This window comes from Crocodylus siamensis, chromosome 8 (genome assembly GCF_052110815.1).
Source record: "Crocodylus siamensis isolate JL-2025a chromosome 8, ASM5211081v1, whole genome shotgun sequence".
In the NCBI taxonomy this organism is placed as follows: domain Eukaryota; kingdom Metazoa; phylum Chordata; order Crocodylia; family Crocodylidae; genus Crocodylus; species Crocodylus siamensis.
In genome coordinates this window covers 68,130,030-68,412,290 of record NC_143402.1, presented here as the reverse complement: position 1 = coordinate 68,412,290, position 282,261 = coordinate 68,130,030, and the positions used below count along the sequence as shown (strand labels likewise).

Genomic DNA, 282,261 nt, shown 5'->3' with positions numbered 1-282,261 from the left:
GATGACTGAAGCAATTGCAAATGTGTGAATAATGTTAAAAAGAAATGATGCATTGAGGCATTGAATGTTTGGAAAATGGAGCACTGTGGCAGGGCGCTGTTGGTGCCTGCCACTTTAAGGGCTGAGCCAAGCAGCCAGCAGGTGATTGATTGCAGCGGACATTTTAAATTCCTGGCTGCCTATATAAAACAGGGCAGTTCACTGCTGGCAGGCTAGGCAGTAACGTTTCCTGGCTGCTAGGCTGAATACAACATCCTGGAGGTAGGGGCAGGACCTGTACGGGAGGGTTTGGAGGCTCCTGGTCCTGGGCATGACCTAAAACTGCACCCTGCCAGGAGTGGGTGGCCTGGTGGGGCTCTCAGTGATGGAGGAGCCCCCAGGAAATGCCAGGCCAGTTACCACCCTGGTGAAAGGCAAGTAGGTGCGCCTTAACCCCAGCCCTCACCTTAAGGTGGGTCATTTACCATCAGAGCAGGGTAGGCCAGGTAATTTTCAGGAAGCAGCTGAGCCAGGAATGGGGGAACCCTATCCCTAAGTGCAGGCAGGAGGCATAAACCTAACTAAGGTCAATTGACTGGTCAGTGCTGGGGCCAGGACAGAAAGGGTCAAAAGGGCCAGGGACACACCGTGAGGGATGCCCATGATGAGCCCATGATGAGCAAAGAAGCTTGGGGTCCTGACTGGCCTGAGACAGGGCCAGGGCTTATGGAGCCAAAGGTCCCATGAGTGGGGCTACAGCTAATGGGCGAAGGGGACAGTTTAGCCAAATGCCATCTGCAAGGCTTGAGCTGTGGTGTAGGGGTAGAATGGAGCTGCGGATAGCGCCCCCCCCAATATCGGGGTGTAAAATGGGCAGCCTCCCACCTTAATTAACAACATAATTAATTACAACAAGGCATGGCAGGAAAGTCAGGTGGGTGGCATGCCCAGAGGCAGGTGAGAAACTAGCTCTGTGGCTAGTCAGGGGTTCCCTCTTTGCCACAAGCACTGAAACTGAAGTTATGAAACTCCTAAGACTAACTCTTTTCATGGGCACCCAAAAGACTGCCCAGATTCCTAGTTACATGAGACTTCTTGCAAGGGTTTTTTTAATTACTTTTGCAAATGAGTGCATTTTAAAATTATTCAATTAGCTCATTCTCTTGGGCCTCAGGTAAAATATTCTTGATTTCAAGCAGGGATTTTGCTTTAGAAAGGGCAGGCAATTGGGAAGCTGAGATGTGGACTAAGGTGATGTTGTACCTAGCATTCAACGCCCTGCTTTTACATGGTGCACCTAAGAAATTGGCTGGAGTTCCTCAGGGCTGTGGGAGGAGATCCATAGAGCACTTGTTGAGGAATCATGTTTGGCTAAGTCCTCTCCATCTGGGCCTTAGTCCAACTGAAGCAAGAACCACTAAGAATTTACCTGAAAGAATGAACACTCGAACAGGGATCATGAGATCAAATCCAGATCTCTCTATCCCACACCAGTAAGTGTTGTCATCCTCCTCTTGAAGGTCCTTCATAGTCACTGTGAATATGCACAGAGTATGATTGTCTGTGATGGAGAGTTTCTTCTGTCCTACTTCCTCCTCGGACCCTGTAGTCTGAATGTCCATAGAGCATTGTCTCCAGTTGTCTCCCCTGCACCAGTACTTCCTGTAACTTTGATAATCTTCGTTGTACTGACAAGGCACAAGAACTGATCCACCCACGGTCCCGTTCACTTCCTGAGGTCCAGTCAGAGCCCAACAGCCTGCAAAGAAGAGAGTCACTTTCATGATAAAGGAAAATGGGAACTGGAGATGCACAGTTCAGAGCTAGTCCATAATCCTAATTCTTCTGTAGATAGCCCTGTGTGTAAGGAGACCTGTGAGTAAACAACCCTTGATGCAAGGGGCCCTCATCACAGGGCTATTGAGCCACGTTGATGCTTACTGGCTCTGATCTGGTTCTAAATTATTTTCTGCAAAGTGGAACAGCTTCAGCAGGAGAAGCTGAGAGGGTGCTTGTCCCAGAATCACCTAGGCTAGGGACAGATGTATCACATAAACCAGTTTAAGTAATCAGAAACTAGTTTTAACCTATAACAGAACATAAGTTCAGTGCACATAAACCAGTTTCAAAATGACTGAAACTGGTTTTAGGTGAACCTGGCTGAATATAGCATCAGACGTAACTGATTTGGGTCAAACCAGTTTATGCAATGTCTGTCCAAGACCCCTTCCTGGTTTAAGTTAAATCAGAGTCCCCCAGCATCCCAGATGCTTTGCAGCTCTGGGCTGGGCTAGGCTAGGCTGTCTGCTCCAGAGAACAGGCTGGCCCTGCCCCCTCCTCCCTAGCCGGAGCACTGGGGGAGACTGCAGACACAACAGGGTCTGCCTGGCTTCCCTCGCTGCTCAAGCAGAGATTTCCCCCATCTCTCCCTCCCTCCCTCCCTCCCATCTCCCACAGCACAGACCCCAGTCCCATGGACCCTAGGCATGTAGTATGCTAGCTAATGTTGAGAGGTGTCTGGATGTGTGTATCTCTAATTTCACTGGGACAGGACAAAGGCAAACAAACCAGTGTCTGCTTAGGTCTTTTTGGAGATAATCAACAGGTCAGCTGGCAATGTGCCTCCTTGTAAAAAGCTGTTTAAGAGCTTGAACTATGAGAGAGGCTTTTGTTTTGCTGATGGGCTGATAAACACTGTGGTTTTATCAGCCTCCCTTGCTAGCTTGCAGTCCTGTCAGCTTTGCAGATGGGAAGAGGGAGATTGAAAAGCTCAGTACAGTAAAAACTCTGTTATCCAGCATTTTATTAACCAGAATACTCTATTAACTGGAATTTCTGGCCGGCCAGCCAGCCAGATGCAAAGGAGGGTGGGGTTCACATGCAGTGGCCATCGCTGCTGCCACCACTATGCATACTGTGGCTGCCATCACTCCCCTCTACCCCCGCTCTGCGTGTCACCCTGCTCCCTTCCCCCCAGCTCCACATCTGGCCACTGGTGGTACACTTATTACCTGAATAACCAGCACCCCCCATACCCCACTCATGTCAGATAACAGAGCTTTTTACTGAATCATCAACAGATGCAAGTGCTGCACCCCTTCCCACCACTCCCCTCCACCCAATTTGCCTCAGAGTGCTAGCCCGGGGCTGGGGCTGGGGTATGGCAATACTCCTGCCCCACGAGCAGTGGGTGGAGGAGGGAGGGAGCTTGAGACAGTGCAGGCAGGGTGGGGGTTTAAACCTCTCTCTAATCAAAGTGTCCTGCTGGGGCCTGGTCATGCCCCCCGCACCCAGATCAGCATTGTGGATGGGAAGAGAGGGCTGTAGCACCTCCAGGCTTCTATCCTGAGCCATTGCAGGCATGTGGCTGCACTTCTGGAATGAAAAGGGAACAGCTATCCACCTCCAAATCTGCTCAAATGTTGCAGGTTAGACTGACCTGCAAAGATTGAATCAATTCAGGCTCAGGGTTTTTGAATGCCTGTCCCTAGCCCTATAATCTGCTGGGTATGGCATCCTCCTGGCAGGTGGACAATTTGGTTTTGAGGGCATTGTGACTACTGTGCTGTTGAATGAATGTGACTGCTGCTCTGTTTCAGGTGGACCCTGAGGCACATCTGGGAATGCAGAAGTAAAACTTCAGGGGTGAAAGCTTATGCACTGATAGAGTTGGGGTGGACTGAGGACAAAATCCTGAGTTTAGATGGAGCTGAGGTGCCAAAGTCACTCTTGGAGCATCAGCGTCCATTTTGTGGAACTCAGTTCCCTGTGATATAACAAACCCTACTTATCTTGCAGGGGTGTTCACAAGGAAAAATACATGGCATGTGAGGCAAGCTATTACAATGGAAATATACACCTGTCATAGATAATAATGTTTCAGTTCTGTTATAGCCAACATGGTTTAGGAATTATGTGACAGCAAGGATTTTTGGGGGTGCTGCCTTTTATTGGACTAACTGCAAGGCTGGAATAAAGTTAGACACGCATTCAAGTGCCATGCATTCTTCATTAGGTCTGAGGAAGGAAGCGAGTGAAGTGTATGTAAAGAGACGATGGAAAGCCAACACGGGCATTGTATTAGGAAGGGTGGAGACAGAATCCTGTCTTTTTGAAATCCTACCTTTTTAAAGCTGCTGTTAAAATCCCTTGTTACGTAACGAACAGACCATTATGTAACGCAGGAGACTGGGCAGGATGGACCTATGGTCTGCCCAGTAAATGGCACTATTGACTGGATGCACTGAAGACAGAAGCATCATCTACCTCCTGCTGGACACTTCCCAGCTAGCATGTAGTAGAAAAGCATGATGCGGTCATGGGACTCTTGAAAAACCAATTCCCAGAATGAAGTTTGAGAGAGGAGAGACCCAGCCTACAATAAGGCCTGGAAGATTAAATATGTTAATGGAAAAAATTCTTCCAGCCCCATGAGAAGCAGGCACAGGACAAGGACTCCGAGCTGTGCAGGCTGAAATTGTTCAAGGGTTAGTGGGGAAACTACTTTCACATCCCACAGACTCTGATAAATCTTCCCAACTGTCGCAACCTGCTGCAGTATTCCAGTGTCTCAGCCTGAAGGCAGAACTCTCTCCAGGCCAATAGGGACTTCTGCTGGAAGGATTTAAACCTGGACACTTTCTCCCAGTGTCAAACCTAAGCCTAGCACTCGATAGGGAAGCTGAAATCAGAAGCACTTTGTCACTGCAGCTCCTATTCCCTAACACAAGCCCTTGGTCTAGTTCCATTAATAATACGAGTAAAATATTCTCACCTGGGAAAAGAATCCACACCCACATGAGGAAAATCCTCACCATTCTGCTTTGTTTCTTGAGCTGCAGGCTAGAGCTGTGTTTCCAGCTCTGCAGCTGTGTTTCCAGCTCTGGGAACCCAGGGACATGCAGGGGACCCTGTCCACCTTCCAACTGCTGGCAGGAAACTCTGAAATTGAGACTTATTTAGTTTCAGTTTTCTGTGGTCTGACGCCTGTTTCTTTCTGAGGGTGTGGAAAGTAAAATTATCAGTGTGACTCTCGTTCGGTGGTTGCTCTCAATAGGTTGCTTCAGCAAATGCGTTGTGTGTAAACTTTTGCACAACCAGATTCTTAACCCTGTGCCCCCACGTTGCTCCCTGAATGGAGCATCTTGAGGTGTCACACAAAGGATCACGGTTGTCCTATGCCTGAAAGCGGATGCAGAGTATGGGGGGATGGGTTTCACTTAATGACCCCCCTGGAAATATCCATCTTGGATATTTGCTCTTTTAGCATGCTGAGCTGCACCACTTTCAGTTCCCACTAGTCAATAGGATTTGAAGGCATTTGCTTAAGATGCTCAGATCCTTCTAGCATTGTGCTCTGTACTGGGAAAGGTAGATGCTCTAAAAGGTCAACCCCACACCTATTTATGCTCTGTCCTTTTGCTGTAGCTTCTTGGTGGGGTGAATTCTACTTGCTCCCTTGTGACTGGTGGATTTTGCCTAGTGGTTGAAAGGTGAAATGTAGTAGTTAAAGAACTGGGTTCTTCTTCCCTACTTTGTCTGGATGATCTACTGGCTTCACTCAAAGCCCGTGAGATAATAAGGATTTTTGCTTGCTGTGGACAACAGGATCAGGCGTATTTTTGAGAAACAAAACAATGGATAGCATGATATAAAAGACTTGGTCTTCCTTCATCTTGTACTGCAACTTTCATTCCCTTTACATGCTGGTTTATTCGCTCTCATTACAGTGTATGGGCACGCCCACACATGCAAACACGTGTGCTTGCAGCAGCTCAAATAAAAGCGGTACAAATTTGAGCCAGGGCTTTTTGCTTTGGCGCACGTGCTTGGACGCACACTTTGTTGTGGAGCAAATTGTGTCACTTGGGACAAAGTAACCCTGCCTGGCTCCTCCTGGACCTCCAGCCAGGAGGAGCCAGAGCCCAGGGCCAGCACCTGTGCTGTCCCCAGCAGTATAAAAAGCTGCCCTGTCCTGGCCTCATCTGTACAAAAAGCTGCCCTGGCAAGAAGCTCAGGGCTGTTTGCTCTCAACAGGTTCTGGGGCCTGGCCACTTGGTACCTGGGGACACTACCCCTTGTGCCAACTGGACTGCTGCAGCATCCCAAATCCATTTTTAAAAATACCCCCAAATCCATGTTTTTCCACAATTAAAACAAAAGACCACTCTATACACGCACAGACGCACACCCCTAGAGAGAGACAGCAATCAGTTGGGCAGTGCTTTACTGGTATATTTATAATGTTAAAGCAATGTGGAGAGCTGCCAGTGTCTCTATCATCATGATAAAATACATTCTAAATATCTATGTGTTGGTGTGTACTTTTGGTTTTCTTCGCACATGATGGGTGTGTGATGGGGGATGTGGTGTTTGCGGGAAGGGGTGTGGGGGAAGGTGGGTGGGTGTGTGTGGAGGCATGTGGATTGGTGTGTGAGTAGGTGTGGGGCAATTACTTGAGGAACTGTGGGTGTGGGACCTTGTGGGCGGCTGCAAGAGGAGGGGTGGGTCCCCTGAACCGCACAAGGTGCAGCCGCCCTACACAGCACATGGCATGCCCCCCCACCACAGGGCCGCATCTCCCCCCTGGAAGGCCACAGCCCTTGTCCCCCACAGGGTCCCAGCCCCTCTGTCCAGAGTCCCAGGCACCCTGGAGGACCACAGCTCTCCCCCACCCCCACTCCCACCCCCGCCCAGGGTCCCAGGCATCCTGGAGGGCCACAGCCCCCCACCCAGGGCCATAACTTACCTTTAGCAGCAGCAGCAGGAGTGGAGCACTCTGAGCCACGGCTGCAGGATCCGACGTGGCATGCAGGGACTGTGCGCTAGGCCCAGCTGGTTCCTGCCAGCCCTGGGGCCTCTCTGCTGCTCGTCTGGGTCAGGTCATGGTGGCAGGACCCGGCGCAGTATGTAGGCACCATGTGCTGGTCCCAGCCGGGTCCTGGGGCCTCTCTGCCACCCAGCCAGGCCATGCCACAGTGGCAGGACCCAGCGCAGCACATGACGAACTGGAAACTTGCAGTGCGGGGAACATATTTCATTCCCACATGTCCCTCTTGCCCCACTTCAAGGGGGTTTGAGACTGGACAAGAGATACGTGCGTGGTCATCTGGACGCGCCCTATGTCTTCACCAAGTATTTGATATTATGTAAAGCATGCACATGTGTAACTACTATTTGTACTGCCCTGCAGAGCTGCCCAATGTTGTACACCACTGAACACTGTCTTCCCAAAAGAGGTTACAGTCTGTTAGGAAAGAAGAAATCAGTAATATAAAAACTTAAAAACTCCCCTTTAAGCATTTTGAGAAGGAAGAGGAGGCAGAGAAACAGTCCTTTCTGGTAGGGATCTCATGATTTTCATGGATCAGGACTTTGTCAGCAGATGCAGTAGGGATGAACTCGCATGTAAAAATGACAGACAAATGGACAGACTGGGCCTGTTTATACACGCATTTACTGTGTGTGGACTGACCTAGGAGTAAAGTAGTCTGAAGTCAGTCCACATACACAATGTTACTGCACAGTAATGCCTCTACACATACATTACTGTGCAGTAACTACTTGGGTGTAAACCTGTATCATGCAGGCAGCAAATGTATGCCCAAATCGGTATACGCCACCATAGTTACTGCACAGTAGGGGTACACAAATGTAGCTGCATGCCTGTATTGTGCAGTAATTGTTGGTTTCTGAAACCTAAATTAGTGTGCAGTAAGTGTGCATGTGTAGATGCGCCCACTGACAAGTGAGAGAGCGACAGACTAGATGTCATGGGAGGAAAAGGAAGGCAAATTATAGCTACGTGGATCTAATTGTGTGGCCAGTGAGGTTCAGTGTGTGTTTGAAGATTAAATTCTAATGTGAACTAAATGTAAAGTGGAAGTCTAAATAAAAAATACTTGTGGTCTTGGCAATAAATTGAGAAGTGACGTTAGAGGAGGAAGTGTAATGGATGAAATGGGAATGGTAAGCCAGGAATCTTGTTCATCTGTTTACATAAGCGTGGCAGGTGATGCAGAGCAGGCCAGGAGTCTGTCTTCAAACCCTTTGTTTGCTGTGAAGTGGTTCTTCGCTGGAAATCCTTTTGGTTAAAATCAGACATGTGTCCCCAGTTACTGGAGGTGTTATCGACACAGAATCAAAAACGGTTTTGAATTCTGGGCTCCTGACCAAGCAAACTCTGCTCTCACATTTTTAACCACTGAAACCTAGAAGTTGCTTTGTCTTTAGTTTATGGGGGAGGAGAGAACAGTTTGAAAGGAAATTCCATTTTTACCAGTTCCTCCGAGGAAGAAATGGCTGAGCTATTTCTTCCAGCATTAGTTCTCTCCTGTGTTAAAGCTGCAGAATTTTATTCACAGGTGCTTGTGCGTGAAACGTGTGCGCGCGTATGTAAATAACACTGCCTGAGTCCATCTCCTCCGCCTCTGTACCCACAGCACAGGAACTGCATTAGTGAAATGACACTGTATAAATCACATTATCCAAAATAACTGTCCTGCCGTACTATCTATCTTTTTCATGCACAATGCTACTAAGGTGAGAAAACCACAAAAACAGGTTCCAGTAACCGTGAAACCTAAATAGGTGGGGCAAGTCCCTATGTATTTGTGTGCACTCACTAATTCTCCGGTGGGCTAAGGTGATTCCCTTTAAGGGTAAGACAGGGAAGTTGCCTATAAAGAGTCACTAAACTTCTTAGAGGGAAAATATTGCATTTCTGCACAGTGCACTTGAAAACTTTCAACCCCACATGAATACTCAGGTGTTCTCTTAGAGCTCATGCCAGGTGTGGGGTTAATACTTTGCCTGCAGCCCTTCCCTTCCATCAGGGAAAGCTCTCCCCCCCCTTGATAATGCTTTCCAGTAGAGATCTAGCTCGGAAGAACAGCAAGAGCAGGACTTCGGAGTAATGTGAAGGGTGTTACATTAGGGAAAGGTCTTAAACATGCTAAGAAGAGTTGGATATTTCTGAATCTCTCTTTCTGCCAGAGGGGAGGTGCAGTGAAAGGCAACGCCGGCAGTGACTGTGTTTTTTCCGTTTAGCGGTAACCTTGGTTTTAAAGTGCAAGCCCACTATGCAGGGCACTGGAGCCCTTCTTTCTCTGAACTGCAGAACTGAACACCTCCTTAGCAAGGGGCTGCACACTTCATTCTGCGAAAGGCCCCAGAGTCGCTTGTACCTCTGGCATGGGATCTAGTAGCACTGGATGCTTCTAGCGTGTGCCGAGCTGGCAACAGGGACAGCAGGCCTCTCTCTGCACCCAAGGGCTTGGTAACCATTACTTGAAGGAGAAGCAGTGAGAGGTCTAGAGTCTGTGAGCCTAGAAGCTGCAACATGGGAGTCCAATGGCTGGCTCCACTGCACGAGGGCATGCAGAGACCCAGGAGAAAACAAAGCAGCAGAGGAAAGGGGAAGGGTTTCTATACCAGGACCAAGTGGTAGTGGAAACTCCCCACCCCCTGGCTGATGGCAGGGCTCACAGTCTGTGCTAAGACTTTCACTTCTCTGTTGTGATGTGTTGCTCAGGAAGGAGTTGGCCAGCAGCTGCTCTGTCAGTTAAAGGAAGGGTCAGGGTTGGCTTCTCAGCTGGCATGAACTGGCTTCCCACTGAAGGCAACAGAGCTGCACCTACCTCTGCTGCTGCCTGAGGGGCTGGTCCTGACTCCTGAGACAGCTGCCCAGACTGAAGACTTTATCCATGTACCCCTACTCTGCCCTGAAGCTGCCCTGGGGCTCACCCCGCTGCTGTTCCTGAGCTCTGTACCTCCAGCCTGCTTGAGAGTAGTGGGAAGTGGTCCCCACAGGCAGCTCCACCGCCTTGTATTTGGGCTGGGTGTGTGCAGCCAAGTGTGCCGCTCGGTGGAAGCAAGCAAGACTTGGCCTTACTGTCTAGAAAGCGCAAGGTGAATTCTGCCGTGACTTATGACCCCAGGGGAGTCCAAAAGCATCCATCTCTTCCATGGCTGTATGGTTTGGACCATGAATCAAGTCCTGGCTAGATATAAGCATAGACGCTCCAAGGAACTGGAGCAGGCAGCAGAAGAACAGCATTGTGTTTTGAGCTGTCCTCAGTCGATTTTGGAGTCCAATCCATGCACTACACCAGGAGCCAGAAAGTCCATATGCTTTCTAAGCATTGTGTCTTTTCAGCTACTGAGCCCTTGTTCATTCGGGCAGCACTGCCTCTTCACAGCCCTGCTTGCACTGGGGATAGAAATACAAACCTCAGATGACCAATTCTTCCCTTGTGCAAATCAGCTGAATTGCACTAGGGATCCCTCTGGCCTGGAGTCTTTATTACAGCTGTGCAAAGCTTCGGATGGTGATTTGATTCGGAGGAGATTGGGACCCGATTCGGTGGCCAAATCTCTGGATCCAAATCAAATCAGGGGATCAATAAAAAGGTCTGAATCAACTCTGAGCTCTCCAAATCTTCAGCAAAGATTCGGAGAGCTTTGATGATTCGGGCAGTCCCCAGTGGCTGCAGCAGGGAGCTGCGACTGACTCCGAGCTGGTAAGTACTAGGGGTGGGGGAGGGGACCATGGGGGGACCCCTGTTAGCCCCCCCCCAGTCTCCCAGCCCCCCCATGACTCCACGCTCCCCCCCAGCTCGGTACTTTAAAAAGAAGCCCCAGTGCGCACCGCTCCTGCGGTAGCCTCAGGGCTTCAGGGGCTCATGCAGAGTCCCCCACATGGCGCAGGGCAATGGGGCATAGTGGGGATCGCCCCACATTGGCAGGAATGGTGAGTCCAGGGGTTTTTCAGGGGTTTTTTTCTTAAAGAGCTGGAGCTGGCCCGAGCAGGGGCACCCATGGTGGGGCTGGGGGAGTGAGGGGATCACCCCCTGCCCAGCAGCACCCGCTGAGTCGGGGCTTTTTTTTCCTAAGTGCCAGGAGCTGGGTCAGTGGGGGGCAGCCATTGCCTGGCTGGGAGAGGGGCGGGGGTGGGCCCGGCCTGGCCGATAAGGAGATTTGGCAGAGCCAAATCTCTGAATCAGATTCGACTGAATCGAATCGGGACAATGATCCAAATCACTGAATCAAATTGCTGTCCCCCGAATCAGCCGAATCCAAAGTAAATACTAGCCGCTTCACATAGGCCTAGGCCTAGTCTTTATCCCTGTTCAGATCCCCCTAGGTTCAGTGGTTTTCTTACTCTCACCGGGACAGAGAAATGACTCAGGACTTGTGCACCTGACACTGCAGTTCTGTTGTCTCTATATGCCAGGCTGAGATGCGCTAGATAGACCTAGGTGAAGTAACATACTTTGTGAATAAACTTCTTTATATTTTACTGAAATTCCTCTCCCCCTCTCTGAAAAAGGGAACTATGGTTTGTGGTGAGTGTTGAAGTGATGCTACCTCAGCCACATCCACTTTCAGCAGCTGGATTCATCTCCTTTCACCTGCAAATCTGGTTATCTCATGAATGCTGAGATTCTTGTTATCACAACAAGTGCTTGGACTGGGGAAGTTTCAGGTAACCTCAAGTGCCTATGGTGCTACCATGCTGGCCTACAATAAGACCCAGGAGACATTTCTCAGCATGCAGCTATGAATTGAATGGTATTACTACCTGTGTCCATGGGGTTGGCTATTGACCTTCCCAGTAGACAGCTGTCCAGAGGTTCATCCATCAACCTAGATGCGTGCAGTAATTTAGGGTACTTGCAGCTTACACTAAGCTTCACTGGGTGGTACGGATGGAAAAGGAAAGGTATTGAAAGGTCCAGGTGACTTCATCAGCTGGAAGAAAAGGAAGGGGAATAGGGCTCACCTGTCTTTCCAGCACCATGACCCCTTCCTAACTGCTATGTGAAGAGGATGGTAGGGGTGTGGAGTGGGTGGAGGATGGGGCTTTGGTTACTTAGAGGGCAGATGGGCATAGAGTAGGTTATCTGGCTGCTCAGGGGAGAGATGAGATGGTCACTTACTTCCCCTCCCACCCATAACTATCTCTCTACATGACCCTACTTGGGCTCCTGGGTGGGCCTATATCACAACACTGTCTGCCCTAGATGTGCTGCCCTGATGGGCTGATGCACATGAAAAACCAAATTCACAGGTTATCCAGGTATCTTAGTCCCTTGTTAAGCCCCATTAAGGCAAATGTGTCTCCCGTTAGTTCAGAGCAGAAGTTTGATTCAAATGGAAACCTTGTCAGGATTGTGGGCATATTGGTTACTCCAATTAATTGTTCAGGACAAAACCCATGGGGTTCAGTAGATGCACTCCTCTGCATGATTCTGCTGCATATATTATACACTTATGTCTCAAACCATCATTTAGATGGCAAGTTTTGGAGTGGGCTGGTCAGTAAGTGTGTGCATCTCATATAGCGCCTTTCACTGCCTGGCAAAGAAGACAGAGATGACATTTTGGAGGACGCATGACACAGTTGATGCTCTTTGGCCACTAGAGGACAGAGGTGGCACACAGAGCCAGGGCTGTGCTCCACCTCCCTCCACCAGGCTCAGTGCCCAGCAGCTCCCACCCCCGTGGAAGTGAGCCCAGTGGGGGGAAGTGGAGCGCAGTGCCAGGGGTGCACTCCACCTCCCTCCGCTGGGCTCAGCTCCCAGCGCTGGAGCAGCAGCCTCCCGCCCGCACTCCCGGGAGGTCTCTGGCAGACTCATTCAGGGGTGCAGGCCCCACAACCTGTCTGTGATCACAGGAGGCTGCTCCTCCTCCAGTTTTGTGCTTCTCCATTATAGCCTATGGCTGAAACTTGTAGCAGCGTGGAAACAGCGAAACTGTTTCAACAAAACAAAGTGGAACAGTGCTTTTGAAATGCAGCTAAACTTGAAACGAAACACTGTTCCGCTGAAATGTCAAAACTGAAGTCCAAGCGAAACGGTGCTGTTTGCACAGCCCTACTGCCCAGTGCCCAGCTTCCCCCCTCTGGTCCGAGCCAGGCTGTTCCAGCTGGGCAGGAGGGCTGAAGCACTTCTCAGCATCAAAACACTATTACAAAGTCTGTGATAGGAAAATTTCCCCCCCATCACATCTCCTGGTTTCCCAATAAGCCACCTCTTCAGATAGTTTGATTTTTTTTTTTTTGGTAGATATTTTTCCCTTCTATTTCCTCTCACTCCAAAATTCAGTTTTTAAAGCCTGCATCTGACCAACTCTTCTTGGCAAAGTGGGGGCAGTCCCAGGGATGCAGAGTTGGGAGGATAATGGAGCTGGGGTCTGGGCAGGGTTTCACCCCTCTGGGAAGTGAGAGGAGGCAGGAGCTGTTTTGCGGTGCTGAACTCTGGGACTGCTGCTCTCTTGGTGGCTTTCCCCAAATGGACAATGTTGCTCGAAGGACCACGACTCCTTTTAGTCTCAGCTTAGACTCTACCAGCCAAGGGCCCAGACAACTTCTAGGGGTTTCTTCTTCCTCAGATGCTCTAGGGAGGAGGAATTTTAATATGTTTGAAATGTTTCAGACCTAAGGAATTCATCCGACTATGAGGGTGGTCAAGCATTGTAACAGGCTACCAAGGGAAATTGTGGACCTTGCCTTGACAATCCTGTAATGTCTCATCTGAGCCATGAATCTGACTGAGGACTTGCAAACAGTGAGTCATAGACTGATTGGGAGCCTGGTCCTAACAGCTGCAACACCCAGCCTTACCTGTTGGACCTGTGTCTCCTCATTGTTCCTGCCAGGGACTTGCAGAGGGTCGAGTTCAGTGACTGCAGGTGTAAACCTCTCCTGTTGGTCTTGTCTGATTGCCACCTAGATTCTAGAAAGGGAGGATGGTGAAGTGTAGCTATTAAGCTGGTAATGCTGTCATGTAGAGGCTGATGGCTCTAGGAGTGAGGGGAAATGCTTCCCATGGTCATGAATAGGGATTGCAGTCTCTGATGGAGGGTCGTGACAGATTGACTGGATTCCCTGCTGCCATAGGGCCTCATCCAAAACCTAGTGCTGTAAAAATGACTCTCTTCCATTGAATTCAGTGGGCTGTTGATCAGGGCCATAGGGAGACTACTGAAATTTTAGGGCTTTGAGGCAGAATGATGTACTTCTCCCTGCAGTCGCTACCATTTACTTCCTCAAATGTATAGGGCTCAGTTCAAAGTCCATCAAAAACAATGAACTCCCACTGACTTGAATGAATTACTTTGATGAATAGTAAAGCACTGGAAGAGGTTACAAGGGAGGTGCTAGCATCTGTCCTTTGAGGTTTTTAAGACCCAGGTAGACACAGCCTTGGATGGGATGATATAGGTGGGGATGGTCTTGCTCTGAGCAGGGGGTTGGACTAGACGACCTCCTGAGTTCCCCTCCAACCCTCCCTGCCCATGATTTAGGATCAGGTGCATAGTTAGTACTGAAAAGTGGTAGTGACCCCTTGTCTGTTTATATCTGAACCAGATGTTGTGCATACATGGCTGGAGTTCTCAGGGCAAATGAGCTGTATTCTCTTTTTATATTTCATAATTAACCACAAGACCATGCAATGCTTGACCTGGATTCATCCTCACCCTTAATATAGACCCAGAAATGCTGCAGTGGTACAGAGAACGTGTATGACGAGCGCTTGCTTCCAGCTCTGCAGCAGTAGGCAGGCACAGAACAATTCATAATAGAGTTATTATCATGTGCCTGTATTTCTGGGTACTAATTAACACATTTTTATTGCCCTCCAGGTGCAGTAACACAGCAAGTCCTTTCATTTGCCTAGATATTTATTGAAACAAATGACCAAAATCTCTTCTGCTTAAAGCCTATGAGAGCCACCTTTATTAATTATGCAAATATGAAATATTTACTTGCTGTTTATGTGTTTTGGCCAATAATAGCTTTGGGGAGGATGGGGGAGGGGAAAGTGCATTGAATCCTAATTTAGTCCCTTTTCCTGTGAAGATTAACTTGCTTAACTTGGCTCACAGGAGGAGTCTTACTGCAATTGAATGAAGTGGCAATAGCGGTTTCTTTGCATCCAGGAAGAGCACACGGCAACTGCAGATGCTTCCTCAGCCTGACAAGGGGTTTTTAAACCTGAAAGCTTGCTAAGAAAAAAATTTCCAACTATTTGAGTTGGTCTAATAAAAGAGATCAGATTCACCCAAAGAACCTTGTCTGCCTGTGTTCTTAGACCAACACAGCTACAGCCTACATCGCTGTGGCAATAGATACCAGCAAAGCTAACCGCACTGTATCATGCATCAGCAGATGACTCAGAAATAGATCCAAGGAGGTGATACTCCCGCTCTATGTGGCATTGGTCAGACCGCGGCTGGAGTACAGTGTTCAGTTTTGGGCACCGTACTTCAAGAAGGATGTGGATAACCTTGAGAGGGTCGGGGGGACGGGGGGCACTCATATGCTTAAGGGTTTACAGGCCAAGCCCTATGAGGAGACACTGAGGGACCTGGACCTCTTCAGCCTCTGCAAGAGAAGACTGAGAGGTGATCTTGTGGCCACCTACAAATTCATTACAGGGATGCAGCAAGGGATTGGAGACACTCTCTTCATCAGGGCGCCTCTTGGGGTAACAAGGAGCAATGGTCACAAACTGACAGAGAGCAGATTTAGGCTAGATATCAGGGGAAACTTCTTCATGGTGAGGGTGACCAAATCTTGGAATGGGCTTGCAAGGGAGATGGTGCTCTCCCCTACCTTGGGGGTCTTCAAGGGAAGGCTGGACAGGCATCTGGCTGGGGTCGCTCTTTCCTGCCTAGGCAGGGGGTTGGACTCAATGATCTGTTGAGGTCCCTTCCAACCCTAGTATCTATGAATCTTTATGCATGTAAACACTGGCAAGATTGAAGCCCTATTGCTTCCTTTGTGAACTAGGGAGTGCTGACAAGTGAGAGGGGGAAGAACAGATTGTATTTACCTCCCCAATGGGAGCTGAAATGTGTCATGCACTCAGAGAGATTGATGAGCACTAAGGGAGCTTAACACACTATAGGATGAAACCCACTGGTCCCCTAAAGGCTGGGAGTCTCACACAGCATCAGCCCCTGCTATTTCAGTTGTGCTCTCAACTCTGTAGAGGCTGTCAGGTATGTGGAACGGCTTAGTGACTTGTCAGTAAGACAACTGCCTGAGGAGACACCAAAACTCATTATCGTTTGTCACTCAAATAGGATTTGGGCTCCTGTCTCCAGAGGTGAAAGGATTATGCTTTTACAAAGCAGTATTATTTTTAAGCTGATAATAATCAGTCTCTGCTCATGGGTTTTGCACAGAGCAGGTGGAGAGAAAGACTTGATCCCAGGTGTAGAAACATAAGAGGAATGGCATTATTAAGATGTTAACTGGGATCGCTGGAGGTAACCAGGGCTCCTCAACAGAGGGGAGGAGGAAGAAAATCCCAGTGCTGACAAAAGTGTCTGTGCTGACTGTTCATACCCATGAGAGACCAACCTCTTTACTTTCCCACAGGAGCTTGAAACAGCAGCGCTGTGTGTTATAATTGACAAAGACCAGCTCCAGCCTGTGCTGTCAAGGGCTCCAGCAAACATGGATTGACTTCTTATCTGGTCAGGTCACGATGACAGCAATAAGCAGTGGAGTGGAATCACTGCCTGTATTTCTGTCTTTAACTAGGATGAGCAAGTCCAGTGATCCATCTGGGCCAGTATTTGCTAGTAGCCAGCACTTAGATGCTTGCCAGGAAGGTTCACAAAACTCCAGAGTAGATCATTTGTATTGAATAACCTGTGCATGAAAGGAAGTTTTTGCCCCCCAGGCCCTCACAGATAGGTGCCAGGTGCTCCCAGACCTCTACAAATCTTCTAAAGTTTCCTAGGCTTCTTGCTTAAACTTCTGCTGTAAATCTGGTGCTTATGGTTTACTTTGATTCCTAGTGTGCTCAATCCCTTCCAGGATGAGAACAGAAGACTAGAGGGGCCTTCTGGGCTATTGAGTCCAGTTCTTTACATTCATAGATTTCATAGACATTAGGGCTGGAAGGGACCTTGGAAGATCATCGAGTCCAGCCCCCTGTCCCAGGGGCAGGAAGTCACCTGGGGCATAGGATCTCAGCAAGATAAGCATCCAATTTGCTCTTGAAGGTGTAATTAAATTCCCAGGTAACTAAACGTGTCCTCAAGAGCATGTACTCTGACCTCCTTGCCCACCCCCCTGTTGCACCCCCAACCTCAGAGCACCCTATAAAGACCCCACCTTCAGTGTGCCACAGGTAGAGAACCAGAGAGAACAAGGCACCACTCTTGTCATGGCTGTGGAAAGCCATAGCCTGATGACTCACCATAGGATTAGGTGATCCCTTTGGGTGTGCTCTTGAGCTCTAGGCACATCTTGTGGCGGGGAGTTCCATGGATTAACGAGGTGACTTTTGGCAACACTGTCAGTATAATTGAGGTCTTTTAACAGGTTGCCTTTCAGTTTTGATGAGAGGGCTCTTTTATTGGAATGCTTTGAGTAGCAATTTCTAATTTAGCTTCTCCAGTGCTGGTCAGATAAAGAAAAATTGTTTCTTTTCACTGCCGCTTCTCATTAGCAGGATAAACTAGACTCACATCCAGATCTTGCAAGGTCTTAACCTTGTTGAAGTCACAAAACTTCCAGAACTGGGCAGGTTTTAGACCGACTACTGGCTTGGTTTAGAGGGTCTGTCACCTGAACTCTGAAACCAGCACAAGATTGAAGGTTAGAGGTTCTCACAGTGTTACGAAGAGTATAAAACAAAATAGATTCAGAGGACGAGATCTGGACCCTATTGAACTCACTAAGAGCATTGCTGTTGATTTTGTTTTTTTCACGGGGTCTGGAGTGTTCTCCAACAAAGTAGGAGGCACGGTATGAGAGCTCTTTAATCTGGCGAGAGAGCAGTACTGCCATCCTGTGGGCAGTGCTCTGTGCAGAGCAAGCAGAGCGGGAAGGGGGAAGAGTAGAACATGGTTTTCTTTGCTTGTAGTGGGTAGCCCCATAACTAAACCTATGTAAAGCAAATGAACCCAGTGCAAGGCAGAATGGCCAACAGGTGAATTGTGCTCACACATCTTGGTTGGTGATGGAACAGAGGCAAGGATGCATCTGTGGGCAAGGCAAGAGCCCCCAAGGGGACACTTGCCTGCCTGTACATAAATGCCAGGATCCTGGGGAATAAGCAGGAGGAACTCATCCTCCTGCTTAACACAAATAATTACAACATCATAGAGATAACGGGACTCCACCCATGGCTGGACCGTGGGTATAGATGGCTATACCCTGTACAGGAGGAATCGAGTAGATAAAAAGGGCAAGGTTGTAGCTCTCCATGTTAAGGAAAGCTATGCGTCCCTGCAAGCTGATGTTGGTGACCAGGGTGGATGACTGGAGACCCTCTGAGTTAAAAATCTGTGGGGAACACAGCACAGGGGACTCAATGGTGGGAGTCTACTACAGATCTCCCACCCAAAGTCAAGAGCTTAACCAGGAGCTCGCCCGGGACCTGGCTGAGGCTGCATGCTCCAGGACCATGGTTGTCATGGGTGACTTCAATTACCTGGACATCTCCTGGGAGGATCACTCAGCAAAATCCGAGCAGTCACAAAGCTTCCTCTTGTGTGTGGATGACCTCTACCTGACTCAAGAAGTCTATGGGCCAACGAGAGGCAAAGCGTTGCTCAACCTGGTACTGGCTACAGAGGATGACCTAATCGGCGACCTAGTGATCAATGGGAAGCTGGGTGACAGTGACCACGAGCTGTGTGGCAGGCCAGTAGGGGGTGCTCCTGCGTTGAGCCGCCCACCTCCCTGCGCCCAACCACCTTCCAGGCTCTGAATGCCTCCCTAGGGGCGCCTTATGCTCGGCTGACCCCTCTCCCGGAGCACACTCGCTAGTCTGGGGGTAACGTCACCGCCACCACCCTGAGAAGGGACTGTCTCAGCCCTGTGTCCTCAGGGAAACACAGGCCTAATAGTCCGACAGGTACTCGACCCGGTACAGGCACTTGAGGCACTTCCCCAAGTCCGGGGGCAAGAAGTAAAGTCTCCCTTAGTCCACAGACCTAAGGGGTCTCTTAGGCATAATTTAGACCCACCCCTCAATAAGTCTCTCACAGCAGTCAAAAATTGATTACAAGGGGTAGGGTAAACTAGGGTACAGGATTGAGCAATATCTTAGAAATCCTAAAGAGCAAACAGTGTGGCTGAGGTAGCCTTTTGATCACGCATCTGTGTTACTTCCCGCTAAATATCTAATCAGACTGAGTAGCTTACTCACAAGCATCTTCTGGAGGCTGGTTGAGTTTCCCCTCTGGAGTCTTGGGGTGAGAGAGAGAGCTAGGTCCAGATGGTAAGGCTTCTCTGTCTCCCCTGCTTTGCTGCTGCTTCACCTCATGGCCGAAGAGAGAGCGCCTCTTTCCCCCACCCTCCTATATAGCCCCTGTGACCTCATTCACCTGGTCCAGTAGAAGTCAGCCCCAGTTGGCTGTCAGGCAACCAATTTGAAATACATCACCTGTTACCAGGCAGATTCCAGCTCACCAGGTAGATGCCCCTCACCCAGGTACTAGTCACATAGGCAAAGGGAGCAGGTTTCCCCCCTCCCTCAGGAATGCAGCCAGCTCAGGTTACCTAAAGAGACAGGCTGAGGTGTGAATCCTCTGTGCTGGCCCATCTAATCACATTGTCACAGAGCAGAGATTTTGGGGAGAAACCAAGGTGGCTTTTTGCCACAAGCTGATCACCTTCACCACCCACTGAAAAGCTGGCAAGTCAGTCAGCAACATGGAAGTCCTTGACTTCAGGAAAGCCGACTTTGACAAGCTCAGGAGGACGGTCAGTAAGGCCCTAAGGGACGATGACCCCAGGGAGAGGGGAGCTCAGGAAGAGTGGTTGCTTCTCAAGGGAACGATCCTCAATGCACAAGCTAATTCTTTTCCATCTCGGAGGAAAGGCAGCAAGAGGGCACAGCAGCCCCCCTGGCTCTCCAGGGATCTAGCAGACCTCCTGAGGTTAAAAAGAAAGGCCTACAAAGGATGGAAGATGGGATTCACCTCCAAGGAGAAATATTCTGCACTGGTCCGATCCTGCAGGGAGCAAACAGGGAAAGCCAAGGCTGCAACTGAACTTCAGCAAGCTTCAAGCAATAGGACGCCCATGCCCAGTATGGGCCAGGGAGGTCTGGGTGAGGGAGATTCCCCTGCCCTCCATCATTGCTGACCTTGTGAAGGAACAGCTTGAGAGGCTGGACACCTTCAAGTCAGCCGGCCCTGACAATCTGCACCCCAGGGTACTCAAGCAGCAAGCATCATAGCCCAGCCCCGGCACGGATCTTCGAGAGCTCCTGGCACTCTGGTGGAGTGCCCAAAGACTGGAAGAAGGCCAATGTGGTGCCTATCTTCAAGAAAGGGAGGAAAGTGGATCCAACTAACAATAGGCCCATCAGCCTGACTTCTATCCTAGGGAAGATCTTAGAAAAGTTTATTAAAGAGGCCATCCTTAATGGACTGGCTGATGCCAACGTCCTGAGGGATAGCCAGCATGGGTTTGTTGTGGGTAGGTTTTGCTTGACCAATCTCGTTTCCTTCTACAACCAGGTGACCTATCACCTGGACAAGGGAGAAGAGATTGATGCCATATATCTTGACTTCAAAAAAGCCTTTGATCTGGTATCCCATGATCACCTCTTGGCAAAACTGGCCAGTTGTGGCCCTGGGTCCACCATGATCCTCTGGCTGGGAAATTGGCTCTGTGACCATACCCAGAAGGTGGTGGTTGATGGAAGTCACTCATCATGGTGCCCTGTGACCAGTGGGACCCATATTGTTCAACATCTTCATTAACAATGTGGACATTGGAGTCAGAGTGGACTGGCCAAGTTCACTGATGACACCAAACTTTGGGGCAAAGCATCCACACCTGAAGGCAGGTGGGTTATCTAGGCTGACCTGGACAGGCTCATCAAATGGGCGGACAAGAACCCGATGGTGTTTAACACTGAAAAATGCAAGGTTCTCCACCTTGAGGGGAAAAACCTGCAGCATCCTTATAGACTCGGCAGTGCTATGCTGGCTAGCACCATGGAAGAAAGAGACTTGGGGGTCATCACTTGACCACAAGATGAACATGAGTCTTCAGTGCAATGCTGTGGCCACTAAAGCGACCAAAACGCTGGCTTGCATCCATAGATGCTTCTCAAGCAGATCCTGAGACGTCATTCTCCCCTTGTACTCGGCCTTGGTGAGGCCGCAGCTGGAGTACTGCGTCAAGTTTTGGGCCCCACAATTCAAAAAGGATGTGGACAAGCTTGAGAGAGTGCAGAGAAGAGCCATGCGCATGATCAGAGGTCAGGAAAACAGACCTTATGATGAAAGGCTGAGAGCCATGGGACTCTTCAGCCTGGAAAAACGCAGGCTCAGGGGTGATCTGATGGCCACCTATAAGTTTATTGGGGTGACCACCAGGATCTGGGGGAACGTTTGTTCACCAGAGCGCCCCAAGGGATGACGAGGTCGAACGGTCACAAACTCCTGCAAGACCGTTTCAGGCTGGGCATAAGGAAAAATTTCTTTACTGTCCAAGCCCCCAAAGTCTGGAACAGCCTGCCATTGGAGGTGGTTCAAGCACCAACATTGAACACCTTCAAGAGTAAATTGGATGCTTATCTTGCTGGGATCCTATGACCCCAGCTGACTTCCTGCCCTTCAGGTGGGGGGCTGGACTCAATGATCTTCTGAGGTCCCTTCCAGCCCTGATGGCTATGAAATCTATGAAGTCTCTTCATTGATTTCAGCTATCACACATTTAGTTAGGAGTACAAGCTATGCAGTAGGCCTGTACAAAGCGGCTAGTATTTGCTTCAGATTTGGATTGGGCTGATTCAGGGGACAGTGATTCAATTTGGTGATTTGAATCAACCCAGGCCCATCCCCTGCCCACGCTCCCAGCCCAGAATTGGCTGCCCCGCCTGCCCCAGTTCCCAGCACTTTGGAAAAAAAAGACAACTCACCGGGTGCTGCTGGGCTGGGGGGCAATTCCTGCTGCCCCCCACTGCCCTATACTGCATGGGAGGCTCTGCACGAGCCCTCTGACACCCCCCCATCCCAGACCCCTCATGGCTGCCCCGCCCCCCCCAGCTCTGGCTCTTTAAGGAAAAAACCCCCCAAACCTCAGATTCACTGGTTCTTGCCTGGGAGGGGGCGATCCCCGCTGTCTCCCACCAGCCCGTGCCACATGGGGGGCTCTTCCATGACCTTCCAAAAGCCCTGCGGCCACTGCAGGAGCTGGTGAGTCCTGGGGCTTTTTTCGGGTTTTTTTTTTCCTTAAAGGGCCAGAGCAGCCATAGGGGGGTTGGGGGAGCAAGCAGGGGATGGGGCCTGGCAGGGGTCCCCCCATGGTTCCCTCCCCACTCCTCCAGCCCCTCTCCCTCACCCCCTACTTACCAGCTCTGAGTTTGGCTTCAGCTCCCTGCTGCAGCCACCGGGGACTGTCCGAATCATCAAAGCTCTCTGAATCTTTTTTGAAGATTTGGAGAGCTTTGAATTGATTCAGACCTCTTTATTGGTCCTCAGATTCAATCTGGATTTGGAGGCCATTGAATCTGGCTGAATCTCCTCCAAATTGAATCTGCACCCGAAGCTTTGCACAGCCCTACTATGCAGGTCCTCTGCTGAGGTCTTTGGAGGCTGGGGGAGTATGGCATTTCAGGGGCTGGCAGGGACTTCATTACTCCATTTCAGGGGGAATACAGATTTGACATGCAAGGCAGACTTCAGGCTGCCTGGCTTTGGTGAAATCAGGCTTCTGATGCCATGTCCCTACTATAAGCCAGATCTTCATCTTATTTCAATCAACTATAACTGCATGTGTGTTGGTCTAGGGCAGTTTTTGCTATACTTATATTTATTCCTCTCCGCTAGTGTCCATCTGTCTTTTGATAACAGTACCCTTTATCCTGAGATTTGAATGCATTTGGCATCTCATAGCAATTATGTGAATCCTCCTACTCAGAGCTGTTAAACATAGTGCTGTATTCAGCCCTGATGTTACTTCATTGAATTCAGTGGGTAGCTCTGGTCTCCCTGTTTGACCCTTTCTTATTCCATCTACTCAAGTCCTAGTAAAAGTCCTTTCTGCATCTTAAGATTAAAAGAGGAAAACAAATATATATTTGCAGACCAGCATTGCCAGACAAAACTTTCATGCCAAACAAAGGCTTGACCACAGCAGAAGCAGAAAAATGCACACTCAGGGACATAGACTGCCTTAGCACATGAGTTACTCCCTGAGAAATCATAATGTACCAAAGCTCAGTAGCTGTATCTACTCTTTATTACTTCAGGAAAAAAAATAACCTTATTTGGAATTCTCTGGGGTGAAATCTATCCTTGTGCTAACACAAGGCTGCTGCACCATTTGAGCTCATAATATAGACTGTAAATGGATCATAAGTGGTATATAGTGCTGGTTAGCCTTCCAAAGAAGGGGAAATTTCACCTTACATGCTCTTGGATATATTCTCACTTTGAGTTCAATGAGGAGTAAGATATACATATTAGAAGACAGAATTTAATCAGAGGTAAACAGCTTCTTGATTACGAGCCAGATTGTGCTCTCGGTTGCATTGGAGCAAATGCAGAGTGATGCTATTCACTTCAGAGGGTCACATTGATAAAACAGAGCAAAATTTGGCCAGCATGACTTGTTTTAACCTAGAGGGCTTCTATAAATAACTCTAAATATCCTTGGCACAAGAAAAACTTGAAGTTGGGCCGTGCATCTCAAACTGGGTGGTATTTCTGCCTCTTAAAGACATATGCAAGCCTAGTGACATCAATAAACGGATTCCAGTTGACTTCAGTGGGTTTTGGGTCAGCTTTAGTATATTAAAGAGGGGAGGGAAAAAAAGTGTATCTAAATATGCCCTTGGTACCACTGACTAGGCAGGTACCAAGCCTGCCTTGGAGAGCATTCCTCTGCTTGGTGTTGTACTCCTTCTTGCTGATCGTGTTTGAAATAGCTCAGGTTGGTAGGAACCAAGAAAAAAACTGAAGCACCCGTTTTCTAAATGTTAGATGATGCCATGATGCAAGGCCTTAGGTGCTGTTAGCACTACTTTAACAGCACTCAGGTTTCTGATGAATGCTGCATGTCAGTGCAATATGTATCTTCTGCTGTGGAGTAAAACTCAGTCCTTCTTGCAGCTGCTTAGTCTGGGGAAGACTTTAATTCTTCTTCCTGCCTCTTGTTCATTTTTATTTCCCCCCTATTTTTTGGTTTTAGCTGCAACTATAGCAATAGTCTGACCCGGCAGGAATATTTATGCTGTCAGAGTAACTAATGGGGAGATATAATTAGCATTGTCGTGAGCAGGCAGTGAAACAGCAGAAGGTCTTGGTGCAGATGGCTCTTGGAATCAGTTCAAGTCTTCTAGCTTGAGGGACTTCTGTTGACCTGTCTGAAGGGTGCCCTGTAAACAGAAGCTGTCTTGCTTTTAAATAAACTTCTTATCAGAGATCCATTTGTTTCAATTTAGCTTAAAGAGATGGATCATTCCAAAGGTTTTCAGGCATAAAAGGGCATGGAGGAGATAAGGACAGTAACTGCCATAGGATCCAAGTAGTGCTCTATATAAGCAGCTAAAATTGCATAGAGCAGTTGCAATGGGATGGTAATTGCCATGAGTACAAACAGGAGTGCTACCTTCTGAACAGGTTGCAGGTAGCAAATGTGCATCTGTGAGCCTGGGGAAGTGAGAATCCAGTCATGGGTGGCTTTTGCTGTGCTTGTTAGTCCAGGGATAAAGGACCCTTTCTGAGCAGCTCTCTGCACAATTGGATCCCAGCCCAGACTACGGCCTTCAGGTGATAATTCAGTATACATAATCTTTCTTATATTAATTCTGTGCTATGTGCACTTCTGTAACTGCACTTGGATCTTACTTCCCAGGCTGGATCAGATTTGTGAACTTTCTAATTTAGTTCCTGCCTTTGGCCAGAACCAGATGTTCAGGGGAAGAGGCCAGGAACCTCCATGGTGATGAGTTATAGAATAATTTACCAGGAAATTTTCTTCTGAACCCCTATTGAAGAGTGGCTGGCATAGGCTGTGAAGCATGGAAGTTGAACCCTGTTAATTTTCTTAGACTCAAATGTAACTTATTGCATCCCTATGACAGTATAATGGGTCTTATATCAGGCAAGGAGACTAAGACACGGTTGTCTTACACTAAAAGGAAATTTATTGAACCCTAGCAGATACAATTCTAATTAAGATTGAAGCGGCATTAACAGTTAAAAATTAGGTTTGTAGTTAGTCAAAGCAGATGCTCACCATCCCATAATGTTGTGAATACAACTTCACTGGTTGATCAGGCCATGGTGTCTTGTCTGGGGCTCCTGGTTCTCACATCTGATGTTGAGACACCATCTTGGATTGGTGACGGGATCTTTTCAGTCTTTCTTCAGGAGTGCCCCGAAGGGTACACTGTCTCCTCTCTTTATATACCATATAACTTGCATGTCTTAATACATAAAATTAACTTAAGCCTTCCTCCTAATGCATATTAATAATCTTGCTTCTGTTTGCCAAATATGGTTACCTTTACCTGAGATTTTATATTCTGCGGTAATCTTTTCGTTCTTAGGTGGGGGTAGGTTTTGCTCTGACTCTTTTGCCTGGGTTATACTTATTCAATTTAGTTAGCCAACTTCCTGATTCATTTTAAGTCAAGAACATTATTTTTCCATCTGCTCCTTTTTCAACCACGATTTAAGCTAAGCATGCAGCTTGAAAGCACAAAGGTCAAACCCAGGCCTGAAGGCCTCTGGGTCCCAACAAACTGGTTGTTCTCATTATCCCTGTACACGTCTACTGCCTTTTTATGAATGACTCAGAACTCCTACATTAACCAGAGGGACTCACTGCCACAGGGTATATGTGTGTCATGGAAACAGCTCTCAACAGGTTTTAAATGGCAGTTTTCTGCTCTGATAAAACTGGAACTGGGGTTTAAAGAAGGTTACATTGGGAAGTTTGAACTACCTTCTCCAAGTCATTCATTTTCTGTACCTCATTCATACTCTGCTTTCTGGGTCTCAGTTTAAAAACAGTCTCCAGATTTGTGATGCATAGGGGGAGATCAGTTTTGTTTCCCCCCCATGAGCTTCTTCTTTTTTTTCTACCAAGAAAATAACTGAGTGGCAAACTGAAGATACAGTAGAAAAGGAAAGACATAAGCTTTGGGAGCTGATGTAAAGGATACCTTTAGACTGGACTGAAGAAGGAATGTAGAACCCTCCTGAAATTAAGAATAACTAGTTGAGGGAAAGAGAAGGAAGTCAAGGATGAGATGGCTTTCCCATGTAAGAATAAAGGTATGTACAGTGTCAGAAAGATGTTTTGACAGTGTAGAGAGGGATAAGATCATTCAAGATATTGAGATAATCCTGCTGGAATACATGACCAAAGAATTAGTCTGAAGGATGGCTCCACTAGGCAGGGATTGTGATCTAGCCTGGGAAATTTGATGTAAGGCAGAGAAATCTAGGAACTAAGACAACCTGTCTCTAAATCAGATGAGGCATGGGACAAAGCATGGGACTAGCTGTGCTCCTGCTCTTCACTGATTGTTGGGGCAGGCGCTCAACTTGTGTGAATCAGCTCAGATCCTAACTGTTTTTTGAGCCCTGGCAAGAAGTAGAAAAACAATCAGGCAGTGCTTTTATTTCCAGTGGCTGGGGATCTTTCCTAGCTGCTGTGTGACTTCTTAGCAAGGAGTATTCATCCAAACAGTTGGGACTATGTCTGCTAAAAAAATCCCCCTTGAGACCAAGGGGTCTTATCCCCAGCTCTCGTGAAAACAAAAAAGATCATGAAAGGCCCATACCCATGGGAGAGCAGCCTGTGGTTATGCTGCTGGGTTCAGAGCACTGACCTCTTCAGGCTCTCATTGTATAGAAAAGGGGAGAGAAGCTTAAAGCAAAAAGTGGACCTGGGACTTTGATCCCTAAAGCTTCTTAACAAAACATGAACTCCTTCTAAAGAAAGAAGTTGAGTCTATTACCACCCAGTTTCCTTCTGATCCAGCTGATGTGGCTCTTGGGCTGCGAATTTTTTCCCAGAGAAAATCAGTGCTTCTTGCAGCTGAGTTGGAGTCCAGAAACCTTTGAAAGGGGTATTGTGTATGAGGACATGGGGGAGATCTTACAAGACCATGACCTTAGTGGGGAGGAAAAAATGCCCTGAAGACTCCATGCCAAACTGCAGCTTTTCCTCAGAATTTAAGACTTGGAGTATTTTAACTTCAAACTTTTCTGTCTCCTTTCCTGTAGTTCTTAACCTTTTTTGTGCCATGGACCCCTTTGGCAGTCTGGTGAAGCCTATGGACCCTTCTCAGAATAATGAGCGTCTGTAGACAGGAAGACTGCGAGCACATGTGATCTAGTGGTGGGTCTAATAACTACCGTAATTTCAAAGTAGTGATGAGCTTAAATGATATTTTGAGATATCTGCAACAACTGTAATGTGCTATGAAAATATCTGTGATTTCTACTGGTGACAAAGTCACAGGTACTGCTAATACTACTGTGGTTTGTTGCCTACATTCATAATTGAAGGAAATGCTAAGTTTCAGTTAGAGGTTAGTGAAAATAAAGATGTAATTTTTTTCCCATCCAAGTTCACGGACCCCCTGAAATCTATCCACAGACCCCTTGGGGGTCTGTGGACCCCAGGTTAAGAATCCCTGCTGTAGTGCAAGAGTGACATGGTAGTGGTCATGGTCCAGAAATGATGCTAGAGATGAGGATTGCTTATGGTGCTACCTTTTATTGAACCAACTGTGCAGCTGGGCTGAGAGACCGGACAAAGAGCATCTTGCATTCAAGAACTCGTCCAACTCTATCCCTGCTACATAGTTGATCCAATAAAAGACACCACCCTAAGCAACTCTCGGCTCTCCCTTCCTTTAATAATGCACCGGGAGGGGAAGGGAGGAACCTGAGCCCCCTTTGAGTGCTTCGGAAAGGGCCCTGCTTCCCTGCCCTCAGTTCCCCTCTGGGCTCTAGGGTGGAAGAGCCAGGACTGGAGGCGCCTGCCAGGGGCCGGCTCTGCCTTTCTGCGCTGCCGTGCGCTGGAAACCGCTGCCTTTGCAGGCGGGACTGGCAGGAGAGGAAGGACTGATGAAGTCCCGGGAGCCCGACTCGGCTCCCGGAGCTCCGTCCCGGACACTGGCGGCCCGGGGCCGAGAGCCGCGAGGGGCCCGGCCGGCGCTGTCCGCGGTGCTGACGCGGGCTGCGCCGGCGCCGGCTCCCGCTATCCCGGGACGGGCGGTCGGGCCGCTCCTCCCCCGGTGATGCAGCTGCACCGGGGCCGCGCTCGGCACTGACGCAGGGGATGCGGCCAGGCGGGGAGTGCCAGAGCGGGGCTGGCAGCGCTCATGCCTCCCCGGCCATGGACGCCAGGACAGCTGGCTCCTGGGACAGCTACAACGAGGATCTTCTGCACAAGGTAGGGGGGTGGAGGGGAAGTGGGCTGCTGCAAGAGGGGTCCCGGGGAAGAGCAGAAGTTGGCGTGGGGAGCTACGGGGTGAGAGCAGTGGCTCTGGGCTGGATCGCAAGTCTTTGCAAAGGGAGAGAGCTGGCACCCCCAGCCCTGGAGGACAGCAACTTTGCATGGTGACCTAATAGCTCCGCTGTCATCATCCCCCACCTCAGCCACACACCTCCCACCCCCGGCTTTATTGCAAGCAGGGCACAGCTATTTCAGAGGGGGTGGGAAACAAAACCAGCCCTTGAGTTGGCAAATCGGGACCAACCTTGTTAGTCCATCCAGCAGGTGAAGAATTGGCCCAGTGTAATGCGCAGTACAAGCAGCAGCCTGCTTGTGGGTTTGCATTAAGCACTAAGGTGTGTTGGGAAAGGAGGGAGATGGCCAGGCAGCTTCCACAAACCCCGTGTGCACCAGCAGCACAGGCTCGTGGAGCGGTGCTGGATCCCTGCCACGCTGCTGCAGCCAGCTTCATGCTGCAAACTCCTCTCAGAGCCCCAGCACTGCTCTGCAGATGAGGGGGCGGGGGTTGAAATGGGCTGTCCCATGCTGTCCTGCCCCAGAAGCCGTCTGCACACTGGGGAGACCAGTTCTGTGCTACTGGACTCCAGGCAGCATTGTGCTGTTGGCTGCTGGGGAGCCAGGAGGCCACCCGAGCCCCGGACTTTTCTTAAAAAGCCCTCATCTGCCTGTGAGTGCATTGGAATGGGTGGATCTGGCTTTTCTGAGAGAGCCTGTATCTCAAATAGCCTTGGGGTGATGATGTAGCCATGCTGATCCCAGAAAAATGCAAGGAGCAAGGACTTTTGTGGGTGAAATCTTGTACTGAACAAACTGTTGAGTTGGGGTGGGCAGAGATGAGCTTTGGGGTACCACTATAGCCTTCCTTCCCAAGCAGGTCAGCATGATGGGAGTAGCTGCCGCAGTCATCCTTAACCTCCTTGCTAGTTAGCAGTCTTTGCAGACAGGCCAGGAAGTGACTAGTTAGGGAGACTGCACTCACTCTGTCCTCTCCAAACTCAGCTACAGCAGCAGGGTTGGGTGGCAAGGATGCCTGCATTGCTACTGCCCATTCATTCTGGACTTTCCTCAATAGAGGAACTTTGTGAAACCAGCCCAACCTTTAATAAGAAGTCAAAGGAAAATGACCTAGATGGCAGGCAGGAGGTGGCTGTTATCCTGGGATGGTGGTCCCAAAGCAATGAGTTAGTAGCCAGGTTATCCAAGCAGCTCTGAGAGGCATCTCCTCTGCTGGTGTGGACTGGTAGCAGGCAAAGTGGAAAGTATTAAGGATGATTGCTGGTGTCTCTGTTTATAGATGAGCCATTATGCATCTTATTAGTTTAGACTTCCTGCTCCAGGAAATAGTCCTATTCATCTCAATTGGATTTCTCCCAGGGGTGAGAGCTAGATGGTTTGGCCCAGATTATCTTGTTAATAGCTAACAACTGCTTCCTCCTTTCACCCAGCATACATTGATATGCAGGAGGGCCCTTCTGGGGCAAAAAAGCTAAAGCTTTTTCAGCTCCAAACTGGGGTTTTGTTTTGTTCTTCATCTTAACTCTCCCTTCCCTATGAATGTTTTTCAGTTAACAGTCCGTGTCAGCAGAAATGAATTTGTCAGCAGAATTTGACTTCACAGCAGAATATATACCCAGGCTAATAGTCCCTCCAACTCCAGACTCTTAGAGCTAGCTTCTAGCTTACATGACAATTTGCTGCTCTTCCTGTCATGTTTGTTTTTCCAGCAGAAACCAGTTTACTTCTGCGATAAACATGCAAATTCAGCACTGTTTCAATGCATCTTATCTGGAACTGATTTTGATATGTTTTCCCTATTTTGGGACTGTCTAGCAGTCCCAAACAAGAGCCAGGGGGGAGATGGGTGAATAATATACTTTTTGATTCAGTAGCCAAGTCAGAAGAATAAAGAAAAAAATATGTTGGGGTTCAACTGAAAAGGGAGCGTCTGCCTCTGTGTCTGTCTTGGCTTCTTTGGGAAAACAAAAAGAGAAACCATGGGGGAAAATGCATTTTCAGTCAACCCAAAATGTTTCGTAGGACCCAAAGTGAAATATTTAAAGGGTTTAACACTGACTTAATTCTTTATTTGCCTTTTTAAGTGTTTAGCTAATTTTTAAAGAAAAATCAAAGCAGAACATTTTCTGTCCAAATAACACATTATGCAATATTTTTCAAAATGTTATTAGCTGCATGTTATTGATCCAAACTACTGTCCAAGATTTTGCTTTGAATTGGCCAATAGTTTCAATCCTACCTAAGACTGCAGTTCTTACCTCAGAGACTTTAATCTCAACTGAAGTCAAGGCACAACAAGTGAATGAAGCCAACACAAGGAGTGAGAGCAGAGGATGAGACAATCATAGTAAAGGTTTCTGTCTAGAAACATCATTGTGCTATATTGCCCCTTGCTTAAGGACTGGCATGCACTGGACCCTGTAGCCAGTCTAGATAAAATAATCCAAACCTTATGGCATATGTGGTTTGTTAGTGTAGCGGTGCTCATGTTGCATACACTGAGTGTGCTTCTCCCAAGCAGGATACACAGTTCCAGCAAATATCCTGACACTTATGTCTGCGTCTGCACTAGCTGCCTCTTTCCACTTCGACTATGCTGGGCTGACTGAAGCAGGCAAAGTTGTATGTAGACAAGGCCTAAGTGTTATGAGTTGCTTGTCTCCTATAATTAGCATTTTATATATGAGTCATAAGGAGGGGTCTGAAGGAGAAAGAGCCAGTGGTTGTGCTTGCCTGCAGATCAGCACAACTTTGCAGTGGTAAGGTTTTGTTAAGATGCGGTGCACTTCCATGAATACACTGCGCTTCTGCTGCGCTCTCCAGGTTCTAGCAGTATACAAGTCCCCAGCCACTGATCTGACTCACTAATGCCAGTGTTCGTGTGTTGCTGGCTGGGAGCCAAAGCACTTAAGTATGGCTCTGAGTACAAGCTGTTCCGTAGAAGTCGATGGAATCACTCAAATGCTCAGCACTGAAGCACGTATTTCTCTTGGACAGGGGTTAAGTGAGCTTCGTTGGGGTTCTTTGTACAGCTGTGAAAACAGTAGTGCATATTGGAGGTGGTGATGGGCAGCTAAGTACTTTCCTTCCAAAGTAGAAAGTGCTTGGGCAGCAACTTTTGTCAGTGTTCAGGCTGCCCTGAATAAATCTCAGAAAGAAGCTGTAATCCGAATCCAGAAGGAAACTGCTGAGATATGGCTGCAGAATGTTTTTTAAAAAAATGTATCAGCTGAAAAAATAAACCCTTCTGCCATGTGTGAGAAAGGGATGTTCCAGATACCTTCACAGAGAGAGCTATTGTTATGGTGTTAGAAGGAAATGATGCTCTTACTGGCTTGGAAAAGTTCTTGTGGTTATTTTAAGTGTGTGTGTGTGTGTGTGTGCGCGCGCGCACATGTGCGTGTGCACATGCAGTCAGACTTCAGGCTGTGTCTATGTAGCATCTAGTACAGACAGGTCCTGGGTTCAGGTTAGGGCTCCCAGAGGATACCACCGTTCCAACAACAACATGTCAGCTCTGAAGATGTTCCTGACAAGATTGCTCCTCTCCCCTGCGACTTCTCCTGACTCTTCCCCTCTGTTCAATGCTCATGTATATTTTATGAGCTAGTCTGTGTCCTGGGATTAAAATAATGGCTTCCATCATCCCTGCTTTGCTGTTCGATATGTTATGTGTCATCCGCATCCCAGTGCATTTTCCTCTACGGGACATGCATCAAGCTAGCATTAGTCTGTTTAATATGATCCATTTCTAACTCCTACATTGAAGTCTTGTGCCCTTTTGGGGATGTGGCATGAGAGATTGAGAGAAGGGCTTCTATGAATGAAGACGAGCACAAAGGCTTGTAGCTGAGTGTTGGCTAGAAGTGTATGTAATGAACGGGTCAGAAAAGATCGTGAAACCGAGTCTCCCTGCCTCGTAGCACAAGAGCATGGCTCATGGTGCCACAGGATATGTTCTATTTGGGACTGGTATGATGTTGGGAACTTAGCCACTCAACATGAAGCCTTGGGCTCCATGTGTCACAAGGGAGAGCCATCTGATGCTGGCTTAAGCAGCTCTGTTTCTCAGGAGAGCTCCTCTAGTCTAAAAGGACTTCAAAGTCTTTGGGAGATTTCTCCCTGGGAGCTCTGGAACCAGCACAAGATTTTTAGTGGTCCAGAACTGCACCACTGCTCCCCTGACAGGATTGTACCACTGCCCTTAGTCAGGTGGAAGGCAGATTGTAGGGCCCTTGGCTTAGAATGGAAAAGCAAAGCTCTCTCTGCAGCCGGTGCTGGCCACTGGCAGAAATAGGGTCCAGGCGATGATGGACTTCAGGTCTGGTGTTTCCTTCATGGCCACAGAGACCTGGATTTGAGCTGCTGTTCCAGCTCTCCCAGCATATGCCTGGCTCTTGGGGAAACAAATCCTCTCTCTAGGTTGTCTTTACAGCCTAGTGAAGCCTTACTCCTCTGCCACATTAGCCCAGTATATCCTGATGTAAATGGCTTAGTAATGTCTGTCAGCCACTTGCCAGCCCAGCTACAGGAGATGGAACTGCTCAGAGCCTTGCTGGCTCTTTGCTCCCTCCTCCCCACAAGCCCCATCCCATCAGCTTTCATCAGCTGCCCACTTTGAGTCGACAGCCTTGTTTTTTCCAACACTGTTTGTACAGATTAGAATGAGTAGAGGGACTCCACATGGGACTTTTCCTTTGTCAGCTTGATGGGATCTTGGGCAAGCTGGCTGGGTATTGTTTGGGCAAGATCTGCCCCCTCAACCATCTTGGCGCATATGAGTTATCTACACTGGCAGGGTGTGAACACAGTGAGGTTACCCCATGCCATATAATGTGTGTAACCCACAGCTTCTGTAGGCATGGGGTGGTTTGAACACCGTAGCGCATTTGAACCTCAGGTTCAAGGCCCTGTCCAACCGGCTCAGCCTGCCATCCTTACCTGGAAGATGGACTGAGGGACTTGTTCTTCAGGTGGTCATGCTTACCGGGGCAAGAAACAGACCCTTAGAAGCATTTAGAGGCTTTGCTCTCATTTACAAGATGGGGAATCTAGGTTCAAAACCTCTTTCCACCCTACCCACAGCAGTGGTTTGGACACTAATTGCTAAGCCACACAGCATTTTAGGACAGCCTCAGTCTCTGGTTGGAGCTGTGTTTTGTGTAAAGTACTCGCATTCAGCATGGAAGAGCAGGGGCAAATTGGGGGCAGGACAGGGGGCAGTGGCACAGCTATACCCCCTTTCACAGCCAAGCGCTCTGGGTTCAACCAGCAGACGCTTGCACAGTGAATTCTCTGCTGGGTGGAAGAGAACATGAACAGCTCTATCGCACCATGGTGAGGACAAGACACTCCCCTGGGAGAGGGGATATTTTGATGACAATCCTTCTGAATCAGGCAGAGAGGAGGGATTTGGTCCTGGGGCTTCTGCATCCTAGGAAATGCTTAAACCGCTGGGGTAGAGAGGGCGCTGTTCTATAAATGACACCCACTCTTTTAGTAAGAAATGCCCCCAAATAAAAACTCCAAATGAAAAGTTTTCCTCAATCTAAAATGCATTTTTTTTGATTCACTGAGTATATTTTGCATTTGCATTGGTGCCACCTGTTTTCTCCTTTGGCAGCTAAGAGACCCATTCCTTGCACACCCCCATTCAGGACTGGGCCCTTCAAAATGAATGTTACTTTCTAGTTGCTCTGTCTCACCTCTAGACACTGCTGGCTAAACACCATGTCATTTGTATTCAATTGCTTTCTTTTTTCTCTCTCTCTCTATCTTCTGTGCATATGCCATTCTCCTTGAGTTGAAACTAGCTTGCATCTGGCATAAGCCCTTTGTGGGGAACTTTTTCCAGTGTCCACATTCTCATGTGTTTGGCTCTGCTGGGAGACACTGGACCTTCCTATTGTCTACTGGGTCCAGCAAAGGACTGAGATGCAGACATGAGCAATGCTCTTTAGACTCTCCTATGAAATTAAATCAAGAAGGTGATAATCCCCCTCTAGCCTTGCATCCATTTCCATTCGTCTGGAGTTTCCTTGATTTGCTGCGGCTCCCAGCAAAGCTGTGAATTGGAGCAGAACTAGTGACTCTCACTGGGGTGTTTGCTGTCTCTCTCTTCCTGCCTGTTTTATTCTGTTCTCTCTTCTCTCCCCCTGCCGAGATTCGAACAGATCTCGTTAGCACGCTGTCCTGTGAGCCATGCACACAGATTCTTTCTCTTGGTAAGATAACAGTAATTTTAGTCTCAGTTGTAGTCTTTGCTTCTCTATCTTTTTAAAATGTAAACACAGACCTGAGTTTCACTTCCTTTGTGTTACTTCCCAATGCTTTTTCCAGCTTGGTTAGGAGATTCCAGGTGTGTGCTTTCATTATACCTTTTCTCACTCAGGTGATCCAATGAAAAATAAAATTGGACTTGGAATAAATTGGACTTGCAACTCCTCCTGTTTTCTAAACATTTAATTTTTAACTATTGGAAACAGTAGTTTCTTTCCCAACACTGGGTTTGGTGGGACGGCTAGGGCTCTGATCTTATAGAAAGCACTCAGTATGAGAGGGATACAATACACTCAGAAAGATAATATCCAAGAGGCAAATTTCACCAATTATTTTACTATAGAGATCTGATGCATGCTTAATATTAAGTCCCATTTACCCTGCTCGCTCTGTGTGTGTATGCTTCTGCAACAGTCAACTATGGAGCTGCATTGTGATACCAACCCCCTGATAAAATAAGTCCCCCAAAAGTATGGAACTACTGTCCATATGCTCTGCTGCAATCTTCCTAGTAACCTCACAACTTTAAATGTCTTATTTCCTGCTGAAATTTCCAGGCAGGTGACATACAAATTTGCAAGCCAGGATCAGAGGCAGAAAAGTGATATTGGCTGGTTTGCTTTCTTATGTATATTTTTAAGTGCTTGGGTGATTATTGTGAGCTCCCATTGTAATAAGTGATGAAGCAATTCACAGCCCGCTTATATTTTACAAATTCCATGTAAATTATTGACAAGTGAGTCAGCTTTTGATAAAAGGCTATCTCTGTCAACCCTGTGCATGTGAGGCTTTCTGTGTTCCCTCTTGCTAGCTTTCCTTCCTACATAATTCATGTGCTCTTTATTAACTTTTTCCTGAGGAGGACAGTCCTGGAGCAAAAACAGGGGTTATTATAATGCTGTTTGGATATGACTGCATTGTGTGGCTTTTCCAGGTGCAGACTCCATCCTAAGCCAGGGTGTCTCTTAGCAGCTGTCAGTTCCTTGTAATAAAGCTCTAGTCACCTTATTGAATGTGCCCACTTTGAACCAGATCCTGAACTCTGCCTGGATCAATGTGGACATGTCCACGACCCCAGCTGCTCCTGGCCCAGCATGAACTGGACCCAGTACAAAACCAGAGGTGGATAGCTGAGGGGTTACCTCACTAGTCTTTTCCAAAGCCCTCACCAGGACTGGGAACCAGACCCTCAGCTGCTGTAGGCAGGCAGAGCTCCTACAGCAGCAGTGCAGTGGCACCATCAGGGTGGAGTCCTGGGCTCCCATTTATGAATGCACTCCTGCCCCGCGCTTAATTATGCCCAGACCCAAAGGCTGTTCCTAACGGACAAGCAGCCTGGAAAAATTTTACCTGTATTTGCATACAGTGGATGTAGGCAGACCAACCTGGCTACAACCAACACCCCCCAGGTACAATAGAAACATTCATGAGTGCAGATTCAGCTACAGGCTGCTGCCCATGAGCTCTGGGGGGGGCGGGGAGGCAAGACTGGGATTTAGGGCTCTATCCTGCAGGCGCTGAGCAGGGAAGGTGCTGATTGGTTAAACCAAACTAATTCCCTGGAATGCAATGGCTTTGATGTGCCTGCCCGTGGCTTTTCCAACACTTTCTGATGGAGTGTGGCCTGCCAGGCAGGTCTCTATTGTTGGTGCTCAGGAGCCCAAGTTTCCATGGATCCCTGCTCTGAGCAGGCCTCCCATGCAGATGGCTTTGGAGTCAGGACCTCATGGCTTCCAGGCTCCTTGCCCAGAGCTGGGAGCCTGCATGCCTGGAAACCCTCAGCTTGAGGTGGGGTTGCAGGGGCTCCTAGGGCCCCTGAAGCACAGGCTCCAACCCTCCTGGCTTAGCCCTGGCCCTGTGAGCTTGTAGGCTCCTGGCTTCCCTTTGCTCCAGAAGGCTGAGGGGCTGCTGGAGAAGTCACAACTTGAGAGGAGCTTTGGAGCTGGACCTCCCAAGCTGAATAGCATTTGGGGATACTCAGAACAAAAATGCTGCAAGTATTTTTCCAACTCACCTTTGTGGATTTTGCCCTTATGCTTTAAAGCTCCTACCTTTGCCTTCTGAAATGCATGGGAGAGCTTTTCCATGCACGTTGGAATTCCCTGCCTAAATGGAGCTCGACTTCCCAGCTCCAGTACTGAGCACTACGGCTGAATCCAGCAAAGTGGTAGACTACATGCTTCTAAACCCCTTTGGCCTGATGCTGCCTCATGGAATCAATGGGAATTTTCATCTTTACCTTCAGTGGGAACAGGATCCAGCCCAAGAATTGCCAGATTTAAGTGAGGCTCTTCTTGTCCTTGGATGAGGAGCGTGATTCTAAGGGCTCTTCTGAGCTGGACTCAAGTAGAGCTGATGAGAGATTCTCTTAGCACGGGGTGAATTACTCCATCTCAAGGGCTGCAGGAACTGGCCTTTTGGGAACAAGGAACAAGTGATGGCAATGATGCAACAGAGCTCCCTGATGTCTGCATGGAAGCTTTCAGAGTAATACATGAGCTCTTCACTACCAGTGGAACTGCAGAGAGGCTCCCTCGCTGCTCAGCACCATAGAAACACACAGTGGAAACTCATTCAGGACGTGCCCTGACAGAAATAGCATCTGGTGGTTCCAGCCCTAGAGACTTGCTCCCTGCCAGCTCCTGGTTAGCACACCAAGCCTGTTTACATTGGCACTGGGGGGGGGGGGGGGGGGGCAGTGAGATGATGCCAACACACATCAGATGTCAAGGAATGACTTAAAACACAAGCAGACAGGAGGTGAGGTTCCAGCAATGCAAAGGGCTGCAGTGAAGCACTAGAATATTGACTCGAGGACTCTGCTTGACATTGGACTTCATAGGGTACCAGGCCATGGGAGATGAGTACTTGGGCATTGGACTCCGTCAACTTGTGGTTGATTATAAAATAAAGAAAGGAGACTGAAAGCCTAGACCAGGCATTGGGCAGAATCAGAGTCAAGCTACGTTCTTTCTTGGTTCTGCCCCCAACCTGCCTGACTAGGGCTACCGTGCAATCCTCTCTAGCTGTAATAGCAGGATAATTTTAGGCTAGATATCAGGAGGTGCTACTTCACGGTCAGGGCGGCTAGGGTCTGGAACCAACTTCCAAGAGAAGTGGTGCTGGCTCCTACCCTGGGGGTGTTTAAGAGGAGGTTAGATGAACACCTTGCTGGGGTCATTTGACCCCAGTACTCTTTCCTGCCATGGCAGGGCATCAGACTAGATGATCTACTCAGGTCCCTGCTGACCCTAGAAACTATGAAACTATGATACCCACCTTGGGCAGAAACCCACTGAGATCTGCAGTTGAAAAGCGCTCTCGGTGAGAGCCAAGTATTAGTCTGTGGGTGTTTTCCAATAGATTGAATGTGTTGTGTCCCCTTAGTTTTGAGAAGACAAAGGAATGGGGATGACTCAAAAGTGGCCTTAGTTCATCTTAACACAGGTGGAAAATGTGATTTAGTTAAATCAATGCAAATCTGTGTGGATGCTCCTGAATCGGTTCTAATTGCAGTATCAATTTAGCAATGTGTCTGTAAACTTAGCAACGGCAGGTAAAGCAATGTGACTTAGCATGACATGAGATCTGTTTGATGCTTGGGCATTTTGAATGTTCCTTTCTTCCCTATTGGGACAAAAAAAGACATTGCCTAGGAGATAGCAGAAACACTTTTGTTTTGAGAACTTCAAGCACTTTGTTCCAACATTTGTATTAATTAGAAATTAATGTTAAAATGAAGCAGGCTGGCTTTGTTGCAATGAAATGTGTGTGAGGTTTTTCTTTTTCTGCTAAAATTAGTCTCTTCCCACTAAACAATTCAATTTCATGGAACTGGCCTTTCTAATGGAAAAATTTCCATAGGGGACTTCTCAACCAGCAGACTGGTTGAGCTGATTTGAGCATGCCAGCTCACAAAGTTGCACTGATTCCTTTAAGTGGAACCAGTAATAAATAGCCACCCTTGTTTAATTGAAAAGTGTTTAGGTGCCAATCGAATCCAGTTCAAAAAAGACTGAACCCTGGTACTAGTTGAAAAGTCCTATTCATTTCAGTGGGACCAATATCTGGCCTGCTGCACATGGTTTTTTTTATATTTCTTTTCCTTCTACAAACATTTGAAAACTGCACAGCTATAGGAGTCAATTTGTGCCTTGTGCACCAGTGCCCACAGGGCTTTAAAAATGAAATCATACATAATATAAAGAGGACTGGAAAGGAGAGATTGATCATTAGTGCTAGAAAGTTTCCATTGAGGGAAGTGGATTTCCATATCCAGCAAGCACGTCCACGGATCTGTGTTAGTCTACAGACTTGGCAAAAGGGCATTTTGGATTTGGATTCGACTGGCAAAGGCTTGCCCACGCCTGTGGTGAGAAAACTGTTGCCTAAGCAGAAAGGCTAAGAATTGGGAGCCCCTTCATGCTAAACCCATGTCTAACATTGACTCCTTCACTGGCTTTGGGCACATCACTTACTGTCTCTCTCTCGGATACTATAGCTTTACTCCCTGCCTTGCAGGTGCACTGTGAGAGTTAAACAGTATTTACTAAGTATTCTGCAGGCCAGAAAACAGAGCTGCATGACTCTTATGTCATGGTATTGCAAATATAGAACCCGAAGGGTAAAGGAGCTGTGAATACGCTGAATGAATGTATTGTGAAGAGAGCATCTTGTACTGGAAAAGTTGGTCAAGTGAATAATTTATAGCAGTGTTATGCCTGAGGCACCACGTGTGTGCACATCAGCCTACAGCAGAGAGGGCTAGTGTATATTAATCATTTGGGGCCTCATCCAAAATCCAATGATTTATATGCAAAGATTTCTATTGATTTTAATGCCCATTGGCTGAGGAGACTAATCCTGGAGGCTTTACCCAGGCAAAACACCCAGGGTCAGACTTTCTTCCATCTATTAGGCCTGCAATTGCATTTAGGCATCTAAGCGTGAGTCTCTTCCAGCCTGCCAAGTCCCTGAAATGCTGTCAATGTGAAAGGTGGGTGGGCCCTTCTCCTCACTGCTTTTTGTGACTCTGTCTTAAGGGTCAGATGATAGCAAGTTACAAAACTAGATGCATTAATGGCTTTTCAGGACTTGAACAGAGTGGAATAAAATCTAAGCCCATTTTATATTCTCAAGGGGTGGGATAGAATCTGGCCCCAAGCCAGGATGAGGGGACACAGAATTTGGCATAGTGCGGTCCTGAGACTATCACACCTGGAAAGGTTCCTGCCTCAGCTCGCCCCCACCCCGACAAACCCTTTCATGCAGTTATATCTGATGGAGAAGGTCCAGGCCACATCAGCATTCAAAGGGTTCAAATAAAGTGCTTGGGTTCCAGAAGACCACCTGATGAACACAGACACTGGGACTGAGCCACATTGATACTGGATTTAAATCCTGCTGATGTCAGTGGAAATCATTTCCATGGGTTTAGGAGCAGGCCCTGGGTCCACATCCTCCGAGTGAGAGTCCTGGATTTTGAATTGCACGCCATCTACTCTGACTTGCTGCATGTGACAGGCCATCCAATGGTACCCAGCTACACCTCTGTGGATCCCAAGAATTTAGTGCATTTTCCAGTCATGGGAATTAACTAGTTGATTAACTAGTTAAAAAGTTAATTAAATGGCTAACTTTTAACTTTAACTAGTTACATTTTTCAGCTGTCAACTTTTAACTTCAGTTTAAAAAAAGAGGTTAACTTTAACTTTTTTAAAGTATAAGTTAACACAAGTTGAAATCCAGCTTTTCCAGAGTTTTTCCTGACACAGCCACTATCTAGGACTTACATGGAACGACATTTCTTTATTGAAACTCTAGGACTTGTTTAAGAGACAGAGAGTAGTGTGCCTTCCTATGAGAGGTGGTCTCTTATGAACTACAAGTCCCAGAATTCCTTAGTTCACATTGGCATTTTCTGTGCATTTGCCGAAGTCAACAGGGAGCCAGTCGGCTGCAGGAGAGGAAACAAGCACAAGCAAGCAGAGACATTGATCCCAGCAACAGTGGGAGCAAGTAGTGAGGGTGAAGCGGGTGATGACAGAGACACAGTGCACAGGACGGTGCACGGAGTAGGACCCTTGGAGCACTTGGGCGGCTCAGGTCCTCAACCCCCAGAACGAGGCCGGGAGCTCAGTGCAGGAGGCGCTGCATGGAGGGTCCAGGAGTGGACCAAGCCTGGTGCTGCACGAGGGAGCCGAGTTCTCCAACTCACAGCAAAAGGTTGAGTCCAGGGAGCCAGATGGTGCTCAGGTTACTGAGCCAGCCAGCAGGGCCGAGCCAGAGGCCACAGAAGCCCTGCATAGCGGAGCCCTGTTCCAGGGGACAGTGATACCTCCCCCCCGCAAAACCCACTGCAGGCAAAAGAGCAGCCTAGCGCAGAGGACAAGGACCACTCTCCAGGCCTGGGTGCCGTGAGTTGCAGGGAAAAGATGATTCCCACATGATGCTTAAAGCGGTTCGTTTCTCTGGAGGCCACCAAAATCACAGACACACGCTCATTAGATGGCACAAAAGGTGTATTTGCAAATAGGGTCAGAGCAGAGTCAAAAACTCAGATTACTCTGAACCCGCCAAGGAATTTTGCAGGCTGTATTTATCTTTTTCCTCCTGGGCACGTGTGCAGAAACAGGAACTCTTACAGCTCACTTCCGTTTCATACAAGCATACATGTGGTTACATCACTACATGCATCGCATGTATAGTATAATTAACTACTTAAGTATGCAGGGCGGAGAGGTAAATATGCATCAGCTAATTAAGCATGCTCAGAGACTACTATAGGTCACCAAGAGTTCAAACCCCCCCCCCTTCAAGGACACAGTCAGTTGAATTCCAGCTTCTGTAACCTGTATGAGAAAGGCTAGGGAGAAGCTGGGGGAGAGTCTGCGATTTAGTATAAGAAAAGCTGTGGCAAGGCTGGGCAAGGAAAAAAGTCCTTGGCAGTGTTTCTTCCTTATCAGGTGCAAGATGCAAGCTGTGCATTTCTAACAATACTCCATTTCTAACAATATTCCATTTCTAACACACAGGAGAGGAGAGTCCCTGCCTCCCCCCTCCAGTTAATTAAGGGCTCCTGAAAGGGAAGGTCCCACTGAGAGGGCCCCCCTGAAGTTACCAGCTTCTTTATAGGGCTTGGGAAAAGCCCAAAGGCATTGAGGTTTCCCCTCAGGATTGAGTTTATCTTTGGGGTTTACCTGTTTCAGTTCAGATACTAACCTGTGACTTACCTGTCTCTGGAGCATTGGTATAAGGTTTTATGTCATTTACGCAGAGGGTGTTGTTTATGTTACTGGTTTAGCTATCTTATACATATATCTATGCATTACACATCTGTTTATATCCCTGTTCCTTTCCCTTGTGATAAGTTAATGTACATAAAGGTGTATATAGTTAGGTCCCCTGACTGTCCTGGCCTGGTTCTTTAGGGACGGAGGGAAACCAAGTGGTCTGCAGTTCGCACCCCACAGCACACCTGCCAGCCTACAATCCCCTTCAGTTGGAGAAGAGGAGTATATACCCAAGTTACCTGGGCTACAGCAGCTTTTGCTGAAGTTCAATAAGCATGTTTAAACCATTTCTGCTATGCAACTGAGCAGTCTTTTTCTCATTTAAACTGATTTTCTCATTTCAGTCTAATTTTGATTTTCAGACACTTTCATTATTTCTAATTCAAATGTATTTCATACCCTTTTGTTACCTTTTGAGCAAGAAAAAATTGTAACAACAGAGATTTTCTGTGGAAACAGCTTTCATTTGTCACCGGGCTATGAATAACTCCTTTCTATTTTTCTGGTATACTTACACGATGCATTGACTTTTACAAAGTACTTCACATGGAGAGGGTGAGAAGGATCTAACATTACATAGGTATTGGTAAATTGTTATTCTGAAAACCGTATGACAAGTATAACATTGTTTGCAGGTAAAGCAGGATGAGTTCTGAGTAAATTAGTGTGCTTCTGTCGGCTTATGGAAAAGAAACCCACTCATTGCATTTGAAAATGAAAAATGATCCTAAGAGGCAATTCACTGTGTTACTTGCATTTCTCACAAATCAATAGGGCTGTGCGAGGCTTCAGACGGAGCTTCGGATCCGGAGACTTTTGGACACTTCAGGGTCGGAGCAGCACGTCCAGGTCGAAGCGCTGCCTTGTTTGGCTTCCCGAAGCGCTTCGGAGCTGCCTCAGAGATCCGGCCATAGGGTATAATGGGGAAACAATAAAATATCTATAACTTTGTTGTTTTTGTCCAATTTGGATGACATTTTCAGAAGTGGTAGACTCTGTAGAGAGGATGAATCCTGACAAGTTTCAAGAAGATCGGTGCAGGGGTTTGGGGGCAACTGTACCCCAAATTCTTGAAAGCAAAACTCCTGTTGCATCTATGTGTTACAACACAGTGGGGTCAAAGCTGCAGGGGTGGTAGCTCTTATTGAGGCCACAAAGCCTGCCAAGCTTCAAGAAGATTGATGTAGGGGCTTGGGGGGAACTGCTCCTCAAGCTGGGGACAAGCAAAACTGGTGCTTGTGGGACCATCTTGGGGCGGGGAGGGGAGACGTTAAGCTGCTGTTACCAGTTACCAATCAATCAATCATGATTCACTAGGGGACCAGCTCAATACACAGGACCCAGCTACTACATAATGACTTAATGAGCATCATTTAGCACCTACAAAACCAGGGTAAGGAGAGGAAAGAATCAATACAGACAATCAACTGCCCCAAGACAGAGACAGTTTTGGCATGAGTTTTGCCTGTCAGCAGCTAGGGGTGCAGGGCCCCAGAACCCCCCTGCACCGATCTCCTCGACAGCTGGCAGGCATCGCAGCAGGGGCCACCATCCCTGCAGCTGTCACCCCGCTGTGCCTGAACACATGCAGTGTCACCCATGGTACGAGTTTTGGAGGGGCAGTTCCCCCCAAACTCCTGCACCGATCTCCTTGAAACTTGGCAGGCTTTGTGGCCTCAGTAAGAGCTACTGGCCCTGCAGTTTTGACCCCCTTGTGTTGTAACACACAGCTGTGACAGCAGTTTGGCTTTCATTCTCTCAGCAAACTCTATCAACCCTGCAAGTTGCATCCAAATTGGACAAAAAACAACAAAGTTATAGATATTTCATTGATTCCCCATTATACCCTATGGCCAGATCTCCAAGGTGGCTCTGAAGCTTCGGCTGGATTGAGGCAGAAACCCGATCCAGAGCTCCAGATCAGATCATGCCCATCTGAAGCAGCCAGATCCAAAGCCGGATCGGATCGCTGCCGACTCGCATAGGCCTACAAATCAACTTAACTTTCAACTAGTTACTCTCTTTTTAACTTACCTTTTACTAATTGAAAGTGGAAATATTTAACTGTTATCTTAAGTTAATTTTAAAGGCTACTAACTTTTAACTTTAACTAGTTACATTTTTCATAAACTTTTCCAATGACTGGCATTTTCCAAAAAAACAGCTGACCAGACCCAGGAGATGCCCAGATGGTTCAACCTGAGAGATGATTCAATGCTGTTGGTTCCTCTATGGCAAATGTCATAGTACGTGGTGGTGGGAACTGTAGTCACATAAAGGGGCTGTATGGTGACTCCCGAGGTTCTAGCACTGCACTTTACCAGCTCTTAGTGGTGTTACAGCAGTGATTGGGAACACCTAACGCTGTCAGCCAGGCCTACTGAGCATAGGCATTCCTTGAGTAAATGCTTGGCCTTCCCTGGTCCATACTATTAAGGACATCCCCATGTTCAGCAGTTTGATGTCTGGGTCCTCCTCATTGTGGGCTGCCACCTTCTGCCTTCTTTCACCAACACCTTGTCCCCCTGACTGCTGAATCCTCCTCTCCAGTCTGGCATGATGCTTGACGTGGGGAGCTCCCTGGCACTTTCTTTCTCAGAAGTCCATCAGTAGCCTCATTTTCCTATATTCCTGCTTCTGAGGGTCACCTCTTCCCCTCTCCAATGCCAAACCCATGACAGCATTGCCTTGCCTTTGAGGGCCTTCTCCTAAGTGCTGCCATAGTTTCTGAGTCACTCTGATACCCACAGTGACTAGATCATCTTAAAATAAGTCAGTTAGCCTACCTCTGATGGGATCCTGGTCCCATCCCCTCACCCCTCTGCTGTGTGCAGAAAGCTGGAGCAGGTCTATGCACCTTGGAGACAATCCCTGGGTCATATTTTTATGAAGCTTTAATTGGCATGAGAAAGTACAAGGCATGACCAAAATATATGCCAAAGATCAAAAGACTGAGATCTGCCTGCCTTGCCACAGGGCTCCTTGTTGCCCCACATGCTTCCGAGATGTGCCAGACTCTTCTTTTAGCTCAATCTGGTTCCACCTGGCATTTGTTGAATCTGAAGGTACTTTCCCACTACCAGCTCACCTCAGCTGCTTGAAGCCTTCAGGCCCTGTATGGAATCCCAGCCCTTCCACACAGCTGCAGGGGAAGAGAAGGAAGGTCCAATATGCTCCAACAGAGAAGCACAGAGGTCCATAGGGACCTACTACCTTTTCATCTGGCAGTACTCTGTTCTTTCCAAGGGGCTTGTCCAAAGGGCTGGTCAGGAGGACCCATCCATGTTAGCAGAAAAAGCCTCCAACTCCAGCATGGGGAACTTCACGGTGGAGTAAGAAACCATGGTCCTTTCTGAAGCCTGAAAAATTTGAGCAGCCTTGGTCAGAGACTGAGGATCTCAGTCTTGGGCATGTGGAGGGCAGAACTAGAGGTGTCCCTCATGTCTGTAATGGCACCTGTGAGACATGGTCTTGGGCTTCCCACAGAGGCCATACAGATGTATATCAAGTCACCTGAGTATCCATACAGGGCATAATCAGTGCATCATACTGAGTGTTCATATCTTTCTCCATCTTCTGTGTGCAGAATTGCCTGCTTCCCCCTCAACCCCAATTCCTCTCTCGGAACTGACAGTCCACTCCAGTCACTCAAATGAGGACACATCAATGCAGGGAGCTTGGCACACTAGATGAACACCTATAACTAGGCACATTGTTGACCAGTTGTTGTATATGCACAGAATTTGTATGGCATTTGCATGTACTATGGGGAGACCTACAGCTTTCCACCCTGCCTAGGAAATTTGCCAGCTGTACAGAAACTTTAGATGGGCACAGGGCAAACAAAATTGACCCTCCAGGGTGCTGGCTGGATATTAAAGTATGAACACTGATGCATGTGGTGGGCCAGTAGGGGGAGCTCCTGCACTGAGCCACCCACCTTACTATGCCCGTCCATCTTCCAGACTCCACCTATCTCTCCAGGGGCTCCTAAGCCCTGGCAGACCCGCTTTTGAGCCCCACCACAGAGTCCAGGGGTAACGTGCTGCCACCACCCCAAGAAGGGACTGTCTCGGCCCTGGGTCCTCGGGGAAACACAGGCCTAATAGTCCTATGGGTACTCAACCCAATACAAGCATTTCAGGCACTTCCCCAAGTCAGGGGCCAAAAAGGAAAGTCTCTCTTAGTCCGCAGACCTAAGGGGCCTCTTAGGCATAATTTAGACCCACCCTTCAATAAGTCTCCTATACCGGTCACAAAGGAGAACTTTATTGATTACAGGGGGTAGGGTGAAAATAGGGTACAAGATAAAACAATATCATAGAAATCCCATAGAGCAAAACAGTCTGGCTGAGGTAGCCTTTTGATCACACATCTGAGTTACTGCCAGCTATATATCCAATCAGATCTCGGATAGCTTACTCACAAGCATCATCCAGAGGCTGTTGGAGATTCCCTCTGGAGGCAGGCTGTTCCTAGCTCATAAGTTATGGGGGAGAGAGCCAGTTTCAAGTGGTAAAGCTCCTCTCCAAGTCTGAGCCCCCCCCACATGGCTGCTGTCCCCTCCTCCTAGGCAGTCTCAACTTATAAAGCCCCTGTGACCTCGTTCACCTGGTCCAATGGAGGCCAGCACCTGTTGGCTGTTGGCCAACCAATTCAAAATACATCACTAGTTGCCGGGCAGACTCTAGCCCACCAGGTAGATGCCCCCCACCCAGGTAGGTGATACCAGTCATGTAGGCAGAGGGAGCAGGTTTCCTCCCTCCCTCAGGAATGTATCCATCTCAGGTTACCTAAAGAGACAGGGTAAAGGTGTGTCTCCTCTGCTGGGCCCATCCTAATCAAATTGTCAAAGAACAGAGATTTTGGGGAGAACCAAAGGTGGCTTCCTGCCACAATGCACATGATGGCGATTAAACTTTTCTAGACCTCTAGGAACTTTCATAGAGTCTTTTCTAGAACCCCTCTCAAAGCCACTGTATTTCCCATGAAAACAGGGTTTCATTTTCAAAGCCACCTCCTCTGCAATGCACCATAATGGATATGGAAGTTGGATGCAAGTACTGTACAGAAACCTCAGAGGTGAGATTTAAAGGCAATATAATGAATCAAAAGAATATGTTCCAACTTCTCTCCCTTTTAAGAATAAATGTGGGGGTCCTTACCACACAGGAGTATTCCATGCTTTCAGGGCAGTGCTCAGGCTGGGCAGAGTTGAGTGTGAGAGATCGATTGATCAATTTTGGGGGCTCTGTAGTCACACTTGTGTAGAAAACATCACTGTTTTCTTCCACTGGAGCCTGAAAAAAATTAACATATTCTGGTTTGGAATCTCTGTGTGGGTCCTAGAGCTCTGAGTACCTCCAGTGATCAGAGGGAGGGGTTTAGTGTGAAGTGGCAGAAGGTAGGGTGTGGCAGGATAGCAGTGGGGTGCTACTAAGCTAGACTGCCCGCCTCACTGCACCTGACCAAAAACCACACTTCAGGTTTCCCCCTGGGGCACTTTTGTCTGGCCAGCCCCCTTCCTGGAGCCCACCCACAAGCCTAGGATAACCACTGCCACCACCCAGGGTCTGATCTTTGTTAGGGCTCTGTGCCACCCAGGGTACACAGGCCCTGTAGACCTTGAGGGTGCTTCTATGAGGCTGAAGCATTCACAAGCAGCCTCCAGTGAAGGAGAAGTCCTTACCATGCAGGCATATTCCACACTTTCAGGGCAGTACTCAGGCTGGACAGAGCTGAGTGTGAGAGATTGATTTATAGATTTTCTGGGCTTTGTAGTCACATTTGTGTAGAAAATGTCACTTTTTGCTTCCTCTGGAGCCTGAAAAAAATTAACATATTCTGGTTTGGAATCTCTGTGTGGGTCCTAGAGCTCTGAGTACCTCCAGTAATCAGAGGGAGGGGTTTAGCCTGAAGTCAGGCAGAAGATAGGGTAGATTTGAACCTCATAGATTAAATGAGAGGTGCATGGGACACCTACCACAGTCCACTATCAGTGACCATTTCTAAGGTGATCTAACCACACAGTCATCTGGTCCCTTCAGCTGTTCTCCTTTCTAGATTACCTCAAACACATGATGCCTTTCTAATCGCTCTTTCCAACAAGGGTCCTAGTAATAGCTAGCATTGGCCCAGAACTGTCCAACACCAAACTTGAAGTACTAACAAAAAGGAGGTTCTTCCTGTTGTACAGACTGTGCAACTGAGATGCAAAGAAGATTCAACTAAGGTCACCTAATTAGCTACTGGCACATCTAGAGATCCTGACTGCCTGGCCAGAACTTCCTCCAATAGACCATTTCTCCTGTGACAAAGATAAATCATTTCTGGTCAGCCCCTTGCAATGATTCTGCTCCTTGCACTCTTCTGATGGATCCTCTTACATTTTCTACACATTTTGGATTCTTCTTTCCTTGTCATCTTATAAGGTTGGAATGACTGAGCTCTGCGAGACCCAGGTTGGAATTTGATTAAGTTGTTAATGTGCCTCTTGTATGTCTACATCAGTGGTTCTCAACCTTTTTAAACACCCCTAGACAGACTCATGTAACCTCTGATAGACTTAAGGTACCTTTTGGAACATGCTGGCTTTTAGTTTTATTCTATTTTTTTAACCACAGAAAAATAATAGAGCAATTTTGCTGTTGCAAAGAACTTGAAAAGGCCAGTGATAGGTTTCTGTTTGAAATTTCTGAGTTTATATTGTGAATCAAGTTTGCACACTGGACAGTGCTAACATTGTGTGGCACCCTGCTGCACCCTTAGAAGGATCTCATGGCACCCTGTTTGTGACTCACTGGTTCAGACCTTTGGGAGCTGGAAAAATGTGGCTTCTTGGGATAGAGCAAAATAGCCACCACATTCTCTTACCTCACTTGGTCCTGGGGTTGTTTCAAGGACAGCATCAGCTGAAAGAAAAGAGATACTTTATCATAAGGATGTCACAGTGTGAGATTAACTGCTGGAAGAGAATAGCTATAGAAGAGCAGGACAAGACTGGAAAATGGGGGCAGAGAGGCCCCTCTGGACATTATAGGATTAGGGGCAAACTTCTGAAGTATTTTAGCTCTTGGAGACTAGCAGAGTGGGCCCCTTTCTACAGAGAGGGCTCAGGCATGTGTTGGTGGGTGGTATGCATAGGTGGATGTATGCCCTCATGCAAGCCTTCCCAGGGGACTTGAGACACCTGGAATGAACACAGCCTCTGTTGCAACCCTCACAGAGGTGATAATAATACACAGGTATCACATCAGGACCCTATCCTGCATATAGTCTGTGACGGATGCTCCTGCGATCCTGTGGCATGAGAGAGCAGCACTTCACATAGGGGAAGCTGATGGAGAAAAGAAAGGGGTGAGGATTCTAAGGCTTCCATGACATGGTGCCCTGGCAAGTTATAACCCACAGACACAGATTGGGCAAAGCAGCTGGGTCGGGTCTCTTCTATTCTGATGGTCCAACCCTATTGGCCTTCTCTGGAAAGAGCAGTCAGCTTGCTGCCTTTTTCTCATTCAAATGGCCCACAGGGGAAGGTCAAGTGTCAGAAGTGGTCATTGGGCATTACCCTCGGGGAAGGAGAGCCCACTGCATGTGTTTCCCTTGGCAGTGACTGCTAACCTACAGACTGGGGCACTGAGGAAACAGCTTGCCAACTCTGTCTAACACGCATTCCATCTCGGTCCAGCCTAGCTGGCAACCCAGGTTCCTCTTCTTGAAGCTGCTATCTTTGGGAGCATCTCCACATGAAGAGGCATACATTTCCAGGGGCGTTAAAAGCAGTGGAACACACTTGTGCTGCTGCTTTGTGCCCCAAGGCATGCCCCTACACCTGTGCTTTGGTGCATGTCAAATTGTCCCAGGTGGGGTAGGGGAAGCTGGAACCAGCACAGAGCTGGCCCCAGCAGCCTTACCTGGGATCCTGGGGGGCCTCTCAGGACACCAGCAGCACCATTCCAGGCACATGGAGCCTGGCTGGCATCCAGAGAGTGGCTCTGGATGGCCAGGCTCCATTTCTGGTGCTGCATGTTGCAGCCAGGTGCATCACACTGCTTTGTGTGGTGGTTTTATTTATTTATTTTTTACACTGGGACATCAAATTTTGGCACCAGGATGCAGGTTTGAGGCACCACAAGTGCGTGCTCATTTGGATGCACCCTTTATGGCTAAGTTGGCAGGTTGGGGAAGGGGGAACGGATCGGGTAACTCTGCGGTCTCCTGGCTTCGAACATTGCAACAAACTCCAGCTTATGGCCTGGCTCCAGCCTGATGCATCACAAATGGAAAAGAGAGCTGAGATTTAGAAGAACATCGGGCTTCACCTGCAGAGTGTGAGCACCCAGGCTCCCTCTTCCACCAGGCCTTGAATCTGTGCTAAAGCATTGTGCATGCATCTATCAAAATCATGCATGAACATTAAGGCTTAGCTGGACTGGGAACTGCCCATTGTCTTGTAGGGTCAGTCTTACTGTGGAACCAATCAATGAGGCATGAGTGAGGGTGTTCAAAGGGGACTTGGTAAAGAAGAAGACGAAGGTCTCCATTATACAACAAGTAGTGGTGCTCACTGCTGCAAACTCCGTACACAAATGGGCCAGAAAGTGTGTTCCTGCGTGCGGGGTACCCTGGGCAATTTGTTCTTGACTGAGGACTATGGCAAGTCTAGGAACAAATCCCGAGTCTTCCTATTCCCCTCTCCCCCAACCAGTGCCCAACTATCCTTTGCACATCGTTCAGACATGGTGAGAAGGTTTGGATCAAAATGTAACAAGAGAAACAGTCTCTTGAGGTGGGAGGGTTGAGTCAAGGGATTTCTCTCTGCTCCTCAGAGGCTGCTAGTCAGTGGCTTAGATGGAAGTGAATTTGGCTGCTGTGTCAGTATGGGCAGCCACTTCCATGGCCTTGTTCTGAATCTAATGGTGTGGGGGCAGGACCCTCCATTTTGGATCCTTGGCTCACTGCAGCTATGATGTTAGCATGAGTTTGGTTGACTAGAGGTCTGGGGACAGGGCAGGGACAGCGGTGGATCACTGATGAGACTGAGATGGAGGCAGATGCCTCCTTGCAGCTCTTACCCTCTTGCCTCTTCAGCATCCCCCTCCTTGCCAGAAGAAAACCCAAGATGCCTATCAGTAGGATTAAAACCAAGATGACCACTGGCAACAGGAACTTGGGGTAGGTGAAAACAGAGCTGGAAGAAAAAGGACAAAATATGTCCATGAGACATTGCCCTCACTGCAGGCCCACCCACGCAACTGAGCCCCTGACTGAAGGCTGAGAGGAGTGGCCATTACTGAACCAGGTCACCCATGCCAGCCATCTTCACCAGCCATGGCCATCAGGGCTAGAGGCAGCATTCACTCCCAGCCCTCAGCTGCTTCCTCTCCCTCAGCCTGAGGATATCCGTGCCCAGCCCCAACCCCTGCCACTGATAACTCCTCCTGGCTACTGCTGCTCAAGTGTGGGGAACCCCAGTCCCTACCAGCTGTCTGCACTACCCAATCCTGCCCTGTGTTACCCAGACCAGGTCTTTCCCAAGCTCCAAACTCAGGTCAGATCTGAGTAAAGCAATTGTGTCACAAATCTAGTCTCAGCTCCTAAAAGCAGAGGCCCTTCCTTCTGGAGAAGGAGCCTCATACAAAGCAGAGCTTGCAGGCTGCCATGTGGGATGATACAGAACTACCCAATAGGATGTGTTGCATGCATTTAATGTGAATGTGTTTCAAAACAGATGGAGTTAAACCATTGCAAGCAGCCTTGCTGATGCTTTTAAAACTGATTCCATTGAACTTAACTTGCACCAACGGAAGCCAAACACTGTAAAATCCAGCTTTAAACCTATTTGTTGGGTATCCACATGCGCAGTTGCACTAGGTTTAACTAAATCAGTACAGAAATTACATCATTAATGTAACCTATGCTCTGGGTATAGACCAGCCTTCAAGTTCCTAAGCAAGAGGATTAAATGTAAGAAAAAGAAGGGAGGTCTTGACCACCCAAGCCTGTGGGATAAGGAGCAGAGGAGGATGACTGAGAAGCTGTATATGGCAGTTCTGTATGAACTGTGGGCACACCCAGCTCATTTGCTGGCAGTGTGCGGGCCAAGGAGAAGTGTGACTGAAGTAGAATAATGGGGTTAGGGTTAAATCAAACAGAGGGGCAAGAGGAAAGAAGCAAGTGGAGTAATCTCTCTGGAGAGAGGGACTATCTTGCCAGGAGAATGACTGGGGGCTCGGCCACCGTTGTGAGCTGTGCCCTGGAAAAAGGAAGGACAACAGTGTTCTCTGGGGGAAAGGATGGATCTTCTGGGAAGCAGGAGGATGTGAAGAAAGAAAGGCTTATGCAACAGAAAGCCCAGGGCAACTTCTCAGGTGCTGACCTGGAGAGCATGACAGGGGAAACCAAGAAGTGTCTGGCAAGGATGCACAGGCCTTAAAGGAGCGTGGCATCATGGCCTGCCCACATGACAGGATCTCCTGAGGTCTTGGCTGTCACTAGCTCACTCTACCTCCCAGGGCAGGTCATGTATATCTCTCATACACAGTGTCTCCCCCAGTTGCAAAGTGGAGCTTCCTACAGACCTTATGCTGAGTTTCCCCTGCTCTGGGCCTCAGTGTATAGAGTAACACAAGGCGCCGAGGGCAGTGCATCAGCCCTCATGCCTGACTGAGGCTGGGAACTTCCCCATATTTCACATGCAAAGTCCACATTTGTCAGCACAACTCAAGTAGGTTCTTGCCCAGCCACCCAGGCTGCCTTCATAAACTGGGATGGGCCAGTGTCTGCCAGTGCCAAGCAAGCAAAGCCGGGCATTAGAAATTCAGCCTTGATTGATTTACAACATGCTGAAGCTCTTGCCTTGACCCAGCTGCTCCTACCTTGCAGGGCTGGCATGCGTGGTCATCCTGGGGCTCACAGTGCTGTTTACTGTGGAGATAAACCCAGCTGTTATCATCATTCTTGTGGCGGAGAGCTCTGAAAACATATGTCAGAAAACACAGTGCACTGAAGTCACTTCTCCAGTGTTATCCAGCTCACGGGGCTTCCTGTGGATAACTTCTCCAGTGTTATCCATCCCTGTGTGCTAGCTCAGGCATGCAGCATGGCATAGGGGCCCAATCCCAGCACTTAGGGTGGCACGGAGACTGATTTTGACACATGGAGGCGCAATCTTGGCACCAGGCAGGGGCGGCGCAGGGCCCCAAGATCCAATCTCTGTGCACAAGGCTGACACAGGGCCCAATCTTGATCCAGCAGGGCCAAAATGTAGAGCACCACTATACTAGACCACCCTCAGCAAATGTATTTCACACAAGGACACACACAGCCCCCAGCTGGCAGTGGCTGTCACTCAGTGATAAGTCTGTCTCTACTGCAGCAAAGGGAAGAGATCAGGGGACCCCTGAAGCAGGCAGGGTGCAGACACCGCAGTGCTGCCCAGAGCTTTCAGGCCCGGGACATAACTTTCAGTTAAACCCCATTCCCTACCTGTGATGCCTACATACCTCATTTAGGCTGGTGGCTGGTTTAGATGCTCCTGTGTTTTAAGCAGGAATATTACAGACCTCTCACGGTTGATTGCCTGCCACAGCTTGAATGGGCAAAACTGAGGCCCCCGTCCTGTGTCCATAGCAAAGGATGCGCTCAGCCCACTGCTGCACCATGAAAAGTGCGTCTGCTCAGGAAACAGCCTCGTGGGGACACAGCCACAGCCTGTCTTCCAGACCCACTTCCTCTCTTGTCTCCCCATGACCAGGCACCCCCACTTTCCAGCAGCTGGGCAGTGCTCTGAGGGCCTCACCTGGGAAGACAGTCACCTTCACAGGGGCATGAGGATCCTGTCCACGTTGGTTGATCCCACACCAGTAGGTCCCCTTGTCCTCCAGGGTGAGGTTCTCCAGGGTCACGGTGAACTTGTGCAGGTGGTGGTTGTCTCGGAGGGAGGCTCTGCCCCGCCGCACCTCATCTTCAGACCCCGTGCTCTCCACGACTTTGGAGCAAGAGCCCCAATTTTCTCCTCCACACCAGTATTTACGATATTTCTGGTATCCTTCCATGTATTGACATGGCACAGACACAGACTGGCCCAGGACCCCTCTCATCTCCCCAGGGCCAGTCAGCTGAGCAGCCAGCACAGAGAAATAGCCTGGAAAACAAGTCAGATCAAACTCAGTCTGCCTTTCACTGGATGGTGGAGGTAGCTTGAAATCAGCACCCAAGGGGCCCCACGCCCTCAGCTCATACTGGGTGTGCCAGAGCCCATGAAAGACATTGTGCTCCGACAGGCGGGACCATCACCTCATTTAGCTCCTCAGGGGCTGCGTACATGAGCCCCCTTAGTTTGAACATGAATGTTACTGGGTATAAATTCTGAGAGAGGAGGTTGCAGTATGCCCTGATAGCTTCCCCCTCCCAGCCAGCGAGAGAGGCTGAATGCCAGCTTGTGTGCCATTCAGCAGTCCCTCCCCTGCAAAAGGAGCTAGATGAAGCTCTCACCTGGAAGGAGGAAAATGCCACCAGCAAGGGGTAGCCACATGGTCCTCATAATAGCCTCCTTTCTCATTGCATCTCCCATCCCTTGTGGAAAATACTGCAGCAAGTGGAGTCTGCTTCCCTCCAGGACAGCTTTGTGCCCGCCACACTGATGCAGATACTTCCTCTTTTGGTCCTTTTGTGATATTTCACTTCCTGGGCAGGGCAGGAGGCAGGGGATAGGTCTGTCTTCAATCCAGTGTGTGGAGAACCCCCCTTCTGATTTGATGCTGCATGTATCTGTATTACATGACCAGGTAGCAGCCACGGAAACTGCTACCTGCCCACCCAGTTAGAGAGAATTCGTATTTTATGGGCAATGATATTATCATTAGCTTTATTATCCTCACTGCAGTAAGGTCTAAAGGGTAGATTTTGTGCCTCACCTGTTAACATTCGGCTGAGAGGCAAAGAGGGCTTATGGGCTGCAGACCAGGATGGGAGAAGCAAACACAACAGGGCTGGGAGCAAAGCAGAAGCAATGCATTTGAAATGATGCTGCCCCACTTCAGAGCAAACTGCTTCTGCCGAAGGGTCCAGCCTTTCCGGACCCTAGGCATCCTTGACTCCTGCTCTCAATCGGGAGGTAAGAGTTGCAGGCGCCTCCTAGGATGGGGCCCATGGGACTATGCAGCTGTCTCTACATGTAATACACTTTTTCTTTGTAGGATGTTCCTCAGCAGGGGCCTTGCATCCAATTATCGTTGCTAATGGCTCGCTCTGTCTTGGTGGGATCGGCACAGTGTGCTAACTCTGTCCTTTCCAAACTTACTGAAAAATCAAGAAACCAGAGAAAAGCAAGGTCATGCCCATGCCCTGAGACGAGGAAGGGAAGAGGAAGCTGACCTGAACTTCTCCGTTGACAGCCTGACCTGTGAGCAGGGGCAGCCACTTGGTTGTCAGAGCTGTGGAATAGCTCTGGTTCCTGAAAAGCCAGGATGTGGTTGGGTTTTCACAAAGCTCCATATAACTGTAAGAAAGATCAGCATATGACTGGTGCCCTCAGGGGCTCCTGACCTGAGCTCTCAACCCTTCTCAGCCAGAGAGCATGCAAACTAGGGCTGAGGACAATTTTGTTGAAGCTGGGCCAGGAAGAACAAGGCTCATGGAGCCAGATAGAGAGCACGCAGAAGTGCGCCTGGCTCTCTAGCCCAGTGATGCATTTCCATGCTGGGGAGGGCATCCCAGGACCTGGGTTTTATCCTCTGGCTTTTCCATGCAGGATGCAGGTGTACCCTTAGGGCCCAGATCCTAGGAGCCTCTCCTTGCCATCTTCACCATGCAGCTTGAAGGGGTGCTATGCATCAGAGAGGACTAGAGGTTCCCAGCCAACCCGTGTCAGTTCAGCTTCCCAGATCACATCCTCACCCTAGGATGCTTTGATTCTTGCAGACTATCTTGCTTGGAGACAGCGGCGTGGGGAAGACATCACTGCTGGTCCAGTTTGATCAGGGCAAGTTCATTCCAGGATCTTTTTCTGCCACCGTAGGCATTGGATTCACGGTAAGGGCTGGCTCTTTGGTTACTCCATTGTAAGCATGCCCAGAAATACTCATGGTAGCTGAGTGGGGTTATTTGTGGAAGGGGCTCTGCTTTTAAAAAAAAAAAAAAGAATATGGGATTTGCCGTATGTTGTCATAATGGTAGCATCCAAGTCCAAGGATGGTCATAAACACAGCTCACACGAGTGACGTCAGTACTGCACAGTATTTAAATCACTCATTAGTCATAGGGGCATTCCATGCTCCAAATTAAGCCCGGATTTTGGGTTTTCCTACTTATCCTTTTTGCCCTTGCAGGGGTGACCTCTTTGAAGACAGATGAAGCCAAATCCAAGAGGGACATGATGAACCCTGAGTCTCTGAGCAGTCAAGTGAAAGCGAGAAGGAAAGCATGCAGGTGGATCAGATTAGCGTTCTGACTCTTAGCTGGAGTCCATGAAATGCAGACAAAAGGGTTTCCTTCTGGAGAATTTATGGATCTCAGTGCCACCAGTGAAACCTGAAAGACATGCGTATTATATTAACCCATTCCCCTGTCTATCTGTTTAAAGAAGGGATACATAGGTGGTGAGGATGGGAACGCTGGTAGTGGACAATCAGACCGTATAGTGTGTGTGGCAATACCATTCAATAAACTGGTGTGATGAAGTTGCTCAATAGAGTGATAAAAAAGCAAGAGCTTTTTCTGAGGGCCACGTGCTTCTTAAAATCCACTTCTGCTGTTCTGCCTCTTTTGCTGTTTCCTTAAACTCTCTCAGCAGGTTTTCCCCACTCCAAACTGCCTCTATGTGATGTGCTGAGTTCATTCCTTCTTTAGTTAACAAGGTATAAACTTGAAACTGGCGATAACTGGACTAGGTCACCTCTCCCACGCAGCTCAAAACCTAGCTGTGAGTTTCAAGTCAGCAAAAATCACCTCAGAGCTGACAATGACCAAAAATAATTGGAGACAAAAACGGAAGTGTACAAAAGCAGAACACATATGAGGCCATTGTAGAATTTTTAGCCACATATTTAACTGTCAAATCTGCTTCCAAGAACTCCTCTAATGTACATGCATCAGCATTTATAGAGGGATGCAGTGTGCCTAATTCTGCTCTCTGGTAGATCCATTGGTCTTCCACCATGGGTGACTCCATGCCAGAAACATTGTATGTTCTCCAGACTTCTACCTCCCCGTTGGATGCTGCTATAGGAGCAAACTGAGTCAGAGGTAACAGTGCATTCCAGTTGCTCTGGGCTGCTTTGGTAACCTCAAGCAGCTCGCAACCCAGCCTGTGTCTTTCCTGGACAGCTGTGCAAACATACATGCTGGGTGCTCTCAGCAACAGCCCTGGATGAAGAAGTTTTGTGCAGGTCTGGCCCTGTGGGTTTGTACTGAAGTTTGTGAGCATATTTATGAGCTTTGTTGCCATGTAAAATCTTTGGGAATCCTTGGTCCAGCTCTGCAGGCCTTGTGCTACCACAGGGTGCATTGACACATGCACTTTAATGCACATTAGCCTATTTTAATGTACATTAAAGTGTCACTAAAAAAAGTGCTATTTGGCTAATGTGCATTAAAATAGGCTAATGCACCTTAAGCATCACTTAAAAACTGTGGGTGCCTATAGATGTGCTGTAGGGTTGTTCTGATGCTCTGTAATTACAGAGTGTTGGAGCAGACTCGATTAACCGAGAGCAATAATTACCATATGACTAATCGAGTCTGCTGGAGTATGGTAATTATTGCACTCCAGCAGTCTCCTGTGTCTCATGTATCAGCACCCCATGCTTCAAAATGGTGGCAGGGAGCACTTGAACTAAAGCTTGTTGAGCAAGCTTCAGTTCAAATGCTCCCTGCCACCATTTTGAAGTGCAGGAATGCTGATACACACAATGCTGTGATGCTTTAATTAGAGTGGCTCTCAGACCCATTCTAATTAAACTGCCCCCCCACCCCCAGAGCACGTGTAAAAGTGCCCTGTACTTTTTAGTTAATGTGCATTAAGACAGGCTAGTGCATGTTTTCCTTGTACTTCACAACAAAGGTACCAGATTTAACATGCATTAACTAAAACGCATTAAGGCATGTGTAGACATACCCACAGATGCCAGATCAGGCTGCCTGGACCATATTTAGAAGGCCATGAGACTCCCAAAAATGTCATCAGCTGAGAGGGCTTTGGAGGGACATTCCACAGTCTCCTTTACATACCATGAAGCTGCTTCCACTTTGCAAACCTGTGGCCTGGTTGTATGCATTTGGGACGTCTTGCTTTCACGTGCTCTGAACAGGAAGAAGAAAACCCTTCCACCCTCACTAAGGGCCCTGCCACACATTCAAATTAAAGCCAGATAGAAACCAGCTATAAAGTTGTTACACATTTTCAAGCACTAACTCTGTAGCCAGTTGGTCCTTTTTATACCTGGAAGGACATTTTTATAGCATGATAATTACTTTGCATGTGTGGCCTGTCTGAATTTATTGCATGACTCACAAGTTAATTGCATAATATATGTAATATGCCACAGGGGCCTAAGGGAAATGGCATTCTCTGGGACAGCTCGTGCATGGAGACAGCCTCATGTCAGTGTGGAACCCAGGAGCTCTGGGAGTCAGAAGCACACAGGCAGCTCATTCCCCTTGAATTAGAAACCAGCTTTGCAAAGGGTTGAAGTTCACTTTTCTGGGGTCCAGTTCTGTGTCCCTGTGGACAGGTGCGTGACTGCACATATCTGGCAGCTGCTTCTCTACTGGCCTTACCAGCACGAGGCTATTTCCTGCTACACATGCTTAATCCCTTGAGCCAACAGGCTGTGGACATTTCTATCAAGCACCTGGAAGCCTCAATTGCCTCGGTTCCGTTTGAAGGCGCAGTGAGTGTATCACCTCTGCCAACTCTAATCTCATCTCATTCTCTTTTCTACCCCCCTGAGGGGAGCCTGAGGCTCAGGCTGGTGTCTCTGTGTTGGGTAGCAATTAATAACAGGGATTTCCTTCTCCACTTGGGCTGAGAAACCAGATAAATAAATCTTAATTGGCTATGATCAAACTTCTGGTCAGAAGAGTCCCTGGGATGAAGGATGAGCTGAGTGCAGGGAATGCTAAATGGAGTGTGAGTGCCCTCTTGTGTCACTGTCAGGGACCTACCCAAAATCAGTGACTGGTTTGCTGACTGCTTTCTAGGGAGACGAGAAAGGAGTTTGGGGTTTCAGTCATATTCCTGTCCAGCTTATTTTCCCTGATGCTAGTGAGAAGGGAAGTCTGCCTTGTGGCTCTGCTATTCTGCTACCTACCAAAGCAGCATTGGCAGGGCATCAGACTAAAGAACTTCCCACCTGGTGCCAGCTGCCCCAAAATCCAGAGATGGCTGGATTCAGATAAAATCATCACAGAGATGGGCTTTGTTGCTTAAATCTGAACTTAGGCCCATACTTCTCCTGAGGTCCCAGGGGTCAGATCCAGGGCTCTGGGTTCAGGCCTATTTCTATACATCTTTCCTACGGTGGGTCTGCTCTGCTACAGACGGTGCCTGCCATTCCCCTCCTTGCTGAGGAGAGTGCACTAGGCTGCCTTTTCCCCACAGCAATGCTGACAGCACCTTTCCTCTGAAGAGCTCAATTTGCTTTTTCACAAGCCTAGAGACAAACCCTGCTCTGTGTTATAGGGGCAAAACTTGTGGGAAAGCCAGAAGCCTTCATGCTCCTGCTAGAGATGAGCAGGACAGAATTCCTTCCTACCTCTGGGAAGGAGGACTAGCCTGTTGATTTCAGGGAGACATGGCCACCCCCCTAATCTGTTTACATGCGCTGTATTGCATGTACATGTTCACCCCTCCTAGATCCCATACTGCTCTGATTGGGCCTCTTCCCCATGCTCAGTATGGAGCCTGCCCCTAAGGCCAGGATTTGCCATCTCTGAGATATAATCCCCCCTTACTTTGGAAACCTGGCCATCTCTGGGGTAGAACATGGCAGGTGTTAAACAGCAACAGTGGCTCAGGGCAAAAAACTGAAGAGTAACCTGTTCACTAGGAAGGCAGGTCAGATTGTGGAAGCAGTGATCTTTCCAGGCAGCAGTATATCTCCCTCAGTAGAGCACCCATGGAGTGCTTTTAGTCACTTCAGAGTTTTGAACGCAGATTCACAAATTCACTAATTCACAGAAGTTTAGGGCTGGAAGGGATCTTGTGAGATCATCAGGTCCAGCCCCCCTGCTCTGGGCAGGAAAGACTGCTGGGGTCAAGTAACCCCAGCAAGGTGTGCGTTCAGTCTCCTTTTGAAGATTGCAATATAAGCTGTATGCGGTTTCCTGACCACGCATTCCCTGTGCTTATTTTATGGCATGCTTATGGAAACTGGAAATACAGGTTCCCAAACTGTGCTCCCATCCTGAAGTGGGGAGAAAAAAACTCTTGGTTTGACCAGGAAGGATTCGGAGAGAAGGGGAAGCCCAGAAACACTTTTGTGGGGCGTATCTCTGCCATCTCACCTCCTGCGTTTGCATGTGTCATTAGTCTGCAGACCAGCAAAAGCCAAACACTGCAGCCTGGAAACACGCCCTGATTCTGGTCTTGCTTCTGTCAACCACTCTGCGGCAGATGGATTCACACCTGATTAGTGTTACTCCATAAGTGTGCCCATGGCCCTGAGAGTGGAATCTGTCCTCCAGATTATGGGCTAGATCCCCCAATGCGTTATACAGAGCGACAACAGTTTATTCCTTTGCAGGATCTGGCCCTATTTGAGAAAATGCCAGTGCTATTATCTTGTAGGCCTGTACTCAGTGACTGATTAAAATTTATTGGTGGTCTGGGCAAACAGGAAATTGGAGGCCCCCCACCAGGCAAGGGCCAGGGCCTAGGCCAGCTTGGGGGATGGGGAGGGGGCAGGAGCTCTGGCCCAGGCAGGGTGGGATGGGGCTGTCCCATCCTGTCCTAGTAGTGCTGGTGCCAGCGGCCATGGCAGGGAGCAGGAAGGGCTGTCTATGGGGCTTCCTGGCAGCAGACAGCCCTGGGAAGCTGTCACCTCCCACAGGGAGCCCCTCACTGGCCCCTAGCCCCTGGCCAGAGGGGAGGAGGCATGAGTTGCCGACCCCAGATGCCCATGGCCAGGATGTCTGTCTGGGCCATGCTGCCCCTGGTGCTCTCCGGGGTCCCTGATTAGCAATGGCCCCTAGGCCCAGGTGCCATGGGCCTGTGCATTAACTATAATAATTATCAGGATTGCCTACCAAGAACCCCACCTGGAATGGATTAGCAACGGAGATTGCTCGAATAACTTAAGCCTCTGTTGTCCATTAACATAGGAGGAACTCCTGGCTCTTACAGGCTGCTGCTCAGGGCAACACGCCTTTTATGCTCATTCTCTGGATTAGCACAGATTAGGTGAAACATGAATAAGACCCACAGGGCATTGTAGGATTGTATTTACCCTCTTGAGTTTAAATGTCTTGGCAGATTTTTTACTCTGTTCCTCAATCTGTGGTAGCCAGGGCACTTACAGAAGGAGGAGAGAAGGGAGAAGACCTCCTCCTGGCCGACTAGGGGGCAGTTGGACTGATTAGCAGTAAGTGCTTCAATGTAGGCAGCCTGGTCCGGAGATTAGCAAATGGTGAAGATGCGTGAACCCTGCCCAAGACTGCTAGAGATTGTGTGTGGTCTTTCACTCCACTGTGATGATCTCCTCAGCAGCCAAACACATTCAAGTTGTCTGTGTTGCAGTAGCATCCAACAGGAGGGGATCTCCATGGCATTAAGTCCAGTAGAAACGTGCAGGAAGAGGCAGCTTGTACCCCCAAAATACATAGGCTAAAAAGAGAGCAGACAAGGGATGAAGGCCACAGGGAAGGGGATTGGGAGTGATGGAGCAGAGCATCTGTTTCAAAGACGCTTTTGGCATCTTTTCCCAGAGATCTTTCTGTGAATCAAAGTGCTGGATTTCTCAGAGGCTGTTAACTGGCTGTAAAAGCAAAGCCTTTCCCTGACATCTCTCTGGTGCCAGTAATTGCTCCGAGCCAGGGATTTGCTTCATTTTGTTGTCTGAGTTCTAGCTAATTGGCCTTTTGTAACATAAGCCTCTGTGCAACACCGTTAGCAGTGCCAGCTAGCTCGTTTGAGAGCCTCTTAAAGGTACATTTCCCCACATCGTCTTTCCCCAGCCAAATGCAACAAACAGTATTATCAGGAGAGACACTCTCAAACGTGGGTTGGGTTAGCAGCCTCCTAACAAACCATGTTTAATTAGCACAGGGCTACTCAGACTGATGTCTGGGCTTGCAGATCTCCCCTGAGACCACAGTAATGGGGCATGAGGCTGTCCATTAAAAGAGGCTGGTGGTGCTACAGCTTGGGTTCAGCTGTCCCACCTTGCTACGGTTGTTGTCGCCTGAGATCTTCTCAGGCGAACCAGCTAACTCGGTGCCACTCAGCCAAGTCCCAGAAGTCTCCTGTGTCTCCATAATATACATCTGCCAGGGATGATAACCTCTTGACTGCCGGAGTATCCTAATTAATGCCCTGGATGTTGCAGTGTCCAGGTTGGTGTGTTGTTGTAGCCAGGACCGTCTAAGAAATGTCAAAAGGCCAGGCTTGTTGCAATAGTTTTTATCAAACTGACTGTATAGTTGGAAGAGCTGTTGGACAAGCTTTTGGGCATCAGTTGCCGTTCCTCAGGTTGCCTTGAATACCTTGGCAAATTTTTTCCAGTGTCTATATTAGCCAGGGCTTATATGAATGGAGAGAAGGGTCTAACCAGGAATTTAAGCCAAACTTTGTGTCTCTTCCACCTACCCGAGCGATGCCTGGGGTGAGAGAGGAGAGGTGAGCCAACCTGAGACCATCTCTTCTCTCAGCCTTTTCATCCCACCGCTTCCAGGAAGCTTCCTTTACCAAGGAATGCAGGAAAGATGAAGTAAATCTACTCCATCACCCTTAAAGCATCAATCCCAGCGGACTACCACAGAGCAATTAAGGAAAGTGGAGGAGGGCCACGCAGACCTCAGTTGATGCACAAGCCCTCCATCCGGCCAAGTCCTCTGAGTGTAAAAGTGCGGTAATGCCGCTCCTCCCTCAGAGAGAGAGCACTCCGCCGGAGAAGCTGGTGCTTACGCGTCCCACCGGCCTCGCCGCCGGAGGAAGACAGCGGCCCACGAAGGCGAGGGCGATCCCTCCCGTCAGTGCGGGATGCCAGCAGCGTGCGTGTCTAGAAGTGCCACCACTGGGCCCCGCTAAGAAAAGCCATGAAAAAGCGGGAAAGAGCCCAGCGGAGGGCAACGGAAACGGCTCGGGGCTGGCGCACGGGCTGAGGAGAGCCTGAGGGGACTGGGCTTATTCACTCCGCGGAAGGCAAGCCTGAGGGGGACGCGCCAGCCGCCGTCAACTCCCTGAGGCGAAAGAGGACGGAGCCGGGCGTTTCCCCGGGGGGGCAGATGACGGGGCTGCGGCTGGACATCAGGATGACCCATGATGGTCACTAAGAGGGCGCCGGATCTCCATCCCTGAGGGGTGTGAAGACCAAAGAGTTGGCTGGGATGATTTAGCGGGGGCGGGGGGGAGCAGAGCTGTGCCCTCCCCCTCCTTGTCTGCCAGTCCGCGGGGCAGGATGCCACTAAAGCACCAGGCTGCGGCCCGGCGGCGGCGCCGGCTCGGGGGGGCGCGGGCGCGGGCGCGGGGCGGGCGCGGGGGGCCGCGCTAACGGCCGCGGGGCGGGGCGGGGCGGGGCGGGGCCGCTCCGCTCGCAGTTCCTGCCCGGGCGCCGCAGCATGAGCAGCCGGGCCGGGGCCGGGGCCGGGGCTCGGGCTCCCCGGCAGCCCTGCGACCTCGCCTGCAAGGTGGGAGCCGGCCTGGGGTGAGGGGACCGCCGTCGGCCCAGCCCCGCGCCCGCCCGCCGCCCGGCACCGGGCCCCCCTCGGGCTGCCCCTGCCCCCGACCTCCTCCTGGCCGAGCGGGATGCTCCAGCCCCCGCTCCCCTTCCCGCAAGGGCACGTGCAAGGGGCAGAGGAAGGGACGTGGAGGGAAGGACGCCTCTCTCTCTCCCCCTCCAGCAGTGGCCCCCAGCTCTCTGGTGCGCCTGGACCTGTTCTCAAGGATCTCTCTTCCTGGCCAAAAAGGGGTCCTCAAGGGAAGGGAGTATCGCCGCGACGTGTTGCTGACTGGGGTATACATGACCAAAGTGGCCAGAGGACCCCTGAACTGAGCTGAGCGCAGGCGGGTGTGATGTGGGCTTCACGCTTTCCTTTCGCTTTCTGAGCCTTGCTGTGTTTTCATGGCAGCCAGCCTGGGACCGCTGCATGGCAAAGGGGGAAGAGAAATGTCTCTGCTCTGTGCTTGCTTTGCCCAAATGCACCCACTCGACCCAGTCCTTCCCAGCATGGTCAATGTGCAGGCTGTGATGTGCCCCTTGAGGCGGAAGTGGCTGCAACTCCCATTGTATGGGTGCAAGCGAGGGTCAGGGAGACTGATGCCAAGGTCCTCAATGAACCCAAGGTACCTAAGCTTTCTTTAGGCACCTAAAAACTTCGATGTTCTGAGCCTACATGGCTTGCCCAAGCTCACGGTGGGACTCAGAGAAGGGTAGTGCTTGTGGATGCTTTACAGCCCAACTGTATTCCTGACTACTTAATGATCTGTTCTACCTTCCTTCTCATCTGTGGTGACTGAAAGAGGTAAAACAGTGTAGTTTGGTTATTCAGAGCACCCTCTTTGGTCTCCTTTCTTTCCTGAGCTACTTTAGTCCTTCTTTTTCCAGCTCCTGCATTTCTCATTCTTTTTTTGAGGGTTCAGAAAGGGGAGATTTTTTCTTTTTTAAGTTTCAAAATCTTCTCTAGAGGCAATGCTAAGTGCTGATCCCAAAGCCTGTCTCCATTCAGGTGTATGTTATAGGGAGCTTTGATCTGAATTCACTTGTGGAGAAGGATTATTTGGGTGGCCCAAAACCCTGCTTAGCTCTCATTAGATCAGCAAAAAAACTCAGCTCCTTCCTTCTCTTTTTCCTCACAGTTGCCACCAGACCTGTTTTTTACATGTCTCTGCGGAGGACTGTCTAGAACAATGATTCGCATCCAGGGTGATATGGGCCTATTAAGGATATTGTGAGGGGCCACGCAGTATTAGAATCGGAGAAAATGAGGGTTGGAGGGGACCTCAGGAGGTCACATCTAGTCCAACCCCCTGCTCAAAGCAGGACCACCCCCAGCTAGATCATACCAGCCAGGGCTTAGTCTAGCCAGGTCTTAAAAACCTCCAAGGATGGAGATGCCACCACTGCTCTGGGTGACTTGCTCCAGTGTTTCACCACCCTCCGAGTGAATGAGTTTTTCCTAATATCCAATTTAAACCTCCCCTGCTGCAACCTGAGCCCATTGCTCCTTGTTCCATCATCTGTCACCACTGAGAACGGACCAGCTCCAGCCTCTTTGTAACGCCCCCCTCAGGGAGTTAAAGGTGGCTATCAGATTCCTTCTCAGTCTCTTCTGCAGACGAAATAAGCCCAGTTCCCTCGGCCTGTCCTCCTAAGTTATGCCGCCCAACTCCCTAACCATTTTTGTTGCTGCCTGCTGGACTCTCTCCAACTTTTCCATATCCTTTCGGTAGTGAGGCACCCAAAACTGGACACAATGCTTCAGATGTGGCCTCACCAGTGCAGAATAGAGGGGAATAATCACTTCCCTCGATCTGCTGGCAACACTCCTACCAATGCAGCCCAGGATGCCATTAGCCTTCTTGGCAACAAAGGCACACTGCTGGCTCATATTCAGCTTACTGTCCACTGCAACCCCCAGGTCCTTTCTGCAGAGCTGCTGCTTGGCCAGTTGGTCCCAAGCCTGTAGCGGTGCATGGGATCCTTCCATTCTAAGTGCAGGATTTTGTACTTGTCCTTGTTGAACCTCATGAGATTTGTTTTGGCCCAATCCCCCAGTTTGTCCAGGTCACTCTGAATCCAAGCCCTATCCTCCAGCATACCTACTACATCCCCCAGCTTGATGTCACCCGTGAGCTTGCTGAAGGTGCAATCCATCTCATTTTCCAGATCATTAATGAAGATATTGAACAAAACTGGCCCCAGAACCAAACCCTGGGGCACGTCACTTGATACCAGCTGCCGACTAGACCTTGAGCCACTGATGACTACCCACTGAGCCCAATGATTCATCCAGCTTTCTACCTACCTTACAGGTCATTCATCCAACCCACAGTTCCTTAGCTGGCTTGCAAGAATGCTGTGGGAGCCCGTATCAAAAGCCTTGCTAATATCAAGATATATTAACATTGTTAAGTGTGCAAGCACCTGCACATGAGTCACAAGATAAACCCAGAGATTGCAAACAGGAATCTTTTACTTCACAAACATTCTGACCTACTTCTGACCTGACTGTCTTTTCAACAGGGAAAATGCTCTATTATTTTTTCCATAGTCAAGAAAGGAGTGGAAGCTAAGAGCTGGCATGTTTGAAAGGGTGTCTTGAGCCTAAAAAGGTTGAGTACCACTGGTCTAGTCTAGCACAATAGTTCAAGGGTTTTTTTTCCTGAAGCTCTGAGCAGCTGCAACCCCGACTAAGCACCTCTGAAAGTAAGCTCATAGGGTGTTTCACTTGTTACGGCTCCTTTGCCAGGATCCTTGTTCATCTTGTTGCAGCTCCTTTGCTTTTTGGGGTTTTTTTGTTATACATGGGATGAGGCTGTTGATATGTCCAATGAATTATTACCCAGTGGCAGCTAAGAAATTGCAATTATTTCAAAGCAGCTGGAGAGAACTGTAATTTGCTGGCAGTAAAAATACTGGTCTTTGCTTTGCTCTGTCCAGTGTCCAAGTGGATTCAGAGGTGCCAGTTCAATCCCCAGACCTGAGCTCTGAGGTCTGTTTGCTTAGGGGGAGTGGGCAGTTTGCTGGGTGTTTGCTTTGGTGTCAGCAATGGGTGGAGGTAGAAGTGGGTAGAAAGCCTGAGCCTGGTAGAGTTTGCTTAGGATGTAATGGGCACGGTTGTTTTCTGACTGTGCTGTGTGCTTCGTGTTCTTTGTCCTATGGGGACCTGGATAAAGGGGAAAGGAAGAATGAGCCATGCTTTGAGATAGGACTGGCTTGGCAATAGTCTGGCTTGCAATCCCACTAAGAAGCCTGGGGTCTAGGTGGAGGAAAGAGGTCTATCCTTGGGTATTTCTACAGATGTATTCATACTGGGACCTTAAGAAGACTTTCCTGGAAGATGAAGAAAGCCTTGAAACAGAAACCACTTTGTGGCAGCACGGTGCCCCTAGCCTTCTCCCAAACTGTTGGTGGTAGCAGGGATTCAGTGGTAGCTGCTTTAAAGGAGAAATGCCACATTTCCTGCTAGATAACAGCATTGTGGTCAGATGGGAGACCCCCTTGCAGCAACTTCTTTCTGGTGAATCTCCGCTGGCAGCTTCCGCCCATTTGCACTCCCTCCTCTCCTGTTCCTGACTTGTTTCCTTTCCTTCTTATTACCTTGTTCCACCCAACTTGGCTTCTCTGTCCCTGCTCCCCCCCAGAGTCAGAGGTTGCCGGGTCTGGATGCCAGCTGGAAGCTCTGTGAGGCTGGGCTACATGGTTTTGTGGCTGAGTGCCATGGGGAGCAACAACAAGAGCCTCAGGCTGGTGACCACTTTGACTGTAGTGGTCACTGGCATTAGAGATTTGCAATGGATCATGGAGGGGAGAGTTTCAGAGAGCTGCTTGCTGCCCCAGAAACGTTGCCCTGCCTGGGGAACAAGCCCAAACTAAGCTGGGGAGGAAGGCTGAGCTGGGTGGGGTCTGCAGTGTCTTGCAGCTGTCCTGTCCATCCCTCATCTCTCTCATCCTCCTTTGACCCCTGTGCCTTCTTCAGCCTACCTTGATGCTGTCCTACAGAGAAATGCCACCCCGTGGTTAAGAGGCCAATTTAAGAGAAGTGAAATGTGAGGCTTAAGCTGCAGGGCAGCGTTCTTAGGTGTGGGACTGACCCAGATGGAGAAGTGGAGGGAGCTCGAAGAGAAAAGGAAGTTAATAGCTTGCACAAAACCTTGGGACCACGCGCTGTGCTTGACAATGCCACCAACCACCCAGATCAGTGCCCTCCTCACAGGCCTACCCCCACCATGATTTCAGGTCAGCTCAGGTCATGGCTTGTCCCCCTACTCCTGCCCTTCCCCTGGCCCTATTAATGAGTATTTGCCCCCCGTGTTGTAGGTGATGCTGCTTGGAGATTCAGGCGTGGGGAAAACCTGCTTCCTGGTGCAGTTCAAGGACGGGGCCTTCCTCTCTGGGACATTCATAGCTACTGTCGGCATAGACTTCCGGGTGAGACTGCTGCAGCTTTCTGCACTGTGGGAGAGCCCCTCACACCAGCTCAGGGCAGGAGAGTGAAATAGTCCCCACCCCACCTCATCCTCTACCCCGATCATCAGTGAATGGAGCAGAGGTGTGAAGAGGTGGTCTTGAGCAGTTGAATTTTACTGTAAAAATTACCAAAATTGATAGTCTAGACTAATAAGATATGGTAAGAGTGGACACTCGACATATGTCTCTCTCTCTCAAAGCCAATTTAGGGACCACAGCTGCTTTAGACTGGTCGGGGTTTTTGCTCTGCTGCATGGTCATCACAGTGAAAGACAAGGAAACTAATTACCACATTCATTGTGCTTGATTTATTAATAAAGAAGGGGAGCAAAGAATTAAAAACAAAACACTTGATAATGGTTGCATTGCTTCCAATTCCTCCTGTGTGACTCTATGCAGAGCCTTAATAGAGATGATAATGCTACAAGAATAGATTTCATCTATAGAGAGGACCCAAAGGACCTTATTCCTTAAATTAGTAGTGTGTCCTAGGATCATAAGAAATGATGGTGGGAAAGGACCTGATGAGGTCATTTAGTCTAGCCCCCAGCCCAAGGCCGGATCATCCCTGACTAACCAGCCCAGTCAAATGTCTGGCCAACCTGCTCTTGAAAATGTCCAAGGATGGAGATTCAACAACATCTCCAGGTGCCTCTTCCAGTGCTCGACCACCCTCAGAGTCAGAACGTGTTTCCTACTCTCCAACCTAAATTTCCTCTGCTGCAGTTTGAGGCCATTGCTCCTCATCCTGTCCCTTGCAGCCACAGAGAAAAGCCCATCCCCATCCTGTTGGATAACTAAAGCAGATTAGGTGGGCAGAGATGTTGCTTTAAGGATTGGAGAGTCCTGCTGATGGGTCCCTTGCACATCTTAAATAGTTTCTCAGTGGGCAAAGATGAGTCATTTCAGCCCAGTCTTGTGAAACCAAAGAATGCATTTAAGTTAATTAATGGTGAGATACCATTTAAGGAGTTGTTTTGAGACTGGCAAATCAGTGAAGTGGTGAGTATCTCTAATCCCACTACCATGTTTTGTTTACTAAGGGTTAGCTCATGTTTCCTTCTCAGAATAGGTGGCCAAAATGCCCAGCATTTAATTGGAGAAGCTCTCAGTGCCCTACATTACAACTGCGGTACTCCATTAAAATCTTTAGAAGAAGGCTTTCAATGTAAAAGCCTTGGCCATGCTGTACACATGTGTCGCCATCACCTGTTGAAATCTGGTGGTGCTGTTACCTGAACCCAAAAAGGTTGCTTCCTCTTGACACTGTGTTGTTCTTGGCTGTCTGGTTGCTTCTTGCTTGCACAAGTAATGAACCATGATGAGTGCTGGAAAGCTGAGCGGGGAGCAGAGATACAGACTTGCTTGTTCAGCTTGGAGAGGTTTTTATAGTTCTGTCTTCCCATAACTTTGTGGAAGGAGGAAAACTCAGCTCTTTCCTGCTTTACTGGGTTTGGAATTAGCTGACTGGCTCTCACCTTCACAGGCAGCTCTTATCCAAGATATTGCTAAAGATATTGCTGTGCAGTCTGGTTAATGTATATGAGGCATAAATCAAGTGATCTTTTGTGTTGTGGTGGGAAATTCTCTGAGTATAATTTTAACTTTTTTCTTTTACCGAGTCCATCCTCAGAGAGATCCTTTTGGTTTCCTGAGGACATAATAAGAGCTGAAATTCTGTTTCAAATAACTGAAGTCCAAACACTGTTGCTGTAAAAATCTTCCAACTCTCAAAATGGTCTTTTCTTTACTGTAATTCTTAAAGGGAGTTTTTAATCTTGAATAAACAGAAAAAGAAGTTGTTTCCTCTTCTTAACAAGCTGCGGAGAGATGTCTCTTCTTTTCCTGAGGTTGATAAGAAAGTTGCTTAAGCATTGTCAAATACTTACTTCCCCAATTAATATCAATATTTTTACACTTGAATGGGTGCTTGTTTTTGGATCCAATTGTATCAAATGTCCTTCCTGTATTTTCCACAAACTGTCTTATGTAACAAGGGATCAGAAAGCTGTTATGTGATGGGAGGTACAAAGAGATACAGTACTTGCAAGCATGTATCTCAAGCGAGACTTGTTATCTCAGGCACAGAAGAAGCAATAAAAGGTTTACATGGCTGACATTTTCTGCAGACCATTTTGCATCCATCAAGGTCTGCTGGCTTGCCAATGTTTGTGAGATAAAACACTTTCAGTAAGACAATCTTTAGCACCTTTTGAGCAGGTTTAAATTAGAGATATTTTCTCATGAAGCAAATGTAAGAGGCTCGTTTTATGTCACAGTCTGTGGCTCTGAAAAACACATCCCTTTGCTCTTCCAAAATCTTTTGAAACATAAATATCTGGCAAGCTTGTTCTAAGGAATAAAGATCATGACTAGACCAAACTGGTATCTTAGGCTATAAACAGATGTTGCATTTGTCCTGAGAGAAAACATTTTCCCCCAGGACAAAGTGCAGTAGTTCAAATACCCATGCCCATTGTTAAATCCTGGACAAGATAAGAAGTACTAACAGTTTATCCCAGGACATTGTAAAGTGCAATGGTTATCCCAGGGTTGCATCATTGAATCAATGGGAAAAAGCACAGTGCATTCAGCACACTCACTAAATCCTGATTAGATGTGTGTGCATGCCAATCTCGGGGCATTTCTGTTCTGGAACAAACCCGGGCACAACTTGTCCAGGAACAAATGTAATGTATGTTCCTAGCCTTATACAGAGGATCTTATTCTTCCAATTGATACTTTTTCTAGTGGTTGACTGTTGGCTAATTGGTTCCTAACTTTACAAGTCACCATTTAAAATGTGCGATTGAAGACTTCTATTAAGCATGTGATTCAAAGCACAGATTTTAATAAGCAGATGAACTATACACTTGAAAACACCACCTAAAAGAAAATAACAAAGAATATCCAAGAAGGGATAGAGCCTGCCTTTTCAGGTCTGTGTGAAGGCATTTGGGTGATTTGTGGCCAGTGGTGTTACGTCTTCTGACATTTCAAACTCATCCATGGGTGACAGAAAGCAAAGACCCCTTAGAATTCTTTAATTAGCCTGAGCATCTCAAGTAATTAAATAGGTGTTTTATACTGCAGCTAGGAAAGTAATTGCCAATATCTCTTAAAGTCACTGAAAGATGCAGGCAACACTGTAATGATCTGCTGATAGAAGAGTAAATGATGATTTTATTAGTGAAACTACATTTGTGTCAATATTGAGATTTCCAACCCCCACCCACACACACCCAATATAGTCTAATCAAACTTCTTCCTTCTTTTATTATTGGAATTGCTATTTGCTACCGAAAAGAGGTCCAGTGGGGGAACAGTGGGGATGGGTGTGTGTGTGTGTGGGGGGGGGGTCTCTTAATTCCCTTCCCTATTCCCCCAGTGTTTGGGTTAGCAGATGTAATTTGGGGATCGCAGCTGTGACCCAAATGCAGGAGGTCCTTGAACCAGTGGCCCTGCTGCAGCTGTGGAAAGCACCTGTCTGTCTTACCTAGAGTATTCACAGGGCACTCTGCCTAGGGAATATAGATGCTGAAAATGCATTAGACTAAGGGCAAGATGGAACCAAATTGGGCTCAGTTCTTGCTGTCCTGGGATGAGTGGGTTCCCTTCTCCCCATCATATATTTACAGCCTTCTTGTATTTGGGGCCTGATCCTGTTACACTGGTGTAAGCTGGGACCTAGTCCTTTGAATTGAGGTCCACTGGGTTCACAATCTGTTCTTACATGGGAAAATATGTCCCTCAGAAATACATTGTATGAGGCTTGGGTAGGCATACAGGAATGAGGAGAGAGCCTGAGGAACTATAGAGGTGTGAACCAAAGAAATCCAAAGCTTGGGGCTTTATTCTCTCATTATCTGAACTTTTTGAGCCAACAGGATTGAGCTGGACTTTAACCAAGAATTGCTTCTAAGAAGATGGCTATATTTGTATTGCCAGAGCCTCTTTGCACCCTGCTGTCCAGAGATGGAACAAAATGATGGTCCATTTGGGTCAGTAGCAGCCTGTACTTGTGAGATACGCTGGGGGTTTGAAAGACACAGAAATGAACCAGAAATGTCCGACGGCCTGTACTCTCTCAAATGAGTTTCAGCTCAAGCTTTGGGCAATGGTCCATTTGTTTAATTTGTCCAAGTTGCTTCACCCTGCCCCAGCTGCAATGCAGATGTGGGGGTGTAACTACTTCTCATGCAGGGTTGTGCGTTCTGGAGCTCTGGGTTTAGTAGTGTACTGTGGGGGATGTCCTTCTGGTGCTGTGGTCTGTATCTGTGTGGAGTAAAGGTACTTTCTTGTTGTCAGTGACTTTGTCCTGTCTTTGCATTGCCCATCCCTGTTTCATCTCCCTGCTAAATTGGAGAAGGACCCCTATTGCACTTGCAATGATGTGTCCAGCGTATGCAGATGGAGAGGCAGAGTCAGTTCCCAGTCTTGGCCTTATATGCTGCTCAGCTTTAGCTGTCACAGCAGCCCATAAATGTGTCTGGGCCATGAAACCACCTGTGTTGTGGAACTGGGTGTTTCTGTGACAGGCTGAGCATCAGATCCCTCAAGAAAGAAGCACATCGCAGCTTGGGGGATTGTTTCCACAGGGCGAGGGCAAGCTGTGGGGATACTGCTAATAAACACCCATTACTGCTTTTTTAATCTTGGTCCTGGAGCTCTGAATGGGGGTTAAGAAGACATGTAACAATACATGTTATGGGGGAGTGCAGGGGGGTTAAGGCTTTTTTTCTGCATGTCAGTCTCTGCTTCTGTGACCAATGTGCCTAACCTATAGGATCTGCCAGGTGCTCGTGATTGTAATATCTGAATATCAGCACCAGCAGAAGCTCCTAATCTCTCCAGCTGGATGTTTCCCTACCTGGAAAATTCCAGTTCAGGTGACATGCCTCCTGGAGGGAAGGCCAAGCCAAGTGCCATCTGCCTGACCACCATGCGAATGAGTTTCCCTGGAATCTTGTAAGGGATAGGAGCCCTTGAGTAGAAGGCCTTGACTTTTCCTGCTGCTGCTTCAGAGACAGACTCAGGCAAGGTCTGCTTATGTCTTCTCCCCTTGGTCTGTAGGCTTTGATTCCAGCATTCACACCCTCCAGAACCAGCGGACTGGAGTAGTAGGAGTCAAGGTGATCCATGGGGATGCTACAACCCACAAGGGAGCACAGCCAGCTTATCCCTTACTCAGCATGACTTTCTTTTCTCTTACAGAACAAAGTGGTGACAGTAGATGACGTGAAGGTGAAATTGCAGGTGAGTCAGGGAGTTGGTGAGGAATTGATGGTCATGCTGCAGAGTTCAACCCCTGGCACTGAGTGTCTAGACAACCAGGAGGCCAGTAAGTGGCCTTTATCTTTTTTTTCCATGCATCTCTCTTTGCTAAGGTCCTGGTAGGAAGGAAGGGAACATCCCTGGGGAAGACTATGTGGGGGTCTGCAGAATGAAAGGACTGTCCTAGGGAGCACTGCAATAGAGCATAGCACACCCGCGCTACGTGGGCCATACCCCAGGAGGCTGGAGCATTGGGCATGCTGAGAAACTCCCTTGTGACAGTGTATCAGTGCCCCGTACCACAAGATGCTCTATCCCCTCAGAGTGTAGTGTATGCAGAGAATAGTGCAGTGTATTGTGCTTCACTACAGCCCTTCTTAGCATAGTGCTTCCAGCGTTTGCCTCACATGCCCCCAGGAACTCACAGCCATCATCTTGCTGTGGCCTCAATTCCTTTCAGTCCAGACCTCCAAATGCCATTGATTATAGCTTGGAAACACCCTAGCACACTGAGGGCAGAAGGGACCAACAGTGGCCCCCTTGCACTGACTCAAGTTTCTTGCCTTCTCTTGTTCTCTAATGCTGGCACGCTGCTGGGATTTGGAAGCTGGAGATGAAATGGGCTGCAGTGAGGCTTCTCCCCTAGTTTTTCACAGGGGCTATTTCTTTGCAGATCTGGGACACCGCAGGGCAGGAGCGATTCCGTAGCGTGACCCACGCCTACTACAGAGATGCTCAGGGTAGGTCTTTGGGTGGATTCGTGTTGCCCATTTGGGGTCAGATGGGAACGGGAATCCACAGATTTAGTGGAGCTGCTTTGCAAGTAATGCCTAGGAGCAAAATAGTTATTAAACCCCCCACTTTGTTTCTCTCGTTTTCCTTCCAGCCTTGCTCCTCCTGTATGACATCACCAGCAAAATGTCCTTTGACAATATACGAGTGAGTATCCATTGACCAGCAGCCTCAGGGGTATAACTGCTCTGCCCGGAAACTCCCAAAGAGGGTTCATAATAGACCTTCACTCCCTGGTTGTCCCCCTCATCCAGGCCACTTTCTGGGTACTGGATGGACAGACTCCAAGACCCAAAGAGAGAACCTGTTGGTTCTAAACATGTGACACCTCAACATGTCAACTCCTTTGACAGCCATCAAACCAAGCAACTCCTTCCCCAGAACAGCCATGCTAGGGTAGGGCTGGGCAACATTGTTGGCAAACACTAAATTAATTTTTAAAAAATTAGCTTTACGGGTACCAGAACTGGGGTGAAATTTGGTGAGTGGTTTTATCTGCAGCTGGAGAGGAGAGGTGGGTGTTAAAAAGAAGTCAATGTAGTGATTTTTCATTTTGAAATTACCCTAAATGTCATAAAGGGAAGGGGATGAAAGATTCAGTCATCTGAAAACTAACTTAATTGTCTTAGTTTGAGCCAGCTCAAAATGAAAACTTTTTTTTTCACCAAAAAAATGTAAACACTGCCCTGAAAAATGGCCATTTTTATTCAACTGGAATCAGTTTTTCCTGGTTTAGATGGAGAACTGGAAAGGTCTATTTTGACACAGTGTCATGGGCCCTGAGATGACTGTCTGCTTTTGTACTGCCCTTCCTTCTCACTGCCTGTCTTTTGTGATGGGGTGATCCTTTAACCTGAATCCTAGGGCTGAGACAGTGTCCAGCATGAGTCTCCACTATCCTTGGCCATCTGTGAGAACTGGGAGCTACCCTAGTGCTTGGCACTTGGCTACACCAAGTCATCACTTCCCTGCCTGGCCAGTTGCTTCTGCATTAAGGTACAATGCATGAGCTTTGCCTTAGTCAAAGGGGCCTGAGAAAATAGGTGTGCTTTGAGTCCAGATCTTAAAATACTGGAACCAATCGTACAGAAAGCCAAGCTCATTAAAACTCCTATTGAAATCACTGAGGTGTTCTTCTCAGGAGTTGACAGTCAGGACCAACCTTAAGCTCTTCAACACTGAATCTCTTCCACCTGAGCTGATAGACGAATTCTGCTGGCTAGTAACAGCAGTAGGTTATTATCTAGTCACCACCCATTACAATGGTAATGCAACTGCACTGAATGGAGGTGAAATGTGCTGTTGAGTCACAAGGGTCTGGAAGAAATGGACCACATCCATACTGGTAGCTGGCACCATGCTGAAACCAGGTCACAAAGGTGTAGCTGCCTCTGTCCCATGCTGCATGGCAAACTTGGAAACCTAAAAGTACAGAGCAGCAGACTCCACAGGGTGTTCATTCAGGGACAACCCATTACAAAGGTGCCTGGTGGCTAGGGTGGGGTTGGGAAATTTTGACCAGATGCGGGTTTTTTGCCAGACAGTAATGATTTCTTGGCAGATTTGTCCTCCTCCACCTCCTCTCCCATGCACTTGCTGTTGCACAAAAACCTTCTTGTCTGTGCTGCTCATCTTGGACACCATGTGACCTCTTCCTCTCTTGCAGGCCTGGCTCTCAGAGATATATGAATATGCCCAAAAGGATGTGGTCATTATGTTGTTAGGCAATAAGGTACGTGTTGCTTCCTGTCGGGTTACTGAGAGCTTGCTCAGAGGACAGCTTCTTTGCCCCTTTTTTTGCACCGTTTCTTCTTCATGCAGGTTAACAATGTCCCAAATTGTAAGTGTTTGGATTGGACATGTGGATGGACTTCCCAGTGTGTCTTTTGTCCACTGGCACTTTCTAATGGAGGGTTTGCCTGTCCTCTTTTCTACTGGGAAGAACAAGGCCTTCACCTGCTGATGATGTATAATTGGCTCCAACCGTGCAGGATATTGTCCAAGCTTCTGTGCTTTCCAGCATCACCAACTTCCCCTTTGAAGGGTCCTCATAGTTTTCCCCTGAAATCCTGGTATTAGGTGCAACTCAGCCATTCCGCAATGTGGAGATAGGACGCAATGTCACTGGGGCCAGACTTTGGGATCCACTGTTTCAAGAGCTGGCACTGGATGTGCCTTCTTGCCCCAAACCCAGATCCTTGGGCCATTTACAATTCTGTCAATACTCAAACTGGATCAGTTAGCACGCTTGTATAATGCTCTTCATCTTCCCAAGCTAACTATCCCCTAGCTCTGTGCAAGGCAGTGTCATTATCCCCATGTTGGAGAACATGGGATATGTCTAATGCTGCAGAAAGAGTCAGCAGATGAGCTGGCAACATAATTCCTGAGCCTCTAGCTCCCACTGCTGTGCTCAGAGCGCTTGCCCATACCCGTCCCTTGAAGACACGCGGGTGTTTGCCTGGGACTGGAAGTTCCTAGGGGAACGTGACAAGCTGTTAAAAAGCGCTGAAGTTCCTGTTGGATGTCTCAGTGCCAGCTGCAGCCGGCAGATGGCAACCTGAGTCCTTGGGTTCCTTGTATAGATCCTAAAGTAATTTTTCTGGGGCAAGGCTGGCTGGGAAGTCTCCAGCTGCAGTAACTATATCCCTTTGTTTGCAGGCAGATGTGAGCAGCGAAAGAGTTGTCAGGACAGAGGATGGAGAGACACTAGCCAGGGTGAGCCTCACTGTGGGGGTTGCGGGCTCTTTCCTTGCAGAAGGTATCTGCTGTCTGCCTTCGATATCCTCAGTTCCATATTGGCTGCAAGCTCCTGTCCTGTACTGAATAGACCTCAACTAAGGGATTTAAAAATGGCACAGCCTGGGCTCACAGGACTGCTTCAATGAGACACTGATCACATCAGTCAGCCCAGCTACAAGTACCTTGTTTGCAGCCTTAACCAGCCTGTATGAGTTGTCTGGACTGAAGGGGAGAGAAACATCAGATGTGAAGGTAGAGGGTGGAAGGCAGAGCAGGGAGGATGTGGGCCATGAGGTGGGGCCTGCAGTTGGATTTTGGGGACTAAGGAGAATGTAAATGGGTGGAGAGAGGGCTGGGAGGTGGGGGAATAAGGTTGGAGCATACTGAAGAATGAGAACTGCACTTGTGGAGTGGCAGGAGGCTCAGCTCTGGGCCTGCTGAGGTCAGAAAAAGCAAGAGAGTAGTCAGAGAGTATCTGGGCTAAGATTAAAAAAGGTGCCACCAAGGTGTGAGCCGCCTGCTCTGAAGATCTCAAGATGGGACCTTCCATCCTCATCCCAGACACCTGTCTCCTCCCATACCTCTAAGGGGTCTCTTTCCTGCTCCCCACCTTCTCCAATGCTGGCTCTTCCAAGCCAGCTGTGCATAGTGCTGCCCCTTCTTGCTTATACCTCTCTTTCACTGCTCCATCACAGGGGGCTGGGCAGGCCCTCCTTTAAGGTCCATGTCTAAGGAAACTGCTCTACTATCCTTGGAGGTTGCCAGGTTCTTTCTGGCCTGTTTGGCAAAGGGTGTTTCAGAGGAGAAAGGGAGCTGTAGGAGTGTTGGTGGTGGCAGTATCGGGCAGTCCAGTCCAGCTGCTCATGATGCCACATCCTCTTTGCAGGAGTATGGAGTGCCTTTCATGGAGACCAGTGCCAAGACTGGGATGAACGTGGAGCTGGCCTTTCTGGCCATTGCCAAGTGAGTAGCTGCAGTTCTCAGAGAGCGGCTTCCAATCTCACGACTGCCTTCTTGCACTAAGGGCAGCACTTTAACGTGTAAGCACTGAGATGGCAACCCATGCTCCTAGGGGATTAGAAAGGCCACATCTTGAAAGAGGAAGTGTCAGTCAGTGGTTAGAAGAGGGAACTTGGTGGTTCAGAGACCCTGTCTTATAAACTTGCTGTGTCATCACAGCCAAGATGCTTAACGGCCTGTGTTTGCAGTATTTCCCAGTTTCAGAGAAGTGGTTTAAAGTTACAGTATTTATTGACATACCACATACATGCAGATTTGCCCCCCCAAAATCAGCCATCCAGAATTGGGGTGCGTGTCTGACACAAAAATGGATTTGCATGTTGGAATGAAGGCAGGGGGAAGCTGAAACAGTGGCAGGGAGCTGTGCTTAAATGAAGTTGTTTCATGGTATTTTGCCCAGTCGCTAGAAGCAGAGGCAAAGTCCCTGCTGTTTTGTCAGCTATGGGTTTAACCCTCCCACAGCTGCTGCCAAATTGACCAAGCAGCAGGGAGATGGAGCGATGCTGATGACAGGACTCTGCCTGCACTTCATGCAGCCCTGGGTGGACCAGTGCTAGGGCAGGGAAGACTCTGAAAAAAAATCTCTTTTTCTTCTGCCTTCCCAGAACAAGGTGCGTGTCTTATTTGAGGGCATAGGCAAATAGGGTGATTCGTTAAGGCAGGCCCATAACTAGGTTCTACACTTTCCTTTGAAGCATTTGCCATTACGTGAGGTCAGGAGGTTTGCGTAGGCAACTGCTTTGCTCCAGTACTGTGGTTCCTGTGGACAAAGTCTCACACTAAGATTTGTCCCTATAGAGTGAGATGAGAAGGCAGCAAGATCCCCGAGAGCTCTTAGCTCGGGTGGGAATCAGCATCGTTCTGCTGACTCCAGCTGGTTCCTGGCCGCCTTTGCTCTGCTCCCAGGCCATGATGACACGTTCCAGCCTAGAGTTAATTTGTGACAGTCCAGCCTTAGGCCTGTGAATTGCCTTGGCACTGCCTCATGTTACATGGGAGATGGAGGTTACACAGAGATGATAGAAAGCAATCCCTACCCCTTCCTTCCTTCGAAGACAGGGGGATGCAGCAGCTTTGCTAATGGCAGGTGTGTTTCTTTCAGAGAGCTCAAGGAAAGAGCAGTGCAGCAGCCGGATGAGCCCAGGTTTCAGATTCATGACTACATAGAGTCACAAAAGAAGAAGTCCAGCTGCTGTGCCTTCATATGAGAGAGAGGAGACTGCCGGGGCAGAACACAGGTGCAGAAGGGTGACCCAGGCACCTGGGACAGTAAGAACTGCACAAGACAGTGGCTGGAGCCCTGCCCTCCAGAACAACCTCTAACCAAATCCTGGTAATAGTTTCCAAATAAGAGGCAGGCAAACCTACCAAAAGAGGGGAGCATGAGTGTGCGTGTGAGTTTGCGTGCATCTGTGTGTGTGCGCGAGAGGGGAAGTTATTATAAGGCCAAATAAATACCAGTTGTGGTTCCACCAGCTATGGTGAATCTTACTGAAGCGTCCACACTGGGTTGGGTGCGTCTCAGCCCTGCTGCTCTGGAGTGGCTCACGGGAGCCTTGGCTGCTTACCCAGGCCTCCAGGAATCATGGCTGGGCTTCTTCAGTCTCAGACTAAGTAAGGCCCAGCCTCTCTCTTGAACTGGGCCAGGTCAACATGGCAGCCTGGCTGGTGTCCCACAGCTCTCAAGACTAGGCAGAACTTGCTTCGACGACTACCTGTCTAGATTGGACTAGGTCAGTGGTAGCATCTCTCCTGCCTGGAATCAAGCTTCTCACTGGTTCCCCTAGAGTCCAACAAGAGAGCGGGCCATAGCAGTCAAGGAGGCAAGAAAAGCCTTCTCTCTTCCTTGCATTAGGATGTGAAGTTTCCCTGCTAAAGGAAGACGAACAGGAGACTTTTTCATGTCATGTCAGGTTCCTTCCCCTCCCCTGCACCTCTGCAGCTCAAGATCCTGGGGAAAGGAAGGATGGAGAGCAGCAGAGTAAGGACCCTAAGCTTAATCTTTTCTGAAGATTCAGAGATCTTCAAATGGATTCGGACCTTTAAATTGGTCCCCTGCTTCGATTCAGAGATTCAGCCACCGAATCAGGCCAAATCTCCTCCGAATCAAATCACCACCCGAAACTTTGCACAGCTCTAGTCCCTTGCTGAATCAGGGAGGCAACCTTGTGACAGAGGATGCAAAAAAGACTGAAGTGGTCAATACCTTTTTAGTCTTTGCAGGCCAGGTCAGCTCCCAAACTACTCCACCAGGCAGCACAATTTGGGGAGGAGGTGAGCATCCAACAGTGGTGAAAGAACAGGTTAGGGGCTATTTAGAAACGTTGTACATATACAAGTCCATGGGGTTGGATGGGATGCACCCAGGGTGCTAAGGGAGTTGGCTGATGTGATTGCATAGCCACTAGCTATCATATTTGAAAACTCATGGTGATCAGGAGAGGTCCCAGATGATTGGAAAAGGACAAACATAGTGCCTATATTTAAGAAAGGGGAAAAGGAAGATCCAGGGACCTACAGACCAGTCAGCCTCACCTCAGTCCCTGGAAAAATCCTGGAGCAGGTGCTCAAGGAATCCATTTCTAAGCACTTGGAGGAGAAGGTGATTAGGAGCAGTCAGCATGGATTCACCAAGGGCAAGTCATGCCTGACCAACTGGATTGCCTTCTGTGATGAAATGACTGGCTCTTTGGACATGGGGAGGCCAGTGAATGTGCTATACCTTGATTTTAGCAAGGCTTTTGATACAGTCTCCCCAACAGTCTCACAGGCGCAAGCTAAGGAAGTATGAGCTGGATGAATGGACTGTACAGTGGATTGAAAACTGGCTGGAGCATCAGGTTCAGAGGGTAGTAATCAATGGCTCAATGTCTAGTTGGCAGGTGGTATCAAGTGGAGTGCCCCTGGGGTAAGTCCTGGGGGTAGTTTTGTTCAATATCTTCATCAGCGACCTGGAAGATGAGATAGAGTGCACCCTCAGCAAATCTTCAGATGACACCAAGCTGGGAGGAGTAGTAAATACTAGAGCTAGAATTCAGAGTGACCTAGACAAATTTGAGGATTGGGCCAAAAGAAATCTCATGAGGTTCAACAAGGACAAGTGCAAAGTCCTGCCCTTGGGACGGACCAATCCCATGCATCAGTACAGGGTGGGGGCCGATTGGCTGGGCAGCAGCTCTGCAGAAAAGGACCTGGGGGTTACAGTGGACAATAAGTTGAATATGAGCCAGCAGTGTGCCCTTCTTGCAAAGAAGACTAATGGCATATTCCGGGCTACATTGGTAAGTGTCTTGCCAACAGGTTAAGGGAAGTGATTATTCCCGTCTATTCAGCACTGGTGAGACCACATCTGGAGTCCTGTGTTCAGTTTTGGGCCCCCCACTACAGAAAGAATGTGGACAAATTGGAGAGAGTCCAGCCGAGGGCAACAAAAATGGTTTTGGGGGCTGAGGGACATGACTTACGAGGACAGGCTGACAGAACTGGGCTTATTTGGTCTAGAAAAGAGAAGACTGAGAGGGGATTTAATAGATGCCTTTAACTACCTGAAGGGAGGTTTGAAAGAGGATGGAGCTGGACTGCTCTCAGTGGTGGCAGATGACAGAACATGGAGCAATGAGCTCAAGCAGCAGCAAGGGAAAATGAGGTTAGATATTAGGAAGAATTTTCTTATAGGGGGGTAGTTAAACACTAGGACAGGTTACCCAGAGAGGTTGTGGACTCACCGTCCTTGGAAGTTTTTAAGACCAAGCTAGACAAAACTTTGGCTGGGATGATCTAGTCAGGGATGGTCCTGCTTTGAGCAGGAGGTTGGACTAGATGTGACCTCCTGAGGTCCTTCCAACCCTCATTTTCTCTGATTCCATGATCTCCCCATTCTGATCTCCTTCTGTCACCAAACAAGGAGAAGGGGCTTGGGGCAGCTGAGTATTGTCATCGTGCCTCATATATTGGAAGAAAAGGTCCAGCCTACCACTGGCACAAGCTGACCTGCTGCTTTTCTCTGTTAAAAAGCATGTGCACCCTCCTGAGTAGGCAGGGGAAAGCACAGAGCCAGCATTTCCAGTTCATTTGCTTGGAGAAGGGCCAGGGCACCGTGCTGGCAACTTGACCTCCAAGCACCAGCTGGACCCAACAGTGATTTTTTCCTGAAGGTCTCCATCCCTTGCACTTCCCCTGGTCCCTTCTTTACCAGCGACACTGTCACCACTGCCTCTTTCTGTCTTTTTCCTGTTGTGGCCGTTGAAATAAAGACCTGAACCCAAGTCCACCGGTTTCTTCAGGAGGCATTCCACTAACCCCCATGGGCTTTGAATCAGGCCCCAGTTGCTGACCGGGTGTTTTCTAATAGCAAATACAACCCCTGGCTACCTCTTTTCAGTTGTGTTAACTAACACTGAGGCTGCAGCACAGTGACCAGGAGCTACAGAACTAGAGGTTGAACCTCCAGCCTGCGCCTGGCTGTTGCAACCCATGTGGTACTTTCAATTTACATAGCATGCCCCAGGCCCTGCAGTTCGATGGGAAACCATGCGGCAACCAGGTGATCTGCCCTGGGGTTGGATTGTCTTAGGAGCCTGGATGGCTCAGGGAACTGATAACAGGCTTAGAGCCTTTTTTTGACCTCAAGGCCAGCAGTCAAATGGGAAAGATTTCAAAGAGAGTCAGATCCAGTCTCCAGGCAATCATGACTGATGGTTACCAGCATCTCTTAGCTCTGCTGACATGACAGGCCTGTGTGAACTGAGCCTCTGGCCAGGTTCATAGATTCAGGGGGCCGCGGCACAGATCTTACCCTTGCATTTGGCAGTGGGTGACTCTCTTGCTGGGGTGCTCAGCCAAGTGGCCAGCCTCTGAGTACACAGAGAGCCAAGGCCACCTTTATTCCCTGCAGGCCACGGAGCCAGTGAGTGGAGAAGGTTTGTTGCCCCTGCCCATATTAAACCTCTTCTCTAGATGGCTGGAGCCCCTTCTTCCAAGCTCTCAAGCCACCGCTGTGTTGGATGTTACACTGATTTAGATTGCCCGATTTTGCCTCTTTGTGCCCTTTTAGCATTATCAAACATGCAGCTGCTCTTTAGTTCTCCTTTCTCTGGTGACTGCTATAATGCCCCAGTGATTTCCTGGACCCCAAGTCAGCAAAGCATCAAGCACACCTTTCTCTTAAGTCCCTTCGCTTTGTTCAGTCTCCCTTATTTTTGTCTCATTTTTGCAGTCCCTGCCTTGTGCAGTCTGCATGTAAGGGCACGTCAGGAAGATCCATCAGAGTTACTGCGTGAATATTTTTGCTTGGCTTGTTAGCTTGGGAATCTGTTCTCTCCATCCCCCCTGCCACTTGAAGGAGGGACTTTTAGAGAGTCATTTTTCTTTTCATCCTCAGAGAGCAAAACATGGCTTGGTTTCTTCATGTTTGAGCCACCTGGCATGGCTCAGGCTAGCAAGAGCAGGCTCAAGACAGCGTTCTGCTCTGTCAGATGGCTGCCGACTGTTAATATACTATAAAATCTACTCCAGCAGCCTCAGCCTGGCAGTGCCTCGTCCACAGCGCCAGCTGAGGCTGCAGCTATGGGAGCTTCCTCCCAGAAGTGCCCTCACAGTGCTCAGGGACACTAGAGGAAAGGCAGACTTGGCACTGACTTCCTTTGATGTCATAATTATTCAGTGCCCCAACACAGATCTTGCCAAAATGGGTCCATCAATTGACTTTGGGACAGTTGGGGAGAAGGGGGCAGGGAGGCATCTTAACATCATGTCACTTGCTTGATGTCCGTTCCTGTATTATTTTTTATTTCTGCGGTTGAGTTTACGGCATCTCATCCACCCATGACAGTCAGGGCCACACAAAACTCAAGGCGCTCTTTGGGGACAGAGGGCCCTGCTGGGAGTCCCCATGCTCGGCCTTGTTTCTTTGAAGTTTCAGGAGTGCTTTCTTCACAGGGTAAAAAAAATCAAAACTCATGGAAGAGGTGATCACTTTTATTAAACCAACTAGATATTTGCAAACAGATTATTGTATTTATCTGCCGACTTTCGGGCACACTCAGCCTTCGTCAAGGCATAGGTGAGAGCAGAGATTGTAAAAGTTCTCCTAGGTAGAAATGAAAATTCGTATTTCACAGGAGAGCTGAAGGTGTGGTAAAGTCTCCTATCTGGAATAGTTTGTTTCGTCCAAGTTAGGCACCGAGAAAAGTTGAAAGTTTTTTTTTACCTTAAAGTTGTCTGGTGGCAAGCTGGATGTAGAGGCATATTTCCTGCAGGCTATGGCATTTCGTATTTCACAGAAGATTGGAAAGATGGAAAGCTCTTCTGGGCAGGAGTCTCTTTTGTGGGGCGGTATCTGTGTTCCTGTGCTCTGTGACATGCAAATTCTCACAAACAATGGCAGGAACCTGGTGTTAGCAATTCAGATGGTAAAATGCTTCCTGCTAAAACTCAGTATTTCTCTTAGGAAAATGCTTCCCTTTGAAAAGTTCAGAAATTTACATTTCATTCAGCACCCTCAGTTCACCCTTGGTCACAGACTCGCATACCGAGTTTACTCCCCAGCTCTGCAAGCAAGCAGGGCGCAGAGCTCGGGGCGCATGGATGTTGCACAGACCCCTTGTCCCGTCAGTCAGGGAGATTTAATGCCTGATCAGGATCTGGACTTTGAATCAGAGCTCAGGCTATAATGCAGGAGATTTATCAGCTCCCGGCTTTGAATGTTGTTTGTGTTTCCTTTGTGTCTGTGTGTATAATGCAAATCTTTCTCCCTGCTGCTGGCAAGTATCAGATTAAACCCACTCTCCCAAGAATTGCCGCCTGGGACACCTCGATCAGCAGAGCATTATCTTGTGTCAGCCTGGGAATTCTGTGGGCTTGATCCTGCTTGCGAAGAAATTGGTGGGGAGTTTTGCCCTGGAGCAGAAGGGGAGCCGGAGCAGTCCAGCCATGCACGGGTGTCTTTTTTTTTTAAAAAACCAAGTTACTGCATCTTTACGCTTTGTGTATTTAAACCAGTGCCTGTTCCCACAAGCGCCTGAAGCAAAACTCCCCTCAAATTCAGTGGGGATGATTAGTTGAAGCCATGAGAACATCCTGCATTTTCCCGTTCACTCAGGCATTAGAGCAGTGCCCGGGAAAGCAAATCCCAAATGCTTTTGCTAATGACCTGCCTGCTTAACTAGTTACAATATTTTTGCCTAGACAGTCCCAGAGCGGATGCTGTGGAACAGTTTTGTCTTCTCTGTTTCACATAAGGCTTGTGGGAAGCCTTGTAGCACTCTCGGGTAGGGTTGGGTATCTGACCAGTCAAATAAAGTTTGGTCAGTTGACCAGTCAAAGGTCAGTCAAAAATTGTAAAAAAAAAAAAAGCACCAATAGGTCCAGATAATATACAGGAAAAGCACACACTTTCCATTAAGAAGTGTGTCAAAAAATAATAAAAAATCATATTTATGTCAAGAAAACTACAAACATGTAGGGTTTTTTTTAATTGCTATAATCTAAACTATGCAGTCAATTGACCAGTTAATTGACAATACTTGACCAGTCCATTGACCAGCTTGCCAACCCTACTGTCAGGATCCTTGGCTGGAGGTGCTGAGAATTTTCTCTCTTATCACAGAGATGAGTTTGCTTCCAGTCTTGTCCATGGGGTGGTCGCTTCCAGAATTAAAGGCCACTATTTTGGGCAGCAGCTGGGTTTGCTTTATTCTTTGTGCAAAGGGGTTTGTGTGGGTTCAGCTCTTCTGAGGGAGCGTGGGGCTGTTCCTAAGTGGCATCTGCATTGCAATGTCCAGTGGGCGTCACTGGTTCAGGCCTCCCTTCTGCCCAGGACATCCACTGGGCATTTCAAGAAGTCCAAAGGTGGTGGGGGAGCGAGCAAACAGGCCTGTTAAATTAAAACCAACCTCCTCCCCCTCCTGCTGTCATGGTGCAGAGTCTAGCATTCCCCAAATACCTTTTCTTCCCACCAATGGACTTGCTGCTGCTGCCAGGCTGATGCTTGCAAAAATAAAATAAAATAAAAACACCCGAATGTTGGCGGCTTTTTAAATTCTCTTGTAGTTTGCATCCTTAATTGAACAAGCAGCTGCTAAAAGACCCCTGGTGGGGTGACAGACTGGGGAGGGGAGATTACTAAGGTACCAAACCATCCTGCTGCTCTCATACTGAAGTTGTGCAGGCTCGGCTCTTCCTCTCTGATGAATTGTATTCTTATCTGTTCCCTGCTGACACCCTCCTTGCCTGACCTGACTTATTTCCCCTCTGCACATAAACAAATATTCCTCCAGAGCACGTTTTTCACTTTAAGAGTGCCCCCGAGACTGCAGTCCTTTCAAGGGAGAGAGCTGCTGTGTGCTGGTATAGCATGCCAATGTTCCCCTCTCATTCTGATCCACATAAATAATAGCCTACTATTGCTGCCAGTTAATTGAATACCTCCCCTAGCTCAGGCATCAGTGGTCTGTTATACCACGCTGAAAGGGTCAGGCCGTGAGGGTGACCTGGAATGGGGGATGTTAAAATCGTACTTCCCAGCCCTCATTGTAAGGCCATGATTTCCCCACTGCAGCTTACTCAGCACTAAACCTTTCACGAAGGACTTGCCATAGAACTTCACCTGCCTTGCGGATGAATGTAAAGGTGACCCCTGCTTGAATATTAACTCACAGTGGCAGGGCACTGCTCCGATGAAGCTCATGTCACTGATGGTCCAGCTAGCACGTGCCATTCTATGGGGCTCATGAAATAAAGATCAGGCTCCAAACAAACAGCCGTGGCTTAAAAAGAACTCCCTTCTACGGGGCAGGTATTTCAGGCCTTGCATTTCTAATATGCATCTGCTTGGCAGGAAGCAGCTGCAATGTTTCCATCTGTCCGACAGGTGGACAGAAGTGAACCAAACAAAATGGGAGCTCGAGACACAGGTCATTAGCGTTTATTGACTTGAAACCTGATGACCGACCTTAACGATTCTTTTCATAAACTCTTGAGGGTTTTTCAACTTCCTTGTTTCTATCCAGAGGCAATTTGAGACTAAACCAATAGAGGAAGGGGGAAAAAAAAGCACCAAACATGTTCAGACTATTGCTTCTTCGTCCTCTCTGTCTGCCTGTACATCCATCTGCTATTTGCTACCTGTTCACTTTCAGTTTCAGCTCCGTTGTTGTACATGCAACTATTCCTTGGCAGGTCCTGCAGAAAGGGAGATGGTAAACACCAGAATTGGATCACGGACTACATACTATGTGGTTTGAATGCAGAAAAGAAGTAATTTTGGGAGGGGGGAAAGATATTTAAAAACAATTCCAACTTAAGAGTTACAGGTACTAATAATAACTGCAGCACTGTCTCTTGTAAATGCGATTTTTCAAGTCAAAAGCATTGCATGGAGAATAATAAATATAAAATAATCAGCAGAAGCAGAGAGCAAAAGGGAAAATGCTGAGAAATTCTGCGGTCTCATGTTTCCAGACTGCTACTATTAATTGCTTGCTTCAGTAGAAAAAGGAAAATGAAGTGGAACAAGAGGCATCAGCAAAGGACACCCAGTGTTCGCTCTTCCAGTGTATATAGTGAGTAACGTGATCTCTTGAGCCAGAGAGAGTTGCTACTCCATCTTCCCTTGTGAAGCAGCTAGGTCGCTTATTCATGTAACTCCCCGACTCTCGGCGATTCTCTGTGTCCGTTTTTTGTCTGTAGAAAAGATCGTGTTGATTTCCTAATAGCTGGAGGGCTCTCTCCTTGTTCTTCATGCAGTGGGTTTTATACATAGCACTACTGACCTCAGATGCCCCAGGAAATTATTTTCTTGTATAGTCAAGCAATGTATGAATGGACAAAGGACCAGGTCTTTACAAGTGTTTTATTTCCTATTTCCCTTTGCGGTCAGTGGGAGTTAGCCGCCTAAACGCCTATAAAAGCCTCATTGAGAGAGTAGTGCAGAGACCTGAGGAATTTGGGGAAAGAGAAAGGAAGGGAAGTGCCCTCAAGAAGAAAACAGTTCACAGTTCATGTCTTAATTCTCTGCTGGATCAACCCAGAAACACAAACTACCCATCGCTCCTACAAAGGCAAGATGATCCACTGTGGTACCTCTACCGATCTGAGGCTGCACGTGGAAAAAGGACAGCATTTTCTGCTCTGGTGACACTCGTGACTCAAAGTCCATCCTGTGGTTTCATCTCCTTTTCCCATCAGCCTCACCTAAGTGCACTGGGGAAACAAGCCTCTGGCACTGGTTCAAGTTATGGGATTTGAGTTCCCCTCCCACTTCACTACCTCTGAAGGCCTGAGTTCAGAAAGGTCTAGTACAAAGTAGCAAGTTAAGTATTTCAGGGCCTTTGCCCCTTTCTAGTGGATGTCAACCCAAACTAACCTCAGTGTAGGATAGACATGAAGGCAAGGTTGGACAGGACCTCTCTTTGATTCCTGCTCTACCCACAGTCTAAAACCAGCATTTCTAGCCAGGCAGCAGTAAAGGAGTGAATTCATGGCTCATTGTAATCTACCTGGTCCCTTCTAAACTCTTCATTTCTCTGGTATTAACGACCCTCGCTTTTGTTCATCGTCTTGATGTTCCACCAATCAAGCCAGCTCTCTAGCTGCTCCTGGTAATGAAGCTCCTATGCCACAGCCCTGCAGATGGTCCAGTGAAGTTATATTTGTTTTGGCTTCAATCTTAAACTGAATCATTCAGCCCTTAGGCCCCTAGCCTATTAGTAAAGTTTCTAGTTTATTTTTAAGAGGAGAAAAAGATGTGTTGTTTCTATGTGTGATGATGCACCTTGCCGTCAGCACCCTCATTTCGAAGTTTGAGATCTGCCCATGCATGAGTGAAATAACAAGCTTGTTCTAGTGGGATGCTCTAGCAGATTGTGCAGAGCCTATTAACAGGTTGAGGCCTTTTGATGTGCCATACTAAAACATGGGCCAATGTCCACCACGTAGAGCTATTAGCCCCCTCTTTAATAAGGGGGGGCTACTAAGGACATATCAGTGATTTCTTGGGACAAACAAAGAAACAAAACAGGTGCCCTTTTTTCTTTTTTTTTTTACAAAAAGATTTATTTCTATATATATAAATATATCTATAACTCTACCTCCAGCACTCTGCCAACCGTCCCCTGTGTATCACCTGGCAGATCACAGCCTTCTTGGACAGTTTAAACTATTAAAAGCCCATTACACAGTTTGCACCACATCTCTGCACACCCATCTCTATACCTGTCCCCCCACCCACAGCCCTCCTCAGAGGGCCTGCAAAACAGGGACGGGTGAAGGTCAAAGGTCTGAAATGAGTTCACTGAAGGGAGACAGCAAGCAGAGTGTGCCCGCCAGTGCCCAGCAGCCCTCGAACGCGTGCAAGGAGCCAGTGGACACTGCCCAGCAAAACTGTGCTTGGAGATGTGAACAGAGCAGGAACCGGAAGGGGGCTGTGCAGTCCCTGGGAGTCCCCCCAGCTAAAGCCTCCTTCCAGGTCCAATAGACAGCGAGGTTTTTAAAACCGTAAAAGCTTTTGGAGGTTTTTAAGGCCCGGCTACACAACGCCCTGGCTGGGACGATTGTAGTTGGGGCTGGTCCTGCTTTGAGCACAGGGGTGGACTCGAATCACTAGATGTGACCTCCTGAGGTCTCTCCCAACCCTCATGTCTCCGATTCTGTGGCCAGCTTGTCCAGGACCCGGAGGAGGTTGACCAAGAGGACTTGGTGAAGCTATGAACAGGGATGTGTAAAGAAAAAAGTTGCAAAGGAGGTGGGGGGGCGGCAGCGTGTCGTGCAGCCAAAGCCTCAGCAGCAGATCCTGGAGCAGTGTCAGCCTTAGGGTTAATAGGGCCCTGAGCAAGAGTCATTCGGGGCCCCTTAGAGGTCAATATTATCATGGACCTTTTTACTATTCTTTGGGGTGGTTTTTTTTTAATTTGTATCCGAGGCCAGATTAGCCAAAACCAGTCCCAAATCCAAGAGTCCAGAACCATAAGCGGCCCTACTACCGACAAACATCCTCCACCCACACCTGGGGCTCCAGATGTTTCCAAAGCCTTTGGCAGGCATCCTGTGTGCAGGCCCGAGCCTGGAGGCCCAGGGAGTTCGGATGCCCCCGAGTTTTGCTCGTCCTCAGCCATCAGGCCCTCGGAGCAAGCAAGGGGGGAGACCCCCCCCTTTCCAAAAATGGGGCTTCAAGCTGCTGCACCTCGGTGGGGACTGAACCAGAAGAGCAGGAACTTCGCCTATAAAAGGCTGAAGGATTTAGCCAGGTTAAAATGCGAAAACTTGTGAAAAATACACCTCCCCCCCCCAAAAAAAAAGAATAAAAATTGGGGACACCTAAAGTGTGGCCGCCCCTGGAGGAGGCAGAGAAGAGGCTCCAGGGGGCGTCCGGCAGCAGGGAAACCCGGGGAGCAAGAAGGGGTCGCCCCCCAGGAGCCAGGAGGCCAAGGGGGCTGGTTCCCCAATCGTGGGGGCGGGGCCTCATCGCTATTAATTTGCATAACCCCGCCCAGAGGGGGAGGGGTCTCGGGTTAGCTGCGGGTTCCAGAGCCTCTCGGGCTCCCGGCTGCGATTGGCTCCCCGCGGCGGGCCCCGCCCTCGCTATAAAAGGCGGTGCCTGAGGCGGCGCGCCCGCAGTCGGCGGCGGCGGCGGGGCGGGGTGCGCGTGGCGCGGGGGAGCGGAGCGGAGCCGAGCCCGCGGTCAGCATGAGTGACGGGGCGGGCGGCGAGCGGGCGGCGCCGCGCCTGTGCTGCCTGGAGAAGGGCCCGAGCGGCTACGGCTTCCACCTGCACGGCGAGAAGGGCAAGCCGGGCCAGTTCATCCGCCTGGTGGAGCCGGACTCGCCCGCCGAGCGCGCGGGGCTGCGGGCCGGCGACCGCCTGCTGGAGGTGAACGGCTACAACGTGGAGCAGGACAGCCACCAGCAGGTGGTCGGCCGCATCCGCGCCGCCGCCAGCGCCGTGCGCCTGCTGGTCGTGGACCCCGGCGCGGCCGAGCCGCGAGCCCCTGCCCCGGAGGCGCCGCCGGCGGGGGAGGAGGAGGAGGAGGAGGAGGAGGACGAGAAGGAGAAGGCGGACGAGCCGGAGCCGGAGCAGCGGGTGCGTGCGGGTCTGGGTCGCTTGCTCCCTCCTTCCCTGCTGCCCTCGGGGGACCCGATCTGCCCCTTGCAGGCTCCAAGGCAGAGCTTCCCCCGGCACCCGTGGGACCCACGCGCGTGCAGCCCGCCGGCGCTCAGCGTAGACGTGCGTTTGCTGTCTGGGCACCTGGGGATTTGAGTTCAGAGATTTTAGGGTTGGGAGGGACCTGTTAGATCTTCGCGTCCGACCCCCTGCCCGGGATGAGCCGTTCCCCTGTGCCTGATCCTCGGTTCCTTCAGGCCGGGCCGTGCCCGCAGCGGTATTGTGAAGCCAAGGAAGTGGTCACAAAAGCCTGCCAGGTTCGGGCAGCACGGGGGGTGGGGAAGAGAGGGTGTGAGGAAACGGTTGCCAACGTGGTGATTGTGTGAAGTTCGGTGTCTTTGAAAGTGAAAGGGCATGGGGCTCTGGGTTTTTTTGAAACGGCCCGACCTGCTGGAAGAAAGGAGAGGGTTGCATCGCTTCTTTACTTGCTCTCTGTGCGGGTGGTACTTACAGCCAGGTCTTCTCGATGAAAGGAGAGGGGAGGTGCAGATCAGGAGCGGGGAAGGCGCAGAGGTGCAAGAATCCAGGCCGCACATCTAGACTGGAGGAGCTGGACTGTTCTCAGTGGTGACAGATGTCTTGCAAGGAGCAAGGGTCTCAAGTTGCAACAAGGGAGGTTTAAGTTGGATAGTACAGAAAACTTGCTCACTGGGAGGGTGGTGAAGCCCTGGAACGGGTTACCTGGAGCGGTGCTGGAAGCTCCATCCTTGGAGGTTTTCAAAACCCGAGCAGGCAGAGCCCTGGCTGGGATGATGTAGTTGGGGCTGGTCCAGCAGGGATTGGACTAGATGTGGTCCCCTCCAACCCTCATTTTCTGTGGTCTCCCTTTGGTGTCTTGGATACCTCTGAGCCTAGAAGTCGATTTCTAGGCTACTTGTTCAAATAACAGCAAGTTAGAAACCACCTCTAGAGTTGTTGCATATTTTTAAGCACTAACTTTATAGCTGGCTGGCTCTTTTTGTAGTTGGATGGATGTTTTTATCTTGTGATCATTACTCTGCACATGTGGCTGGTCTAGCTTCATTGCACCATTAACCAGAAAATTGGGTGATGATCCCTTCACACTTGTACCCTGGTCTTACTTTGCACGTGTTACCAGTCTAAATTTATTCCATGTTTAACCAGTTAGTTGCGTAGTATATGTAATATATAGCAGGGGCCTAGGTGGCACGTGAAGAGCCACAGAGTGAGCACAGAAGAAAGCCTGATGATGATTCAGAGCTATTAGTGTTGCTTTTGTACCTGGGAACTCGGTGTAGAACCGGAACTGCGTGGTGCTAGGAGCTGTACAAAGCACTGTCAGGTGTGTGAAGGAAAACAGACACCCCTTCCCTAGCCTCTATTAATAATCTTCAGGGTTAATTGTAGCTCTGGACTTGCTTTCCCCTCTGCTCACTGTCAAGAATGTGGCAGCCTTGCTCTTGCAGCATTGCTGAAATAATGATACATCTCAAAGGAGCCGGTTTCTTATCAAGTTTTCCAAGTGAGTGTATAGAGGGCATGGATGGGGGTTATCTCTTACCCCTAGGGCAGGGTGATATCTTTTCTGTCTGGTGGGGCTAACCTCTTGCTCTCTCTGGTGTATAAAGACAAGCTTAGTTTCTGTGTCCCTTATTCATATGACAAAGGCTTTTTTTTGGCAGAGGGTCCGGGGCAACTAAAACTTGGAGCCTTTTTCAGATTGAGATGGGGTTTATGGGCAAGGGCGTAAGATTCCCTAAATACATTACTGAGGAGCTACTTAGCTGTAACCTCTGGACACGGTGCCTGTCACCTGTAGCCATTTGAAAGAACAAGTGGCTTGGACCAATTTTGGAAGTGGTGTGGGAAAACCGAGTCTGAGCAGTGCTAAGTAGCCCTCTGGCAGTGTAGCATGGACAAAGCTACTCTGCTTCTAGCCTGCGAGGAGGTGTATGTGGTGTCTTTCAGGACAGCGCTGCCGGGCAGGGGAGCATCGCAATTGAGAGGTGTCCTCCTTTATATCCTTTCACATCCCAGTGATGTCTGTCAGAGCTTAAACGCAACCCCCCAAACCTTTGATCATAGTCAGGCAGCTGATGTGTTGTAACCACAGATTATAATGCTAACTGCTATTATCACATATATTTTTTTTTCCCCATTTGCAAAATGTGTCGGATCGAGATTGTAAGCTTAACAAGGCTGGGGTTCTCTGTCTGTGCAATGCCTAAAACAAAGGATCTTTTGTCTTGTAGCTGCCCCCCCACCCCTCCATCAGAAAATTGAGATGCTTTTTGGGGAGAGGAGTTTAGATCCATGTTGTTGCAAGTCTTACCTTACAGTATGAAGACTTGTCACTTCAGGAGTGTTCAGTAATATCCTGTTAGTGGAAATACAAACAGACGTGTTACAGGGATGTGGAAGGGATGAGACTGGAACGGAGCAATACCTGGCCTTTGCACAAAGCATTGGATGCTTTTCCCTCCGTGATGGAATGAATTGATCTTTGCACAAGGGAAGACTCTGTCCATTGCCGTGGTAAAGAAGTAGCTGTATAGTGGTGAAATAGAGGCAGTGCCTCAATGCAATGCAGCTAATTGGGTTCTCTTCCTTGGGGATGGGTTGGAGGAAGGACACAGGGGTCTCAAGTGGTGTGTTTCTTGCTGCTGTAAAAGGCAAAGTACCTTGTGCAGCTGTAGATGAACACTGGGCTTTTATGGGTTTGAGGAGTTTGCCTCAATCGCTGAAATCAGGGAGGTCTTTATTGTATTTTTATGGGCTGAAGAAAAGAGCTGTGAGCACTTAATTCTCAAATGATTAATAGAGGTTGTACTTCAGATAATCTGGCTCCTAAACATGAACAAGTTTAACTATTCTCATGCAACTGTGCTGGCCAGAGGGGTCTCGAAGGAGCTATTCTGTTGGTGCACACTTCTGGAAAGCTCTCGGCACCCTACAAATCATCCCTCACGCTCAGTTAGGGAGTTCTGGACCCGAGGCCCTAAGGAGTGGTCTATAGGGCCCCACCTCTATTGAAAGTTTTCCACTTGCTAATACCAGAGGATGACCTGTGGAAGGGAGAGACCCAGGAAGAGCTGAGTGTACTTGGGGCTAGCCTAGTCCTGCTATACAGCAGGGTGTTGGCTTGCATGGGAGGAGAAGGATCTCAAGGAGATCATGACAGTGGTAGGAGGGGGTGGATGGACTTTGGTGTCTGTGCTGAGCTGACATTCTTGCTCTGTTTTTTTTTTTTTCTGCTGCTGAGCGTTAGTTCTGGTCCTAGTTCACTTTATTGGACTTTAGCCTGGAGCCACAATGTGTGTTCCTCTTCAGACAGGCTGACCCACTAAGTTGTGCAGCAAGCACTTAGGACAAGTTGTGATATAAATATTCCTGCCTTGGGAACAGACCCGTCTTGTTGAGACCATCTCACAACCAGAATATACAGTTTATGCACCAGACTGTGGATTCTTTAGGGGCTCAGGTGGATTTTTGCCTGTGATGGGATTCCTTTTTCCCACTGGGCTGAGGACAAACGTTTTTGTTCCCGCTGCCCTGTTCCTTTTACCTTATTAAAATGATGCCACTTTTGTCTTGCGTTCATCGAAGGGCAAGAGGAAAAAGCCAAAGAACCTGGATTGCCTTGCTTCTGCGCAGGGAGTGGAAATCCGTCAGTGCTTGTCACCAGTCTGTTGCATGTCACGGCCACGGCGTTCTCCTGTCCTGACACCATGCTCACTGCACCAGGGCAGGGTGCCCAGAGCATTCGGGAACCCAGAGTCCTGTTTGCTTTGGGACAAACACAGTGTACACTCTTCAAGGTAGGCATAGCACAGGCTTGAAAGCCGAGGTAGTAAAAGCCACGAGTTGCATTGAATTATGATGGGAAGAAAAAGTAGCTGGACTGCTCGTCTCTGCCAGTAGTTAACTGCCAAACTGATGCCACCGTCCATGCTTTTCTCTGAGGGTCGTCTGACAGATTTTTCTCTCTTGCTTCAAAGACCAGTTCTCTTCCAGGTCATGCAGAGAGATTGCACCAGGAATTTCTTCAGCGGGAGGCAGGGACACTCTTCCTGACATGGGGTGCCTTGCCCTTGTTCTCTACCACACCCTGGAACCAGCCAGGTAGGGAGGGGCAGGCACAGTCCCACGTCCTGATAAATAGTGCTCTGTTGTAGTTGGCTACGTGTTCTGTCTGCAGGTAGAGAAGAGTGTGGAAGTTCTCTCGTTCTGGGTCTTCAGGCATCTCTTGACTGCTGCATCTGGTTTCTTATGATCTTCTTTGGAAAGTACCTCTTTCTCTTATTCCTCAGTTCCCTCGTATTGATTAAATCTAAGGGGTGCAGCTTTCCTGACTAAGGAATCCCATTACATTTTTGTCCACATGCTTCAAAATCCTCCCTGCTGATTGTGGTGCCTCGGACCCCACATCTGGAAGGGGCTGATCCTTCCACCAGGGGCAAACCAGGCTACCGACACCTCCTGGTCCTGGTTTCAGGATGGGGGCATCCACTTCGCTCCTCGGGGGTCTTTTCACTTGAACTGAAAAGAGGCCTGATAACTGTGTCCTGAACTTCCTGCCCATGACTCAGTATACCTTAAAGGCTGAATTGCCAGCAAAGCACTTTGAAGCTCTCAAGTGAAAAGCTTCATAGAGATCAGGTGTTAGCCACAAGGTAGGTGCAATGGAAGGCCCAGATTTGGTGTGGAGAGCTCAGCTAACTGCAGATACACAACCAGCTTTGAAAGGAGAGCACATGTCAGAGGATGGTGTATATACAACCTCAGGGGATACAGCCCAAGGAAGATGGAGGTTATCAGGACAGAAAGTCCATGTGGTTCCAGAGGTGGGTGGAAGAGGCAGACCTGCCACCTGAGAGGTGACCGCAATCAGTGCTGGTAGCAAACTAACCTAGAGAGACCCAAAGGATTCTTGCCCAGACACGAGCTTTTCTTAAACCGGGGTGTGGGGCCAGAAAGATGAGACTTCTCTCCTTGCCCTCTCCAAGCTGTGAATAGTAGCAGCTGTCTTATGGAAATGATAGTCAGCAAGGTGACGGACCAACGAGATTCCTTTAAGACCTTAACAGACAATCCAGTGCCACGACGCAGACTCGGCCTATTCAGCGTGAGCAATAAAACAACTCTTGTTCCTTCTCCAGAAGAGGATGTGGGTGCTTGAGAAACAGGCCAGATGCTACAACTCATTCAGTGCAACTGAGGGTCAGGGTTGGTGGGTGGCAGGAGCCCCCATCTGATGTGAGCTGGGACTGGCACCTGGACTGCTGGGGTCTGTTTGGGGTGGTTCTCCACCCTGCTTGTGTGCCTGCAAAGCTTCCTTCAAGAGCCGCTTGGGAAGGAGTGAAGTGTTAGCACTGCCCTGGCGTCTGGCAGTGAGACAGGCTTTGAGTCAACTTTGCCACAGGGAAAGCCAGGCTGGAGTATGTATTGCACTGTTCGTTCAGTATCGATTGAATTATTAGCTTAGCAAGGTAGGGTAAGACAAAACCACCCCAGCAGTCCCTTCTGTTCAGAGGTCTCCCTTTCCATCACAGCATTAGATGGCATCTAGAGCCGTGTTTTTGAGGGAGCCCAGAGTCCCCCATCAAAAACCATGAGCTGCAGAAATTCTCAGCCGTCCAGTCAAATGCCTCTGGGAGCTGGAGCTCTCTTGAAATTCTGGCTCTTAAAATTCAGAGCTTGCAATGCAAGTGGCCTTGGGTGGCATGTGTGGAAAGGGGCTCCTTTTATAATGGCACACAGGCCTGTCTGTTCTCATCTCCGCTTGCTGGCGGAGACTCAAGAATGGCTCATCTGCCCCCACCCCTCCCTTGGCAATTAAAATTGGAAATAAATGTCTGAGGAGAGGGAGGAAACTCTGGACCCAGGCAGTGGGTGAGAAGAATCCAGCCGCTCTGCTAAAACTCCTCAGCTGATTAACTTCGGGCTCTGGGAGGGATGAGGAGGGAGAAGCGGGGTGGGAATTCTCCGGCTCTTGCTGGGATTGTCGATGGGACTCTACATATTGTTTCCCAGCTGGGAGATTTGCATGTGCCAGAGTCTTATTTGCTTTATTGGGCTGGACTTGCCTTTATTTGCTTAACAAGCTTGAAGCACACTCTGCCAGGAGGGCAGGCGGTCAGACAGACTGGTTGGTGCTCTGTGGGCTTTGTTTGGTGGGGGAAGCGGAGAGCCTTGAACCCACTGAAACAAAATGCAGAGAGGAGGTCTCTGCTTCCGTGTTCCCACTGCCCCCTCAGCAAACACACACTTGTGCTGCTGTCCCGCTCCTGTCACCGTCTCCTGCTATGGCATGACTGCTTGGACTGAAGTAAACATTCCTCTTCGTATTAACTTGGGGCTCAGACGGACATGGGCTGTTCCCAGTAGAAGGTCTCAGGAGCCCTTAAGGTAGCAGAAGCCAGGTGGGTGCAGGGACAGGCCTTGTGAATGGGACTCTTGCAACATAATTCTAGTCCTTGTAGCTCTCCTCTGGGGTGAGGGGGGAGGGAGAGTTGTTGAAAAAAACTTCTGGTTGTGGATTTGATTAAACTTAACATATTTAGTAATAGCCACTTCTGTGGCACTCATTTGTCTAATCATAATCATCACTACAGTGCTGGAAAACCCTAGACATGGATCTCAACTTCATTATGCTCAACACTGGACAAGCACAGGATAGCCTCCCTCAAAGAGCTTGTGATCTCAGTTTAAGACAGGGGCAGGCAGTTATTTTGGGTGAAGGGCTGCTTACCAAGTTTTGGCAAACTGTTGAGGGCCGCATTTCCCTTTCTGACACAAGGAAGCAGGAACAGCCCCATGGTCCCAGGCCAGAAGCCTCTGCTAGGCAGGGGCTTCTGGTTGCGGGGTACAGGCTGGGCAGACCGTGCTGCTGGGTCCTGCCACTAGCTTCCTCTGGGTCCTACTGCCCCTGGCTCCTGTCATCTTTGACAGGCAGCTAGGAGCAAATAAATATAACTTTTAATTTTTTAGGGGCCCCACAGGCCAAATAGAATGGCCTGGTGGGCCAGATCCGGCCCCGGGCCGTATTTTGCCCACCCCAGTATAAGATGAGAGAACAGATGCAGGCAGACTGAAGGGCTGGCATGCAATTCTTTCTCCAAAACAGGGGTGTTAACACTGAGATGGGAGTGGAATGACTGGATGGTCCTGGGTGGATATCGAGGGGACCTCTAACAGGGGGCTACTCCTTAGGAAAGTGACAGAAAGTTTTGGTGCTTGGACATGTACAGGGAGACTGGACAGAAGCCTGGAAGAGGGATGAGATGGATCTCCTGACAGGCAAAATGAACTGAACATTTATAGCCAATCTCCAAAAGACAGCTTTTTGTCTATGTAGCCCACAATGCCTAGATAAGAGTGTAGAGCAGGAAGTGAGGATTATGGCACCCAACTGAGATGCTAGAGAGAAGAGCCAAGTGGAGCTGGACACTCTGGCATGGACTTGAGCGCTGGGAAAAGTACGTGTCCTGAAAGACCTCCTAGCAGTCAGGAACATGTAACCTAACGCAGAATTCATTCCCAGCTAACCTGTGGGAGCTAGAAAGGGAGTCCGGGAGGGGTAAAGGAACAAGGTAGGACATGCAAGATGCCTGGAACAGCTCGTTTGAGCCCAGGGCTGAGAAGCACATCCTACCTGCTTGCTCTTGTACCATGTATGCTAGTTCCCACAAATGAGGTGCTGCCAGTGCCCTGGGCAGTGCTGTGCGCAAGTTCCAGTGGTGGTCTCGGGAGTGCTTATTGGGGCTGATGCATGGTGCCATCCAGCCTCAGCCATGGGATTGAGCATGCTTCTTGCTCGCATCCCTGGACTCAGCAACAAGGTGGTGTAGAGAAGTCTAAAGTAACCGAGGACCCCGAGTCTCACTTGAAGTGACTTAGGAACTCAAGTCCTCCTGAGTGTCTAAGTGATTTAAGCCACTGCTGGCACTGAAATCTGCTCCAAACAGGAGTATGCTTTAAGATGAGCTGCAAGACTCCCAAGCATTTTGGCTCCCTGTGCCAGCGTACCCTGGGGAGAGGGCTGCAGATGATCTACCAGATCCCATCAGTGTGTGATCACCCCCCAAGAGGATTCAGCTCAGCCTGGTATCTCTGTTGTCCCCTCAGTGCCAGCTGGCTTATAAATTCCTGTCCCCTGCTCAGCAGGTCCAAAGATGTCAGTCCCCTTTGGGGATTTTACAGTATCCTATGAAGTGGCTCTTCTATTATGCACATGCAGTGCCCTGAACTTGAACATCTGATCCTGCAACTCCAGTGACTTTATAAAAAGTTCACCTCCCCACCAGCCACGTGTTCATGGGCAAGGTGCAGCAATGCAAACTCACAATGATTGACTTAGCAAAAATACGGTTGTGAGCTCTGAACTCCTGCAGTCCTCCTTTCAGCAAGTCTCAGGGGCCTGCCTTTCTGTTTTCACTCCCAACACCTCTCTAAGTCGCTGGCAGCAGCAGGTGCGAAGCACTGAAACTGAAACTCGAGCCCTTGAGAATCTAACGGACTGGCAGAAGCCGCTTGTTAAACGGCTCCGGGTCCCCAGAGCGGGGACAAGGGCCCAGCTCTTCTGCTTTTGTTGCCTTGGTTCTCCAGGGACCGGACGATTCTTCATATAACGATAACGTTGTTCGGCGGGCCTGCTGCTGAGTCAGCAAAGCAGACGAGCTTTGACACCAGGGTGGGTCTCTTTGGGTGACGAACTGGAGCATGCTGGTCTTGCTCCGATGTCGCGGGGGGGACAGGGGCACATCCCCTCCCTGAGACTGCCTCTGCTGAAGCCTTCGAAGCAGCTAACTGACTCGCAGTGGCAGGCAGCACTCGAGTTTCTGTTCCCGGTGTCGCGCTTCCTGCGACGGCGGCAGCACGTGGGCGGCTCAAGTATGTTTCTTGAAAAACCGCATGCTGCTTTCTGAGCAGCCGCCAGCTGCCAAGGCCTCTGCATCCTGATGCAGCCCGACTTCGCCCCAACTTGTGAGCAGAGAGTGGGCAGGCTTCAGCGGCAGCAAAGATTTCAACAGCAGCCTTGATTCGACCAGTTCGGTTTCCAAGGCTCTTAAATTTAACTCCTTTGTACTGTAAATCAGGGGTGTCGGAGATGTGCCCTGCAAGCCAGATATGCCCGGTGGAGCTATCATCTGGCCTGTGGGTCAGAAATCTGGTGCGAGGAGGAGCGGCTGCTAAATTTCCAGCCCCATTGGCACCACACCACTCATCTTCCCCAGCCGTAAATGATCCTACAGGGTAAAGTAGCAGTGAGTTTCCTGCAAGGCCATAATTTGAGGGGTTGGGCTGAAGGTGAACTGCTGCTTTGGAAGTTGGGAGCTGGGAAAGTTGGTGAAATCTCTACCTGGGCCTTTATTAAACTTGTTCCAGACTCGCAGCCCATGTGGTGGGAGATGGGGAAGAGTAGAAATGCATCTCCCATCAGTTTGACTTCTCAAATCATGTATACAGAGACCCTTTGATCTGGTAGGAGTCAAAGCCAGCCAGCCAGGGGAATCGGAGACCTACCTGCACTCTGGTGTCCTGGCTGCACTGGGGGACAAAACATCTGTCAGAGGCCTAAGGGTGGCCCAGCAGAGAAAAGCCTTTAAGATATTAGCAAAACCTATGCCGTATCCTACCTCTAGCAACTGCACGGCTTGGATTCTGAACAGGCTTGATTGTACAGCTGCCGATTTTTCTGGCATTCAGCGTTTGGGAATTGTTTACGATGGGATTGCATGTCTGTGCATGCTGGGGCTTGACGCGTGGCTCGTAGAAGGATAGGTTTGTTCACTATAAATCATCGGTATGTGTGGTCTGTACCAGCATCGTGGATCCTTCAGGCTAGACGTCCTTCTGCCCTGAGAATGGAGGCAGAGCCTGCCTTGCATGCAGTCGGTTGTATTTCTTGCTGATAGCTGGAAGGAAGTGGGGTGGGGTGAGGGCAGGGAAGACGAGTTGCTTTCCCTTTTGCTGTGCTGCAAGCAGCAATGGCTGCTATCAATGAGAAGGCAGTTTTGAAGCTTTCTCTTCTCTCCTTATCAAACTGCTGCAGGCCCAGGACATGAGCAACACACCCCCTATCAGCCTTCTTGCTGCCCACTGCATTGCGCTGGGCTTTTTCGCTAGGCACCATGAGCTCCCAAGTCCCAAATGAGAAGGAGCGGCCCGAGGTGGGCAGGAAGAGCCAAACGCCTGCTTGGCAGTGCAGACCTTTATTGTATTTTTGAAGGAACTTGTTCAGCTTGTTTATTTCTTGTCAAGGACTGTGTCCCCAAGAGCCTGGCATTGTAAGAGGATTAGTGTAAAAGCCAGGGCAAGGCGAAGGGTATTGTGGGCTGAGTTGGGGGACCGGATGGGGGGTCAGAAGGTGTTTCCCGGTATGCAGGGGAGGGCACGCACAGAGGAAGGGTGGACCCGTGCACAGAATAGAGCAGTAATTCAGAAAAATGGGGCGGAGGTGGGGAAATCCACCTTTTAACTCTTAACCTCGTTGTAGGGAGGGCCTAGTATTGAAGACTGTACAGCGCCCGGTACAGCGTCTCAGCCTTTTTGGACTGGAGGCACCCTGTCATTGGACTGGAGGCCCCTTTGTTACTTTGGGCAATTGAGTGGCACCCACTTGCAAAAATGAATGTGTGTATTGCAGTGCAGAGGGGCTGGGAAGTCAGGGGGAGGACAGGTCTGAGCCTGCTTTTATCTGTTTAGCTTCCCTGCTTAAGGTAAGATTTTCATCCCCTGGTTGAGAATCACTGGTCTAGCGTGACCAGGGGCACTGATCTTACAGAGACCTCTAGACTTCACTGTAAATGGCAGCTTGAGACCTTGAGTAAGGAACTGTCCAAAGCAGAGGCAGCCTTGGCTCCCCAGACATCTGCATTATGGCACTCCGCATTTATCAAGTGCAACCCGGCATTTCTAACAGCACCTTGCACCTTCTGTACCCTGGGACAGGGTAATCGAAGGCCAGTGGGATGCATTTTTGCAATGCAAAAGTTACTAGAAAATGCACACAACTTGACTGGAATGAGGAAGGGATTCGTGTGCGTCGAGGCTTATTCTACATTTGTTGCTTTAATTGAATTAAATTAGGGGTCTAGGGACTGTTTGCTTTTGAGCATCCCGAGTGACAATTCTTGGGATCACAAAGGTGGATTGAAAGCCCTGTTTAAAACAGAGCTTTAGTTAATGAACAGTTTCTATGCACAGCAGGGGCAACTTCTTTATCAAGCCTGTTAATGGAAAGTCAAGAGGTATCAGTAATTAAAGGAAAAGGAAATTGGTCTTGGTAGCAGCTGAAGGTACTGCAAAGAAACGTAGACCTCTCTTTGATGGAAACCTCATCTAGGATGTCAGGAATTGGTCCAGATGAGACCAATGGGCTACTTGACAGGAGCCTGTACCAAGTACTGCAAAGGATGGCTATTCCACATGACTCGCTTATTCCTTGGTACTGTGCATTTTGGTGTACTGTGAGGCTGGGAAGTGCATTCATTTGCTGATGGGGACCCGAAGTGCAGAGAATAAGCGACTTGCTCAGGATCAGGCAGGAAATCTGCCAGATCATGGACTTGAACCCATTCTAAAGTCATAGGGCACCCATACATGTGACAGACCTCTGCTCTGATGTATGCTAATTAGCACACTAATAGTATGCGGCAGAGCTGACTCAGTTAAGTCTGCTGGAGCGTGCTAATTAACACACTCCAGCACCCTCCATGTTACGTGTATTCAGCATCCCTGTGTTTCAAAATAGCGTCAGCGGTGCTTTAACTAACTAAAGCTAATTGAATGAGCTTTAAAGCGCCCTGCCCCCATTTTGAAGTGTGGGACATTGAATACACATGACGTTGCAGACACTTTAATTAGAGCAGCTCTGCAAGCCACTCTGATTACAGCGCCCTCCACCCCAGAGCATGTGTATAATGACTGGCCCATCTTTCTCCTCAAAGGAAGGTGCTGACCCTTGTCGTGGAGAGGTGTGGAACAAGCTGCCTATGGTTTGTGCCCTGCATTGGGAGCGCTGTAACATGATTTAACTTGTGTAAATGGGAATATTGTCAATCATCCGGTCTGTCAAACCCTGCTCAGCTTCTACAGCAGTGAGTCCCAGGGGGGAGTTGTGGGTGCCCGGAGTCGTGACGCTGTGCAGCTCGGGCAGGATATATGGGGGACAGACTAGAATATGGCAATTTTGGATCCCGGCTACAGTAGGGTGCCCATTTGCTGTGCAGTTTAAGACCTCTTCTTGCCATATATCGGGATATAAACCTGAGCCTGTTATGGGTTGGTATCAATTTAAAAGCCTTTTTAGATTTCCTGTCGCCTGCATCCATTGGAAGTCAGTGGGTCAGGCTGAAGCCTGATCGATCTCTTGGAGGAGGTCCTTGTCACCCTTTGAGACAGCTGCGGTACGGTGTTAGTCCTCCTGTTTATACAGCACCAGGCAAATCATTGGTCCTGATCCAGGGCTGAGGCTCTTAACACAGTATGCAATATGAGTCATAAAGAGCACCGCTTGGGTGTTCGTTACAGTGTCGGCTACTGTGAGCTGAGCGTGGAGCTCTGTCTGGCCTGTACCAGGAGCCAAGCACCTTTCATTTTGAAGGAGAAGAGCCAGAAACCCCTATGTCTGAGCATAGCACAGGGCAGCTGCTTCGAATGAAAAGGCCCAAGACCAAGGAGTGTGGAAAGCTAAAAACTCCAGCCTAACTTCTCACCTAGAGCTGCCTCATCTGGGTTTGGGTGTTTCCACGGCTCTGTCAGCTGGGGCTTGCCGGCCTGCAGCAGCACTCGGGTATGCTCCACGTGAATCTGGAGGCAGCATGCCCAGAAAGCTGGTCTCCAGGTGGACCTCAGCATTGTCTAATGGTCACCCTGCCCCAGGGCTGCTTAGATTTAGGGCTCGTTTGTGGTCCCCCCCACCTGCCTAGCATCATGGGTTCCTAGCTTACCCCAATGTGCCACCTCCAAGGCTGTGCAGGGGACTCCCCCGGCAAGAAGGACATGGTGGCAGGCTGTCCTTATGTCTCCAGCACCTGCAGACCAGGGGAGAGAAAGCTGGGTTTTCTCAGAGCGGTCAGCTTGCAGAGGCCGAGCGGTCCAGGTGGTGTTTTGGCCTTTAAGTAAGGGCGGAGGTTGGTTTAGTGCCTGTGCGTGGGAGAGAGGGAGGGAAGAAGCGGGGGGTGTCCCACTGTCTCGCCTCTGAAATCCCCAATTCTCTTTATTCTGAAGCTGAATGACAGGGGTTGAGAGGAGCATTGGACAAGTTCTTCCTCAAAGGGAGCAAGATGCTGGGGAGGGACTGGGGCGAGCTTGGCACCCATGAATGGGTCCCATGGTCCAGGGACCAGGCCGGGTTGGGCTGGGGGATGAATGAATTTCCTGGCCGGAAGGGAGCTGGAATGAACTTTGCAGCTGGTAACAGATTCTCAAATGCTTCTCGCTTTGTAAATTTGTCCCCTTCAGAGGGACCGTTGAGCCCTGTCCCCTGCTGGGCTGGCCTCTTGTGAGGCCTGAGTTAATGAGGAAGCCTGCCTTTCAGGGGATGAGGCTTAATGAACGTAGTCGAGCCTGTTCCTGTGTGAAGTCCTCTCTCTCCCCCGCACCTCCCAGCCCTAAGCCGGAGCTCTGGCTCCAGGGCTCTCCCGTTGAAAGGAATAGCCCGGCCTCCAAGCTTTGTTTGAAGTTATTCCTGTGCAGTAACTTGCCAGCAGAAGTGGAGGGAAGGGGGAGGAGAGAGACGGGAGCCTGCGCGGAGTGGAGCAAACTGTGGCAACAAGCTGGGGCAGGAGAGCTGCTGCATGCAACCTCTTGCTCAGCTCTGGTTCGCTCTTGAGGCGGCTGTGGGTTTTGCTTGCACCTAGTAGACCGAGTCGGTGCTTTGCAGCTCTTCTGTCGCTGTCCCAAGTGTGTCAGCCAGCTGCCCTGGAGAGCTCGGTTTCCACCTCCCGCAGGGGAGCTGAAGGAGATGGGCGTCTTTCCAGCCTTCACCCAGGATCCCCAGATCGGCTGTCAGGGGCAGTCCTTTCTGCTGGGAGCTGTCTGAGGGTTACTTGATTTTTTTTCTGGGTCTCGAGAATAAAAAGAAATCGGCCCCCAGTGCCCTGGCGAGTACTAGGATGTATTTTGGGATTGTGACACCACTCATCCAGGTGATGGTTGATGTAGGGAACACGTCCCTCAATAAGATTGAAACTGCTGAATCCCTATTCGGATAAATGAGCAGCTGAACTAAAGGGATAAAGGACCAAGCCTGTACTAAGGAACTCAAGGCAAGCCAATTACTGCTATCGCTGCTTAAGTAGATGCAAAAGTATGATGGGTATTTAGGTCAAGGCAATTAGTCACACTCTGGTCCAGAAGGTGACAGCAGCTTGGGACGGGGAATGATGCTGAAGTCACTGAGCAAACCTGGGAACCAGCCCGCAGCCTCTGATTGTATCGGCCTGTGCAAGTGGGAGCAGGCTGTGTTATCACTTCGCTATCTAAATAGGGCTTTGCCCAAGGTGTTTCCGCAGACGCTAAGGGCACGCGGATGCCACCTGAGGATGACGCCGACTCCTTCCGTACCTCTAAGGCACGCCCTCTGGTCTCAGGCGTGTGCCTGTGCCTGTATTTCTTCAGAGCTGGGACCCTGCCAGTCGTCACTCCTTTCATCTGAGTCCTGGGCTAGAGCACCAACTTGACTTACTCAGCAGATCCACCTGGGTTCAGCACCTATACATCTTCCCTTTGGGAGCTTGCAGTCGCTGGCAAAGGTAGCACTTGAGTCAGCATCCCTAAGACAAAGGCATTTGTTGGAACCGTAAGGACAGTGCGCTGCACAACAGGAGCAGGATTTTAAAGACAACAGAAATCTACATCAGTGTTTGCATCATCAGTCTAGCCCATCTTACCCCACCAACCTGCTGATTTTCAGAGTCTGCCTTCACCACCGCTCTCCATCCCCTAATCTTGAATCCTAGGTACTTTGTTCTCAAATTCGTGGACTTGCTGAAGGGAGTTGAACCAGAGCATCAAGGCCCATAATACTTGCATTGTCTCTTAGGCGTGTGTTGAGAAGGGTACGTCTAGTTCCCCCTCACTCTTTCACCCGAGGCCTGTTCCTGGTGATTGCGTGAACTCATTTCATGCTACCGGGAGATGCTACAATAATTCAGTGATATACCGCACTCACAAACTATTATAACTGGTGACTCTCTTGTTGTCAGTGGCCATGAGGAGTTACCGTTGATAATCTTGGGGGGAAGTATTTAAAACAAGGGTGGCCAGATTCCCCAGGCAGCAGCAGCCCCGCTTTGCATGCTGGCCAGGGCCCTCCAGCGCACAAGGATGGGAGCATAACACTTTGCCCCAGGCAGGAGTGGGCAGGGCTCAGGCCCATGTGGAGCTCAGCAGGGGCAGCCGCAGGAGGGACCGGAGACAATTAATTGGCGAGTGCCTGCCTGCAGGTCCGATGAAATTGCCTGGTGGGCCCCATGTGGCCCGCTGGCTGTATTTTGTCCACCCCTGATTTAAGAGGTCTTGAGTGTGCGTCTCTGTCAGACTCTGCTTCAGACATCATTGTGACTTCCTGATGATAGCAATCAAGAATGGCCCAGAGGTGCGAGCTGCTCCTTTAGGAGGATGTTGGAAGAGTTAGTTGTGCTGCACAGTCTGGTATTAGGCAGAGCCCATCAGTTAACTCAGTGACTGCACCAAAGCTCTGTCGGCCTCTTTGGCTTTGAGTGATCTCTGAACACCCAATCGATGTGTGCGGGGTGAACTTCTGCATGCAAGAGAATAACCTGCGGTGTTGTGAGAATGTCCTAACACTCAGGCTGATTGCAGTATAGTTCAGCCTGGTTTCCAGTGTTGCAATGGGTGAGGGTTTTCAGCTGATAGAAAGGGCAAGGACATCGACCTGGAGCACTTGGTTCATGTCTAGGCTCTTGCCCTGCGCAAGGTAGAAGGTGGCTTGGGACATGTTTTACCATCTGTAGCATGGTATCTCCCCTGGGGTGGTGCTAAGCATAACTAATATGTGAGGAGATTTGATGACATCTGGTTATGTAAGTGATTTATTCGCTTCTTGCCGAAATACTGGTGGATGGTTTCAGGACGAGTAATTGGCTGGCCCAGTTTGGTGGGGTATGAATGACTCCATCTTTCCCCACCCATGTCCTGCTCTGAGCTGACTGTAAATATAGTACTGCTTTCAATAAACACTGGCTTGGCTTCAAACCACACACCCGTCAGACCGGGCACCTCAGTCTTGTTATAGCCTGCAACCTGATTATTGGTTTGCAATAGAAAGGAACTGGAGGGCACTGGGTGTGGGGAAGGACACTAGAAAATCAAGTGTCATCTTCAGCAGACGTTCTAGTGCCCGTGGGATAGCCAAGTCTGAGGTCTTGCTTTGGGGCTTTGGAGATGACTGGCAGGTGGACCTGTGCCATGCCATGGGATGTTATGGGCCCATTCAATTTGTGCTGGTCAGAGGAGATGCCAGGTGAAAACCAGTGCAGTTTTCACTGCCCCATCTCTGGAGTATCTTGGCACTTCCCAGATACTCAAGAGAAACAACATTAAACTCACACTTCCCACCCTCCTTGAGCAAGCTTTATTGGGCAACCGGCTACTGGGCTGTGTGTGTCAATCGCTTGCTGAAGGGAAGCCACATTGGGGAAATGCTTTGCATCTAGTTCTGGAAGCGGTAGTAAGGCCTCGGCCCCAACTCCTGTGACATTTCTGCCCCCGTGTCCTGGAGAACGCTCCCCGCGGCTGCTCAGCAGTGCTTGAGGAAGGCTGTGAAGTGAAGAGCTTGAACTGCTAGGTGCCCTTCTGACATGGCCCCCTCCTCCTGGTTGATTTGTGGGAGGAGGATGCAGGATGATGGGAGCTTGGTGGGACAGGAAGGATGGGGGCGGGGAAAAAAGGCGGGGGAGATGTTCCTTGACTCAATAGAGCACATTTCTGTGGGAGAGGTCCATGGAGAGGTGACTGTTAAATGCAGACTGGAACATTTGTGTCCCTTGGTTTCATGCAACACAGCCAGTGCTCCTTTAAGGCTGCTTTTGAGACTCAGCAACTGACTGCTGGTAAGAATTGGCCCAAGGAGGTGGTGCCTGTATCGAAGGGAAGGTGCAAAATAGGGAGGCTGAGATCTCCTCCAAGTGTGGTGTGTGCAGGAGCTCCTGGATACAGTGAAGTCCTCTGTGTGACCCAGCCTTCTGCTCACTCTGACCATGTGAAGGGCAGTGCTGAAGTGATGCCTGCTCATGACAGGGAGGTGCCAGGCCTGACAGCTGAGAGTGCTGCATTTACCGGAAGTTCCTCCAAAGAAATCCCTGGTGCCCTATAATCTGTTTGGCTTCAGCAGCTGCAATTGCCTGTGGTTTCAAGGCCAGGCGGGTGTGCCGGCTTCTCCACCCTCATGTGGCAATTACTTCCAAAGCAATTTGGGAAAAGTACTCGGATATCAAAACAGGCATCATCAGCCCTCTGGGATGGAGAAGGGCAGCATGGAGGTGTCACTGTATCCTGCACTTTGTCCCTTTAAATGCTTAATCATTAGGGTGGGGGGTGAGACTGATCTCTAACTAGCTGGATCTGTTTTATGGACAAGCTGCCTTGCCCCAGTGCTATATACCTAATTGGTGTCCCAGCTGGGAAGGGGGCATGCTGTTCTGTTGCCTCATCTGGAGTCGAGTTGGTCTCAGACTCTGGCCGTGTTTAGGGTGGTGGCTCTGGTCTTTGGGGTGTGCAAGGAGGTGCCGAATTAAGTGATGCCAAGCAACAACATTCACACTCTGTCTCCTTCACTGCAGAAAGAGCTGCGGCCTCGTCTGTGCCAGATGAAGAAGGGCTCCAACGGCTACGGGTTCAACCTCCACAGCGACAAAAACAAGCCTGGCCAGTACATCCGTGCTGTGGACCCGGACTCCCCAGCTGAAGCCTCAGGACTTTGCCCCCAAGACCGCATTGTTGAGGTATGCTCTGGATGAGGGGGGCAACTAGGAGAGAGGATGAATGGTTGAACATGTGAAAGGGGGTCACAGGATGGGATGGGGGTGGTCTCTGAAAGACAACGTGAGGCTGGAGATCTGTAATGGAGATGCTTCATGTACCTGGGAAATTCATCCTCTTTAGTGTGAGCTGAAGAGAGATTGTATTTCATCAAGATGAGAGTTTGGTGTCTAGGAACAGCCTCCATGGGTTGGGCAGAAAGCTCTGGAGCACTGGTCTCCCATGCACCCTGTCCCCTTGTCCCTCTCCACATGCACCAGGCCTGGAAATGCAGTAGCTGGGCTGTGGTGAGGATGCCCCATGCCAGTGCTGAAAGCTCAGCTCTTGAACAGCAATGGAGGGGACCCCAGAGGAACTGCATTGCCGCACTCCTGGGTTTGTGGGGAGAAGGCTTCAAAGACTGCTGTGGGATGTAAAGACTAGGCTGGTCTCTGGCCTGTGTCCTGACCCTGGTTTATGTGTCCTACTGCCATAGCCAAAGTCTTTGAGGGACTGACTCTCTCCTGTGTCAGTGCCCGGGGTCAGGTAATAAACCTGGAGCCCTTCAGCCCTGCCTGCAAGAGGATGAATCTGCAGGGAGACCCATTCAGTCTGTTTTCTAGGGCAAGGATGGGATGCCGATGTACCAGCCTGACAGCAGTGCCCTGAACTGCTGTGGCGCTCTGCGGGGGCTGCGTTCTGAACCAGTAGCAGTGCTGGCAAGGCGCTTTGTCACTGCAGTGCTAACGAGCCTGTCCAAAGTGAATTAGCCTTCCCTGTGCCCATTACCCTGCCTGCAATCCCACACAGGAGCAGCTGTCCTGGACAGTCTGTGCAGAGCTGGTTACTGTGTTAGAGGGTGCGGCAGCCTGGCATGCTATGTTTGACTCTGAAAACATGGCTTTAAGCAGGCCTGGCCCTGACATGTGCCAGAAGGGGCTGGAGGAGTCCTCCTGCCCCCCTCCGTTCCTATTCTGCTTCCTTGTGGCAGCTGCCTCCCAAGCTGTTTGCACACAGTGCCCTGAGCCGTGCCCTCCAGTCCTGCCAGCATTGCCTGTGCAATCCTGTGCTAGTCACTTGAAGAAAATCTGATTTTAATGAGCTTTTGCTGCCTGCTTTCCTAATCTCCAAAAGGCTGCGGCTCTGGAGAACTCCGGGGGGCATCTGCAGTTCTGTGCCAGGATGTCCCCCCCCACCCCATGTACCCACCCTGATTCATTCCTGGGGCTTACCCCACCTCCTAATTCCTGCTCCTGAACTTGGAAAGTTCTGCAAAGCCTTCCCGCTGCTGACTTCCACGCCACGTCACCTGGACATGCATTCCTCAGCGCTGTTCTTCCCCAGAGGGCCTGAATCCCACGGTGGCACTAATGGAGCAGGTGACACCTGAATCGCGCCAGCCTTGCTGACCCCTTCATTGCGACCGAGCCTGCTCAGCTGGAACGCAGGTTAACCACTCATTGTTGGACTTGCTGCCCTGCGAGGCCGTGTCACACCATTTGTTCCTTTAAAAGGCCACATGCTTCTACCTTGTCAAATCCTGTTTCCCTCCTTTGCCAAGCCGTAGCAGCTAAGTACCCAGTGTTCCCCGCACGTGGAAAGGCTGCAGCTGGGAGTTAAAGGTTAGCTGTACTCCCCACTGCTACTCTGCGCTGCTTCAGAGGAACAGTGGATGGAAGGAGTCAAGTGTGAACTTTCCAGTCTGCAGGATCGTGGGCTGAGCCACTGGATGGAAATTGCCAAGGCTGGTAGGAGGGGAGGCTCATGGGGTCACAGGGGACCCCTTCCTCTGAGATTCCTAGGCTTAGTCTAAGCACTGGCTTGGGCAGATGTATGGTAGAAACTCTTACTAGTGTAGAAATATCAGTTAGAGGTGTGACTTATTGTTGTGTTACGTCTAGGCCAGCAAAATCCCTAATGCAGCTTTAAGTTGCATAGATATAAAATTTGATTTTTTTCTTTACCTGTTTTAGCAAATTAAATTAACTATACAGATATAAATGTTTCCCTGCCACAGGTAACCTTCATCAGTGGGAGGGATTTGCTGATACAGTTGCACTAGTCACCAAGCGTTGAATTAGCAAACCATTTCCTAAGGGAGATCTGACCTTGGTTGCTTGTCTGGCCGCAGGGGTCCTCAGTGCCTGGAGGCTGGAAGGATGCAGGAATGGGATCTGTGTAAAGTCTCTGTGCTCAGATCTCAGGCACGTGTTCCTGGCTTAAATCAAGCCTCAGCTGCATATCTGGTCAGCTGCAGCCATAACACAGCTGGGCAGGATGGGGCTGGGGCCAGCTGAGTGCAGGAGTTCAGTCTCCTATTCAGAAATGAGAGTGCAGCTCTGAGCTCGAGTGATGGTGATGGTCCAGCTTTTGACTCGATGCTTTTGTGAGATCCTTGTGCAAAGCAGGAAATGTTTGTGAGAAAAGGGATGCACTGAGCTGTGAATGAAGTGATGCATGTACGTGGAAGTGACTTTGCAGCAGGCAAGGGCTTGCATTGATAGCATGCTTGCAACACCGCTGTAGCTCTCCGTTAGGGCATTCGGAGAACACGTGAAGAATAACATTGTGTAAGAGAGCTTGCTCCACATTCAGGACAAGCCCCATCTGCCAGGATGTTGGAGAGACCTGGCTCTGAGGTGCCCCAAACTGTGTCCAAAACCCAAATTGGAATCGCATGGCTTGGTCAGCTCTTCCCGACCTGCTCCTCTTCCTTGAGGAGTTGTTGTACAGGGTATCCCTGGAACACATTTTGTAAGTCCAGAATGTTTTTGGGACAACTTATCCATGGGTAATGCGCACCTGAAGGTTAGCTGTCTGATATTCCCTGTGGCTGTGGGGGACTGGGAGCAATGGCCTCAGACAGCAGCACAGGAAATTTAGGTTGGAAATTAGGAAGAACTTTCTGACTTTGAGGTTGATCAAGCACTTGGAACAGGCTACGTAGAGAAGGCGTGGGATTCCCAGCCCAAGAAATTTTCAAGAGCAGGTTAGACAGACACTTGATTGGGACGGTTTAGTCAGGTTGATCCTTCCTTGAGCAGAGGGCTGGACTAGATGATCTTATGGACCCCTTTCCAGCCCAACTTTCCTATGATCCTATAAGCCAATAATTGGTCATGCTCTGAGGGCTGCATTTCCTCTTCCTCAGGCTAAGGATTTGGGTGAAACAGGTCTTTGGGAGTGAAGAGGGACTTTTCAGAGACGATGAGATATCCTGTCCTCCTGTCAGACTGGACGGGTGACATGAATGCCTAGGGGCCTGGCTGTCCGGGACTTCTGGACAATCAAGACTCTTACGGAGGCAAAAGTGAAAGTGCCTAATACTGGAGGGAGTTTCTCACAACATACATAATGTTCTTGGGATCCTGTGGTAGCCTGCAGGCTCCTGCCCTGGCTGGGTAACAGCTGACGAGGATAATCGTTGCCATGTGACTGGTGCTGGCATCTGTGTTAACCCACAGCCAGCCTTGTTGCAGCATTTCTCCTTCTCACGGGCTCTGCTCTAACTTTGTCCCACCAGGTGAATGGGGTGTGCATGGAAGGGAAGCAGCACGCTGACGTGGTGTCGGCAATCAAAGCGGGTGGAGAAGAGACCAAGCTCTTGGTGGTGGATGTCTTAACAGACGAGTTCTTCAGGAAGTGCAAAGTCATTCCCTCGGAGGCGCACCTGACAGGTAAGAGGGGAGCAGCTGTGGTGCCGTGCCTGCGGGGACTAAGACGGGGTGCATTTTAAGTGGGATGTCCTCCCACACAAGCCAGAAACGGCGATACCGAGATCTCAGTCTTGCTGAAGCGGCTGGTGGGTCTTTAATGTGAGGAGATGGCGGCTGGGAACAGAAGGCTTCCTAGCGAGGAAGTGACTTAATTTCCTGTCCAAAATGAAAGAGGGCAGAGAACTGTCCCACTGAGAAGTGACCTCTGTCTCCTCTGCACCGGCTGTGGTGGGGGTCTCTGTCTCACCCCATGCCCCCTTTTCCTGGTCCACAGCATGCAGCCAGTTTCCAAGCGGTGCTTTCACACGCCGGCTCCTCTTACAGGCTCCGTGGGAAGCTGGCACTGGAAAGAGAAGTCACCAGGACTTCAGCCTCGTGGGGAGGAGATTTAGCTTGCTGCTAGTCACGGAGCCAAAGCAGAGTCTTTCTCCATCCGAGTCTGGAAGCTGGCTGGCATGCCAAAGGCCTGCCCACCTCAGCTGGCGTAATCTTGCACAACAGCGGGGAACTTTCTGGCACTTGTGAAAGACTGTTGGCATGGTTACCCCACGCTCGGTGATCCCTGGGCCCTCAGCGTGCATGCGTGTGGGCGTCTGTCCTAGATCGTAGGAGTTTTATGGCTGAAATGGTTAAAGTTTGACAGGTTTTATGACTCCAGAGGGCCCCCCTCTTCCTGATCAAAGTGCAGGCTGGAGAGATGGCTCCACTGGCTTGCCCTTTGTTATATAAGAGCTTTGCATGGCGTGCTTTCCCCTCCCTAGGTTTATGGCAGACTTGGCTCTTCCCTTGTCTTTCTTTGATAGGGTTTGGCCTGCTGGTGGGAAGGCTGAAGGTCAGAGCTTTTTTTCCCTACATTCCCCTTCCCTGGTTCATCTATGATGCACGGGTCTTGGTTCCAGTGTTACATGACAGCTAGGAAGCCTGTATGAAAGCAGGGCTGCAGCATCTAGCAAGGTTTCTGATCCCCCTCGGACAAAATAGTGCTTGCGTGAGTCGTATTCTGAGCCAGGCTGTTTCTCTGTGGCTTAAGCATCAAGGTAGCTCAACTTCCTGTAGCTGCTCAGAAACCCACACGGCCCAGCCAGGGTGTAAGCCCAGTGGGGCTACATCACGTAGGAAGGATTAATGCAGTGCTGGTGGTCCAGCGGCTGGAGGAGGTCTCAGTAGACAATTCCAGGCCCCTTCATTGCCCTAAAGACAGGGCTTCCCCTGCAGAGGAGAGAGGCATTGTGCGGACAAATGCAGGCAATTCTAGCTGAGCACCTGAGTGATTGCTCTGAGCTCATGATCTGAGCTCCTTCCCCACCCCTGACACAGGATGTGGCTTTGTTGTGGCAGGGTCTGCTGAATGTTTAGGCCTTCTCTAACAGCTGTGGTTCCAATCTGGGTTTGAGAAAAACCCTGAGCCCTAAACAAAGAAGGGTTTTTTTGTCCAATGAGAAACTAAACCATGGTGCATGTCCTCTCCATAACAGAAGCAGGGAACAGCTTTACTCTGCTGAGCTGTGGAAATTTAGGGGAGCCTCGAATGTAGGGTGGCTCTGGGAGAGGGTAATGATCAGTTTGCTAAGTAGAGATTGGCAGAGGCCTAACAAGCCAGGTGGAAATCTAGGTGGCCGGGGGTCAGATCTACGTAGGTCTGCAACCAACCTGCACCGCGCAGGTGTCTTGCTGCAGGTCTGCCTTCTGCGGGAGGAAGGGCAGAATTGGGCATCTTCTGTGTAACGCTGATGTGACTCCTATGGAGGAGCAGAGGGAGCTCCAGAGTCTTAATGAATCCTGGCAACCTCCTCCTCCTTGCCCAGGAGACTGGGCCGCTCCTGAGTGCAGTTCTGTACTAACACAGGAGTCACCGAGAACACGCTTACCTGAATCACGCCGCCTGGCTCAGACCCTCAGCCCGGCCTTTGCTCAAGGAGCTTTGTGTTTCTCAGCCAGGCTAGTGTAAAGAAGGGTGTAGGAGCAGTGCTTTCTATTCCATAGAGATCTCTTTAAAGGGACGAGCCAGGAAAGTCCCTGCCTCTGCCCTCTCGATCTTCCCCCAAGTAACCGCGAGACAGATGTTCTAACTGGTTTTGCTCTCGTGAGCTTCCCTGTTGCTCTTCTTCATGTTTCTGATTGGTCCTGATGTCCAGGAACCAGAGCAGGGCTTGGGGCTGCTCGCCTCTTGCAGGCTCTGACACCATCTTGTTCTGTGACCTTGGTCAAATCACTTCACCTCTGTTCACCCACCTGTGAAGTGGGTCTAACAAAGGGGGATGCGTGACTGGACAGCGATTAGGGTACAGGTGAAAGGGCTGAGTGTGTCGTACACCCACCATCACCTCCTCGCGGCTGGTTGCTTGCCCTCAGGAGCGCAGGTTTGCTAACTAACTCTGAAATGGAGCGTGCAACCTTTGTATCACTGGGACTACAAGGATGTGGTTTCCTACCACAGCCGTCTTCTCAAATTTCTGTGCCCTACCTCTGAGCCTTTGGCTTTGCCAATGTTCACTTCAGCTCGAGACCATTTTCTTTCAACCCTCCATGCACAGGAATGAGATCAGTACGTGCTTGAAGCCACAAGTTCCCCAACTTGTTTCGGTCTCAGCCCTTGCTTACGCTGGGCCGAACTTTGTGCGACTCCGACATGTGGTTCTTTTTGCTTGCGTGTCCGCAGTCAGCCGGGACAGGGCTTCCCCATACCTTAGAGGCCCTGCAGTAACTGTCCCTGTCTCTTCTCCCACAGCAAGAGCTTATGCAGCACATCTTAGCCCTGAACCTGGCTAAGGGTTAAGTTGTCCCAGTTTAGCTTTCACTGACCGTGGGGTCATTGCAGACACAGGAACAGTTGCCACAGAGCAGTTCTACCTCCTGCTAATTTGGGGTATTTGGAAGACTGAGGCAACACATTGGGCTCCACTTATAACTGCCCCAGTCCAGCAACCAGTCACTAACCCCTAGTTTGAGCATCACTGCTGGTGACTCTCTCTTATACCTAGCAAAGGTGAGTTGCAGCTGCAGGGTAATAGACATGCATTTCCTGAGCTGCTGTAAAATCCCAGGGCAGGTTGCCCTTCATAGCTTTTACCACGCTGCAGCTAGCTAAGGGAAACTCTTAACACCCGTCGCTTCACCTCCTCTAGCTATGCCAGGGTAACAACCAGAGGCTTGTCCAGGCTGGGGGGTGTAATCCACTACCTCTGCTGAGAGGGCCACTTTCTGCAGCAAAACTGAAGCAAGGGAGCTCTCCAGGGCGGTAGGAGATGGAGGAAAAAGCCGCTTGGCGGGGGGGGGGGGACGCGCATTCTGCCCCTGGGGCAGCCAGGCGGAGTGGAGGTAACAATATGTGGGCTCCTCTGTTGCCTAGCATTCTGGCTTTTGGGGGCTTTCTCAGTTGACCAGAGGAAAAGGGGAGAGGGGACACTGCAGGAGGCTTGAGCCAACTCGTTAACCCCAGGTGGGAAGAGCCGAGTGGCCTGATTTGAGGCAGTTCTGTCTCAAGGGGGATATGTCTGCCCCCGTTCTGTGATAGCTCCCTACACATTGGGGCCCAGGTCGCTTTATGGGGTGGGTTGTCTACCCCCCACAAGTGGCGAGTCCCTCCATGTGAGAGCTGGGAATGTCTAGTGATAAATCTGAGCTGGGTTTCCTCCACACGCCCCCTGCCAGGGACTGACTCCTGATCACAGTGGGGTCTGCGCCGTATTCCCTGCATAAAGAACAGCCTGTGGGATCTGTCTGGGGAATGAGGCCTAGAGTGCCATGCTGCTGAGCTGGCATTCGGTGGCTCCGGTGGCATCACTTGCTCCACTCCAGAAGTGGGGAAATGTGGTGGGGGACGGGTAGCAGCATGCGACTTGGCCCTCCCGGTCAGGTTAGAAGGCACCGTCACATCTGTGCCAGCCAAGCTTGGGCTTTTCCAGGCAGAAGTGTAGCTGGGGAAGTGGAGAAGGGCGAACTTTCCCCCAGCTTAATGTCCTGGAGGAGAAGGCTACATGCACAGAGCTGGCTGGCAGCTCCCCTTGTATCATGCTGCCAGGGTCCTGGTGCTTCAGTCACAAAGCTGGATAAGGGCAGCTGGTTAGAGGGTTACACAGCACCATCTAACTGTGTCCGTCTTATCCCTAGGTCCCTTGCCAGAACCGGTTGTCAACGGTGAAGTAGAGAAGGTAAAGCTCACACCAGGTCTTAAGTTTTCATAGCAGGCATCTGACGTTGAGTTCGCTGATGGCTGTCAGTGCAGGATGAGCGCGCTCCCCTCCTTCCTCCTTCCGTCCAAAGCTAACTAGCTTTGGAGCCTTCCTGTTCCAGGGCAGAGCTGCCCTTTGCAGAAGAGAGCGGACGGCTCCAGCCCCAGCCCTGGCCCAGGCGTGTCGCTCGCTGCACGGCTCCTCCCCATCCCGCAGAACAGAATGGCCCATTCTTTCCCAGGGCAGCTGGAGCCCCGCAGCCAGGCAGCTCTTCCAAAGGCCTCGTTACTTCCAGTCTGGTTTGAAAAAACAAAACCCAATGCAACGTGGTGCAGAAGGGGAGGCAGCTGCTGGCGAGAGCCTCCAAGGAAAGCTGAACGCATGTCAGGGGAAGGAGGAAAGCCTGGGGCTTTGTCCTTAGACTGAGGTGCATGCACACCTCCCCCTCAAATTGCTCTGGGCACCACCTCTTCCAGTCAGGCACCCTACGAGAGTGGCTGAGCCTATATGTGGAATGGTCAGGTCTTGAAAGGGTCCTGCAGAAAGCTTGGGTCCTTGCCCAGCTCTGTGCTTGACAAGCAATTTCCATGCCTGGGTAGAAACTTGGAAAGGGGGAGAGCGCACAAGACTCAGAGATCCTTTTGTGGCGAGATAAGGATTCTCTGCAAAACCACAAAGATAAGGTGAGGCAATAGAGGGCACTTATTGCATCTCTCTTCCCCACCCTTTGAACAAAAAACCTGCGTCTCCTCCCCTCCATCTCACCCAATCCTTAGGCCTGAGGCCTGGTTTGCATGTGGTGCTTGTACTTAGCTGAGATTTGGTGTCCTGCCCAAGTGGTTATATTGGCCCAACTTAGTGCCCGTTTACAGAAATAAGCAAGCACTGTATAAACACCTGTGTAACAAGGTAATTCCTGCCTTAACTGTATCACCCTGAGTCTGGTATGAAAATGTGTATGGACCAGTCCCAGAGACAAGCCTCCAGCCCAGGACATTTCAAATGCTGTTCTTCCCCCGGGTGAGGCTGGGAGCTGTAGTGTGACCAGTGACTTTGAAAGGCTGGAGAAAGGAAGGGCATTTTCTTGCCTCCCGAATGCCACAGACTGAAGCAGCACAGCTGGTGTCCGTCCGGGGCTGGAAAGGATTAGATAGCATCGCAGCCTGTCCACAAGATGCTTATTCGTCTGCAGTCTCAGTGGATTATGTGCTCAGAGAGGATTTCCCAGCTGCCCGTTTTACAGGCCCTCCACAGAGAAGGGCGAGTTGGAGCCAATATCCACCTTTCTCTGCTTTCCATGGTCTTATGGTGATTCTGTCCATCTCCCTAACAAAGTGCCCTCAAATCCCCCTGGTGGGGTGCAGAAGAGGTCTAGCTGTTGGTAAGATCCAGTCTATGCTTAGAGGGCAGGGGCTGTTAATGAGAGCCCCAGCATTTAAGCTAATCTTTCCAGGATGCAACAGTTGGCCTTCCCTTCTGGCTCCGGCTAGAGGAGCTGAGCAGCTGTTGGTCCTTCTGGTCCCTCGGGGAATGCGGTGTGTGGTACCCGCTCTGAAAAGAGGCATCCCATCCCTCCAAATCCTGAGGGCTGTGACCCTCCACACAGGTGAATCTCTCAAGGTGTTAAAGGAAGAGGGTGGCTGAGGGGATTTTGCAGATGACATTTGAAGGAGGGGACACAGAGTTACCAACCAGTTTGCCCATGAGGGCCTGGGCAGCACACCTATCTGCCTGCATCCTGCCTCTCTGCATCACGTTAACTTGGGTCTACTAGCCACCGACGTTCTCGTTGGTTATGTGTTTTCCCTTGCTGGAGGAGGCAAGTCTCTCCTACGTGGCCTTCATGTACAGGGTATCTCAAGAGAGCAGCATTTGTAGGGACTGGACCTTTAAGTGGGGAACAGAAGATGCAGGATGGTCATGAACTCGCACCTGCCCTTCCAAGTGCTCTTCCAACATGCAGGAGCCAGTTGAACTGTCCAAGTAGGGACAGGCTGTCATGGAAAGAGTGGGAGGAGGTGGTGAAAAACGCAGGAGTGTCAGCTGCGTGGTCATCTCCTCTGGGTGGAGGGGTCACCAGGGTCTCACTGGGCTTCTCTGTCTTTCAGGAGAACAGCAGAGAGCAGCGGCCAAACTCCGTGTCTGAAAGTCTGCCTAGCCCTGAGCCAGCTTGTGCATCTCCCACTTTGAATGAAACCCACCATGAGGTGCAGCAGGTAGGGGGCCCGTTTGGTGGGGATGTGGGCTGGGAGCTGCGGGACAGCTCTCCCACGGAGGGTGGAGAGGGTTCACATTTAAGCCCCTAACCCAAGCAAACTTGGTAGGGAGTGCTCTTCCCACTGTCCAAGGAGCACCCCCGGTCTGCTCGCCTTCTCTGGAATAAAAGTAGTCGGAGTGCATGAGGGGCTAGGGTCGGGTCCCTGTCATGGGGTTCATGAGACCAACACCTCAAGAAATCGCCCCCTCCTCTCCTCCTTCCTAGGTTTTTGAGACCAATCGTGGAGTACAAGCCAGATGATTTGGAGGTGGTGGGATGCGATAGACTGGAGAAGGGTGGAAACTAAATGGAATATGCCATATGCAAGGGGAGGACCACCAGCCCGATCAGGGGGGTGAGAGGAAAGGGTCAGGGTGGACTATGACAGCTTATGTTGCCCCACTGTCACCTTTCCAGCCTAACTCTGAGGAGAAGGAGAAGCGAAACTCCACATCTGATCTCCCCTTGGACCTCAACATACCCCTGGCGGTGGCCAAGGAGCGGGCGCACCAGAAACGTACCAGCAAGAGGGCACCTCAGATGGACTGGAGCAAGAAAAATGAACTGTTCAGCAACCTCTGAAGACTTCCCTGGAAAGGGAGGCGAAACAGGGGCCATGCCAGACTCTCCCGGATCTGACCGAATCTCCACCAGCATCCTGCTTTCCCCTCGATCTCCCGTTTCCCTAGGGAGCAGAGTCCTCCCGGCCCTTCCTCAGTTGGGACACATGATTCTCTTTCACTTTACTGTTTTCTGAAGGGAAAAAAAAAAGGCTCAGTGGCTGTTGCGTGTTGCGGTGTAGTGTTAATGTTCAGAGAATGGCAAGCTGTTTTTATACTATAAATAGAGCGGCGTTCACCCGCGTGGTAAGAACTGAGCTACTCCGTGGGCCTGAAATAAACCCTGCACATTTGTAACGGGCCTCTGCCTTTCACTCTCCATCTCACAAGCTTTTTGCTGGAAGCTGTGTAGAAAGCGTAGGCTAAAACAATCGGGAGGGATTCACGATTTTGGGGCCCCAGCTTGAGACTCCTCAAGGGAACCTGATTTGATGCTCAGAAGCTCCTTCAAGACCAGGCCTGGCTTTCTTCAGTATCTCAAGCTGAGCCCCCAAAATCATTAGTTTTAGTTCTGAATGTTTCAGCCCTAGGCTTTTAGCATCGTTTTAACATCTCCGACTCCAGCGTGGCCAAGAACAAACCACATTCTTTCCGAGAACCGACCTTTTTGACCTCTGACCTGAGACTTGCATCCACAGTGGTCCACCTCCCCCTGCCCTTCCCCAAAGTCCTCTGGTTTGGGGGGGCTGCCCAAGAGGGCATTGCAGCTGAACTGGCTTAGTCTGCCAAGAGCGACCTCAGTAAAACAACGTGTCCTGAATACAACTCGGCCGTCCTGGAACCTTTTGTCCCATGCAAACCGTGAGCCAGCTTCCCCTCCAAAACTTCTGTTCTCCAGGGTAGCCGAGACCTCAGAACAAGAGGGAAAGGGGGAACTTTTTCTTCCCATGTTACAACCCGCAGGGTTCACTTCCGCCTGGGGAGGAAGGGTGGGTGGCGTTTGGACCAATTGTCACAACTGATGTTCAGTTACTCCTGAGGAAGGAACTGCTAGAGTGCTTAATTTAAAGGTTCCTGAATGGACTGTTTCTTTTATGACATGTTTCCAATCACCATTTTTTTTTTTTTTAAATGTATTTTTGAGGAAATTATTTCTTGCAGAAGTTTTATTTCCATGTTTGCGATCGGGTGTTGTACTTTCAAACTCAAGAGAAATTCTGTTTACTGGAATAAACCCTTCTGACTTCGCATTTGTTTTCAGGCTAAATCCTTCTAACGCTGGAGCCTGGATGCTCCAAGCAATCCTCTCTTCTATAGGGCTCTTCTTTCACTATAGATAGAGCCCTGTGACTATAACTGTCACCGGCTGCATGCGTCTAATAGGATCTGGGAGGAGGGCCTGAAATGGCCACGTATCAATGTCCTGACATGCTCTTATCACGGTATTAGCATGTTGTAAAGGAAATCTGGGCAGATCTCCAGTGCTGGCTCAGGTAGTGATGCAGTGTATTCTTAGATATCTAGGACCGCCTCACCTAGTTTTATGGAGGGAGGCTGTTCTTTCTTCGCAACAGGCTAAAGCTCTTCAGTGTGGCCTTGCCTGCTGTGGTGTCCCCATCTCTTGACACAAGGGTGAAGTCAGACTTGCAGGTAACTTGGCCCAGTGCAGCACAGCACTGAGGCAGGGAAGGAAACGCTTGTCCAAAAATGCCTTGAGGGTGTTTGCACATCTAGACCGCTGACTGTGCAGCAGATGGAAAACAACAGAAATGCTCCATCGCTCGCTCAGTGACTTCTTTGTACAATGGCCGCGTGGAAAAAGTAGGTTCCGGTTAATCGGGCCATAAGAGTTGGCCCAAAACAAAAATGCACCATTTAATTTTCAGATGATTTAATTGTTAGGCCTGCTTTGAGAGAACTATCAGGTCATTTTCAAAACTGTTTGAGCATCTTGGAAATGTGCTTCCAGGGTTTGGCCCAAACCATCCAGTGTAATGTGAATTTGAGGAGAGCTTGTTCCCCTAGAACTGCAGGTTTTTTGGCAAATCCATTGTTTACTCCTGACAGTTTGTCTCTTGGAGATAAATTGGCTCTTACGTGGTGGCCACTACATTCGGGGGAGGAATAGCTGACCCTTGGCAGGTTCTGTGTCAAAGGCTAATTCTACACCCTGTGTCCAGTGCATCAGAAAGTTGAATTTATTGGGGGGGGCGGGTAAAAGCAATCTGGGCTCATGGTAGAGGTGATATCTTTTATTAGACCAACAAGAGTTTTGCAAAAGAAATTTCTTTAATTGGGTGGGGGGTGGCATTCTTGCAAAAGCTGTGATGCACGCTACGGCAACGCTGCTGCGATTAGCCTATGTCTAGAGCCTATGGAGGGGCGGGGGGGCACGGAGGTGGAGAGATGGATAAATTTGCTCCTTTAGGGTTCATGTTTATAGATTATCATGGTCTAATCCCTGCTGCTGAGGGGGATGGGAAGAGGTTGGGTGAGGCAGTGTCTATCAACTGTAATCTGCTATGGCCATAGCTGTAAAGGATTTTCAGGAAGCAGTTACGGCAAGGTCCAACGACTCTTATCTCAGCGTTAAGTAACCTGATTAGAGGGCAGCACCTACTGAGCCCTCGAGGGGAAAATAAGCCAGCTGCCCTGGAGCAGTGAGATTTCACAAGCTTGTTCACAAGCCCTAAGCATCAGGCCAGTGACCACAGACTGGGCTATCGGAGCCCCTCAAAGCAGCAAAACAAGTGATCGCTTGTAAGTAGATGCTGTGGAGATGGGTGAGGGCTCAAGGGTGCTCTCCTTGACTTCCACACCATAGAGGCCGTTGGGGAAGGATATTGGAGGGACCTTGGACATGATGATTAGGGTGCGTGGACTTTCTCAGCATCAGGTCTACAGTGGCGTAGGCAGGTAAGTGAGGCGTCAGGAGCCATGGAGAAGAGATGCCCGAGTCCAGAAGCTGACCCAAACGGCAAGGGAAACCTGCACATCTAATCTCTGCTGGCAGACGTGGCAGCACCAGGTAGGCAGGGTGCACACTAGCAGGCAGCGGGGTGATGAGTGGACCAGCTTCAGCAGCAGATGATGCTTATAGGCTGATATTGTGAGCACTTAAGCAAATTTCTAAGCATTTGGCCATTTTGTTCCCACTCCTCATGGGGAGAGATGAGGCCCTGTCTTGAGCTTGTAGATCAGTGGCACCGACCCTTAGTCAGAAGAAAGTTGAAATGGCGAAGTGGGGATGCCGAGATGCAGGAAGGGTGAGTAAACTCGAGCCTGACAGTGTCGGAAGTCCTTTAGGACAGAACTTACTCCTGCTACTAGCTAATGAAACTTTTCCTTGGGCTCATGGTTGACGTCTCTGCTTTTCCTAAAACACTCGGGTTCTGCCCTGGTGGGAGGTTACCTGGCGAAACGTGAAACGGGGGAGAGGGGTTGCTTGACTGCATAAATAAGGATCACTCCATGGAGGAAAGAGTCAAGCTGGGTGAAGCTGTAGCTGGTGGGTAAAACAAGCAACTGTAGTAGGGTGTGAGTTTGGGGTAAAGCACTGAAGTATGCAACACACCGCAATGCTCCCACAGAGAGAGCCCTCTAATTGGCCAGAAAGTGCCTCCCTGTCATTGAGCTATTATGCAGAGGCTTTGATCCAAGTGCAGGCCCCTGCCAGCCGGGTAATGATTGCTACTAAAGATGCATTAGCATCATGTCTCCATCAGGCCTTGTTCTCCATGCACCAGCTCCTGGGTGATGATGGTGACGGAGTTCATAAACAGCAGGACATCCCCGAGAGGCCTGTGTGGGAGGAAGTGGTTTTGCAGGGGAAGGCGCCCAGCCGAGTCGTCTTGTTTGCTGAGCCCGGCTGCAGCCCGAGTTGCTCTGTGGCTGCCACCTTGTGGCATGGCCTTTGGCCAAAGCGTTGTCTTTTGTGGCACTATAAGCGTTCACAAAACCGAGCAGCTTAAGTGGGTCATACAGATAAGCCCTTATCTTGAGTGTGCACACAGCTGAAAGGCTTGGTTAAGCACAGTGCAGAAGAAACCCAGACCCCTGGATAGCCACAGCCTACGGTGTTCGATACCCCAGTAGAGCTATTTCTGTAACTCTTCAGGGGACAGTCTCTGTGATGATTTCTCTCCTGCCTATGTGGACACCTGTGGAACAAGACCTCATCCACTTCGTTCAGCTGAGCTCCAAGATATCAGCTGATAGATGGGTTGTGGGTAACCCCATCTCTTTCTGGTCAATGAACCGCAAACTCATTGAAAACAGGGCTGGAAAGGACCTTGGGTGGTCACCTAGTTCACCACCCATGTCTACCCCTCTCCCCACCCCTGTTCAGGGAAGCATTGGCCTTGCCTAAATGCCCCAAACCAGTAGTTTTCAACCCTGCACTTTAACTTCCAATGAGGGAGAATCTGCATGCAATTAATGGTGTCCATTTAACTGGGCCGCTGCATCTGCCCAGATTCGCAGCCTGACCTTTTTCAAGGCATCGGTGGAATTTCACAGGATGGAGCTGGTGTGATATTTCCCATGTGCCCAAACCTCCTTTAATGCTTGATTTAGGAATAAGAATTTATGCCCAATAAACAAGGAAGACTATAGCGATGCTAGAGGTGAGAACTTAACTGAGAATTTCCTGACTCTTTTTTTCAAGCCAGGCTTCAATCTATCAAGTATATCAGATTGCCTTGTATTTTGGCTTAGAAAGAGTCTTTATTAGCTAGAAAGCTCTTATCCCTTCTCGTTCTGATCCTTTTGAGACCCCTTTCTTAGACACATGCTCGCAAGATGAAGTTTAGCCATCAGAAGCCCGTGGAACTGGGGAAAAGTGCTGACAATACCCATTTGTGAGCTTGTGATGAAAAACGTATTACAATGCATGTGTACGTCTAAGGGTGCATTGTCAGAAGTGGTGTTGGTATGTTACATGGGATTTTCTTGAAATTTATATTTTCCACTATAACAGTTTTTAATTTAAGGCTTTGTAGCTGGGATAAAGTCTTGACCTTGAACCAGGGGCGGACAATTATTTTGGGTGGAGGGCCGCTTACTGAGTTTTGGCAAGCCATCAAGGGCCGCATGACAGGCAGCTGGGGCAGATAACTATTTATTTTCTAAATTTTTTAGGGGCCCCACAAGCCAGATATAATGGCCTGGCGGGCCGCATCTGGCCCGCAAGCCACATTTTGCCCACCCCTGCCTTAAACGCTGATAATGCATAATTAGGAAGTGACGAGAAGTAGACAACTGTGGGTTGGAGGTGTTAGAGACCTTCACAACATTTGTAAAGGTATTTGGGTGTCTAAAGATGTGCATAGTAACTGAGTAGGATTTTTCTAAGTGCCTTTAAAAATCTCTTGTTTTGTTCCTTTGGAATTTTTTAATTCCATTGCAGAGTTGGAGCCAGCTGGACCATCTTAAGACAATGCTTCATGAACATCTTTAATACTTTTGGCTAAGAATTGCAGGTATAGTTCATCTTCCAAAAAAGATCTGAACTTGTTTTTTAAATGTGCCTGCTTAAATCTGGGTGGATAGGAAAAAAATAATGAAGGTAAAAGAAGCAAACTGTGAGGAAGTTAAAATAGGAGTGCTAGAAAAACTTAAATGACAGTGGATGCATCCAATGGATCAGTTCCCTATCCCAAGTCAAGGTGTAGTCTAATGACTAGCATCTCTGAGGAATGACCTCTGAAGACACTGGGTGAGATGACTGCCTCATGGGATTTTACAGCAACAAATGCATTCAAAATACACTACGATCTATTCAAGTACCTGAAACAGGTAGGTGAGCTGAGCAGAACCCTAGGTCCTTTGGCCCCATCCCATGCTGGCCCTGCATCCAGTTGTAGCCATTGCAAAAACATCCCAGGTCTTCCTCCTGATGCTGCATGTTGCTGAGCTCTTGTAAAAAGAGGTTTGAAAAGTCTGTTAAAAATTTTTTAAATCTTTTTGTTAAAAATCTCATGAAAACCAGGACAGGGCCTTCCCAAAAGTTTCTTGTGCCATTGGTTTAGGCAGCTGTGACTTGATGTGTAGCTGAGTCCTAAAGAAACAAAATGGTCCCAGTGATTGAAATGCTGACAGGGAGGTACTATGGCAAGAGTTGACCAAGTTGATGAGCAACTTGCATCATCCAATAGGTTGCAAATCATTCATAGGCCAGATAACATTTGTGCCTCTGAACTGTTCGGTAACTTGGGATGACCAATGGAAATATGGAAGTTGGGAATGAGACTGATTCACTGATCTGAAACGGGGCTGGATTTGGAATGACATGGGTTGGGACCAAATCTTCAGCCAGTTCTGATTCTGGTAGTAAATTGTAATGGCCTGAGCAGAGGTACATTCAGCCCCTCGGAGAAACAATGCCATATCTCATCCTCTTCTGTGGCGTGGCCATCTCCCCTTGCGGGGTCTGCTCCCTACTGGGGTCTCTGGTGTGCCAGCTGGAGGAGCTCCAGGCCACAGTCCAGAGACTGCGCGCCATCAGGGACTGCGAGCAGGACATCGACTCCTACTGCCAGGCCCTTCTCCCCCAGGAGACGGAGGGTAGACCACAGTCTCCCTCCAGGACAAGGGAGGACTCGGGGACCTCCCATTCTGTCCAGCCCAGGGGTTGGACCAGGGTGGTCAAGGGCCCCAAGGCCCGCTGCACCAAGGCCCCTGGCCCGCTGGAGCTTTGCATCAGGTACGAACCTCTTGCACCCCAGCAGAGCCTGCGGAGTTGCCAGCTCCCGCAGGCAACACAGACTTAACTGCAGCTACCGCCCCCGCTCTCCCCAAGACAAAAAGCAAAGTTTGTCATGGGAGTCTCCATCCTGAGGGGGTTGGAGGGGGCTATCTGCTGCCTCAACCCCTCGGCCCAGGAAGTTTGCTGCTTCCTGGGGGCCCGCATCCGAGAAGTTGTGGAGAAGATCCCTAAGCTCCTCCAGCCCACAGACCGCTATCCCATGCTCCTTATTCATGTGGGCGCCAATGACACGGCTCGGAGCGCTCCCAGCCAGGTCGTGAGGCGCTACAGGGATTTGGGAGCAGGGATGAAGGGTCTGGGGGCCCAGGTAGTGTTGTCCTTGATCCTCCCAGTTTCGGGCTGTGGGCTGAGGAGGGAGAGGAGGATCCATGTAGTGAACCAAAGACTGCGGTGCTGGTGTCATTGGGAAGGCTTTGGCTTCCGTGACCACAGCCCGCTCTTTGGTGAGAGAGGCGGCGAGCTGCTGGGAAGGGACGGCCTCCACCTCTCTCCCCTGGGGAGGAGGCTCTTCTCAGCCAGACTGGCTGACCTGCTCCACTGGGGTTTAAACTTAGTCCACCAGGGAATGGGGGGACTACTGCCACTGCTGGCCTGCTGAGCAACCCTTGCAAAGCCAGCAGGCCAAAGCACTTAAGGGAGCCCACCCCTGCCCCAGCCCTGGCACAATCTGTGGGCAAGGCAAGAGCCCCCAAGGGGACACTTGCCAGGAGCTTGGGGAATAAACAGGAGGAACTTGTCCTCCTGCTCAGCACAAATAATTATATCAAAGGGATAATGGAGACCTGGTAGGACTCCACCCATGACTGGACCATGGGTATAGATGGCTATACCCTGTACAGGAGGGACTGAGTGGACAAAAGGGGTGGGAGTGTAGCTCTCCATGTCAAGAAAAGCTATGCATCCCTACAAGCCAACATCGGCACCCAGGGTGGATGACTAGAGACCCTCTGGGTTAAAATCCGTGGGGAACATGGCACAGGAGATGCAATGGTGGGGGTCTACTACAGACCCCACACCCAGGGTCAAGAGATTGACCAGGAGTTCGCCAGGGAATTGGCTGAGGCCGCATGCTCCAGGACCGTGGTTGTCATGGGGGACTTCAGCTGCCAGAACATCTCGTGGGAAGAGCGCTCTGCAGTTGCAAAGCTTCCTTGTGTGCATGGATGACCTCTATCTACCTCAAGAAGTCTACAGGCCAACAAGAGGCAAAGCGCTGCTTGACCTGGTACTGGCAACCAGGGACAACCTAATCAGCGACCTAACAATTGAAGGGAAGCTGGATGACAGCGACCACGAGCTGATTGCCTTCACCATCCGCCGAAAAGCTGGCAAGTCAGTCATCAGTACAGAGGTCCTTGACTTCAGGAGGGCTGACTTCGACACTCTCAGGAGACTCGTCAGTGAGGCCCTAAGGGACCACAATCCAAAGAGGAGGGGAGTCCAGGACAAGTGGTCGCTCCTCAAGGGAGCGAACCTAGATGCACAAGCTAAGGCTATTTCATCTTGGAGGAAAGGCAGCAAGAGGGCACAGCAGCCCCCCTGGCTTTCCAGGGAACTAGCAGTCCTCCAATGTCTAAAAAGACAGACCTACAAAGGATGGAGGATGGGATCCACCTCCAAGGAGGAATACTCTGCACTGGTCCGGACCTGCAGGGAGCAAACCAGGAAAACCAAGGCTGCGATGGAACTCCAACTAGCTACAAATATCAAGGACAATAAAAAGTCCTTTTTTAGATATGTGGGGAGCTGAATGAAAAGCAAGGGCAACATTTGGACCCCTGCTAAACCAAAAGGGAGAACTGACAACTGAAGCCCAGGAAAAAGCCAACTTGCTAAATGGGTACTTTGCATCGGGCTTTCTCAAGTCTCATGGGACACCCCTGCCCATTACGGGACAGGGGCTAGAAGGAAGGAATAGGCTACAATCAGACCTAGACAGGTTACAGGGGTGGATGGAATAGGATGGGATTCAACACTGACAAGTGCAAGGTGCTGCACCTAGGGAGGAAGAACCGGCACCGTACCTACAGGCTGGGGAACTCCCTTCTCGTCAGGGCAGAGGCAGAAAAGGATCTTGGAGTCATCATTGACTCCAAGATGAACATGGGCCGGCAGTGTGGGGAGGCAGTCAGGAAGGCCAACCGCACCTTGGCATGCATCCACAGATGCATCTCAAGCAGGTCCAGGGAGGTGATCCTCCCCCTCTATGCGGCACTGGTCAGGCCGCAGCGGGAGTACTGCGTCCAGGTCTGGGCGCCGCACTTCAAGAGGGATGTCGGCGGCATGGAGAGGGTCCGGAGGAGGCCACTCGTATGATCAGGGGACAACAGGGCAGGCCCTATGAGGACAGGCTGCGGGACCTGAACCTGTTCAGCCTCCAGAAGAGAAGGCTGAGGGGGGATCTAGTGGCCTGTTACAAACTAGTCAGAGGGGACCAGCAGGCACTGGGGGAGTCCCTGTTCCCCCGAGCACTGCCAGGAGTGACCAGGAATAACGGTCACAAGCTGGCAGAGGGTAGGTTTAGGTTAGATATCAGGAGGCGCGACTTCACGGTCAGGGCGGCTAGGGTCTGGAACCAGCTTCCAAGAGAAGTGGTGCAGGCTCCTACCCTGGGGGGCTTTAAGAGGAGGTTAGATGTACATCTTGCTGGGGTCATTTGACCCTGGTACTTTTCCCTGCCATGGCAGGGGGTCGGACTAGATGATCTGCTCAGGTCCCTTCTGACCCTAGAAACTATGAAACTATGACCCCAGCTGACTTCCTACCTTTGGGTGGGGGGCTGGACTGGATGATCTTCCAAGGCCCCTTCCAGCCCAAATGTCTATGAAATCTATGAAACCCCTGCTTGCCTTTGGGGCTGGGTCTTTTGGGGCTGGATTTGTCCCCTGACACTGACTCCTGGGTCCTCAAAGGCTCTCAAGTGGGTGCTCCTGCTGCCATGAACGATGAACATCCTTTGAGATGAGCTGATGTTCTTGCTAAGGAATGATCTGGTAGGGGAAACGGTGCAGGAGCCCTGGGGCTATCCACTGAATCATAGGGTTGGAAGAAACCTGATGGGTCATCTAGTCCAGGCCCCTACTCAAGTGTGGGCTATGCTATTTCTGTATGATCCCAGACACAAGCGTCTCTAGCCTCTCCAGCGAAGGAGAGTCCCTGAATCAGAAGTCCCAGGAGCAGGGTGGGGAGAAGCTTACAAGGAAGCTAGTTTAAACCTAGTATGTAGAACAGTAACCTCCCCTTGTAAAATGATACAAGCCCTACCCCGTGTTACGTGACTTAGATTCCAGCGAGTACAGGCTGATGTTGCTCAAGACTTTAGATCCACCAGACTGCCTTTCCAAACACAGGGCGAGCCTCCTTTCCTTGGGCCAAACCTTCCAGTCTCTGCCCTGTTCTGCTCCATGCATCGTTTGGGAACTATTTGATTGCTAGAGATGAACCGGACGAGGGAAGATCTCTCCTGGAACCGCGCTGGTGGATAGAAGGAAGGAACGTGTGCAAGTGTCCCGGGGCCCCCGCTCTGTGCGTGAGAGGCGGCAGGGGGAGGAGAGAAACAGCCAGCAGTTGTGTTTAGAAATCTCTTGGCCTCAGACCCTGAACTGAATCACTGCTGAGCTCCAGTCTGGAAACAAAAGATACAATAGCAACAGCTCCTTGGGAAATCACAAGTTGTTCCCAGGTCCAGGCCCCGGAGCCACCAGCCGGCGCTGCTGACCCTAGGTGATGAGAAGGCTCCAGGTTGGGCTTTTAACTCTTTGAGGATTTCTTTCCAGTTGAGGGGAGAGAGCAAATGCCCAGTGAGAGCTGGACCTACGGCGCCTTGCCACGACTTGGGACAAGCAGGGAAAGTGAGAAGAGTGAAGGGACCTGAGGTGGCTCCAGGGTTTCTCAGGCTGGCGAAGGCTCATTGGAAAGCAAGAGAGGTTTTCACTATGAGCATGTGGGGAGCTGGACTCAGGAAGCAAAGCAAAATCTCCCTGGTTTACAGGAGTGACTGGGAAATCCCTGGGGGTTTTATGGTCTTTGTAGAGGGGAAAGTAAGTAAATCGGTGTGACGGCCACCAGCCAGGTGGTTTGGAGAGGTGCAGCTCACTTCTGGGTCCTTGCCTGGGCTCCTCCTCCTGCTTCGCCCACTCACCTGCTGCAGGCGGCTGGGGAAGAGGAGAGCTCCTGCAAGGCTGGCTCTGCTCGGTCCCTGCAGCGGGGAAGCGAGGTGAGCTGGTGGGCGATTCTCGTGTGCTTTGCAGAGGGGGGAAGCGAGATTTACACATGGGCTGACGATGGCAAGGGACAAAGCATGTAGCACCGGCAGCTTTTCATGGTCATCACCCCCTCTCGCGGGGCCCTTGGCCCTCCCCAAGCCGCTCGCCTTATTCGAGCCTCCTAAGCTTGCCGTGACAGGGACCTCCTGTGTATAGTATCTAGCACGGGAGGGCCTTAAGCGCTGCCTGGGGACTGGGGCTTTCTCCAAATAGAAATAATGCCTCGGTGGCCTTTAATGAACTTTGCTGCTCTCTAGTGTCACTGAGATATCTAACGAAGGAGTTGAACTTCGTGGGCTTCAAGCTGCATATGGGTTGAGCAGTCCTGCTTTCCTCTTCTCTGTCACATCTAACGCCTCAGGCAATTGTGAGACTTCGTTCTTGTTCTTTCGTTCCCCCCTCAAATGCAAGTCAATTAATCTGTTCCCTTCTGTTTTTTGCCAGTTTTCCTTCTGAGCGTGGCACTGCAGTTTTTGAGTTGTAAATGCAAGCAGGAGGGTGGGTGGGCGACGTGTTTATCAGGTGCCAGCGCTGTGACAACAACAGGCCTGTTTGGAAAAGGAGAGCCAGTACCTTTGCTTTAACTGCTCCTCAGGGCTGGCTATGGAGAAAGGGAGCTCTCTGTCTTACCTGGGCCAGACAGACGCATCTGTCTGCCCTGGGGGCTGTCTGCAGTCCCCCTGCTCTCCTCTTCGGGGTGCTGCTGTTTTGCAGGCCTGGCACAGGCTCGGCACGTAAATTGGGGGTAGCCGTACCAGCAAAACTAGAAACAGTGGGGTCAAAGACAGTGCCACCAAAGCAATGGGGTGCGGGAGGGCTGTGGGCAGACTCCAGCTCCGTGCAGGGCAGGGGTTCAGCTGATGGCCCTGAAGGTTTAGCAACACGGGTCTCAGAAGAGAAAGGGGTGGAGGGTCTTGGAAATGGGGAGAGGACGTCTGCATCCACCAAAGCCAGGCACCACCAAGGGAGTCGAGATACCCCAGCATGGGAAGACGCCACGCCGTGCCCAGCGAACTGCGCTTGCACTTCCACGGCGGTGAACTGCTCCCGAGCGGGGCTGGTGCAGGTACCCTCAGGACAGCCCTGGTCCCGGAAAGTTACAGCCCTGTGAGTACCGTCCCAGCCCATCCCGGCCCGGCCCGCAGGGGAGGCGCGGCATTGCGCATTGCGCGATCGCGCGTCTGGCTGGGGAAGGCTCGCCGGCCCAGGCAGAGGGCTGCTTCCAGGGGCTCTGCGGTGCCGGCCGCATGAGGCGGGGGCAGTGCCCGGCTCTCGGCTTGCTGGAATGTTACTGAAACCCGCGGGTGGGTCCAGCACGTCCTGGGAGCTCGCCAAGGAATGCGTCCTCCTCCAAGCGCAGGCTGCAGCCTCCGAACGCAGGGGAAAGGCCTGCGGGCTCTCCACGGGAGCACGAAAAGTTGCAACCCTTTGGTGCCTCAGTTTCCCTTGCAGTAAAACAGCAATATAAGGCTTAATGCACCTTTGTAGTGTGCTTTGGAAACCAGCTGGCAGGGGCAGGAGGACCTGGTTGAACGCTGGTCTCTGCCTCCTTGAAAAAGGTGAGCTGCTCCAGGGTCTAGAGAAGGGTAGTGGTTTCTGTAGTGTGGTTGCCAGTGCGATTGTTTTCCCAGGCCTTTTAGCTTTACAGCAGAGACCCAGTTAATAAGAGGCCTGTGTCTTGGAGCTGCTCACACAGTTCCCCTTTTCTGGTGTGTGGCAGGTGATTTAATGACAGGCAAACACTGTGTAAGATCAGGGAGATGGTGCTTCTTAGAGTAGAGAACGGCAAGACCTCGGTTCTCTTCCTGACCCAATCCTGCCTCGCCTTAGGCGAATCACTAGACATACCTGTGCCTCAGTTTCCTTGCACGTTGAGTATTTCCCTGGCTCCAAGCAGAACACGTGCACATTTATTCAAGTGTCCTAGTGCAAAGGTGAGACAGAAGGACAAAGTGTTTGTTGGGTCACGGGACCTGGCAGGGGGGCAGCCCTAGAGAAGGGATGAGACCGTAGGAGGCCCTGTCATGGGAGACAGCCCCGTGGCACCACTCTGGCCTGAGACCCCTGCACCCCCGAGGTGTTGGCTTCCCAGGACTCTTTACCTCCCTGGGATGAAGCCCATAAGACAGTGTTTCTCTCCTCATTCCCATTAGTCACTGCTGCAGCCAGGCCAGTATCCCAGGACAATGGATCAGGCGGTTCTGCCCCCTCCTGCCTGCAGTCAATTTGCAGCCTGCTCTTTGGAGCGTCCTTGGTTACTTTAGCCCTGCAGGCAGGCTGTCCCTTCAGAGGGCTGCTCTCCACTCAGCTGGGTTGATTTTTGCCCCAGTCAGTCTCCCTCCCCCCTTATGGTGCGTGTCCCATTAAAACTCCCTTTGTACCACCTGCAATCAGAGCTTTCTAGACCCAAAGTCTCTCAAAGCCCTGGGCTTTACCAGCTGAAACCAAACTTTGCAAACAGCATCTCTTTACAATTGGCCAGGCTCGTACCTAGCCATCCCCATCCCTCAGCTCCCTATTTGGTGCTGAATCTATGAGGCTACGCTGCCTCTTGGGTACGGTGTCCATGGCTTGGGATGTCGCTCAGCTCCAAGCAGGGGCTGGTTGACTGTAGGGCTCTTCTCTGCTCGTTGGAAATAACCTCTTTGCTCTCAATGCAGGGACCTGTCTCGCAACTACCTGAGCAGGATCCATGCCGAGGAGCTAGCTGCCTACCCCAACCTGCGGCTGCTGTAAGTAACACCCCCTAGCCGGGTCCCACGGCCCTCCCCACCCAGCGAACATCGCCCCTTTCACAGCCGGGTCTCGATGGCAAGGAAAAAAGGCAGCAGGGTTGACTCCCCTTCGCTCTGTCCGTGCTGCTGGCCCCCAGGCTCGCTAGCCCGGTGAGCCAGTACTGCTGGCCTCCATGGCTGGCAATAAAGAAGCCCTAATAAATCTGGGGGCCTAGGTCCAGCTTCACAGGGCTTCTGCATTGCCATGCCTGCCTTGTCACTTGGGGTGAGCCTGTGGCCGAGCTGCGTCCTCTGCCCCTCTCACGGGTCTCTGCCTTCCAGGGATCTGAGCGCCAACCGCATCCGCACCATAGAGGAAGGAGCCTTTCGCCTGCTGGGCAGACTGCAGACCCTGTACGGTGACAACCCCTTGCGTTATATCCTCCGCCTGCCTCCCTGCCGTGGTTGGATTTGTCCCTCCGCCCCTTTAGTCCTCATCTCTCTCTGAGCCCCTTTGCCCCTCTCCCACGGTTTGGTATCACAAGTTTCTCTTTCCCCCACTCTGCTTGGGGGGGCAGACCTGTCTGCACCAGCGCCAGGTCTGGAGGTACCCGACTGCCCTTCTCTCCCCCTCCACAGCAAACTCGGGTCCAACAGCTTTGCGTGCAACTGCTCCCTGCGCTGGCTCGCGGGCTGGGTGCGAGAGAGGAGGGAGCTGGTGGGTGATGCGGAGCTGCTCCAGTGCTTCCAGCCAGCGACTTTTTCCACCAGCCGGCTCCTGAGTGCCGACCTCTCGGCTCTGGCCTGCGGTGAGCAGCCCTCTCTCTGGACCGGGGCAGAGTCAGAGCTGGGGAAGGTCTTGGAGGGGTGAAGGAATTCCAGGCATGTGACTCCTCCCTGGGGCGACTGACCTGGGCGCCCCGGTCCGCGTGCTGGAGCATCCCGGGCATGTGGGGGAGGTGGAGGAACTCGTCTTCCAAGCACCGCGTGTTTTGATTCTCCCTTTCCGTGCTCAGGGCTGCGAGGGGAGCTGCCAGCCTCCAACCGCCTTTGTATCCCGGGACAGCCTTGCTTGACCCGAGACATTTTGAGTACAGCCTCTCTGGTCTTCCTCTGTCCACCTCTAGGGATTGCTGATTCCTTCCCCTGCCCCCTTGTTTGGACCAAGTCCTCCCCAAGGATTACACTTCCACCAGATCCAAGCCTGGATGTGCAGACTCCGGCTCAAAGCAAAATCTCACTGCAAAACACTGTAGGGAATGGCCTTCCTGGTGGAGTGATGCAGGCAAGAGATGCTCACTTGGGTATCACCCGGTGAACAAGGGAGCTGAATGAGGCCGGCAGAGCTGAATGAGTGGCAAAAATTAAAGAGGGGAGGTTGGATAGACTCAGCCTGCCCTGCTCTGGATTGAGCAGAGAAACTAAGTGACTAGAGTAAAGTCACGTGAGGAAAAGGGTTTCATGACTGAAAGCAAATCAGGTGGCCCTGAAGCCTGTTACTCCAGGTCTCCTAGGTATTCAGGGGCTTCAGTCAGCAAGGAGAGCTTTAGATGTCTGGAAGCAAATTCAGGCTGCAGAGCGTGGCTTGCGAGAGGTGGTATTAGTCGGGAAAGGAAAAATACTGTCTTCTCTGAAATCAGGAGGATCTTTACCCTGGAGTTCAGTGGAGGCAGCGTTTCTCCTCTGGTACTCTGGGCAGGCAAATGTCTTCAATATGATTAAAGAAAAAAGTGTGCTGAGACACAGAGGGAATGAGGACATCCACAATGCCAAAGTCCTGTGCAGTCAGAGAGCACTTCAAAGAGCTGAATTAACCTCCTGGACCATGCAAAAGCCCTGCTCTTCCCTGCACACTCTGTCCACAGCTAGTTTGATATAAACCACAGGTCTACGTGCCAGATTTTGCTGAACTTTTTATTTTTCAGTGACCACCTTTGGACTGAAACAAAGCACGAGGCATTTTAACCCCAATAAAAACTAGGGGAAGCTGAAAAGGAGTGAGAATGTGGGTTTGGAGCAGAGATGGCCTTGGGCTGCCGGGTTCAAGCCTTGATCTGGAGGTCAGCTCTGCAAGGGTGGAGATTTGGAAAGGGCCCATCTGGGGTTTCCAAAGGAAGACATCCCATAGGTAGCAGGCCTAGCTCACCCCTCCCGGCACCCCTTGCCAATCTTGCAGCCTTGCATGGAGGAGGGCAGAACGTGCCACCTCCTGTGAATTCCCCGAGTGCGCAGCACCCCTGGGCTTTGTGTAGGTGACACAAGGTGCCAGCCCATGGAGAGTCCGGTCCAGACACCCAGCCAGGCCGGTGCCATTCGCTCTGCTTCCTGTTCTGGGCCGTGCCCCCATGCCACGTTTGCTTTGGGTCTGTAACATCTTGGCATGGTCTAAAAAGCCCATTGCTGCATTGCAGTTCCCACACAGTTCACATGGATAGCCCAGCCGAAAACTCATCTCCTTCCACTTCCCTTTCAGCGGCTGATTTCATCTCATGTGTGCAGGACGCTGAAAGAACGAAAGGCACAGTCCTGCAATACTCCTCCCTTCACCTCGGTCACCACACCCGCGCCTCCTGCCACGTGCTCTGTTACCAAGAGGAGCACACGCATTACAGCCTGGACGGAGCAGACCGCTGCCTGTGCGGGTCGCTGAGTGGGGAAGTGGCCACAGGCTGCAGGAAAGTGTGTTCCAATGAAATCCAAAGCCAGGTCTGCAATAAAACCATCATCCACCCTGTGTATCCTGTCCAGGTAACTGCACCAGGGGTCATCGCAGCTTGTGGAGAAGGGGAGGTGGACCACTGCTCTTCCATAGCTAGTCAGGGCTGGTCTCAGGGTTGGGAAAGGATCTCAGCTGGCCCCTGTTCCCCCTGGATATGAGTTTATAGATTTTAGGGCTGGAAGGGACCTTGTGAGATCATTGGGTCCGGCCCCCTGCCCAAAGAGCAGGAAGTCAGCTGGGGTCCGATCGGCCCAGCAAAGTGAGCATCCAGGCATTTCTTCAACGTCTCCAGAGTAGATGCTTGCACCACTTCTGGGGGGAGTTTATTCCAGGCTCTGGAGATTCGGACGGTAAAGTTTTTCCTTCTGTCCAGTTTAAAATGGTCTTCCAGCAGTTTGTGACCGTTCAACGTAGTCTGGGAATACTAAAGGAAGAGTGGATGGAGGGAGCTTTGGTCGTGTGGGAGGGATGCAGGGGGTTTCCTACCAGCCTGGAAGACGAGGTGAGGGGGTGGAGAAGAAGAGCTCTTTAACGGCTGGTGGGGAGCTGAGGGGCTCTGGGGGTGAGAGGCACAGAAAGGACCTCTTCCAACAGCACGCTGGAAGCTGGGGAAAGGGACCCAAGCTCCCAGCCCGTGTTTTTGGGTCTGGGCTTCCACTGCTCTCCTCCCCCCAGGTGCGCCTGTCCTTCTCCGCTCGCCCGTACTACAGCCTCCATGAGATGGTTGAATTTACCGCTGAGGTCCCACTGCCTGGGACCGTGTACACCTGGGACTTCGGAGACAGAGGGGAGCAGTACACCACCAGCCGCACCAGAGCTCAGCATCTGTATGCGCTCCCTGGCACGTATGTGGTGACAGTCAAGGCGCAGACTGGGCAGAGGAGCCTGCTGCGCCGGGCGGGTGTCAGCGTGATCCTGCCCGTGGCCTCGGTGGGCCTGGAGTGCCCCACCGCTGTGGGGGCCGGAGAGAGAGCTGACACCTGGATCCACGTCCCGCGGGGCACCGACCTCTCCGTCTTCTGGAGAGTGATGATGCCAAGTGGACGAGAGATCCTGGGTGAGATGCTGCCGGGGGGTTATTTCAGCAGGGTCCTGGTTCTCCTGTGAGATGGGGCGCTTCCACGAGCGGCGGCCGCACTGGCGTACTGGAGGGAGAGCAGCAGGTGTTGCACCTCTGCCCTTTCTACCCCTTCGTGTCTCCCTCGAGATTGTCCTGGAGAAAAAAGGATGGCGTGGGAGCGGGAGGAGCCTGCATGGCACACGGGGCAGATGTCGAGGTGGACGGCGTGGGGTTGGGTGGGGGAACCAGAAAGGGTGCTCCAGCGAGAGGTGTAGAGAGGAAAGACCCAGCTCTGGAGGCGATGCTGGGCCCCCAGCACCAAAGGAAGGTGGCAGCAGGCGTTAAGGAGGCAGGGAGGAGGATCTGTGACAACCAGCTGCCTGACCGCATGAGGCGAGCTGCCTCCACAGAGACCTTTCAAGGAGGGAGGGCTGCATCTGCGTCTCCAGGGAGACTCGGGGCAGCCACAAAGAAAGGGTTTAGAGAACGAGTTGCCAAGCAAAGCCCTGCAAAATCTTCGTGTGTATCCCAGAAAGCAGCAAAGTCCGTGCGGGGAGAGAGCCTCCAGCGCTAGGGGGGTGTGAGGGCATGGAGACAGAGGGGGCTAGGGTAATTCCCTCCCGCGGGGGTGCGGGAGAGAGAACGGGGCTCTGCATCGCGTTAGCCCAGACACCATGGTGAGGGGCACGACATGAGGCTCTTTGGGGCCCGTTACACCGATCTCTCTCAAGACGGCATCTCTCCGCTGAGCAGCATGGCGAGGCTGGCAGCTCTGTGCCGTGGCTTGCAGCTGCAGTGGCTGCTGCTCCCCCTCCTGGGCAAGGGGACTGCTGGTACGTGGGGCGCAGACTGCGGAGAATGAGTGCTGCTTTGAATGTGGCGGGGGCAAGGGGTGGGAGAGCCGTGCATGCGGCGAGGGGGAAGGAAGGCGGGAGGATGGCATGTGCATGCTCGCACGCTCTTCCTTGCAGGGGCAGAGCCCATGCTGTGCTGGCCCTGCTGGCATCCTGCTGGGGTCACATACGCTGGGGAGGTGTCTCTGCTACGCCCAGCAGCTTGAGAAGGGCTTTTGGCTGGAGGCACCTGGATGCAGCTGGCTCATATTGAAGTGAATGGAAAGGGATAGCAAGGAGTAAAATGTCTGTGTTGTGCTAGGTTGGGCTAGTGACCCAGACAGTCTCACACATGCAGCCTGTAGGAGTCACTCAATGCGAGGAAGTGACAGGACAAGGCTTGGGTGGCTTCTCTGGGAAGGCAGGAGGTGCTGGTCTTACAGTGGCTTATCTAAGGTCTTCTAGGGAGATACCATGATGACGGTTTTGGCCCAGGTGGTTTTACATACCTGGCAAGGGAGCTCCCCTCCTTCTCGACCTTGAATGACTTGGTGTAGCTGAAGGCAGAGACCTATGCATCACACTGCGGGAGTCTGCTAAGGCCTGCCAATGGGAGGATCTCAGCTACACAAGTCATGGCAATAGGGGATTGCTCCTGGGCTTTCCCTCTAGCTTGCTGCTACAGCCTTTTGGCTAAGGGCAAGCAAAACTAGAGGGCAGCTGAACCCCAAGGACTCCCCGTTTGGGGCTTGCACATAGGATCTTCCCGTGGATCTCAGAGTATCTGAAGCCCCAGACTGAAGTCCAGGAGGTAGGATAGTTGGTGGTGGTAGCACCACACAGACTTGAATGATTGACCTCTGCTCTGTCGATAGACTAATTTGGCCTAAGACAATTAAAAAAAACCAGGCCAAGAGTCCAGCTAACTCAATATTTTGGGGTCCACCCTGGGCACCGATACCCTTCACTGGTACTCGATCGTGCCATGCTACTGAAAGGATGGTATCAGTAGTATGTCTTCAGATACCATTCTTTCTGCCTTCATCCGGTGCTTAGCTCGTGGCCTGAAACGGGGCTGATAGCCGGTGAGATCCGCGTGCCAGGTAGCACAACTGATGTTGGCTTCTTGCTCCGATCTAATCTCTTCGGAGTGGTCTACACTCTTGTGCCTAGTGCCCTCCGGAGCAGCAGCTGATTCTTGTCTAGCCATGCTGCCAAAGCCACAGGGTCTCACTGCATAGGGAATTTATATCCTGGGCCAGCATGCTTCCAGTTTACAAGAACATTGTGCTGCAGACTGAGGTTGAATCCCTGACTCTGCCCTAGATGTCCTGCAGAGCCTTGGAGATGCCCCCAGTCACTCTGTGGCTTGGGTCCTGTGATGTGTGGATAAATTCCTGAATGGAGGTCTGGCACCCGTGTGCTGCAGCAACGGGGCAGTGCGAAACCCTGGGTCGAGGGCAGCTGGCCTGGTTCCCTGGGGGGCCTAGCTGCTAGCAACCTAACTACTTCCACCTGGCCCCAGTTGCTTTACCACCAGCAGCTCTTTCAGCGCCCAGGATGCACTGTGACAGGACAGAGGCCATTCAGTCTAGTCTTGGGCTTTGGAGTCCTTGTTCTTACTTTTTGTTCCAGCCTGCTGATTCCCAGTGTCCCCGGTCCTGGTTCCTGCCTGCTGACTCCCCTTTATAGACTCCAACCCAGACCCTTTTTCTCCGGCCCTGTTGGCCTCTGAACCCCTTGCTGCCAACACCTGTCCGGACCCCTTTTCTCCTGACAGCTGACTCGTTTGGTCACAGGCAACGCGTGCCTCCTGAGGCTGGTGGGGCACAGCGACTGCCCACGGGCAGCGACGCAGGTGTTGGCGGCAAGGGCCGGCCGAGCAGGGACCATCTGCAGGTGGCCGCAGCGATGCCAACGATGGGGGGGGGGTCTCCCCACGGCAGGATGCCAAGCCCTGATGTACCCCGGACAGTGAGAGAGGGAGTGAGGAGGGAAGGAGGACTCGACTTGAGGACCGTGTTCCCATGAGCAAGCAGCAGACGGGAGTGAAAGCAGGCAGGGGGCTTAAAGGCAAGGATGGAGCCAATTGAGGCTCATCCCATATGACCAAATGAGGCCTGACCCTGGGATCATATTGCTGTCACCACCCAGGCAAGGAGCCCTTTCCAAATCACCCGTTGTCCCTGCGCCTTGTGTCAGGGAGCAGCTGGAGATGGAGCGGGATCTGGTGTGGGCTATTCAAAGCCTGGGGCACCCCGGGCAGTAACAAACTCCAAAAAACGCTTGGGTGCTTATCTTGCTGGGGTGATCTGACCCCAGCTGACTTCCTGCCCCTGGGGCAGGGGCCCGGACCCGATGACCTTGCGAGGTCCCTTCCAGCCCGCATGAAAATCTGAGACTCTCCGAGAGCACTCGGTCCATCTGGAAAGCCTCGGCGAGGTGCTGGCAGCAGCTGGTCAGTGGTCCACGCCGTGGGAGCAGGGGAGTCTCCCGGGTTGTTTTAGTGTCTGGAACAGATCAAACTTTGTTTGGAGTTGCCATGGCGATGGGTTTTCTGGCTTTCTGTGTTTCGGCTGTTGCTGGGGGACGCAGGGATGCCAAGCCGGGTGCTCGCCGGCTCCCCGGCAACCGAGCTGGAGGTGGCGATGGCCGCATTGATTGGATTTTCCTCGTTATGGTGTGAGCGCTCTGCTCAGGGGGCTCGGGAGGCAGGAACTGCTGCTGCCGGGATGGGATGCATCCCGCATCCCATCAGCTGAGATGCCCCTGGCCCCCAAGGTCCTTTCCCCTGAGGATGCAGTCGCTGAGCCTCTTTCAGGTCCCAGTCCCATGACTTCCTTTGGCCTCCTTGCCCCAGCTCATTTGAGGGAGTTTTCTGGCCGTGGAGACTTGGAGTTGGGAGGGGGCATCAGCACACAGGGATTCAACAGCAGAAAATAGCTAAAGTTGAGAGCCCGGGACCAGAAAGGAACAAGTGCGGCACAGGCGGGGGGCGGTGAAATCTGGGGGAACTAGAACGAGAGAGAAGGACTGGCTCCATCTAGACCCTTAGCATGGGACTTCCTTCTGTAGTCACCAGCTCGCCTTTCATCCCCTCGCCCCACATGCAAGGGTTCCTGGGGGTTCAGACAAAACATTGAGGACCTAACCAGGGTTGTCCATTAAAAAGTCCGTGGCATTGTTTCTGGCAAGAACAGTGGGGCTAGTCCCCTTGTTCTGGCCTAGACTTTTGCCCAGGCGGTGACTATTTCCCTGCACCGTCGGGTATTGCATTCACGCGTTTCTGCCTCGGCTCTTAAGCAGCTGCCCTGTTTCACTGCAGAGTTGGCTGCATTTCGGCGGTGGGTGAATTGATTCTTGTATCCGTAGCGCTTGGTATTGTTTGTTGTTCCTCTTTCCTAACCCCAAGATATTTTATGGCACCAATAGTGTCAGCTCCTGCTTTGAGAAGAGGAGTAAGATCCTGCTATCCCCTGCTCCTCTCCTTGTCTCCTCATCACCACCTTGTAGCGCTGTAAAGTGAAGCTCTGGGCTTCTGCTCCTGATCCACGCTGACCTGCTCCCCTGCAGCTCCAGTCTGGGGTTCCCTTGCTTCCTCCAGCCTTGCCACCTGAGGGGCATCACCTAGGTCTATCCTGGTGGGCTCAGGCAGTGAGACACCGAGCACATTAGCAATACTGGTAGAGTACCTCCCTTCCTTATCCTTCCACCTTAGCACCAGAGGTTTGCAGTTGGTTGGACTGTGACCATTTCACCAAGAGATACAGATCAGCCTGCCACAGTAACCTGTCATAGTCTTTGTTTCCAACCCCCCATTTCCTTCCCATCCTCAGCAAAGTGAACCAACAAAGATTATATGTTACCCTCTGAACTGCAGATAAACGTATTGAATAGCAAGAACCAGTTCCTTGGCAACTCTGCTAAGTATTGCCTGGCTGGTGGCCGTCTCCATATTAACAGTGACACTGGGAGCTGTGTTTTTAATATGTGCCTTGTTAATTCCATGTAATGCACTTATTTTTCATGGAATCATCACAAAGTCCTAATTCACCTGCTTTGGAAAACTGCGTCGACACAGTGGCCTCTGTTAACTGGACCTCTCATGCTGCCAAACAACCTGCTTCCCCCAAACAATGCCTGGTGGTCAGTGATACTTGCTTCCTCTCATTCTCTGCAAGTCGCCTTCTGAGATTCATAGATTCGTAGCTGTAGGGTTGGAAGGGACCTGAGTAGACCATCAAGTCTGACCCCCTGCCCTGGGCAGGAGTGAGTACTGGGCTTCAATCTTTTTTGCAGTTAATAACGCGCTGCATACAGAGTACCAACTCAGCCTTGCCTTCCTTGAAAGTGCTAGAGGGAGTCATTGCACCAGCTATTTACAAAGATCAATGCTAATGTATTTACAATAGAAACCAACGTATTTAAAACCATTAAATATATTGTGTTTAACTCTACTATTAGTTTACATGAACACCGCTTACCTCTGGCACCAGTTTTTCCTGCTAGCATTTTAGAAATTCAAAAATGCTACTCCTGGAGGGGCAAAAAGAAAAGCTGGCATATAACCCCAGCTAGGTAACTGTCAAGCCTCCTCTTAAAGACCCCCAAGGTAGGAGCCAGCACCACAAGTTAATCATTCTGTTATTTTGCCAGGGATTGACGTTAATAAATTCACTGTCATTCCTTTTTAAAGTATCGGGTCTATGCCGGGAGACGTTCAGCACCTTGAAATTTTCCCTCCAAGACTGGTGAAAAATCGAGTGCAACACTAGGTCACTGGTGGGGGAGGGTCAAGATGTGGGTGGTGGTGGATTCGTTACTGTGGACTGATGGTGTTTGCCAACCAAATGTTCCCAAGGAACAAAGACCATCAGGAATGTGCTGCCATAGTAGCTGGTAGCCTTCGGTTTTCCTTACTCGATCTGTGCCCTGGGCTGTCTCGTCTGTCTGTGTCTGGGCCCTCGGGGAAGTAACTGGCTTGGTACCACCACTGAAAGGCTCCACGAGATGTCCCTCTCAAGGAAGACAGCCTTCTCCAGAGATGGTTTCTCAGCGTCTGGTTGGAAAAGACTGGGAACGCAAACTCCCCTGAAACTCAGCCATGTGCCTGGATGCGGCAGGCTTTTCCAGGCTCCTCATTTCCCCTTCTTCCTCTCCAGATGAATCCTCTTGCCCCCGAGGTGGCTGGATCCATCTGCCAAGCCTGAATTGCTACTGGCTCAGCCAAGCCAAGGAGACCTGGCAGGATGCCCGACAGCTCTGCCAAGCGATGCCAGGAGGGGACCTGGCCATTGTAAGCTCTCAAGAGGTGCAGAGCTTCCTGCAGGAGACTTTCCCCAGGTGCATGCCCTGCTGCAGCCCTATTGCTGTGCTAATACTAGTATTGCTATGAGGGTGGGTGCCATTCGGACATCAGACAGTCAAGCACCTTCCCTCCCCTAGTGCCAAGGTGGTGTTGCTCATTCCCCAAGGCAGTCAGACAGTGGGTGTAGCAGGCATCGTGCTTCTCCAGGTGTCCCCAGGCAGCTGTGTGATGCCACAGCAGAATACATGCAGTTTAAACCCCCTAACATATGGCTGTTGAACCACCCCTAGGAAGGAACTGTTTCAAGCAGGCGCTTCAGCAAGAGCTTTTGTACGTTCCAAACCCTAGTCATTGTGGGATGGAGGATCAGAAGCAGTGAGACCCTCCAGCTTTCTTTAAATTTAGCAGAGGTTGCCAAGGCCAGGCACCTCTAGAAGCCAACTTCTATGCCCCTTCAGAGAAGCCCTAGGTGGTTATGCTGGGAGTTAAGGGATGGGTGTCACAACCCATGGACTGTGGAAGCACCTGCAGGAAGCCTTGCATGTGGATGTGACTGGGCTGGGTGCTCAACTTGCACTTTTTATTTCCACCAGTGCAAGATGGGATGGGAGCGATTCCTAGGGCGCAGAAGCCCTGAGGGGATCAGGCTCCATGTGCTTGGGGGATATCCTTCGTGTTGGCAGAAGAGTACCAATTATTCGGACCCTTTTAAATGCTGTAGGGTTGTCTTCAGGGTACTCAGTGGGACCAAACATCAACACTGAGCAGCTGCCTCCTGCCTACCCCAACACCCCCTCCCTTCCCCAGCTGACTTCGGGGCTCCATGTTGAATTGCCAAAGCTGTTGTGCAGTAAGCAGATGTCCTTTCTGTCTTTCTCTTCGGCAGTGCTGGTGCAGCTTGGATCGGGTTGGGTGACCTCGGCTCATTGGGGTCCTTGCGCTGGGTCGATGGGAGCCCTGTGAACTCTTTCCAGAACTGGGGACCCTCAGGCAGGCCTGAGGGAAAGGAGAACTGTATCCAGATGCACCTCTTCGGCTCCAAAGGGCTTTGGAGGAGCAGCCGGTGCTCTGCAACGTCCTTGTTCCTCTGTGAGATGAGGACTGGAGGTATGGCACACCCTGCCTGCTTCTAGGGGTAGGGTCTTATAGCTCCGTCCCTGCCTGCCAGTCCCTCTTTTCATCACCCTTGTCTGTTGGCCAGGCTTGCACCCATGCCTACACCGTTGCTGCCTTGAGATCCTGCTGTAGCTCAGCTGGTCTCTTTGAGCCCTGCAATCCTAGCTGGGTCGGTGAGGCAAGCTGGCGGCAGGGCCTGACTGCTCTGCAAACTGAGAAGTGACCACGTGTGTTGTGTCTGCAGCCATCCTGCCCAACCCAGACCTGTTCCTGACAGGAGTGCCGGCGTTCAGCAGAGCCTATGAGGTCAAGAACATCAGCATTGAGCAGCTGCCTCCTCTTACAGGAACCAACCGCATTGAGGTAATGTCCAGGCCAAGACCCCTGAGGCAGATGCATGTCAGTATTATAGATGGGTCCATATGAGCTGTCTTAGCTCTTCCCCCCCCGACTTAGGGCCACTCACTGCATATCCTTTGGGAGTGAGACACAGACCTGCCCAGAAGCAGCAAAATGTCAACCAAGGGCTGTTCTCCTAATGCTTAAGGCCCAGAAATTATGAGAAAATTGTATTTCCTGCTCCCAGGCTGGATAAACAGGGCTGTGCTTTGACTACAGCACAGATCTTTGGGCAGTAACATGAGCCCCAGACATCCCAAGAGCATCACGTCACGACAGCACAAATGGACCCATGCCCACCCCACCCCTCTCCCCTCCTCTCAGATCCCTCCACGAGGCCTTTGTGGACCTTTCTCCTTCACACGTCCCATGCATCCTTTCTTGGCCCTGTCTTACAGCTGATGCTCTTCCCTGGCCTCTGGTTCAGCCAGGCAGGCGCCCTCGTCTCCGTGGATTTGGGGGTACAATCAACAAAGAAGCCTGTTCTCATCCGGTTCCAGATCTTCCGCCCATATTGCAACCCCAACCAGCACTTGGTCCCTCCTGGTAAGAGCTCAGCTTCCATAATTCTCTCTTACTTGTAGCAGCAAACACGGGCTTTTGCCACAATACCCTATATCATTACAATGAGCAAAATAAGCTACACTGACCCTGGTATAACTGCATCTAACTGGAGCTTTTGCCAGTGTAGAAATGCCATTGAAGAAAAGACACCCCCCCAGGCTAATGTTCACGTTGGAAACTAACTTGATATTTGCATGCATTCAAAATTAAGCAGGGCAAGATTCCCAGCAATCCTATAAGTGAAACACAGAAGAGGGCTAATCCTTTCTTAAGTTACGCTCCTCCAAAGAGGATGTTCTAAGCAGGATGTCTTCCTTCTAATTAGGATGTCATTGGCTGCTATCGCTTTCTTCTGCAAGAAGCAGTGTGGATAGAGCTAACTGAAAACCAGTCCATTTTTTTTTCCCTGGTCCAAATACAAGTAGATACACACACAGGTGCTCCTCTTCCATTAGTTTCCAGGTGCAACCAGCAGTGGGCTACAATGATTATCCCCAAGAAGAGCAGAGAGGAGAGGTTAAGTGACTATCAAAAGGCTGTGTAGTCAGTCAACAGCAGAGCCAGGAATAGACCTGGATCCTAGCCCAGTGCCCCCATCCTCCAGACTGATCCTTCCAAGCAGGAGACTGTCTTCCTTCATCTTCCTTGTCCAGTTCAAATTCTGGGCTGTCAGAAATCCAGATCTGTTTTCAAAACCTGCCTGTTGGCCCTTTTTCTCCTTGATTGTTTGGTTCTTCCACCAAGATGGGGAACATCATTGCAGATCTGAATGGTGTGCTGTACTGGGCGCTCAGGAGAATACACAGAGTCTGGAATACGTGTTTAGGAGAACGCCCAGCGTGGGAAACCATAATAATGCAGCTTGCTTTGCCTTTGAGCAATAAGGGTTGCCGTAACATGCAGCATATATTTCTTCTCAGGCTGTCAGCTGCTTCACAGTCCATTCACCTGCTGTCACCCCAGGCCACTCTGCAACACCACAGGTGGGTGCCCGGGTGGACAGCAGTGGTGCCCGTTGAGAGAAGGCTGTCTGAACATCTCCAGCCCTTGTAGTTCTTATGCCTTTGAGAACATGACCTCCAATATCCTGCCCTTCCCGAGCCCTCCACGTTACATGGCGAGCCCTCCATCCTACTTGCCAGTGGCTGACCTCTCCATGGTCCTCCCTCCCAGCAGCAAAAGCAGCCACCTCCATGTAAGTGATTCCAGGACCTCATCCTGTTAGATCTTCTCTTTCTCCCACATTTCTCCTGTCTGGTTATTTCCTGCCCTTTTCTCCTTGCATTGTCACTTGCTGGTGTTTGTTGTGTGTGGGGGCAGCAATTTTGTGGCATCCTTGGGTGTGAACCTGAGTGTTTCAGCTTTGTGGAGTGGGGTGGCATCATCCTGTTGGGAGGCAGGGTCAGTCTGTGTACATGCCACATCACAGCGTGAAGACCTGACACTCGAACCCCTGTGCACTGTGAGCTTTGCGATGACCCTGGCAAAATGCAGGAATTTAAATTAAATTAAGCGGTGGTGGGTAACAGCCCTTCCCAGCTTCCTCTCTCCTTCATCCTCCTCCCCTTCCCTCTCCCGTTCTTCTCTTCCTGGTTTCTTCCTCCTATTGTCCTCCTTCCTGTCCCTCACACATCATAGGCAGGAGCTGAGGTAGGGTAAGCTCTGAGGCCAATCTGGTGACAGTAGATGCTACAGTTCCAAAGGGAGATGGTTCTTCCTGTGCATTTCAGGTCCTCCTGCCTAGAGAGGAGACTCATGTCAACCCCAATGACATTATTGGGATACAGCACAGTGCAGAGGCAGGCTTGTTCCTCCAGTGTCTGCACCACTCCAGCTCCCCCTGGCGCCAGAGCTACATCAGCCTTGTGAAGGATGGCTGGTGGGAAGAAGACATCAGTGGCTTTACCAACCCTACATGGGTAGACAGCGTGCTCTGTGACATCCGAGTCACCTTTGCATATACGACACGAAGCCTTGCCACCAGCCCTCTACTTGGTGGACATTCAGAGCCCGGCACATACACCTACATGGCAACGGTGCAGAACGTGGTCAGTAGCAGGCAGGTGGACTGCACAGTGAAGGTGCAGACCAGGGTCAGCGGGCTTCAGATTATCCACCCAACACTAGTCAACGGGAAGCTCCATGTGGCCACAAAACGTGGAACCCTGATGGTCGTCAAGATCCTCTCCGGCTGCAATGCCGTGGCCCACTGGATGGCACCTGTGAATAAGGCTGGGGTGCCTTTTGAGCCCACTTGCCCTGCCAGCATTGTGCCTCATGTGCCCGCCTGCCACAAAGACAATGCAGACACCTGGTTCTCCTCTGCTGTGCTTCTCATGGAGGAGACAAGAATGGAGACCCTCAATGTGCTGGTGTCCAACAAGGTCAGCTCCCAGAAGCTATCAGTAAAGATTCAGTCTTATGACACCATCAAAGGACTCCGGGTGATGCCTCCTGGTCCTCTTAGGATGTTAGTGGATGTGTCCCAGGTAGGTTATGCTACTGCCCCTCTGATATGTTGTGGCTTTGCTGAATGCTGATGGTGCTCTAATACCAAACCTATTGTGGGTACGGGCCTCACTCAGTGACCACTGGGTGTTCCCTGAGCTGCAAGATAATGCTGTTCTCATTTAGCAGAAATCTCCAAGGGCAGCCCACAGGGGTCCCAGGATGCCTGAGACCCTGGGGACCAGTCTGGCTTGGAGTATTGTCTCTCGCACCTTCTTGCTCCAGTATAAGTGAGCTTGACCTGTTGCATTAAGTCCACTGGATGGCTTCTGGGAAGCAAGTGAATGCTATGCCCAGGAGTTCATGTCTCACTTTGTTTCAAGCCCGTTGGAGCTTCCCCCCTCCTTTCTATTAGCCCCATCCAGCATGCAGCTGGACCAGCCCATCCCTAGGGCTTGGGTCAACATCTGATTGCTTTGCTTGGCAGGTATTCTCTGCAGAGCTCAGCCAGGGCTCCTCCATCTCCTACACCTGGGTCATTGACAACATGAGCATGTTTGCCTACAATGGACAGACCTACAGTGTCAGGTTCAAAAAGCCGGCCACCTACCGGCTGAAGGTGAGGCAATGTTACAGGCCACCACAATCTGCTTCATCTGAGGCAAACAAAGCAAGGAAAGGGCATCAGGTCATCAGAGCAAGGGGTTGGGGAACTGGGGCTCCTGGTGCTTTTCTTAAACAAGTCACCTACCACTTTGCACTTCCATTTCTCCACCACTGAAATGGGGACAGGAAGTCTTAATCCCCTCCCAGAAATGTCATGGTGTTTTAAGTGTTGTTTCTAAGGTGCCATGAGCCACCCCCCCTAAGCACATACTTTTAGAGAGACAGATATACAGACAGGTTTGCCAATTATTATTAAACAGTAAATTTTACATTTACATTTAATTATTAAAATGTAAATGTAGAAGCCTGCTCTTCCAAGTTCAACATGCTCTAAGCCAGACTACATGGAGGAGTCAGAAATCACTGCAGGCAGCTTGCCTGAAGACCCTGCTTCTCAGACCCATCTGCCCCAGTTGCTTGTCCCTCTGTGAGGCTGACCTCCAATTGGGAGTCACTGCACGTTCCTCTGCAGCTCAAATACAAAAGGTCACTGCTGAGGGTAGCAATCATGGTTCTCTGGGTGGCTTTTCCCCGACTATTCGTAGGTTCATAGATGTTAGGCTGCTTCCTTCTGTTCCTTGCTCTGAATTCATCCTGAGCAGGCTTGGAGACCTGCTCAGTACTGCCATCATCCCCTGACCTCTGCCAACCACTTGGATGGCAAAGGGCACTCATCTGGGAATCTGGGAGATGTATGACGTGCATCAAGGGAGCTGTTGGTAAGACAGTCCAAGGTTGAGCGGCGTGAGGAGAATCGAGGGTCATGAGGCAGTGTGGCTGAGGAAGGTCACTGGTCGTGAGGCAGTGGGTTGGGTGGATGGGAATGCCCAGGGTTTTCTTTCCTACCCATGTTTGATGCAGTTCTGTTCTTTCCATGCAGCTCCAGGCAGAGAATCCTGTGAGTTCTGAGACTCTGGAAATAGCACTGAGAGCTGAGCCCATGAATCCACTGGCCAACCCTGAGTTTCTGGGGATCCCTACGGTGGTGCCAGTCAATGTTCTCCAAACTTTGATATTCAGGGTGGAAGTGGACACTGCTGTGGAAGTCACTGTGAGGTGACAGCCCCGTGGGGTCCAGGAAGGGACAGCTCTCTGTCCCCAGTCTTCAAGGGGGGGATTTTCAACCATAGAGGTCAAGCCAACAGGGTCAATTTAATCTGGTGTGATTTTAGAGAGGATCACCAGGGAGCTTCCAGGAGGGAATGACCCCTCAGAGGACATTGTGGTGGGTGTGCTTTATTGCCCATTACTCATGTCATTGTGTGGTGTCCAGTTGGAGCATGGCCTCACATCAGGAAGGACAAAAAGGGAATCAAGCTGGGAGGAGGGTGGAGATGTTCCCCCCCCAGTGGAAAAATGAGTGGTAAAATATTGCTGAATTTGAGGCCAACCTCCCAAAGGGATTAAGTTCCCCAGCTGTGTCCGAATCAGGCTCCAGTGACAAATAGTTGAAGATGATATAGAACAATTGGGCCTTGATTGACTACACTGATAGGCAGAAATGACATCTTCTGTAACATGCTGATTAGAGGATCCTTTGCTCTTTGTACATCAGACTAAGCTGTAAGAGATACGGTGCCTCCGCAGTGTAGGCACTATCATATTGCTCACATCTGTGGCCCATCTGTCCCATACCCAATCTCTGATGGTGGCCATCACCAGATGCTTCAGCAGAAGATGCAAAAATTGCATTTTCCTCATCTTCCCCCATGGTTAGTCTCATCCTGACCCCTTCTAGTTAGAGATTTGCTTTAGCCCTGCAGCATGAGGTTTTACATCCATTCCAAAATGTGCATTAACTCCTCTCGCCCTGGCTTGACTCACTGCCACAGAACTGCCCAGACTCATTTCCTTTCTGCTTTCAGGTGGGGCTTTGGGGATGGCAGCCCAGCAGTGGAGAACCTGCTGTCTCCCCCATACAGTGCTCAGCTGCCTCGCCCAGATCCGCAGGTAGAACGGGTGCAAGTGCTGGACAGAGTTGCCCACACTTACACTCAGCCAGGTAAGAAAAGGGCTTGGCAGGTCGTGGGGAATTCAACAGGGCCCCTAGTCTTGGATCATGGCTCCCAAAGGCAGAGGAGAAAAAAGGCAGAAAGGGGACAAAGGAGGGAACCAAGAGAAGGGCAGACAGAACACGAGGTGAGAGAGAGGATGGCATCATGAATGTGCAAGTGACTAAAAACAGACTGAGCCCCATGAAAATGATGACTTCCTCCTCTGGGTATAATAATTGCAGAAGATCCAGCTCCCACACAAAACCACTCCACCCTGCTATGTCTTTTCTGCTTCCACAGGTGACTACCTGGTGACCACAGAGGCTGTCAACAAATTTGATCGAGTTCAGCAGGTGGCTAAAGTCCGGGCAGTCATCCCCATAACCACAGTGGCAATTTTGGTGACTCCCACTTACCCACTAGTGAATGAGGTTATCTGCTTTGAGGCACAACCTTACCCTACCCCCTATGGCATCATATACTCCTGGGATTTCAGTGATGGATCACCAACACAGGAAGGAGTGAATTCATTGGTGAGCCACAGCTTTGGGAAGAGCGGTGTGTATAATGTAATCCTCCGAGCCAACAACAGCTTGAGTGAGGTACAGTCTGGCGTGGCAGTTACGGTCAGCGATCGTGTCATGGGTCTCCACTTGGCCTCCAGTGGACCAACTGAGCTTGGTTTAGCCACAGTTATTAATGTCACATTGGACTCTGGCACAGATGTCTGGTGGTCTTTTAATATGGGGGATGGGTCCATCTACAGCAACCTGTCGCTAGGCATCATCTCTCACACCTTTCCCATGGAAGGCAACTACACGGTGATGGTGACAGCTCACAATGTAGCCTCTTCTGCCCATGTCTCCACTGTGGCTGAGATTTACAGGCTCCAGATAACGAACATCCTGGCACCCATCTGCCTTCCCAGTGGGGAGATAACCCAATTCCAGGCAGTGGTGACAGGGCCAGGGAAAGGGGTTCAATTTTGCTGGGATTTCCAAGATAGCAGCACCCCTTTGGTCCGACATGGTGACCCCACAGTCCTTCACAGCTACCCAGCACCTGGGACCTACCAACTGAACCTGACCGTATTGGGCACGGTAAGCACTGCCTCTCGCCAGATGTCCATCTGCGTAGAAGATCGAATCCACTCGGTGACGCTGACAGCGCTGACACTGGCCGTAGCTTTAGGGGAGCCCCTATCCTTCCAGGCTGAAGTGATTCCAGCACCAGACCTCCAGCACCAGTATCAGTACCACTGGGATTTTGGCATTGGTGAAGAGCCAGTGCCCTCGAGGTCTCCAGAAATCACATTCACCTACTTGGAGAGCGGCTCATACCAGGTGACGGTCACTGTGTGGAACAAGGTGAGCCGGCAGAATGCCTCGGTGGATATCACGGCTCAGAGGGTGGTTGGCACCATCACTATTCACCACAGTGGTGAAACGGGAAACTTTCTGGCATTGGCCACCTCCTACCTCTTCACAGCGGAGGTCCCTGTGGACATTGTTGCCACCTTCGTGTGGGACTTTGGGGACCGTTCTCCCCCACAGGTGGGTCGGAGCACCTCCCATACATATCTCACAGCTGGAGACATCACCGTCACCTTGAATGGGGAGAACCAGGTCAGCCGGAGGAACGCATCGCTTGCCCTGGCAGTGTTGACCCCAGTGAGGCTCCTGGCCATGAATCCTCAACAACCAGTTGGTGAAGCTGGACAAGAGGTCACCTTTGAAGTTTCTCTGGCTGCAGGGGACCATGTTCACTACTTCTGGGCTGTAGGTGAACCATGTGACTTTGAGGAGGGGGCTGCCACTTTCTCACACATCTTCCCATCCACCGGCATCTTCCTGGTTTTTGTCACTGCTGAGAACTCAGTGAGCACAGAAAAGTTAAATGTCACTATTGAGATTCAGGAGAGAGTCCAAGGTGTTCAGATCCACAGCAAGAACGTGGTGCAGGGAAGGTACGTCGCGGCTGCTGAGCCCTTTATGGTAACGGCTGAGGTTACCCGGGGCTCCAACATCTCCTTCTGGTGGACCATTTCTCAAGGGCTGCACCAAATGTTGGCTGCAAGAGGACAGTCGCTCATGTTCTGTTACAACAAAAGCGGGGAACTTCTGGTGGAGCTGAGAGCTGCGAATGCGCTGGGAGAAGTGTCCGGCAGCCTTCCCCTCGAGGTGGTGGAGAGGATCTATGGTGTGAGGGTCCACACGGCCACTGACAGCGTGGCTGTGGGGAAGCCAGTGAACCTCACCGTCTTGGTGACCTCTGGGACTGGCTTGCTTTACTCCTGGCATGTACAGGATCGTGTACAGCCTCTGCTTACCAACTTCTCATCTCTATCCTACACCTTCTCCACTCTGGGCTCCAAGCTGGTGCTCGTCACAGTCTCCAATGTCTTAGGATCTAGCAATGGCTCCACAGAGCTGAGAGTCCAGGAGCCTGTTTCCGGGGTGACTTTCACTGTGGAGGGAACCACTCTCCCGTTTTTCTTGAAATCAGACACATCTACACAGCTCTGGGGCTCAGCGGCCACAGGCTCCGATATCACGTGGGAGTGGCAGCTGCACAGCAAGGAGGAGAAGCAGGTCTTCCATGGACAGAATATCTCCTGCAGGTTCAAGGTAGCTAGGGTCTACCAAGTAGCCCTTCGAGCCTGGAATGACATCAACGAGGAAGCAGCCTCATATCCTGTGTCCGTCCAAGACCCTGTGGCTGGGCTGACCATGGAAGTGGACAGGGAGGGTGTGTGCACTGATGACAGGGTATTCTTTAGGCTGCACACCCTGAAAGGCACAAATGTGACCTTTGCCCTTGACTTCCCCACTCTGGGGTTCAGCCTGGATGTCCCTGGAGGGGTCCATCGCTCTTCTTTCCCAGTGGCCGGTTATCATCCAGTGCTGGCATCTGCCTTCAACAACGTCAGCCTGCAGACAGCATCCATTGTGGTACATGCAGTGGAGAAGGTGAGGGGGCTTCATCTCCTGGATTGCTGCCCAGCTGTCCTGGAGGCCAACAAGAAGCTGGTGCTCACCGCTGTGGTGCGAGCTGGGGAGAACGTCACCTTCTTCTGGACCTTCTGTTTGCCTGGATACCCGGACTATAAAGCAGCAGGTCAGCAGGTGGGGTACATGCCACCCAGAGAGGGCAACCTCACCATCCGAGTAGAGGCCAGCAACCCATTCTGTGCAGCCTCTCTGAGGGTGACTGTGCCCCTGCAAATGCCCATAGAGGCAGCCACCTTGACTACCAATGGCACCCAGGCTTTCGTCAATCAAACGGTGATGTTCAGCGTACTGGCTGTGGGTGGCAGTGATCTCCGCTTGAAGTGGGATTTCGGGGACTTGCAGGAGACCCTTGATGGAGGGAGGGACTGGAGGGCATTTCACCAGTTCAGCCAGCCTGGTGACTTCTCGGTGGAGGTGAAGGTCTACAATGACGTCAGCTCTGTGCTGGCACAAGTGACAATTACCGTGCAGGAGCTAGAGTGCGATAGCCCTGTGCTGAGGCTTATGGAGCCACCTGCCACCATCCCCAAATCCCGCCCCAGTTACTTTGAAGCCAGCGTGGACCTGAAAGGGTGCACGGCCTACAGGGCTCGGTATCGGTGGGAGGTGTTCCGCAGCCCCGGCTGTCAGCGCCTGGATGAGGCCAGCCTGGTCCCATTGCGTCACGTGGATGTTCTCACCCCATCCCTCATCCTCCCCAAGCTCTCCTTGGACATCGGCCCTCACTGCCTGCGCTTCACCGCCTCCTTGCAGCACACCCCTCTGGCCCAGGCGCTTTCTCTAGACATCACCGTGATCCCCAGCAAGCTAGTTCCAGTCATCCGAGGTGGGTCATGGAGGAGCTGGTCAGCCCAGCTGGATCTGGTTCTGGATGGCAGCAGCTCGTATGATCCTGACATGGGGATGGATGGAGACACCTCTCTGCAGTATCACTGGACCTGTGAACTTCAGGTAGGCAAAAGAAATCAGAAAGCGTGCCAGGCTGCAACACGCCTTTCTAGAGCGGGGTGGGACAAGGGGCTTCTCTCAGCGCTGTCCACATGGGACTGGGGCTCCGAATGCTGTGGGTGAGATGCTCATTAGGTTGGAGGGATTCAGCTGGACTCCAATGGAGTAGGAGGCAGGGTAAGTCCAACCCCACCAATGGGTCACCCTTTCAAGCCCCCCACCTCCTCTTTCCACCATACCCGCATCCACAGTTCACACTGGGGGTTAGATGACCTAATCTATCCTCCTCATCCTTCCTTTTCCTCAGCAGGAGGTCAAGAACAGGGGCCCGGGCTTGAGTTAACCAGGTCTCTTTCTCTCTCTCTCTCAGAATGCATCCTCAGCACCATGTGCCTCTCCTCCACTGCAGGCTGGTGCCAACATCACGGTTCCCCGTGCCATGCTATGTAAAGCCACCACTTATTTCTTCACTCTCACCATCTGGAAGCCTGGGAAGGAGCCAGCCTCTGTGGCACAGATGGTGAGCTTCAAGTGGGGAGTTTCCAGGCGAGCCCTGCTCAGGCTATGGAGCTCTTTGGGGAAGGAGGGTGAGGTGCAGACAGTGCAGCAAGTCCACTGGGGAAAGGGTTTGCTGTGACACGGAGGCATTTGCCTTCTTCTCAGGATGAGGCTGTGGGCTGAGATCCCAGAGGTCCCCCTTTAAATCCCTAACTTGTCTTTGGGGCCACACAGGATTTGGTGCTCAAGCTCATGGATTGCAGTGACTGTTGATCCCCATCCTTTTAGGACTGGACATGTCTATCCAGTGTCTGGAGATGCCCTGTGAAAGGCTCCTGACTCCAGCCAATGTACCAGGTCCCTTCCTTGAGTTTCATCTTGTCACGTCCCAGGAGCTCATGTCTCCCCTCCTTTGTGCTGAGGTCTCACTCTCTGTGCACCAGGGGCTTGTCCTTTCTACTGCATTGAGTCTGCTCTGTTTCCTATGGGTTGCTCTTCAATGGGCCTTGTTTTCTGTGGTGGGTTGCATCCAATTTGTGCCTGCAGGTCTGGATTGAACCTGGCCACATCCTACCCGTGAGCATAGACTGCCGTTCCTGCAGTGCCCTGGCAAGCTACGAAGTCAGCAGGAGCATCCATGTCACACTGTTTGGACAGTGCGAGAGCTGTGACAACAGGACCATGGTGAGACCAACTTATCACAGACCCCTTTGAGGTTCTCCTACACACCCATCTCCTGCTGATTGGAGGCTCCCTGCATTTGGTGTGGGTGTAGACCTGATAAGCAGTAATTTTATGGGGAAATTAATGTTGTGCAGGGACCAAAACATCAAATTTGCGTGGTTTTGGATGAAAAGAGACCAAAACATCAATATTTAAAAATATTTTAAATAACTGTTTCCAAGATGTTTTGTTTCTAAATTTCCCAAGGGGAAAAGCTGCCTTTTCGAAATGCCAGAACATTTTATTTCACCATGTTCAAAATGAATCGGCCCAACTTCCTAGCATTTTTCATTCACAAATGGACCCAGATGAAAAGGGAGGGTAAACGCAAGGGAAGAAAACCAAACAAAGCCCTTATTTCAGGGAAAGGAAATATTTGGAGTAGATGCCAAGAAAATTATTTTTTAATTTTGCCAACAAAAATCTGTTTTTGTTTGATCCAAACTAAATCCTGGCCTCCCTCCCCTGTTTTTCTTCAGTCTACCCCCCTAGTCCAAAAATGTATTATTTGTACAGCTCTAGTTTTGATTTTTTTTAATACCCTTCCCCCTTCAAAGCTCCTCCCCCCACTACGATGTCAGACTCCAAACGCCTACAGCAAGGGTGGGCAAAATGCAGCCCGCAGGCCGGATGCGGCTGGCCGGCCATTCTCCCCAGCCCTCAGGGCCCCTAAAAAATTTAGAAAATTAATATTTCTCTGCCCCTCGCTGCCTGTCATGCAGCCCTCGATGGCTTGCCAAAACTCAGTAAGTGACCCTCTGCCCGAAATAATCGCCTGCCCCTAGCCTACAGGCTCCAGAGCTCATGTAGTCAGTCTGGGCTTACACTTGCCAGGGCCACCCGGGTGCTTGATCTCAGATGATCCCTGGGGGCCACATTGGGCCGGGATTGATTCTGCTCCCTTTCCACTGCAGGAGTTGCCACAGCCGCTGGGGAAAAGGAGTGTTGTTGAGGAAGCAGGTCAGGGAGATGATTTAGAGAGCAAAACTCTTAGATAAGGATGCTGGGAATCAGGACGCATGGGTTCTATACTTGACTCCATGTGACCCCCGAACAATTCATTTAACCTCAGTTTCCAATATGTAATATAGAATCAGAGTTGAAAGGGATCTGGAGGGTCATCTAATCCAAAGCCTGGCATAAATGTATGATGTGCTATTTCTATGTGACCCCAAGCTCATCTTGAAAACCTCCAGTGAAGGAGGTTCCACACCTGGCTTGGTCATGGTGTGCTGTCTCATTGTCCTACCATTCTGTCTCTGTCCTGCCAGTCAGGGAGGGGTTTTTTGAGATCTAATCTAAATCTGCTTTGTTGCAGTTTAAATCCAACAGGCCAGTTTCTTTATGGTAGCCTTTTAAATCCTTGAAAACGGTTGTCATGCTCCGCAGTCTTAAAGCTCCTTCTCAGCAAACTAAATATGCCTCCTTCTAGGCATGGTGTTACTTCATCATGCCTCCAGGAGGCTGTGAAGCTCAGTCTGTAAGGCTTCTGAGAGGCTTGGATGACAGGGATGAAGCGTGGGTATGGGATATTAATAATCCTCTGTTTCCCTCCCCAAGCCAGGCCAGCGAGGTCAGGCCATGCCAATGCCCTATTGTTAGGGCTACTATCTTACTGTTAGCCTCTCTCTGACCCTCACAGTACAAGTGGACATCTCAGAGTTCAGATGGGCAACGCTTGACCTTGGACAACGTGACCACTTCCACGGGGGACTCGAACCGGGACCTGGTGATCAGACAAGGGGTCTTGCGGGATGGGGTGAATTACACGTTCACAGTGTCAGTCTTCCAGCCTGGCGGGCAGCTGCAGGGGAGATCCAGCATCACTCTAACCCCCAATCACCCTCCCCGAGGTGGGCTCTGCATGCTGAGACCGGAGCACGACCTCTATCTCCTGGAGACTCCTGTCTCTTACCACTGCACAGGTCAGGGTCGTTCCAGGCCCATTTCTACTAAGCCAAAGTTGATCCGTCAGGGTGTCCCTTGGGCAGCTGTGGACAGGGGAAGAAACAACCTGCAGATACCAAAGAACTGAGAAGTGGGAAATTTGCCTGTTAGCTAATGTTAATGGGAGAGTGGGAAAGACTTTGTGGACCCACCCTGACAGGATGGCATTGCATATGAAGGCCTGACTGTAGGACAGATGTGGATCTGAGCTCTGCATACAGAAAGGATAAGCGATCTGGTTTACAAAGCCGATGACGTGCTCATGGAGATTTGGGAGGCCTGACAGTGGCTTACAGGTCTCCATCTCTTGCTTAGATAAGACTGTGATGTGGAGATGGTGTTTCATGTTGCAAAGCAAGTAGGGATTGCATGCGATAGGTGGAGAGTACAGAACTGGAAGTGTGGGAAGGCCTGCCAAATGGGGTAGGAGGAACCCGTTGGGCTGCAGGACAGGGGGATCTTGTAGGTCATGGCATGAAGGGAACCCAAGAAGCAGGAATTGGGGATCAGACTGTGAGGTCCCCCAGGACTCCCATTTCTACTCTCTCTATCCCTGCCTCCCCTCCCCTGCACTCTCAGGCTGGGTGGATGAAGACAGCAGCCCGGTGCAGCTGATTTACACCCTCATTGCTGAAACATGCCCTTCTGATGGGAGGCGCTGCTGGCAGTTTTGTCTCTACCGAGGGGTCAAGTCCTCTTTCAGTGCCTTCCTGCCTGCCAGTGCCAATGGCAGTCGGTCCGTGGTCAACGTCTTGGTTGAGCTGGAGGACTCGCAAGGAGCAAAGACTTTGGCCTTGAATCGGTGAGTGTGTGGCATGTCCAGGGAAGGTTCAAGGCCTGACTGTGTTTGGGGAGAAATCTGGGCCCAGAGCTAGGACCAACGGAAAGATCAGAGAGGCAATCAGTAGTAATGTCTTGGGACGGTGCTTTGGACTGGAACGTGGCCTGGTTCCATCCATCATGGCCCGCTGTTCCCCATGGCAGCTACAGGGAGGGGGGCAGGTGCTTGGTGTCCCTGGGATAACTGTTTCCCTCGTCCTTCCTTGCAGAACCCTGACTCTGAGGATGCCGCAGCTCCCGTCAGGATCCCTCACCATCACCACCTGGCTGAAGAACAAGAGCCAGTCAGAACTGTGGGGCATGGTCCAGCAGGGAAACCCCCAGGAGGTGATCCCATACTCCCTGGCCCTCATCACTGTGCTGAATCAGGTAAGGGCTGTACAGACCTTTTCCACCCTGACATATACACCTGCAGGTACTCAACATTCACCCATTTGTACAAACACCCATGTACATGCATGCATACACTGCACTGCCCAGCTGAGGGGCCTGGTCTGCTCTTGTCTGTGCTCCAGAACTCGGGGAGCCAGGGGGACGAGGAGGAGCTGAGGGACCGGATCTCTATCCGCAGCAATGTCACCATGGCGGTGGCATCCCTGAATATCTCCAGTGTGAAGGACGTGGCCCAGCTGAGTGCTGCACTGCAGCAGTGTGTGGTAGGACCTACTTTTGCCTTCTGTCTCTGGCCGGGGTGCATGATCCTGACCACCGTCTTGGAAACAGGTTCTTCACCCAGAGCAATGTGCTTTCTTCCTAGAGGACCTGCCACCTTTCTCATTATCTGTGTCTGCTTTCCTACTGTGCTGGGCTGAAAATGGCCCTGAAGGATCTCTAAGTGCTGGTCGGTGGGTCTGGCCATTGGTTTGCTCAGAGATGGTTTCCTCAGGAAATCCTGGAATGGGCGAAAGGGGAAGTCTATGAGCCCAGTCCCTCCCAGACTCCTCCCAGCAGCAAGGGAGGGCAAGCAGGGAGAGGACAAAGATGGCAATACATAGGGTGGACACCTTCTGGCAGGGTCAGTGGGGAGCAGGAGGGATATGCTGGGGTAAGGGAGGGAGATGAAGAAGTGAGCAGACAGGACGGACTCCCTTGTGCAGGGAGAAAGAAGGGGCTGGTATGGCCAGGGAGAAACTGCAGCAATGGGTTTTGTCTAAGCACCACTGCTGGATTAGCTAGAAGGGAGCAGGGGGGACAGGTCTGAAAGGGAGCCATAGAAGAGCAAGATCCAAGGGGATGTGGCCATGCTGGGTTCTTGCTTTCTTCCTGAGGGTCAGGCAGGCAGATCTGCCGGACTATGACCCTGGGGTCTCTTCTCCCATCCTCAGGCAGTCCCAGAAGAGCTCAGTCCCGAGAGCTGGGCCATGACATTGGCAGCAGCCCACAGAATGATCAATGTTATCAGTGCGGAGACAGAGGAGGGTCATGAGACGCCCACCTCTGCAGGTCGCTGCATCCTGGGGATCCTGGGTAAGCCACACACTCTCCATGCCACACTGGAGGATGGGAAGATGGGAGGAAGAGGGCCCTACCCCTGGGATCTGGGATCCATGACTCTCGCTACAATAACTCTGACTTGGTAGCCAGCAGGGTCTGAATTACAGGGGAGCTCGGGGGACTGATCCCCCCCCCCCCATAAGAAATGAGAGCCCCCCTGTGAGATTTGAAAATCATAACGTGGGGGTGGGGGTCACTTAGGTGGACTTGTTAATCAATGAACCGGTTTAACTTAGTGTTAAACGCCCCCAAGAGTCAAGGTGTAATTCAAATCCTGGTAGCCAGTAGCAGGCCAGCTCTGTCTGAAGTGAGACATTGGCTTCACAGCTATGGATGCTGCAGACAAGTCCCTGGTCAATCTAACAATATTCTGCCCCCAGATGAGATAAAACTGTCTTTCTTGAGAGCTTTCTCGGGTTGGAGGTGAAGGAGCTCTATGCTCTTCACCCTAAGAAATGGAGATGTAGGGTTGAGGAAGAAACGGGTGATGGGGGGGAAGCCTCTGACCTGTGCAATCTCTTTTCCAGGGAGCTTATTATCTGCGTTGGATGGAGCCCCTCACCCACATCTCTCTGGGGTTTCTGGCCTCAGCGTGGCCTTGTCTGCCTTCAATCTCACCTGCGCCCTGATGAAGTCCCTGATGAGGTCCCGGGTCCTGAATGAGGAGACCCTTTTGCTGTCTGTCTCAGAGATCCACATGCAGGGCAAGAGGGCCAACTCTCCCAACCTGCTGTGCGTTGCCCCCGCAGAGCACTGCCTCTTCTCCCTGCCTGGTGCGGTGGCTGGGCAGCTGGCAGGAAGCCAGGAGGTGGTACAGGTCCTCATGGACATCTCCATCAACCCCTTCCCATTCAACTATTATGCCAACTCCTCCATCTCCACCCATCTGGCGCTCCTAGAGTTCACCACCCCAGAAGGGGCACCCATCCCAGTCTACAACTTGTCTGGGGAGGCAGCCATTGGGCTGAGGCTACCAATGGAGCAGCAGGAGCTGCAGAGCTCCCCTCCAACACTGATCCTCATCCCTCCTGGGGAATCGGTCAATCTCACGGTGAAGGCCGCGGCAGGAAGAAGTGCTGCAGGGGTGCACCTCCACATGACTGTCACGGTGCAGGAAGGTGAGTCACTGGCAGGGAATGAGCAGGCCAGACTTCTTCTGGTCTGAAGTGGGTCAAGCTGGCCTCCTTCATGCAGCTAGGTGGGAGCAGGAGTTCCCTGCCTCTGGGATCATAACTGTCTCAATAGCACAGAGACACAATGGCCCTCAGCTAAGCCCTCCTATGCAACATAATGTGCTCGGCCCTGGAGTTTTAAAAATACAGGCCTCTGGGACCTGAGTCAGAGGTTGGGTGTCCATTGGGTGTCCACACACCACTGGGTGTCCATCAGGGTTTGCGGAGTCTGTTGTAAGAACACAAGAACTGCCATTTACTGGGTCAGACCATAGGTCCATCTTGCCCAGTGTCCTGCATCACACAGTCCCTCGACTCATTCAGGGGACAGTGGGTGCTGACCTGTGCGCTCTGTGCAGGGTCTCCTTCTGGACCCCTTGTTATTAACCTTTGACCTCACTCCCATTCCTGTTTTCTTTTCAGTTGCCAGATCAGTTGACGTGTCCTTAGAGGCCTCCCTTTAAAGAGAAGCTTATAGATTTTTTTTTCATGATGGACTTAAACTTGACCCCATGGCACAGCAAATAGGCTTGTGTCACATAGTGGCAGAGAGAGGATGCTGAAAGGGAGAGTGAGCTGGGGTCTGACCAGGGTTTTTCCCCACTGCTCCTCTCACTTGCAGCCTCCAGCATTTAAAGTCTAGGAAGTTCTGATTCAGAGGCCATGCCCCTGACTCCTGTGTTTGGTAGCTACCGATACCCCTTTCCTCCCATAATTTGTCCGGTCCCTTTACGGATGTGGCCACGACAGCCCTGAGGCAAAGCTGTTTCCATCCAGCACAGGGCAGTGGTAGGCGTAGATGGGTTCCATGAGTGACCTGGGTTTGGAGAGTCCCTCGGCTTGTCTGCATCATAAGCCCAGCATCAATGCTTGTCTGCATCATAAGCCCAGGAGTCCAATGCATGCAAAGAAAATGGCCCTTGGGACTCTTAACTTCTGTGCCCTTCCAGAGCATGCAGTCCCCCTTCTCCCAGATGTAGTACAACTGCAGGTTGCACTAAATATTGCAATGCCATTGTGAGTGCCTAGCCATGTCTTCCCAGGTTTTGATCCCAGCCAAGAGAGAGAGCCCTCAGTCCATCTGTATGGACACCACATGCCTTTCCCCAGTGAGTGGCACTATGCCTGGAAGGAAGAAATGATCTTTCCTGGTGGCTTGGAAGGGGACAGCAGCAGGGAAGTCACCATCCTGCTTTCATCTCCGTAAGTGTCCATCCATCTGCTACACTGGGATTTGCAGGTTTCTTCCAGCAATGTCACTCCCTGGAGTTTGAGGCTATGCATAATGGGAAGGAAATAATGTGTGTCCATGAGAAACATCTGTGATCCCAGTGGTGCATGCCCCAGCATGGCACCAAGGGTGTTCTCAAAAGAAGTCAGCACATGGAGAGTGGTGAAAGCAGGAACAATCAGTGGCACCAAAGGAAATGCCCAGGTCTGTGTTTTGACAACCCAACATGTTGTGTGAGACATTGCTTTCCAGGGTCAACTGGGTGGCATGGGCCTGGACACCACAACCTAGGCCCACACAGCTGCAAAGTCTCTCTCTACCTGTGCTGCACGGTGTATCCCAGACCCCGGCTGTCTTGGTGTTGTCCAGTGTAAGAGTAGGAATGGACAAGGATCTAAGGGGCTGTGTCACAAGTGGTGCAGTGCATTTGGTCCACAGTGTTTGACACTGAGTCGGGGGGCATCAGGGAGGAAATGGGAGTGCTAGGCTGGGCGGGGAGCAGGAGTTTGGGGTGAGTTCATAAGAGGCAGACAAAGGGTGGTAATAGCCCCCAGGCAGTGTGGGACCATGTGGAACCTGCCCTGAGCATTCAAGCGACCCCCGCCGCCCCCCGCTGTGAGTCGCTCCCCTTTGCTTCCCATCCAAATGTGTCATGCAGTGTACCTGTATGTTGTCAAACAGCTTCTGCATCCCACCCCAGAGGCACTTCAGGGGTGGCTGAAGTGACCCTGGATCTCCAGTATGTAAGGACCACTGAGGTTCTTTGGGCTGATGGGGGCTGCGGAGCTGTGAGCTCATTGCCTCATTGCTATCACCTCCACTTTCCAGCCACAGCTTCAACAGGACCCTCTGGGACTACCATGTCAACATCACCAATCTCTTCTCCCGGGCACCTGTTACTGCTGCCATCACTGTCTTTGCCAGCCTCTGCCAGTACTTCCACTTCCCCAGCATGCAGTGGAGCACAGAAGGCGTGACTCCAACAGCTGCTACCAGCCAGAAAGAGATTGTGTGTCTGACCGAACATCTCACCGTCTTCGGAGCGAGTCTCTTTGTGCCGCCGCACAGCATCATCTTCCTGCCCCCGGTAAGCAAAGAGCAGCCCATCCCAGCCAGGCGAGGAAGTGTGGTCAGCTGGGATCCATGCCAGTGGTGTAATGCTGATGAGCGCCATCTCGGCCGGTGCTCTGAGGATGGACTCGGAGCCCTCCAGGTCAAAAAAAGTCCTCCTGCTCTAGTCTATCAGCAGCCTCTGTGGCTTGTACGCAGAGAAAGCTTTGTGATGTGCACTCGCCGGTGGATTATCACCGGAGCCTGACAACACGGGTGGGGGTTCCCATGTGTGAAGAGCTGTGGTGGGAGCCATAGAGCCAGGAAGCTCTGTCTTCAAACTAAGTGAACTAGTTGAACGCAGCTGGATGTCCTGTAGCTGCTCGCCAGCTCCCGTGCAGGAGGAACACAACTCACTTTGCTACAGGGACTGCTGAGGGAGAAATTCATCCTGTATCCCAGAGATATCCCACACTCGTGGGGTCCATTGGCTGAGGCCAGTACAGAGGCCATTCTCTCCATCTACTGGATATCCTATGCTAACTTACTATCTTAGCATAGGATATCTTAGTAACTTAGTATCTTAGGATATCCTATGCTAACTTGGTAATACCAAGGAAGGGCACTGGTAGCTCACTGGCAAAGGAGACCAAGCTGAGGTCCAGAGAGCAGCTGTGCCTATTCCTGCCATGTTTGGTTTGGGGCTTAAATGGTGTGTGCGCCTCAGGCTGACCCTCTGCACTGGGCTGAATTCCCCTGTGGGGGAAGGGGAGATGCCTAAAAGGAAAGGGAAGACCCCCGTGTGAAATGCTGAGCAGCTGAGTCTTAGCTAGGCCTGCAATAAAGTCTCCCCCTGCGACTGAAAGCTGAGGCCAGTTCTGTTGGTAGCAGGCGCTGTCTGGTCTCGGCATCTTGCTTGATCACTTCCCCTGCTTGAAACGTCTGGTCACATCTCTGGAAAGCTGGGGCTGCTCTTGAGTTAAGTGCCAGGCTTGCAGTTCCATGCTGGCTGCTGCCCATGAGCTTGTGACTCCAGCTGTGTAGTGAGCTGCTCTCTTGTGACCGAATGTAGGAGCTCTGAGGAACTATTCCCTTCTGGTCCTGCATAATTGATGGTTCTTTGAGATCTTTTCCAAAGGGGGATAGCTCTGTATTGGTAGGATCCACAGTCACTCTGCTACTGAAGGAGTGCAGGCACCCAGATACATGGATGATGGCCATATTAGAATTGCCATATAAGTAAAGGTGGCACAGGTGCACCCTGTGGTTTTTGCATCTCCCTGGGGTGGCTGGGCAGTTAACCCAAGAAGCAGCTTCCCCCCGCGGTTCTACCTTCCCCAAAACTGTGATTGCAGAGTGAGCGCTCCAGACAGGCACCGCTGGTGGTGATCACCTGCTGTGTGCTCCTCTCCATCTACCTGGTGATGGTGCTGATTGCCCACAAGCTGGATGACATTGACATCACCCGAGTGGGGATCATCCCTCGCTGCGGCCAGCCCGGGAGGTACAAGTACTGGGTAATGGTGAAGACTGGCTGGAAAAGAGGATCAGGTATAGTGATGGGCAGGGACAGGGGGCTGTGCAGTCCTGTATCAAATGTTGAAATGAAAGCATCCTAAAAGCGGCAGCTTCTTGGGTACTTCATCTTTCTGGCACAGTACCTGTAGAGTGACACCAATTGAAGGAGCTTTAAAAAAATTTTAAAAAACCCCAAAAGTAAAGGAACATGCAGAGGAGAGCCAGAAGAGATGGGCTTTCTCACATCCAGGGTGGGTTTCATTGGTGAAGTCATGTCCATGGGGATGGGGTATAACTGAGTACAGAGGAAAGAGGAGAACCTGGGGCTGAATTACTTTGGAAACATGATAGGATGGCAGTCCCTCCTTACTCATCCCTCGATCAGAGAAACCAGAACCTCCCTCACCAAACTCTGCATCACCCTGTTTGATAGCATTTTTGTTGGGTGAAACCAAAGACCAAACCACCTGTTATTTCAGCTGTTGGGAGTAAAGTGTGGTTTGGAGAGGACAAGCTAGTGACCTCCAGTGGACACAGCAGACACAACATAAGCTATCACAGTTCATATCTCTCTACAGGTACAACTGCACATATCGGGATTAGCTTATACGGACTGAATAAAAGTGGTTCTCGCCACCTGGACAAGGGCTGGGCCTTCCAGAGAAACAGCCATGATATTTTCCAGGTGGAGACAAATGCAAACTTGGGGGAGATCTGGAAGATCCGTATCTGGCACGATAACACTGGTAAGGCACCTGGTAGGGCTGTTGAGATTTTATTATGGCAATCTAGACTGTTGAACATCACCTGCTTCCCATGCTCCCACCACATCCCAGGCCTAGCTTGGGTGTGTGACATGTTGCGTTGATGGGGCTTTCCTGCTGCCAGTAAGATTTCACAAGCAGCATTCACACAGCTGAGGATGTGTCTTGGCATGAACTCTCCTGAGTTTGATCAAGAACTGGTGATTGGAAGTGCAGCTGTTTAATTCTCCTGTCTTCTCTGTACCCTCAGGGTTGGACCCCTCCTGGTACCTGCAACATGTCATTGTGTGGGACAGACAGACAGACAACATGTATTTCTTCCTGGTGGATGACTGGTTGTCGGTGGAAAATGAAAAGAATGAAGGGATGGTTGAAAAGGTGGTCTTGGCTGCATGTGAGTGTTGTCCCATGGAGGTCTAGTCTAAAGGAAGCCCAGTGCTCCACTTACCACCATTATTATATTAACTATCCAGGATCCTTTGTGTTTGGTGCTATACAAATACCTAGTGCAAGACAGTCCCTGTCATCATCATCTAACTAAACCAAGTTGGGGAGAGGAGGCAGCAGCACAGACAAGGGCAGTTCCTTGCCCAAGGTCCCACAACAGGCCTTATGGGGAACTGTGAAAAGACCCCACCAAGCACCCAGGGGTCCCAGTCCAGGGCCCTGTCCAAGAAGCTACACATTGAGTTTGACCATAGGTGATGATCTATGCTGGCAATAGAAAGGGTGGGGTGGAGTGGAAGCCTAGGTGTCTTTGACAGAGGTGCTGGTGCCCAAAACTATGATGAAGAAATTTATATGAATAGTGGTGGAGAGGGGGCTGCTGGAGAGAACAGCGGGGCGAGAACTTAGGCTGGTGACTGGGGAGGAAGAATGGTCTTGATGACCATGGAAGAGGCCACTAGAGCCTGAGGGAAAAAGGAAGTATCCCCCAGGATGGAGGAGAAGGTCTGGTTGAGTGTTCCCGTTACGTTGCCTTCAGGCCCCCAGGAGCTGAGAAGCTTCTCTCGGGTGTTCCTCGCCCAGCTGCGCCTCGGCTTTTCTGACTGGCACGTGTGGCTCTCAGTCTGGGGCCGCCCTCCCCGCAGCCGCTTCACCCGGGTGCAGAGGATCACCTGCTGCCTGCTCGCGGCGTGCCTCTTCCTGGCTGCCTGTGTGCTCTGGTACAGTGCCATTGGAGTGGAAGGCTCCAGGTGGGTCCCTGGGCACTCCTGCTCCTCCCAGGCGGGGTCTCGCAGCAGTGCGTCATGCAAGGTGAGGGGGAGGGAGGGATCGGATGTATGGAGAAAGAGCCGAGGGAAAACTCAGGGGTTAAGTCACTGGTGATGGAAGCATCAAAGCAGCATTTGGCACCTAAATCCTCCCTGGATCACAGTGAGATTTGGGGACCTAATTCCCTTAAACTCTGTGGAAAATCCAAACCTAAATGGAGAGTCAGGAGTTGAGCAAACATGGGATGCTTTGTATGACAGCTCTGTCCCCAGAGGTGCAAAATGCATCTCTGTACCAGGTACCCCCGTTCCAGTGCTCTGTAACTGTTAATGCTAAACTCCTCTCTTTTCCACCTTACTGCCTGTAATGTGTTTGTCTCCCAGCATCCCCCTCGGGAGCCAGACCTCCGTGACGGCAGAGAGCATAGTTGTGGGGATGGTGGTGGCTCTGACGGTCTTTCCAGTCCAGATGCTCTTCGCCTTCATCTTCAGGAAAACCCACAGCCAGGTACTAACTACTTTGCCGTGTCCCAACAGCCTCCTCCCACCGGCTACATCACCCACCAAAGATCCCTCTCTACCCACATCAGGTGACAGAAGGGGACATTTGGCACGATCAGGGTGAAGACCCTTGCTCTATCCCAGTTTTGTGACTAAATATTAAAAGCACACTGCAGTCTCCAAAGTTGTCTATCTGATCCCTTTTCAAGGGCACTCTGTTCCTCTGATCTGTTTTAAAGATACTCTTTGAAATATTGCTATTTCTTTTACAGGCATTGTAGCCTGAAACACACAGTCAAAGGAAGTGGAAAATTAGGGTTGGTTGGAATTAGATAGAAAAATAGAACAAGATGAAATTTGTGTTTTTGGTAAAAAAAAAATAAATAAAAAAATAAAAAAAAATCAAAATTTCAATTTAAAAAATCATCAAAATTGAGAATTTTCTATCTATCTATTTGTATATACATATATGTATATGTATGTATGTGTGTGTGTCTGTGTATGTGTGTATAGATATGTGTGTGTGTGTGTGTGTGTGTGTACACATCTCCAGCTTTCCTGAAAATAACAGAGATTTATACATAACTCCCTGTCTACAATACTCTGTATTTTTTTAGGACACAGTTATAATTATGTGTATTTGTATAATTATTTGAACTCCACCCTGGAGTTTCAAGCATAGGTGCTTGCAAGCACTTTATACAAGGTGCCATACAAACTGAAACCAAAGGAGCTGGTCCCTAATGCTTACATCTAAGGATAGAACAAAACTGGAAATTTTACAGAGGAATTTCTGTAATGAGCACAAGGAGCTGTGTAGTCCTTCCGCAGATCGGACTTCCAGAACCTCAGTTAGGGAATAACAGCTTGCCAGTTACTTAGGGCTTTCCCACACTGGCCGTAATGATGAGCCCTGGCACTAAAGGGGCCCCTTCCACCTGTGTCTACAAGCATACTCCAGATCTGAAAGTACGTCAGTGAAGATGCTCATCAGATGCTCTTCAGTACCCACTTGGTCTCCAGCGTGTTTGAGAGCAACCAGTGGATACAGATGCAGAGCAGCCTTTCTAGCATGCTTTCAGAGCATGCACAAGGGTGACATTTTGGAGACCCTTAATGCCATTACCATGAAGTTGATAAGGCCTCAGGGGCATTCTCTTGGAAGCCAACTTAAATTGTTGCCTTAACTTTTAGTATCGGCCTGTCAGAGTTTATCTGTGCATGCCCTCTGCTGGCGCACGTGCTCTTTTGTCTGTCCTTGCCAACGCCTGTGTATTAGGGCTGTGTGACACTTCAGGTGCTGATTCTATTCGGCGGAGATTTGACCCGATTCGGTAGCTGAATCTCCAAATCCGAATCAAATCAGGAGACCAATAAAAAGGTCTGAACTGATTCCAACCTCTCTGAATCGATTCGGAAAAGATTCGGAGAGCTTTGGTGATTTGGGCAGTCAGCAGGGAGCTGGAGACAGACTTGGAGCTGGTAAGTAGGGGCAGGGGAGGGGGGGCTGGAGGAGGAGGGAGGGGACCATGGGCAGACCCCTGCCAGGTCCCATCCCCTGCCTGCTGCCCCAGCCCCCTCAACCTCCACCTACTCCCCCAGCCCCACCATGGCTGCCCCACATGCCCCAGCTCCTGGTGCTTTAACCACCCCCCCCACTCACCGGCTGCTGCCAGGAGGGGGTGATCCCCACTGCCCCCACTGCCCTACATTGCATGGGGAGCTCTGCCATGAGACCCCTGATCTCCCAACCGCCCCCGCCCCCCATGGCTGCCCTGTCCGCCCCAGCTCCAGCCCTTTAAGAAAAAACCCCCCTGAACTCACCAGCTCCTGCACTGGCCTCAGGCCCTTGGGGGGCTCATGTAGACACACCACCTCATGCAGTGCAGGGCAGTGGGGGGCAGTGGGGATCACCCCCCATTGGGCAGGAACCCGTGAATTCAGGTTTTTGAGTTTTTTCTTAAAGGGCCAGAGCTGGGGCAGGCAGGGCAGCCATGGGGGGGGGGGACAGCAGGGGGGTAAGGGGGTTCATGAGCCCCCCACATAGTGAGGGGCAATGGGAATCGCCCCCCCCACCCGGCAGCACTCAGTGAGTTGGGGCTTTTTTTTTTCCCCCCAAGTGCCGGGAGCTGGGGTGTGGGGGGCAGTCATTACCAAGCTGGGGGGCGATGGGCCTGGCTGATTTGGAGATTTGGCAGCCTCCGAATCTCCAAATCAGATTTGACCGAATTGATTCGGAACAGTGATTTGAGTCACCGAATTGAATCACTGTCTCCTGAATCAGCTGAATCCAAAGTGAATACTAGCCACTTCGCACAAGCCTTGTGTGTACGCCTGTGACAGATTGCAAAATATGCTAGTGGCACAGGGACAGGGCGATGTACTAGCACAAAGAGGCAAGGCACCTGTGCAGGAAACAGTTTTCCTCCAAAATTAGAGTATTTGAGTGTTTAGAAACTTGTCCATTGGAACAAGAAATCAAATTTTTTTACAACCCTTGCCCCACTCCACAAATAAAGCTGGAAAAGACATTGGTTGAGATGTTGGGGCAATTACAAAACACTGTTGAGGTGGAAAATGCATCCAAACTGACCTGTTCCTCTCCGTTTGTTTGACAAATCTGAATTGTCTAATGACCGTTTGTTTTGCAAAATCCCTTGACCCCAGTTCTAGACCCACGGCTAAAATGACTGGAGCATCTGGCCAGGGCTTTTCCAATTGACCTCTTGTTTCTGACAGGTGGTTGTGGAGGACCCTGACCCTCCTGCACAGGACACTCAGACTGTGGAGATGGATGTGTGCCTTGACCGCTCTGATCTGGGCAGCTCTTCTTTCCTGTCCATACCAGGAGGGATGGAGTCCATCATGGACATGAGCTCCATCAGCTGTGTAAGTAGAGTGGCCTCTCCTGGGAAGAGATGGAGAGGTGAACTCCATGTCCCCTGGAGGTTGGGGGCGTATGGGTGGATGTGTGTGCATCTCCTTGATTCTCAAGCTGTCGTACCGGGTGAGATATGTCTTTATGGACACACAACTGGTTTCAGAAAGACGACCTCTCAAAAGACAGAGCTTCCTGTGGGGGGTTAATTGGTCAGCTCTCAGAACATCCCTCAGACATCACGCTTTCCAGGGCCCATCCCAGTTCCTCTGAACATGCTCATCATCTTCTTTTCAGGGGTCCCTTGTGAGTAAGAGACCAGCTTCCACCCGGGAGAATCTCACCGAGCTGGGCAATGAAAGGTACGTTTGCAGCAGAGGGGGTGGGACAGGGGACAGGTTCTTGTCCCAATCAGTTCCTCCAGGTAGGTATGACTGCAGAGAGACTGATGTCAGTAAGGTCTTTTTGGGGGTGGAGGTCGCTTTGTTCCTCCATCACAGGGATGAGACAACAGCCCATGGAAAGAACATGGGAAAACATATCATAAGCATGAGATTCATGCAGAAGGGACATGTCTGTAAAACAGTCTAGTGGTTAGGCTGCTGATGGAAAATTCATTAGTGATGACCAGACTGTCAGGAAGACGGTTTCTGGCGAACCGTGGAATGGTCTCACTCCAAAAGTCTGTGGCCACTAAGGCTTGGAAGGGATGTCCTTTGCCCTGGGGGTTAGAGCTCATGACTGCATCACCCTTTTGTCCCGCAGGGTTGTGAAGCACTGGCCCTCATGCGACAGTATCTTAGATGTCCCTGATCTTCTGCATTCAGACCCCCTGGTGACTCAAAGTCATATCCTCAAGAGGAAGAAGGCTCTGCTGAAGCTGGGCATTGAATCTATGTCTGCATCAGATGATGATCCCCTGTCCTTCTCCCTGGGGGACTCTGAGGACAGCAGGAGATCCAGCCGTGGCTGCCACCTCACCCTCTCTGGTACCTCAAAGAACAGGCCTTCCTGTTCTCTTTCCTCTCCCTCCCTTCTGTCTCCGGTCCCTATTCCTGATCTCCAGTGCAGAAGGCACCAGGTGATATAATAGCTTTCATGTGACAAATGCTGCTGCTACAATGGAAAGACGCACCCAGCTAGTTTTGCCTCTGAGGACAGAGCTAAGCACAAGGCTTGGCTCATGTTCTAGGCTACAGCTGGTCTTGGCCCGGCTGCAACGTGTTCTGCTGACAGCCCTCCTCTCTCCTTCCCCGCTGAACAGAGGAAGACTTGCTCAACTCCATCATTGCAGAGACTCGGAAGAGTAATTCCTCAGACCGCATCACGTCCGACAGCGGCAGGTTCTCCCCCCAAGCTGAGGTGGAGCTCATCTCCAGCGCGTACGTATGTGGTTTGGGAAGGAAGAACCCAGGCCGGGGAGAACCCTGGCAAGTAATGGTCCTTTGTGGCTGTGAAATGTTGATCTCCTCAGAGACCATGAGGAGGAGGAGGAGGAGATCACGCTGAGGAAGACATGAACCCCTTGGTCCCCATCCCTAGTGTTGACACTTTGTGTGGCCATTTGCAATTCAGAGCCCAAAATTTCCACTCTTCTTTCTCTGAGTTTTAGCTTTATGTGGCGCACCAATTCCCTGGAGCCCTGGCATGGCTCAGAGCCCCTCCCAGTCCGTACGTCCTGAGATGACACTAGAAACGCATGGACTCTCCTCATCCCTATGCTCTTGGATGGTGCCAGGAGCTCTGGCCTCATTCCCATGGTCTCGAGGCTCTGTGATGATGCTAGGAGGGGTCCGGCCAACAGGCTCTGAATCCAGGCCTGTGTTGACTATGGTCTTTCTTGTACTGTATGAAAAGCTCTTGCAGTGGCTGGTCTGATGCGATCCCAGAGCTGGGGAGGAGCAGCTGGGACCTCCTGCACAAGTCCTTCTCCTACATCTCCCCCACAATGAACATCAGCAGCATTGCTCTCCCACACCCAGAGCCTCCACCTGCCTCGGCATCCTCCTTTTCCACCCGGATTGGTACGTGATAACCCTGGGGAAGGAGAGCCACCCTCAGATCAATAACCTTAGAAAAGCTTGGTGCTGACCTTGTGGACAGTACTTGGGGGGGGGGGGGGGGGGGGAGGGGTCAATGTTATCTGGGCAGCAGGATCACAGAAAAAGGCAGCGAAGTGGGACCTCAGTCACCTGGTTCAGCCCCTACAACCCCAGCTCTACAGACTGGTGGCTTGCTATGTGGGAAACCCCCACAACAGCCCTTTTCTCCTACTTTGGGCTGTATTAACTACTCTGGATGGCTTATTGTGCTGTTGGGAATTCATGCAAGGAAGCTCAGTGCGATTGCAAGGCCAATGTACTGTATTAACCAAGTGGCCATTTGCAGCTGGCTGGGAGGGTTGAGGGAGGTCCATCCTTGCGAGCCTCTCAAGTCCGGCATGGTCCAGCTAGGAATGAAGACTGAAAAGAGCTGGTTTCTTTCCCTGCAGGGGTGTCCCGACGCCCCCCAGAATGGCTGTTTCCTGGCTGGATGCTGCCCGTGGCCTATGCCTTCATCTTCATGCTTGTAGCAGGCTGCTTCACCATCGTCATCCTCTACGGTTCCTCCCTCCAGGATCCTGCTGCCCTTATGTGGCTCATCTCCTCTGTCTTCTCTTTCATTACCTCCTTTGTGGTGCTGGAGCCCCTGAAGGTAACAGCCCCTCCTGGGGCCATTCTCCAGTGTGGTACGTGGCAGATACCCTGGTGGGCGTTGCTCTTCCATAGCCTCTTCCAGCTGAGTCGCATCCTGCCTGTGGGTTAATTCACAGCACCCTTAAAGTGGGATAATGTCCCTCCCCTCACCCATTTCATTTTCCTTCTGGGGAAGGGCCTTTTGCCCACAATCACACAAATGAGAAATCCTGCCTGGGACCAGCACATTGCATTCAGTGGAGGCTGGAAGCTTTGATCCCAAGCTCTTCTCCTTTTGTTCTGGGAAAACCTTGTTCCCCACCTCCACCGCTGGACATTGTTCTGCTGGTTGAGGGTGGCAGGACCTTATATGCCCTGGGCTGTAGAGGCCAGGTGTTCCCAGGGCAAGACCAGTCCCTTGTGCCTGAAGAGTTGAGGCCCACGTGCTCTGTACTATCCTCTCATCTCAGGTGGTGCTGGAGGCCCTGCGAGCTGCTCTCATCACCAAGCCAGTGGAGAGTGAAGGAGAGGGGCTGGTGGAGGAGCCACTGGTGAAGCCAGTGCCCGAGCGCATTGGGAAGGTGCGAGTGCCCTGCGGGTATGGGCTGCTCCAGGCCAAGGAAGAGGCGAGAAAAGTGCGGGCGCTGCAAGCACTGATGAGGGTAATGTGCTCCTGCAGATTCACTCTGCCTTGTGCTGCTACAGGGGTGTCCATGTGCACCGCGCAGCCCCGATCCTGGAATCCGCGGGAGGCAGAGAGAGGGAAAACAGGACGTTGCACTGGGATCCCCTCTCCTCATGCTCCATCCCCACACCCAGCCCCGGGAAGCTGAACACAGGCCTCTCCAGTCAGTCAAAGGGACCCCCTGGGAACTGGTCCCGGCCCTTCTGCCCAGTCATAGCTCAAATGCAGTGGTACAAATGCACTGTGGGTGCTTGTAGCTGAGATACTGTAGAAAGCAAGAAGGAGCTGGAGGTCACCGCAGACAGCTGGATACTGCCTGCATTCAATCCAGGCAGCATGTGCAGCATCGCTTATTGGGCTGACCTGCATTATTTTGGACTGACGGTCTTTTTTACCAGTTATGAAGAGAGGCCGTGTGCGTGTATGTATGCGTGTCAGAGCAGCGACAAAGGGTTTTGTACCCAAAAGCTTGCTAAGAAGAAATTTTCCAGCTATTTGAGTCGGTCTAATAAAAGAGATCAGATTCACCCAAAGAACCTCGTCTGCCTCGGAGCAGTAATGACTTTCAGTAACGTAATGGTTCTAGCTGACATTTCACTGAGGCTGTTGTCTGCTTTTTCCCAGACCTGAGAGAGGGCATTTTTGGTCCACAAGCTTGTCTAGCCTCTCTGTGAACTGTAGATCAGTCCAATAAAGACACTGAATCACATCACACATGTGGCGGCCGTCTGGGAGGTGGCACAACCGTCCTGACCCTCTCTGGCCACTAGATGCCAGCATGCGTTCAGCTACCAGCCGTATAAGTTATAATTGTTATAATTATAGCTGTAGCTGAAGTTCTTTGGATTTCATCCAAATCTCAGGCTGTTTTTTCCAAATGGACAATGTTACAGAACTGGGCTTGAAAATAGTTTTCAAGCCCAGGCAGTTCCAGGACTGTCCCGGTGGCTTTCCACCATCTTCTGCTGCAGTGTCTGGGCCTGGTCAGTCTTGAAGACAAGGTTAGAGCTGACCATTGGCTTGCTTTGGTAATCAAACAAATGATCATCACTAGCTCGTGTTGCAGCATTTGCCATCAGTGGATCTTCAAATGCTTTATAAGGGAGATCAGAATTGTTATCTCTGCTTTACACGTGGGGAAAGCGAGGCACAGAAACTTGCCCTGTATCACCCCACAGACTAGAATAGAAGCCAGGTCGTCTACATCCCAGCCCGGGGCTCTATCCGCTAGGTGTCCCGTGTTCATCTCTGTCCCCTTTCTCATCGCAGGTTGGGTGTGCTAAAGCGTTGTCTTTATTCAGGGCCTCTGTTTCCTCCCCTCCCCAGAGCTGCCTCGCCCACATGCTCTTCCTCCTGGTTGTGCTGATCATTAATTACCAGTGCAGTTCCCAGGACAGCAACATCCGCCTCCTGCACACTGCTGTCAAACAAGCCGTCACTGCCACCAATGAAAGGGGCCTCAACTTTACCTCCGTGCACAGGTGAGGACCTCTAGCAGGGTATGGATGCAGCAGCTTTTTGTTCCAGTGGCCTTTGGTTCTCGTTGCACTCTGCACCCCACGGGCTTGTGCTTTTGGCATAAATCAAACTCTGATTCATGGGGCTTAAAAAGGAGATTTTTATAGAGTTGGTTTATAACATAGCCGCCATCTGTGGCAGTACAGGCCATTGGAGATAGGCTGCTGCGCTATGATCCAGTACAGCAGTTTCTATGTCTCTGTGTCAAGACAGCCTAGAGTCTCAGTGTCTTTAGGATCTACCTGGCTGCAAGGTCAGGGATGGCTCACTGCAGTTTCACTACAGAACTCCTTCGATAGTCATGACCATGACCAAAACAATTACAGCCCATGCGGGATCCTTGGCGTTATTTATTTTGACATCCAGTTGAATGTCTCATATACAAACCTTCTTTTAATTCTCTTTGCAATGTGGGGATTTGAAAGGATCATTCAAGCTGCTCAGGGCAGAGGATTTATACAGCACTTGCACAACATAGTCCTGACCTTGTTGGAGCCTTCGAGTACTTGATCATCATCATCATACTGCAGACATTGCAATGGAAAAATTATAGATTTTGGCATCAAACATGCCTCAGGTTTTGTTCTGGATTTGTACATCCATCACCAGGCACAGTGGGGTCTTGGGCTGTGAATGGGGCTTGAGTTGTTACCGCAACCCAAACAGTGATGAGGGTTGGAAGTGATAGGGTTAAGCATGTTGCTATTTAAGTTGGTCTTTTTTTCACTTGGCAATCAAGCCACAGGCCATTCCCATTTTACAGAGCTGGTGTCAGACTTTCTGTAGACTCAGAGAGGACGGCGCTACACTGATTTGCACCCAGCTTGTGTTATCACAGTTTTCCTCACCGCCATCAGGCAGACAAAGCTACATGTCTTAAAAATGACATCTGGGATTCCCGATCGTGACCGTATGGCCAGGGTGGGAGTAAGGGCACTTCAGGGTATATTTGCCCAGGCCCTGGTTACATTTCAGTGGGTTGAATTCACCTGTTTATCTAGTGACCCCTTTGTCTTGCAGTCCCACTGACACGTGGGAGTGGATAGACTCCGTGGTGCTGAACTACCTGTACAGCAACCCCCGACTGATGCTGGTGGGGGCACCTCGTCTCCGGCAGGAGAGCCCCATCCTGCACGTACCGCTGGATCTGCGCGGGAGTGCTGGTAATTCACCTGAGGTGCTGCCTGGCACCAAGATTGGTTCGGATAGGGATGATCCTGGCTCAGGCTGGGGGTGGATCAGATGACCTATGGAGAACCCTTCCAGCCCTGCTTCTCTATGACTTCTATGAAGTTGGACATGTCGAGAGAGGCAGTAGGAGTTCAGTCCTATAGTCCTGGAGATAGTTTTGAGGCAGGAACCAGAGCCCCAGCCAGAGAGACTCAACCAGCCCATTTTAGTTAAACTGGAGTATAGACCCTAGGGCAAGCGTTGTCCCCATTTTTCTGATGTGGACATTTAAACACAGGAAGGCTGTGACTTGCTTGGGGTCACTCAGGGAGTTAGCAGTCCTGGCTCCCATTTCCCTGCTCTCACCACTGCTGGGAGTACTGGAGTTTCTTTAACTGGTTTCTCTCTATAGTGAAGGTGTGTAAGATGGGTGGATGGAGGAGGTCACCACCCTGACATCCACTGCTTCAAGGGTCAGGCTTCCCCAGACTCTGAGCTTTGGGACAGGAAGGACAGGGCTGAGATTGGAGGACAAGGCACCCAGATGAAGGCATGCAGAAGAATGATAGACAAGACAAGAAGGCACATGGGTCCATGTGGTAAAACTCAGAGAAAACAGAGCTACCAGGGAGATGGGGAAAGGGAAATCAGGGGTCATCCCAGTGGCTGAGGGCAGCACTGGGCACCTCCAGGCAGTGAATCTTAGTGGCAGAGGGAGCACACGGACCTCCTGCAAAAGGTCCTGGATGGAGAACCCTGGTTTTGATCTTCCAGCCTTGACTCCATGGGAGGTTGTTCATAATAAGGACTGGAGGACCCAGACCTCCCCACTGTGTGTTGCTTCTGACGAGCCTTTTTGGCTAAGAGGAGATCAAAGATGGCTGTCACTAGAGTGACCTGGGCTGGAGGCAGCTCCCAAGGAAGAATGGGCTAAACTGGAAGGCGCAATGGAGGAAAACCTAGATGATCCCTCATGGGAATCTGGGTTGGAGGAGGTGGAGGCATAGCCATGGGCTAGGAAGGACATGGCAGCAAAACATGGGGGCACGGTCCAGGTGTGGAGGATGAGACTGAAATAACACCAATTCTGGAGAGCAGAATAGGGACTTTCAAACTGGGCATCTCTTCAAGATCTTACTCAAAATCTCTCTCTGCTTTTTCAACACCCTCAGGGATCCCCCAGCCTGGGCTTGGACTTCTCTGTACACACAATGTCACCAGCAACAGAACCTGTCCCCGGTGGCACCTTTCGGCACTCAGACCAGAGGCTTCCCTGAGTAGCCAAGTGGACAGTGGCGCGAGCTTCAATCCCTGTCTTCAAAATGTGTCCCATGACTCTGTAGGGTAAGGATGCCAGTGCAGAGAGGGGTGGGTGCTGAGCAGAAGCTGGGCACAGAAACGTGGCAAGCATTCAGCCAAGAGGCTTTGCTCTGGGATGCTTCACCCTGTTGGCCAAGCCCCAGTCTAGAACTGGCAGGGAGGTCTCCCTTGTGCTGCTACCAAGAAACCTTCAAAGGAACCAACACAGTGACTCCACAGAGATGTGATTTATCCCAGAGTCCTTTCCCTACCTCCACCTCGGCCAGTGCCATCTGCAATTTCCGTGAGTCTCTGATGAAACCGTTGATAACGGCCCTTATGTTTAGAGAGCAGCCTTCATCCCAAAGGAACCTAAAGCATGTCACACCCAATCCTGCAAGCTGCTGTCCCATCCACAGCTCCCGCTGATGTTGGTGGGTGTTGGGGATGCTTTTAACATCATTCAGGATGCTCTCGGCACCTTTCCAAAGCAACCCCCGCAGCTAGGTACATATACAGGGAATAATGGCACATAGCCACTGTCCCCTATCCCACAGAAACCACTGCCTGGCTGCGTGGCTGAAGAAATGGAGTATGCCACAGCATTGCAAATGAGGGAAACTGAGTGCTTATTCCCTAGGTTGGGATTTAGCCAGAATTAGACATACACATTCTCACTGAATATGCCATTAAATCTGTGATGCCTTTGGTCATGAACTTCAGATCACATCACCCACTGGATGGTACCTATTCCCCAGCACCATATGGAAGCACTAGGCCACCACTGGGATTTTTAGCACTTGTAACTGCAACATCCTTGGGTTTTTCTCCTATGTCAACACAGGCCTGGCCCATCCCCATCAGTTTGAGACTTCAAGCCCTATGTCCAAACCCCAGAGTCTCGCCTGCTCTTCACTTTACAGCTTCCTTTCTGGACCTGTCTTCCCATCCCAGTTTCTTCTGGCAGGTTTTGGATCTGGGGACACGTGGGACTTTATCACAGCAATGCCGGTTGCTGGAGGGAGCTTGGAAACAGTTCTGCCAAAGCCCAGAGGACTCTGGGTGACCTGCAAGCTAGCAACTGGATCCATGAAAGGCAAGTCACCAGGGGCACTCAGAAAATTGCAAGTGGAGATTGAAGTAGATGCAGTACTGGGGTCTAAAACCTTCCCTTGTGTTTCTCTTTCTCTCTCTCCCTGCCCAACAGGAGCAGAGCTGTGTTTCTGGAGTTCACTCAGTACAACGCTGATGTTAACCTGTACGTGGCAGTGGTGCTTCTGGTTGAGTTCCCATCAGTCAGACCAGCTGTTTCTTCAGCCATCATCCTCCCCTTCCAAATGCTGAGCTTAGGCACCAGTCTGGACCTGCCTCTTGCCATGGTGGTATGTACTTTCTATTGACGGTAGGCCTCAAGGCTACAGCTGATTCCCAGAAGAATGAAATTAATGTTCCTCCCACTCTGGTGGATGCTGCCTTCAGAGATTGCGCTACCAGCCCAGTCTTGGCTGGGGGCAGTTTGCTGCCTGATATCCCCATCAGAGATCTCCCTAGGAGAGCAGCTTTAGCTCCACAGTAGCAACATGTTACAGTCTAAATGACAAGATCTATCCGACTGTTGAAGGGCCTGTGGTGGTGACACCTAGCCTATGTTTGGATGGACCGCAGGAGTCCATGGCTCTTTCCTGGTGCTGGACCGGCAAGGTCAATTCTCACTGAGAGATTGGCTCCCTAGTTTTGAATGGCATGCCCCATCTTGGGGTGGTTCCTGTGTGGAAGAACTACTCTGTTGAGATGATGCTACTCATCTTCACCATTCATATGAGCTCCAGATATAGCCCCCTAGCTCCCACTTCTCCATGGTATCTGCTCTTGACCTTGCTATGTAAGTCAGCATGGTGCGCTGAAGCAGGAGGGCAGCTCCCTTTCCCGCTTATTCCGGTTTCTTTCAGATCTCCCTGCTTCTCTTCAGTGTGGCCTTCCTGCTGTCAGAGCTCTCTCTCCTCTCTTGGGAAGGAGCCTCCTTGCTATGGCAGAGCCACTGCGGCCTCCAGCTGCTCCTGGCACTGCTGTCCCTTACGGTTGGCGCCTTGCACTTTGCTCGCATCTGGCTGGCGGAGGTGCAGCTCCAGCATTACTGGGACCACCGGCAGGCCTTCACCAGCTTCTATGAAGTGGCAGTGCTGGCCCAGATGGAAGTCAACCTATCTGCCTTGCTGCTGACCATCACCATGCTGAAGGTGGGTGAGTGTATGGAGACGTGTGTGGCTCACTGGGGGCATATCTCTAAGAACCCAAGACATCCATTCCCCAGTGCCAGTGCATCAGCCAGTCCTCCTCTGTGTCTCCATAGATGTCTCTCCAACTGGTTAAAGTTGCTGATTAAGAGCCTAACACACCTCCCATTAAAATTACCAAGACAGCTTTCCTGTTGGCTGTCAAAGGTGTGTTACTCGGCACCCTTGGCATTTGCCAAATGCCCATTAGTACAGAGCCCATCTGGATGTCATGCTTAGGAATATATCAGGTTCAGATTCAGCTCTCTATCACATCAACCTGATTCTAGTTATACCCCAGGCTGTTTCAAGTTTTCCTCTGCACCCTACTGCATAGGTGGGCACCTGGGAATAGAGAAAGCCTAGAGGCTGGAGAATATAACATGGTGTCTGCCACATGGTGTCTCTAAAGATCCCAGTCTTTGCTGCTAGCCGTCCAAAGCTTCCTGGGATAAAAGTCCCCAACTGTTGCTTCCAATGGAGACATAAACAGGAGCAGACCAGAGAGCGAAACTGAAACCCAGGCAGTGGCTTTTCCATTAATTGTGTGAGATTTACCAGCTCAGTTCAATAAAATAAGTCAATCGGGAGATTGTGTCTGTGTTTTGAGCTGGGGACAGCTTGCTGATGCCTGGATCTGCTCCTCCACTGCACGTCACTCCATTGTACGGAGCGCCTTGGCTGCTCCGGCCCCATCTGGTCACTGTAATAATACCTCCACCATTGCAAGAGATCCTTCTTCCTCCAGCAGCCCTGGTGCATGGTGGCAAGGGGTGTGGCAGGGTGTCAGGCCTGATCCATTAATGACCTGGATGATGTATCCTTTGTCGTTAATACCTGTGCATAAATTATGCTGCAATGACCTTATAATTGTCATTGGAGCTGCTGCTGAGGGGTAATAGTATCGCCGTTCTCTTTTCCTGCTTCCTAATGAATCTGCAGAGTGGCCCATCTGCTCTCTCGCAGGCTGGTGGTATTTATGGTTCACTGCTGACTGTTATTTCCCTAATGAACAGACAATGAAAGAATGAGCAAATAAACAGATAAATAACGGCTGCAGAAAACCAGAGCTCTTAGTCAGTGCAGAGGAAGAGACCACGAAGCCCGCCTCCTGGACAACTGAGGGGATAGGGTTTCTTCCAGAAACAGGCAAGGATGGAGATCTCTAGAAGCAGCTGAGATACCCTGAAACACTGCTGTAACCAAGAGGGTGTGCAGATAAACTACCCCATGCTTTGTGTCCATCTGGCTAATTCACTGAGGATACCATAGAAACCTCCGTGGTTCTCTGATATGCCTAAAACATGGTCAGTGTAGACTGGACCTAACCCTATAACAGGATTAAAACTCTGAACAATCGCATAATTTTATCCAAAGAAGAACAGGATCAGGCTAGGAACATGTATCCTGGGCTACAGCTTTTAACAACCATGTTCCAGCTGGGCATCTTGATGTTAGGTAAGGCTGTAACATAACACAGATTGAGTCTGCAGGAGACAGTTGGTGCCCTTGTGCCAACGTGCTTCTCACTGGGTTTTATGATGCCACGCAAATTCCTCCGACAACACCTCTCATTGCATCTTCACCCTTCTGATAACATCTCACGAGCCTTCCCACTTCCCAATGAGCCTTCTCCCTTTAGATCGTGCGGCAGCTGCGCTTTGTCCGGAGATGGTCGGCCTTCGGAAGGACGTTCCAGCATGCCCAGAGGGAGCTCCTGGCAGCCACGCTCCTCATCGTCCTGCTCCTCCTCATCTATGCTCAGTGTGGATACCTGGTAGGTTAAGCCAAGGTCAGTTCATCATGACTCCCAACTGGGCTGGGCACTGTGGAGTGCATCCCTGTATATATCAGGAAGAACATCCATGACCCGATATGAGCTCTGCAATGGAGGACTGCCCTTCCCCAAGGGCAAAAGTTGTATTCCCATTTCATCCTTAATCTCCCTTCATTACTACCCCCAAAACATGCCTTAGAGGGATCCACTCTCCACTGGGACAAGATCAGGTTCTGTTGATTCATATGCATTCCTGCCACCTCCTTTGCACTACTCCATCAGACAGCAAGAAGCACGACAGGGGACCAGTCCTTTGTTCTGGTGGGGAGGATATGTGCTATTTAGTTTCATAGTTGTTAAGGGTTGGAAGGGACCTTACAGATCATCAGGTCCAGCCCCCCTGCACTTGGGCAGGAAAGACTGCTGGGATCAGATGACACTTGCTCTAGCTGGAAATGGGACCCTTGCAAGTGATTAACCCCTGCTTTCCCTCTGTCTCATCCCCAGGCCTTCTCTGCCACAGTAGAGGAGTTCAGGACGTTGCCCTGTGCCTTCCATGCTCTGCTGTCGGCCCTCCATGGGAACATGGCTTTCCAGTCCCTGATCCAGGACTTCCCCATCCTCGGAGCTGCCTATGTTCTCAGCTACGTGGTCAGCTTGCTCTGTATCAGCAGCCGCTTCCTGTGTGCTATCATCCTTCACAGTTACCGCAGCGTCCGAGCTGAAATGTACCGCCCTGCCATTGAGCCACAGGACTATGAGATGATCGAGTTCTTTGTGAAGAGGTTCAAGCTCTGGATGGGACTCAGCAAAACCAAAGAGGTGAGCAAAGGAAAAATCTTGCCTGTAGACCAGAGACCTGCTCTGCTCTTCTCATAAGCCATCACCCAGGTGCCAAAGTGCCACTTGCTCTGGAGGAAAGAGGGGTGTTTTAATCTCCTTGCTTCTTCACTCTTAGGCTAGGGGAAAGTCAGAGCTTACATCTGACCCAGGATCTGGGTGAATTCCTTCAGTAGAGTTGCTCTGGATTTACCCCTGTTCAGCAAAGATCAATCTAATCCACAATTCCCACTGTCAGCTCCTTCCTGCCCTGGAGTGACTTTCCTTCAGGATCAGAAGGAAACGGTACTCCTTTTGCTCTGAATAATTGGGGGCAAATGTTGCCCTGCAACACCCATGTGTTCCCAGTGGTTGCAGAGAGGTCACACGGATATGATTTGGGGTAGGACTTCACCCCACAGAAAGCGGAACTGGATGAAACAGTGAGTTGGGAGGGTACAATGCAAAATGGTCCTTAATATTACCCCTCAACTCAGAGAAGGGAAGACTGATTTTGTGGACAAGGAGCCAGCCTTGGGGTTCCAGAGATCTGGATGCATTTCCCTCCATAGACATCTTGTGTGACCATGGAAAAGGCACCGTCTCTCTGTTGCTTTCTGTTGTAAAGTGGGGTGGGTGGTGTTTTGTATAAGTGGTATGACGATAAGTTCATCGGTGGCTGGGAGGGGCGCAGCTGCTACATGATTCATAGAGTCATTCATAAATTCTTAGATGCTAGGGTTGGAAGGGACCTCAACAGATCATCGAGTCTGACAACCTGCCTTGGGCAGGAAAGAAGGCAGGGGTCAGGCCAGCCTTCTCTTAAAGACCCCCAAGGTAGGGGAGAGCCCCATCTCCTTTGGAAGTCCATTCCAGATTTTGGCCACCCTTACTGTGAAGAAGTTTTTTCCTGATATCTAGCCTAAATGCCCTCTGTCGGTTTGTGACCATTGTTCCTTGTTACCCCAAGAGGTGCCCTGGTGAACAGAGAGAGCATCTCCGATCCCTCGCTGCGTCCCCCTACTGAATTTGTAGGCAGTCACAAGGTCACCTCTCAGCCTTCTCTTGGGGAGGCTGAAGAGGTCCAGGTCCCTCAGTCTGTCCTCATAGGGCTTGTCCTGTAAGCCCCTAACCATATGAGTGGCCTCCTCTGGACCTTCTCGAGTCTATCAACATCCTTCTTGAAGTATGGCGCCCAAAACTGGATGCAGTCCTCCAACTGCTGTCTGAGCAATGCTGTATAGAGGGAAGTATGCCCTCCTTAGTTGTGTTTGTCATGCATCTGCTGATGCATGATAAAGTGCGGTTAGCTTTGCTGATTTCGTCACACTGACGACTCATGTTCATCTTGGAGTCCACTATGACTCTGAGATCCCTTTCTGCTTCTGTGCTGATGTTCACGTCTCACGAAAGCCAACCACCTTTGGCAACAAACTTCCATTTTCCCAGAGCTATAAGCCCACCAGAGACACATCATGGACAACAGCGAGCACATCTCTAGAAGATATGAGATTTGGGTGACTGGTGTCACCTGAGTCAGGGGGGGCATGTGCTCCCCCACCAGTGGCCAGTCAGTGATTGAGGGGGGGTCCTCCCCCCGACTGCCGATCTCACTGACCAGGAAACGCAAGCAATGCTCCATGATAACTGGTACTTCACCTGGTGCCCCCACTCACTGTCCAGCACTCGCAGGGGGGCACCATCACTCCCACCTGCCCATCACCTAAGTGGGGAGCACTGCCTGTCAGGGGAAGCACCTGCACTCTCAGGGGGTGCACGTGCACCCCCATGCATCCCCTATGTGTCACCACTGGGAGACAGTTGCAAACTACCCGTTGGACTTGCCAACAGCCCATGAGCCATTTACTAAATATCTGAAGCTGCAGCGAAGTAGGTTTAGACTGAATATCAGCAAAAACGTCTTCAGTTAGAACAATGAGGCAGTGGAATAGGGACACCTGGGGCAGTTGTGACCTCTCCATCACTGGAGGTGTTCAAGAAGAGGATGGACAGCCACTGGTCGGGGACGATCCGGGTGTAGCTGTGTCTATGTTCTACTATGGAGATTTCCCAGGCTTCTGGGCTTGCTGGTTGCCACAGGAGGCTGGGAGGGAATTCTGCCCCTGCTTTTCTGCTACATGACAGGTGTGTTGTTCTTTTGGGTTTGTTTTTTGTTTTGTTTTTTTTTTGTGGGGGGTGAGGTAAGCCTTCCTCAGAGACATTGGATGTTGGCTATAGCCAACACTGGGGACTTTGACTGGGCTGTGCCAATGCTCTTGCTGGGACCAAAGCCAGAGGTTCTTGGCTACGGGGTCTTGTCCCTCTCCTCAGGGTCAGACGGATTGCCAGATTTAGGGTCAGGCAGGAATTTTACTAATCTGTGGTCAAACTGGTATGGACTGTGGTGGGGGTTTGCCTTCGTTTGTAGCACGGGGGGGGTAGCCCTCTACCTGGGATCTCGAGCAAATATCAACAAACTTACAGAAGCAGGATGTTGGCTGCTGTGGTTCCCCTGGTTTACCTGTGGCAGGCTTGGGTGTCATGTCTTGTGTTGTGTCAAGGTTGATGGTAGTTTTAGAGAGGTTAAATTATGGATTAGTATGGAGTGGTTTGAATAAGGATGATCCTGCTTCAAGCAGGGGGTTCGATTAGATGACTTCTGGAGGTCCTTTCCAGCCCTGTTTAACGATTTCTTTGATTTTGGTTGATCCTGTATTAACCCCATCATAACTACTGACAAAATGTACAGTGGGATCAAAAAGCCTGTAAGTAACCTTCAGGGACAAGGGACATAGCCACTGTAGCTCCCATGTCATTGGTGATGGGAGGCCCTGTATGATCATCCACGTTCCCACTCCTTTTGTCTTTCAGTTCCGCCACAAAGTGAAATTTGAAGGGATGGATTCCCTGCTCTCCCACTCCTCTGGGAACTCCAAACGCTCCCGACTCCCCTCAGCTGGCACGGTCATTCGCTATGCCAGCTCTACCATCTCCTCCGGCTCCCTCAGTTCGGAGGAGCTGGCCCTTCCCGAGAGCCCTGCCCCTGAGCCCTGCAAGGTGGAGTTTTATCTGGAGCGCCTTCCCTCTGCCCTGAACAACCTGCTGGACCAGTTTGACCGGGTCATTAGGGTAATGGAGGATGTGTGCCAGCTGGAGAGTGGTCTGGAACAGGCTCAGAAGAGAATTGTCGAGAAGAAGGGACAAGCGGAGAAGGTGTCGCTAGCCCCAGGTAAGCAGCTAGAGCTACCAAGTGCTTGCAGCACCTTCTCAGAGTCTGCCCTAGCCAGACTAAGGGTTCACAGGACCAAGATCTCTACCTGCAATGCCACTGATGGGTACAAGCTGCGTCTGCAGCCTCCAGCAGAGGCCATGCCTCGCCAAGGGGCTGGGCCCAAGTCCTGGCTGGGGGATGCTCCAGTATCAACTGATCCCAATCAAAGGCCTCTTCATGCACCAGGCCCTTTGTTCAAATGGCAGCCCAAGAGTGAGGAAGGGCAGGGGTGTCTGTACCCTGACATTCCCCCTAGGCAGATCCCTCTGAAGAGAAGCGCATGGCAGACAGAAGGCCCAGGGGATACCTAGTGAGACAGATACAGGCTCCCACTTCCTATCTCCTCTGCCCCAGACTTGGAAGCTGAAGCCTTCTGTTTGCAAAATGTATTTCACAAATTCTTAGCATAGCCCAGTCCTTCAGCCCTATGGTGCCATTGTGCCCAACCTCTCTGTGCCTTTTCCTTTAGTCTTGTGATGCTGTTGGCCAGGGCAGAGCTGAACCCCTGTACAGTTGTTACACTGGCTACCTCACTGGTAGTGACTAACCCAGGCAGCGCTGGTCTTCTGCAGCGGTTGTGGACTAAATGGAGGCATTTGCACCGCTGATTCTCCTTCACCTGCAGTCACAGAAACAGACTCCTTGAAAGGCTGCTGAAGCCATGTCCCATCAAGGAAGTCCTCCCCATGGTGTTGCTGATCAGTGTTAGAGGTGCTGGATCTCCGTGGCTGGGGTTTGTCCTTGGGTTCCTCAGCACTCTTAGGCACTTTTCTTTCAGCACATTCATATTGCAGCCTTGAAGAAATCTGGGGTGAGACAAAGTGATGAAAGATGGTTCATGGTATGAAGCAACATAGGAAAATGTGTTGATCTGCATTACTAACAGCAGCTAGCTTGTTTTTTATGTAAACCTAAGTAGAGTGTAATTAATTAACAGACTTGATTATATAGGAAAGAAATTACTGGGCACCGACACCAACTGTTCCCTACAACTGTGTTTTGTGTATGGAACATCCCACATTGATTTCAAAGCCCTTCTCGCTTTATGACCCGTGTCCATTTGTCTTGTGTTCTCCCCACCCTCTCTCTGGGTCTACTTTGGTTTCTGGACCAGGCAATGAGGCATGGCCACTGCAGAGTGCGTACACCACAGCTCATTCAAAGACTGAGCTGAGCCAAGGTGCTGTTCTGTTGTCACAGTTCATATACTGTAGGAAACACAAGTGTCTGCCGTCTCCTGGTGGTAAATACTAACGCTGTCTAATAAAACCAGGACTTTGGCCCATATAATATGGACCTCAGCCCCACCCAGGTCTGTTTTCAGGAAATTGGGAAAAATCAAAACCAGCCTATCTTATATTGTAAGTTTGAAAATAAACTCCTTTTTTAGCTCATTTTCAGGTTCGAGCTTTGCAGTTCTGTTCTTTTTGCTTCTCGCTGACTGCAACAAAATTAAGACCCCATTTTAGGAAGAGAAGAAATGTTTCCTTGTAATACATGTCTGAATCCTCTGGAAGCCAAAAGGAAGATGTTTTACTTCCCAGCCTCAGAAGGCAGCTGTGACTTCACTGTAGCATAAGTGTCCTTATTTCCATGCTGTAAGTAGTGATGCTTTTTCTCTTCAAAAAAATTCTTCACAGGGATTTCTAAAAGTCCTAAATGCAGATATCAGAGACATGGTAAAGATCATCTCCAAAGGCACACTCAATCCCAAATTTTCCCTTTAGCACAATCCTACATCAAATGGAAGTAGAGAAAAACCCATAATGCACCTGACCAATTGTGCAAATACTGTACCGGGGGACATTTATTCCTGATCCCAGCTGGTGATCAAGAGCAGAAGGATTAATAGCCCCTGTAACTTTAATCCCAGCTCTAAGGAGAGCTGCTCTTCACTTTATTACTCTGCAAGGCTTTTGCTTATAAGCAAATCCACCCTAAATACCTCCTGGCTGATTAAAAGACCACGATACGCTACTATGGCACTTGCTTTTAATATTAGTCATAGAAATAATGCATTTAAATGAACTTGAATCAGAATGAAAATCCCCAGGACCCACACACATAAATAGCAGCATTAAACATTCTGCAGGGTACCAATTACTGATTAAATATATCCCCATTCAAATTGGAAACCTATTATCCAACACCACAGCAGAAATTAAACATTTCTGGTCATTAAAGGAATTAGCCAATAAGGCTACTGTAATGCAAACAGCCCTTGTGCCCTTATCATGTGGTAACACTGATTTTTTCAGACAAGCATTATAGTGTCTTGGCTACCTTATCCTTTATACCCCTGTTGCAACTGAATTTCCTGATTCAACTTATTGTGGGAATCGCTATCACAACCACGCACCTCCTTCCCAATACTTGTACTGAGTAGTTCTGGGACAGATAATTCTCCTCTCCAAAAATCATCCTCTAGTGACATAAGTAGCTTGGCATCTCCACTTTTATGTTCTGTAATTTGCCCCCCTCTTACTTGTAGTAATTTAGTGCCTGCTTTCCCAACCTTTTAGAAGCATCCTTCTTTAACACTGCTGGCAACAGGGAAGTCAACCAGGCATCCTTTAGCAGGTCCCCACACCTCAGGGTGAAGCTGTACATTAAGGTTATACTAAGGGCACTTAAAACAGAAGCACTCATTAATCAAGTCTGCTTCAATTCGCTGGATTTCCAGTGCACTGAAGCAGGCTCCACGCATGTGTATAAGAACCTTAAATGTCTCAAAGTTACGCCACTCCAGACGAGGGCTAACTCTTGGCCATGCTACCTAGTTCACATTACAGTAATTTCAGTCAGCTCCATGGAGATAAAATGAGTGATCTGCAGTCCTCCACCATCCCAAAATGCACTGCAATGCACTGTACTGCAAATATACTGTATAGGGTCAACATATTCTGGGTCCTGACCACATCCGTGCTCCCTAGACCTATAGTGGTTAAGTCAGAGCTGTGCCGGCAAAAAATGGTATTAACCCTAAACATGTAACAGCTCACCACATGTTCTAACTTTAACTCCGCTTAACATTTGACAGATTTAGTATGGTCTTAGCGTGACGTGCAACTTCACCCTCAGATTCACCTCAGCAGCCGTGGAGGATACTCAGCACCTCAGGATAGGGCCCTTAATATTTTAATTGTACCAACCTCTCTCATGAAGCTGTGCTCATGCTACTGTGCTCATGCTAAGCAATGGGGCTTTGGCTTTACAGCCCCATTCCCACAGCTTGGTGGGGAGGTAGCTGGAAATGGTGGTTCACAAGGATTAAGCCTAAAAGGCAAGGAGGAAGCCTTACATACAAGCCATGAGGCACCTGAAGAATTTACAGTACTAAGTACTGATCTAACAGACCTGCTGACACTCCCACCAACTCATGTCTGAGGTACTCAAAATAATTCTTTTCCCCATCCCTCCTCCCCCAGCCTATTCCCTTCCCCACTGCTGCTAACCATCATTTTACAACCAAAGGTGGCAGCTGAGCAACATGCCTGACCAGGTCAAGCTACAGCATGTCATACCCATACCAAATTTTATTCAAGAGAAAGCAGGCCAGACTACCCTGTTGTTGTGATACTGAACACCACTGCTAACACTGGTGGTATTTGTAGACTTCTCTGCTCACCCAATAATTAATTTGGTGATAAAATGTTTAGGTCCTGAGAGTAGAGACAGAGGATGTTTTGAGGCTAAAAGGACCTTTCCCAGCTGAGCTGTATTTGTGTGCTTTCCTATTAGCACCTGTTCATCCAGTTTTGGGGCTGTACTCTGAAGGAATTCTCCTGCAGGCACTGTACTGGGGCTGCAGTGGAAAGTCAGCCATGTTCTGGTACCCTGGGTACCTGGGGCAGCAGCAAAGCAGCTGAAGTTTATTGTTTGATCCACTAACGATGCACAGGCATTTGCCATCCACACTCTTGGTGACACTGTCAAACAGCTCCTTCCTGGACAGCTAACATGTGCATGCATCGTTCCTTCCAGGACAGCCATCAGCTTTCAGAGGTCAGGTTCTGCAGCTTCATATCCCTGTAGCTTTTCTCCTCCATGTGACCTGTCTGCTCCAAGAGCCAGTGTTTCTCCTGCTCACTCACATCCAGTCTCAATGTCACCTCCTCAAAGATGCTGTTCACAGCAACCTGTAGCATGGAGGAGAACACAACCCAACTCAATCTCACTCGAAGAAAAACTGCTGCTTCATAGGGAAAAGCTGCCTCAGTACAAAACAGGCTGTTACCTCCTTGAAATGAAGCTTCCTGAACATGCAGATGCTGGCTTTGTTTTCCTGGCCAATTTTAGCCTCAAATTTGGTGATTCCCAGTTTTGTCACTCCTGTGGGAAAAGCCAGAAAGACCAACACGCCTACTGTTAGAATCTCCATGCTCCTCCATACTGCTAGAACTACACATGCAAGAGTCCCATACTCCTTAAAAAGAGGGCCAAGACCTCCCTACTGCCCCCTCCCACCTCTGACAAGAAGGTAAGGGAACATTTGCTTCTCCATCCCTCCTATCACATTGCATACAACCCTCCTGGGTTTAACACTCCATACCGTAGAACATCATCATCAGAGTGGCCTCCTTGCCAAACCCTCTGCCGCGGTAGCAGGGCTCTGAAAGAGACAGGAATAGAAGTTTGTCTTACTCTGTACAGCACAGGCCTTGTTCTTATAGCAGATTTTCTGCAGACGTTCTAAGCAGGATGACTGGAGAACGGTTTGCATATCATGACAGCTTTATCAGCATAATTCAATAAGCGCAGAAAGCTTATACATTCTCCTCATGCTCTTCAATCGGCACAGGCCACTGTTGCTTGTGTTTGTGAGGAGGGACAGATCATCGTAATCTACCTGAAACCATCTGTATGAAAGGGGATTTCATGACCAAAAGTCACTGCAGTGTAAAGCAGGCTCTAGGATGATGGCAGCATTAGACACAGCAGAGGGAAGAGTGAACGTACCTGCAATCATGACTTCAATCTCTCCCAAAGCACGATCGTCAAAGTCCGTGAGAAAGAGATTCACGTCTCCGACCATGCAGTCCTCATCCATGCCAGCCTGTCCGGACCACCTCTCTGTATCCAGCACGATGAACGTGCATTCTGGGGAAAATGGGAAAGCAGCACAACCCTCCAAGCATGTTTGAGGTTCATTCGCAAATTACTGAAGGATGAAATTAAAGATGTATAATGGGCAGAGACACGACATCCTGCACATGTTAATAACCCGGGCAAACCGGTACCCAGGCTTCCTGGGACAGGCAGGCATGCATGGCAGCACCGACTGTACTAGAAATACTCTGGAGAAGCCACCCTAGCTTCAGTCTGCAGGGACAGAAGGGTTCACACAGGCACTGTAGCTGGATGCAGCGTTCCTCGCTGTGTCTCATTTTAAAGCAAACTTGTGCTGTACTCAGGGTTTCTTGGGCCAAAGACCAAGGAGACCTGCTAGGCTGCCCAGTCCATTCATCTGCTCCCTTTGGTGCATCTTTTGATGCATCTCCCTGGCCCTTCAACATCAGTCAAGACAGAAGTCACAAGTTCAGGTCTGTCCCAGCCTCAGTGGTTTGCCACTATGCATTTATAGCAATTTGCTTCTCACTGCCAGCAACTTGCCACCCTTTAATAGAACCGATTCAGGCAGCAAACACAAACCTGGGACTTGGAAAGCTGTTCCATTTCAAGCAGAGAAATACAGCCCCTCTCCCACCCATTTAGGGGGATCAAGTCAGATCAGAGTTGGCTGCCCAGCTGCTGTGCAGGGAAGAACAATGTAAGAAATTGCATCACTGTTGTTAGCAAGAATGGATACAGCAGAGCTCTGACAGTCGCAGCATTCATCCAATCCCTCGAAAGATTGGGGTGCAAATGCCCCCCAGGCAGAGGGATGCAGACCGACACAGAATGCCAGTGCCAGCTTTTCTCTAGCTCAGGGGCAAACTCACCCAGCCCTTTGGGTCTGATCCAGACTGTGCGGTTTCTTGGGGGCTGGATCCAGACCCAGAAGTAAAGCAAATGTCAGGGAGCCATGAGGGTTAAGGCTGCACACACGCATGGACCACATCAGCCAAAAAAGCCAACTGCCGAGTGTCAATTTTCCTTTTATCAGTGCCGATACGATAGGGCTGATATATCAGCACGCCTCTACTGCATACTGGATAACTTATTTCCACTGCCCAGATCTGGCTCACAAGCCTTACTTTTAACACCCGTTGCTTTAGCCTATAGCTCTGATCTTGTCTCTCCCTTTGCTGCAAAGGGAAATGATTTGTTTTCCCTTTCAAGCTCCCCTCATGGCCTGATATCTCCCATTCAGGATCTTACTGTTGACTCCACCTCCAAGAGCCCACATCAAATGCTTGCTAAATGTTCAAGCACTTTCTTGCTCTCTCCCATGTGACCAGTCATACTTTGGAGAAACTACCCGTGAACCTCTACCAACCCCCTTTTTGCTGTGATGCTGATAAGGGCTTTGACAACATCTGGGCTGTGGGTGTGTTGACTGCTTGTCTCACGGTTCGCTCATGCTCTTTTGCCCGGCTGTTTCTATTTCTTGCACCTTGTATTGTGCTGGGAGTGTAAGTTCTTTGGGGTAAATTCCTTCTTACTTGTATAGTTAGAAACATGATGGCATCCAAGACTGGGAATCCTAGGTACTTTGGTCATGATGAGCCACAGCTCAGACATGTTATTTATGCCCAGCTAAGGTGGACTGATCCTAACTCTTGTTAGTCATCAAATGGGCCTGTGCTTTCACTGTGCATTTCCTGGGTTTCAGAGGTCCAGGTGACTACTTATACCCTAGGTGTCCATAAGCCATAGTAATCTGCAAGACAATCTGAGCATACGCGTGAATTTTAAAGCACTTAGGAGGAAAAAAAGGCTGTTGAACAGGACACTAGCCTGAAGCAGGACTATAGTGAAGCTACTGCCTTGCTGTGGTGTCTTACACCCCTTCCAGCACAGGCTAGTGGCATCTCTCTTGCCAGAAACACAAAGAGATAGCTACTATTTTTAATAGCACACAGGGGAAAGAGTTCTCAACTCCCTCCCGCTCCTGAGAAATGTTAGAACTCCTCACTGTCTGCATCCTCCCGCCAGCTGCGCTGCATCTCGTACTCCTGTTCTAGGCTCAGTGGTTCGGAGGCGGTCAGCTGCTGGAGCTCCTCTGACTTCATCCACTCATGGTACCTGACGAAGGAAACCAAAGACAGAATGCAGGTCTGTTTAGCACACCTCTGATTAGGCTTAGCTGAACCTTTAAGGATCACTGTCACCCCTACAATGAGTCTATTCAGGAAATGGCAGGTTGGCATACATGATTGTAACCCTCACTTAATTTCCTGAAATAACATAGGAAGCCACATAGAATCTCCTGCACTCAAATGAAGAGACTAATTCTGATGTTTGACATTTTACTTCATGTCTCTCTGCACCATTTATCGTTTCACTGTGCTTACTGCTTAATGCTTAAGCTCCTTCAACAACTCCACTCAGGTTTAGGAGCTAAAGTTTCACTTTGGGGAAAGGCAACAGTGATTGTGAAAGCAGCAATTGCATCTGATGGATGTGTGGTTGTCTGCATGAAATCAGCCAGTGTGTCAGGGCCAGTTATAACTGAACAAATACCTTGTATCACAACCAGAGTTCAAGAGAAGTATTAATAGAGCTGGCATTAGCTGTCTCTCTTTACTGACTGACTTGGCTGAGGGCACCAAGACACCAAATTGTCCTCCCACTTAGCTGTGACTGCTGAATAGCAGGATAAAGCAAGAGGGCTCAGCACAACCCAAGCAAAGCTCATACTGGCCCTGATTCTACCATGCCACCTCCTTGCTGAAATAGTCCCCAGCTCCTTTCACAATAGGTACATTTACTTCAAGCTGAAGCTTAAAATGAGAAGCAGCTGCGACCGAGTAGGCAGGCTGCATACCGGGGCACGTGGGCAGCGGTATATGGCACCAGTGCCACCTTCTTCCCTTGCAGCACAGTGTTCTGGTTGATCTTCATGGTCTGACAGCTGAAAGAGACAGAAAGGAAATCACCAAAGCCTGTTGCGATGTTGAAGGTCTTCAAAATAGACCAGCTGCACCCAGGGGCAGATTGAGGTGGCAGGCTCCACTGGGGCATTTGCACCTCTCTTTGATCCCTGCTCCACCCAGAGTTTAAAGACAACTGTCTGGCCGTGGCAGCAGCATTTCTAGCCAGGTGGCCTGACGGAGCCACTTGACTCCATGGCTCATTGTCATCTCCGGGAGCCCTTCTAAACTCTTCAGGGCACAGATGTAAATGACCCTCTTTCTCTTTTTTTTAAAGAACTTGATGTTCCACCCATCAAGCTAATCTGTTTTTTTGCCAGGCTGATGTCAGCTGCTCCTGGTAACGAGGCTCCTATTTCACAGCCTCGCAGATTGCTTTTAACTGACTCCAAGGAAGTTGCGTTCGTTTCGGCTTCAAACTTAAACCGAATAACACACAGCCTGGGGCCCCTGGCATGCGAGCAAAGCCGCTCCTTTGTTTCAGCTGGAGAAAAATCCATCTCCTTTCATAGTGAGGGTGCACCTCAGCTCCTAGAGCCAAACTCCAGATCCGCCGATGGCTGCGCCTCCAGGTTCTCTAACCCTTTCGGGGTTACGGACGGGTATTTTATGTAGCACCCCACACACACATCCACCCCGCGCTTTCCTGCACCGTGGACGCGAGCTCTGCCCGGCGCCCACCACGACCCTCCCTCACCGGCCAGAAGCCCCCGTGCCCCGCGAGCACGCGCACCTCCTCTCCCCACTGACTTCCGCCCTTCCTCCACTGCCACGACCCAGGCCGCCTCGGCACCGCCCCGCTCACGTGACGCGCAGCAGCCAATCCGCGGCGGGGACAGCCGAGTTGCCGTGGTCACGCGTGCGGAAGGCCGCGGTCCGGTTGGGGAGAGGCTGCGCATGCGCCGGGAGGTTCGCGATGAAGGGGCCGAGCGGTGAGCGCTCGCGGGCGGGGGTCCGGGCCGGGGCGGCCTCGCGGGATGCGGGGGTGTGCGCATGTGCGTGTACACACCGGTGCACGGCCCCCCGTACATGTGCCCGTGCGTATACGGAAGCGTATGGGTGGCGCGCGCGTGTGCTTAGCGGCTGCCGGCCTGGCCAAGCCCGCCGGGTCCGAAATCATAAGACTAACTTTTAAAAAGCGAGAGATTTGGGATGTGAATCATGAGATGCTGTTTTTGAAGGGGAGGGGTATATGTGAGGGCGTGGGGGGCCGTGGGGAGGGGCAGCACACCCTGGCAGGAGGGGGGCCGTGGGCCAGGAGTGAGGGGCAGCAGCAGGGCTGGGGCTGGGGCTTGGGAGCGAGGGGCGGGCAGGAGCGCGTGCGCGCGCACACAGACAGACAGGCACCCACGGCTGTGTCTCGTGACTCGTGCCAGCCTCGGGGCCCCGTTCCCTCCAGCCCCTGCCCCGCTGCCTCCCCCCGCACCGGTCTGCCCTCCCGCCCTGCCCCTTCCCCTCCACGGGCTTACCCGCGTGGCGCTCTCGACCCGCAGCAGAAGAAAAAATCCCGAGATTGGCTCTTTCTGTCGGGAGATCACAAGTTAGAGTTCATTTGATGTGGAAACCGGGAGTCTCATGATTTTTTTCCTGAGAGTCGATATTCCTGCTAGAAGGTGCAAATCTCCGCTGCCTTCTGCCTCGTTTACCAAGGCGGGTGTCCAAACACTTCAGCCTCCCCGGACGCCCCATTGCTGACCTCAGCGTGACTGTTCTCAGGTAGCAACATCTTAAAAACCAATTTGAATGCAAAACTGCAGAACGAGAAATCATCCCGAGCTGGACCATGTTTTAAGTATGGTTTAAACAGGGATGGCGGATTCTTATCCAATGAACCTGGATTAGCTTTTGTGACCCCTTGGTTCCCATGGCGGTCTTTTCTTGTTTGCTGCTCCCAGCACCATCCCCCTGCCTCCTCTTTTCCCACCTGTTGTATTCAACTCGCTCCACGTTACATGTTGCTCTATACCGTCCTTTTATAGCATTTGACAGAGTGAGCTCCCATTCATGAAAGCTTGTGTTCTCTGTATTTAGTCTATAAGTTATCTATCGACCTGGCTTTCTGCGTTCAGTGACTCCGTCAGATAACCGTTGTGCTAGTTCTGTTGGAAGACTACGGTAGTTGAAGGGCATCTCTTCACAGGATTTGTCTTTGTACGTGTTCATAGGTATTATGAAGTTCACCAAAGGCTTGTATCATTCAGGTCCAGCCATAACATGGTGAATGTATTTATTTATTTGATTTATATGCCACCCTATCCAGTAGGCTCAGAGCAGCTTGCAGTAACTGTACTAATACATCTGAAAGCGTCACCTTTTTATATTTGGAGATACTGGGAGGGACGAGGATTTCTTAGGGTGATATCTTTTATTGGACCAGCTGCATAGTTGGGATTGAATTAGACAAGCTTTTGAATGCAAGGCATTCTTCCTCAGGTCCTTGGGAGTGATTATGATTCCTCTTCTTCTGTAAGAGCCAGCAGGAGCTGTGTGTGGTAGTGAATGGCAAAGGACACGGGTTCTTACGTAGGCGGTAGTGTGATCAAATCATAGTCATAATGAAGAAGAAAAGAAGGCTGGAAGGGATCTCTCCATTTTCTGCTCAAAGCGTGATCATTTCTTATCTAACTGCCTGGGTAAATAGTTGATAGACTTGTGTACATGCGAACTACAGTGTAGAAAACATCTTTCTGAGTGGGTAATCCAGGCTTGATGTCTGGCTCGCTGGTAACGTTTGTAGACTTCTCCAAGAAAGCAAAGAGTTGCTAGAGCAGAAGGTTGGAGAGGCTGGTGTGGGGGGAAGGGGGTGGAGAGAGAGGGCTGTGTGTGCTGATGTTCAAGCACAGGGCAGAGTCCTAACTGCAGTGTGTCACTGGAATCCTCTTCCACTCACCGTACCAGGTCATTGCCCATTAGTCTTGCTGCTCTGCTACAGCCATATCTCATTGTAGTAATAACCAGGCCTGATGCTCTTTTCTTTTTAGGTTAGAGGCAGTGGAGACGGAAGACAGCATTTCTCCAACTGAGGCCCCTTGATCTTCAAAGATGGCGAATGGCATCACCGACACAGGGGAGCTCTACTCTCCTTATGTGAGTATTAATATTGATATCATCATGAAATCATCTAAAACACCTGGAGTCTGGTGAGACGGCTTAGGAATCTTAGTGTCTTCAAACATTGTATGTTATTTGCCTTGGTCCTCTTTCAACTTGCATTTAAAAAACATGATGCTGAAAATGGCATCACCTTACTGTAACTCTGGCTCAGTTGTCTTTTGAGAGGCATCCGTTTGCTTCACTGACATAAGCTAGTCTAAAATAATGGGCTATAATGTTCTCATTTTTACATCATGGGTAACTTCACAAACCTTAAGGAAACACAGTTGCCTTAACACTTCTTCATTTTGAAAAAGAAGCTTAAGATATAGTACCTGCCTTCGACGGTATGTGCTTACTTTGTGGTTTTACAAACACATTTTCCTTTTTAAAAATGGCTTCTCCTTTGTTGCTGCGTGAGAAATTATAACTAAGGGCAATTGTGTTGGACACAAAATTGACTGTAGAGGCGGAAAATAACTACGTATAAAACATGTCAGATGTAAGAAGCAAACTAAAAAGGTACACTGGAAAACCTTTATTTTTTCACTCCTCTAGTCATTTTTGTTTCCAGTGTTAGTTGAAATCACGGCATATAAAAATAATTTCACATGAGCTTTTTTGCTGTGCCAGCTATGAAAGGAAGGTGGAGTCTACAGGTATAATTTTAAAGGGAGCATCAGTGTTTTTTGATTTATTACCTGTGATGTACACATGGCAAGGCATAGCTTGGAAATCTAAAATTCCGGTTGTTCAAAGTCTGGGAGTTGCTGTGTCAATTCCAGCATATTAAAAATACATAGCCATTGTGGAGCACCAGCATGCATTGTGAGATCAGATGGCTCATAAACCCAGCAGACTTGCAGCTTTTTCTGTGTGCTGCTAGGAACAATAGTGTTCATGGCTTGTGGAACAGGCCAAGTCTGGATCTCAAAATTATTATAATTACCATGTCACCACTTTTCCCAAAGTGATCTAAAGAAACATTAAAGACCAGCACTAGAAAGGATTGGCTCTCATATCAAGGCTGTCAGCTTTCACATGCTATGAAATGTTCATCTTAACTCTAGAGACTCTGTATAATCTTATGGAAGAACTGGGCATTAGGATATCATAAGCGTATTAGCAGCTAAAATCTGGCCAAAATTGAAAAGTGAAGGGCACAGGGGAGCAGGACAGAATCAAAATAACTGGATTTAAAGCTTTAATGTTGGCTGTTTCGTTATAGTTTGTGGATACGTTTGTTTGTGGCTTGTCCTTTTGCTGTAAAGTCATAAGCCTTTCCACTGGGGGGCAGCTACATTGGCTTAGCTGAGTTAAGTGGAGGAAATATTGGGTGGTGGGGAAGTTAGATAAGTCTTAAATATTCTTTATTTAACAAGAGCTGCTTGTAACATGAGTAGTAGCATGTACATCTAGACCGTGCTAGAACTGGGAATAGTTTTTCTCTCTCCTTTTTTTAATGTCTTTATTGATGGAAGTTATTGTCATTTTCCATAGCCAACCAAATCCACTAATACAGCATGCATCCCACACCTTTTTTTTTTTTTTAAAGTATCTATCCAGGAGCAGAAATACACCATTGAACCAGCGCAAAATCTTTCAGGGTCAGTAAACTCTTTAGGCCAATGGTCCTGAACCAGGTTGAGGTCAGGAAATTAAAACTCAGATAGAGAGAGTGTTTTTGCTCTCAGGTGGTATTTTCGGTACTGACTTGACTAAACTCGTTCTTTTGGTTAGTGTAAAGCAAGCCAGTTTGAGGGGGAATGTTGAGCTCTGGTTTGTTAGCACTTAGTAGCATTTTTCTTGCTGTGTCTTGAGTTCAAAATATTAGTGTTGCAAAAGTGTTTTGTAGTCTGAGCTCTGAGGAACTTGAGCTTCTCTCTGAGGCTGCAGGGATCTGTCTGCCCCTGAATCTGAGTACACAAATGCAGTGCCAGTCTTTGCATCCATTCAACAAAAGCCAAGGAAAATCACCTGGGTTTCTATCCAAAAGACCTTTGGTGCTCAGTGAATTAGCTGTGGCCCTTGGCACTTGGAACAGCAGTTGGTTGATGTATGTAGGAAAAACACCTCTGCCCACAGAGTGAAAGAGCCTTTCTGCAGGCTGGGAAGGCTGCAGTCCGGTCCTTCGGGAGACCTCTCAATAGATGAATTCGCCATTCACTTTCCAGAGAGCACAAGTGGAAGGCTGTCAGGATCTACTAACTGATCATTCCCTGCTCTCTGAAAAGAACCCTCTGAGGTGGCAGCTGGTATAACCTTTTTATCATCTTATATATGTGATATGTTAGGTTATAATTATTATGATAACATCTCTTAGAAAATCTGTTAATATAGGGGAGGGTCTCCTTAATTTTATGACATCTTTTCATATGACTGCACATAGATAGAACAACACGATGGACCTGATGATCTGTAAGGTCCCTCCCAGTCCCTAACAAGCATGAAACATGTTTTGAGACAAGGGGACCAGGAGGGAAGTGCCTTACTCGGGTGCCTGTTTCTCTTTGGCAGACCAAGAACATGAGGACACCCCTCTCCCCCTCCCTCCCCCTGCCATAATGTCAGCTGTGTGCTATGGGATTTGGAAGGAATCTTCTCTGAGTATAGTGTGCTGTTGGACAAAAACAAGGTCATGATCCTAGATGAGATGCTTCATTCTTGTGTCCACCATCTCAAAACATGCTGCTTCAGCTATGTGTACTTGTGACCAATCAATTTGAGCATACTAAAATCTGTGCCATCCCTCCTGTAGAGGTGACGTAGTAAAAGACCATACCCATCACAGTGTAATGTATTGTTCAGGGAGCAGCGTGATTTTTCCAGGAATTAGCTCCTTACAGATCCTGATATCTCTTTCTGCTGTGCTTCCTGTACTGCAGTTGCAGCAGCCTGTGATAGAGGAACTGGTACTAGATTTCAGGGAAGTGTGAGTAGTCGTATCATGATACAGTCTATGCTCTTCTCCCTCCCAAGGCTGCTGAGTGAGCATAGTATGGTCATCAAGCCAAAGGCTTCCAGCCACAAGGATTATTCATCAGTTTGGGTCACACGGTGCTCCTAGACCCCATTGCTTTGGTCAGCAGATCTGGTTTTACTTGCTGATACCAGCTTAAAAGAATGGGGCCTGGAAATGGAAGCTGGATGGTGAGGATCAAGAGTATATCAGTGCTTCCAGACTCTCCAGTATGTTATATCCCCACTGTTTTTGGTTCCAGCAGCTGTTTTGGGTATAAACATTAACTTTGCTGTGGTGTGGGCTGGAGGAAATGACGAATCTCTTGCAGGCCTCAACTACTAGAAATAACTTTTGATGTCATGAGATTTCTGTGCAGATCTCACAGGCTGTGCCTGACTATCTGGAGTGGCTGGGGGGAGTTGTCCCTCTGTAACTGTTGATAGGTTATGCAGCCAGTAAATTCCTGCTGCTTCCTTTAAAACTGACTGAAGCACACGTAGAGCTAGCCTGAGCCAGGCACAAAAATGCAGGCAGAGTTGCAAGCTGCTGCAATACAACTGCCATGCATCCAGTCCCTTATTGGCACGGATTGTGGCTCTAGTGTGTGGTGCACTGTGGAGCTCAGCATCTACTGAGGCTTGGATTGCAGTTCTCTGTATGTCCCAAAGAGAATGGATTTGATGGGGAATGTCTTTCATTGGGGGAATGCTAATACCTTGATCCCCTTAGCCACCTGTCTTGTTCTCAGAGTCATCTCCACCTACCTTCACTTCTACCCTGCACTTGTGCTCCCTCTCCCAAATACGTACACGGGTCACATTCCAGCCACATAGCAGCGTCAGTGCATTATCTCAGCTAATTCCCCCAGGGTGGTTGCAGACTCTAATGTTGATTGTCTGGCTGATTGCAGGTCGGTCTGGTTTACATGTTCAACCTTATCGTTGGGACGGGAGCCCTCACCATGCCCAAGGCCTTTGCGACTGCCGGCTGGCTCGTCAGCCTCATTCTCTTAATGTTCCTGGGCTTCATGAGGTAAGAGCTTGTTGTATTTGTGCCTGTCTGTAGCATGCAGGGGGGTGAGGGTTGGCTTTATCTAAAAGATGCAGGCCAGTGCTCTGGTGGGAAGTCCAGTCCCTCAGACACTGAGATGTCTACAGTTGTCTTGAACCCTGTTTAAAGACTCTGGTTTTCATAGCAAAGTCTGACTATCAGATGCCTGCAGTTTGGAGGTGCAGCTCCTCTCGCTGTTGGAAGGGACAAGATCTCCTCTGTCTGTTTCAGAGTCTCCTGGGTCCTGCATGACTGTTATTGCTACACAACCTTTCCCCATCTGTTTCTTGGGGGGGGCCCACTCCCCCATTGTTTTATCCAGTGCCTAGCTATAAGACAAGCAGTTTTCCCCAAGCACTAACAGCAACACCAAATTGGGGTGATTGTTGAAAAGTTCACCTCTGTTGTACTTCACGTAGCAGCTGTGGAACTGACCTGGCACATCGGGTTTGCTTCGGCTCTTAGCAAAGCTTTGAGCAGCAACAGCGGGGGCACTGGGGCTGGGTCTTTCTTCAGACTCAGGAAGGCAGCTCTCTCATGATTCCCATTTGGAAGGACATCTTGACCTCATAAGAGTTGAACGCTTTCTTTTTGCCAGCTTGGGCACCTGTGCTCAGCAGGGAAGGTTTTCAGCTCGCTACGGACAAAGTTTTCAAGTCTTGCTCTGAGTTGGCAGACTTGGCCTCCTCTGGCTGAGTTGGTTATGGACCAGATTGTGATAACAAACAGTTGGTCAGACATTTGTGTGTGTGGGCTGTAACCATTTTAAGTATGCTGCAATGAAAAAAGACCTTAAGGTATTCAAAGGATCAGCTGGGTCCTCTAAACCCATCTGTCCTGTGTTTGGTCTGGGATGCGAGCATTGCCAGCAGATGCTTGGGGTATAGAGACAGAGGTCTGTACCGATTCAGCAGCTTAGAGCACCTACACCAATGGAAGAGGAGATCGCTTGCCACAAAACTATTCCTACCTCATTCTCCTCGCCTCCCTTTGCAAGTTGTGAGGTTTGCTTTAAGCTGGTCCGCATTTTGAACTTCAGTTAGGATACCTCTGCACCAGGGGAGCAGAAGGCAGTTGGATACAATTAGTCTCATTAAACCAGATGTTTTGGGCACTCCAACAGCACCTGTAAAGCATGCTCTATTTCCGAAGAGATGTAAAGCTCTTTGTCTCTCCCTTGCTCGCTAAAGATCACCTTATTTTTGCAAGCGCAGGCAGTGCTCATCCTGGTGTCCTGGCCATATTCCATTTTGCATCCTAAATTCCTTCTACAGTATAGGTGAGATCCAATATTTTTCTTAAATTGCTGGCCTGTGCTGGTTGGAGATTGAACAGCTGCCACGTTCTACTCAAGAGGAGGCTGCATTTTAGTGGGGTATGAATTGATCCTTGCAAATTCCCTACCTCAGGTGTATTAAGGCTTAAATGTCAACTGTGGTGCCCTAAAAAAGAACCTCTGTGAAAGTGCGAGTGATTATTGATAGACAAGGACTACAGAAATTACCAGTTGGGGTTGAATTCTGAAGCAGTTTCTTTCAAAGAAATATCCTTTCTAAAGCTTAAAGCCCCTGTCCAGCCATGTGCCTTCTGCCACATATGTCTCTTTCTCAGCTTAACCTTGGTACAGTCCTTGTGCCAGAGTTTACAAGGCACTGGGACCATGTGCTTTGGGAGTTGAGTTGTCCTCTTGATTTCCTTCCAGTGTTAGTGCTTCTGGCTCCCTAATATCCTCTAGAGAACCTTCAGCAGTGCAGTAGCCTATGTGGGGAAATCATTATCCCCACCCTAGGTACGGGCTGCCGTACTTCCATCCTAGCAAAACTAATTTCTCGTTTGAACTTGATGAATGAGTTTGGTTTGTGAAGCAGTAAGAAACCGCTTTACAGACTTAAATAAGATTGATATGGGTTTTATTAAAAGGCGAGGAGGATAGGAACCTTTCAAATGGGCATTGAGCTGAGATAATGACAATCCATGCCTAAAAGCGGGTAAGTAAATTGGAATTGGGAACAGGGACCTCCGGTGGGTCAGTGGCTCCAGCCATCTCCTTTTAAAGACACTGTCCTGCTCGTTATACTTTATAAAGCTTTTCTTCATTCTTGGCAGAGTTAGTTTTTGACATCCAAATCATCTGCTCCTAACTCTGCGACAATAGTGCAGTGTCCTTCTATAGCTCTCTTCATCTGAAAATGTTTTGCAGGCATGAGGAGGAAGAAGCACAGTGCTGTAAGATAGGCCAGCATGTGGTGTTTGCATTTCTCAGGCGGAGAAATGAAAGCCTAATTACAGGACACTGCATGCTGAGTTTAATCTTGCTGTGGGAAGTCAGGCCACGTTGCAGTGAGAGGCTGTGCTGTCTGTGGGACACACTTGGACCTCACTCAGGAGCTTAATGTTTCAGAGCCCATAACTGCTGTTTTATGCAAGTTAGATGTAGATCTTCTGTTCCAGAAGCATTTGCAGTGCAGTTCTTAATTGGCCTTAGTGGGCACATCTATACAAGAAACTTTACTCCGTAGTAGAGCTAATTACTGTGTAGTAAGCACTACCTTCTACACGTGCTGATCTTTACTGCACAGTAATTTGCTCTACTAGGCAGTTAATTTGCTACCAGCAAATGCAAGGAGCAAATTAGCTGTCAAGTAATTAGTGTACAATAAGGCATGTGTAGACAACCAGTCAGGAGCAAATTTGCTCCCAGGCAGCAAGGGGTGGGATTGCTTTCTGCTCCCAGAAACTGCCGGCTGCTGGGGTGGCCTCTGGTGGTGGATCCTGGGCTGGGACACTGTCCCCCTGCCCTGGCAGCTTTGAGCTCCTAGACCCCACTCCATGATCATGGAACAGGGGCTGGGAGATTGCTCACTGCTAGCTGTCCCACTGGTGGATTGGGGCAGGGGGCTGGAACCTGCCTTTCTGCTGTGGCTCCTTCCAAGCCCCCTGCCCCCACTTGGCAAGCTGGGGCTGGGAGCTCCCTCCTGGCCCTGTCTGGGATTGGCCACTGGAGCCCACCCTGGCAGCAGGCAGCTCCTTGGGGGCAGAGAGCAATCACCTGGCCCCTGCCAAGAGACAGCTCATTCCTGGCCCCATGTTCCCCCTGCCTGCTGCAGAAGGCTGGGTGGAGAGGGGCAGGAGCAGACTGCTGTCAGGAGCAGCAAATCTTCTCCCTAATCCTTGCACATGTAGCTACCTGCCCAGGGTGAATTTACTCTCGCATAAACCTGCCCCACAGTATTTGCATGTGCCCATGTGCCCTGTATGATCATCTCTGAGATAAAAGGAACCTCCCTATTTCTAGAGTTATGTCTAGGTATTTTTGCTCTGTTCTGTCTGTATTTATTATTTTGATACAAGTTCCTGGGTGAGTCTTGGAGGATAATGAGGGGACAAATGATGCTTCTCACAGGCTCAAAATGCTTAAGCAGAAAACAGTCCACAAGGCCTTGTGCTGGGCATAGCAACAGATCATGAAGCAGCCACAAGTACCTTTCTACACTTCTACATTCTACATTTACCAACAGAAAAATCTTTCTGCCTAATTCTATAGAATTCATAAGGGTACGTTTGTTACTGAGCATCTGCATAAAGCCTTACATCCCAGGACATGTCTTGGAGTGGGTGCATACAGCACAGCTGGAATACAGCTGTTTCTGGGGTGAAGGATAACTGCCAGCATTGGGGAAGCTCTCTGTGCTGGAAGAGAAGGACAGGGAAAGTTGACGGTGGATATGCTGGGATGAGTTTCTGCTCTGCTCTGCAAAACTTGGTGATCTTTAGCATTTACACATAATAGACAGGGTCGCTGTTTTCCAAGAATTCAGTGTAAACACTCCACATACAGTAACTTGTGCTGCACTCAATTGATCTCCTTAAGAAAGATGAGGAGCTAAGTCGGTCCTGTCGGGATTCAAACATGATGCCTAGACCTCTCTTTCGCCTTCACTGTTGCATGACAACTCCTGTGCTGTAGAATTGACTTATATTTGGTCTCAGTCCAGCTCCTAGCAGAGCAGCATTGCCATTACATCTCCTCAGGCAGTCTAAGGATTGAATAAGCCATGGAGGCCCCTGCCCCTAAACATGGGCCTGTTCCCTAGTATTTCCCAGGGCGGTCAATGCGTCCTTCCCAAATGCCAACTTCATCTGAGAAACTTCAGAATTCCCCACCCCAGAATAAACTTGTCGTACTTATTCCTTCTCTGCATCTTGCATTTAGTAACAGTTTGAGGACTGCGGCACATGTTAGAGACTGCAGCTGGAGAGAGCTGCTGTGTCCTCAGAAAGCCGGGTCAGTAATTCCCAGTAGCCTGTTCCATGGTCCTTGTCATCAGTCAGTAATGACCATGTTTCTCCTTTAGCTATATGACCACAACCTTTGTGGTGGAGGCCATGGCTGCTGCAAATGCCCAGCTCCATTGGAAGAGAATGGAGAAGCACAAGGTTTGTGTGAAGTTTTGTTTGGTTTCCAGTCTCTCCCCCTAATCCCTGAGGGCTCCCTCAGATGACTGCAGGCTCTGCCTTGCTCGTTAGTAACTCTAATAAAGAAATAAATTTCTACTTAGTTAACTTCTCCCTATAAAATGTGGTCATTCCCTGTGGGGTTGCCCATAAAATCCACAATTTTCTTTTTGTTTCTTAAAAACCCTGATGCTTGCCTAGATCTCTCCTAATTTCATGCAGTGCCATGCTGCATAGTGGGTGGGAGCAGCCTGTATCTGGGTATCATTTTAGGTGTGGAAAGATGTATTGTATCCCTAAATGATCCGAGACCAGGGGCTGCAGGATCCCAGTGCTCCAGCTGAGCTTGTTTGAATGCCCTTGTTAGGCATGAGTCTGTGCAGTGCCCCTGGACACTTTTCTGTGTCATCATGGAGGAATTTATTCTCTTGCTGGCTTTGCCAGGTTCTGGATTTAGCAGCTGCCGTGGCACACAGTGCAAGGTGTAAATTTTGGCCTGGTGTTAATTGGAAGGTTGTGCTTTAAGTGGCTTTTCCAGTGCCCAGCTAGGCCACTATGTAGTATTGGCTCAGTGTGTCTGGTGCCCATGCTGTAGTGCTGAACACCAAACCTACAAACTTTTTGCATCAGGCTTGCTGGTGCCCTTTATTGTTGCACTGAGTGAACATAAGGCTCTAGGGTATATGACTAGAGATCTCCATAAATCATGCCAGAAGTGCCCGCTACAGCAGCTGCTTTAATGTTTTTCATTTTGCCCCTCAACCTTCCCACCCCCCTTATTGGCGGAGGTTTTAAATATGCTGCAGTTTTTGCTTCCCTGGCAATCAGCAGCAAACGGCCCAGCTGGCGGGACCCTTCTGCCAATCATGGAGGTGGGCAAACAGGAGAATAAAAAATATTAAAGGAGTTGCTGCAGGGGGGCACTTATGGCATGATTTATGGAGATCCCTGTATAAGGCCAGAAGGAGTCCAGCTTTTTATGTCAGTCACCTCAGTGACCTGCCAATATCCTCTTGCTTTCCCAGAAAGCTCCCCCCACGTTCCCAGGCCAGGCAGCATGACTTTCTAACTTTTCATCTGCTCACCGCCCCCTTCATCCAAGAGCAGACAGGACTGAGGCAGTGTCACTGGGTTGTTCCTTCCTCGTGGTATGGTGGCCACAAGATGTGCCACAGATAGCTGATATCACAGAGCAGAACCTGGACAGTTGCACTTGTTTTCCTACCTTCCAGGAGGACGACGAGGATGAGGATTCTTCCTCTGGGGTTTCCGATAATGAAGTTCTCCTCCAAGATGGCTATGAACGATCGGAGACGCGGCCTATCCTGTCAGTTCGTAAGTGTGAGACATCCATTACCACTTACTTTCTAACAGGAAGCAAAATACTACTTCTGTGTCAGAGAGGGCCATGCTTTTATCTTTGTCCTCTTTAAGTGAGATGGGACTACTCTACTGTCACCTTACCCTTAGTGACTGCTGAGTTCTTTGCATCTATGTTCCAGGAATTTTCCTGTAGTAAATGCTATCATGTCCGTCAAGATGGGCAGATGTACGTAGGGAGTTAGGTTTATCCTGCTGCTTCCAAACTTTTCTTTCCCCTTCAGCCCCAGAGCTGTTCCCACTGGGTTCCTTCCAGAAATGTCTTGCTTCAGAAACTTCTCAATTGTGACCTTAGAGTGATGGCATTATGGGAGCAAAGTAGAGGTAGAGGTGCATCTTGGGAGCATTACATAGAATACCTTGCATTATCTCCAGCTGGATGTGTTCTTCCTTTGGGTTTCTCAAGGTATCAATGGTACTTTTTTATTTCCAGAGAGACGTGGCTCACCCAACATCTTTGAAATCGTGGAGAGGGTGGAAATGGGCCAGATGGCCTCCATGTTCTTCAATAAAGGTAACTCTGGTTTTCTCAGAGGTCCTACTGGGTAGGATGCTGTCATGCTACTGACCCTCAGACCTGGGCACTTGTAATTTGGTGGTGCCTGTTGCCGTGAATTCTTGGGTTTCTTTATAACTCCTGGTATAGAGGACTGAGTCCCTACCCACATAGTGTTAGATTTCTGCTATCCACGCTTGTGTCTGCAGAGATTGGGGTGTTACAGCTTTTTTCCAGTACAAACAAGAATCTAGATAAGTCCCAAAGGATACAGTAGGTTCAGCTAAACAAGCCTTGAAGTGTTTGTATGTTTTTGCCTTGAGACAGTGTAAGTGTAAGACTAGAAGTAACAGTTGTTTCTGCCGTGCGTGACCGCCTTGACCCTGACACTGTCCAAGCCTTTAGCTGCGAGCTTTGTCCACAGAAAGAGCCAGCAGTTAGAACGTGCTACTCGTCGAGGTCACGGTATTTTAAGATGCAGCCCAAAGGAGAGGGGGCAGCATGGAGAATTTCTGCAAGTGTAAGGCAGTGACTTTTACAAGGAGAGCTTCTTTTGATTGAGCTGCTGAGTCTGAATGGGTCCCTCGTGTACACCTAATGGAGACAGACATCTTGTCTTCATATTAAATGTATTTTTATTATATAACAGAAAGCAAAAACCTGTAACTATAATCAAATAAGGACCACACAGAGGGGGCTACAATATAAATCTGTATTCATCACCTCTTGCAATAGAGATAGAAGCCATAAAAATGAAAGAGATGATACTTGGAGAATAGCACATCTGAGAAGAAATATCACTCAAAACCAAATGCTTGGATGCCATGGACTTGCCATTTGGCTCTCATGGGGCCATGCTTCTGGAGGTCAATGACTTTTTTTTGTTCACCAGTCTCTTCTTATAATGCAGTGAGCTGACTTTTCCACTACATGACACCAGTTTTTTGCCTGTGTATCTCCATTGACTTGAGTGCAAAGTCACACTCAAGGGATGGGGTTTTCAAAACATCCTAAGTAATATCAGCCGACAGCATACTTTAAATGGATATTAAATGGATATATGTTCTCCCAAGCCACCTAGGGTATTTTGGAGATCTTGTCTGTAATGGTGGGAAGAAGATAGCGTGAATGTTGGCCAGGAAGCCAAAACGTGTAGGCTCTAATCCCAGCTCGAACACAGATTTGTTGTGCCTGTGGTCAAGACTCTTCCCTTGTGTTGCCCTCTTCGTAGGATGCTGCTACTATGGAGAAGCTACTGTGCAGTGGTAGTTTGGGAGTTAGTATTTGGGATGCACTTTAAAGATGAAGAGCACTTGGAAATCCTGTTTTTCAGTAGTACCATGGAGTATTTATCCATGTATGATGGCAGGTCTATCTGGCTAGTGATGGAAACAGTGTGGGCAGGAGGTGATGGATTGACCAGTGCATAGATAAACTTATAATTGGTAGTTTGCCCTCTACAAGGACATTAGGGGGACAGTGGTGATAATGACCATTTACCCCAGCTCAGGTATTGGATGGCAGATGACATCATGTGAGGAATTTAGGCTCTTAAATTAGGTGTAATTTCCTCCAGTAGAGGGTGCTGGGAATACACTCTTCTCTTCTAGCCTCAGCTGAAGATGTGAATATCCATTTCCTTGCAAGGTGCTACAAACTGTTTTAAGTATTTTGTGTATCATCCCTTTTATTTTTAGCTTGAGGTATCAGATTTGGATGCTAGGAATCTCCCAGAAATATGTAAGCTCCAAATAATAAGATCAGGGAGGGGAAAGGTGCTGTAGATCCCAGCATGAAAGCCTTGTGATTTCCAGGTAAGACAGGAGGTGAACCTAGGTAACTTGTTGAGGGATCTGTGACATATTTCCCACTTGCTGTTACTCCCTCAGTCAGATGTGATAACACATCCCTGAGCTCTGGTTCAAGATGCCCTGCTGTTTGGTTAGAAGTGCTCAAAGCTGAGAGGTCACAGAGAGCGGAGCCAAGTTAAACATGTGTTTTTTGCAGACTGTCATAGAACACATGTTGCTTTTGATTGAGCTGTACAGCTCAAATGGCCTTGAATAAAGGGGCTGTGCAATGGCTAGTTGGATTCTAGGATGGGAAACTGAGGCTCTCTGGGGCTGGAGTTGGAAAGTAGTGGCTCAGAGTGCTAGCTTCTGCTGCAGTTGTGCCATTAGCAGCTGATTTTTTTGGATCCAGGTCCTGGGTAGTACAGGAGATGAGGTGTTTGGGTTGGGATTTTGTGGCTGCTGGAGAGGTGGTGGGTGGAGGCCTACTCATAAATTCCTATCAGAGTCATTGGCCTGTAAAAAAGGAAAAACCCTCCTGTTTCTGATGAGCACTCTCCTCATTTCCCTTGACTGACTTAACAATCTGATACGATGTGACTGCAAGACTAGGAGTGAAGATGAGTATAAATCTTTCTCCTCTGAATATCCATCTGCTTTCTGAAGGGAGCTGACTTAGATTTGGGCTGTAAAGGAAGATAAAGGGTGCCCGGCTCTGTTTCCTTTTTAAAGGAGCCTGCTCTGAAGGATGGCTCTCTAAGCCCGCAACACCAAGTGCTCACTTCCAGGGATCCAGGAGTCATTTATTGTAATAATGGATTCTGTGCACATTCATCACGCCCCGTCCTCGTAGGAAGTCATTGATCTTCCCATTTTGTGTCCAGTAATGAAAGTATCGATCAGGGAGGGTCGGTGGCAGTTTATAAACAGAACCGACACTAGAATCTGTCTGCAATCGGAGAGGGGCGGGGGCAAGGGGGATCTCTTACCTGGACTTCTCCACCGATTGGAAAGTCAAATTGGGAACGCTGCTTCTGCTTTGGGCTTTGCAGTAACAGGGTGATGCCTGCATGTCAAGAGAAGCCAGGGTGGGTGGGGTTGTGTTCCCAAAGATTGACAGGTCTGATTTCTTTTTCTTTGCTTTTTTTAAATGGAACCGGAGTTTCAAGTGGACAAACATAAAGAGCCTTAAATCATTGTGCTGACTTAATAACCACGACAGTGATCGCCCCCGACCTTGTCTAAAATTATAAAGGATCTCTCCATTTGAAGAATGGTGTCGGTTTATTGATACAGGATCAGAGGCGCTGGGGTTCAGAGAAGTCTGTCCCTGAATTTTCTGGCTTACAGATGTTTGTTAGCAAGTTCCTTATGGAATAATTTCATTGTTAGCTTTTCTGAGGCTGAAATACCCCAGAGATTTCAGAGTGCTTTATGCATGTGATAAACCTGACTCCCACTTTGCAAATGTGGGCATCTAAGGCAAAGTGAATTGCTCAGGGTCTTCTCCTACCCTGTCCAGAGCCATCCCCACGGAGTCCTGCCGCCTCTCTCTTTCTCCCTAGAAATCAATACATTTAAATCCTTAGCTCTTGACCAAAAGTTTTTGGTTAGGGGAAGCTTGTCTCTTTCTTGTAGACATCCCAGGTGTTTAACCCTTTATTCCCATGCATCTCTGGGAACAAGGGTCAAGGACAGCACCTAGACCAGGGGCAAGCAATTATTTCGGGTGGCAGGCCGCTTACTGAGTTTTGGCAACCCATCAAGGGCCACATGACAGGCAGCTGGGGGCAGATAAGTATTAATTTTCTATATTTTTTAGGGGCCCCATGGGCTGGATAGAATGACCTGGTGGGCCACGTCTGTCCCACGGGCCACATTTTGCCTACCCCTGACCTAGACCTTAGTAGCTTGGCAAAATAGGAAGATGTGGGAGTTGCGGGTTTTACTTGCAAAGAAGAAGAACAAATTGGAAGTTTATTGAACGCCTTGACTCTTCCAGAGGGGGTGAGCACTTGGCGCTCCTGTTTATTAAATGCAACAGTAAAAATGTTTCCCCAAGGGCAACCTCATTGTTTCAAATTCTTCTGAAAAAGAAAAATCTCCCAGGCTACAATATGGGCAAGTGCATTTAGACTGCAGTTGGCTCTCTTTCTTGAGGAAGTTAGAGAGGGATATTAAGACTCAACTTTAGAGTGAAAAGCTGGTTAATGTCTTAACTATGAAGGTCACTTCAGTGACTCAATAATAATGGCATCAGCACCAACGCGCACAAAGCCATAGAATCAATATACTGAGTCTTTGTGCTCTCTTCCAGTCTCCTCTCTCGTGTCCCCCATTAATGTCTCGAGAAATGCCACCCTGGTTTTGAGAGATTGGTGGATGCAGTGATGCAAGAGGGAGCTTCTTAAATATGAGTTGGAGATGGTGTGGGGTAAAAATGATTAAGGACTGCATCTCTGATTTCTTTTTCACAGAAGCAGGAAAGATGCCTTGCTACCTTCCAAGCAACACGTCATTAATTAAAAGGATCTAAAGTCCACATATGCAGCAAAAAATTGAATTTAATAGATGATATTTATTTGATATCTTGTTAGCAAAATATTTGACATTTTTTAGAGGTTTAGGAAGCATGACTTGCAAGAAGAGCTTGGAAGAAGCGGGATTATTCGGTCAGGAGAAGAAAAGACTGAAGAGAGATTAGATAAATCTTCAAAAAACCTGAAGGGTGGTTGTAAACATGATGGTAAACAGATTAGACTCTTCTCGGTTCCTGCAGGGGACAGGATGAGAAGTAATGTTCTTAAATTGAAACATGGGAGGCTTAGGATGAACATAAGGAAGAACTTTCTGATTGCGATGGTGGTTAAACACTGGAACAGGTAATGTAGGGCGGTTGTGGGGGGTCTTTAAGGGCAGCCTAAACAAACACTTGGATGAGATGGGTGGTCTGCCTCAAACTTGGGTTGGACTTGATGACCAGCCTCCTGAGGTCCCTTCCAGCCCTATTTTTAAGTGGTTGTATGAAGATGAACAATAATTTTTGGAACGTAATGGCATCCAGATACTCCAGTGATGGGTGCAGTGTAAATATGTGGTAGAGCTTTTAGGCTACAGACCTAACCTTCATGCCTCCAATAGCACCTGACCTCACTTTACAAATGGCAAATGCGAGGCACAGAGAAGCTAGCAGGGCCTGCAAGCCACCGAGGAAACTTAACACCTCCTGGGATTAAAACAAAAGGGAGCGCATAGATCTATCAAAACATTAGCTGTCGTCTCAAGCTGTTCTCCTCTTACTCACTCCCTTTTATTTATTTCCTTCCTAAAGTGAAACAGTTGCATGATTTTTCATGGCTTGCTTGCCTTTGAACGAAAATCTGTTTAGATTCGCTTTGTTGTTTAGATTGAGGCATTTGGCTCCCATTTCTTCAAAGTGGGTCAGTGCAATTTGGCATCTTTTTATGCCTATTGATTTCCGCTCACCACAGCAGAGTTTCCTGTTTTCTCCCATTAAGGTTTTTTTTTTTTTGTGGGGGGGGGGGGTTGTCCATGAAATTAACTTTTTTATTTCCGATTTAGTTATTTATTTTGTTTTCTCCTCTTCCGTACAGCTGAATGCAGGACAAGTAAAATCTGATTTTAATGAAAGACTCTGTGGGCAGGAGAGAATGAGTGAAATTCTTCTCTAGAGCCCTGCATTCCAGCTGGGTTGACACTGTTGCCATCCCACCAGTCCCCTGGCACTTCTTAGTTGAAGTGCTGAGAATAGTTCCCCAAAGGGAACTATCTTGCTGGGATCATTTGACCCCAGCTGACTTCTTGCCCCTTGGGCAGGGGGCCAAACCAATGATCTTGCAAGGTCCCTTCCAGACCTAATGTCTATGAAATCTATTAAAGGAATTGGGCTTCTGCCCACCAGTGAATCAGGTTCTTTGGAGGTGGTGTATGAGAGCAGAACAAGAAGTACTGGGACAGTTGGATCAGTGATTCTCAGCTAGGCTGCTATGGCATCCTGGGGTGTCTTGAGATCCTTTTGGGGGTGCCACACGATGTTAGTAGTGTTGCGTGTGCAGATATGGTTCGTTAGATAAACCTAGAGATGTCGATTGGGAATCCAGAGTGTTAAAAACATTCTGACGTGTTATTTCCAAGTTCTGTGCCACAGAAGAATTACTCTGTTGTTTTTCTGTAATCAAAAAAATGAGTGAAAACTAAAGCTGGCATTTTCCAAGGTGGCCTTGAGTCTAACAAGGTTGGAAACAACTGGTTTAGGTCTTGGTTTTGCAGCCTTTCAGCAATGGCAGGTTGAACTAATACACAGCTCTGTCCTAAAGCAAGCTGCAGCATGCAATTCAGCCATCACCGCCATTGATTCCTTTTCTCCCCCCAGTGGCTCCCAATTGCTGCCATCACCCTGACTTGAGCCAGAATAATTTTTGCAGCCTACATCCAGCCCACGAGCCATGGGTTGTCAACCCTTGTTTTAGGTGGCTAGTAATTGGGTACAGCACCTCTTTTACTTCTAGGCTCCTGTTGTATGGCAAAGACCCTCCCTTGCTGAGTGGCTTGTATGAAAGGAGTTGGTCTCACTCAGTTTTCTGGTACGTAGGGGTCCATATACCCCCCAGAAAACCCTCATAATTAGCCCGTGTTTCCCTTTCTGGCAGCCTGTGTGAAGAAGCAGTGTTTGGGCCAGAGCTGATCTTTGTGAGTCAGTCTCCATTACGACTCCCTAAGCTACATGTCTGAGGGTCGGGGGGAGGGAGCATGGAAGGCTATAACTTCTAGGCCCTGAAGCTTTTAAACCAGCACCACTCAACAGAAGGCTGACCACAATAAAATAGGACAAGCAAACAAAATCTAAAAGCCTTTGAAAGCGGCATGAAATGAGCACCTGACTTCTAGGAACATGATGTTATGACCCACCTGTCCCAAGCCTCGTTGTTAAAGTGTTCTCTCTTCTTACAGTTGGTGTGAACTTGTTCTACTTCTGTATCATCATCTACCTCTACGGGGACCTGGCAATCTATGCAGCAGCCGTACCTGTCTCTCTCATGCAGGTGACCTGGTGAGTATGCTTCCGAGTGCACATCTTTGAGAGCATTGGGATATATAACACGGAGGATGTGAAGCCTTTGGATGTGGATGCTTGTGTGACTGCGTAGTTATTGAGTAGACATCGTTTTGCTTTTGCCTCTTGTAGGACAGAAGGAGAGACAGCTCAAGAGCAGGTCATCGCTAGCTGAATGGGGGTTAGTGCAGTTGGGTCATATCCGTCTCAAGTTTGTTCTCTTTGCTAGAGATGTAGCTTAACTGGCTGAAAAGTCACATGCTCTGGCTTAGTCTGAATCAGATTTTAGTGCCAGACTGTCAGTTGCCAGCTGACCATCTAGGGGAATGGGTGTAGGTCCTTTTGCACAGTTAAAGACAGGACTCGGACCAGCAGAACAGCTTTGAGTCCCACCAGCTCTGGGATGAATCTGAAATTGTGACTTCTAAGTGCAAGTCTCTGTGTGTATCAGTCTCTTAAACCATCTACTCCGATCACACACGTTTCTTGGTGCAAGGAACCCAAGAATCTGAGTTTCTTTGCATAATTCCTGGTGATTTATAGTCACTGACCAGTGTGTTAAACCGGCGAGATTGGGGGGGAATCTCTTGTGTCCCTCTTTCTTTGACTGCAATAGAGGGGAAGACGGAGTGGTGCATAGAAGGAAGTTGAATTCTTGTCTTGGTTCTTGTTTCCCCACTTCACAGTAGCATGACTGGCAACCACTCCTGCAGCGTTGGAGATGGCACCAAGTATAACGATACGGACAAATGCTGGGGCCCCATCAGGCGGATCGATGCTTACCGACTCTATCTGGTGAGTGCCCAGAGTTGTGGTTGCCTCTCCTTGTTGGTTCTGTTCTGACATGGTCTGCCCAGGTTTCCATGGGATCAAGTGCTGGGGTTGAACAGCAAAGGGGAGAAACTTTGGACTTCAGCCTGGTCTTGCTAGACTACCCCGGCTGCAGTCCACTTCAGATCACTCCTGTCTGCTGAGCTAAATTTCCCCTGCACTGTCTATGACTTAGGATATTTCCCTCTTGTTTTTTCTCGCTCACTTGCTTGTTTTCACTCACTCGCTCGTTTTCTCTCTCTCCTTTCTTTCTCCCCCCTGCCTGCAGTTGTCTATCTCTAATGCCAGACAAACCCAGAAGTGTCTGCACTTCAGTGCTGAGTGAAGCAGTTCTGATTTTTATACAGAGCTTTTAAAACTTACAAGGTGTTTTAGGATCATTTTGGTTGCAAAGCTGTATATAAAATATTGAATCTGTCATGTTGCAGTAACTTGCATGTACGTGTGCAGAATTGTGGTTGCAGTATGGCTATTTTATTCAAAGTGCTGTTCCTTCTATGTTTTTGGAGGGTGAATTTATTTGGGGAACTGGTTGGGAATATACCACCAGAGCAGCATCTGGTATTGTACTTTAGCCCAGCTGGCCCTTTCGCTTAGGATTGTCTACTGCACCCATTGCTATGGGATCAAGGTGTTGTGGATCTGTTGCAAGACAAAAGCTGATTATTCAAGGGTCTGTAAATGCAGCTTCTCTCATTCAGTGGAAGTTAAATGGGTATCTCTGAAGACAAAAGCCCCTGGGGGTGAGGAAATAAGGGCTCTGTATGCAGGGTATAAGAGCTGAGTAGTTCTGAGTATTAAATGGACCTGCTGGAAATCCAGTTAGGGATGAAAATACAAACTGGATTGGAGAGTCCTGGAGGAAGGAGCTTTGGATCAATAGTGAGCAGGGAACTTCCAGGGCCAGGAATAAATCAACATAATATTTCCAGTTAGCCTTGTAAGAAGTGTTTGGTGGCTGGATCCCTTCCCCGAGCACGTCTCACTCTTGCAATAACGCCGAAACAGGAGCGAGGCCTCGGAAATATTAGTGAATGTCAAAGCCTGGTTAATTATTTAAAAGAAATATTATTGCCTTATTAAACTGCGTCTTGGCCTATTTCTTTAAAACTTCCACATGATTGAGGATTTCTTCTCTGAATTTCAATAACTCTTTGACCCAGCAGAAGGAACTTGTCAGGGAAGGCAGACATGCATTAATTACTGCCTGCGTCTCCCAGATATTGCGCCTATAACTCATAAAGATAATTGTCATTAGCGCGTGAAAAAAATTTAAAAAAATTAAGACTGTAGAAGCGTTCGTTTCACTGGCATTTGTGTGTAGCTAACTCGCACAGGCTTTTTTTTCTTTCCTGTCTGCTTCTCTTTTTTGTGTGTGTTTTGAAGGGTACTTGTCCTTCACGGCAATGGTTAACCCTCCTACTGTGCAATAAGAAAAAAGGATTTAGGTGCTTTTCTCAGTTGTATTGTGGGGAGGAGGTGATGAAGATATATGATGCTATGATATATTGTTAGGTCATCTCTGAAGAGCCTCCCGGAGATGCTGTGTTGTGTTCGCATCTCCTAGGTGCAGTGCTGTATCTGAACTGAATTACACCTCCAAGGATGTCTTTGACTCCCAGTGGATGTATGCATAGGTAATGCTGTTCCCTCAAATGAATACAGGGCTCTTGTCCGATTCCTAGCTCTTCCATTCACTCGCAACTTAACTTGGGTCAAGTTACATAATGTCTGTTACCCCTTGCAAACAAGGGTCTTGACATCCTATCTACCAAGGTGTGTGAGACTAATCTATAACACGCGTTGAGATCGGCTGCAGAACTTGTAGTCTTCAAGCTCTGGGAGGATTGTTCTGGGAATATCCATCCCCATCCAACCTGAATGCCAACATCTTGTCTGGGATGGTTTAGACATGGATGATCCTGCCTTGAGCAGTAGGGACCAAATGACTCCTTTGAAGGTCCCTTGCAATTCCATTTCCTATGATGTGGGCCATCTATGGCCATGTCTGCACAAGCACAGATATCTGTTTCCCCAGGGACAAGTAGCAGCGGCACACCTTATGCATGCCACGCATGCTCTGTCGCATGGCAGGTTACCCCAGGTGGGGTAGGGGAGGCTGGGGCTGGCAACTGTGCTGACCCCAGCAGCCTTACCCGGGGTTCTGGGGGCCTCAGGGAGCTCCAGCTGTGGCAGTGCTGCATCACAAAGTCTGGCTGGCAGCCAGATCATGGCTCTAGCCCACTAGACTTCAGTCTTGGGTAGCATGCCTTGCTGTAACATGTGCTGCCCTGCTTCTTTTTGGCATGTGTTTTTTGACCCCAGGATCTCCTGGGGTCAAACCCTCCCACCCCCCAGGTGCTGCAAGATAGCAGTGCCGGGAATGCCTGCTTGTGCAGCGTGTGATGCCGCAGATGGGTCTGTGGCACCATATATCGCACACCCATGCTCATCTAGACATGGCCTATATGGTTTGGTGCTGGACTTTGCTGAAGTATGTTCTAGGTATAACATATAGACGAGTGATCCATGGGTAAAACTGGGATTTTTTTTTCTGTAAGTAAAGAAGTCTCTTCTCCCTGGCTTCCCTCCAACTTCTACTTCGTGGAACTGGCCACTTTATGCCAGGTGGCAAAATTAAATTTTAAAAACATTTTAACAGCCGACTAGCATGAATTTCTAAAAGCATTTTGGTCCAGATCTCACAAGCTGACATTTAGCTTTCTTAGAATTTCACCTGAAAATTTCAGTGAAGCAAAAACTTCTGTTTTGATTGGTTGCACATCACAGCAGCTTTTAATTGCACAGTAGAAAAGTTCTGAAACTTCTGCTGTAGGAAAATACTGTGTGGCCACAAATGTAATGTAGAGTATAGAGCAGCATGGCAGAGGCAAACATGTCCTTCAGATGAGAGAGGATTGTGGTGGATGATGCATTGTCTGTCAAACACTTTCCGACTCGCTTGTCTTTTCCCAAAGCTGGCTGTAGCACAGTGAAGCCTTCCTCACTTGAAACGGGATGCCGCTATGAGTTGTCTGGTGCATGTAGCCTTTATTTAAGCTTATTTGGAATCCTGCACTTGGGACAGATCTTGACAGCACCAGACACGTAAAATGTTCTGCTCTTCTACGGTGGCGATCAAAATTTGGCAGAGATTTCGCTAATCAAAAGCCATGCACGCGTCTCTCTCCGTCTGACATCCAGCACACGATAACTCTTGCCGCAGATTTCTATCACCCTCCATGGACAGAAGCAGATCCATGCACAGTAGCTGGAACATGCCTGCCCCAAAGGAGGGAGAAGAATTAAGAAGCGAGGGAGACTAGTGACATTTTTCAAGAGCTTGGGAAATGAAGGTTTCCTCTCTCCATGCTGAGAAATGCCCCTGCTCTTCTGTTCTTGTGTCACTGTGGACACGCAGAGCTTTTCTTTCAGATTGTCCCAGTGTTGACCGGAGGAAAAAAGATAACACAAGAACTTAGGAGAAAAATCACCCTGTGCTCTCCAAAGTCAGCAGCTCCCCTTCTCTTAAGTTCCTGTCTTTTAGTTTTCCATTGTCCTTCACTGCTCTCAATAACCTGATATTCAAACTCAGTTTTGAGAGCGCTCAAGTGCCCGTCAGGTGGTTCTAGCCAGAACCCCACCCCAGCCTGATTTCTGCTCCTTGCCTATGGTAAAGATGACTTGATCTATAGTCACCCCTCTTGCTCTCTTTATCTCCTCCCCTCCCTCCCCCGCCCCCCTCCCCCCCCATTCTGTATGTTCACAGCTAGCAAAAAGTTTTATTTTTTTTCAGGGCAAATAGTTAATTAGTGTTTTCTCTGAGAACCAACTGGGGGGATGGGTTTCATACCAAGTGCCACCTCTCTTGCTGACTTCCCAGGGATCTCTGCCTTTCCATTTATCCCCTCTTTGCAGCAAGAAAGCGTTTCAAACATTGAATCTTCAAATTGAGCGAAGGGAGGAGAGAACAACTGACATTAAAATCCTGTTTCATGGCTTAATGTCCAAAAAGTCGTCTAGAAACTGTTTCCATTTCCACTCTTAGGGAATGGAAGCTGAGGAACTATGAATTAACGTGTGTATTTAGACAGATTAAGTCCATGTCAGAAGATTTGCCTGTTAGCGGCAGTAATAAAGATGCTACATAAACCAGCATACCAAAGTGCGGCTGCAGAGTTTACCCAGCACATTAACCTTTGTCCCATGTAAGTAGAGAGCTTTGGTTGTAAATTGCCTTGCAGTACTAGCTTGCCAAATAAATGGGTAAAATGATTTTTATGGTCCAACAAATCCTCCGTCCTGTCCCAGGCTTGTAACATGCCTCTGTTTTTTGGACGTTGGGAGGCCCAGATGATTTTGTACATTGGACTTGTGGAAGTCACGGCACTGCTGCAGTGGGACAGGTGAGTTGGTGGGTAAGGGACACGTGCTGCATGGCTTGGTGACCCCTTTGGCAAGTGCTAATTGAGGTTAAAGCTAAATGATAACTCTCTCTCTCCTCTTCAAATCAGTCAGAAGGCAGCAGCCCCTCCACAGCCAGAGTGATTTCTAAGGAGTCTCACAGTCATCTGGCTGTTTTAAGCCCATTGTAAGGGCAGCCCAGGAGCAAGCTGTGCCATGAGGGGTGATCCTGTGCATGTGCAGATTGCCCACAGATCTGGGTCTGTGCACCCTGGCTGCTATCCCTCTATAAGGCTTTCCTTATGGCTAGCCATATGCCTGCCAAGTAGGCTGTAATAAGGGACATTCACATCCAGATTTAACCCTCTCTTGATTGTGTGTGCTATCTTGGTGTTGCCCTTCTGTAATGATATGGCAGACAGACAACACATTTGTTGCTAGGGAAAATACAAGCTGGCATATTTATTTCATGAGAGGTTAAGTCCGGAGCAACAGCCGCTGCCCAGAGAGTCTGATCCAAAATGTGAACACGACCTGGCAAACGTTGCTTCACCTCGGTGCTAGAGAGTGGGCATGGCAGCTTATATCTTGCCCTCAGCCCTCCCTTCCTGGCACCTGGGGCCTCAGCACCTTCACGTCACTGAAGCGAAGTGGCTGTAAGTCCCTCTGAAACGGGGTATGAAAGCACTGCAGAAGGAGCGCTTTCCCCTCCCCGCTTTCCCCCAGCCTGGCTGAGTGCTGTTCAAAGCTACTGGGTGCATCTGTTCTGTCTGAGCACTGCTGAGTTTTGGAGCTGCCTGGGAAAGGGACGTGGCATCCGCTTTACAGGTTCACAGATGCTGCAGTATCGCAGGCAGCCCAGCGGGTGCAGGCCGAGCGAAGATGGGAGTGCAGATGGTTTAATGGAGATTATCCCGGTTGGAAACGTGCTTGCACGGTGAATAAAATGAGTGGGCATGCAGGCGCTTACTTTCGCTCTTCGGGAAGGGACAATGTCACCCCGGCCTGGTGTTCTGATTGTAATGCTGAGCAATCAGAGCCAGGCCCATCTGAACCTGCCAGGGAGGCAGCCGCGGGGGCCGGGGAGATAATTCAGGGGTACAAAGGCCTTCCTGTTGGAAACAGAATTTAACCTGAAAGTGCTAAGGCTGAATTAACACTCTTCATGGAGATGCATCTCCCCTCCCACCCTATTCTTCTCTCTCGCCATGATGCTGTGTTTTTCCCCTGTGGCCGTCTATAGGTTTTTTTCCTCTCTCTCTCTCTTCCCTTTTGACATTCACCCTCATTTCTGATTGACCCTAGGCATTCAAGTTCTGCAAGTTGAATGCCTCAGTATGAGTCTGGCCCTTTGCTCTGTGTTCAGAGCTGCTGTCATTCCCTGGAGAGCCCCATTTGCCTTTGGCGGGGGGTGTATATGTGTGTGTGTGTGTATGTATGTGTATGTGTATATGTATGTGTATATGTATGTGTATGTATATGTATGTATATATACGTGTGTGTGTGTGTGTATGTGTGTACGTGTATATCCCTTGTATGTGGATATGCTGGTCTACTCCACTCCAGGGCTGCAGCCTGGGGATAGTTCTTCTTAATAGTTTGCTCTGGGGGGGAAAGGGGTGGGGTTGTTGAGACCCAAAATGTACCCAAGGTTCTCAACCATTTTATAGACTCAGGGCACCTGTTGAAAGACTCAGGTCCCCACTCACTAGACTCTAGGCGATCCTTGAAAAATGTCAGCTCCTGGGTTTTATATACTACAGAAAAATAATAGAGCAACTCTTCTGTTGCACAGAACTTGGAACAAGACAAGTCAGAATGGATTCCTGTTTGCAGTCACTAGGTTTATCTGGTGAGTTGTTTGCACAGCTAAGAGTGCACCCCGAAAGGATCTCAAGGCACCGCAGGGTGTGGTTGAGAATCACAAGTCTAGAGACACCTGTTGCTTTGGTGTCTCCTTTACTAAGCCAAGCTAGAGTGAGCAGCCTAGCCGTCCCCAGACGCTAATGCAAAAACCAATTACTGTTCCACCCCAATGACCCTGGTGAAGAAGGCAGTGCTAGGTGGGGAAAAAAAATATTTCCAGAGAGGTTTTCAAAACTGCAGCCCTGACTGGCTGTGAATGATTAGTTACCAAAAATGCCTTTTTGAGCTGAGATCACAGATCACCTCCTGACCTCCTTATATAAAAACATTGCTTTACACAACATGGAGATCAAGTGCAGCTAGTCCTGGAGTAAATGTGTTGGTTCTTCAGTAGTTCATGCATATCTCGACACCCATCTTGCCAAGGTCAACTGATCCCAGCAGTCTTTCCTGCCCAAGTGCAGTGGGGCTGGACCTGATGATCTGTAAGGTCCCTTCCAGCCCCTAGCAACTATGAAACTATATGGCACCAATAATTCAAAACAAATAAAATAACTCAAGTCCTGTCAATTGGGGAAGAGCAAAAATGTGGAAGCACTGTATATAAGGATGGATACCTGTGTGACTTTAGTAACCATCCTGCTCTGATGCCATCCACTGACTTAAGCCTTCTCTGCTAGCTGGTTGGAACTGGGGAGAAAGTTGAATGGAGAAGCAGCGTACGCATCTTCCAAGGACACTTCATGAGCATCCCCTTCCTTGGGGGAGGACGTTTTCCCTTCTGTTTTGCCACCTTCCGCCTCTGTGCCCCGCAGCAGTCTTCTCCTGTAATAAGTGGGTCACAGCTGCTGTCTCGTGGATATTTATTCTTGCAGGTCTTCATGCCAAGTGTGGCCTAGAGACTTTCAGAACCAGCATGCCAGGGATGTAAGTGCCTCGGTGCCAGGTGTCCAGGGCAGGAAGGGTTGACTTAGCAGTGCAGCTTTCTAGCTGGTGATATCCTGAAGCCTGTGGATGGGGACCATGAGGAGAGCAGGTTACACAGGGGAGTTTATTGTGCTTCCGTGAAGCCAACGTTAGCTTTTAAAACTGGCTTGGAGAAATAATACAGTAGTTCTGCAGTGATGTTTCAAGCCCCCACAGCTTCCTATAGCGATGCTGCTGTGTTATAGAGCCATTACTGTAGCATCCTGTATTATTTTTTTTTTATAAGGTACATTTTCTGGCAAGCTTCTTTTGCCGATATTAAAACATGTTCCCAACCACACATGCTTGAGTATATTTTATTATGAAGCTAATGTAGAAATAAAAACAAATAGTGTCACCATAAAAGAATGGCAGCTATTACTCTTGTGGGCAATTACAATTTTGGAAGCTTTTTAAATGGGGGAGAAGGTGGGGGAAAAAAACCCCGTATTAGTGATCCAGAACACTGCGGCTTCCCTAAAAGCAGTAGCGCCCTGGACCACTCTTGTGAAAAGGGAGGTGGTTGGCAGGAACAATTGAAGCTCCTGGTTTTTAAGCATAAATATCAATACAACCTGAACTCTGATTGCTATAGAGGCCTCCATAATATAGCATTTTTGGCTAAAAGCCCAGCTTGAGTGGCTGATTTTTTTTTAGTCTCCCTTTCCTGCCTCCCATCTCGTCAACCTCTAAAGAGCGAGGTCAGTTGAGTTACATTTTTGCTCTGAAACTGCTGCGAGAGCTGGGAGCCAAGTTCACTTCAAATAAATGGCGGTGGTACGTGGGACAGGAAAGCAATTTTCAGCTTTTGTTGTTATTTTTTTATTGTTGTGAAGCTAATAAGGTTAAAATAGGCACGCAGCCTCATTAATACAGCATAAACCCTGCCTCCATCATTTCGGGTCCATTCTTTTTGCCTTTGGCCTCATCTATAAATTCTGTCTCTATTGCCGTCTGTTGCCTGCTCATCATGTGCCTTTGACATAAAGTAGCTTTTTCACCCGGCTAGTTTTCCGCCCCTTCAACATTTCCCAACCTCTAAAGCCGGTCAAGGCAGGGAGTGATGGGGGAAGAATAGCTTTAGATAATACCTGGCCGCTGTGAGTGAGGCTTCATCTTCATCAGTTGAACCCAAGTGGTGGCTGAAATTTGTCCAGTGTGTTCAAAGCAGGATGAGGAGCTTGTCAAGCAGGTGACCCCAGAGTCAAAGTTGAGCACTGGGTGTTTGCTTTGCTCACTTCCTTTGCCACCTCCTTTCTACCAGGGTGAGAGAACGAACTCTTGATGTCAGGGCTGAGAGAGGGAGACTGATCCTTCAGTATACAGTGGAAAAGCTCCAAGAAACTGCAAGAACATGGATTAAAGTGACTGGCTTTAAAGGATTAGCTTGTCTTTTTTTACAGGGAAATCGATAGTGCAGGGGACTGGAATGTGTTTTTTTGCACAAAGCTGTCTGTTAGCTTCACAATGAGAAGTGTTTTTTCTTCTTTTTAAATGAAGCCTGGATTACACTGTCACTCATTCTGACACCGAGTTTTTCTGGGGCAATCCTAACAAAGGGCCTTAATAGCCAGTCCTCCCCCTGGCCATCTCCAGCCACCTGGAAAGGGTTATGCTGAGGGGGAAGGGCACCTTGCTGTCTCTCATCTCATACGTAGATGTCTGATGTTGCCTTGGCCATATACTTCCAAAGGCTGCCTAACCATTGCAGGAAGTGGCATGGCTGGGGTGATCCACATGGGCATGCCATCAGGCACATGAACCATAGTGTGACTGCCTGTGTTTTGTTTCTGGCTTTCTATAGAAACTCAGGCCACTGACAGATGCTTATGTAAAGGCATGATGGAAACTAATCCCTGAACCTACAAATTGTTCCGCCTGTGATTTTTTTGGGGGGGGAGTCAGGGGTCAGATCCTAATCACACTCTACTTATCAGTGCAGGGGCAGCTGGGATCATGATCAATTTGAAAGCCGGATGCCCAACAACCAACTGATTGTGGACTGGCTCCAGGACCACTCTGGGATTTGAGCCAGTCCTGGTGCAGTTCCCAGAACTGGCCAACAATTTTCTGATGGTCAACTGGATTGGGACTGTAGAGGGACTAGTACAAGCCCTGATGCAGCTCCATATCTGGCTGATAGTCAGCTGACTGTTGGGCGGTGAGGACCTTGTCAGGCCTAGTTGTAGACCCCAGAGCAGTCCTACTCCTGCCACACATTCAATTTAAGGTGCAGTGGAAACCAGCCACCAAAATATTGCACTTTTTTGTATAATATTTTTGTGGCTAGGCTCCTTTACTGTGGCACCATTAATTCCCTGAACATGTAGCTAGGTCACTATGCGAATAATAAACTAACTGTGTCCTAATTGTAATTTCTGCCAAAAGCCTCAGATTCTCCCACTAAGGTGGTTGTTAAGACTTGCCAGATAGATCAGCCAGAAGTCCAGTGTAGTCCTTCGAGCGCATCAGATGTGACTGATAGTGAGCACGGCTGATCCCCAACCTGTCCAGTCGTTCTGCTGAGGAAAGACTGGAGACTCTTCTGACCCCTGCAGCAATGATTTCTGTCTTCTCCAACTTGAGAATTGACCCCTCTTCTAGGTTGCAGAGCAATAAGCGTACATCAGGTGGAGAAGTGAACAACCTGATCCACATGAGAAGAGGTCGGAGGAGCTCATTCTGGAGGATTTTCATCTCTAACCACCACCCTTAACTTTGCAGATGGAAAATTCATGGAAACCCACTTGAGCATTGAAGGAAGAAGCTGGTTTAGGGCAGAGCCATCCTTATGGCCAGGCGCAGGGGCCATCCCTTTCTAAGTAAAGCTGCATAGAGCTCATTTGAGCAGTCAGAAGCCAAACCTGACACTTCCTCTTGATGTTTGAGTCCAGTCTCTCCTGAGCTGGGCAGGTGTCACAACTGATATGTATTTGTGATCACTCATTTACTGCACAGATTGGAAAGGTTTAAAAACGGCCTTTACGGCTCTTTCCCTACACCCCCTCCAGACTGTTTCAAGGGACTCATTTGCCTCAGTCTCTTTGTGAATTGCTCTGTGGAAATAAGTTAATAAGTGTGCTTGCTGTATTGCATATATGGTTTGATATTGTGGCTACAACGACATTGTAACGATCGAGACTGGAGCTGTCCTATTAGATCAGATAAGTGGTCCCCTGGGGGAATCAATGCAAGACCTTTTTTTTCCTGAACAACAGATTTTTCTAACACTTGGTCCACTTTAAAAAAAAAAAAAAAAAAAAAAAAAAAAAAAAAAAAGGAGATCTCATAGAGATCTCATCTGATTGCTGAATGGAGCAGCAACCTTCTTGCTTGGGTGTGTACAAGTGTTGCCATGGAGTAGGTCATTCATTGACTGTGACCCCTTTCCATTCCCCACATACTTTATTTTGGAGATGCTCGAATGGCCTCAGGGCAGACTCTGTACAGAGTTGCATGGCAGTGCTAGTGCATGGGTGTTGCCATGAGAGGAGACTGGGGAAGTGGCATTGAATGTGATGGGGTGCCTTGCTCCCACTGGCAATGATGTTCAGAGATGAGGTGAACAATCTCGACTTTTAGGTAATCGACTGGTCGGTTGATTAGGCTTCGGTGAAACCTCGACTTAATGTGACCTCTGCACTAAACCAGAACTACAGTGCTGGATCATGTAAGTGTAGATGCTGCCATAAATCTGAAAAAAACAGAGATGTTTTGTGTTTGTCCTGTAGGGAACTGTGGTCTGTGTAATGCATCTCAGCAGACAGTCTTTGAAGCAATCCGGCGGATTTACTGCACCGGTTCGCTAATTGTGTGCTGCCCGGCAGGGCCAGAGGAAAGCCCAGAGGAAGCTCCCTAAGTAGCCCGGAGCACAGCAGCTTTCCCTCTCTGTCACACAAAGCTAGTGCATAGGGAGCCCTCAGTGCGCTTCCAGGTATCTGCTCTATATGGCACACCAAACATCCAGTGCGGTAATATTGCCTGGAGGGCTTCATTTCAGGGGCTGGTGTATGTTAGGCCATGCTGAGAATTTAACAAGAGGAGGCATGTCAAGAGCAAACATTACCGCTTCAGCGTTAGCAAAATGGTGTGCACTGTAACAGGCTTGGAGAGTCCTAAGCCTAGCAGATCCTAAAGGCCGAGTGTCCCAAGGACCTCCTAGCCCCAAATAGTTAATGGAGAAGCCTGTCTGTAAGGGCTTACATGGGTATTTGTCACACTGCCTCTCTGCTGTCTAACCTGAAGGGCTTCTGCATTAAATATACCTGTAGCTTAATCATGCTATACGCTGCTATGGGAGTATATCAGTATGCATAAATATTAGGCAGTGTGTGCAGTAATGGATATCCTCTTGCACGTTGTTGAATGAAGCTCATTAATCTGTTTATACAACAGCTAACTAATGTAGCGAAGCCCCCTCAAGGTTACTCGGTGTCAGGAAAGTTTGCTGTTCTACTTGGTATCCGTTTTGAGGCCAGAGGACGGCTGGGCCTGGCTCTGGCTCGTTTGCTCTGCGGGCCTCCCATGTACCACAAACCTCACGTTCCACTTTCTAGCTCCGTTTTCCTACCACTATCTGCCTTTCTTCTCCTATCCTGCTGTATTCGGATACAATGAGATGCAGAGTGGGGAAGGTCAGAGGGGGTCAAGGAGGCGCTAAAGTGATTACAAGGAACTGCAAATGACTGTGCCATAAATACCCTGACGATGAAGGATGGGACAACAGTCACCTCGGGAGTTTGCTGGCCTCCATCTTTCTGTTGCTCATGAAAAATCACTGTGGAAGCATATTTACACCTGAGATTGCAGGCTTGCTGTTGGCTGCGATCCGGGGGCCCGGAGTGCCAGAGGCAGCCGTGATTGCCTAGAATGGCTTTTTGAAAACATTTTGACATGTTTGGATTACTCGGTTTGGGAGGACAGGGACCCAAAGCATCAGGATTGTAACTGGATCTTGTACTTATTGGAATCTGCCAGCCCTGGAAACTGCCAGGCCTTTCCTCATCCCCGGCAAAGATCCAACCCAGGCAGAACCAGAGAAGCTCCATCACGGTGTCGGCAGACTTCAGTCCTCCCCCTTTGAGAGCTCCATCTGGAGCACTTCAGTTGCCTTTCAGTGCTCAGGCCCTCACGATGGTCAACATATGTGATTTGGTGGCTTTTGTGAAGTGGCCCCTTTCCCACTTGGAAACAGAACTGCACGTTTATTTCACTTTCAGTCATTAAACCGAATACGACTGTTGACTGGGACGGGGCATGAGCCTCTGACGCTGGTCCAAGGCTCTGGATCCCATCGCTGGCCTGCTGAACTAAGTTATTTGAGAGAATTACAGAGGGTCTGACTTCAAGAGAATTGCTGTGATACTGCTGTAAACTTTCTAAGGGAAGCTCTAGCTTTCATCCAGGCTTAATCTTGCTTTAGCTAGCTTCTTGAACCAGGGAGACCAAAGCTGGTAGCACCTGTCTCAGAGTCAGATATCTTCATCACTTTACTCTCTGGCTTCCTAGAATTAAGCAAAGAGGTCCCTTGGCTGTCACAAAATGGGCTGCAGCTATGTTTCTGGAGCAGATGGATCAGACCGAGTCTTGGTTAGCAGGAGAGTGTTCTCTTGGCCTCTGCTTTACCTATGAAAAACAGGGGGCTGTTTCCTAAGTTGGTGTGCAACCATCTAACTCCATTTCCAGCTATGCGGTCTTTCCCCAGCTGATGTCCTGGATGTAGAAGAGCATCCGATTTCAGATCCAGTACATCTGAGGAGAATGGCAGGGATGAGGAGGGTTTTTTTGTACAGGCAATATGTTCCCTGTGAGTTACGAGTGTAGAAAAAGCCCCGTGGTGTATGTTGAGAGCTGCACGGCAATTACCAGCGCTGCTTTGGCAGCAGATGTCTGTCTTACTCTGGAGGGAGAAACAAGGCCAGTTGTACATTATCCATAAATATTATTCATGCAGTGTCTAATGGTGGCAGACTTGTCCCATGGCAACTTCATTACTCCACAGGGGAAAGCAGAGGTTAAAATCCCTCTCGTCTCTCAGCTTCTTTCAGCAGTCTCATTTCTGTTGCTGGGTTATCTTTACAACCAACTTAAATAAGAAATTCAATAATTACTTGTCTGCTGATAACTTACTGCATATCAGTGCTGCCATAGTCCGCACTCCAGCCGATGGAGGCTGTATATCTTCAGCTTTTCATTGTTTTAAGCTTTTGTAAAAAGGTTCTGGAGAGAACCCTATATGAACAATCAGTCTCCTTTTTCATATACTTCTGTTTTACTGTAAACTGTGAAGGATGAAGCTTTGCCGATGAAAGCTTGGAACGCTGCCCTCAGCGAAACGCCATCTGGCACTTTAGCTTGAGAGATGAGCTCATGCAGGAGGGAGGAGTGTCCTCTGTCACATAGTGGGGGGTGGTCGAGGAGAGATGGCAGAGGGGGTCCAGAGAAGGGCTGTAGAGTGGGCACTGTGCCGCAAGTGGGCACAACCTTTTCCTTGACCTGCTTAACAGATGGGTCCTTTAGCTATGAAGCCTGTGGTGCGAGTACCTCGGGTTACTATTTTGTGGTCATCAGTGGTGGATGCCACAGTTTGGATGGCAACATGATGGTTACAGAGGTTGTGTAGCTGCCTGGGTGTGCTTATGTTGCTGGTGGTGACATTTTAGGTTGTTTAAAAACTTCTGCTTAGCCTCGATAATAGGGAGCAGAAATGCCATGTGGTTGGGGGAGGGCCTCAAATGTAATTAAATTCTTGAAGGCATTGACAGTACTTGCATGTATGGTTTAAACCAGAGCTGTTCAACGTATAAGTGACCAGGGGCCACATGCCAGTGGGCCATACAGGGGTGAACCATGGACCGCCCCCAAGCTACACGCAGTGTGGATGACCCCTGGTCCCCCTTCCTGCTGTACCATGCAGCCCCAGGCTCACCCTCAGCTATGCCACACTATGCCCTGGCACCAGAGGTGGGGACAAGCAGTGACAGCTGGGTGTGGAGGGAGCTCAGAGACTAACTGCTGTTGCACCTGGAGCAGTGGAGGGAGCAGTGACCTCCTAGGAGCCCCATGTGGACCGCAATTTGGGCAACCCTCATTTAAACCATACTGGCAGGTCCTTTCTTCCTGTACTCCCCCTAGATCCTAATCCAGAGCTTCCAGTATCTCCAATAAGCTTTGGATGAGGACCCAAGACAGAAATCCTGCATTTCTGATGCTTGCCAGTAATAATGAATCTCAAGTTCACTTTCCTTTGCTGTTCTCTGCACATCATCTCCTTGAGGCACCTGGTGCAGCCAGGGGTCTTTATTGCACAGCCCTGACCCGTTGGAGCATGGGATCCTGTCTGACCTTGTTGAAGGGTCAGTGTCTCAAAAGAAGGCCAGATATCAGAGCTCATCAGGTGGGTTTTTTTTCTGGGGCAGCGGGCGACTGCAGGCTTTTCACAACTCCATTTGTCCCCAAGGCTCCCAGCAGTCATCGAAGCTGCAAGAGGAGCTTTGTGCTTAGGGACATCTTGCCCAGGCAGCCGGTGTCAGAGTTGCCACTTGTCTGACAGCAGCTCCCGTGTCTGCTTTTTCTGCTCTGTTCAAGGAGACTGTCTTCACTTCTGCTTCTAAACAATGGATTGAGCAAAGTTTCCTCTGGGAGGCGTTAGCTTGGTTGGCCTTGTGTCTTTCTGTCAGCCTCTGCTATGCCATGGGAATGCTACGTACCCGTAGCCTTGTACTTGCTATAAAGCATCCGGCCCTCAGCCTTCCACTGAGAAGCTGCTTTACCAGAGAGAGTGCTCCATTTCATTTAAAACCAAAAAACTGCAGATTTAACTTCAGATTTCTCCCCATTAGAGCAAGGTTATTTGTATGCTTCCTCTCCAGCATGAAGCTAAATGTTCCTCGGCACTTGTGACATTGCCAGGTACCAGTGTCTAGCTAGCATGTGAGATGTCAACGCTTCTGCTCTGAAGCCTCGGAAGGAAGATTGGAGTCGGGGTGAGTTGGGGCCTTTGATTGAAGGCTGGCATGTGGAGTGAGTTCTTGTGGTTATCTCACCATTTCCCCTCAGTACGCTTGCACAGAGTCCCTTTCCACATAACTGAGTGTTTCTCCGGGCTGTGAAAAAACAAGCTAGGCTAGTTACGCTAATTCACCTCTCTGCCAGAGCCAAGTATTGGCTTTTCCTGGAGGTTGATGCACAGATCTTGGAGGTAAACACATTGCAGTAACAGTTGTTGAAAGACACCTGCTTTTTATCAGTCATCTTGTGCCCGTGTGCCAGCACACAGACCAGGTATTCAACATTATAGTAAATGTATCTAATTATATGAAATGCAAAAGTCTAGAACTCTTGGTTCAGAAATGATACCTTTTATTAGACCAACTAGGAAATCGCAAAAAAAAATCTTTTTCTGCAAGCTTTTGGGCTCATAAGGCTCTGGGAAAATTAAAGATCGTAAAAAGTCCCCATAGGTAGGAAATACACTTCATTTATTGCATTATAATTATATGAAGTAGCCAAGCCTGCTAGTCATGGCTCCTGTGGCTTTATAAAAAGATGTAAGGGAAGAGGTAAAACACGTGCTCTAAGATATAGTCTGTTTATTTGTCATACCAGGGATTTGAGGAATGATAGACCTACTCTCCAAGTACAATAAAGGGCTTTGGTGATGATAACGTCTCCTTCTGGCCTACACATCTTTCAAACAGCCCCAGAGAGAGGCTGACCAAGACTGCAGTCAGGTGTCCATTTAATTCCTGGAAATATTCTCCTGGGATGTGTCTCAAGAGATTGATCAACTCAAGTGAGTGTTAACTGAGCCCACATTCAGGTCGGACAGTCAAATTCACGTTTTTCCTTACCTTCTCACGGTCTTCTTTTGTATGTGTTAAGTGGCCCACTTTCTCAGTGGCTTATCTAACTCTTGTTTAATGTGAAAATCTCAAAAGAAATAGATCTTCTTTTTAAAATCACTGTTTCTAGTAAAAATTGCAAATCCCAGCTTGGTTCCTGCAGTAAGAAGTCTCCCTGTTGGCCAGCTTGCCGTTCACTTTGATAAATTAAGAGCTGCCAAATGGAAAAGCCAGACAGCCACTGATTGCTGAAATCCTCCTTTGTGGAAACTCCCTCTCACCCCCCTCCCAACCTCAGTGGCACTGCATCAGAAAAATAGTGCAACTTTTGCCGAAACGAAAAATCTCCCAGCACTTTAAGGCCTGCCCAGGTGTCAGGTTAGCTGGACTTCTGGGTACTGCTCTCACCAGCCTGCCGGGCAGAGCATAATTCACAGTGACAAACTCTTGTCTTCTCCTCCATGTTGGGAAGCTTCTAATTTTTTGTGACTGGAAACATAATCTCCAGGAAAAGCCACAAAAACATTGCTATCTAATTCAGTTATGTACTTGGTCATCACACCAGTTTGAACAGAGGAGGGTAAAAGAAGAGATGCCATTTGTTGTGCATGGTTTCCAGCTGTCCACTGAAACTAGCCTGGATAACTTTTTTTTTTTTTTTGAGGTGCTTGCATAATTCAAAGGGTGAGATGAAATACAGTGGAATATCTCTTTTAGGTAACAGAACCAACAGCAGACAAGGAAATAGGAAAGCTTTCCCTCTCCCATCACGGTAGTTATTATCTGGATACAGGACTTCTTTGCCAAAAGCTTCATGTCTCTTTTTTATTTACCTTGTTCAGCTTGAAGGGAATCATCCATTTGTTGTCTGTACTTGTATACCACAAAGGTAAAATAATCTGCTTCAATTAAAGATTTGCCTTTTTGCTCTGCCTCGGGTTAATTTGCTAAGGCTTGGTAGCAAGGTGATCGATGCCTTGGATGTTTCTAGGAGACCTGAGGAGGTGAACTGGAAATAGCGAGAGCACTCTTTGGGTGTGTAACAGCTCAGCCTCTTAAAATGCCATGGGGTGAACTCGTGCAGTTTTTCCGATCCAGATTTAGAGAGGTTTGACTCTTGCCTGCAATGGTTTGCAAAACATCTCACTCCGGGGAGAGGAACTGAGCCTGGAAAATATTGTTAGCAGATGGAGATGATGTTTGTTGTGGCCCGGGTGCCGATCAAGACTAGCCTTCCTCTCAAGAAGAGATGACAGCAGTTACGAAGCTAATTAACTTTTTGGGTAGAAGAAGGCTACATGAATTTGAACTGCGGGTGTGAATCTTTCTCTAAAACAGCTTATGAAGAAGCACAGCGACCTTGAAATGAAAATGTGCCTTGCTAAAAAAACCGACTTCCATCCTTGAGGTTGGATGTTAATGCTTACCTGTGTAAGAACCTAAATATGTAGCATAATGTTTTATTAAGTACCGCTGTGTTTTAAGTACCTTGGCTTCCGCATTGGAGCCCTTTCCAGGTGTTGGTAAACCCTTTTCATTAGAAAGACATGCCTGGCTCTGAAGAGCAGTGGTGGGTGTGCATCCATGTGTTTCCCCAGTTCAGAGGCAATTAAGAAGAGACCACGTCACTGGATTGTACCGACCACTCGGTTCTCCTTTACTAACCGGGGGAATTTTTTCCCCCTTTTTTCTTAGCCTATCAAATATTTCATGGGCTTGGAGCAGATTTTTCACAGAGTTAATTTTCTTGTTTAATGCGTCCACCGCATTTAGCCTCCTGCATCCAAAGACCTTTCAGCATTTATCGCCGTTTTTCCTCTCTAAACAGGGTCTGCACACAAAATCCCTTCAGAACAGCACAACCTGGCTCATCTCAATTCAGGGCCATGCATTTATTCTCACCAAGCCCTGGCTGCTTGTCTTCGTTCATTGATGGGATTCGGGTGGGGAAGGTAACATGTATTTATATTGCACTTGAATTCATCTCACACTTTGTTCCTTCAGACCAGTTCCAGGATCTTATTATGAACAAAAGATATTGCTTGTTATAAAGAAGAAGAAAAAATCCATATGTTCAGGCATGATGATTTGTATCCATCTCCATCCTAATGAGTTGAGTAGTGGAGGCTGTGAAGGAGAGGGAGTGTTTGAAGATGTACTGTGAGGATGATCAATGGACTTGATAGCCCAAGGTGGCTTGGGAGCAGGAGAATGTATAATCATGCAGGTGTTACTGTGGAAGATCCAGAAAGAACATGGTGATATTTCCCAAACACCAACCGTAGATCCAGGTCCCTGCTTTCTCTGCCGACAAGCGTGTCTGGAGCTGGCAAACCAGCCAGGCCCCTACAGTCTTCTGACACTGTGCAGGTGAAGCTTTGGTGTGTAAGAGAAACCCAGACTTCTGCAGTGCTACCCTTGTGCCTGGGGATGCCGTGTCCGTCCTTCCGCTGGTTTAAAGATCTGTTTTGCCATTTGGTTCTGGTGTGTTCTAATTTGCACAGGACACCTGTTCCTTAATTAGCACCATCCCTCGCCTGTCTCTTTGTTTCAGCGCGTTCTGATGCATGAGCTAATAACCTCTCTTGAAGGGAGGTTGTTTAGCAGCCTGTGTTTTAAGGAGAGGCTAGCAGAGGATGGAGCTGTAATTTCCAGTTGCAGGAGATTTGGCTTCTGCTTAGTAGGTATACCAGAGGTCTCTCACCTGCTTTCCTATATGAGTCCATTGCATCTCTCCGGTGATTATTCTCACCTGTCTAACCCTAAAGGGTCGCTTTCTGCTTTGGGGCTGAATGGCAGCCTGTGGAAAGAAGGTTGTGGGAGGAAAAAAGTTTTTATAATCCAAGCTCAGGGGAAAAGTGGAATAAAGGTTCATTGTAACAGTGTTTTTATTCTGTTGTGCTGGAACTGAAGGGTCCTCTCTCTTTTTTCTTTTTGTCTAAAACTTGTCAATTATATTTAATATCCTTTGTGCTACTTGAATGCATCTCAACCAAAGGATCTCAGAGCCTTTTACAGATCAGAGTGTGCATCACACTTCTGTTCTGGTCTTGTTTTGCAAAATGGGAAGCTACAGCACTGAGGGCGATTGCAGTGGGGCACATGGGAAATTTGACGGAGCTTGGCACAGAACCCATGATTCCAAACTTCTTGCCCTGTTCCTGCACTTACTCTGCTCATCTGAGAAGATTTGCACTGGGAAATGGTTTTGATCACTGCCTGTCTCTCTTGAGAAGCATTTTGAAAAGCCAAACAATTTTCTTAGGTTACGTTTGTCTCTAGTAGCTGGGGTTCTTTAAGCTCCACTACTGCCTTATCAGGGGGCCCTGAAGTCATGAAGCATCTTTGTGACTCTGTTTCCCTAGCCATAAAATGGGGACACTGCCTTCCACTTGAAAAAGGCTTTGAGATGTGGAGCAATACAAGTTCAAACCGAAATTTGTCATTAGTAATCGTGCCAGGTTGCCATGCCAATAGGTCAAGTGCATGCTGTTGCCTTCTGAGTGTTTTCCTAGATCCTACTATTTGCACCTGTTAATGAGTCAGTCCTTAATTATGGCAATTGACAGTCAGTCCCTGCAAGAGCTACTTCCAGAGGTCCCCTTCACTATTGGTCCCTTTTCTCTCCCCACTTTCCAAAAGACTGCCCCCCCGCCCCCGTTAGCATCATGTATTCCACTCTCTGGTCTCACACAGCTTGATTACGAGCTCTGTGGCATTGAAGTGGGGTAAGAGGGCACAGCTCCTTCACGTGCCATGTCCCTGTTGATAGTGTCTTGTGCAGGGAAGGAGTGGTAAGAGGAAGTCTTTTATGCCTAAGAAACTGTTTTTCTTAATTTCTCCTATGCCATGTGATGGGCAGCTCTAAGATTCAGCAGATTCTGAGAATGCACCATTCCCGAGTTTAATCTTTAGAGCCCCATCTGATCTTTATCTAGCTGTCATTAAGACTTGTGCCAAATAAGGGTAAATTGAAAGTAGATCCGTTGTTGACGGGAACTTGGATCTCGGTATAGCATAGAGCTTTCCTCTGATAGCAAACTCTAGGTGAGGCAAATCCTTGTTTTTTTGAAAGGGTTTTCAGCTCAGTGGAGCAGCTGGGGGGGGGGGGGTTGTGCTGTAACTCTGTGCTACAAATATGTAAAAATGAAACCGTCAGGCACCGATGTACGTGGAGCTGGTAAATTGGTCTGTAGGTCCTGTGGCTGTCTGGCCTGGAACCCTTTGAGCCAAGTCCATCACCCTTAATGCAACCAGACTGGTTTCTGCAACAGCTGTCCAAATCTAAATTGAGCCTGTACCTGAACAAAAAGACCACGGTTTAATATTTAATGGTCCACAATGTTATACCCAGAGCTTGGAAGTGAAATGTGTAGGTTACAGCAGGGTATAGTGATAGCAAACGTCTAGGACCTCAGAGATCTTCTGCCTGAGGCATGAAGTCTGACACCCAGGCAAGTTCCTTGACCCCCTTACGTCTCAGCCAGCCCTACTGTAAGACTAAATAATGAAGAAAGCTCAGTGACAAACAGATATGCCTGAGCTGAGCTCTCAAGGGGAACGCTACTTGACTGGGTTCTGGTTTTACTAGCAGAATTCTTATTTTTAGTCTAATTATAATAGTTTTTTACCTTCTGTCTTGCAGGCAGCATTTACTCTCCTGCTGGGTCCTTTCACCTTCTTTAATGTGCAGAAGACCAAGTATCTTCAAATCATGACGTCCTTGATGAGGTGGATAGGTGAGTCCTGTGAGGTTCAGGTGTCTTAACAAGCCCTTACCCCTTTCGTGTTGGACACTGAATCACAACTGGAGCCTCTTGGAAATTTTCTGGCATAGTTTGCCAGGAAAGGGCTCTTTGCTGAAAGCAAAACTTTTGTGGGCATGAGCAAGTATTGATGAAACATTGATCAGGAAAGGGTTTTCAGCTCCAAGGTAGGATCTCTGGGCAACCCTGAGGGAAAGGGAATAGAGAAGAGAGAGAGCGAAACCCCAGGACAGCCCCAAGTATGGTGGTTAGGGCAGTCCTCTGAGTTGCAGGAGATGGCAGAACTGGGTTTGGAACATGGGTTTGCCACCTCAAGGACAAGAGCTCTACCCATCAGGGGCCCTGCTATCCTGGAATAGGCATCTCTCCTTGTTCTTACATGAACAGGAAGGTTTTTTAAGTTGCATAAGACTTTGTGGAATGGAAACATTTGTTTTCAAGCCAGCTCTTCTCATAGGAATTGTATGTGCTGGAGTATCTGTTTGATGGCTTGGCCATCCAGCTCCCTCAAAATATTGAATGAACTATAACTCTGTAGCCTGTGTACTTTTTTTTTTTAACCCTGTTTTTATGATCTGGATAGTGGTTTCAAATACCCGTTTCCAAATATTTTCTCACTGCTCTATGGTATGCAGAGTCTGAAACTTCTACACTGACACAACTGTCTTTTGGCTTCTTCCCCCGGCCCTGTTTTTCAAGATATCGTGCTAAGAATGAAAGTTGCCATAAAGGCTTTTTTTCTTTTATTGATGGTGGTGAGGGAGCATTTATACAGTGTTACCTTGTGACCAGAAAATAAAGCATATGGATTGACTATCCCATTCACGAACGGAGTGTCATCTCTCTTGTATTTTCTAGTGGTAAAAGGTCCAGGTGGAGATACCTTAAAGATATTTCTCACCAATTAAAGCTAATGGATTGTGGGGGGTGTGGTGGCTGCCGCTTCATCATTCTTCCTGTCCTCTCAAAAGACAACAGAGCTTCTCTAACATAAGGTTAACTTCTTTGGGATCCAGATCTTAGGAATAAGTTTGAGAAATCCTTTCAGACAGAATGGAGTTGTGATTATACTTGGGGAAAGGACAACTACTTGGCCACTTGTTGTATTGATGTGCACATTTAATAGAGAATCTACCCTGAATCTTGTGGTTCAAAGACCAAATTCCAGGATTACCTGGGCCACATGTGTGCATGCGTTTTTAAGGTGCAAGTCCGCAACTTCTTTAGTCCATGTTTACACCAAAGTGTTCATCTCCATCCATCCCAGCCTGAAACCTAAACTGGCTAATAAATACTTGCCATTAGCCCTTGGCAGGAAGGAAAACTGACTTGTCTTTTTTCAGTTCTTGATGTTTTTTCACTTGCTCAGGGCTTACACAGGGCTGACACCCTGTTCCTGTTACCCAAGTTCAGTCCCATGACCCTGGTCTAAAACTGCCAGCAGTCCTCCAGAGAGTAGAGAAGATCCTGTGGCTGAGAATCTCTCCTGTGAGGTTAAGCAGCAGCTTTGGCTGGGGAAATGAGGTCCTTCAGTCGCTGTGAGTGTCTTTAAGCTTCAGTGCCTTGGAAGCTGAGGAGTTTGAGGTAACGAAGGCTGACCCGCTATGGTGTGAAAATCCTGAATGTCAGCTTGCCCACTTTGTCTGAGCACATGAAAGGTTGGACTGGTGCATGCACTGCAGAGAAAGGGGTGGTCTCATTTAGGGGGTATTAAGGGAAGCACAAAAAAAAAAAAGCAATCCCCTCTCAGCTCACTGGCCCAGTTCTGATCACCTGGGCTCCTCTCTCTGCAGATGCATCAGTCAGACCTCATCCCATCTCTGCGACAACCTGACACCTGTCTGGCCTGCCATTGGTCTGTCCCTAGCCAGCTGCCTCCAAAATGAAGAGGATGCTCATTAAGCCTTAGCACCAAGGCAGAACCTTGCTTCTGTGTTTCTTCCCTGTCACAGGGAGGACAGGAGCGGCATTTGGAGGGGTGTAGGGGAAACTCATGCTTTAGCCTGATTGATTCCCACATCAGGCCATTGGGGAACAGCTGCCCCAGATAATGATAGTTAATGGTCCCAGCAGGACCTCAGTGGCTACTTAGCTCAATGGTTTCCATATGTGTACAATGAATGATAGATTTATTAGGAGCGGGGACTTAAAGGCAAGGCAGATGTTACAGTAAATAAAGAGTAAATCTCCTGCTGCAGCCTTTGGGGCAAGGAAGATCCTGAGTTTAATTTGGCTTTGAGTCAATATGTTTTTTTTCCCCTTCCCACCATGATACAGGTCAGTGCCGTCAGCTAGGTTAGCGTTTGGATTTGCCTTGCACCCAAGGCAGGGGTCTGTAAATGTGTAACTGATTGTCACACAGCTTGCTGGCAAGATAAGCGCCCCCATGCTTAGTCTGGATTTTTTGTTATCTGATCTGGTTCTGCTTGAATATGAAGGTTAGATGCTGCACCGTCCTCCTCTGGCAGCCAGGGCTGCCTTTCCATACTGGTTAGAGCAGAATGGTGCTTTGATGTTCCGGATGGGCTCAAGAAAAACTTAGAGCCAAACTTTTCAGGTGTGCCAGGCTGGCTGATCCCAACTAGTTTGCCTGCAACAAAGGGAACACTTATAATTTTATTTGCCCGGAGGGTGTTGTGTATTCTGGATATCCCCTTCCTCGTGATGGGGCTTATTTTTTTTTCAGCTTTGATGGGCATGAATTGGCACTCGCTTGTTCTTTGCACTCTGATTTGGAAAGCAGAACCTCTCATCTGTCCTTGGAAATTAATATCAGTCCCTTTCCCCAATTCAGTGAAAAGCCCCTGGTTTCCCCAGCTGCAGTGGCTGACGTCAGCGTGCACTGCCCCAGGTATATTGAAGTTTAAGATGACAGGGGCAGAGAGGATGGTTTTTGGCAGCAGAGCGAGTGAGCTGCTTGTTGAAGGTCATTTCTACTCCTGTTTGTAATGGTGTCAGACTTGCCTTTGAAAGTTGTTTTCCCTCTTTCTCCTCCTGATCTAAGTGATAATCAAATGTCACCGGCCTCTTTGTAGAACCTGATGCTCTTCAGAAGCAACATGCAGTAGTCGCTTCTCTACAGTAGTCATTTTTCTCTATGAGATGTAAAGACTTCATCTTTCAATGAAAAATAAGCTACCTCAAGAACACTGGAACCCGCATCAGAAAGAAAAATGGGTCCAGCTAGGGGAATTCAGAGGAAGAGCCATGGCTGGGGCTTGGCTCCTGCTCACCGGGCTGCCTTAACAGCATTATTTTTCACTTTTGGGTTTTGTGGAAGCTTTTGATGCACTGCGGAGGCAGGTGCTTTCTGGGGCATCTTAGGCCAGTGGAGCAGGGGGGAGATAACATCAGAGATCCTAAGCAGATGGGGTTTTGTTCACTGGGCTTGTGAGCACAAGGTGCTCATCTGGAAACAAAGGCTGGCATAAAGAGGTACTCTTTCTGTCAAAAGGGATAAGGACATGGTGGGCATAAATACATTTCAGGTGGAATAGACCAGATTAATAAAGGCTCTGGGTACATAAAGACCTGAACCTGCATAAGCACTCTTTCAGAGCCATGTTTTAAATACAGCTCCTATAACAAAACCCTGTTTAACATCCCTTTGTATTAGTCTTAATGATGTGAATATTTTGACCAGCACATCTAGGCTCCAAACAGGTTTGTGAGACACTGGGCTAAAAAAGATTCACCTTTGCTCAGCTAGTGTTGCTACTATTGCTGGTACCAGAGAGCCATGGATACTAAACTAACTCTGGGAGAAATTTGGAATATGCTGAGTTACCAGTACAGCCTAATAGACGAGTCGGGAGCTCATAGGCTATGAGATGGCTGTCTGAAGTGTGCCCTAGCAAAAGAAAGCCTGGTTATGGTACCAATACCATTGTAGTATAATAGACATCTTCTGACAGTAAGAATCACCTCTATTCCATACATAGTGAATAGTGTGTTTATGATCTGGGTCTTGAACTGAGCTAGATTTAATGCATTCTTCCCAGAGTTAAGTTGCAGAAAAACTTGCGTGCTGTCAAAAACAGACTGTCTTGTAACGTGCTTGGGCCACAAGCCGCTTTAAACCTGGTTACTTTTATAGAATCCAACTGAGGCCCCAGCTTTACTAGCTGCACTGTGTAAAAGATGTTGTTAGTAGGGTACTGATGCGAGCTCTCAGCTGCTCAGGCAAGGGTTCTTTTCGGACAGTGCTGCTGCTGTGTCCTTTCTCCCTCCAGGAAAAGGAGAATGGTCTTAAAACTGTTAGGGTATCCAGGATGAGACTGTTCCCTAATCTGGTTCAAACACTGTTGGTTTGAGCTTTGAATGCAGCTGGGCTAGTCTGGTTCTCAGAAAAATACCACTTTTATTATCTCAATCAAGGAAATCACTCAAAATGGATTGATAGAGCTACTCTCAGCTTTGCAGATGCAAAGAGATGCTGCTCTGTTTGCATGGCTTGTCACTCAGACTTGTCTGCGCTGATTAGGGATTTTGCAGCAGTGAGATCAGGTCGGTCTTCCAGACTCAAAGTATTGCTTCATTCATCAGACTTTGGTCAAGTCAGATACCTCTTCCTGTGTTTCTAAAGCTGACCCATTCACCTCCCTGAACTCAGGTGCAGTTGGTAGTGGGTATTCACAGCCACGCTGCATGATCAGCTTTTCACTTCTGTTGCTCTTCACAGGCCCAGTCATTCCCTGTCCCCTCTCCGTGGCAGCATCCACTGTGACCTCTTCTCAGTACTTGGCGTGGCTTTGTCAGGCTATCCCAGCACATAGTTCAAAATCTCCAGGGCCCATGAAGTAAGAAAAACCCTGTAGACAGGCAAGCAGTTGCAGGTATTGCTCAAGCAGGAACCCTGGAGCATTTAACTGCACAGCATTGCTCTTGATTTGTTGATTATTGTCTATCAATCTCACGGGAGGGATGTGGATTAGGAGAGATAACAAAAGGCCAACACTTGGTGGGCAGATACTCGGCAGCAAACTTAGTATAGTGTATTAAGAAGCTAAACCGATTAATTGCAGCCTGTTACAGCCTGAATCTCCCAGCTTTACGAGCTGGGCCCGTTGGCTTTAAAGACTCTGGCAGCATGATTATTGCTGCTGTTATTGAATCATTTCTGGCAGCCATTCCCAGACAGCTTTCACTTGGGGCCACTTGCTACACACTGCTACAGATGCTCCATTTGTAGTTATTAGAAAGTATTGTATTTTAATAAAGGTTTCTTTTACAGAGGAGTAAACTTCCCTTAGATTTGGCAGCCTCTGGCTTGCAGTTGCCTCTCTCCTGAGCTGCTTTGTGGTGCACTTGGATCAGATGGTTGGCACATCACTCCTAGTCAATGCACCCTTTAACCTGAATCAATCCCAATCCTCATCCTTTTCCCAATTACGCGGATAGACTTGAACATGAACATTAACTAAGTCTCTTCCTCCCACCCCCTTTCTTTCTCTCAGCCACATCTTTATCCCATGCTTCACTCCGCACAGGCGCTGAATACTCAGAAGCATCTTTACCTGTTTCTGTCTCCAGACTGTTCAACAAAAGGAAGAGATTGAGGGGAAAGAACTCTAAGCTATTGACAGTGCCTTAGGAGCGAAGACTTCAAACTGCTCAGTGACTGTTAAGTAACTGTCCATGGCTCACACTGGAGGTGGGTTTTAGCCCCACTTTTTTTCCTTCCATATGCAAATACTGAGGTGGAAAGAGCTCTCAAACATCCCCTAGCAAATCGTCAGCAGAGCCCAGGATAAACCCAGGAGTCCTGGCTCGGTCTCTGGGTGGAGTCACTAGATGTAAACTCAATGCTGACCATTGCTTCCATCTCAGATATCAGGGAGCTCTTGGCGGGGAGAGTGAAGGATTGCTCCCAGGGCTTGAATACAATCTGATAGATTCCACCCATCTTTAATTTCTGTAGTTTACGTTGTTTTTGTATCTTCTGTGAAACTTCTCTGCCTGCAGAAAGGCACCATCTTCCAATAGCCTGGGTATCCCTAGTTTCAGGGAAAACTAATAGAACTGACCTGGATGTAATCTTCCTCTACCATCCCCAAGAACTAGACTCTTCTGAAGGAAGGACTCCTTACTGTGTAATGAAGTCCTGACTCCAAGACCACTGAAACTGTTACTAGGACTTGGTTATGGAAGTAGTCCTTTCCGGGAACTCCCCTAATCAAACCATCTTGGAAACTGGGACTATTCTTGGAGGAGGAAAACAAAGTTGTGTCGTAAATGCAATCTGGTAGTCCCTGAGTATTTTAACTCTTTTTAAATTTTAGAATCTGTTGTAATTGCTCTTGTCTCTATTGTTTGTTGTGCATCTTCTCCATGGCTTACCACCCAGCCAGCAAGACCCTGAGCATCGGTCACCGGGGCAGGTGGAACTCGTTGAGCCAGAGTTTGGTTCTTTCATTTCAACTTCATGCTTAGTGATCCAAAGCCTTGGACACTGAAGACTTTTCTCTGTTCACAGAGCCATGTATAACTAGAACAATAAAGAACAAACGTCCCTCATGGAACATCTCTGCTGGTTCTCACACTTTGAGGACCAAGTGGTTAGGTCATTCCAACCTCTTGCCACCTTTGCTTTGACCACCAGGCATGTAACTGCAGGGGAAGATCCTGGAGTGGACACTTGGCTGTTTTAGGAATTAGTTTGAGATGCAGCTCCTCGCAGCCAGTGAATAGAATTCAGCTATTGCAGTAACTTTTGGTCACCGCTATCCTGATCATGCTTACATTGGGAAAGCCAGATGTGATCTGCCTTCATGAGCCCAAGTTATGAGACTTTCTTTGTTCTTTTTTCATCTTTTCACTAGCTGTTGCAAATGGGGAAGAAAGGAGGTAAAGATTTACAGCAGTACTTGATGAAGGAAGTAGTGACAATATCTGAAGTTTTATATTTCCAATCACCTGTGAAGAGATTAGTCTGCTATTGTCTATAGTTCTCTAGGCAGCTGCTGTTCTGGTGATTAAAAACCGAGCTTACTGTGACAGCTTAAGGAAGGACCCAGTAGACCTCTGCCCTATTGTAGTCACTTCCTTACATCTTCTGTTGGGAGGGAGGAGGAAGAAATTGAACTATAAATCAGGGCATTGTAGTCCATGTTAGGTTGCTTTAAGGAAACTTGCCCTCCTTTTACCAAGTTGTCCTGCATTCTTTGGGCTCTCTTAGAGAAGAGGTGGCTGCGATTGGGAGCCTCTGGGTGAATCATTCCTGAAGGAGATAATACATTTATAAAGACTTAGTTGAAAGGCTGTGCTGTTCTGCTGTGCCTGCCTTTTAGAGACATCTGAAGAGCTCATTTTAGCATTTGTTCATGTGGGCTGCGGCAGGGGTGAAATGGTGCCAGCATGAGCAAAAGTACCGTGTTAACTTCTGATGCAAATTGAGCGCGACATACAGCGCTGGACAGGACCGCTGAGCTCCTTCTAGAGGAGTTAGCGTTCCTGAAAATATCATCTTATCCAGTCAAGAGGAGGCAAAGTGATGGCTGTCTGGCTGCGGAGCCAGTTCTGAAAGCCCCGTGGGGGGTTGAGAACACAGCAAGTCAGTCCCGCATCCCAGCGTGATGACAGCATCTGCAGCAGTGGTGCTCGGCAGATTTTGGGAGTGCAGGTTGACAGCAGGAGCATCTGTGCATGCTCTGCTAAGCCTGTAAGGATGCTTAACAGAGCACCACTTGGACACAGTGGCAAAACCCTGACCAGTGGGCTGACACGTCATTGGATACTGCCCCAGGTAAAGCAAGGCAGGAGTGGTTTAGGTGGAGTCACTGGCAGCAGACAGCCTGCACTGCTTTGTTTCTGTATCTCTGAAGATCTCCAAGCATGGTGCAATCAGTAATTGAACCTTGCAATGACCCGGTGAGGTAGGGAAGAAATATCCCCATCTTGCAGTAGGGTAAAACTGAGGCATAGAGAGGAAGTGACTGGTCCAAGGTCAACTGCTGAGCTTGGAATAGGCACCAGGAGTTCTGAGTGCTGGTCTCTGGGCACAATGATGCTTCTTTCAGAGGGCACTTGAGAGTTTGGAGAAAACATCATCAAGGACCCCCTCATGAAGGTGATCAGTTCTCCCTGCTCGTTTTTCCCTTCTCTTGAAACATTTTCTCCCACAAGTGACACAGTGTGCAGCCCATGCACAGAAACCCGGCTGGTATGGACTCAGTGAAAAACACAAAACCATTCCACAGAGTTAAAGGCAGACATTGTAATGGGGAGGTTAATGTGGCGCCACTTGACTTGTCTGGTCACAAGCACTGCTGTGGATGGGATTTTAGCAGCAGAGGAGTGATACTGTTCATCAGGAAAATCCTCTTGTACAACCTTCAGCTGCTGAAAGACTCTTTAAACAAACTATTCCTTTGTTGGTGCCATCCAGCCCTGATTTGGCCCAGGGCCAGGGTGGTAATAGTATGTGGCAGAGGGCATTAGTAAGAGTTGACAGCCTGAATGGATTGTCAAGGCATTGGCATGACAGGCAATATAAGCTAAACAAGGCTTCCCTTCACCTGGCATAAGTCACAGTCCACATCTATACGATCTGGAGAAGCTGAGGCTGTCATCTCCCCTTCACCGCTCTGAGCAACAGTCCCGTGCCACCCACCCCAAGCTGCAGACTTCAAGGCAGCAGAACAACTGTCATGCTCCAGCTGAAGTCCTGCTTCACCTGTCCGCACTGAACGTATGAGCCCTCCTTGCTTCTCTTTCCCAGAAAGACTCCCCTGCTGCCCCCTGCTCTGACACCTATACTACGTTCTCCCGGAGACAGAGACGCTGTCTTCCCTTAATGGCTCCGATTCCTTCTTCCCAACTGACATAGATGCCTACTTGTACCACTCGCATCTCCTCAGAAATAGGAACGTTTTGATCTGCATTGTCCTTCCTTGGCTTACCATCACTCGGGATGAATATGATACACAACCGTCTCCAGCTACTCGGTGCTCCCACTTCGCTCACTATGGTTCCACCTCTCATTTTACTGTCCTCTCGGACTGAAATGTGCCCTAAAGTTTAAAGCAGCTTCTTCCTCTCCGGTTTCTGGCAGCTTGTGGCTCACATACTGGCAGGATGATGGCACGCAATTTTTGGGGAGGAAGTTCGGGTAACCCAGAATTAATGTAGGAGTTGGATCAATCATTGCTTATTTCAGTAGTCTCTACTTTCACAGACTTGCTGTACTGGAACAACTGGCAAGCAGTCTTAATACCTTACAATTACAGGCTCACTCTAGTGCCTTTTGTTCCCAAAGAAATGTGATAAACGGACACAAAACCCTACTGAAAGGCTTTAACTTCTGCAGTGAAGGGAGGTAGCAAAGTGACTAGAGAGCCAGTGTTATGGTAGGCAAAGCCAAAGTGTTGGCTCAGGACAGGACTTTGGTCTTCCAGAAATGCCATTGATTATTTAAGGTGCACCCAGAGCAGATGTGGGCACCGTTTGAAACATCTCCCCCCAAAGACCTGCACAGGTCCTAGGAATGCTGAAGTGACTGGACTGCCAGAGTGTAGGTACTTACTGCAAACCTATCAGATACTCATCTTCCACTTCTGTCCACTGTCAGAGGTAGGAGAAGCTAAAACCCTTCCAAATGCTACTACCGATTCCCTTTGGGAGTAGCTGTTAGGTCCCCAGTGTAACAACTGTCCTTCAGCATAAAACAATGAGACTTGGATTGGCGAGGTTCAGAAGATCATGGGTGTTGCAAAAGAGGAAGCCTTCTCCCACTCCCTGAAGCATACCCAAAGGGACCTGGCCCAGGGAGGTCATGGAGCTCTCCTCCATGTTCCCTCACCCCCTTCCTAGAACCCATCGTGACACCCGGCATCTGAGCCGCGAAGTGGGCAGCGCGCATCGCCAGCGGGTGATCCATTATCATTATCCCCCAGCATATTGATTCTCCGCTCCAGCAGGAAAGCTCTGTCATGCCGTCAGCCAGCGCTGACGAATGGCTCTGCTGCAAATGTGTCAAAACTCTACCGCGGCGCCTGCTTACATAAATGGCTATAAGTGAGTGCTGTGGAACAAGGGGGGGGGCTCCATTTCCAGCAAGATGGTGTGGCATCTTCTCACATCCAACACTGCTCAGGTTTGTATGGAGGGATATCGGGTGGAATCTGTCCCAACTAGGGCTGCCTCTTTGGGGTTCAGCTTGGGTTTCAGCTTGAGGGGACTAGGAACTGGCTCCAGCTGTAGCAAGCAGATGTTGTTAATAGGATCTGTCCTGGGTACCTCCAAAGACAGAACACCACTGAAAACAGAAATGGATTGCACTCCAGTATAAAACTCTCCTATTCTCGGTTGGTCTGCAGCCTCCGCGTCCTTTCATGCATCGCTTGGACATTCCTGCCTGGAAGTGCTGAGAGAGTCTCAGAGTTCAGTGCCAGCTGTAGCTATAGCTGTTTGGGAATTTACTCCTCTGTTGCAGAGTAGTTGTCCATGGACAAGAGTTTGTTGCTTATTCTAGAAAGCAAGCTTGGGGAGCACATGCTCTTCTGTAATCAGGGGGAAGTGGTCCCTGCTCACTTGGCACCAGTGTGCTCTGGCTGAAAGGCCAGCTAATGCAGGAAATAGCCCTATTCAAGTCCTCTGTCCTAGTGCAAACCTTGGTAAGTGACCTTCCTATGTCCTTTAGTGGGACATTTGCCCAGAGACTAGGTTGCAGCCTCCCCTACCTTCCAAGCAAAACTCCCTCCCTGTTCAAAATCCTCTGTTTCTCATGGATGAGATCTTGCCATGCTATAATAGCACCAATGGCAGAGAAAGGGAGGCCAGAAATACATTCTGGGGCCTGCTGTCATGGCCAGCAGATCTAATAGAACAAATTTTTTTAGTAGCAAGAAGGGAACCAATGGAGGGAAGAAGTTTTTGAGTGGCATTTCAAGCTTAATGAGTATTTTGTTACTGTTTTATGAAGGCGCTATTGAAATTATGTTCTTGGAAGGCTTGGAACCATGTCAAAGTTGTGGTTTTTATGAAAGTTTAAAGCCTCCTATGGCATATAAGCAAATTAAAAGTGCTCCAGGCACCAGACTTGGGACGTGCTGCCTCATCATCCAGTATTCATGACAGGAGTTTAATGAAAAAACAGAAAGGCTATTTCTTCTGACCTCTCTGAACTCTGTCCCGAAGCAGCCACGAATTGCATTTCCAGGGTGCAGAGAGACCCAGGTTGCATCCCCTGGCAGAAGCCCCTACCTGCTGTGCAGTGGTGATGTGGTGCAGCTGGAGGAGAGAGGGATGGAGGTATGTTTTGTCACACCTGCTCCTTGCAAAGGGATGAAGAGTGAAGCTGTGGGACAGTGGAAGGGGGGTTGTGACCTCAGTTGGCCTTGGCTGCCATCTCCCTGCGCCTAGAGCGATGATGCGCAAAGGTGACAGAGCTGTGTTCTCCCACAGTCGTGCAGTGATAGAGATCTATATTTAGGATCTGCTCCTAATGCAAAAGAAAACTGCACTCCAATCCTGCTCCCTGTAAACCAGTAGGGAGACACCTGATCCATACTGCTCTCCCACCCCCTGCAAACTTGAAGTGAGGAATCCTGAGGCCAGCCTGCTCAGTGCTCAACCCTCCTATGGAGCAGGGAGACCCCTGCCTCCCTGCACTTGCATTCTGGAGGGGAAGAGAGAGCTCTTCCGAAAGCATCACAAACCTCCTCCACCTGGGGAGTTTCTGAGACTTCCACGTCCCCTGCTGCACTGTCTGGGCTGGGGTTGGAGATCAGGCTGAGAGCTAACCTAGCCTAATGCCTGCTGTCTTGATGGGACGCCAGGCAGCCATGAGTCTTCGGCATTCGTTGTTCAGAACTGTTCTACTGCTTGAACAGACAGCATTTGCTTTCCTCCTTCTCTGTATGGCTGCGTGTTACCTTTCCACTAGAGCCAGCTCAAATGACGTTTTTAACATCCCTTGACTTGCATTGTCCCGAAGTGCAGGCCTTCCAATGCACACATCCATATTCATTCCTCCTCTGACCATGAGACCTGCCCCTGAGAGCAGAGCTGTCCTCTTCTTGAAAGCAGCATCTCTCAAGCTGTTGCTTCCCTTCAGCAGGTCCTGCAGTGCACGTCCCTGTCCCAGACTAGAGAGCTGGTCTAGTCTCCTCGAGCAACAGGAAATCTCACTGTGAGGAGTGCTGATTACAGTGCCATGCTCTGTTGTACTTATCTGCCCCTTTGTACAGACTTGCTGTTTTGTTTTGTTTTTTTCTTCAGTAAGGGAATGCTGTCTCAGAGCAATGCAGATTCTGAGAGGAGACAAGTGGGGGCAGTGTCCTTTGGAATATCTTCTCCTGCAGCATGTGAAAAGGAGCTCTGGAGATGCATTTACATTTTTTACAGTGATATCTGAACAAGATCTCATCTGACTTATTTCATTCTCACATGTTTAAAGTCCAGAATGTGTCTGTGACCTGCCAGTAATCTGGCATAATCTGCCTCTGTGTGCTAGTGTAAAACCAGTGGAAACCAGGTATGGCATATACTCCACAGTTCCATTTTCCAAGGACGTTGTGACTTGCCTATTAAGGGGGGGGGGTGCATGTCAGAGGAAGCAGAGGGGTGGAACTGTTTCATTTATGATTTTACTTTGCACAGTTGCACTTCAGTTTTCAGAGTCTCTTGCAATCTTTCTCTCTCCCCTCTTGCATAGTTGCCATCTCCACACTGCTCTTCCCCAGATCATACTTGGGCAGTTTCCCCATATGTGTAGAATGAGCAGTCTCTCTTACTTTTTTGTTCTGCTGCCCAGTAACTAAGAGGTTCTTGGGCTCTTTTGTGTTCTCTCCCACCCCCTGATTCCCTCTGTTAGGGTCCCGCAGTGTATTCCTATGGAAGACCCCCTAGGAGAACTCCAGGAAAGGCCTTTTGCAGAGTACACAAGCATCGGTTATTCTTAACTTCTTTTGAGATGTGCCCTTGGCTGAAGCAGGTATCTAATCCACTTGTCTTTCTCCTCTGGCTTCAGCAGAGTAAGTGTTGTGGCTTCAGCCCTGTTATGCAGGCATCGCCAGCAGCAATCATTATTCTGAAAGAAAGTTCTGACCCAGTTTCCTGAACCATCATCACTGTTCTTTGTGTCCTGTGTTGAGCAGGATCTGGAGAAAATGGGCTGTAACATGATTTTGACAGGTACAGTTCTCAGAAACATAACCTGTATGGACAGGAGTTCGGGGAGCTAGCTAGCTGCCAGCTTAAACAAGGTGGGTATTAGCTCACTGCTAGCTAGTGTGGACAGAGCTAGAGCTATATTTGTCTGTGCTGCTGTCTTCAGTAGTGCTGTTTCAAGGTCTCTTTTCTATGCACAAAGGCCAGGTCTGGGCTTTTTTTTAATGTATTTCCCCTCAGCTAACTTGGAGCCCTTCTGGTGCGAGAGCACCCTCACAATGTTAATGCTGGAGGAGATGAGATGAGCAGGGCACCTCGTATGCCCATAAGAACAATTCTTTTTAGCTCGCGTTGTCTACTCCAAGCTGCCTGTCAGTCAGTTTGTCATCCTCTCTTCATATTGATTTATCATCCAGCAGAACAAGCTTTCAGAGTTTCATTTTGGTCTCCTCCTTCCAGGGACGGGAAGATAAATCTAGTGTGCAAATGTCTTAACTCTCCAATTCCAGCAGCAGCAAAGTGAGAGTCCTGCACTCCATTGACTGAGTGAAAGCGCAGGTGCTAGGGAAAGCACTGCTGGGCAGATTGGTCTTAAGGGAGTCTCCCAGTTCATCCACCGGGCAGTACCTCTGTGAGAAAGAGATGGTGGCAGAGGAAAACTAGCAGTCAGTGAAGAGTATGTAGCTGAGCACCTCTTGCAACACTTCCCCTTTAACCAGATGCTGTTGCATTTTGGGTCTCTCTTGTTTAAGTTTGCTAGGATAGCCATAATGGGAAGAGAAATTAGGTTTGCTGTATAATGGTCTATATAGTACATAGTAGCTTGCAACTTCCTGGGAACTTTTCACTGAGATTTTCAAAATGCTGTATCAACACTGTTAAACACCAGCCATATAGTTCCACTAGTGTGTAGGATCTTCATGCGAGCAGCTTTGTGCTGGGAAATCCTATCATACCTCTTAAAGAGGCTGATCCCAAATGTACTGAAGTCAGCAAGCAAACTCTGCCCATGCTGGAAGACGGGTGCTTGTGCCCGAAAGCTTGCAAAGAACAATTTTTCCAGCTCTTTAGTTGGTCTAATAAAATATATCGCATCTACCCAAAGAACCTTGTCTGCCTGAAATCGGTGAAGAGGCTTTCATTGACTGTAGGGCTTAATTTACCACCAGGCTTCCCAGCATAAAACAAAGGCGAAGAGAAAACCGTTCTTTTAAGCTTAAATGACAATGCAGGCCCCAAACTGGCTGCGAATATATTTAGGCTGGAAATTAGTTTTCTAACCACAGGTCAGGTGGGATTTTGGAACAGCTGTTCAGTAGGATTAGTGGGGGGACAAACATCCTACCTGATTGTAGCCTGGAGCTCGATCAGTTTATGAAGGAGGTTATGACGACATTGCCTGTGACAGGAGACGGTTCTGTGACCTAGGAGCTCCTTTTCATCCTGTGATTAAAATGAATAGTTTAAATCAGCAAGCAGGAAACCTTGATTTAAATGACTGCTTTTTGTTCCTGTTTTGCATTTTGCATTTTTTCTTCCTTTAACCAAACATGATCAACATGATCAACTTTTCTTTAATACTAGCTAAAACAGGTTGATAAATATAGCCTTTATACTGAAGTAGGCACATTTTTACTAACCAGGAGGAAACTCCATGTCTATGTATATTTATGCTTGCATATCCTGTAATATTTATTAAGCTTTTTAATTTTTTAAACTTTGATATTGCAAAATAGTGGGGGATGCATTTTTACCCGTGATTTATATCCAACTCATGTTTGAATGGAAATTAAGAATTTAGATATGGGCAAACAGTATGTAAAGTTGTTTGCTAGTTAAATAAAACCGCTTAAAGTGCTAAACGCACAAAAACGAAGGTGGTTTATCTAAAATGTTTTGCTAAGAGGTTAACCAAAGTGAGTGGTATTCTTAGTGACGGATTTTGATTGTTTCTGGTGCCTGTCACCTTCAGAAGGAGTAAATCTAATCCTCTTGCACTTAACTTCTTACTTTGTAGATTTTAAAGAAAAAATGAGGCTATTTTCCATCTCTAAACTGGTTTCCTAGCTGTCAGCGATCCAGTCTCTGAACTCACCTAGCTGAATAAACCAAAATGAGGCAAATGGTTCTCTTCACCCACAGAAGAGGCTACTGCTGGCATAAGCTTGCTTAGCACTTTAATTAACTCTTGTTCTAGATACTTAGCCCATAATTTCACTCAGTTCAATGGCTTTCTTGGAAAAACCTGGCAGCAGCTGCACATTGCTTAACATGACATTGTTTGTTATATTCAAGTGATCTGAATACATCACAGTTTTTAGCCATAACATTGGTTTGTCATTGTTTTTAAATTGGCTTTTCTTTAAAAAGAAAAGTGTTTAATTTCAATTTTTCTTTTTTAAAAAAACATGTTAATCCGATTTTAAAAATAGGCAGCTAATTTGTATTGATCTTGTGTGAACTGACCCGAGTCTCTCCGCAGCGGAGCAAGAGATTCTTAGGCCCTGGAAGCGTGACCACGAGTTGGTAATTTGTGTCTGGATTTGACAGCAGCCTTTTCCGCCCTTCTGCCACTGCTCAGTTGTTGCATGCAGGCAGGTCACCTGTGTCGGAAGCTGTGTCGGGTCTCGCCTGACCCCATCTTCATGGCAGACTCCACGTGTGGGATAGGGGATTTGGGGAATTGACTTGGCATGCAGAGTAACGATTTCTTTGCCTCCATTTTCCTGAGCAGGGACCGGAACAGCCACCCCCCTCTGGGCCCCCCTCAGGTCCCAGGGGAGGCGCACCCAGGCCAAGAGTTAGTGAGGATCTAGTCAGGGAGCTTCTGGAGGAACCGGATGTATTCAGATCAGCTGGTCGGGATGATCTCCACCCCCGAGTGCTGAGGGAATTAGCTGCAGTCATTGTGGGACCCCTGGCACGGCTGTACGAGCGCTCGTGGTGCTCTGGTGCGGTGCCGGAGGACTGGAAGAGGGCCAATGTGGTTCCCATCTTCAAAAAAGGGAGGAAGGAGGACCCGGGGAACTATAGGCCAGTTAGTCTTACCTCGATCCTAGGCAAGCTGTTTGAGAAAATTATGCTGGCACACATCCAGGAGGGGCCAGCAGGGGACTGCATGCTTAGGGGCAACCAACATGGGCTCATCAGTGGCAGGTCTTGTCAGACCAACCTGGTGGCCTTCTACAACCAGGTCACCAAGTCCTTAGCTGCAGGGGTAGCAGTGGACATCGTCTTCCTGGACTTTCGGAAGGCTTTCGACACTGTCTCTCACCCCGTTCTCATTAAGAAACTGGGGGGCTGTGGCGTAGACACCTGCACAGTCAGATGTGTCGTCAACTGGCCGGAGGGCCACACCCAGAGGGTGGTGGTGGATGGGTTATTTTCAACCTGGAAGGACGTGGGCAGTGGGGTCCCCCAGGGCTCAGTCCTCGGGCCCGCACTGTTCAACATCTTCATCAGTGATTTGGACGAGGGGGTAAAAAGCACCCTGTTTAAATTTGCTGATGACACTAAGATGTGAGAGGATGTGGGCATGCTAGAAGTGAGGAATAGGCTGCAATCGGACCTAGACAGGCTACAGGGGTGGGCGGACGAGAATAGGATGGGATTCAACACAGACAAGTGCAAGGTGCTGCACCTGGGGAGGAACCGGCACCGTACCTACAGGTTAGGGAACTCCCTTCTCGTCAGGGCAGAGGCAGAAAAGGATCTTGGAGTCATCATCGATGCCAAGATGAACATGGGCCGGCAGTGTGGAGAGGCAGTCAGGAAGGCCAACCGCACCTTGTCCTGCATCCACAGATGCATCTCGAGCAGGTCCAGGGAGGTGATCCTCCCTCTCTATGCGGCACTGGTCAGGCCGCAGCGGGAGTACTGCGTCCAGGTCTGGGTGCCGCGCTTCAGGAGGGATGTGGACAGCATGGAGAAGGTCCAGAGGAGGCCACTCGCATGATCAGGGGACAACAAGGCAGGCCCTACGAGGAGAGGCTGCGGGACCTGAACCTGTTCAGCCTCCACAAGAGAAGGCTGAGGGGGATCTTGTGGCCTGTTATAAACTAGTCAGGGGGACCAGCAGGCACTGGGGGAGTCACTGTTCCCCTGAGCACTGCCAGGAGTGACCAGGAATAACGGTCACAAGCTGGCAGAGGGTAGGTTTAAGTTAGATATCAGGAGGCGCGACTTCACGGTCAGGGCAGCTAGGGTCTGGAACCAGCTTCCAAGAGAAGTGGTGCTGGCCCCTACCCTGGGGGTCTTTAAGAGGAGGCTAGATGTACACCTTGCTGGGGTCGTTTGACCCCAGTACCTTTTCCTGCCATGGCAGGGGCCGGACTTGATGATCTGCTCAGGTCCCTTCCGACCCTAGAAACTATGAAACTACGTAAATGCGACCACTGTGTTCTCCAGCATGGGCTGGACATAGTAGCCAGCCTGAAGTTCTCCACTGAATAGTTAAATGCTGCTGGAGTCCCTTGTGATTAAAGCCCAGGTGGCTGGGGACAGGCCAGCAATGACTGCCAGTCTCTCATAAGAGGACTTTGAAAAAGGAGTGCAGGCACTGAGGCTCACTGAGAAGTTCATTCAGTCCTGTTGAGTGTGAGAGCAGCTTTCCTGGGTGCGAGAAGCAGAGGGTTAAGCAAGCAGCCTGCACCTGATAGGAGAGGGTTTTTTAGAGAAGGAAATAGGTCATTCTTTACCCTTGACTGAGCAGAGATGGTAGAGATTTACTGTCTCTCTTGAGCAGGGAATGAGGTGCTGGCTTTTGAGTTAAATATAGTTGCGATATGGCAGAGATACAGGCATGGGCTCTGCGAGTCTAGCAGTTCTCCCAAAAGAGGGAGAAAAATGATTGTCCTCAGCTTGCATTTTCCAGGCAGCCTGCCTTGCTCTTTCATTCCTTCACGCTGCCTCTATTTCTCTTCTGTGTCCCTGCTCCTGTGAGCCTGTCCACGTCCATGCCATCCTGAGGCAGGTTCCTGATGGTTTCAAGGTCTTTCTAAGCTTTTACTGGAATGGAGTAATAAAAACCTTCCCAAATCTCTGCAGTCAGTCATTGTGGGAAGATGAGACATTTATGAGAGAGCTGAAAACGCCCTTCCTGTGACAATTACAGCTAGGAATCCAATGTGCCTGATTGCTCGGCTGTAATTAGAGCTGGAGGAAGGATGCAAGTACCCCAAGCAGAGACCTGTAAGTGCTTCTCGCTGTCACTACTATGTTTGGTCCCTGATACTCCCAGTGTGGCCCTTCTCCATCATAATGGGTCTGGTTTTACTGGTTTGCTTTGTAGGCCCTTCCATATTTATGGAGAAACGTTAGCCAGATTTAGCCTGTCTCACCGGAAAATGAAAGATAGGGAATTGATTGCTCCAGGGGGGCCATAAAACACTGAGCGCAGAGATCTGGGGTAGATGGAGTGCATTCAGCATGATGTCCTGGCGTCTTCTGGCAAGTCAAGAAAGGATGGATGGAGGCGCATGCTGTGGGGGTGCCACGGTGGGGAACTAGATGCAAGGTGGTGGATTGCATAGGAGGTTAGAGGGGAAGTGGGTACCCTACAGGTTTCAGAGCCTCGCCCCCAGGTGATGAGTTTCTGGAATTAGGCAATCCATAGTTGAGTATTTCAATCTTGGGCCAGGCGCTAAAGCACGCGGTTGACAGCCCAGAGTTTGCAGGTTTGAGGCCGCAGCAGAAGCGCGCACGGCACGGCCCTGTCAGATGCCAGTGGATCTGCAAATTCAACTAAATGCCATGTCACACCACGGACATGAGAAGAAAGGAAGGAAGTGTTGGGGCAGTGAAATGAATATAGCAAATCTCAGATAATTCACAAGGGTTAGGTTCCTAGTCCCCCCGCAAAGATGAGGGTGTGTGAATTAGCTGGGGTCTACATAGCTGCAGCAAACAGCTGTGCTAGGGTGAATGAGCTGCTCTGGGTTTTTGCTGTGCTTCTGTTTCAAAGGTTGCTCCTCTGATTAGCTGCATGGGACCCCTGAGGAGCTCCAGCTGATCAGGAAAATGATGCCCTGTGAAGTAAAAGTGGCAGAAGCAGCTGAGCAGGTCGCCACTAAGTCAGCGATCTTCTGTGAATTAAGTGGCTTGCAAACCACCCAGGCGTGAACAAGCTGGGTTCTGCTGGAATTGCTTGACCCACTGGTGACACACCTGGCAGCTTGGGGTTGCGTTTGGATCCTTGGAAACACGCTTCATCCAGGCTTAATGCAAAAGACTCTTAAAGGCAGAACCAGGGGAAGCTTTATATGAGTTTCCCCTCTGAGCAGGATACCTGTGAATATACTCTGTGAAGGCGTATTTGGATCCCACTCCTGTGCAAGGCAATCCAGTGGGTGCTGAAGAGTAACTTTAGCTGTCGAACGAGCGAACCTCCTTGTCCGCACAGCAGACGCCCAAAATTTGTAGCACGGTGACTGTCTGCCTGCTCTCACACTTGCTGCATGGAGACTCGCCGCTTGGTTTAATTTGTCTGCTGTTTTATTTATGACGTGGAAAGTTGTCTGTAATAGGAATGTCAGCGTTTTGTTATTTTTTCATTACCTGATAATTCATAGCTGTGCTTAGGCCTCGCAGCCATTGCAAGGAGACAGTTGTACAAAAGCCAGGGCAGCCCAGGCTGGCCCATTCATTATGAATCTCTGACTGTAAATCCTGCTTTTCATTGCTTGGGCAGGCAGAGTTGTTCACTCTTCAGTAACCTGAACAGCCAGTGACCAGGCCTCCCAGGTTTGCTGTGACTTTGATAATACCAGGATTTGTTTCTGCTGGTCTTATCACTAGACTATTATCCCTGCTAGGGGAAATAATGGTTTCTGACCCAGAATCCACCTCTGGGGCCTAGTGAAGCCTTTATTTCCCACCTTCAGGTTTCTCTTGCCCATTGCAAGTAACTTTTTTTTACTTTGACAGGCCGGTAAAACATTGTTAGGGCTTTTTTTCTTTTGCATTGTTGGGGTAAAAGACAGGCAAGCAGATTTTATGTGGAGACCTGATGAATTTTAATGGCCATTTTTCAGTCCTGCTTTTAGTTCCTCCTGGTCTCGCTCTTCCACTTGGGACTAGTTGCAGACAGCCTGTTCTTCATGCCTGGGAAATGGCCGGAGCTAGTTGCTATTCCTCCCCACTCTGCAGATTCTAGCAGCTGCTCACGAGCTTTCCAGTCTCCCTTGTACACACAACGCATGGGTTAATGGTGCCAGGACTTTGGTGTTGGCTCTGTGGCAAATATCCCTTGAGCATCTGTGCAGATGAGGATGATTAGGGGGTATGAAAAAACCTTACAAGGTGCGTGGAAAGAGACGCCCTTAGATGAAGAAGAAGTGATTGATTCAAGGGGGGCAGCAGCATCACATTTCTGAAAGGCCCAGACTGTCCGTTTCCTAAAATGGCCCTGGAAAAGAGAGTCCAGCGGAAGGCAGCAACAATGGGGCACAGGAGTTATGAGAAAAGGCTGAAGAAACTGGGCTTGTTTAGTCTGGGGAAGAGAAGACTGGGGTGGGGATTTAATCACAGCCTTCAGCTACCTGAAGGGTGGCTCCAAGGAAGATGAAGCTAAACTGTTCTCAGTGGTGGCAGGTGACCGAACAAGGAGCAATGCAGCTTGCAGGAAGGGAAGTTGTGGTTCGATATTAGGTAGAGCTTTCTTACAAGGCGCGCAGTAAAGCACTGGAACGGGCTATCCAGAGGGGTTGCAGAATCTCCATCGCAGGAGGTTTTTAAGACCCGGGTAAACAAAGCCTTGGCTGGGATGATCTAGCTGGGGAAGGTCCTGCTTTGAGCAGGGGGTTGAACTAGATGACTTCTTGAGGTCCCTTCAAAACCATCATTTTCTATGATTTTAAAAGGGTGATGAATATGCTTGCTAAAAAGCAAATTGTAAGCCTTTTACCATGTGACTTTCATCTGCTGTACAGACTGCTGCTGAAAGTAATGAAATGATAACTCCCTTGTATGTTCCTTATTATGCACTGCCACCTTTTTCAAAGAGAAGCATGCTTTTCCTTATCACTGCAGCTGCAGACTTGTATCAAGATGTGGTGCAGAGATTGCCTGTGCTGGAGGATAGTGTTATGCTGAGACTGGACTTACAGTGTATTCTCTTGTTTTCCAGCATTCATCATCATGATTATTCTGGCCCTAATCCGCATCGGCAAGGGCCAGGCAGAAGGTCACCCATCTGTGGCAAACCTCTCGGGGATCCAAAATCTCTTTGGGGTGTGTGTCTACTCCTTCATGTGTCAGCACTCTTTGCCATCACTCATCACTCCGATCTCCAAGAAGAAACATGTGAACAAGCTTGTGCTGCTCGATTACGTCTTAATTCTGGGTTTCTACAGCCTCCTGTCCTTCACCGCCATCTACTGCTTCCGCAATGAGACCCTTATGGACATGTACACGCTCAACTTCACCAACTGTGACATCATCAACATTGCCTTCATTCGCTACTTCCTGGGTCTTTTCCCTGTCTTCACCATTAGCACCAACTTCCCAATCATCGCTGTGACTCTGCGGAACAACTGGAAGACCCTCTTCCACCGGGAAGGTGGGACATATCCATGGGTGGTAGACAAGATTGTTTTTCCGGCAATCACTCTGATTCCCCCTGTGGTGGTGGCCTTCTTCACCCATGACTTGGAGTCTTTGGTGGGTATCACTGGGGCTTATGCTGGCAATGGGATCCAGTACATCATTCCAGCTTTCTTGGCATACTATAGTCGAAAGGATACTCAGTTGGTCTTTGGCAGTGGTACAGTAAACAAGCATCTGTCCCCTTTCCGGCACACCTGCTGGATTGGGTTTGTGCTGGTCTGGGGTTTTTCTTGTTTAGTGTTTGTGACTGCAAATATCATCCTAAGTGAGCCAAAACTCTGATGGGGCAGTCGCACTCTCCTCCCCGGGAGCCAAGATTTCAACTCTTCACTGTAAGACTCAGGTTAGTGTAGGGGAGGACAGAAAACCAAGTCTTTCTAAGCAATCAGCTTGTCAATGCAGGTTTGATGAGGACACAAGGATTTCCTTTACACCGTTACCATCACAGGTGACTTGCTCAACTCCTTTCAGTTCTCATCTGCAAACCCGTTATATGAAGCCATGGGCCTGCGCTCTTGGAAGGCTGCATGGTAAAAGAGCATCTGACCATTTCTGCCTTGAGCTCTGGTACAGAGCATCTTCTTCTCCGTCCAGGAGTAGCCCCCTTAGTGCTGTGGACTTCAGTAGGAGGCTGTGCCTCCTTCACCTGCTCCTCCCGAGAGCAGAGTGAGTCTCTCTGCCAGAAGTGGGGAACCAGGATAGCTGCTAACAGAATCTGATGGCAGGCCCACTGTGTTAGCAGAGTCCCCCTCCATCCCACTGAAGTTACAGACTTTTGCCTACACTAACAGCTATCTTAGCGTCGAGGTGGGGAAGACGGTGATCAGTTGGCCTTTTCTGAGTAAGGATGGGGAAAGCATAGAGGAAGGAGCAATGGTCGTCTTGGATGTGACGACTAGGCTGGTTACCGATTTGTTCTCCATTTGTTACTCCCTTGGCCTTTTTATTTGTCCTGTGCTCTGTGGGATGCACACGTAGACTCAATGGGTCTGGGTTAGTTTTTATCTGTTATTAATGTTCACTACTAGCAGTTTTCTGGTTGTCTTCTAACACTCCCTTTGGAGGCCAAACTAGCTGCTTAAGGCTCTGACTCCCAGCTTCTTTCCCCCTTCATTACTACCCCTCAGCTACCCACAGTGGATGCCAGCGCACTAATCGGGCAGGTCCTGCTCGTGCTGGATGGCCATATTCCTCAGCAGAGGAGTTAAAGTGGGAAGCCTGTCTTTCCCCAGCTCTTTGGCACTGCTAAGTGGCCTCAGCTGCCAGAGCAGACCTGCTTTTCACAAGAACACTGGTGCAATAGGGCAGACCCCGTCTGCAATGGTCAGGATCCCTGTATGCTGGAAGGTGCTAATTACCCCTTCGTGCTGCACATTAGACCTGCAAGAGCTCTTGCTGTGCATCCTGCCGCATTTCCAGTCTCCAGTGCTGGGTAATTAGGCTCAAAAGGAGCTGGGTGTTAATTCAAGAGGAGAAAGCTGGTGCTAAGTGGAGAATGCAAGATTGTGCTGTTTACTGTGCCTGTTTCATTGTTGAGAGAGAGCTTGCTGGTATTAGGGAGGGGAGAGAGAGGGTAAGATGGACTAAGTGTCCCAAAAGCCACCATCCTGCTTTTAAAGCTGTCCCTGTGCTTCAGGTTAAGAGTGTTTCTTGTCGCTGCTTTTGAGACAGGGTTTGAATTATTCACCCTCCAAAAACTCAGTGCAGACATCTCCAAGATCGAAGGCTGATGAATGTTTCGGTGCCTGCTGGTGAGCTGCCTGTTTTATTGGACAGTGTGGCTTGCCCTCTTGATCTGAGGCTGCTTCTGGCCTCTAACACTACAAAGTGACTTACAGTTTTGACTTCAGCAGTCGGAGGATCTTGGTTAAAGGTCATAAAAGCTTTAATAACAGAAGGAAGAACTATCACTGTTGAAACATTTTTAACCTGAAATATTTTAAAGCCCCCTTCCTCCACCCCGTGGTATTAAATGAAGTTGAAAGCTGGCTGCCAAGCTTGGGTAATACCTATGCTTGCCCCCTGTACTGCTGCTGTATTAAATGTCACTTCTCACCAAGTGAGCTCTGAAATGCAGGCTCTTCTTAATCAAGTGTTATTTTTCAAGTACAATTTCCTAGCTTCCCCATACCCTGAAACACTTCCTGCCATGGGAATATTCAAGTGGTTGGGGCTGCAGAAAAGCACTGTTTTGGTTTGTTTTTGTTTTTTTTTTCCTTCAGCAAAAAATTAAAAATATCCTTCAGCCCTGAGACATGAAGATGTCCCTGATGCACTACATAAAGCAGGATCTGCTGATGGGGCAAGGGGAGTCTGTGGCAATCCAATAAACCTGACTGTCCCTTACCTCCAGATGGCCCATAAACTTAGTTTGGCAGCCCTTACTGGCACATTGGGTAGGTACCTGGATGGCTCTGACTGCTACAAAAAAAGCTGCTGTGGCTTCTTCAGGGCCAGGTTACTGAGTGGTTGGAGAGAGGGTATTGCTGAGGTCAGAGTCCTATTCTGGGTTAAGAGAATGAAAGCACATACGCCAGCTTGGAGGTCAAAGGCACCTGCTCAGTTTGCTCGTTCTTGTGGCTTGTATGAAGTCTGAAAGTCAGGGATGGGATAGATCACAGGCCCTGCTGTACGGCAGGCTGGGCCATCCTGTTCTCATATGCTCAGGGCTGGCCAAGAAAGTGATAGCTTTTGTATATGGCTAGTGACCAACATGATCCCATGAAATAAGTAAAAGCACTAGGTGCCACAGGGCCCCCCTTGGTGTGGGCACAGCTGGCCTCTCTCAGACTCCAAGGCCATCTCCATGAGCCTGTTCCTTGAGTCAACAAGCTGAGTCTCTTGCATTGTATCTTGCTGACAGCCCCAGGACGCACTACATCCTCAAGTGTCTGAGCAAATGGATAAACTTCATTCTTTCCTCTGCTTCCAGGGCTGTCAAATGCTCAGAGACTCTCTTTCCACCCCCCTACATGCGCACACACACACAGAGTCTTTGGCCTGGACAACTGCCAGAAACCCATCTCTCTCTCGAGCTTTCCATGGTACAGGAGCAAACTTTGAGACCAGTGTGTTGGGCAGAAGCTGTTTGCATACAGCAGGATGAACAGGCAACATAACCTGTCTCTGATCTCCTGGCAAGCTCCATCTAGGACTCCAGTGACCCCCTGACTGCCAGGAAGTTCAACCTTTTTAGTCTGAACGGGTCTGACTGTACATGGCAAAGCACAAAAGCATGTACACCCTCTTTGTACTGGAAAGCAGTAGGTCACATTGGACTGGGACTGAAACAGCTTGCTTCTCTTCCACTAACCTCACCCTGCGTGGCCATGTGGGATTTCACAGCTGGCCGCCTCCTGAAAGGGAGATTATTTTTAACCAGCTCTTATACAAAATGTGCCTTCTCTTCTCTGGCTTGGATTATCCCCTCTCCTCTTATTAAATCTTTTTTTGAATGTTGCACAGAGGCAGTTTCTAAGGGATCTTGATATAAACTGTGAACTGGAGGCATAAACCAGCCTTGATTTAACGGTGCAGCGAGGTCTGCCTTCCTTGCTTCATTATGGAAGAAAGGCCTCTAAGGTCATTTAACCTTGGTGTCTTTTGATGGCACCCAACTGGAAGAGCTGTCGTCCTTATGGATGAAGATGATAGATGTTGGAAAGATTTTTCTGGACACCTGCCATCCTTGAACAGCAAAAGAATCCACTATAGGAACTGGGACTATTTATAGGAGAAATTCTGCCATTTGGGGGGTGGGGGGGTGGAAATATTCATAGCTGAAAACATGAAAAAGAAATACCTTAAGAAGTTGAAGGGAGGGTTAGCTGGATCGAGCTAGAACAAGTCGCTCAGTTTGATTGGGCTCATTGACAACAACCAGGGAGACAATCAGTCACTGTCCTGGCTCAGTGTGGTGCAAAAGCTTGTCTCCTCCTGTCCTATTTAAGAATGAAATTATATTTTTAATTGGATATTATATACTCTAACAGTCCATTATTATGGATCCTCACAGTGATGCACTCTCAGCTTGTCCCAATGTAAGTATTTTTGGAGGGGAAAAAAAAGCATAAAAAATAAATGCACATTATACATCTGTTTTGGTCTGGCCTGTTTCTTTTTCCTTCCTCTTCCTGTGAGCTCCTGTTGTTAGTCCATTGGAGAGGCCAGAGAGGGCAACAGCGGTGGTGATGGCTTAGCACACTTAAAGCACTGGTGCGCTCCCCTTATTACCCTCCTGCTTCCTGCATCTCTAGGTGTCCTCTGAAAATTCGATTAAAGCAGCCGTACGATACCCTCCTCCATTACGTTTCTGTACACTTAAAACTAAACAAATTGAATCATTCCACCGCCTCGGGCAGCAAAGGCAGTTTCTGCCAGGAAATTTATTATCATCATAAAATGCAGCTTGATTTATGTTAAAATATTAAAACACATCTTTACGATGGGAATAAACACTTCCTCCTCCTGTAATGTGCTCTAAGGATTTAAGAGGCAGTGGCAAGTTTTTGGAGGTGGGGGTGAGGCGCACCGTAGATACCAAAGCAAAGTGGGATTGTCTGCTGTCCTTCAAGGAACGCCACCAACCTAAGAGGAGCAGGGGGAAAAGCCTTAAATGTTGGAAACAGACTTGGAAAATGTTTAAAGGAAAAATGAGCTCCCTGCCCCTCTTTGTTTGGATTTTGTTTTCATCGGATCATATTTAAGGCTAGTGGAAGGAAGGAAGTGTCAAGCCTCTTTCCACAACATAGATACAGCCTGGGTATCGAATCCTCCTTGGTTCGGACCTGCCGGCGGCTCAGTTAGCTGGGGTAGGATGACTTGGTTTTCGCATCCCATGTGTTTGCTCTTAGTGGCTTCTCTGTGCAACGTTTGCTTTTCCTGATGCAGATGCTTCTCCTCTAGCAACTACTTTAGCAACCAGCATGAGTCTGAGTTGTTTCACGGATAGTCGGATCATCTTTAGCAACCACAGCTAAGTGCACTATTGACCAGTGGTTAAAACCTTAAAAGCTTCCTTTTTCCTTAAGTCTGTTTTTTTCCCCCCCAGTTCAGTGTTTTTAATACCTTCTTCTTCTTTAAACAGACTGGATAATACCTCCTCCTTCTTTGCAGCTATGAATACCTACAGTGTTACCCTGCTAAGAGCTGTGTAAGGTTGATGGATGCTTTGAGTGACCCTACTGGAAGCCTCTCTATGTAGACACAGGGTATTTGGCTGGAATAGTTTTCGCCTTGTCTGTGCTTTTTGCTAGAGAGTTCAGGCTGCTGTCTCACAGACTGACGCTGCGCTGCCCCGGCTGTACCCCGTCTGTTCATGAGCCAGCCGTCCCTCAGAAGCATTTTTCATTCTTCAAGCACATCCCTGAAAGAGTTTAAGATAAACTTTAATGCAGCTGTGGAAGCTTGTTTGAATTTCCAAGCTGTTTGAAGCGGGGAGCACGCTCGGGCGTGAACAGAAATTCCAAAAGCCTGGTTGAAGTTGCAGCCAGCAGAGTTGGATTCGCATTTTTCTCTCCAGCTTAAAACAGAAGTGTCAAACATGCTGCTTCCCGTGGGCCAAATCCAGAAGCAGCAACAGAGCAAGTGGCAGCGACACGCAGGTTAATACAGCCCTGCTCACCCCCCTGGCCCAGAAGACATAGGTCCATGGGTCTGGCCCATGGGCCATATATTTGACACCCCTGGCTTAGACACTTCTCCTGGCCAAGATGAGACACTATTGGCAGGTACATCAAGCCAAAGAGGCTAGAAAGGCGAGAAGCGTATTGCAGCTACAGCACTCACTCCAGGAAGAATTGCACCCTTCCTAATTCTTTTCAGTCATCATCCTGCCTATGGTCTTTGGTTAGCACCATCTTAGCAAGTTTTCAGATGCCTTCCCTGCTAAAGCTTCCGTTCCCTATGCAAAACAGAAACCTGCAGAGACCTGCTGAAGTGAAAGGAGAAGGGTTGGAAGTTAATTAGAGAGGGCAGCTGGAGGCAGAAGGTAGATGATGGTTGAGGACACGCTGCCAAGCAGTAGGAGGCAGAGAACACCATGCCAGGGCTGTTGCTTCACAACTGCTCTTTGTAAGTGAAGCTGGGAAAAGCATGAGAGTGGCAGCGAGGCTGCAGGTTTCAAAGGTAACCTTAGGTGCAGGGGAAAAGAACAAACAGCAGTGGAGGGAAGACATTAGGCTGTTGGCTCTTTTTAATAGAGATTGGGGTGGAAGCTGGTTGTCAGTGGTACTTCACCTGCAGCCTCCACAAACCGGTGTTGCAGGGCTGATGAAGGCAAGGAAATGAACGCTATTTTATCCATGCAGAACGTGAGATGCAAAGCATTACTGAGCAGTCCTGTTCCTTTGTATTCAGAAGTGCTGGCGGTTGGACCATGTTGTATCGTGACATAAAAGACCCACTAATGCCACCACCCTGGAGAAAGCCTTGCCGTTAACTTGGCTTCCAGGTTCTGCCGAAAACAGCATCGAATCATTCCAGCCTTGAGGAACGATAATAAGCACCTGGCTCCTGTGAACCATCAGCGGTGCACAGCAAAAAAATCATAGCTTGAAGCCAGTTGACTCTTCATGTGTCTGGTCATCTTGCTCAGAGAGGTTTGGGTCTTCAGACTACTTTTGATGGCTTCTGACAACCCATAAATATATGGTGGGGTGTATATATTCAGTTAATTAATCTATAAAGGTGCATATCCACCCTGTTGTGTTTCTAACAACTCCCCACCCCACTTCTTTTTCATACAATTGTAGGGCTACAAGGGGCTTCCTGTGTCCCCTAGTCTAACCCCCTTGCTTTAGCAATCCTGGGAGAAGGGTCCAGAAACCAGGGCTCACCTTCCCTATCGGTGCTACTGAATCAAGCACAAGCTGCTACCCCTCCTGAGAAGTGGTCTTGCATTTCCAGTCCAGTACTTTAACCACCTGCTCATCACAGCTATTTCTTTCACTCCTGTCTTTTATGCTGTATCTATTGAGCCTCTGTAAATCTCTATTGAAGCAGAAAGCCTTTGTACCACCCAACTGCTGCTGTTCACTATGTGTAGCGCTCGCTGTTACCTTCATCTGCTATGGCGATGTTTTGTTTTCTGCTTTGAGTCTTAAGATGGTGCCATTCCCCTGTACCACCTTGGCCTTGTTTCCCAACACTAGATATTAATAATTTGGGAGCATAAGCAAGTAGGGCTGGAAGGGACCTCACAGTCATCTAGTCCAGCCCCCTGCTCAAGGCAGGATCAGTCCCGACTAAACCTTTCCAGCCCGAACTCTTAAAGTAGACCCTGGAAACAGTCACCAGAATCCTATTGTACCAAGTGCTGTCTAACCCCAGAGCAAGCAAGACCCTTCCCCAGACCGTTCACCATTCAGACAGCAGCCACTGGCCCAAGACTGAGCCTGTTCCCATGGCCATGAGAGCTGGTTGGCTTTCCTAATCCTGAGAATGAAATGGGAAAAAAAAATGGAAATGGGTTGGTTTTTTTTAAGCATGTTCTCTCAGCCAGTGGAGGAGGTAGCATTAAACACCACAAAAGATAAGTATATTAAGGCATGAAGAGATTAGGTGACCCTAGTGAACGTTTCTCAGCAAAGCCTGCCGTGAGCTGAACCCAGGAGTCCTGGCTCCTATTTCCCTAACGTGACTCTGGACTAGTATTGGGCAGTACCGTACAAATACAATACATTTTTCTCCACTGGCCTGTAAGAGTTCAGGTTTGTGAACCATCCTGCCCTTCGGTTCGTCACTACTGCAGTTTCTCTCACCCTCACTTACCCGTGAAACATGTTTCATTTTAATGTGTGATTCCCTTGGTTTTGTGTCTGTAGGAAAAGGACATTGTCAAGGCACTTGAGGGAGAAAGTGTTGATCCTCTAACGCTCTCCAGAGTGTCTGGGACAATAGATGGTCTGATGTGAGCTCATTTTAAGAGCTGCTTGGAGGCCCGTGGTCCCTGATGCTAGGGGAAGCGAGAGCAGTGTCAGCCTGCCTTTGGCTCAAATGGCATCTATATGCATGGATGGGGAGTCTGACTTTTTCCAAGCCATGCTTTAATTAGCTTTTTTTTTCATATGCAAATAAATCCTTAGATCACTTGAGCAGCACACTGGCTGGAAATTTCAATATTTGAGCAAGGTCAGTTGGTACCGTTTGAATCGTCCAGTGACTTATAATTGAAATGCAAGCATCCAGTCATTGCCTTCCAGTAAATCACTCAGGCCCAAGTTAGTTTTCAGAGTTCATACGAACCCACTGCTCAAGTGCTGGGAACCTGTCTTGAAGGCTAATGGTAATGGATCCTTGTCTCCTTTAAGAGGGGTTAGTACTGGGGGCAGTTGTGTCTCCAGATAAATAGTCTATAAAAAATGAATATGTTAATAAAAGGTTTCTTGCTTTCGTCCCTTAGCTTGCTACACCTGGGGAGGAAACGTGCTCTTATTAGAACAGAAGGGCTGATGGAACGAGGTATCTGTCTCTGTTTGTGGTTGACAAAGCAACCTTTTGAGCCACTCCAGCCGCCCCCACCCCGCTTAGTTTTCTTTCTGGGCCGATGGGCATGCCCCCAGTTGCCCCCAGTTAACAGCCTGATGAGGAGGCTTGCAAAGCTTGCATGCCTGCCTGGGTTAAGGTGCTAAAAGGTTGTATACACACGTACGATGGATTTTGTCCTAATGCAGCACCTTCTTTGTAGCTGGCTCTTGTCTCCTACATCAAAGCCAGCCTTCTCTTCCCTGCGGCACTGCGACAGGCCTCTCCACAGCGCTACCTTGGCCCTCATCTCTGTTAGGAGCAGGATTCCTGGTGGGCAAGAAGCTCTCTGCCCTTCACACCTTGCTCATGCTGTTCTTTCTCCTGGCTTCCTGCGCTCGCCGGCCACTCCTCCCCGCCCTTGGAGGGGGCGCCCACTACCTCTACACTCAAATCCTTCCTTTAAACTCCCTCCTCTTGCCTGCCTCGGTAAAATGTTGCCATTCCCCCCTAACCCTGTTTCCCCTGCAGACCCAAAGCTAGAAGCACCCTTTGGTTACAGTCTAGGTCAGATGTGCATGTTCCTGGCTTTAAAGTCCTTGGTGCCAGAGCTGTGACCTTCTGCGTCTCTCCAAGAGGTCTGAGGAAACCACTAGTTCTTAACAAAGAAGCACTGCACAGTGTGGTGGCCCCAGGGCCTTTCATTTAAACAATTGCCAAAAAGAAAAAGAAAAGCCTAACAAGAAAAGCGCTCGGTGCTAATGGGTCCGGGGGAAACTCCGGCACGTCTCTGTGAGGGCCCTCGTCAGAAATGAGAGCAGACGGGGCAGCCAAGCGCATGAAGTACTTGCTCCTGTCCTATGTGAGGGCTTCTGAAGGCACCTGGCAAGGAAACGGGGACCCCACTGTCCCCTTTGGCATGGCCCTTCCCACCGGTGCTTTGCACATCTGTCTCTGGAGATGTCTTCACTTCAGAGGTCACCTGGGCTCTTGCTTGGGTGTTACCCCAGGCATCCTCTCTCACCTGTAGGCAGAGACCTCTTGCTCAAGTCAAGTGATGCTTTCCACTCAGGCTAGTGCTCAGCAGGCGACGGGGTTTAGGGCTCATATACTGCTTTCATTTGAGCTGGTAACCCATTCACTCGGCAGGGAGGACGAAGGGGATCTTCCTCGCATGCTGACAGTTCTCCATTGCCTTCCCACCGTTCCAGCCATGTGCTTGGAAGAACAGACCGGGCCTCCTACGATTCCCTGGACAAAATGATGGGACAGGTCAGTGCAGCGTGAAAACCTGCACTGATCACTGCTGTGCCCCAGACGAACGTCACGGCGCCGGCCCACGCTCCCCCTTGCAGCCCAGCTGCAATCAAATGAACCAGCTGCAGTGACTTAAAAGGGGGGGCTGGAACTTAGCCCTCAGTGAAACGGGGGCAAGTTACCACAGTTCAGCTGTCACTTGCCGTGGGTTAAGAGCAGGCACACGGGGAATTAAGAGCAGCTGGTGCACAAAATCCCTGTCCACTTTCAGCTCTCTCTAATTTGTTCATTGTCTGAAGCCTTAAAGATGCCCCATACATCTCCCCTTTTCCAAGGCTTCTCTGAACACATCCATTCCCATTCCCCATCCTCCCATGCTGTCCTGGCATAGATTTTAACGCCCCAAACAGCCACAACAATCATCTGCTCTGGCCTCCCGCACAACAGGCCATAAAACATCCTTGAATTCATCCAAACGCCATGCCCAGTGCAGTGAACCTGATGCCTCCGTTGGTGCAACGGAGTCGCATTGACTGTGTTGTACTATGAACCCACTTCCACGTCTGTCCTCGGTCCCGCTCCCCCGTACGTCTTTCAGTGGTGCTGACATGCGGTGCGATTTCACAAACAAGCGTCTCTCTTGAGGTCCTTTCCCTCGAGATAGTTCAGCCGCACTTCGGTAGGTCCAGAGTCTCTGCTCATTGATGCTGCCTGTCCCCTCCCTCCCTGGCCACGCAGTAGGCACACACGTCCTCTGTTCCCCCCTCAAACCACTCCTTCTCTGTGCCTCCGCTTGCAAGGCTGAGGCGTACTACCCCGTGAAAGCTAGGAGTCACTGCAAGAGCCTCGTGTCTGCAGGTCCCAGCCTCAGCCAGGGCTCAGCAGCATCTAGAGGTTGATTCAAAGGTTTGAGTTAAACTGGCATCAACTAGCTGTGGGCATCTCTGCATTGTATTGTTTTTTAGCTGCACCTTTTCGGAACAAGGAAACGAGCCTGTGACATGGACTGACCCCAGATACATCTCTTTAATCCTCTCCTATCCTCCATTTCATCAAGGGGCAGCAAATGTTGGAGAATTCAGGGTTTCAGCAGGCCAGTCTTAGCAGACTGGGGCTTTGCTCCCCTCTCCCCACCACTCCAGTGCCACAGTGGGGTGGCCACAGCCTCTTTACCCCTAGTGAGGATGGAAAGAAAGTCTCAAAGCAGCCTGCTCCCCCTCTGTGGTCTGGCATGAAGCCACTGGGGCTGGTGACTCAAGGGCTCACTTTTGGCCTGAGCGTGTAGGCTTTTAAGCCAAAGCATGCTTGGGTATTGAATTCTTACACTAAATTCTCCTATTTGTGCAGGATGATTAAGCTGAGGCTGTGTTTTAGTATTGCCAGGGCACAAAAGCTTCCATTACCCAGACAGCATCCTACGCTCACGGGGCCTTCTTTTTTTTTTTTGTTCTGCTTTCCTTTTTTTTCATTTTGTTTTGTTTTGCCTTTTTTATTATTACTTTTCAATTTCTTCCTTAATGAACTTTCTGTAGCAAGCAGGGGAGGGTAGCGGGGGAGGTGGAGGGGAAAAGGCTCATTTTCCCTGGAACCAGCATCTCAATCAAATGAATCTGGGAATGGGTTTTATGAATTGCCTTCAGGGTCAATGACAACTGAACGGTGACGATTAAAGATTTAGCGGCATGTGAACCAATATTAAAAAAGAAATAGTTCCCAATCAAGCTGGCTTACCCCATTTAACCCGTCACTGGGCTGAGCTGAACAGCCTGTTTCCTGGAGCTGCTGTAGTCTTTTCAGCCCAGCGTCCTCCCCGTCTCTCTCCTAGTTGGAGAAGGGACTGAATCTCCTCCATGTCGATCTGGAAGGCCACACCGGCTAGGGTCTTGCTCTCTCTTTCTGTCTCTCCTAGGAGCTTCCCACAGAGGCATGAAAGGATTCTTGGTTGCAGCTCCCTGGATTGCTCTACCTGTGCAAAACAGACTCTACTATCATACACCATTATCACACAGATGTTCATTGAAATGGGAGGGGTCCTCAGCGTGAAGCACTGGCCCCTGTATCACGGCCCGCCGCAGACCACCGTTTAGAAGCCACTTGCTCTCGGCAAAGCTATGTGGAAACTTGGACTGCCCGTGTTATGGGGAGCGGGGGTCCGGACACAGCCCGGGCAGAGTGGCACACTGTTAGCGCGTGGATTCAGGGCTCTTCTGGGGTCTTCCCAGCTGTGTCATTGAGGTGCTGCGGGCCATGCATTCAACCTCTTGGGGATACCTCTACCTTCCTCCGGGCTGCGGTGGGGTTTGGCTGATGTCAGTGAGCACCGAGAACAGGAGATGCCTTGGAAAGGCAGAGAACGACGTCTAGCAAAGTGCTGCATGGTGTGGAGGGCCGTGCCCTCACCTGGTCAGCAGGGTGGGCTAGACCCCATCCCTGGGAGCTCTACGCATGGTGCTAGGATCCTGGCCTTCTCTTGTCCTGTGTCTTTGTCTACCCCACTCCCACGCCCAGCCAACCTGGGAATGAGCTGGGGGCACCACGGGCAAAGATCTCAAGAGCAGCAGCAAAAGGGACACCCCGGAGGAAACCTCACCATCTCGGGCCTGGGGAGGGCAGGGCCGGAGCCGGTTGGTGGCAGCACTGCAACACGGACGTGTCCTGGGTGGCGTCCAGCCAGGCATTAGAAGGACTGGCACGCCGTTCGGCACAGGGGACGCTCAGTCCTAATGACTGCTGCTTGGCATCGGCCGGCTTCAGCATGTGCTCTGCCTGTGCCAGAGGTCGTAGCTGGCAACGCCAAGCTGTAGCGTGGTGAGGCAGTGCCAGCCTGGAGCAGCTCTGACCCACGTGCCTCTGCGCTGGGTTTGTGCGTGTGCGAGAAGACAGGTGGGAGCCCACCAGGCTCAGCAGAGCTGGTCCCAAGCAGCATATTGCAAAAGCAGAGGCTACCGGCTGTGCTCCCTTGAGCCTCGGCATGCAGCTGGGCGAGGGGAGGGACGGTGCTCCAGGGCCCTGTGGTTTGGAGGCCCAGAAGGCTGCAGCTGTGTTTGTGATGACCCAGTTATTAAGCCCTCAGTGAGAGTTATGCGGTGTGGCGCAGGGGATTGGGGTGTGGAGGGAAGGGCAGTGTCTGCCCCCGCCAGCACAGTGACGTTCTGGGAGGGTCACTGCATCCCGACCCTACCCAGGCTGGGGGCTCTTCCTGCACTTGCGCACGGCCTGGCCTCTAGCCGTGAGGCTATGTCAGTCCCAGGCCTGCCAGGTGTGCTTCAGTCTTCCAGGCTCTCTGCTTAAGCCTCGTCCCGTGCGCGCCCACGCCCAGCGAGTCGCCCTGCCGCCGGCACCGACTCGTCACAGTCAGCGTTAGGGCAGTAGGTGCTGCCCTGCGTGGGCACGGCTGTCGACACGAGGCAGCGTCACAGGGTTTAGCAGGTGCTGGCGCCTTGAGCAGCCAGGGCCCGAAGCCAAATGCAGCCAGGATCCCTGGGGCCCTGGCAGAGCCGCCAAGGGGGTTTGCCTAGTTCTGGTTCTGTGCTGAGCGCCACCCTGCCTTGTGCGACTAAAACACCCTGCAGCCCAAATGCGGTCAGATCCTTTAGCTTCAGCAACCCTCTGCCATCCCCTCGGATGGGTGCTGGGCTAATGAGTCAGGCCTCAGCAGGTCCAGGCAGAGGTGAAGACAGCTGCCCCCCAGCACAAAGGCCGGGGGCTGCCTCGCTCAGCCCAGAGGGATCAACATGCCCTAGGAGACGAGCAAACTCACTCGCTCCAGCAACTCCAGCAGCCCGCCAGTAGCATCCTATGCGTTATCCCTGCAGGAGCCTCTAGTCAGCTGGGCTTCTCCCATGATGGCTGGGACCAGGTGATGTTCCCCATGCTGGGGCGAGGGTGAGCTCCATGCTTCAGGGCCCCAAGAGCCCGATGCCCCTAATTGGGGAAGAGGATTGTGCCCTGGTTTCCTCATCTCATTTGGGCAAGCAGCTGCCTTTGTGGCCAGCAGAACCAGCCTGACCTCGTTCAGTTGGACCCAGCTGATGGGAAGCATGAGCTCCCTTATCTCATGTAGGTGAAGTGTCTTTGGAGCAACAAACAGTAGCCTTCTCCAAAAGCCGTGGGCTAGGGATGCTTCGTGACCGCTCCCTGCTCCTACTCCGCTCTGTAGCTAGGCCCTTGTGTCCCTGAGGAGGGTAGAGTCTTGCCGGGTTCAGACCTGAAGCTGAATACCTAGGAGGGGCTCAGACTATCTTTTTGCAGCTTGCCGGAGCTGTTTCAGCTGCCTGGTGCCGTTCAGAACAGTCTGACGTGGACTAGAGGCCACTAGACATCACTAGAGCAGCTTGGACTATTGGCCTGCATAGACCGGCATCCTCCCTCCCTGTGTCCGTGGCCCTGAGCCTGGAGCCAGCTCACTCCGGAGTTTCTCTCCGTGGAAGCTCCAGGCGCTGCTGCCTTGCTGATTAAACCCAAACAGGAGACAAATGAAGCCAGCCTTCACCAGAATTAATTGTGCGAGTGAAATAAATGCAGATATTTGGAAAGCTGAGCAGGAGCCAGGGGGGAGCCGGTGCCTCCCCAACACCGGATGAGCCAGCGGTGGGTAAGGCCTGACACCTAATCCGTCTGCGCAGTGCAGAGGGGCTGGAAGAGCAGCTCGATTGTTATAAACTGGCCTGTCAGAAAGAGGCAAAAAAAGGGGGCTTTGACAAATGGAAGGGTCCCGAGGCATTCATCACCGTCACAGCAGAGCAACGTGGCACCCAGCGCTGTCGTGCATGGCTTCACAACAGCCCCAATTTAACACTCTTGGACCCGAGCTCAGAACTTGGTGGCATGGGGCAGGTGGCAAAACCTGACACAAGGGGACCTGCCTGGTTGGGAGGAGGCGGCCTCCCTCCTCGGTGCCCCACTCCTGCATGCCAGACTCCCCCTGTGCTCTGCGTCCCAAGGAGGAGCTAATCCAAGGGCCTGGGCCCCCTTGGCCACTGCCCACAAGCAATCAGTGAATCCAGGTCCTGCTCCACTGTATGTCCCCCAACACCCTGCCCCACCTTGAGAGCATCAGCACTTGCGGTAACAATGATCCTCCGCGGGTGTCTGCCCCAGCCCCTTCTGAGCTGGGAGCTGCCTCTCCTCCTAATCTCCTGCTGTCTTGCAGGGGAGGGGGCTACACCCTACCTCCAAAGGAAGAGCTGCCTTGTGCTACCCAGGCCAGGATCCTCTCCGTTGTGTAGTTTTCAAAAAGTATCACTGCTCATGGACCTGGATCCTTGTGCCAGGCCAGGGTCTATGGGGAATCTAGCATCTCAGGGGTTGTCTATACCAAGCATCTGCTGCTTCTGAGACTAGCCCCTGTTCCCCCCCGCAACGTGGGCCAGATCTGGAAATGTGGTGGGGAGGCCGCCTTAATGGTGTCCTGCTCTGCCAGCCCCTCCAGGCACTCCAGAGACTGACAGCTCACGAGTAGCAGCACCCCAGGGCAGCTTCCCCATAAACCCACCAGGTTTGGCACATGGAGCAGAAGCAGGTGAGTGCTCGCCGGTCTCAGCAGTGCCAAGGACGTAGCACTGATGCACCTTCAATGTCATAACACACTAAGCACATCCTCATGCTGAGCAAGCAGTACCAAAACTGAGGTCATGCGCAGCCCCTTGCTTTCAATCGCAGGCTTTCCCTCCGATCTACAGCATGGGGAAGCCCAGCCCTCGTAGCCCTGCCATCCATGCTCTCTGTGGATGTCTCTGCATTTGCTACGCTCAGGTCTCTGCTTTTCAGCCATGCAGGCTAGCGTCCCTGGGATGGCATGGGTGTCCTGATAATCAGTAGACCACACGAACAGCTAAGGGCGGCCCCCTCCATAGGCAGGGATTGAGGCAGAGGCCAAGGGAAAGAGGTGGCCAGAAGGCAGCACACTGGGTGCCTCGTACCCATCCAGTGGGAAATGCTAAGGAGAAGCCAGGGCCTAAGCGTTGCCCACATGGGCCTCACAGCCAAAGACCTTCTTCTGAAGCAAGCAGTCAGTGCTTGCTCAGGCTGCTCTTCCTTGCACAGCTAGTGGAGTGGAGCCTGCACAGCTGGTGGGCAAGAAAACAGCCAGTCTGGAAATATAGCATGATGCAGGCACTGCACAGCTCATTCCTTCCAGGACTCAGGTGGTTTACCCATGCCAGGGCTTACTCAAGGGACCCTGTCAGACTCAAGTCTGGCCCTCAGCCTCTACCAGCTCTTAGCAAGGCTGCTGCAAAGACCTCACAGTGAGCACAGCAGGGCAGTGTCTTGGACACGCTGGCTTCCGAGTTGAAAGCTCTGGGTTTACCCTGGGACACGTATGGTGGTGTTTGCAAACCTAATGGTACTAAAACTGCACAGTGGCCCATGGCACCCTTAAAAGGATCTCATAGTACCTCAGCCTGTTGGAAAAGCTCACCCGCTAGCCGAAACGCAGGGGTGGAAGAGGTAGCAGGGGGCAGTGGTTGCCTGGATTCCAGGCGCCTAGAGCTGAACCCAGCTGGGCAGGAGCGCTGTGGCAGCCAGCGTGACCTGATGATGGACCCTCCAGCCCCCTTTGGTAGCAACCCTTTTTTTCTTAGTTTAATGATGTATTGTGCAATCCCCCCACAGGAGCCAGGGCCTGGCAGGTCCCTTAGCCCAGGCCTGAAACAGAAGCTGCACTGTAAATACACCCGACTAACAAGGGTTAGGGGAGAAAGGTTGCATCATTATTCCAGCCCTAGGTATAGCAGCGAGGCATGCAAAGACCATGCGACTTGGCCAAGGTCATGCATGGAGTTTGGGGGCCTGAACCCAAGTCACTGAAGCATCCTGCCAGTGCCTTCGCCCCCCGCCCCAGACCATCCGTCTCCATCAGGTATATATTTCCTACCAAGGAGTGACTCTGCATTTGAGGTGGGCACTGCAGGAAGCCAGCCCCTGACTGGTTGCTTCCCATGGCTCCTAAAGAGCATAGCAGAACTTTAATATAAAATCAAACCCCCTCCAGGGTCGGGGGCAGGTCCAAGACGGTGCCTCTCCTGGCTCCCTGAGGCAGCACGTACGCCCCGCTCCGAGGGGGTTGGTGCCATCTGCTCCTCCCCATCCCAGCGTGGCCCAGATGAATACAATTATCACATGCGCAAGGACAGGAGAAACTGGAAACAAGCTGCTCCTCCAGCCACAATTAGCATATAAATAAGATATGCAAATGACTCCAGCCCCAGCCTTTCGTTATCATGCCATCGCTGCCACCACGCGGGGTCTGCCTGTCTGAAGGGAAAGCGGGCAGCCAGTTGCAATGAGGGCAGTGCCCAAGGCAGGGAGCTCTGTGCTCTGGGTGTCACTGTCAGCAAGGACAGGCAAGACGCTGCCACGAGGGGGCAGTCCTAATTAAGACTAATTGTCCGAATTGTCTCTGGCAGCCAAGAGGTTTAGCACAGCTGGAAGGACAAATCCTCTCCGGGTTGCAAGGCACAAGCCACATCCTGAGCTGGCTGACACCCGTGGAAGCCCTGGACATGCACACAGAGCACTTGATGCCTATGTGATGGAGAGGCGAACCCTAAGAAAATGTGATGGACCCTCATTGATCCGTGCCAGAGCATCACTGGGCTCCATGCCTCCCTTTCCCATCCCCTGACAGTCCAAAAGCTAGGATTATAAAAGCTGGATGAAGGGAAAAGACCTATGATGACCAGCCCTTGCATTACCAGGACAAGACAGACTCTGCTGAGCACACACATCTCACCCTGATACACCACAAGGCTATGCCTATCCTCAAGGAGCTCCTTCATGCCTCAAACCTGGGCTGGACGTGGCGGAGATGCCCCAGTGATGCGATGAATGAGGGTGGGAGTTAGTCTCATACTCTCCCAGCCCCCTACCCACCGCTGCCGAAGCTGCTGGGCTGGATCTTTGCCACAAGAGCTTGATGAGCCAGTGGTCCAAGTCAGCCCAGGAACACTAGGCATCCCTCGACATTTATAACTAATAACACTGACTTTATTTATTCCTCTCTGTTGTTCATAAATCGGCCGCCCCTCCTCCACCCTCACCAGGATGCTGGGGGAGGCGATGTGAATGCAATTAAAAGACAATTGCAGTGATAAATAAGTAGCATAAATTAAATCATCAGGCACTGAAGCCTGTCACAGTCGCGGCGGTGGCTGAAGAGGCCGTGCCGTGTCCTGGAAGGAGCTGGGATCCAGGAACGGGGTCTTCCTGGGAGCGTGGCAAGAGTCATTGCGAGACTGCCTGTTGCCTCCACAAGCTGGCAAGCCCCCAAATTTTGTCCCTCAGACCCTTCGCTGTCATTGGCCTACTCAATAAATGGGGTCACCAGCACTCCTGCAGTCTGGGTATGTTTGAATGCAAGTCCACACTCCACAATGTATCCTCCAGCCCCGCACCCCTTGTTGTTATCTCACTGCTGCTTGCATTCACCTCTTGGGTCTTCTCCCACCACCCTGGGCCTTTTCCATGTGGCGCAGGAGGAGGATTCATTTCCTACTGAGCTGACCATGAAATCTGCCCTCCTTTGCTTTGCTTCCCTGGCTGCCTCATTACTAGGCCTCTATCAGTGGCACCCATCCCGTTGCCAGCACCCTCTGCCCCCAGCACCCCTGCGCTCTGCCGGAGACCCAGAAGCTGCTCTGGGGCATGCAGGGCCATGGCGCCGCTTGCCCACGCCAGGAAGCTGGCCGGGTTGGCTCCTTTGTTGACCATTCGGACAGAGCCGAATAGGGAGACGCGTGTGCCGGAGAAGACGACGGCGCCTGGAGTTTTGTTATTCATTTCTTGGCGACAGCATGATGGATTGTAACAACATGAAAAAAAGAAAGTAATATTTACACTCCAGAAGTCGTTTCTCACCAGATTTATCTAATTTTCAGTTCGGCGGCACAGCCTGCTGGAGAGAGAGTTGCTTTAGATCACATTTAAAGGGTACAAGGAGCAAGCAAGGAGGGGAAAGAAGTTTGAGCAAAGAGGACCTGCAGACTATCTTTTTTCTTTGTTACGGTTTTGCCCTGCTTCCTTTCCTTCGTCTTCCTTAACTTAGCGCTTCCAGGGATGTTATTTGCTGGGATTTTCCTGAAAGGACAGAGGTAAGACTGTGCGTTTCTTTGGAAGAAACCCATCAGTTCAGCTGGATGACACTCCCTGAGCTGATGGTGGGCGAGGGGGACGGGGGCAGGGTGTGTGTGTGTGTGTGTGTGTGTGAATGTGAGTGCGAGAGAGAGCTGCTCGGCTCCCACGCTCGAGGGGAACACGTTATCTTGGGCCATCCCATGGTCTGTTTCACAAGCCCCATGAGGACCATCTACCTGCTGCCGAAAATGGTGCTAGAAATCTGTTATCCTTTCTAGGACTCAGAAATGACTTCTTTGAGAGTCTGGACTCCCATCTGAATGCGTGCGGTGCTTTGGGGCGGGAATGGGTATTTCTATGCTGATGTACAAAGCGCCTTCTTCCTCTTCCCCAGGATTGCACTGTAGGACCATTACAACCATAGACATCACGAGTTGCTGGCAGTTTGGTGCACCCCAGCTACACTTAGGTCTCACCATAAATGCAAAATGGAAAGCACTGACTCCATCAGGAAGCCTGCCCGCGCACAAGCCACCCTTCAGTGCCACACAGACATCAGAAACTTTTCCTCCGTGTCCCATCCCCGTCTGTTCCCTCTGGGCTTCCTCCGCTTGTTATCGTTTCTCAAGTGATGGTCTCTGAAGGACATGCGGGAATCCTGAAAAGAAGGATAGGTCTAGGGAATACACCTCTGAATATACCACCACCCTCTAAATGCTGAGACGTATCACAGATGTCCCCTCATGCTAACACGTTTGCTTTAGCCCATCAGCTCAGGCCGAAAGGTTGTTCCTTCAACCGTTTATAGTCTTCTTGGAGCACTTGCAGGCACTCAGACTTTGCAGAAAGCTCAGGCCGGATCTAGGGCACTTATAAAGTATGCCCCTCAGCTGTCCCCCATCTCCAACCCTACTTTACAACTCAGCAGTATTTTTTATGGACTCCACAACCAGGATAATTTTATTGTAGCATAATTACAGGCATAAAAAGCTATTGCCTCCAGTTGCTGGTGCTGCTGTGGTATGCCTGCCACACACTCCGAGACCAGGCGGCTTCCCCCGGGTCACCAGCCCAGCCCAGCCCAGGAGGTGGGAGCAGTCTCCTTTTCTGCATTCAGGATTCGCTGCTCTCTGTGACAGGGTCAGATCGCTCTTGTGAGGGGCTTCTCCAGGGAGCTGCCAATTGCAGGACTGGGCTTTCTGTGGGATGCATCAAACTGACCTCCAGACCACCCATATTTCATGGTGTACGGGTCAGCGCAGTGTGTAAGTCAACCCTATTTTTCTGATCCAAAAAGTTAGGTCGACTTATACTCCAGATCTATTCAATTCCTAACTTTTTGGATCTGAATAATGGGGTTGACTTATACCAGCCCCGACACCCTCACTGTGGGCCGTGCACCCAAGGGAAGGACACGTGCCGCAGCGCCACTGGCAGGGGCCAGGGACAGACTTGGCTGGGATGGCCCAGGCAGCACTGCTTGCTGGGGATGGGGGTCGCACCAGCCGAGCTCCAAGCCCAGCCCTGTCCCCTGTGAGCGGTGCTGCCTGGGCCATGCCAGCCAGGTAACAAGCCCAGCCCCAGCCCCTGCAAATGCACTACAAAGACGCAGCTCAGCAGGGCACTGAGCCCAGCCCCATCCCCTGCAAGTCATGCTGCCTGAGCCATGCCAGCCAAGCACCAAGGCTGGAAGCACTCACAGGGGAGGGGGACAGGCTCAGTGCTAAGCTGGTTCAGCCCAGGTAATTGTCCCCATCCCCTGCGAGCGACCACCCCTCCTCCTCCCTCACCGGGATGCTGGGGGAGGTGATGTGAATGCAATTGTCTTTTAATTGCATTCACATCACCTCCCCCAGCATCCTGGTGAGGGAGGAGGGGTGGCCGCTTGCAGGGGATGGGGACCGGCCCAGCTGAGCAGTAACTTCATAGTGACAGCAAGGCCTGCAGGCTGCACTTGGGCTGGGCCCAGGCCCCGTGGACTCCAGGGACAAGGACGCTGTTGGTAGGTGAAGACGTTCAGGTTGGGGCTGAGACCAGGGCAGTGCTAGGACGGGGGTGAAAAGTATTGATACAGTGTATAAGTCAAGGTCGGATTTTTAGAGTTAAAAATTGGGCTTCAAAACTCGATTTCTACATCATGAAATATGGTACTTTGAAATAAGAAATCAAGCCTGGGCTACCCTTTAGGAATGTAGCCTTGGCATTGAGCATCACAGGTGAGGCTGAACCATCTTCAAATAAGTGGGACTAGGACTCCACATCCTGGTTTATCCATAGAGAAAACCCAGCTGAGACAAGCTGGGCCATGGTTAAGGAGGGTTGTTTCAGTAGGAGGGCAGCTAGCAGGACCCCCTGTTGCACTGTCCATAAATACACCTGCTTCTTGGCAAAAGGGTCTTCCTTAGCTTGGTGATGTATGAGATCCTCAGGCTCTTAGCTTGACTCCTAGGTTACAGCAGCCTCCCTTCAGCCTTCCCATCACTGTCACTTCCATAATTCGCCCCATCTGCTCCTTGTGTGAAGCAGTCTAACAGCATCAGTGGGGGGAGGACGATGTACTACGTGCACATTAAAAGCATTTAGCCCTCCTCATACATCTCCTCCGATTTATCAACCAAGGAGCCCTGGAAAGGAGGAGCTTTTTCTCTTTTTCTATGTGCTTTATGAAGCTGCAGTTCAGTTGTGAGGTCTAACACAGCCAATGCACCGTGTGATGGGAGGGGACGGCATTGGGATTTTTATCTAATTTTATAGATAATAGTTAAGGACGCAATGGGAAACCCATTGATTAGTAATAGCTAAATCAGGAAGGATTCTGAGCGGGCAACTCAGGGCTGGAGAAGATTAATATAGAAGGGGGAATAAAAGGGCTTCTCATATATAAAAGTAAAGGCCACTGCAGCAGTAGACAAAAGCGCGAGATCTTCCTATATGAAGCCTCGATAGGCAATGACCTAAAGAAAGAGATGGAGATCATTCCAGGTGGTTAAGGGCACTGTGGATCAGGAGGTAACAACCCTGAGCTTTAAATGGAGATAATTTAAATGAGACATAAGAAGCGGCCCAATAATGAAGTGAAAAGTTAAAATGCAATAGCCTGCACCAGAGGATGTCCTTCAAAGCAGTCAGGAAGCCTGGGTAAGCATACACAGCCCCCCACAACAGGGCAGTGGGCTATCCCAGACTCACTGGCCATCATGGGGAGCTTGAGATGGAGATATTTTGGGTAAGGAGTGAGGGATGGGGGTGGGAAGAGGGAAGGAGAGGCCATTTCCCAAAACTTTCAGCTGCAAGTCTCACACTGCAAGGATAATATGAGCTCTATGGCATGAGCACCTTCAAAGAAAAACTAAGGGTTAAGAAAGGGACAACGTGCGTGTGCTACTACATGTACTGCACATACTTGCTACCTGTGGTTGCACTATTCTGCCTACACGCTTGCTTAGAGGATGGTGCTCTAACATACAAAGCACTTGTCCCTGACGTCACGAGACCATCCTCGGTGCAGTATTGCTGGCCCCTTCTCACCCAGATTCAAGCTCCTTTCTGAGGAGAAGGTGATGGAAGAGGTCCTGGCTCCTCCGAGTAAGCTGCCCTTGGACTCTGGTGACCTTCAGGGTGAGTCTTAGTCTGAGTTCTGGCCTGCTGGTAAGGGTCAAGGTGGTCCAGTCAGGATCATGCCCATATGAGGGCCCTCTGCTCACAGACGGCGATCCACTGGCCTTTTCAGTCATGCTGGGCTTCACCAGAGCTTTTGATACACCAAGCAATAGGCAGTGGCTCTGGCAACTGCATCGTGATGGATGTGGCTGATGTTAGTGGTTTCAGTCATGCTTAAGAACCACCTCACCATTGGCAAATGGTGTGGCAGTGCCCCAAGCGTCACATCCGTACATCCTCCAAGATCCTGCTAGCAGTCACTGGAAAAAAGGATTGCTATCACTATCACATGAGTCTCTGTGCTCCGTGGGCCCTTGCAGGCAGGCGCTGGCACTGGAGGAACAGGGTGGCCAGTTGGATGCATCCCCGCTCCATCGTAGGAAAAACAAGAACATGTCAGTGCATCGGGGTCACTGTTCTGCGGCTGGTTGTGCACTTTGCTTATTAAAAAGGCCGCAGGGAGCGAGTAAAGGACAGATCCTGCTCCCCTTGCTCCTGGGAGCTGTCCCAGTGGCTTCAGTGGCTCTACTCAGTTGTAAGCAATGGCTAGACATTTTTGCATCACATTTGTCCTTTCTAGGTGGTCTGTCCCCACCCAACCTGTGCGCGCATATCCTTTAGACAAGGTGGCACAGAGAGTTTACCAGCAGCCCTGCAGTCTGCTTGGGCTGTGCCCCGACTTATCCTATGACGGCACTGCAGCAATAATCTGCACCCTTGTGATCTGATCTCTGGGCTTGATTATTGTAATTCCCTCCGAGCTGGCAAGCCAGCAGCACCTCTGATTCACACAGCTTATTCATTCACGCTTGTGGTGATATGCACAGCTTGTGCTGGGGGTCTTCTTAACCCCTTCTTCATACTGGCTGTCTAGACCCCCCCCCACCCCCAGCCCGGTAAGATTAGCCGTTGTCCCCATCACATTTTAAAACCATTTACCATGTACAGAGCAGAGGCAGAGGCAGGGGCTAGTGTCCTTGGCCCAAGTCCAGCAAGGCACTTTGGTGTCTCATTACCAGTAAAACCAATGGGTTTTAGGCTCTTAAAAAGCACTGAGGATCTGGACGCGCAGCCTTGGTTCTTGTCCGAGTAGATACTTGTGCTCTGCCATTATCATGCTCTTATGAGTCCTAAGCCAGGGGGTGATCACGCTGGTATCCCCAAGTGGTAACTGGCTCCCTCCCTTCTGGTCTATATTGGTTCATCTCTTCCCACTCTTAAAGTTGCCTTCACAAGGGAGAGCGGGTTTTTTCTTCTGTCTCGCCCTTCCACGCTTCCCCTTACGCCTCTTTGATACCCTTCGACTTACAATGAGTTTCATGATTGATTTAGGCTGGTGTGCATCCCCCTAATAATAGGGACAGTGGGGGAACAAAAGTAGTATTATTGTCTGTATTGGGGGTGGCAGATAATAGTTATCTTGTGCTCCTATTCCCTAGAGAGTCTCTGACTCCTGGGAAACAACCAACTAGGTTGGGAGGCAAGGCAGGTGCGAGGCATCATTTACATTTTTCCATGTAAATGATGCCAAATTATTGCATACGTTTCACATCTTGCCTCTGCATCTTTGGTTGGTGTTTTTTTTTTTTAAAACCATTGCTCTCCTCAGCTTCACCCATACCAGATAAGCAGAAACCATGACACTGTTGAAGTCGGAAGGCGTTGTGTCATTGGACTCAGAGCCTCCGTCCAACACTGCACACTTTCCACCCTGCCCAGTAAAGAGTCTGGAGCACCCTGTGCATGTAACCTCTCCGGCTGGCTTCAGTGCCCATCACAGTTAACTTAAAAAAAAAAAAAAATAACTGCCTATAAAGTTGCAGCTTGAAAGTTCCTAGATAGCAATATATTTGTGTACATGGGTAGTTAACTAGTGGTCCTCAGTGGTAGGGTTTAATCACCATCGCTGCTGAAACTGCAGGTGACAATGA

The 282,261-nt window shown here is 49.6% G+C and overlaps 7 protein-coding genes across 13 annotated transcripts in view; 4 read left to right on the top strand and 3 right to left on the bottom strand.

Annotated features, from left to right (window-relative positions):
• LOC149858973 (CMRF35-like molecule 8) overlaps positions 1 to 4,906 on the bottom strand; it is a 17,483-nt gene extending 12,577 nt beyond the window's left edge. Inside the window, exons 1-2 of the mRNA XM_090060022.1 lie at positions 4,754 to 4,906; positions 1,409 to 1,738 (exon numbers count right to left, since the gene is read on the bottom strand). Coding sequence (XP_089916148.1) covers positions 1,409 to 1,738; positions 4,754 to 4,796 — 373 coding nt within the window. The 5' untranslated portion in view covers positions 4,797 to 4,906. The remainder of the gene's footprint in view (positions 1 to 1,408; positions 1,739 to 4,753) is intronic.
• Positions 4,907 to 28,147: 23,241 nt separating this feature from the next.
• RAB37 (RAB37, member RAS oncogene family) lies at positions 28,148 to 79,883 on the top strand. 2 transcript variants are annotated; one of them, XM_090059852.1, is made up of 9 exons: positions 28,148 to 28,387; positions 55,960 to 56,070; positions 73,599 to 73,640; positions 74,332 to 74,398; positions 74,545 to 74,597; positions 76,117 to 76,182; positions 77,112 to 77,168; positions 78,079 to 78,155; positions 79,315 to 79,883. In XM_090059852.1, the coding sequence occupies exons 1-9, from the start codon at positions 28,274 to 28,276 to the stop codon at positions 79,418 to 79,420; spliced, it is 693 nt and encodes a 230-aa protein (XP_089915978.1). In that variant the 5' UTR covers positions 28,148 to 28,273; the 3' UTR covers positions 79,421 to 79,883. The 2 variants fall into 2 exon arrangements, with proteins under 2 accessions (XP_089915978.1, XP_089915977.1); XM_090059851.1 differs by lacking the exons at positions 28,148 to 28,387; positions 55,960 to 56,070 and adding an exon at positions 68,235 to 68,345.
• LOC149858972 (CMRF35-like molecule 1) lies at positions 44,764 to 54,092 on the bottom strand. The gene is made up of 7 exons (XM_090060248.1): positions 53,837 to 54,092; positions 52,914 to 53,010; positions 51,111 to 51,226; positions 48,910 to 48,947; positions 47,726 to 47,860; positions 47,202 to 47,336; positions 44,764 to 45,395 (listed from the first exon to the last, which is right to left on the bottom strand). Exons 1-7 carry the CDS (start codon positions 54,090 to 54,092, stop codon positions 45,303 to 45,305), a joined length of 870 nt encoding a protein of 289 aa, XP_089916374.1. The 3' UTR covers positions 44,764 to 45,302.
• Positions 79,884 to 90,809: 10,926 nt separating the features above from the next.
• On the top strand, positions 90,810 to 121,271 carry NHERF1 (NHERF family PDZ scaffold protein 1). Of its 2 annotated transcripts, none has more exons than XM_090060415.1 (6): positions 90,810 to 91,286; positions 109,139 to 109,300; positions 112,840 to 112,993; positions 117,143 to 117,183; positions 119,313 to 119,411; positions 119,879 to 121,271. In XM_090060415.1, the coding sequence occupies exons 1-6, from the start codon at positions 90,894 to 90,896 to the stop codon at positions 120,041 to 120,043; spliced, it is 1,014 nt and encodes a 337-aa protein (XP_089916541.1). In that variant the 5' UTR covers positions 90,810 to 90,893; the 3' UTR covers positions 120,044 to 121,271. The 2 variants fall into 2 exon arrangements, with proteins under 2 accessions (XP_089916541.1, XP_089916542.1); XM_090060416.1 differs by having other exon boundaries at positions 90,816 to 91,286; positions 119,313 to 119,420.
• Positions 121,272 to 123,276: 2,005 nt separating this feature from the next.
• Positions 123,277 to 188,003, top strand: LOC149858969 (polycystin-1-like). Its single transcript, XM_090061592.1, has 47 exons — positions 123,277 to 123,287; positions 133,713 to 133,784; positions 134,109 to 134,180; positions 134,406 to 134,575; positions 136,240 to 136,514; positions 137,161 to 137,542; positions 143,541 to 143,721; positions 144,573 to 144,793; positions 145,047 to 145,165; positions 145,600 to 145,747; positions 146,686 to 146,960; positions 147,496 to 148,254; positions 148,701 to 148,832; positions 149,760 to 149,935; positions 150,745 to 150,881; positions 151,174 to 154,835; positions 155,203 to 155,352; positions 155,877 to 156,014; positions 157,696 to 157,978; positions 158,580 to 158,802; positions 159,050 to 159,209; positions 159,356 to 159,496; positions 160,166 to 160,307; positions 160,862 to 161,452; positions 162,550 to 162,709; positions 163,566 to 163,824; positions 165,143 to 165,338; positions 165,884 to 166,051; positions 166,320 to 166,463; positions 167,055 to 167,265; positions 167,668 to 167,791; positions 170,524 to 170,673; positions 170,960 to 171,024; positions 171,428 to 171,651; positions 171,927 to 172,044; positions 172,520 to 172,686; positions 173,154 to 173,356; positions 173,808 to 173,999; positions 175,349 to 175,503; positions 176,561 to 176,703; positions 177,883 to 178,054; positions 178,977 to 179,105; positions 179,217 to 179,391; positions 179,959 to 180,246; positions 181,925 to 182,059; positions 182,567 to 182,881; positions 185,750 to 188,003. The coding sequence occupies exons 1-47, from the start codon at positions 123,277 to 123,279 to the stop codon at positions 186,458 to 186,460; spliced, it is 13,224 nt and encodes a 4,407-aa protein (XP_089917718.1). The 3' UTR covers positions 186,461 to 188,003.
• Positions 188,004 to 188,124: 121 nt separating this feature from the next.
• Positions 188,125 to 194,977, bottom strand: NAT9 (N-acetyltransferase 9). Of its 3 annotated transcripts, none has more exons than XM_090060380.1 (7): positions 194,919 to 194,977; positions 194,080 to 194,166; positions 193,228 to 193,337; positions 191,109 to 191,249; positions 190,702 to 190,761; positions 190,387 to 190,481; positions 188,125 to 190,288 (listed from the first exon to the last, which is right to left on the bottom strand). In XM_090060380.1, the coding sequence occupies exons 2-7, from the start codon at positions 194,154 to 194,156 to the stop codon at positions 190,142 to 190,144; spliced, it is 630 nt and encodes a 209-aa protein (XP_089916506.1). In that variant the 5' UTR covers positions 194,157 to 194,166; positions 194,919 to 194,977; the 3' UTR covers positions 188,125 to 190,141. The 3 variants fall into 3 exon arrangements, with proteins under 3 accessions (XP_089916506.1, XP_089916507.1, XP_089916505.1); XM_090060381.1 differs by having other exon boundaries at positions 194,883 to 194,924; XM_090060379.1 differs by lacking the exons at positions 194,080 to 194,166; positions 194,919 to 194,977 and having other exon boundaries at positions 193,228 to 193,812.
• Positions 194,978 to 195,061: 84 nt separating this feature from the next.
• SLC38A12 (solute carrier family 38 member 12) lies at positions 195,062 to 261,967 on the top strand. Of its 3 annotated transcripts, none has more exons than XM_090060983.1 (10): positions 195,062 to 195,117; positions 197,167 to 197,272; positions 201,151 to 201,272; positions 205,646 to 205,727; positions 206,978 to 207,080; positions 207,559 to 207,639; positions 214,383 to 214,482; positions 215,172 to 215,280; positions 236,041 to 236,134; positions 257,397 to 261,967. In XM_090060983.1, the coding sequence occupies exons 2-10, from the start codon at positions 197,228 to 197,230 to the stop codon at positions 258,155 to 258,157; spliced, it is 1,497 nt and encodes a 498-aa protein (XP_089917109.1). In that variant the 5' UTR covers positions 195,062 to 195,117; positions 197,167 to 197,227; the 3' UTR covers positions 258,158 to 261,967. The 3 variants fall into 3 exon arrangements, with proteins under 3 accessions (XP_089917109.1, XP_089917110.1, XP_089917111.1); XM_090060984.1 differs by lacking the exon at positions 195,062 to 195,117 and adding an exon at positions 195,166 to 195,222; XM_090060985.1 differs by lacking the exon at positions 195,062 to 195,117 and adding an exon at positions 195,644 to 195,901.
• The last annotated feature ends 20,294 nt before the right edge of the window (positions 261,968 to 282,261 follow it).

Coding starts and splice junctions, on each gene's coding strand:
- NHERF1 (XM_090060416.1), top strand. CDS start 90,894: ATGAGTGACGGGGCGGGCGGCGAGCGGGCGGCGCCGCGCCTGTGCTGC. Junction 112,994..117,142: donor CTCGGAGGCGCACCTGACAG/GTAAGAGGGGAG, acceptor TCTTATCCCTAG/GTCCCTTGCCAGAACCGGTT. Junction 119,421..119,878: donor CCCACCATGAGGTGCAGCAG/GTAGGGGGCCCG, acceptor TCACCTTTCCAG/CCTAACTCTGAGGAGAAGGA.
- NAT9 (XM_090060379.1), bottom strand. CDS start 193,462: ATGCCAACCTGCCATTTCCTGAATAGACTCATTGTAGGGGTGACAGTG. Junction 191,250..193,227: donor CTGGCGGGAGGATGCAGACA/GTGAGGAGTTCT, acceptor CATTTTCCCCAG/AATGCACGTTCATCGTGCTG. Junction 190,482..190,701: donor TCTGATGATGATGTTCTACG/GTATGGAGTGTT, acceptor CTTTTCCCACAG/GAGTGACAAAACTGGGAATC.
- SLC38A12 (XM_090060983.1), top strand. CDS start 197,228: ATGGCGAATGGCATCACCGACACAGGGGAGCTCTACTCTCCTTAT. Junction 205,728..206,977: donor AGAGAATGGAGAAGCACAAG/GTTTGTGTGAAG, acceptor CCTACCTTCCAG/GAGGACGACGAGGATGAGGA. Junction 207,640..214,382: donor CTCCATGTTCTTCAATAAAG/GTAACTCTGGTT, acceptor CTCTTCTTACAG/TTGGTGTGAACTTGTTCTAC.
- LOC149858969 (XM_090061592.1), top strand. Junction 144,794..145,046: donor CTGTGAGATGAGGACTGGAG/GTATGGCACACC, acceptor TTGTGTCTGCAG/CCATCCTGCCCAACCCAGAC. Junction 156,015..157,695: donor GCTGTGACAACAGGACCATG/GTGAGACCAACT, acceptor TGACCCTCACAG/TACAAGTGGACATCTCAGAG.
- LOC149858972 (XM_090060248.1), bottom strand. CDS start 54,092: ATGGAAGGATACCAGAAATATCGTAAATACTGGTGTGGAGGAGAAAAT. Junction 48,948..51,110: donor GATGCTGAAGAGGCAAGAGG/GTAAGAGCTGCA, acceptor CTTTTCTTTCAG/CTGATGCTGTCCTTGAAACA. Junction 45,396..47,201: donor GCATGGAATACTCCTGTGTG/GTAAGGACCCCC, acceptor CAAATTTTTCAG/GCTTCAGAAAGGACCATGGT.
- RAB37 (XM_090059852.1), top strand. CDS start 28,274: ATGCGGCCAGGCGGGGAGTGCCAGAGCGGGGCTGGCAGCGCTCATGCC. Junction 56,071..73,598: donor CCGTAGGCATTGGATTCACG/GTAAGGGCTGGC, acceptor TTTCTCTTACAG/AACAAAGTGGTGACAGTAGA. Junction 74,399..74,544: donor CTACTACAGAGATGCTCAGG/GTAGGTCTTTGG, acceptor TTTTCCTTCCAG/CCTTGCTCCTCCTGTATGAC.